General features: G+C 42.2%; 2 protein-coding genes and 1 pseudogene across 7 annotated transcripts; 1 reads left to right on the top strand and 2 right to left on the bottom strand.

Annotated features, from left to right (window-relative positions):
• Positions 1-33835: 33835 nt before the first annotated feature.
• Positions 33836-34450, bottom strand: LOC127206948 (60S ribosomal protein L15-like; annotated as a pseudogene).
• Positions 34451-57127: 22677 nt separating this feature from the next.
• Marchf7 (membrane associated ring-CH-type finger 7) lies at positions 57128-95365 on the top strand. Of its 4 annotated transcripts, XM_051166084.1 has the most exons (11): positions 57128-57303; positions 74107-74271; positions 74847-75042; positions 77896-78063; positions 79543-80641; positions 83530-83699; positions 87791-87900; positions 90758-90871; positions 92451-92499; positions 94584-94608; positions 94981-95365. In XM_051166084.1, the coding sequence occupies exons 2-11, from the start codon at positions 74119-74121 to the stop codon at positions 94991-94993; spliced, it is 2097 nt and encodes a 698-aa protein (XP_051022041.1). In that variant the 5' UTR covers positions 57128-57303; positions 74107-74118; the 3' UTR covers positions 94994-95365. The 4 variants fall into 4 exon arrangements, with proteins under 4 accessions (XP_051022041.1, XP_051022040.1, XP_051022042.1 ...); XM_051166083.1 differs by lacking the exon at positions 94584-94608; XM_051166085.1 differs by lacking the exons at positions 92451-92499; positions 94584-94608.
• A 3956-nt stretch (positions 95366-99321) lies between these two features.
• Positions 99322-228354, bottom strand: Ly75 (lymphocyte antigen 75). Of its 3 annotated transcripts, XM_051166113.1 has the most exons (39): positions 228195-228325; positions 220739-221110; positions 213617-213787; positions 210825-210989; positions 206720-206830; positions 205551-205691; positions 203684-203875; positions 202651-202808; positions 201198-201308; positions 200380-200468; positions 200085-200254; positions 195886-196085; positions 194357-194499; positions 183573-183654; positions 180627-180695; positions 176504-176622; positions 174983-175014; positions 174236-174411; positions 173007-173074; positions 172641-172720; positions 170826-170965; positions 168835-168940; positions 168212-168372; positions 165287-165416; positions 162594-162820; positions 161571-161736; positions 159577-159744; positions 157475-157591; positions 155185-155379; positions 153369-153595; positions 151371-151539; positions 147398-147547; positions 144507-144629; positions 142636-142803; positions 116017-116127; positions 105886-106002; positions 104634-104804; positions 103118-103144; positions 99322-99518 (listed from the first exon to the last, which is right to left on the bottom strand). In XM_051166113.1, exons 1-39 carry the CDS (start codon positions 228286-228288, stop codon positions 99322-99324), a joined length of 5613 nt encoding a protein of 1870 aa, XP_051022070.1. In that variant the 5' UTR covers positions 228289-228325. The 3 variants fall into 3 exon arrangements, with proteins under 3 accessions (XP_051022070.1, XP_051022069.1, XP_051022071.1); XM_051166114.1 differs by lacking the exons at positions 99322-99518; positions 103118-103144; positions 104634-104804; positions 105886-106002; positions 116017-116127 and adding an exon at positions 139937-140415 and having other exon boundaries at positions 228195-228354; XM_051166112.1 differs by lacking the exons at positions 142636-142803; positions 144507-144629; positions 147398-147547; ... (29 more) ...; positions 220739-221110; positions 228195-228325 and adding an exon at positions 128963-129206.
• Between the last annotated feature and the right edge of the window lie 35534 nt (positions 228355-263888).

Here is a 263888-nt window from a genome sequence, read left to right as displayed (position 1 = left end):
TAAGGCATAATTATTTGAAACTTGAGGTAATGACTTCAAAGTACTTCAGACCAGACCATTAGATTGATTCTTTGGTTCATATTGACTGCAGACAACTGATTTTTCCCAGATTATTTGCTAACTGAGAAAGGCAGATTATGTGCCCTTGCTTTGTGTGTCTGTTTGTTTGTTTGTTTGTTTGAGACAAGGTTTCTCTGTGTAGCCTTGGCTGTCCTGGACTCGCTTTGGGGTTTTTGTTTTTGCTTTTTAAGACAGGGTTTCTCTGTGTTATCTTGGCTGTCCTAGGCTTGATTTATAGACCAACTGGCCTTGAACTCACAGCGATCTGCCTTTGCCTCCCACCTCACACACCCCCAGTGCTGGGATTAAGGCATGAGCCACCACACCGGTTTGTCTTTGTTAATGCTTCCTGCTGTACCACATTAACATTACACCTAGAAACAGGAAGAGGTACAAAAGCTACACAGTTAACTTTAATTGCTTCATGAGATTAAAAAAATGTTGGGCCGGGTGTGGTGGCACACATCCTTAATCCCAGCAGAAGCAGGCAGATTGCTGTGAGTTTGAGGCCAGCCTGGTTTACAAAGCATGTACAGGAACGTCGAGGCTACACAGAGAAACTCTGTCTCGAAAACCCAAAACAATAAAAATAAAAATAAAATAAATAAAAAGCCAATGGACTATTCAATTTGAGCCTGGACTCTTTGTGGACCAGGCTGGCCTCAAAGTCACCTGCCTCTTGCCTCCCCAGTGTGCCACCATCGCCCAGCTAATTTGAGCAACTCTTAAACCAGCTTTCTCCTTCCTAACTAATCTACCCCAGTCCCCCTCCCCCAGAGACAGGGTTTCTCTATGTAGCCTTGGCTGGCCTGGAACTCTGCTCTGGAGAACTCATGGAGATCTCTCTGCCTCTGCCAGGGAGAAACTTCTTTTCTTCTCTGACAATAGAAAAGAATTTAAAGAATTGAATTTTAATCAGATTCTTGAAGTGACACACCCTAACTGACTCTCTTGCTCCAAGGACAAAGGAAAACAGGACAATGAGTAGGGCCCAATCTTGCAGGAAGGAAATTTTATCTCAGGTCTCATTAACACTGACCATACAGACTGCAGGCACAACGGCCACATCGACCCTCAGATTTAAAAAGAAAATTCATTTAATTGGCTACTTAGTGATCTGCCAGTGGGGATCCCAAGGCTCACCCCAGAACCCGCCCCCCCCCCCATTATCTAATAGTATAACTTGAACCAAAAAGGATAGGATAGGTTTCTGATCTACACTTGGAAGGTTTCTGTAAATGTGTTAATGGCTCTCACTGTCTCTGTCTCTGCCTCTCTCACCTGATGGTCATGTGTCCCTCAATTCTAAAGGCTGACTTACCATCTGCACACCTCTTAGGCCAAATGCCCCTCCCTGCTAGCAGCAACCCTGAAGAGCCTCCTACAGAGACACTTCTTATTGGCCCAGGAAATTTTAAAGAATAATTTTATCCTGATATAATTAGAAAATCTGAGCATAAGGCACCAGAGTTCTGATCTCAGATGGCATGCCAGTAAGACAGCAGGACAAGGCCAGAAGCGGTTCCAAGCCTGGGGCCCCCATGAGGTGTCCAAAGACAAAGGAGAAGGCCCTCTTGTGGTTAAAAATGAGGGGAGGGGAGGGGATGCAGAATGTTTTCTCTGTTGCTATTTTACAGATGAACAACCCAGATTCCTTCTTTGTAGTGTATCCTTAAGAATACTCAAGTTTGGCCCCAGGCACCCCACGCCTACCCCCTTAATGCTTTTCTGACATCAAGTTTGGCCTGCCTATCAGTTGGCAGATGGAGGAAGGGGGACCCCAGAGAGAAGCAGTAAGCATCATATTATTTTACACTGGTTTTGCTGGAAGGAAGGACCAAGGTCTGAGGGTCCTTATGTGCAAGCTTTCTCTGATTTGAGAGATAAACCTGTTTTGCAGCAAAAAAAAACGCCACATGGATTCACAAACACAAGCTATGATTACAGCTTACCTCAGAAACATTAACTACATCCACTGGGCAGGGAAATTGTCCAAAAGACAAAGAAAAGCCTCCACCTTTTTTTCCCCCTGGGACAGGGTTTCTCTGTGTAGCCTTGGCTGTCCTAGACTCATTTTGTAGATCAGGCTGGCCTCAAACTCACAGTGACCCACCTGCCTCTGCCTCCCAAGTGCTGGGATTAAAGGTGTGCGCCACCAGGCCTGGCAAGAAAATACTTTAAATGTCTCCTTGCAACTCCAGACTCCCTATCCCCAACTCTTTTATCCTAGAGATGGATACCTGGTTCCATGATCCCTTTTTCTTTTCTTTTCTTTTTTTTTTTTTTTTTTCGAGTCAGGTTTTCTCTGTGTAGCCTTGGCCATCCTGGACTCACTTTGTAGACCAGGCTGGCTTTGAACTCACAGCGATCCGCCTGCCTCTGCCTCCCGAGTGCTGGGATTAAAGGCGTGCGCCACCACACCCAGCTACCCTTTTTCTTCTAAGATTTAAGACATTAAAAACTAACCCAGCACTTGGGAGGCAGAGGCAGAAGGAGAGTTGTGAGTTCCAGGCCAGCATGATCTACAAAGCCAGTCCAGGACAGCCAGGACAACGAAAGAAATCCTTTCTTGAAAAAACACCAAAAACCGAGCCGGAGGTGGCAGCGCACACCTTTAATCCCAGCACTCAGGGCAGTGGCAGTCAGATCTCTGTGAATTTGAGGCATCAAGGACAGCCAAGGCTACACAGAAAAACACTACATCAGAAAAAAACAAAACAAACAAACAAAAAAGCCCCTGGGTACGTCCTCAGAAAACCCTAATAAGTATATAGAAGTTTTCTATGGTTTAGCCTAATCCCTTAATTTGACACAAAAAGATAACATGCTAATTCTTTTTTTTTTTTTTTAATTATACCTTAGGGCTGGAGAGATGGCTCAGAGGTAAAGAGCACAGACTGCTGTTCCAAAAGCCCAGAGTTCAATTCCCAGCAACCACATGGTGGCTTATAACCATCTATAATAAGATGTGGTGCCCTCTTCTGGCCTGCAAGTGTATGTGTACGCAGAACATTATATACATAATAAATACATTTTTTTTTCTTTTTTTGGTTTTTCGAGACAGGGTTTCTTTGTGTAGCCTTGGCCATCCTGGACTCACTTTGTAGACCAGGCTGGCCAGGAACTCACAGCAATCCACCTGCCTCTGCCTCCCGAGTGCTGTGATTATAGCCGTGTGCCACCACGCCCGCCTATAAATAAATCTTTTTTAAAAAAAAATCATACCTTCAGAGGCAGAAGGATCGCTGTGAGTTCGAGGCCAGCCTGGTCTACAAAGCGAGTCCAGGGCAGCGAAGGCTATACAGAGAAACCCTGTCTCGAAAAAAACAAAAAAACAAACAAACAAAAAAAAATCATACCTTAATGTTTTGTTGTTTGGTTTGTTTTTCTTTTTTCCTTTTGGTTTTCTGAGACAGGGTCTCTGTGTTAATCTTGCCTGTCCTGGACTTGCTTTGTAGACCAAGCTGGCCTTGAACTCACAGCAATCCACTGCCTCTGTCTCCCAAGTGCTGGGATTAAAGGCGTGCACCATCATCGCCCAGCTAAATTCTCCTTTCTTTATGGCACCACAGAGAAGATACCCAAGAAAGAACTCAGACCCTCCTCCATTGCTTGGTAATAGGAGATACAATGTATTCAAGAACATGTTAAATTGTACCAACAGTCAGTACGTAGTTTCAGTTAATTCTCTTTCCTTTAGATGTAACCAGTTCTAAATATTGACTATTGACACAATTTCACCATATCCTTGCTGCTACAGCACAGGGCTGGCCAGCAGCCTCCGCCTTAGAGTTGCACTTGCTCTGTTGATCATGGCAAACAATTTAATTGTACCACTCCCACACAACATGGTTAACTGCTTAGAGGGCTCCTAAAAAGCTTTACTCTCGGAAGGTCCAGCTCAGTTTGAACAAAACACTGCCCCTCCTTTGTCATCAGCCAGATGACAGCAAAGATGACAAGTTCTAAATGTGACAAAACAACAACTCTACAAACATATGCCCAAGAGAAGAAACTGCCCTGAAAAATCCCGACTGGGTTCTCCTGATAGACAGCAGCTCCTTTATGAGGCGTGGACTGAGTTAATACTACCATGCTGTAGTAACCCTGCCCGACAACTTAGAAAGTAAAGCTCCCCCCACCCCACAACTCCCCTTCGGAAAACAGTATGCAGTTGGCTGAAAGAACAGCCTAACCAAGTCACAACAAGACGGTCACTGTCTACACTGATTTTAAGTATGCTTCTAGTACTTCATGCCATACAGAGATGAAAGGAGAGAAACTTCCTTCCAGCTTCAGGCCCCACTATTAAATATCACCAACGAGCAGGCAGCTTTCTGCCATATTTCATCGAGGATGTCCTGCGATGACTAGGGACTTAAGTGGGCTGACAGTGCCCCAGAAGAAGACCCTATTGTTGGAGAACCCTTCTCAAGGGAGACCAATGTACTGTCCCCAGGAATTAAAGGAACACAAAGGAATGTATTAGTGAAAGTCCTCCAGGGAATGGCACTGTGCTGCTTAATAACCTCCTTCTAAAAAGCATTTGTTTCATGTATTCTTTTTCATTTCAGTTCTTTTCAGATATAAAGGTAACTCTTATTTATTGTGCCGGGCGTGGTGGCGCACGCCTTTAATCCCACCACTCGGGAGGCTGAGGCAGGCGGATCGCTGTGAGTTTGAGGCCAGCCTGGTCTACAAAGTGAGTCCAGGATGGCCAAGGCTACACAGAGAAACCCTGTCTCGAAAAACAAAAACAAAACAAAACAAAAACCACAAAACAAAACAAAAAAAACCCTTATTTATTTATTTTATATTATTATTATTTTGTTTTTGTTTGTTTGTTTGTTTTGAGATAAGGTTTCTCTGTGTTAGCCTTGGCCATCCTGGACTCCCTTTGTAGACCAGGCAGGTCTCGAACTCACATCGATCTGCCTGCCTCTGCCTCCAAAGTGCTGGGATTAAAGGCATGCGCCACCACGCCCGGCCAAGGGTAACTCTCGTCCACTCCTTTTTGTTTGTTTGTTTTGGTTTTTCGAGACAAGATTTCTCCATGTAGCCTTGGCTGTCCTGGACTCACTTTGTAGACCAGGCTGGCCTCGAACTCATAACAATCCGCCTGCCTCTGCCTCCCAAGTGCTGGGATTAAAGGCGTGCGCCACCACGCCTGGCTATTTGTGTTGTTTTCAGCTGTGTGGTCATGGGGATTGAAGCCAGACTTGAAACTTTGCATGTGCCCTACCACTGAGCTCTGTCTATAGCGCAAACTTAGTTCACCAAGTTCCTAGGAACAGAAGAAATAAGGAGTCCACAGAACACCTGGCATGGTGGCACATGCTTTTAATCCCAGCATTTGGGAGGCAGAGGTGGGTGGATCTCTGTGAGTTCAAGGCCAGCCTGGTCTACAAGAGAAACCTGTCTTGAAAAACAAGGGCTAGAGAGATGGCTCAGAGGCTAAGAGCACTGGCTGTCCTGAGTTCAATTGCCAGCAACCACAAGGTGGCTCATAACAATCTATAATGAGATTTGGTGCCCTCTTCTGGCCTGCAGGCACACATGCACGCAGAAAACTATATACACAATAAATCTTTAAAAAAAGAAACTCAAAACAACCAAACAAACGAAAACACAGTCTCCCAACATAATTGTATCAAACTATACTTGTTTTTAAGGAATAATAAGTTTCTTAGTGTTTTGCTTTGCTGTGGAGTGGAATGGCTTATGCTCCTAAGTAAGCCAATTATAATGATTTTGCGTATTATTTCTTTGGTTTTGTTTGTTTGTTTTTTGAGACAAGGTTTCTCTGTGTATCCTTGGCTGTCCTGGACTCGATTTGTAGACCAGGCTGGTATCAAACTCACAGAGATCCGCCTGCCTCTGCCTCCCAAATGTGTGCACCACCATGCTCAGCTCTGTATATTATTATTATTTCTTCTTCTTCTTCTTCTTCTTCTTCTTCTTCTTCTTCTTCTTCTTCTTCTTCTTCTTCTTCTTCTTCTTCTTCTTCTTCTTCTTCTTTTTCTTCTTCTTCTTCTTTAAAATTATTTATTTATTATATATAAACAATGTTCTGCCTGTATGTATGCCTGCAGGCCAGAAGAGGGCACCAGATCACATTATAGATGGTTGTGAGCCACCATGTGGTTGCTGGAAATTGAACTCAGGACCTTTGGAAGAGCAACCAGTGCTCTTAACCTCTGAGCCATCTCTCCAGCCCTGTATATTACTTCTTCTTTTTTTTATTTTTTATTTTTTGGTTTTTCAAGACAGGGTTTCTCTGTGTAGCCTTGACTATCCTGGACTCGCTTTGTAGTCCAGGCTGGCCTTGAACTCACAGCGATCCGCCTGCCTCTGCCTCCCAAGTGCTGGGATTAAAGGCATGCGCCACCACGCCCAGCTGTATATTACTTCTTGATAAATAAAAATACACCATTTAGGGGCTGGAGAGATGGGTCAGAGGTTAAGAGCACTGTCTGTTTTTCCAAAGGTCCTGAGTTCAATGGCTCACAGCTATTTATAATGAGATCTGGTGCCCTCTTCTGGCATTCGGACAGAATACTGTATACATAATAATAAATAATCAAATCTTTACCCCCCCCCCCAAAAAAAAATACACCACTTAACAATTTCTAACTGCACACTTCATTGGCACTAAGCACTCCTAACACTATACAATTATCACTTTTGACTTCCAAAGAGATTTCATCATCTCAAATAGAAGCTCTATACTTAGTAAGTAATAACTCCACTCTAACTATGCTCTACTCTCTGCCCGAAGAATTGATTGATACTAAGTATCCCACAGGTACAATCATGTACCATTTGTTCTTTTATGTCTGGCTTATTTCATACCAGTATTTTGTAAATCAATTTGGCCATTCCTTAAAAGGCTAGCCATAGTGTTACCATGTAACCCATCAAATTTACACTTAAATGCATAGTTTTAAAAATGGAAAATACGGGCTGGAGAAATGGCTCAGTGGTTAAGAGCACTGTCTTCTCTTTCAGAGGTCCTGAGTTCAATTCCCACCAACCACTTGGTGGCTCACAACCATCTATAGTGAGATCTAGTGCCCTCTTCTGGTGTGCAGGTGTATATGCAGATAGAGCACTCCTACACATAAAATAAATACATAAATATTTTTTAAAAATCTGGGTGGTGGTGTATGCCTTAATCATCCCAGCAATAAGGAGGCATAGACAGGTGGATCTTTGTGAGTTCAAGGCCAGCCTGGTCTACAAAGAGAACCCAGGACAGCCAAAGCTACATGGAGAAACCCTGTCTTGAAAAAACAAAAAAAAAAAGCTGGGCGTGGTGGTGCACGCCTTTAATCCCAGCACTCGGGAGGCAGAGGCAGGCGGATCACTGTGAGTTCGAGGCCAGCCTGGTCTACAAAGGGAGTCCAGGATAGCCAAGGCTACACAGAGAGACCCTGTCTCGAAAAACCAAAAAAAAAAAAAATATATGTTTTTGTTTTAAAATATGTGTACATGTGTGTGTTTGTGTGTGAGTGTGTGTTGATGCACAAATGAGTACAGTGTTCTTAGAGTCCTCTAGGGCTGGTTGTGAGCTGTTCAACATGGGTGCTCAGAACCAAACTTATATGCACTTTTATCCACAGAGACATCTCCCCAGCTATTTAAACGTTTTCTTACTTTTTTGTTGTTGTTGTTGTTGTTTTGTTGTTTTTTTCGAGACAGGGTTTCTCTGGAAATAAGGATGCAGTGTGTGTTTTTATTATTGTTAGGTTGTTGTTGTGCATGTGTGTTGTTTGTTTGTTTTTAAACATAAATCATGGTTGTGTGGCAAACACATTTCTGACTTAAACATCTCCTCAGGCCTATGTCCAATTTTTTATGTCACTGACAAGCTATTTTCCAGGGTGATTTTAGAATTTTATTTTCTCATCCACAGCAAATAAGCATTCTAGTTCCTCTACAAGGGTAACAGGATGCAATACTGAATTGGGCTTCTAAATTGTATCTAGTTCATTTGCTGGGCAAAAGCATTTTGTAATGTGCTCTCTCTGCATGTATTTTTAAGGTGGCAATTCACAAAATATAAAATTATCCATGTGAGGCGTAGGAGTACAGCTCAGTGGTAAAACACATTTCAGCATGCACAACACAAGGCTCTGTGTTTGGACATACAGAGTGACACCCAAGCACACATGTACACACACAGGTAAAAATCGAATAAAGCATTTTAAAGGGAACATGAGTGGAGTCTAGTATATTTATAATGTTATGAAACCACAATCCTAATCACAAAATATTTTAATTATGTTATACTTAAATCTCATAACTTTGAGAAAGATGTATTATTCATTCTTCTCCTAAGGACTGGAAATCACCAATCTATTTTGTACTTATTCCGTATATTTCATATAGATGGAACCAACAAATATGGCCTTTTCTGCCTGGCTTCTTTCACTTAGCACAATGTTATCAAGGTTCATCTATGTTGTAGCACTTATCAGCATCTCATCCCTTTCTGTCAGATGAATAATATTCTACCTTATGAGTACAGCGGCATTTATTTGTACACTCACTCACTGAAGGGAAAGTAGGTTATTTCTGTCTGTGGCTATTGTGTAGAGTTCAGTTATAAACATTCATGTATAAGACTTTGCATACCTGTTTTCTGTATTTGTTACATTTTGACATGAAATATCTCCCAATAGGCTTTTTTATTTCTTTTTTTTTTTTTTTTTTGGTTTTTCACGACAGGGTTTCTCTGTATCACCCTGGCTATCGTGGACTCAATTTGTAGACCAGACAGGCCTCGAACTCAGAGAGATCTCCCTACCTCTGCTTCACAGAGTGCTGGGATTACAGGCGTGTGCCAATGCACCTGACCCCTAATAGGCTTCTATGTTATAAAAAGTTGGTATTGGCTACAGACAAAAGAACAAGCAAATAACTTGTACTGCTGATCTCACTACACGGGAACAGCTCTGAGACTGGCTGAGCCATGAATTTCTATGTACAAGCCAATAAATCTTATCGACTACAGACTCCCCATGGCTTATTATTACATACCATCCTTTCATATGGCATGAATGGCGATTTACAGATGTTTTGTTTTTCTTCTGCTAAAAAAAAAAGCAGAAAACCATCCTGTAAAAGTAACTTTTAGCCAGGTGTGGTGTCACACACCTTTAACCCCAGCACTCGGGAGGCAGAAGCAGGCAGATCGCTGTGAATTCCAGGCCAGCCTGGTCTATAAAGTGAGTCCAGGAAAGCCAAGGCTACACGGAGAAACCCTGTCTCAAAAAAACAAACAAACAAAAACAAACAAACAAAAAACAACCAAATAACCAACCAAACAAACAAACAAACAACCACTTTTATTCTTCTGGCTCAGTTGCTGTCTGGGAGGCTCACTGCCTTCTTCTGCTAACCTAGGCCTAATCCTGGAAGCTTCTAGCCTCTGTACAATCTAACCTAGGCCTAGAATGTTTTCAGCCTCTAAGGTTTACCGCTTTATAAGCTCACCTTTACTTGTTCTCTATGAGCTCTGCGCTGGCTGGTTCAACTCAGCTGTTCTAGTTCAAACTCTTGGCCCAGAATTACTCTCCTTAGCCTCAAACTAACTCAGCAATCTGCTCTAATCTTCTGGCTTCTTTTCATTTTCTGGCCCATTCTGTCTTCACCTGAGTTTTCTGTCTGCAACCCATCTCTCCATTATTGTTCCAGTAAAACTGCCTCTTAGAGGTAAAATTACCTCTTAAGTAGCTTCCCTTTCCTCTCTCTTCTTGTGACAGTTGAGCATAGCCTGTTCTGTCAAATCTTCTCTGATTCATCACCTTTTCTGCCACTCAATTAGATACTACTTTATTTTTTATTTTTTGGTTTTTCAAGACAGGGTTTCTCTGTGTAACCTTGGCTGTCCTAGACTCATTTTGTAGACCAGGCTGGCCTAGAACTCACAGTGATCCGCCTGCCTCCCGAGTGCTGGGATTAAAGGCATGTGCCCAGCTAGATACCACGTTCAAACATGGGTGCTTCCTTCTACAAACTAACTTTATCTTCATTTGGATTAAAGGCATGTACCACCAGTCCTGGACCTAAGCTTTTCTTTACCTGATGATACTTGCTCTATACCAGGCTGGCCTTGAACTCAGATCTGTTTGCCTCACTCTCCTGGATTAAAGGCCTGTTTGTATTCCAGCCAGATCACACAGACCTAGATCTTTGGATGTGATCTCTTACCAGCCAGATCACACAGACCTAGAAGGTCTTTGCATGTGATCTCTTGCAAGAAGAGCCATGTTCTGAACTAACATTCCTCTATACCATCCTTAATTTATCTGTGCATACTGCGCATCTCATATATTCATAATTTTAGGACTGTATAATATATACGTATTATATGTTTTCAGAGCAAAAGAACCAGTGACAGTCGATCAGATCTGACAGGATTCATCCTAGAGGACGCTGAAACACAGATACAAGATAATCCACCCTCGGCTGCTTCAGATGCTGTTCCTCAAAGTTTGCTTCCAGGATAGCTTAAAACACAAAGCAAAAAAACAAAAAACAAAACAAAACAAAACAAAAAAAAAAAACCCTGCTGATTTCAATTGGTCCAGCCTTTTAGACTGTTCCAAATAGGACTTCAATTAAGCCTGAAAAATTTCAACATTTAGAGAGACTGGACAACAAATGGTTTGTTTTGTTTTGTTTGAGACAGGGTTTCTCTGTGTAGCCTTGGCCATCCTGGACTAACTTTGCAGACACAGCGATCCGTCTGCCTCTGACTCCCGAGTGCTGGGATTAAAGGCGTGCGACACCACGCCCGGCTGGACAACAAATGTTATTGCTAGATTACTTAACCATTTTTCTCAATTTCTTTTTGGGCCCCCAAAAAGTTATTCTACACCCCCAAACTAGCAGGAAGCAATACAAGAGAATACCATCCCATTTCATTAAGGTGGGGTGGGTAAATTTGGTTGTTCTAATGGGCTATGGATGTTTGTTGTCGTTTAGGGGAGTTAGTTACAACAAGTTATTAGTTTTCTTTTTTCTTTTTTTTTTTTTTTTTTTTTTTTTGGTTTTTCGAGACAGGGTTTCTCTGTGTAGCCTTGGCCATCCTGGACTCACTTTGTAGACCAGGCTGGCCTCGAACTCACAGCGATCCGCCTGCTTCTGCCTCCCGAGTGCTGGGATTAAAGGCGTGCGCCACCATGCCCGGCGTTATTAGTTTTCTTATCAGAAAAAAAAAACCCACCAATGTATAAAAACTTAGACTCAGAGAATTCTCTTCTTTTCTCTATCCTTCTTTTTTCCTTAGGTAAGGAGAAAGGAGTTGAAAAGAAAGGAGAAGTATAAAAATATGCTTTCTAGGTCAAACAGATCATAAATGATTAATAACAAGCCATGTTGCCTGTTGGGTGACTGTCCAGGCAGCAGACCTGGCTGGCCTCAAACACAAAGATCCGCCTGCCTCTGCCTCCTGAGTGTTGGGACTAAAGGTGAGATGGTGTTTTCTTCACGGTTGCCAAATACATGTAGATTAGACAATATGTATATAAGTCTTACCTAGTGGTTTTTGTAATTGTTTCATAAGTGTTCTTATTGCATATAGGTTTTTTTGTTTTTCTTTTCTTTTTATAATTTTTTAGAGATCTATTTATTATGTATATAGTGCTCTGCCTGCATGTATACTATACTGGCAGGCCAGAAGAGGCACCAGATCTCATTACAGATAGTTGTGAGCCACCATGTAGATGCTGGGAATTGAACTCAGGACTTTTAGAAGAGCAGGCAGAGCTCTGAGCCATCTCTCCAGCCATCCTCCGCCCCCTTTTTATTTTTATTTTTGTTTTTTTTATTTTTTGCGGGGTGGGGTTGTTTTTGTGTTTTGTTTTTCGAGACAGAGTTTCTCTATGTTGTCTTGGCTGTCCTGGAACTCACTGTGTAGACCAGGCTGTCCTGGAACTCATAGCGATCTTCCTACCTCTGCCTCCTGAGTGCTGGGATTAAAGGTGTGCACACCACGCCTGACACTAGTCTTTTGTTCTTTGTTTTGTTGGTTTTTTTTTGTTGGTGTTGTTTGTTTTTTGTTTTTTTTTTTTTTTTTGGTTGTTGGTTTTGTTTTTGTTTTAAATAGCCTTTTTAATTAGACAGAAAAGGGAAGTGTTACAGCATGGTCTGGTGCTTTGTATTTGATTGTTAATTATTTTGCTCCCGGAGGTTGGCTTGCTGTCTCTTACAAGCAGATATTTTGTATACAAAAATGATACTGTATAGCCTTGCCTCCAAATTATCTCTGATTGGCTGAATCAATGCCTTCACCTCCGCAAGGCAGAAGTGAGGTAAGTGGGCTTGGAGGACAGGAGGATCATGGGAGAGAGAAGAGACAGGTCGAGGAGAGGAGAAGAGGTGGCAGAGCCGCTATGAGTTAGAACGAACAAATAGCACATCATAGCTGGAAGGAAGCTGCTCTGAAGATCGGTGTGGAGAGAATCAGCTCAGATGAGAAACATGCACAAGTATTTATGGGCTATTGGATGAGAAATTACCTAGGTAGGAATTATTAAAACAATTGGCATGGGATGTGGAGCTGGGAGGTAAAAGATAGCTTGGGGGTGGTGGTGGTAGTGGAGGAGTGGTTTCTGCCCAGCCCCAGAGTTTAAGGCATATTAAAAACCTAACAGGGCCAGGCATGGTGGCACTCGCCTTTAATCCCGGCACTCGGGAGGCAGAGGCAGGCAGATCATTGTGAGTTCGAGGCCAGCCTGGTCTACAAAGTGAGTAGAGGACAGCCAAGGCTACACAGAGAAACCCTGTCTCAAAAAGCCAAAACAAAAACAAACAAACAATAAAAACAAAACAAAAAAACTAACAGCTAATTAAAAACAAAGTGGCGGGGGTGGGGGGGCGGCTGGAGAGTTGGCTTAGTGGTTAAGAGCACTGACTGCTCTTGCAAAGCCCTGGGGTTCAATTCCCAGTGCCCACATGGCAGCTCACAACTGCCTGTAACTCCAAGATCTGACACCTTCACACAGACATACATGCAGGCAAAACACCAATGCACACAAAATAAAATAAGTTAAAAAAGAAAAACTAACAGGTGTCTGGGTATTTTATTGCTAAAATAGCAAGTTAAATAACCTCCACAATAAAGATATCTGATTGATCATAAATATTAATAAACTATTTGTTTTGTTTTTGAGACCAGTTTTCCCTGTGTAGCCTTGGCTGTCCTGGACTCCTTCTGTAGACCAGGCTAGCCTCAAACTTACAGAGATCTGACTTTGTCCCTGAGTGATAGGATTAAAGGCGTATGCCACCATGCCCTGCTTAATAACCAATATTTTCTGAAAGCTGATGGCATTATTTTTGTAAGGTTCTGAAAATTTAGAGAGACAGGACTTAGCTGGAGGACATAGGTCACTGATGGTGTGCTCTGGGAGTGTACCTCTTTTCCTGGGCTGTTTCTTTCTGCTTTCTACCACTGGATAAAAACCTTTATCACCTATATATTCCCAAGGTTTTGGAATTCCACCCAAATCCAAGGGGCCAAGGAACCCCATATAATAAATGCTTGAAAACTGAACAAATAAACTTATCTATCCCCCCCCTTAGGCTGTTTTTGTAAGGTATTGTGATTACAGTGGTACAAATGTAACTAATAGAATTCTTTAGAGTGTATACCAGCCAGGCGGTGGTGGCGCACATCTTTAATCCCAGCACTAGGGAGGAGGCAGGCAGATTGAGGTGAGTTTGAGATCAGCCTGGTCTACAAAGTGATTCTCGGACAGCCACAGCTACACAGAGAAACCCTGTCTCGACAAACCAAAAAAAAAAAAAAAAAAAAAAAAAAAAGAGAGAGAGAGAGAAAGAAAAGAAAAAGAAAAAAAGAGTATATACCTAAGAGTGAAACTGTTGAGTTACATGGTAATATCATGTTTAACTTAGTAGGAACTGTCAAACTATTTTTCACAATAGATGACCCATTTCACATTTCCACCAACAACACAGAAAAGGTCCAGTTTCTCACACTCTCAGCAGCACTTGCTCATCTCCTTTAAAAATAGTCATTCTTCATTTAGAAACCCTGTCTCAAAAAACAAACAGAGAAAAGCAAAACAGGCATTCTGGAAGTTTGGCTTGTAGCACATTGCTTGCAGAGCATGCCTGAGGCACTGAGTTCAATTCTAGTGTCACAAATTAAATAAACAAACAAATGACTGTAGAGTGAGTGTAAAGTGGTATTTGTCACTTTGATTTGTATTCATCTGACAGGTAAGAACATTGAGCATCCTTTTGTGTGCTACCTCTGCGTCCTGAGTGCTGGGACTAAAGGCATGCACCACCACACCAAGCTTCTTCTTATTTATTTATTTATTTATTTATTTATTTATTTTTTGAGACAGGGTTTCTCTGTGTAGCCTGGGCTGTCCTGGACTTGCTTTGTAGACCAGGCTGGCTGGCCTCGAACTCACAACGATCCACCTGCCTCTGCCTCCCGAGTGCTGGGATTAAAGGCGTGCGCCACCATGCCCGGCCTTCTTCTTTTTTTAAAGATTTATTTATTTATTACATATACAGTGCTCTGCCTGCATGCATACCTACACACCAGAAGAGGGCATCAGATTTCATTATAGATGGTTGTGTGCCACCATGTGGTTGCTGGGAATTGAACTAAGGACCTCTGGAAGAGCAGGGGGCACTTTTAACAGATGAGCTACCTCTCCAGTAATACTTAAAAAAAAAAAGGATTTATTTATTTAGTAAACATATTTAACTAGGATTGATTGATTGGTTTTTCTTTCTTTCTTTCTTTTATTTATTGCATATGAGTGCTTTATCTGCAGAAGAGGGTATCAGATCACATTATAGATGGTTGTGAGCCACCATGTGGTTGCTGGGAATTGAACTCAGGACCTCTGGAAGAGCGGGTGGGGCTCTTAACCACTGAGCCATCTCTCCAGCCCAGTCTTGGGTGTCTTAGACTCACTTTGTAGACCAGGCTGGCCTCAAACTCACAGCGATCCAGCGATCCAGCGATCCGCCTGCCTCTGTCTCCTGAGCACTGGGATTAAAGGCATGCGCTACCATGCTCGGTGATTTTTTTTTTTGAGACTAGGCTTCTTCGTATAGCTCTGGCTGTCCCTAAACTTGCCCTGTAGACCAGGCTGGCCCCAAACTCATTGAGATCCATCTGCCTCTGCCTCCCAAGTGCAGGGATTGAAGGCATGTGCCACCACACCCCAGCTTTCTGCCCTTTGTTTGTTTGTTTGTTTTTTGAGACAGAGTTTCTCTGCATAGCCCTGGCTGTCCTGGACTTGCTCTAGACCAGGCCTTGAACTCACAGAGATCCACCTGTCTCTGCCTCCTAAGTGCTGGGATTATAGGCATGTGCCACCACACCCAGAAATTTCTTTGTATTATTTATTAGTTTCTCTAAGACTATAATATACAACTCAGTCTTTTTACAAAATATATTGACTTATTTATTTTGTGTGCATGATACATATATGTATAAGCACCACATGCATGACTGGTGTACATGGAAGTCAGAAGATGGTGTCGAATCCCCTGAAACGAGCGTTGCAGGTGGCTATGAGTTAGTAAGTGGGTGTTGGGAACTGAGTCCTCTGGAAGAGCAGGTGTTCTTAACCACTGAGGCATCTCTCCAGCCCCTCCAACTCAGCCTTTCAGAGTTCATTGAGAATACCGTTTTTTTCATGTAAAATATAGACAAATACTGTAAAAACATACAGACCCCTCTCCTTACTTCTTCCTATATATTTTCTTGTAGTTAAAAAAAAGATTTTATTTATTTATTTTATGTATGAGTGCTCTATCTGCATGTGCACCTGCATGCCAGATGCAGACATCAGATCCCAGTATAGATGGTTGTGAGCCATCATGTGGTTTCTGAGAATTGAACTCAGGACCTTTGGAAGAGCAGACAGTGCTCTTATCTACTAAGCCATCTCTCCAGTGCCATGATTTTTTTTTCTTGTTTGTTTGTTTTCTGTTTGACACAGGCTTTCTCTGTGTGTAGCTCTCGCCTGTCCTGGAATCACTCTGTAGACTAGGCTGGCTTTGAACTCACAGAGATCTGCCTAGATTTGGCTCCCAAGTGCTAGGATTAAAGGCATGCACACTACCACATGGCATTTTCTTGTAATTTTATGGCAGGTTGTGGTGTGTGTGTGTGTGTGTGTGTGTGTGTGTGTGTGTGTGTGTGTGTGAGATTTTTGTTTTTGGAGATTTTTGGTGGTTTTTTGTTTGTTTGTTTTTGTTTTGAGGCATTCTCTCTGTGTGTAGTTCTGGCTGTCCTGGAACTCAATATGTAGACCACAATGTCCTTGAAATCACCAAGAGCCTTCTGTTGTTGTCTCCTTAGTGCTGGCATTAGAACCATGTATTCACAATATCCTGCTTTTTCTAACAGTTTTATGTGTTAGGGGTATTTTTATACATGCAATAACTATTTTGAAAACTCTAGGAGCCTTTTTTTTTTTTTTTTCAAGACAGGGTTTCTCTGTTTTAGTCCTTTACTGTCCTGGAACTCACAGAGATCCTCCTGCTTCTGCCTCCAGAGTGCTGGGATTAAAGATGTACACCGCCGCCACCGCCACGCCCAGCTTCTAGGAGGCTATTTTACTTTAACTATGCAGACATCTTTTAAAGGAACTTAGAAAGATAAAAATGTTTTATTTTGAGCAATATTTACCATGTCTGCTGTCTTTCGTTTGCTCCTAAGGATCCAAGCCTTCTGTCAGTGTCCTTTCCTCTTCACAGGAGGAGCTTCCATTTTCATTTCTGGCAGCACAGGTCTGCTGAAGACAAATGTCTCTTAGTTTTCCATTTGTAGCGTTGTCTTAATTCTGTCATTACTTCTGAAGGACACTTTCACTAGACCTGGAATCCAAGTCTAACTTAGCTACTGTGGCAGCTTCTAAAATGATGCTCTGTTGTTTTCTGTCATCCACATTTTTCTGAGAAAAACAAATTGTTGGCATTTCAAGTATTAGTCTTTTGTATGAGAAGCACTGCCTTATCTGGTTTCCAGATTTTCTTTGTGTTAAGTTTCAGACTGTAGCTGGGCAGTGGTGGCACACGCCTTTAATCCCAACACTTGGGAGGCAGAGGCAGGTGGATCTCTGTGAGTCCAAAGCCAGCTTGGTCTGCAATGCAAGTCCAGGACAGCCAAGGCTACACAAAGAAACCTTGGCTCAGGAAAAAAAAAAAAGTTTCAGACTGTTATGTATCTAGGGTTCATTTCCCAAGAATAGCCCCCACAGTTACAATGTGTATCTCACTCACCTCATCTTTTTTGTTTGTTTTGTTTGTTTTTCAAGACAGGGTCTCTCTGTGTACTCTTAGCTGTCCTGGACTCACTTTGTAGACCAGGTTGGCCTCGAACTCACAGCGATCCACCTGCCTCTGCCTCCTGAGTGCACCTCATCTTTTTATACTGTGTTATGTCTAATAAGTAAGTCCTTTACATCTGGCCCCATTGTTATCTACTTTCTTCAGTTACAAGTTATCTGTGCTAATGGTAAGAGCTGATTGATGCTTAATTTTTTATAATTTACTTGGTCACTGAAGCTCCTTAACAATTTAACAGCACTTGACACCCTGGCCACAGGGTGCTTCCCAGGCCTGCTAGGACTCTCATCTGATGTGGGCTATAACTTTTGTTGTTAAGAGGTACATGGTATCTTGTGTGTCTGTTGGAAGCTTATATTCAACAACTGTCCTGCCATGCCCAGCTCTCAGACAGCTATTTTTATCACACCTATCTGGGACGAGGGCATGTGGAGGTCAGAGGACCTTCAGGGTTCTGGGGATTGAAGTGCCATTAGGCTTGGTGGTGAATGATCTTAACTACTGGGCATCTTTCAGGTTACCAAAGAAGTTCTTTTTTTGTTTGTTTGTTTGTTTTGTTTTTCAAGACAGATTTTTCTCTGTGTAGCCTTGGCTGTCCTAGACTCACTTTGTAGACCAGGCTGGCCTCGAACTCACAGGGATCCACCTACTTCTGCCTTCTGAGTGCTGGGATTAAAGGCGTGTGCCATCACACCTGGATTGAAGGGGTTTTTTTTCTTCAAATATTTATTTATTATTATTATTTAATTTATTTATTATTATTATTATTATTATTATTATTATTATTTTGGTTTTTCGAGATAGGGTTTCTCTGTGTTAGCCTTGGCTGTCCAGGACTCACTTTGTAGACCAGGCTGGCCTCGAACTCACAGCGATCCCTCCCGAGTGCTGGGATTAAAGGCGTGCGCCACCACACCCGGCTCAAATATTTATTTATTATGTGTACAGTAATTCTACCCATATGTGTGCCTGCGCTCCAGAAAAGGGTACCAGATCTCATTATGTATTGTTGTGAGGCATCACGTGGTTGCTGGGAATTGAACTCAGGACCTCTGGAAGAGCAGGCAGTGTTCTTAACCTCTCAGCCATCTCTCCAGCCCCTATATCTCTCTTTAAAACAGTTTCAGATACCAGGAAAGGACATGTCTTCTTGTTCTCTGTATCTATCACTAGCCTCACAGGAGTATCTGAAGTAAATCATACATACATATTATTATTTCACTTCCGGTCAGAGTGTGCTTCTGGGAATCATGCATACATGGCAAGCATTTTATGAAGTGTCCTATATCCCTAGTCGTCCCACAACACTTTTTTTTGTTCATTTGCTTTTCAGGACAGGGTTTCTTTGTGTAGCCCTTGCTGTCCTGGAACTCGTTCTGGAGACAAGGCTAGCCTGGAACTCAAGAGATCTACCTGCCTCTGTTCACCGATCATTAGGGAAACTAGGAATGTTAATTAGGCATGTGTGTCTCCTCAAAGGAGGAAATGTCTGTTTTTTCATTCAGAAGGCTGTGACTTGGAAGTGACTAAAAGCCTGGTGATCTGCTTTATCTGCTGAGTCAGGCCATATCAAGCTTCCACAAGCATGACTGAGGGTAGCTAGTATTCCAAACGACCCTTACATTATCTGAATAGCCAGTGGCATCCCCAAGTTCCTACAACCTGGAATGTAGGTGGCTAACATTGCAAATGACCTTTACACTATCTGTGTGACAGGGAGCAACCCTGCTACTTCCTTAGGCTTTTGAGCAAGTTCAGGTAGCTTATCTCCAGAACCATCTCCGATTTATCACGCCACGCCTTGGCCGGGGCTGCTTAGTCATACATACCCTTGTCCTCTTACATCTAAGCCTGAGCTGGCAAGCTGGCTCCGTGAAGCAGTGCCACCCAAGCATGAGGGCCTAAGTCCAGTCCCTCAGAACCCATGCAAAGCAAAACAAAACCTAGGTGTGTGGCATGCTCCTAGCCGCCAAGCGTCAGTGCAGACAGAAGGACTCCTGCGGCATGCTGAACAGCCTGCTCAGGCAACTCAGGAGCTCAGGCTTCAGTGAGATAGATCATCTCAAAGAATAAAGTGGAGAGCAATTGAGAAAGACACTCAACAACAAGCGTCTTCTGCACTCCAAATGCACATGGACAAGTGGACACACACACACACACACACACACACACACACACACACACGATAAACAAAAACTCAAGTTCAGGAAGCAGAAGATGGACTTGAGGGCGTGGTAGTGGGGGGGGTCATTATACCTTTGTTTCTCTTCCCATATACAGTGGCTACATAGAATAAACTTCCTCTTTCCGCTCTTCCCTATGTTGTGTATGAATGTTTTAATTGTCCTCTGGATGGCGGGTGGCTGAACTAAGGTGGGACCAGGCTGACACACTAACAACTTTGGGAAGAAGGCTCGTCAAGAATCATGTGTCTATGAGACCTCATTCACTTTAGATGCGTCCCTTCATGGCACACCAGGAGTTGATTCTGGTCACACTTAGCTTTGTGGTCCAGTAGGTTCTCACTTCCCTTAGAAACATCCCCTAGATCACATCCCCTAGAAACATTCCCCTAGAGTTTATGCAGCCTGGGTTGGCTAAGGTCCCAGACCGAAAAAAAAAAAAAAAAAAGTCTTCTGAAGGGTATCAGAAAAGCAAACAGCAGAGTCCTGCACTGAGCGGGAGAACTGGGGAACTCAGACCTCTGTCTGCCAGAGTTACAGCTTTCCAGTCCCACCCAGCAGGAAATCACTCCACGTAAGAAGGAGGCTGAGGTGAGACCAGCTAGGCAGAGAAAATTATAGAGATGTGCGAAGAAAAGAGAGAGGAGCACCTAACTCAGAAATCTCAGAGACACAAGACATTGCATCACAATTAACAACTGCTTAGAGCCTTTCTCCCTTCAGAGCTATAAACCTGCAAGTTTCTAGGACTCGCCTGAAAGCCATTTGTAGGGAAAGGATGTGTCCTAAACCCCTCATATAGCCCTCATGGCTCCAGAATTTACCTTATGAGATTGCAATTTCATCTAAGTTATCTCTGAATCACTTTATAATCTCATTTGTCTAAAGAAAGAGAGAGAGAAAAAAAAAAAAAAAAAAAAAAAAAAAGAAGAAGAAGAAGAAAGAAAAATAATAAAATAAAACAAAAGGTTTCTTTGTAACCTTTAAGAAATAATTTGAGGCCAGGTAGGGAGGCCCACGCCTGTAATCCCAGCACTTGGGGAGGCAGAGGCAGTCAGATCTCTGTGAGTTCAAAGCCAGCCTGGTCTACAAAGCAAGTCCAGGATAGCCAAGGCTACAGAGAAATCCTGTCTGGGGGGTGGAGGTGTGGGAGAATCATGAAAATGGATATACTTGACAACTGCAGCGCTCCCTTGAGCCTGCACCAGAATTTAGCACCTCACTCAAGTCCACAGCCATGCTTCCTAAGCATGCTAACTGCCATGCTTAAAGTCTGTATTTAAAAAGTCTTAATGGCCGGGTGGTGGCGCACGCCTTTAATCCCAGCACTCGGGAGGCAGAGGCAGGTGGATTGCTGTGAGTTCGAGGCTAGCCTGTCTACAAAGCGAGTCCAGGACAGCCAAGACTACACAGAGAGACCCCGTCTCGAAAAACAAAAACAAAACAAAGCCAAAACAAAAACAAAACAAACAAACAAACAAACAAACAAAAAAACAAAACCAAAACAACAACAACAAAAACGTTAATAGAAGTCTTGGCCTCATACTAGCTAGTCCTGAAATTCTTTTCTGTATCAAAACCACAAATTGCAGTTTGGCCTGAGTTGCGGTCACTAGAAGATTCTGGAACTCCTTAGGCTGTGCAGGTCGGCCCAGGAGAGCAGCCCAAGCACCCACTGCTTACACAACAACCTGGGACTCCACTTGGCATGAGTTATGCACGCCCCTCACCCCTCTTTTCTAATAGTGGTCTTGGGGACCAGCTCCTCACCCCATGTACTGTGCACATGAACCCCTCTCCAAACAATGCGGCCGGCAGCCCTGAGCCCCGACCTGCACCAGGCTGCACCTTCACCGCTCTCGGTACCATGGCGTGTTTCTCTTCCCCTAACAACAACCAAGCACAGACAGCTTCCTTTCAAATATATTCCCAGTGTAGTGTGACTGAAAAGGCCTATCCAGCCTCAACTGGTTTCAGGTGCTTGTGCATTAATGCAAAACAGTGTCCTTAAATGAACTTTTAGAGAGAAACTCTAAATACACATGATTGAGTATATTAATATTAAAACCTTCTGCATTATGGAGACTAGAAAAATAATTATATGATCCAATCTAGTAACCAAAATAGAGAACCTTCATGATCACATAAAGTCCATGAAAGGAAGTCCCAAACAGTACCCAGGCCCTCACTCCTATGACCCACTGTCACTTTGGACATGGATCCTTTTCTAATCTGTATTGCTGCTTCATCCTGAACATATCTCGTCACTTTTGGAAATCTGTGTGAGGTTTTATTTTTAATGCTTTGGATAAAAGGCCAAGAACCTAGAATCGGGTATGGCGATGCGTGCTTTAAGTCCCGGCACTTAAGAGGCAGAGGCAAAGGCCGAGAGATCAGGGAGTTCCAGGCGAGCCAGGGCTACATAAGGAAACCCCGTTTCTAGCAAGCCACAGCAGCAAGAACCTCGATGGGGCCACGCACTGTGGAACAGCTGGCCCCTCCCCCAGCGGCCTCATCTCCCACCCACTCAGTCCACAGATGCTACTGTTCCTTGTCTCCAGAAGCACGTCACTCAACAATGGACTCTTTTAACAAGGCACCTAGCTACAGCCCTTCGAGACTGGTAGAGCAACAAAATGGATTTCTTCTCTAGTGTTGGCCTGTCCTTCAGGAAGGATTCCTCAAATACCTCAAGTGGCCTTAAAGCTGTGGAAAACTGTAGTCCGCCCTGTGGGCAGGACTGCCTCATCCGTCTGTCCGATTTTCACCAGGGCTGCCTCACTTAGCCCTGGCTTCAGTTTCCTCTTCCCCTCAGGGAGTCACAGCTGGAGCCTCGCTCTGCTTTTCGCTTTTCCCGGGTTAACCTTTCTGCTTGTGCTTTTCAGTTGTTCTATGAGGGGGACGACATTAGAAAGAGGGTAGGAAACACGGCTGGCCCACCTAGTGACGTATACAAGAACCTCAAGCCGATGGCCACAGACCGCTCCACCCTGACGGAGCGGGCAGGCGCTATAAGCCCCAGCCCTGTGCCTCAAAAACTTTGCTGCTGACCACCATTTGCATGACAGAGATTGCAGAAATGGAAAGTAGGCGCGGGGAGGCTCATGCTAGCCTCTCAGGAGTGTGCACCAGCCAATCTGGATAGTCCCCAGGAAGCCACGTACAAAGAAACTCCCCATTCACTCTAACTGTAATTGTGTGTGTGTGTGTGTGTGTGTGTGTGTGTGTGTGTGTGTGTGTGTGAGTGTGAGTTTATGCATGTAAGTCCATGAAGGGCAGAAACAGGAGCAGACCCTGGAGCTGGAGTGACAGCAATCGGCTGAGAGCCATTGGCTCTGCAAGCTGGGCTTGGTGGAAACTGAGCGTTTGAGGCCTGCCTGGGCTGCATGGAGAGCTATGTAGTGGGCTACAGGCTAGGCTGTTTGTGAGACGCCATCTCAGAAAACCAAGGCCTGGGGATACAGTTAAGTTGTAGAGCACTTGTTACTGTGCATAATGCCCTGGGTTTGTGTGTGTGTGCGTGTGTGTGTGTGTGTGTGTGTGTGTGTGTGTTTCCCCGAAACAAGGTTTTTCTGTGTAACAGCTCTAGCTGTCCTGAAACTCTCTTTGTAGACCAGGCTGGCCTTGAACTCACAGAGATCTGCCTGTCTCTGCCTCCCTAGTGCTGGGATTAAAGGCATGCACCACCACCGCCCAGCACCCTGGGTTTTTGTTTGTTTTGTTTTGTTTTGTTTAGGGGTGTGTGTGTGTGTGTGTGTGTGTGTGTTGTGTTAAGATAAAAGCCAATTTAAACAGTAATAAGAAAGGTAAGGTAAGGCTAGGAATACAGGTTGGTGCTAGTGTCTGCCTAGTGTTGTGCATCTCTGGGTTCTAGCCTCAAAACAACAACAACAAGACAAATTACCTAGGTAAAACAAAGTAAAAATAAATAAAGGTGCTTTATAAGAGAAACCTGAAAACATAGCAAAATATAATTTTTGAAAGGATGTAAAAATAGACCACATTCATTAATAGAATGGTTTAACATTAGAAAAACAAATTCTAAGCCGGGTGGGATGGTGCACACCTATAATCCCAACTCTGAGCGGCAGAGGCAGGAAGATCTCCGTGAGTTTGAGGCCAGCCTGCTCTACAGAGTGAGTCCAGGACAGCCAGAGCTATTACACAGAGAAACCTTGTCTTGAAAAAACAAACAAACAAACAAACAAACAAACAAAAAAGTGTTCTATTGCTGAACCAAAACCTCAGTCTTGTCAACTTCTTTTCAATTTAGGTGAAAAGAATGTTATAAATGGACCTCAAAAATCAAATACAGTAAAATATTGATAAATACTATATATTGAAATGAAAATTTTGCACAGCATTCACACCATAAATTGGACATTGTGGCACATACCTAAAATCCCAGAGTATAATAATACTCAGAAGGTTATAAGTTTAAATGCAGCCTAGGATTATGAAAGACCCAGTCTCAAAGCAAACCACAACAAAGATTACCTTAATCCACAGGCAAATCACAGAGAAAGTAACCATAGCATGACCCACAGGTAAGAGGCTAAAGGAGAAAATATTACTATATTACTAATATATCCATCTTTTAAATCATCAAGGACTAAAATGATCTCAAAAGACATATACAGATGATTCAGAAAAATAACATAAAATGCCTCTTTGTTAAACACTTGAAGGTCTATTAAGCTTCACTGTAAATCTGGGCGTGGTGGCGCACGCCTTTAATCCCAGCACTAGGGAGGCAGAGGCAGGTGGATTGCTGTGAGTTCGAGGCCAGCCTGGTCTACAAAGCGAGTCCAGGACAGCCAAGGCTACACAGAGAAACCCTGTCTCGAAAAACAAAAACAAACAAACAAACAAAAAAAGCTTCACTGTAAAATGTAAATTAACATGATACAATTTCTTTCTTTTTCTTTTCCTTTTTTTTTTTTGTTGTTGTTTGAGGCGAGGTTTCTCTGTGTAACAAGAGCCCTGGCTGGACACAGCTGGCCTCTAATTTACAGAGATCTGCCAGCTCCTGCCTCCCTGAGTGCTAGGATTAAAGGCCCGCCCATCAGGATTTTTTTTTAAGGCATTATTTCTCATGTCATAGATCAATAAAAATTCAAAGGTTGACAATAAACTCTGTGACTTAAGGGAAAAAAATGTACTCCCTGCATCTAGGAATATAAAAATCTCATAATGTCTAAAGAGAAGAATTTAGCAATATTAAATAAAGGATCTATGTAGTTATCTCTACCTAACAATCCAATGTCTAAATACACTGTGAAGATATACTTACTTTCTTTTCTTTTCTTTTTTTTTTTTTTTTCCAAGACAGGGTCTCTCTGTGTAGCCTTGGCTGTCCTGCACTCACTTTGTAGACCAGGTTGGCCTTGAACTCACACCTATCCGCCTGCCTCTGCCTCCTGAGTGCTGGGATCAAAGGTGTGTACCACCACGCCCGGCTGAAGACATACTTTCATAAGTATAAAAATGCATAGGAGCAAAGTCATGAATTACATTACTTGTAATTCCAGAACTAGAAAAACAGAATTCCTCATATATTGGTAGGTTGAAACACAGAATAGTCACACACACTGGAGTACAATAAATTATGTAGCTATAAAACTAATGCTGAAGATTTCTTGACTTGGTGAGACATAGGTAAAATCCAAGTAGATCATAAGTATAAAAACATATGTACTCGGGGGCTAAAGAATGGCTCAGCAGTTAGGCGTGCTTTCTTGCTCTTTCAAAGGACCCGAGCTTGGTTTCCAGCACCAATATCACAAGCACCTGTAACCGCAGCACAGAGGATTCAACGCCTTCTTCTGGACTTGAAAGATACTAGCAGACAAATGACAAACATTTCCATGGACACAATCATAAATAAACATAAATCTTTTTAAAAAAGGATTCATTGGAGAAAAGATGGCGCACTTTGTAGACCAAGCAGGCCTAGAACTCACGAAGATCTGCCTGCCTCTGCCTCCCAAGTGCTGGGATTAAAGGCATGTGCCACCACGCCCAGCTCCCAGTAATACTTTTAAAAAGAGAATTTATTTATTTTAGTAAACTTACTTAAACTATGACTTATTTATTTATTTATTTGGTTTTTTGAGACAGGGTTTCTCTGTGCAGCTTTGGCTGTCCTGGACTCACTTTGTAGACCAGGCTGGCCTTGAATTTACAGCTATCTTCTTGCCTCTGCATCCCAAGTGCTGGGATTACAGGTGTACACCTGCCTCTGCATCCCAAGTGCTGGGATTACAGGTGTACACCACCATGCCCAGCTTGAATCTTCTTGTTTCATTAATTAATTTTATGTATATTGGTGCCTCCAAGTATGTCTGTATAGGAGAACAGACACATTGCATGGGACTACAGTTATAGACGATTATGAGCCACCCTGTGGGTGCTAATAACTGAACCTAGGACCTCTGGAGCAGCAGCCAGTGTTTTTAATTGCTGAGCTATCTCTCTAGTCCCTTATAATATATTTTTAAAAGGTATTTCCTTTTAGTTAGGGATCAGCGTAGATGATGCAGACCTGTAACAGCAGCATTCCAAAGGCCAAAGCAGAGGATTGCTAGTTCGAGATCAGCCTGTACTACATAGCAAGAGCCCATCTAAAAAAGAAAAACGTGCCAGGCGTGGTGGCGCACACCTTTAATCCCAGCACTCGGGAGGCAGAGACAGGCGGATCACTGTGAGTTCGAGGCCAGCCTGGTCTACAAAGTGAGTCCAGGATGGCCAAGGCTACACAGAGAAACCCTGTCTTGAAAAACCAAAAAAGAAAAAGAAAAACGTGTTAGAGATGGACCAGGCTTTTAATATTTCTGTTGTTGCTGTTCTTTAGTTGGTTTGTTTTTCTATATCTCTAGAACGAAAAGTTCTATGAAGTTACCCTCACTATTTTGTGTGGCTCTTTGTATGTTTGTTTGTAGTGCTGGCTAGCCTGAAATTTGTGTGTAGAGCAGGTTGGCCTTTTAAACTAACATATATTCTCCTGCTTGTCTCCCAAGTGCTGAGATTAAAGACATGTGCTACCATGACAGCTATGCTTTGTTTTATTTTTTCTTTTAGATTTTATTTTTTAATATATTTTACTAATTTATTCATATTACATCTCAATTGTTATCCCATTCCTTGTATCCTTCCATTCCTCCCTCCCTCCCATTTTCCCCTTTCTCCCCTCCCCTATGACTGTGACTGAGGGGGGCCTCTTCCCCCTGTATATGCTCAAAGGGTATCAAGTCTCATCTTGGTAGCCTGCTATCCTTCCTCTGAGTGTCACCAGGCCTCCCCATCCAGGGGACATGGTCAAATATGGGGCACTAGAGTTCATGTGAAAGTCAGACCCCACTCTCCACTCAACTGTGAAGAATGTCCTGTCCATTGGTTACATCAGGGTAGGGGTTCAAAGTTTACTGCACATATTGTCCTTGGCTGGTGCCATAGTTTGAACAGGACCTCTGGGCCCAGATCCACCCGTCATAATGTTCTTCTTATAGGTTTCTAGGCCCCTCTGGATCCTTCTATTTCCCCATTCTCTCATGCTTCTCTCACCTAGAGTCCCAATAGGATGTCCTCCCCTCTGTCCCACTTTCCTGATAAGTGAAGACTTTCATGGGACATGCCCTTTGGGCTAGTGTCTAGTTATAAGTGAGTATATACCATTTCACTCTTTCTGCTTCTGGGTTAACTCACTCATTATGATCATTTCTAGCTCAATCCATTTGTCCACAAATTTCAGGAATTCCTTGTTTTTAATAGCGGAGTAGTATTCCATAGTGTAAATGTACCACAGTTTCTTTATCCATTCTTCTACTGAGGGACACTTAGGCTGTTTCCATGTTCTGGCTATTATGAATAAGGCTGCTAAGAACATGGTTGAGCAAATCTTCTTGTTGTGTGCTGGAGCATCTTCTGGGTATATTCCAAGGAGTGGAATAGCTGGGTCTTGAGGAAGCCTTATTCCCAGTTTTCTGAGATAGCGCCAGATAGATTTCCAAAGTGGCTGTACTAGTTTGCATTCCCACCAGCAATGAAGGAGTATTCCTCTCTTTCCCCATCCTTGCCAGCATGTGGTGTTGCTTTAATTTTTGAACTTAGCCATTCTAATAGGTGTAAGATGGAATCTCAGAGTTGTTTTGATTTGCATTTCCTTGATGACTAAGGAGGCTGAGCATTTCTTTAAGTGTTTCTCAGCCATTCGATATTCCTCTGTTGAGAATTCTCTGTTTAGTTCTGCACCACATTTCTCTATTGGGTTATTTGGTTCGGTGGTGTTTAATTTCTTGAGTTCTTTATATATTTTGGATATTAGACCTTTGTCAGATGTAGGGTTGGTGAAGATCATTTCCCAGTCTGTCAGCTGTCGCTTTGTTCTGCTGACAGCGTCTCCTGCCTTATAGAAGCTTCTCAGCCTCATGAGGTCCCATTTACTAATTGTTGACTTTAAGGCCTGGGCTGTTGGTGTTCTGTTCAGGAAGTTGTCTCCTGTGCCAATGTGTTCCAGGCCCTTCCCCACTTTTTCTTCTGATTTAGTGTCTCTGGTCTTATGTTGAGGTCTTTGATCCACTTGGACTTGAGTTTTGTGCCTGGTGACAAATATGGGTCCAATTGCATTTTTTTTTACATGTAGGCATCCAGTTAGACCAGCACCATTTGTTGAAGATGCTGTGTTTTTTTTTGTTTTTTGTTTTTTGTTTTTGTTTTTTTTTTTTTTTTGAGACAGGGTTTCTGTGTGTAGTCTTGGCTGTCCTGGACTCTCTTTGTAGACCAGGCTGGCCTTGAACTCACAGAAATCAGCCTGCCTCTGTCTTCTGAGTGCTGGGATTACAGCTCTACACCATTGCTTTGTTTTTGTTTTATAAATCCACTTTATGTAGAAGATTAAAAAGGACTAATAAAGCCATAAAATACTTTTGTAACTATTAATTAAAATAGGTAGCTGAGTGGTGGTGGTCCATGCCTTTAATCCCAACACTAGGGAGGCAGAGGCAGGTGGATCTCTGTGAGGTCAAGACCGGTCAGGGCTACAAAGTGAGCCTAGGATAGCCAAGCTTACACTCCCAAGTGCTGGGATTAAAGGCATGCGCCACCACGTCTGGCAAAAAACAAAAAACACCAACAACAGCAAAAACCAAAAACCAAACAACTTAAACACAAACAATCAAACAAATTAAAAGAGGTGACCATTCCCATTAAGTTTTAGAGTATAACAAATGGGAAAGGGAGGCTAGCAATTAAGAACACTGGTTGCTCTTCCAAAGGACTCAATTTCCAGCACCTATGGCAGCTCCCCAAATGTTTGAAATTCTAATCTGTGAAGATGTAATGCCTTTTTCTGGTCTCTGCAGGCACCAGCACACACATGGTGCACATATATGCAGACAAAACACCCCTACACATAAAATAATTTTTAAAAAATTGTAAAATAAAAAATTTACAATGTATTTTTCTTTTAAAAATATGTATGTGTGTGTGCGCATGCGCACCACATATGTGCAGGTGCCCAAGGCATTGGATGTCTTGGAACTGGAGTTTCAGGCTGTTGTGAGCTGCCTGATATGTGTTCTGGGAAGAGAACTCAGGTCCTTGTAAAAGTAGAAAGTGCAGCAGGGCGCGGTGGAGGACGCCTGTAATCCTAGCACTTAGGGAGGCAGAGGCAGGCAACCCCGTAATTGGGTCTCTAGCACTAATATATCCTTTGAAAAGCCCCCAGAATTCCAAATGTCACTCAATCACAGAAACTATCTGCAAGTGGCAAAAATCACACCTCTGCTAGAGCATGAGACAAATCATAGTCACCTGCTGGGAAGCAGCCCTCTATACCCACACCTGGGATTAAAATGAAAATATACTCCTTATTTATTTATTTATTTTTAAATTTTATTATACAGATTACATCCCAATTGTTATTCCCTCACTTGTATCTTCCCATCCCCCTTCCCTCCCTCTTTCACCCTCTTCCCCTCCCCTAGACCTGTGACAGAAGGGGACCTCCTCCCCGACCATATGATCACAGCCTATCAGGTCTCATCTGGATAGCCTGCTTCCCCTTCCTCTGAGTGCTACCAGGCCTCCCCACCAAGGAGTACAAAAACATATTCTTAATATATTTCTGTGGGGTTTTTGCTTTTGTTTGGGACAGGGTTTCCCTGTATCGCCTCGAACTCACTGAGATCCACCTGCCTCTGCCTCCCCTAGTGCTGGGATTACAGGTGTGTGCAACTACACCTGGCTATTTCTCTGTGTGTTTTTTTAAAAAGATTTATTTATTTATTATGTATACAATGTTTCACCTTCATATGTGCCTGAACACCAGAAGAGGGCACCAGATCTCAGTATAGATGGTTGTGAGCCATCATGTGGTTGATGGGAATTGAACTCAGGACCTTTGGAAGAGCAGCCAGTGCTCTTAACCTCTGAACCATCTCTCCAGCTTTTTTTTTTGTTTGTTTGTTTTTTGAGACAAGGTTTCTCTGTGTAGCCTTGGCTGTCCTGGACTTGTTTGGCAGAGGAAGCTGGCCTTGAACTCAAAGAAATCTGCCTTCCTCTGCCTCTGCTTCCCTTAGTCCCTAGTGCTGGGATCACAGGGGTGCGCCACCACACCTGGCTATTTTTGTGGGCCTGTTTTTTGTTTTTTGACACAGGGTTTCTCTGTGTAGCCTTGGCTGTCCTGGACTCACTTTGTAGATCAGCCTGGTCTTGAATTCATAGTGATCCTCCTGCCTCTGCCTCCTGAGTGCTGGAATTAAAGGCAAGCGCCATCACAACTAGCTTATTTCTGTGTTTTTTAAAGAAATGAAAATTACAAAACTCTCATAGCAATACTGTTCATAGAATAGTCTCTGTTCCATGTGCCTGTGAAGTTCGCTCTTGCTTAATGTACCTCTAGTTCGTTCCTTTTATTGCTGTCATTATCCTATAGTACACTGTACATTACCCAACAGTTTGTAACACAGTGTGAAGTGCAAAGTCACAGTTTGCTGATACATTCAGCCACCGAAGAACATTTGGGGTGTTTAAAGTTCATGATGACTGTAATTAGAGTGGCCATAAACATTTATGCCTAGGTTCTTTTCTAATTTTTTTAATGTAGGTAGTTTACTATTATATGTATTTCCTGGTCCTGATGTTTATACAGAATGGTCATAGAAAAATAAAACTTTCATAAGAACAATGATTTAAATATAATTTTTTTTCTTGTGGTGGTACTGAGGGCTTAATTAAATGCAAGGCCTGATGCATTCTATTACTAATCTATACCTGCAGTCCTAATAAATATTTAAATGCCTAAATTACTTCATGATTGTTCAGAAATTAAGATGAAGAAGACAATTATTTCTACTTGTATGGAGAAGACCGAAATGATTGAATAATCATACTTCCTTTAAACACAGACAAATGTCCTAACTTACTTAGAAACATAAAGGGAAATGACAATGCGCCTTCATTCCCACTTCCTCTCCATACTGTACACACTCCTAACTATTTAAGGCCTCCAGTGTGGCCTAAGAATGCTCAAGGCACAAATCAACTACATAATAAGGATTGAGTCTCCTGTTTGATGAACTTTTCATCTCTGGTTTAAGAAAAAATACTTGCAACAATCATTTCAATAAAATTACTCTAGCTTTACATCAGAACACACACACACACACACACACACACACACACACACACACACAGAGAGAGAGAGAGAGAGAGAGAGAGAGAGAGAGAGAGAGAGAGAGAGAGAGAGAGAGAGAGAGAGAGAGAGAACCCAAAAAGCACAATGCTCAATGCCATTCTTAAATCTTGGGTCTATTGTTAGGTGTTTTCTCAACTGAGCGAGAAACACTGAGGGGATAGTCTGCACAGCCACTCATCCACTGTATCCAGGAGGAAAGAAGGAAAATGAGGAGAAGCTGACGTTGTGCTGAGACATTGTAAGCAAAAAAAGAAAGAAAAACAACAACAACAACAACAACAACAAAGCTGGCAGGGTGGGATGAAGGGGAAAAGCTGGAGAAGAAATCTATTATACTAAGTTATTCTTCCAGTTTATGCCCTACTCGCCATACTACCAGGATTAGAGCCTGTTCTTTAAGTGTGAACTTGAGCCGTCTTCCTTTGTAAACCGACGGATGTGGACGGTCACAGCTGTGAGCATGTGGGCAGGCATGATGACTGGCACACTAAGATATGTCCATGGTGCAACAGCGCACAGATGTTAGGGGAATAACCACTTTCTGATTGGCTTTAAGGCCTGCTCCACGAGACAGAGCTTGGGTCTGATACTGTCAACAGGCCTAAGAACCTAAGCCTGGGTAGGACATAGGCCCCCAGCCTCGAACCTCTTGAGGATCACTCTGCTAAATGGACAAAATATTAACCCAACTCCTAAAGACTCATTGTTAAGAGCCATAGAACAGCGAATCTCACAACCTTCACCACAGATACGTCTCTTCACGGTAGATGTGGATTAACACAGAGACTTTCCTTCGGTCAACAAGCAGAGAATAAGCTATTGTAGAGCACAGAGCCCTAAATGAGACATCTACACCACACCCCTTTCTTCCACGGCTTACAGGGAAGTGGAGGCAAGGCAGAAAGATGGCAAGAGCCAGAGGTAATGGATGAATACAGGAAAACAGTGTCTTCAGGACACATATGACTTCACAGTGGCTGTGATTATTTGCACAGGACCTGCACAAGATCAAGCCAGACAAAATCCCAGAATGCACGGGTGTGTTTATCAGAAATGTCCACTCTTTTCTCAGGAGCTATGGCAATTGATGCCTTCCAGAAGGAGAGTCAATTTTCTTCCTTCCTTCCTTTCTTGGTTTTTCAAGACAGGGTCTCTCTGTGTAGCTTGGCTGTCATGGACTCACTTTGTAGACCAGGCTGGCCTTGAACTCACAGTGATTCGCCTGCTTCTGCCTTCTGAGGGCTAGGATTACAGGCATGCCACATGTATTAAAAAAAAAAAAAAAAAAAAAAAAAAATATATATATATATATATATATATAGCATGCCGTAAGAAGGAAGACCTGGCCAGTTCACCTTTTGCAAGTAGAGACAGGTGCAGGGCAATTTTACGGATATACTGCCTGTTACTCCTCCTCCTCCTCCAAGAGAACAAAGTGTGTTGTCAATAGGCAGGCCCAGGCTTTAGTTCTTTAGAAAGGTGTGGCCCCAAGAACACGAAAAACAGCCTTGTGACCACATGCTGGTGTCGCGATGGGCAATGTCCTCCTGTAATGTCGCAGTAAAAAAGCCCAGAGATGACAATACAAGACCTGCTCCTAGACTGAGACAGCTTGAAAACTGCTAGGGAGAGAAGGAAGAGTGCAGAGGAAGAACAAGAGGAAGAAGAGAAAGGCAAGACCAGCATAGCATCGACTTATATTGAGCCTGCTAGGTCACCAAAGTAAGAACCTGTGAGGAACTCTTATGCTGAAAGAGTCAGCTACTGACATTGATCAGAACACTAATTTACTTTAATATTATTTTAATTATTATTATTATTTTTTGAGTCACAGTAATAATCTATGCATCCCAGGCTGGTCTTAAACTCATTATGTAGCCCAGGTTGGTGTCAAACTTGCAGCAACCCTCCTACCCAATCTCCTGCCTTATTCATGCTCGCTCCCACCCGCAGCATCCACATATGTAAGCACCTCTTTCAAGAAAGAGGCATACTAAGAGAAAAACGAGAATCAAAGTATCTGATGAGAGTGTTTTTTGTTTTTTGTTTTGTTTTGTTTTGCCTTGGCTGTCCTGGACTCACTTTGTAGACCAGGCTGGCCTCGAACTCACAGTGATCCGCCTGCCTCTGCCTCCTGAGTGCTGGGATTAAAGGCGTGACCCACCATGCCCAGCCACTGAGTTAAGTACTCACTAAAGAGCCGGGCGTGGTGGCGCATGCCTTTAATCCCAGCACTCGGGAGGCAGAGGCAGGCGGATCACTGTGAGTTTGAGGCCAGCCTGGTCTACAAAGTGAGTCCAGGATGGTCAAGGCTACACAGAGGAAACTCTGCCTCGAAAAACAAAACAAAACAAAAAAAGAACTCATTAAGACTTTGGACAGGATGCGCTGAGCCAGGAACTGGCCCATGGGTCTCTCAGATGTAATGGCAGATATCCCACTAAGCTTTTGTTGTCATCTTCTTCCTCTTCCTCTTCCTCCTCCTCTTCTTCTATTGTCCTAAATTGTTTATTGGGCATGAATTTTACAAACATTACGTGGATTAGTGGTACCCGTGGAGCTGGAGAGTATTGGGTCTTCTCCAGGTTGCAGGTGAGAGCCACCAATAGTGTGGTGGCACTTGTGGCCCTTTCCAAGGCCACGGCTCTTGTGGCCAGCAGATGTCAGGCCACGCATCTCTCTGTGTTTGTGGACTGGTTTGGTGAATCACTGGGTGTCAGGATTTCTTCTGATAGCTTTACGGAATGGATCAATGAGAATAACCTCAAACAATTTATATGTGGAATCTTCACCAACCCAGTAAGAATTCAGGACTCTCAAAGCCCCACAATGGCGTCCAGCTCTCTCCTCAGCAACAGACTGAAGGCCTCCTGCAAATTTTAGCTGGTTAACACCGTGGCGGACAGGCTTGCCATACTTGCACCCTTAAGAACTGGGCGTTTGCGGCCACCACGGCAAGACACAAATTCTGTAAATGACATAACCTTGCTTGACCTTGTATCCCCGCGTTCGGGCCTTATGAGGCGGAGTAGGGCAGGGAGCCCTGTGCTGCTTGGAGAGCTGTCTGCATTGCCAGCAGCGAACCCTCAGAAGGAAGCGCATCACGTCGGGCTGCTTCTTCCTCCAATAGCTCCTGGATGTATTTGTACGCACCCATCTTGGCTCACCAGAGGCCTGCCGTCAGAGGAAAGGAAGAAGCCTCTCTCCCACAATCCCTTTTGTTTATGTTGTCTTCTTTACTTTTACTTTTACAACACACATTTTTAAAAATCGATGAAGATTTTTGTTGTTGTTGTTGTTTTGTTTTGTTTTGTTTTGTTTTGGTTTGGTTTTTCGAGACAGGGTTTCTCTGTGCAGCCTTGGCCATCCTGGACTCACTTTGTAGACCAGGCTGTCCTCGAACTCACAGCGATCCGCCTGCCTCTGCCTCCCGAGTGCTGGGAAAAATGTGTATCCCAGGCTGGCCTCGAACTCCAGATCCTCCTGCCTCTGCCTCCAGCAAATCCTACCGGCCTGCACCACCAGAACTGGCGAAGATTTTTATTACTTAGATAAATGTTCATTTCTTCCCCCTCGACCACCATTCCCAGACAGGGTTTCTTTGTGTAGCCTTGGCTGTTCTGGACTCACTTTGTAGACTAACCTGATCTCGAACTCACAGAAATCGACATCTGGTCTGTCTCCCGAGCGCTGGGATTACAGCTTTTTTTTTTTTTTTTTTTTTTTTTTTTTTTAATTTAAATGAGACAGGGTTGTTTTTTTGTGTGTAACAGTCCTGGCTATATGGAACTCGCTTTTGCAGACCAGGCTAGCCTCAAAGATCACTGAGATCCATCTGCCTCTGCCTCCAGAGTACTGGGATTAAAGGTGTGTACCACTACCACCCAGCAAAGAGAAAGATTTTTCTTTTGTTTGTTTGTTTGTTTGTTTTTTGAGACAGGGCTTCTCTGTGTAGCACTGGCTGCTGGACGCGATTTGTAGACCAGACTGGCCTGGAACTCACAACGATCCACCAGCCTCTGCCTCCCAAGTGCTGGGATTAAAGGCGTACACTGCAATGCCCAGCTCAAAAAGAAAGATTTTAAAAGTTAGCAACAAGAACAGAGAATTAAGATTGACAGAAGAGAGCCAGGCGTGGTATCGCACGCCTTTAATCCCAGCACTTGGGAGGCAGAGGCAGGAGGATTGATGTGAGTTCAAGGCCAGCCTGGTCTACAAAGCAAGTCCAGGATAGCCAAAGCTTCACAGAGAAACCCTGTCTCGAAAAACAAAAACAAAAACAAAAAAAAACCAAAACAAAAAAAAGATTGACAGGCGATATTTCACCTGCAGCAAGAAAAGCCAGATGGTAACAATATAAAGAGCCTACAACTTTGTTAGGAACACTGAAGGCAGATGCACTCTAGATTCAGACTTTGGAGACCAGGCAGGATGGTAGAGAGTCATATACTGAGACACATCTATGCTGCTCCCGAGAGTAAAGCTAATAGAGCAAGTGGAGGGCAGGGGACGGGAGCTGAAGGCAGGCTCCAGAAGCCCCCACAGCTACTGGAACAAGCAGAAGTGTGAGCGGAAATGTGGGACAGCGCCACACTTCTGCGGTGGTAAAATGGATCCCCAGGGTTTCATAGACCCCGTCAACGACGATCTCTGGACCATTTGTTCAAAAGAACATAGAGAACTTAGTTGCTTCCTGGCCAAATCCATCTCCTTTGTCCAAAGAGCCACACTTCAATGGTCTTCCATTCCTGTACCAGAATTTTCAAATATGCTACTCTCTCTCTCCTGTTCCTTCTCCCCTGCATCCGTTCTTCTGTCTCTGTCTCTCTGTTTCTGTTGTAATTAAACCCAGGGCCTTAAACATAGTAGGCAAATACTCTACCACTGACCTATGACCTCAGTCTTCAAATATCCTTATTTTCCAACTCTGATAAATACAATAATTAACTTCTATTCCCAGTTTCTATCACAGTGCCTTCAGGATTCTTGGAACTTCCTGGACTTCTCAGAATAAAATTAAGTTAAGGGGCATTGCTTTGTTATTCATAAGTAAACTCTGATTTTATGTAATAATGTGAATAGCCTACTAATGGAAGCTGGTTAAGCATGTGATTTGATAGTAGAGACTTTTGGTCCTACCTCTAGACCTCTGAGGAGGGGAGAAGAGCAGAAGGGTGAGCCATTCACCAATGGTCAGTATTTAATTAATCATGCCTCTATACTAGATCCTTCATTAAACCCATAAGTGAAGAGGTTCAGAAAAGAACTTTAAGGTTGGGCATATGTGTATTGGAGGAGGGAAGATGTGCCTCAGATTTCGCAGAGACTCAAGTTCCTGTGCTAAGGACATAGATGGTCCTCCCTTAGTCTGTATGCTCTTTTACCAATGGTCATGGGAACCCCAAATTTGCATAGGAGGCATGGGATCTGTAATAGTGGCTGAAGGGAGGGGATCAATCTTGTGGGACCTGTGCGGTTTAGGGATAACTCTAGCTAGATACAATTAAGTTAAGCTGCCAGAAACATTAGCTGGTATCAGTATGTTAAAAGTATAGAGAGCAGCTTTTTTTTCCTAACTTGCCAAAGAGAATGCAGAGGACTCCAAGGAAAGTGTATCTTGACACAATAGGACCGATGCCCATATGAACGCACAGAGACTGTGGTGGTACCAACAGGGTCTGAACAGGGCCAAGCGAGAGGGTCCCAAAGCCGAGAAAGGGAAGTGAACACTGGCTTCCATCCCTAATCAAGAAGCCATCTGCTTGCAAAGAAAAAATTAGACTTTTCCAATTGGGCCTCATTTAATGCGATAGCCACACTTCAGAGTAGCCCTCATGCCCAGGAAATGAACTCAACAGAATTTTTGTAGACTTTATGTCTCATATAACTTTGTTTGTTTGTTTGGTCTGTTGCTTGTAAATTTTGGTTTCAGATTTTGTGTTTTTGTGGTTGTTGTTTGTGTGTGTCTGAGTTTGGGTGGGTAGAAGGGGGGCAGTATCTGGGGGTAGTTGGAAGAGGAAAATGGAAACCCTATCTGAAAAACCAAAAACCAAACCAAACCAACAAAAAACAAAAAACAAAACCCCACCCACCCCCTCAAAAAAAAAAAAAAGTGGTTTTTCCCTCTCTTTTTCTTTTTTGGGTTTTTTTGTTTGTTTGTTTTGTTTTTGTTCTTTTCTTTCTTTCGTTTCTTTTTCTTTCTTTTTTCTTAAAGATGTATTTATTAATTATACAGTGTTTTGCCTGCATGTACATCTGCCACCATGCCCAGCTAGCAGGTGATTTTTTAAATTGGTACTATGAAATATCGCTCAATTTGTGTGTGCCTAATGTTTTTTGATGTTTACCTTTATGTCATACACCCTGCAGGATTCTCTCAGGGGGAGAGCTCTTTTTAGTGATGCTAGAGGGATGCATGTCTCTTTGTTGCACTGCTGATAGCAATGACCACTTGGTAAGGTTGTGTGCACACCCTGAAGTTGCTTTTGTGTGTGTGTGATTAGTTAGTATTCTATGGGGAAAAATTCCAAGTCTGAAAATACTTTTGTCATCAACTTTTCATGCATTATTAAATGATTCATGTATGCATGAAACATTTCCTGGTATTCTTACATATTTTTAAAAATCAGAATTCTGGCCAGGCGTGTTGGCGCACGCCTTTAATCCCAGTACTCTGGAGACAGAGGCAGGTGGATCACTGTGAGTTTGAGGCCAGCCTGGTCTATAAAGTGATTCCCAGATAGTCAAGGCTACACAGAGAAACCCTGTCTCAAAAAACAAAACAAGCAAACAAACAAAATCAGAATTCTGTATCAACTTGCTTATTGCCATAAAAATGTCATGGTGGTGGTGTGGAGAGATAAGTGTCTGGTTCCAGCACACACATGGCTGTTTGCAACCACCTGTGACTCCAGTGAGCGCATCTGATAGCTATATATACATGTAGCCAAAACACTCACACATACAAATCATGGTGGTATTTTATACAGGTTAATATTACTATTATAAATTGGAACTATATTTTTATTAGTTCAAATATAATTTTATAAGTTTTAAAGTTTTCTACAATAATTCTTTTATTCCTTGATATTTTTATTCTTTAGTATTTTATTTTCCTTGTTGCTAATTGAGGTTTTCTTGATTTAGCTTGGAGATTATCTTTCGTACCTGGTCTTCATATTATCTGACAGAAGAGTTATGGTTTTTGTGTGTTTGTTTTTCAATGCTGAGTCTAACCAAGGAGTATCTGCACGCTTAGGCAAATACTGTAGCACTGTGCTATCCTCCGCCCAAGTCTCACACCTTACACCTGAGATATAATTCATATACCAGAACATTAATCTTTTAACATTATGCTTTAGAGTAGAGTGCCTAACCATGTCTCAGCTCCACACTCATGTGTGGAAATCCTAACATTCGGTACCTCAGAACATGAATGAATTGGGGAAAAGGCCTTTAAAGAAAGTGGCTAAGGGTGCTGCAGAGATGGCTCAGTGGTTAAGAGCGCTGTCTGTTCTTCCAAAGGACCAGGGTTTAATTCCCAGAACCCACATGGCAGCTCACAACTGTCTGTAATTCCAGTTCCAAGAGATGTGACACCCTCACACCAATAAAATAGAAATTAAATGTTATTTTTAAAAGGAACATTAAAAAAAAAAAAAAAAAGAAAGTGGCTGAGATAAAAGGAGTTTGTATGGGTGGTCCTTAATCTAATATGAGTGCTCTCCTTCTAAGAGTCTGTTAAGACTCAAGCAAGACACAGACTGAAGGGTACCTATACAACCACACAGCAAGATGGCCACCTACAAGGGAATTAACTCAGAATGAGATCAATTATTATTATATGCACAGTTCCTTTCTTGGCATTTTCTTTTGTTTTGATTTTTGTTTTTGGAGACAGGGTTTCTCTGTGTAGCTTTGACTATCCTGGACTCACTTTGTAGACCAGGCTGGCCTCAAACTCACAGTGAGCCACCTATCTCTGCCTCCTGAGTGCTGGGATTAAAGGTGTGCGCCACCATGCTCGGCTTTTCTTTGTTGGCATTTTTGATGAAAACAATTCAGTTAATTAAATGTTTAATACATAAAATAAATAAAAATGTTTATTTCTGTATTTTTGATTTTTTTCATTTCGAAGGTCTGTAAGTCTTTCTTCTTCTTCTCCTCCTCCTCCTCCTTTTTGGTTTTCGAGACAGATTCTCTCTGTGTTAGCCTTGGCAGCTGTCCTGGATTCACTTTGTGGATCAGGCTGGCCTGGAACTCACATCCATCTGCCAGCCTCTTCCTCCCAGTGCTGGCATGAAAGGTGTGTGATCACGGTGGGCTGTAAGTCCATCTTTATGCTTGTTTTTTGTTTTTCTTTATATCGCTGAAGATGTTGTTGGCCCTATTTTCTTTGGTCAAGACTGATTTGGTGAAGTTTACCAGTTCATCTTCGCTTCTATGTAGACTGTTCTTGCAAATACATTGAATGTTCCTAAAGCCCTCAGGGCTTTCTGAAAGGTATCACACCCAACAGCCTAACAAAGAAAGAGACCAAGAAAGGCAAGGGTTCTTTGTATACTCACAAAAGCCGTAGCAGCAGAATGGGTATCATTTTCCAACTTAGCTCATTTTCTGGGAAAAGGTTAAAACTACAAAGTTCAAGGTGTAGCCTGACTATGTTGAGCTCAGTTGCAAATCTAAGAGAATTCTGGCTATGAAGTGCAAACACTTTGAATTAGGAGCAAAACAAAGATAGGATATGTGACACAGTTCTCCCCCGTACCCCCCACCCCCAACACACACACAGGGTTTCTCTGTGTAGCCTTGGCCATCCTGGACTCACTTTGTAGACCAGGCTGGCCTTGAACTCACAGCAATTTGTCTGCCTCTGCCTCTGGAGTGCTGGGATTAAAGGCCTGTGCCACCACCTGGCTTCATCTTTTGTTTTACTTACAAAGACAAAAAAAAAAAAAAAAAAAATTGAAATTGTGTTTATTTTATCCTTTTATTTGGTCATAGCTCGTCTTGTGGAAGGGTATAAATAAAGCCATCAGTAAAACTTACCATGGGAAATTTGTGTTTGAAAACAAGTAAAACTAGAATATCTACTACTTCTATAAAACTGATTTTTTAAAAGTTGGATTAGAAGATGAGGCAGTGAGAGGGTATTTTAAAAAACATTCTTCTGTTTTGTAGGACCCTATCGCTGAGCCACACCCCCTAGGCCAATCTCTTGCCTTTTAAAGACAGGGTTTCACCAGCTCAGACTAGTCTTGAAATTCTACTGCCTCTGCCTCTAGTCACAGGCATGTGCTAAGCAGGCTTTTTTATATGGCTCTAGGGATTGAACTCAGGCATTCTGTGCTATCTCTCCAGCTCAAAATTCCTCTAATCAAAAGGGGGTACCTATTTTTGTTTAGGATTATCCATTAGGAAAATTATTTTTTTCAAAAAGACATTTATTTCATGTCTATGGGTGCTCTGTCTGTCTGTACACCTGCAGGCCAGAAGATCCCAGTGTAGATGGTTGTGAGCCACCATATGGTTGCTGGGAATTGAACTCAGGACCTCTGGAAAAACAGATAGTGCTCTTAACTGCTGAGACATCTCTCCAGCCCTAGAAAAATTATTTTTATTTAAATACTCAAGTTTGCCAGGTGTGGTAGCCTTTAATCCTAGCGGTCAGGAGGCAGAGGCAGGTGGATCTCTGTGAGTTTGAGGCCAGCCTGGTCTACAAAGTGAGTCCTGGAAAACCAAGTGGAGGGGGGGAGCAGAAAGAAGAGAGCCTAGCCTTTAATCCCAGCACTTGGGATTTCAACACTTTGAGTTCAAGGCCAGCCTGGTCTACATGGTGAGTTCCAGGACAGCCAGGGCTATGTAGAAGGACCCTATCTCAAAACAACAACAACAACAAAAAGCCCAAGTAAACAAGGCCATGCTGTTAAAAATAAAAGTGAATATGAATTTCATGTAAATATGTTTATGCTTAACAGAAATTAGAGTACTCATTTCATTAAAGATATATAATTAACTTGTTATGCTTTCGGGGCTCAGTGGTTAAGAAGCCCCACTGCTCTTCCAGTATTTGGTTCCCAGCACCTATATTGGGCGGGTCACAACCACCTGTAACTGCAGATCCAGGGGAACCAACCCAACACCTCCAGCCCCTGCAGGCACCTACACTCTATGTGCATACTGGCATACAGATGTGATGAACACAAGCACACAATTAATTAAAATTAATATTAAAAACAAATTGTGGAGCTGCAATTTAGGTGTTACTGAATTGGTTTTGTCTTATATCAGTTTTATCTAATTAACAGGAATTTGGAATTACTCAGTTTCCATCAGTTAAAAACTATGAGATCACAGGTGAATAACTTTGCCTTTATCAGCTTTTGTTTTTTTCAATGAAATATCTAATTATTTAAATTGTATGTAGCTATCATGAGAGGTTTTGAAAGGCTTAATTAGTGTTTTTAAAGTACTCTGAAATGTCAGAATGAAAAGAATCCATGAAAATTACTAGTAATTATAATTGTGCCCAATATATATTATAATGCTAACCACCAACATCAGAGCACTCACTATGTGTCTGTCTTGGCTCCTTCCCTTCCCCTCCCCTTCCCCCTACCCGCTCTTTCAGGGAGTGAACCTAGGACATTTCTTTTTTTTTTTTTTTCTTTTTGGTTTTTGGAAAAAGGGTTTCTCTGTGTAACAGCCCTGGCAGTTCTGCACTCACTTTATAGACTAGGCTGGCCTTGAACTCAGAGATCCACCTGCCTCTGCCTCCCAAGTTCTGAGATTAAAGACATGCGCCACCATGCCCGCTGACCCTAGGATTTTTCAACCAAATAGGAAAGCCCTCTGCCTCTGACCTATGGAGTCAAGCTGCCCAAGTGGGCCTTGAGCTCACTTCATAGCTCAGGTAGACTCCTGGGTAGCTGGGATTACAGGCTTACACAAACAGACCCAGCTTACATTATCACTATATTTTCCTTTGTAACAAAGTCTTGCTTTGAAGCCCATGGTGCTGAACTCATGTGCAGCATAGGTTGGACTTCAAATGATAATCCCCCTGCCTCTGACTTTATGCCTTTCTTCATTATGGTATCTTTAAAATCCCAGTTTTCAAAAATCTATTCATCTTCCTCAACATAAAAATATTTTAGCAGGGTGTGGTGGTGGCCCATGCCTTTAATCCCAGCACTTCGGAGTCAGAGGCAGGCAGATCTCTGTGAGTTCTAGCCCAGCCTGGTCTACAAAGCAAGTCCAGGACTGCTAGGCTCTGTTAAACAGAGAAATTCTATCTTGAAAAATCAAACCAAACCAAAACAACAACAACAACAACAACGGAGCAGCCAGGCATGGTGGCACACTCCTTTAATCCCAACACTCAGGAGGCAGAGGTAGGCAGATCTCTGTGAGTTTGAGGTCAGCCTGGTCTACAAAGCAAGTCCAGGACAGCCAGGACTACAAGAGAAACCCTGTCTCAAAAACCAAAAAAAAAAAAAAAAAAAAAAAAAAAAAAAAAGAAAAAGAAAGAGAGAGAGAGAGAGAGAGAAAGAAAGAAAATGGAGAGGAGGGGGCCTGGAGAGATAGCTCAGCAATTAGGAGCAACGTCTGCTCTTCCAGAGGTCCTGAGTTCAATTCCCAGCAACTACATGGTGGCTCATAACCATCTATAATGAAATCTGATGCTCTCTTCTGGCCTGCAGTCATACATGTAGGCAGAACACTGTATATGTAATAAATAAATAAATAAATCTAAAACAAAACCTACTACTACTTCAGCATACTCTAAGACTGTTTAACCCATTTTAACAAATACTATTATGTAGCACTAAAAATTAGTCCATTTATTATAAAGTATTGCTACCTCATACATCCAGAATGTTCAACTTTTCCTTTAACTTTTTATATACTATGATGTGTGATTTAATAATCCTCTGAATCGGGGCTAGAAAGATGGCTCAGAGTTTAAGAGCACTGGCTACTCTTCCAACGGTCCTGAGTTCAATTCCTAGCAACCACATGGTGGCTCACAACCATCTATAATGAGATCTGGTGCTCTCTTCTGGTGTATGTACAGGCAAAACAGTGTGTATATATGATAAATAAATAAATTTTACAAAAAGATCCTCTGAATCAATGCTTTTTAAAAATCTAATAGTTTTTAGGAATTAAAACCTCCATATTAAAAATTTTTTCCAAAACACTAATTACTTAAAATTTTCAATTGATATAAAGCTTTTAAAATGAAATAGTATCTTGAACTGAAGATATTTTAGTAATAAGTATTTCACTCCCTTATACACCTAGTACATATGCAATACTGTCAGGTAATTACTAGTTAATTTCCATACGCAACCAAAATACAAACGTCAACACAATGATGGGCTTGATGAGTCCATCAGCAAATTCTGAATGCCACAGCAGCCAGTACTAGACTTTGGTAATTCCAGACATCAGAAGCAGCATGTGATGACAGAACAAACAATATAGATGCAATCAGATATGTGCAATATTCTCCAAGAGGGTGATGACATGCACCTACAAGCTTCTCTTGTAAGACTGTCATGCCCTTTCTGGCTGATGTTTTTTGATAATACAGCAAGTCAGTATTGAAGGTGGCCTAACCACATCAAAGCTGTTATCGAAAATAGGGTTAGAAACAGATCTTGAGCCGGGCAGTGGTGGCACACGCCTTTAATCCCAGCACTCGGGAGGCAGAGGCAAGTGGATCACTGTGAGTTCGAGGCCAGCCTGGTCTACCAGGACAGCCAAGGCTACACAGAGAAATCCTGTCTTGAAAAACAAAAACAAAAACAGAAGAAGAAACAGATCTTGAGTTTCCAAATTCTATTCTTTTTGTTGTTGTTGTTTTTTGTTTTTTCCAGACAGGGTCTCTCTGTGTAGCCTTGGCTGTCTTGGACTTGCTTTGTAGAGCAGGCTGGCCTCAAACTCACAGCGATCTACCTGCCTCTGCCAAATTCTATTCTTTATAGTGCATACAATAAATTTTAGTGTATATCTGCTAAGATTTGATTCAGCGCTGTGATCAACAGTGACCCAGCATGTTTCTTTTTGCTTTCTTCTTCTCTGAGGCGTAACCTTTCTTCTTGCCTAAACTTCAATGCCATATCCACAAAACTACAATACATTTGACTCATCAAAAACTGTTCAGACTTAAACAGTCTACTACGTAGAGTGACCATGAACTAGGGTCCTCCCCCTAGCTTCCTGAGTGAGGGCATTAGACCTGTGCCATATGCTTAGTTTTATTTGGTGCTGGGGATAAAACCCACAGCTGCCTGTATACTAGACAAACACTCTGCTGCACTATATCCCAAGCCTATAATATGTTGTGTTAAAGGTTTTCTTTTTTTATTTATAGTCATGTGTTACATAATGATGTTTCCCAACAGGCTCCATATGTCACAGTGGTCTCATAAAATTACACTGCCTACAAGCACAATAAATAATGTTTGCACAACAATAAAATTGTCTAACAATGTCTTTTGCAGAAGGTACGCCTACTGTGAAAGCACATGACTGCACTGATGATAGTTCCTCACTGGAACTGTGTTTAAGTCAGTGATGCGGAGACACTGACTTATATGGCATTACAATGCAAGAAAAAAAAATCACATGTATAGAACATTAAAGTTTTCTAAAACACTGAAGACGTCAAGTAATAAAAATGTGATAGACTTCTAATTGTTTTTTGGCGTGTGAAATAGATATATCTCCCTAAGTAGAAACCACTTAAGTGATTCTAAAACATGTCCAACCTGTCAATGAAAAGCATACAGATTGTGTATGCTAGGGAGTGAAATAACATAGCAAAATTCCCTATCTTACCAACTGCACTAAAGAAATCAATTTACCACAAATTTAAAAATTATCTATAGAGGGTGGAAAGATGGCTCAGTGGTTAAGAGTACAAATTGTAGCTGGGGATGGTGGCACATGCCTTTAATCCCAGCACTTGGAAGGCAGAAGCAGAAGCAGGCAGAGCTCTGTGAGCTCGAGGCAAGTTTGGTCTACTAAGAGAGCCCAGGACAGCCAGGGGTCTGTGAAACATGGAAACCCTGTCTCTAAAACCATTCTTCTAGAGGACTGGAGATGGGGGCCCAGCACCAGCATCAGGCAGCGGTCAAGGTCTTGGGACTCCAGTTCCAGGGTATCCACCACCCTCTTCTGGACTCCACGGGCACATGCACATTGACACACATATACACAGACACACACAGACACACAGACACACACACACACACATATTAAAAATAATGAACTTAGAGCCAGCTATAACACTCAGTGTGTAAACGTGTCTGACATCAAGCCTGTCGATCTCCAGGACCCACATGGTGGAAGGAGAGAATCAACTCCTTAAAGTTGTCCTCTGACCTCCATACATGCACACACAAAATAAAAATAGTTAAGGCCAGGCATGTGGCACATGCCTTTAATCTCAGCACTCAGGAGGCAGAGGCAGGCAGATTGCTGTGAGTTCAAGGTCAGCGTGGTCTACAAAGCAAGTCCAGGACAGCCAAGGCTACACAAAGAAACCCTGTCTGAAAAAAACAAAACAAAACAAAAAAAACAAAACAAAAAAATAGTTTAACAATTATACATTTATCTTAAGTAAAGCACAAACATAATGTTGAATAACCTGCCACTGTTCTTTTGGTAAATGTGCATTTCAAAAGCTTTGTGAGAGGGCTGGAGAGATGGCTCAGAGGTCAAGTGTACTGGCTGTTCTTCCTAAAGGTCCTGAGTTCAATTCCCAGCAACCACATAGTAGCTTACAACCATCTATAATGAGATCTGGTACCTTCTTCTGGTATACAGATAAGCATGTAAGCAAAATATTGTACTCTTAATAAATAAATATCTAAAAAAAAAAAGCTTCGAGAGAGCTTGAGGGACATCTCACTATATGGTGCTTTGCCTAGTATGCACAATCTGGGCTCAAACCCTAATATCACAAAGAAATGGAATTTAAAAAGCTGGAGATTTCACATTGATACTGCATTTTAGAGCCGGGCGTGGTGGCGCACGCCTTTAATCCCAGCATTCGGGAGGTAGAGGCAGGCGATCTCTGTGAGTTTGTGGCCAGCCTGGTCTACAAAGCAAGTCCAGGACAGGCAGGGCTGTTACACAGAGAAATCCTGTCTTGAAAACCCAGAAATGAACCAACCAACCTACCAACCAAACAAACAAAACCCAAAAAGCCCAAATCAAAACAAAACCGTATTTCGGGAATATAGCCTAGATAGTTATGATAATATAAGCATTGCAGAAGATTTTACAAAAAAATTTATTTTTTTTTTTTGGTTTTTTGAAATACGGTTTCTCTGTGTAGCCTTGGCTGTCCTAGACTCGCATTGTAGACAAGGCTGGACTCAAATTCACCACTGCCTGGCAATTTTACAAATCCTATACTTAAATTCTTTTTTTTTTTTTTTTTCCGAGACAGAGTTTCTCTGTGTAGCCTTGGCCATCCTGGACTCACTTTGTAGACCAGGCTGGCCTCGAACTCACAGCGATCCGCCTGCCTCTGCCTCCCGAGTGCTGGGATTAAAGGCGTGCGCCACCACGCCCAGCTTATACTTAAATTCTTACAGAATTAAATGTAATTCTATGGGGAAAAAGGGTAGTGGCACATCTGAAAAATGAGCAATTATTAAAATATTTAGAATATAAATCTGGCCTCTATTTGCACCTGCAGTCAAATGCATAAACTCACAAACATGTACATACATAATTTTTATTTTTATTAAAGATTTATTTATTTATTAAGTATACAGTGTTTTGCCTGCATGTGCACCTGCACACCAGAAGAGGGCACCAGATCTCAGTGTAGTTGGTTGTGAGCCACCATGTGGTTGCTGGGAATTGAACTCAGAACCTCTGGAAGAACAGGCAGTCTTCTTAACCTCTGAGCCATCTCTCCAGCCCATAATTTTTATTTTTTAAGGATCTATTTGTTTATCTTACGTATATGAATGCTCTATCTGCATGTACACCTACATGCCAGAAGAGGTATCAGATCACATTATAGATGGTTTTAAGCCACCATGTGTTTGCTGGGAATTGAACTCAGGACCTCTGGAAGAGCAGTCAATGCTCTTAACTGCTGACCCATCTCTCCAGCCCCCATAATTTTTAAAAAGTCTTTTTTTTTTTTTTTTTTCTGAGACAGGGTCTTCCTGTGTTAGCCTTGGCTGTCCTGGACTCATTTTGTAGACCAGGCTGGCCTCGAACTCACAGCAATCCGCCTGCCTCTGCCTCCCAAAGTCTTTTTAAAAAGTTTTTGCAGGCTGGGTGTGGTGGCGCACGCCTTTAATCCCAGCACTCTTGAGGCAGAGGCAAGGGGATCGCTGTAAGTTCGAGGCTAGTCTCGTCTACAAAGTGAGTCTAGGACAGCCAAGGCTACACAGAGAAACTCTGTCTCAGAAAAAAAAAAAAAAAAAAAAAAAGGTTTTGCACAGCTAGGTGGTGGTGGCACATGCCTTCAATCTTAGTACTCAGGAGGCAGAGGCAGGCCCTCTAAGGTCAAGGCCTGAGCTACACAGAGAAACTAGTTTCAGAGAGAAAAAAAACCCCAAATCTTTTAAAGTGCTGTGTTCTGTCCCTCCCTCCATCTCTTTCTTTCTTTTTTCAAGGTAAGGTCCCGTATGTCCCAGGAACTCACTATAACCTAGAGCACTTGTACTTGTGATTCCTCCACCTCCAAGTCCTGGTGTAGCAGGCTAGGATTACAGGCGTGCATTACCATGGGTGCCAGTTCTACACAGTGCTGGGAAATGAACCGTGCGTGCTTCCAGCATATCAGGCATGCACTCTAACAAATGAGCTATATCCCCAACCTTTTAAGGATTATTTCCTGTATTCTTAAATTATAAAATCATAAAAATAGTAGAATCATCTATTTTTGTTATTAAACCCTAGTATTTATAGATAGTAGTAATTCATTATTTAAATAAAAGTTGGCCATTCAAATATGACCTACAACCTCTTTACTATGTTTGTGCTGCTATAACAAAATAACACAGGCTAAGAAACTTATTCATTGTAGAGATTTATTTCTCACAGTTCTGGAGGCTTGAAAGCCTAGGATCCAGATGCTGAAAGGTTTGGTATCTGGTGAGGCTACCCTGTTTCCAAGAGGCCCACTGTGTCCTCCAAAGGAAGGAATGCTATGTCCAAATCAAGCAGGCACACCTTTGATCCCAGCACTGGGAGGCAGACGCACATGCGTCTCTGTGTGTTCAAGGCCAGCCTGGCTCACAGAGCGAGTCCAGGACAGCCAAGACTGTAAGGGAAATCCTGTCTCAAAAATAAAAATAAAATAAAATAAAATAAATTCCTCCAAGACCATACTTTCTGGTTGTTTTGGGGACAGGGTCATAGTTCAGGCTGGCCTCCAACTGGAGTTGTTTGTTGTTGTGGTTGTTTTGTCTTCGTTTTGGTTTTTGCATTAGTTTCTCAGTTTGGGACTAGAGGCCTATGCTGCTTTATGTCCTGCCCACAAATGTTGTATCAAGACTTTGCCCCTATCTGTGGGAGCTTTGCTCTTACGATTTAATTACCTACCAAAGTCTCTACTTTGTTGTTGTTTGGTTGGTTGGTTTTTAGTTTTTCAAAACAGGGGTTCTCTAAATAGCCCTGGCTTTCCTGGAGCTAACTCTGTACACCAGGCTAGCCTCTGACTCAGAGAGATGCGCCTGTTTCTATCTCCCCAGTGCTGAGATTAAAGGAGTGCAGTCTCCAGTTTTTAGTGATTGTATCGGCCATTACATTTCCACATATAGGGGCTGGTAAAATAACCGGGCAGGTGAAGGGGTGTGCCACCAAGCCTGATAAAGCCCGTTTTATCCTCAGTGTCCACATGGTAGAAGAGGTCCTATTTTGCAAGTTGTCTTCTGACCTCCACATGCACACTCATAATCATACATGTTTCATACATATACACACAAAATAAACATATGTAAACAAATTTTAAAAGAGTTTTAACTGACCTATTTTTACTACAGTTAGGCTATGGTGCTTCCCTAACTGTAGATATGCAACTTATAAACAGTAATAAAAGAGGAATTCCAGGACTGGAAAGATGGCCCCACAATTAAGAGCACTGGCTGCCACATACATGGCAGCTCACAACTGTCTGTTACTCCTGTTGCAGGGGTCCAACAGCCTCACACAGACATACAAACAGGCAAAACACCAATACAAATAAAATAAAATAAAGCATATTAAATTGTTGAAGAAAAATAAGTCTGATGTGCTACTAAAGTACATAAGAAATTTTTTTTGTTGTTTTGTTTTTCGAGACAGGGTCTCTCTGTGTAGCCATGGCCATCTTGGACTCACTTTGTAGACCAGGCTGGCCTTGAACTCACAGCGATCCGCCTGCCTCTGCCTCCTGAGTGCTGGGATTAAAGGCGTGTGCCACCACGCCCGGCTCATAAGAAATTTTTAAAAGAAAAATTTCTACTAGTAGAATTTTTTTATACTAATGGACAGGATGAATGTTTTCTCATTTCACATGATAGGATAATCTAGATTCTTCTTCTTTCTTTTTTGTTTTGTTTTTGGTTTTGATTTTTGAGACAGAGTTTCTCTGTGTAGCTGTCCTGGACTTACTTTGTAGACCAGGCTGCCCTTGAGCTCACAGAGATCCACCTGCCTCTGCCTCCCCAAGTGCTGGGATTACAGGCACGCACTATGTTGCTCAGTTTAGATTATTCTTAAAGATGTCTAGGTAAATTTTATGTTAAATTTCTATACGTTGGGGCTGGAGAGATGGCTCAGAGGTTAAGAGCACTGGCTGCTCTTCCAAAGGTCCTGAATTCAATTCCTGACAACCACATGGTGGCTCACAACCATCTATGATGAGATCTGGTGCCCTCTTCTGGTGTGTAGGCATCCATGTGGGCAGAACATTGTATACAAAATAAATAAATAAATAAGTCTTTAAAAAATTTCTATACAGTATTTAGATTTAATGTATATGTATTTATTAATCTATGGTACTTTGGGCTGAGTTAGGGCCTTTCATATGCTAGGCAACATTCTCCCAGTAAACAATTCCCTCATTCCTTAAGATACATACTTAAATTTTACCCTGTTCTATACACAATGGTAAAACCCCTTTTTTTTGTTGTTGTTGTTGTAGTTTTTGGAGACAGGGTTTCTCTGTGTAGCCTTGGCTGTCCTGGACTCACTTTGTAGACCAGGCTGGCCTCGAACTCACAGCGATCTGCCTGCCTCTGCCTCCCGAATGCTGGGATTAAAGGCGTGCGCCACCACGCCTGGCTATTTGTGTTGTTTTCAGCTGTGTGGTCATAGGGATTGAAGCCAGACTTGAAACTTTGCATGTGCCCTACCACTGAGCTCTGTCTATAGCGCAAACTTAGTTCACCAAGTTCCTAGGAACAGAAGAAATAAGGAGTCCACAGAACACCTGGCATGGTGGCACATGCTTTTAATCCCAGCATTTGGGAGGCAGAGGTGGGTGGATCTCTGTGAGTTCAAGGCCAGCCTGGTCTACAAGAGAAACCTGTCTTGAAAAACAAGGGCTAGAGAGATGGCTCAGAGGCTAAGAGCACTGGCTGTCCTGAGTTCAATTGCCAGCAACCACAAGGTGGCTCATAACAATCTATAATGAGATTTGGTGCCCTCTTCTGGCCTGCAGGCACACATGCACGCAGAAAACTATATACACAATAAATCTTTTAAAAAAGAAACCATACCTGGCCTAAAAGCCTTCCCTTTATCTTTCTTTATAACTACATGGCCATGCACAGCAAATAGTGGAAGGACACACCGCAGTGTCTCAGTGTGGTTGCGAAGGATGCTCATGAAGCAGTAGAGGTTGGAGGGCCAAATTAGACAGCAGAACGTGGAGTGAGGCAGGGAAGAAAAAAACAGAACCCCCAAGAGCACTATATTAAAATAGGTAGGATATAAGATATAATTACTATATACTTTACATTTTATCTATTACAAATATGCATAAATGTCTGAGTTTATTTTCCCATTGCCATGACAAAATACTCTAACAACACAATTTTATGGAGAAAGGGCTCTTGTGGCTGAGTTACAGGCTACACTCCATCACGGCAGGGAAATCCCCGGCAGGAGCTGGAGAGAAGTGATGACATCACAGCTACAGGCAAGGGCAGACAGCACTGGGTCAATACACACATGCTACGGCTCAGTCAGCGCTTTCCATCCAACCCAGAGCTCAGCCCAAGAAATGCTGCTGCCCACACTTAGGCTGGGTTTCCCCACTCCAATTCATTCGAGAAAATTCTTCACAGGCCAACTGAATCTAGACAACCCGAGATTTTATTCCCAGGCGATTCTAGACTGTATCAAGTTGATAATTAAAGTTAATCATCATACAAACACACGTGTTTATACATATTTGTACACACGTTTATACAGTACTCAGGTAAAAGCTTAGGAAGGGGGATGCACCAAACTTGTGAGAGGGACCATCCACGCTTGTGTGTATGTGTGTATGCCTCTGTGTGTGTGTGTGCCTAGACTGTATTGTAGAAACAGTGATTAGTTTAATCTAGTTCTATGGTTCATGCCAGAAGTTTGCAAATTTTCTGTTAAAAAAAACCTGTGGTGTTTGTTACTGTTACTTGATGGCATTTTGAATTATCTGGAGGACACTCTCTGGGAATACCTGAGAAGGAATTTTCAGGTATGTTTAATTGAGTGAAGCTGAGAACCCATCCTGAATGAAGCTATCATCACTGTACTGTATGGGGATCCAGATGAAATGAAAAGGGAGAGAGAGGAAAGCACTAGCCTGTATTTCTTTCTGCATCCTGACTGCAGACACAATGTGACCAGCCACCTTACTGTCCCTGCCGTGATAGAGTCCCACCTCGAACTGTGACACAGATTATCCTCTCTAAGGCTTCTAGTGCTATGATGTGACACCATGACCAAAATAAACTTGGGAAGGCTTTCAGATTGTGGTTGCTTCCACATTACACTCCATCACTGACAAGTCACGGTCTGAGGCTGGAACTGATGCAGAGGCCATGGAGGAACACTATTTACTGGCTTGCTCCCCCTGCCTTCTTACAGTGCCCAGGACACCAGTCCAGGGGTGGTACCAACCTACACTGAGCTAGGCCTCCCTACATCATCCATCAAGAAAATGCACCACATGCTTGCCCACAGGCCAACCTGGTAGGGAGCATTTTATCAATTGAAGTTCCTCTGCCAAAATGACCCTGGCTTCTGTGAAACTCATATAAAAACTAGTCAACACAAAATCCTTCTTTTCTGAAGTTAGTTGTGTCAGATATTTTGTCATTGCCACAAGGAAGTTATGAAATAGGACTAGATAGTATTTTAATGTTTAATGCTTAATTTACTGTGCTGACTTGACAGACTTGAGTAGTTATATAGTCAATATTTATCTGGTAGGTGCTGTGGAGGGGTTTGTGGGTGTAGAACACGTTTACAAGCTGCTAACCCTAAGTGAAGGAGACTGCGCTCAACGTGTAGATTAGCTTCATCCAATCAGCCTCAAAGGAGCTGAGATTTCCTAGGAAAGAGGAAATTCTCCCTCAAGACTGTCAAAGACCCCTGACTCTATGTGCCAACCTGCCTTATAAATTTCAAACTTGTCAGCCACTACAATTATATTAGCCAACGCTTAAAGTAAATCTCTTGGTAAGTGACAGATACTGTGTGGTATACGACTGCCCATGCTTCTCTGGAGAGCCCTGACTAATCCATAGACAATACATAAGCTAATGGGCATGACTGTCCCATTAGAAGTCTTTACAGTAACAGCTGGTGGGTGAGATTTAGCTCCAGTTCTCCGAACCCTGTTGTATCATTAATAAAACATTGCTGCTTTTCAGTAAACACATTTTAATTTTTTAAAGATTTATATTTTTAATTGGGTGTGCATGTGTATATCAGTATGAGGGTTTGTGCGTGTGAGTACAGTGGCTTGAAGACCTAAGGAGTGTGTCAGGTGCCCTACAGCAGGAGCTACAGGCAGCTGTGAGATGTTGGATGTGGATGCTGGGAACTCCAAGTGCTCTTAACCACTGAGCCATTACTCCAGCCTCACATTTTAAGTTTTAGGCACAGTAACAAGTGTGTTGTACATGTAATGGAAATTGTGCCCCATGAACGGAAAATCATCCTCGCTAGGACCCACATTCTGCAACAACTATGAGTAAATATGACCTCTAAGCATGAAACCTATACTGAAGTTTAAGTGTGAGAGCACTGCAGGGTTCAGGCATTATTTTCACGGGTTCTTTTATTTTTCATTATTACCTTTGGAGATAAAATTTTTTTGCTGCCAAAATAAGCAGAAGTCAATTAAAGGAATGTTTTAGATATTCATTTATTAAATTTTGCAATTTTTCAATAAAAGTTGAGGAAAATTAAAAATGTATGAAACCATTAAATACAAGGATTACAATTTTTGGCACAAAATAATTATTTTTATCAAAGATGTACAGCACAGGACTTTCATATAACAGACTTATTACAAATAGGGATCTTTAATCTAGAAAATGGGACCTACCTATATGTTTATTTTTATTATTTTTTGTTTATTTGAGTCAGGGTCTCATAGCCCAGGCTGGCTTGGAACTCTGTAGCCCAGGCTGGCCTTGAACTTGTGATCCTCCTGCCTCCGCCTCCTGAGTTCGAGTGCTGGGATTACAGGTGTGTGCCACCATGCCAGGCGCTTCCTATAAATTTAAATAGTAGATTGTCAAGTTAGTTGATGGTCCCACATTCCCTTCCCTAGCCTAGGGACTAGCAAGATTTTCATTTGAGAAGGTATTGGTATCCCAAAAAGGTTCTGCAAATACTTGTCTCATGGCGGAGAAACCTGTTTCTCAGAAGATTAAGATAATCTGTAGTTGAAAACAATCAGTTTGCAAAAAGCTAACATCACTCCATCATCTCAACAGTAAAGGATGCGCAGAGGAGCTCCCAAGAAGCTTACATGGTATAACGATGAAAAGAGAAAACAGGTATATTGAAATGTAATATCTGAAAGAGAATTCTAAGTAATCCAGTGGATTAAACGACAACAGCAACAAGTAAGCCTAAGAATAAAGAGCTGTATGACCATGGTTGGTGACAGACAAGTTTATAAAGCAGAGAGAGGAACTGAATACAAGCCACTAAGACACTGTCTTAGAGAAGAATGGAAATTAATGAGAACAGTGTTGGCAAGAAGTCAACATATACATGGATTCAGTTGGGAACCACAGTCATAAAGGACAGATTATCAAGGGGCCACATGAGAAAACTCTAAAAAGGAAAGGGGACTGAGTCTAGTTTGTTTAGAAGAATTCTAATTTCAGTACTTGCTATCAGATCGTTTGCTCGGATTATTGTTTTGAAAAAATATAGTCACTATTGTACCTACTTATATCCATGATTCCTGGTAGAACATAAAATGTCTTCAACAGCAAAACTATAATAATTATTTGTTGACAATGATAAATTACTTAAAAATTCACAGCAGAGAGTAAATCTCTTTTTCACACACACACATACACACTAAACAAACACATAAATATAACAGTTTTTAAACAGTTAACACTGGAACTTTGTGCAATCAGTGCCTGGCACCACTCACTTCTCACAGTATTCTCAGTACTGGGAGGAGACTGTGAAACCATTATCTGCCTAGACCCTACCTGCCCTTGCCAGATTTAGGCATTCCATGGAGAACTTTCCATTACCAGGTTTGTCTACTCTAGCTCAGGAAACTGGTGCAGTCATTCCTCTTGACACAGATTAAACTCAGAAAGATGTTTAAAGGGCCTCCACAGTGTTAACTTCCAGAAAGGCCAAGTAGTGCTTTAGACCGTAATGTAACTGTTGCCTATTATAGAATGCTTGCTATGTTCTAAGAACTGACAGATCAACTCCTTCAATCCTTTCAACACCACAGGAAGAAACTGGGGTTAATGAATTCTTAGCAAGGTTAAAGAATTGCTGAAGATGGCCCAGAGGTTAAGTGCTCTGGCTGCTCTTCCGGAGGTCCTGAGTTCAATTCCCAACAACCACATGGTGGCTCACAACCATCTATAATGAGATCTGATGCCCTCTTCTGGTCTGGAGATGTGCTCCACCACCACCTGGCTAAGCAAGTAAATCTTAAAAAAAAAAAAAAAAAAAAAAAAAAAAAAAATTGCTGAAGATAAAAGTAATAAGAGGCAGGACTGTGATTTGAACCCATGAATTCTGATTCTTAAGTGTGTTTATATGGACAATCAAACAGAATGGAACTTTTTTTTTTGGTTGTGAGCCTAGCCTTTAACAGCTGAGCTATCTCTCAAGCCCAACAACAACAAATAAACAACAACAAAAACCAACTATTATTATTATTATTATTATTATTATTATTATTATTATTATTATTATTATTTTGGTTTTTCAAGACAGGGCTTCTCTGTGTTACAGCCCTGGCTGTCCTAGACTTACTTTGTAGACCAGGCTGGTCTCAAACTCACAACTTATCTGCCTGCCTCTGCCTCCCCAGTGCTGATATTGAAAGGCGTGTGCCACCGCGCCAGGCTATTATTATTTTTTAAAGTACAAGTTGAAAGTAATTTGACTTAACTTTATCCCTACCAGATACTTTGTTTCGATTTCACACCCTAAAAGGCTGGCACGTGGGTGTCAATTTGAACAAAATTAACAATAAAAACCTGAAGTCTGTACTAACTAAACTTTATTATAGTGGCAACCGTGGATCAGTGTAAACAGCAATGATTACTGAATGATACGCCACTCTGTTTCAGATGAAACGACAAATCTAAATACACATGGCATTTCACTTAGTGGAATTATTCGGATCCAAGGGCTTAAAAACAAACAAACTGTTAAACAAACAAGTCACTTCAAAACAAAAACAAAAACCCCAAGTGCCTTTACTATGCTTCCAAGTTTCAGTATAAACTCATCGTCAAATGTGTGTTTGGGACATCATTTAAGCTCCACATAATATGGGGCTTTCCCACACTCCTTTGTATTTATTAGGACTCATTGACATCGTAGGTTTACCACATTTACTGTGGCTTTGAAAGTTTCTCCTCATGGTCACCCCACTACGTCACAGATTTCCTCGCTCTTTCTAAATAAGTGAGTATCTGCTGCAAAACCTGTGGCTGCGCTCTCAAAGCTTAATAGCATAATTTTAAGCTAGACGTGACCGTAAAAAAAATACCCAATCACTAAAACTTATTTACTCCAATGAAACTACTAGAAGGGCTTACGCCATCTATCAGAGGCTGTAGGTGGAGGGAGAGCTGTCAAATCTTACAAGGTGGGCAGGGACGCGCCAGGGAGGCTGGAGAAGGAGGTGGGAGAGAAGGCAGTGTTTGAGTCGATTCAGTAAACAGTCACTGCGCCACTTGCCAAGCGCAAAACAAAAACAAAAACCAAAACAAAAAATTAAAAACAAAATCCACCCACGCAACCAGCTCGGCGGGACCCGGGGTGGCAGGCCTGCAGGGGCCCGAGCGAGGCGGGCGCGGGAGGCGGGCGGGCGCCGAGCCCCTCGCACTCCAGGCGGTGACCAGCCCCGCCGGGCCTCCCGCGCCGCTCCCGGCGCCCGCACGCCCGCACGTCGCCGACCGGCGGCGGCCGCTTACCGTGGCGCCTCGCAGCTTCCCCCGAGGCGGCCCTCAACGGCTGCCGCAGTCAGAGCACCACCCCGCGGCGGGGCACGTCTAGCCCGCCCGCAGCTCCCGGCTCCCCCGCAGCGCAGCCACTCTCGCGAGAAGCCGGCGAGAGCTCGCTGGGGCGGGGGAGGAGGAAGGGCGGGGCTGCCAACGGCGGCGGCCAGTTCTGCGCCGCATCCGGAGGGGCGGCCGCCATTGTGCTTCGTCGCCGACTTCTCTGCTGGTAGCCCCGGAGGCCGAGCGCACCGAGGAAGGAGGCGGCGGTGTGGTTGCGGCGGGCCCGACGCTCCCTGTGTGGAGTGCCAGCTGGAGGAGGGTAAAGAGCGGCGGCGACAACGGTGGCGGGGGCGGTGGTGGCGGGGGGAGGGGAGCCCTGGAGCAAGCGCCCCCGTCCCCCACTCCTGCACCCCGGGAGCGGGGAGGGAGGGCGGGCGGTACGTGGCCCCCGGGGACCAGCCGAGGCCTGTGGCACCGGGCGGTGGGGGCGGCGGGGGTGGCGGGGTCCGGTTTCACAACTCCTCCTCCTGGAGGAATGTCGGTCAGTTTCCCAGCCCCTCGGAGTCGGTGAAGGTAAGGCCTCTCCGTGGCCCCGCACTGTGAGTGGCGTGACACTGGCTTGGGTGGCCAAGGATGGGGCGGGGGGGTCTTCAGATTGAAACCGGGGCGAGAGGTGTTGAGTGAACGACTCTAGACACGCAAGGTGTGAGTAGTAAAATGCTCCCTCATCTTGAAGAAACTGCGTAGTGAAGACGAAGAGCACACACCTAATCGAAACTACTACAATGAACTCTCTTCTCCTTTCCCACAAAAGTACCTATTAGTATATTGGGGGGAGGGGGCGGAGAGGGATCCATGTGGTTAATAAAGACATTCTCTCGACCAGGGTGAAAGTAATTTAAAAGAGCCGGCCTCGGGTCACACACCATTTTGTAGTTTTCAGGTACTCTGTTGTTTTTAAATGTCCCTATTTCTTACCCACTTCTACCCCATTTTGTATCCAGACCGAAGAGGGTAAGTAAGCATCGAGATACATTTTGGATTTTGCAAATCAAACAATGGGAGTATCACTAAGAAGGCAGATCTTGGGTATTCCCACAAGACAACCGGAAATGGGGTCAGTGTTTTCTCTGCCCAGCTCCAGTGCGTGCGAAGCAGGGGGAAGGCAGCAGCGGTGGGATCAGGAACTCTGGCATCACTGTGGCTATAGTTATTTAACCTCTTGCTCCCCCACTCTCGAGATGTGTTTTGAATGAGATGAGCTAGTGTGTGAAGCAGTCGGCAGACAACTACAGGGCACATAATACCTGCAGTGTGAAATTGTAATGGCCGTAAACAGATGGGATTTACCACAAGTTTATAACAAAGCACTCTGGTCAGGGGAGAAAAAAACAAACAAACAAACAAACCACTTTGTGAGTTGTATCCCCATAGCTTCGTGTAGGTATGGTTTGTTTTGTTTGTTCAGAGGGCTCTTGTAATCATACTGACACTGGACTTGATGACGACGTTCCTCAGTGTTACTCAGACTGACCTCTAATGTAAGATCCTCTTGCCTAAGCCTTCTGAATTGTGGGGTTGCTGCAATGTGCCACCAGATCCAGCAAAACTGCACAGCTCTCGTTTTTTTGCCCTAAATGTTTGGTACACCATCCCCCTCCCCTTCCCCCTAGGCCTAGAGACTTTTTCTTCATGCCCCCCACCCCCTGCCTAGGTCAGGTGTCCTGAATAAGGATTTTTATTTATTTATTTATTTATTGCCCCTATGTAACTTCACAAATTTTCTTATGTTCTACATGAAGGTCTCATACACATCTGACATGTTATATGATTAAGAGTTGTCCACATCTTATATATTTAGGAAAGTTATCTTACAGTGGGAAACTTATCAATATATATAAAGCATTGTTTGCTTACCAGAGTAGGGCTTCCCTTTGCCAGAATGAGCTTGACCCAGTATCTTCCTTCTACAACTCACTGTTTAGTCATCAGACCAGTGTATAGACAACTGCTGTTAGTGCCTTACTGTAAATACTATACAGAAATACTGTGGGGCATAAACTAGGTTTAGGCTTGGAAAATTTGACAGGGAAAATGCTTGAGCTAGACTGAGGGTTGGCTAGGACCTGCTGTGATCATGTGGTCTGTTTTAGGAGACGACAGTTCGCCTCCCCAGGCTGAAAGGTAAAATGGAGAACAGTTAGTGCTTTGAATGGAGGACTTTCTGGATGACAGTAGGAAGTGTAGTGCTCTGTGCTGTGCAGTGGAGAGCTGTTGGCGCCAAATAAAATTATATTTAGATTTTTGTTTGGTTTGTTTTTTGAGACAGGGTTTCTCTGTGTAGCCTTAACTATCCTGGACTCGCTTTGTAGACCAGGCTATATTTAGATTCTTTGACAGATTTCTTCTGTGTGTGCCAGTAAAATCTTGGGACTAGTTAAGTAGAATGTATAAGCTTGCATCAAGCGACACTTAAGCAACAGATTAAATAATAAGTAATGAGCTATTAAACTATTCGATCAACAATAGGCTGAATTATATCACAACTTAAAAAATGAACGAGTTCCCACTAAAGTTCTTGCAGCACTAAAGGAGAATTCCATTTGAGTTAATTCATTTACATATTTTTTATTTTTGGAAAAATTGTGTCATTTGTAAAGTTTCTGGGAGTGAACCCAAAAGGACTGTGCAGAAATGATAAAATTGCTTTATAATTTGAGAGTTGACTGCGATTTATTGTCGGATTTTAATTTTTAATTTTCTACACTGACATGAACATAATGAGGTCAAAGCTGGTTTTACTTGTTCTCAAGTATATTTGACTACTGGTTAGACTAGATAAGTTTGAATGGCTGGTTTTAAAATCACCTACTGCACCCATTTTTGCCGACAGATGTGAAGCGGGTAGGCTTGTAAAAGCTAGTAGTCATGTATTTCTGACTTTGCACAAAGGCCTGAAATGGTTTGCAGTTGCTGAAGGAAGATTGAATTGTGACACCTAAACAGTAAATTCACTTCAAAGCGAACAGGTTATCTTCAGTGATGTAGAACTGATAAACAGTATCACAGTTACATTTTCTGGTGAAGATGCTAGGTTTTTGCCTTTTAAAAATAGTTAGGGGTACTTTAACAATATTAGGAACACTCTAAGTATATGTTAGCTAAGTATTAAGAGAGATTTTTCTAAAAGGCCCTAGAAGTTTTGTGTGTTAAGGCTTCGCTCACTTGGCCACATTTAGCTTCCTTGCCTCATAGTGTGTTGGTTGGTATCTGGATCTTGCTATTCCGCGTGATCATCTATGGTATGATGTTTCAGAGTAGCATCTGAGGAATGAAGATGGAAGCTACAAGACCTCTTAGGACCTTTTCAGGTCATACAGTAGCACTTGCAGTGCTCTTCTACTTTCAAGGGGTAGAAAAGTCAAAGTTGGCCATGTCCTGTCCAGACCATCCACCTGCCCTTGCGAGGATCAATTCATACTCAAGAGACATTTGGAGCTGTGTCTTATGATTTGCCTTGGATTTAGATCATTTTAAGAATACACATTCTTTAAAATGCCATCGTTGCAATTGCTTTAAAGTAATTAGTAGAGGAAATGGTAAGTGGATAAGTTTAAGTAATGATAATTTGTTTAACATTGTTGATTGTTATGTGGAAGTTAATTTTCCCTTCTTTTTTTTATGTTTAAGAATTTAATAGGAAATTTAAGTCCTACACAGCAAGTGATCTAAGCTCTGTTTTGTGACTATGACCTCATCTTAGTCTTTATAAGCACAGTACTTTTTGAGATTTACTTTGCATGTAGATGCTAAGGCTGTAGACAGCTCTCTCTGTTTTGTCTGTGTGTTGTGTATGCGTATGTTTGTGGGTTTTCAAGCCCATCTGTTTGTGTGGAAGCCAGGAGTCAGTGTCTGGTATCCTAGTGTCTTCTTCCACCTTGTGTTTGAGTTAAGGTCTTAACAGTCTAAATGAACCTGAAGTCACTGATCATAGGGTAGATTGGTTAGCCAGTGAGCCCTTGGCATTTTCTGTGCATTACTATACCTTCCTCTTTAGGTGGGTCCTATGGATCCAAACTTAGGCCTTTTTTGAGCAGAAAATAATTTACTCATTGAGCATTTAATTATGTTTTGACACAGGGACTGTAGCCCAATCTGGCCTTATTTATATGAGGATGCCCTTGACTTTCTAATACACGGGCCTCTACTAGGTGCTGAGATTATAAGCTAGGATTGCAGGAATCCTCAGCCATGCCAAATTTTATGTATTTCTGCATACTAGGAAAGGATTCTGCCAGCTAAGCTGTAGCCCTAGCCCTAACACCCCGATTCAGCAGTCTTCACGGTCAATAAGAATTGGGCTGAGATAGTCTTTTGAGATTTATTCGTTTATTTTACATGTATATGTGTATACACATACGTATATAGGAGGAGTCTAATGTAGTCAGAAGGTGCATTAGATCCCGGAACTGGATTGTGAGCTGCCATGGAGGTGCTGGGAACCAAACCCAGTTCTCTGCCAAGAAGTTTAAGACAAGGTTTCTGTGTGTACTTGTGGCTGGCCTCGAACTCAAAGTAATCCAACTGCCTCTGCCTCCCCACATGCTGGGATCACAGGTGTGCACCACCACGCCAGGCTTTAAAACCATCTTACTTTAAAACTATCTTCTTTAAAACCATCTTACTTTGTACTTTCTTGCTCCCTGTTTTCAATCTCCTGGAAGAAAAAGGAAAACTTTAAAGATTTATTAGTTCTGAGAAGTAATTACTCAAAATTACTTCCCTCTCCCTCTAAGTTATTAGGTCATTTGTGTTCTTCTTTGGAAGGATGTATCAAATCTGCCCTCTATCCATTTTATTTCTTCTCTTTGGATCTTCAAGGTTGTCTTGGAGCTAGATTCTATTACTGTATCTTCACTGGTTCTCTATCTAGCTTGGGCCTTGGGATTTTTTTTAAAAAAAATTTTATTTATTATATATACAGTGCTCTGCCTGCATGTCCATCTGCATGTCAAAAGATGGCATTAGATCATATTATAGATGGTTGTGAGCCACCATGTGGTTGCTGGGAATTGAACTCAGGACCTCTGGAAGAGCAGTCAGTGTGCTTAGCCTTTGAGCCATCTCTTCAGCCCCTGAGACTTTTGTTTTTAACTGAGCTTGTTTGAAAATCTTGAGTAGCTTATAAACTTTATAGCATTGACTTGCTATAAAGTAGGGGTTGGGTTTCCACAAGGCAGTGAAACTCACTTTTAAGTTTGTTTTAGTGTCACAAAAAGTGCAAGAGTCATGAGTGAGTCTGTTAACGCTAAACAGATGAAAGTTTTGTTGGCATACTAATGGTTTTATCTCTGAAAGCTGTAGAACAACATTTGAGGGAAAGCCCCTAAGTGCACACACCTGAGCAGAGCACATCAGTTGCTTTTACAATTTGCAGTAATCACTTTCTGCACTTAATACTTTCAGAACTCTTCCTGGCTCCTCTTCTGTGCTTTGAACCTCATCCTTCATAACATTTTCTAGCTTTTATTCTTAAATATGCTTTAATATCTTTGTGTATTTTTTTCTTTCAGTCACCAAAAAGTCATTTCAAGAACTATCTGAGAAAAAGTTGTTATCTTTTTGTTTTGTTTTGTTTTTGTTTTATTTCCAAGACAGGATTTCTCTGTGTAGCCTTGGCTATCTAGGACTCACTCTGTACACCAGGCTGGCCTCGAACTCAAAGTGATCCGCCTGCCTCTGCCTCCCAAATGCTGAGATTAAAGACTGCCCTGCCATCTTTTTTTTTTTTTAATGTCAGTGTTCCATAACATTTTGAGGATGGTTTTCTTATTTTATTTATTTACTTATTTACTTGGTTTTTTGAGAAGGGGTTTCTCTGTGTAATAGCCCTAGCTGTCCTGGAACTCCATTTGTAAACCAAGCTGGCCTCGAACTCACAGTGATCCCTCTGCCTCCGCCTCCTGAGTGCTGGGATTAAAGGTGTGCACCACCATGCCCGGCTATAGTTTTCTTTCTAAAAACAAAACAAAACAAAACTTTTCTTCTGTGTATGTGTGAGAGAGGACAACTTGTGGAAGCCAGGTCTTTCCTTCCACCATGTGGATTCTGGGGATTGAACAGTGTTCTCACTGGCCCACATTTCGAGGGTTTTATAATGATTATTTTCAGCTTTCTATGTAGGTGTGATATTAATTATCCTAGTTTGTGTTTGTGTGCTCTGTTTCTGCCATGGTGTAAGTGTAATGGATAGTGTTGGTTTAAATTGTAGTCAAGTCTAAGCTGCATTACTGCTTTGTTTACCTAGCAACTCCTCCAGTAGTGGATTGCTGCTGCTTTTGTACTTACTGTGAGGCCTAGAAGGCTGTGTGGTTTTTTCTCACTATAACTGTACTGTTTAGTTTTTTTATGTTAGGGTGTGGTTGTAGGTCTGGGTGTGGTGCAGGTGAGCCACAGAGTGCATGTGAAGGTCAGGACAGCTGTGGGAACTGGTCTCTTCCGTGGAAGTGTTTTTCATCTTACTGATGCTTCTTCCATCTTAGCAGGCTCTCTGCCAGATTCTCTTTAAAAGAGGCTTTGCCTGCATAATTAATGCTACAGAGTTAAAAATCATCTCACAAACTTCCTACTTTACAGTAGGCCTATACTGTTTCATTTACAAGACTTATATTTAACAGGCAGCTTGGTAGGTAGGCACTTAATGTCAGGTGGAGACTAATTTTCAAATATTATTTTCTGCTGATGACATAAATTTCTTTAGGCTTTTTATATGGACAAAAAGAAAACTTCTATGGAATAGAGATGAATACATTTAAGTGTGTGTGTGTGGGGAGGGGGGAGACCCTTTGGGTAGTGTGTAACAGACCATCAAAAACATGAACTAACTGTAGAGGGCTCGGAAGAGCTTCCTAGGATTCACAGATGAGTGAAAATATTTACAGCAAGAGGAAGTTAATCTTTTTTAGTAGTTAGAGTTGATAGCTACTGATTTATAAGAATATACCGAAGTGAGAGTTTGTACGTATAACTCTTGGTACATTTATCAGTCACTATTAAAATGGTTTTATACCATTTTTGAGACAGGGTCTCTATGTAGCTCTGGTTGTCTGGAAACTTACCTGTGTAGACTAGGCTGCCTCAAACTCAGAGATCCTCCTGTCTCTGCTTCCTGAGTGCTGAAATTAAAGGTGTGTACTACTACTTGTGGCCTAAAATAAATTTTTAAAAATCTGAAAAAAAAAAAAAAAAAAAGCTTTGAGGTGAGGATGCAATAAAGATACAGATGATTCCATAAATAGTAATTAAATCATAATTACAGAGAATTTTTACCCTGAGACTTCATCTTGGGAGTTGAGAGTTCAGTAAAGTGACAACTTCAGATACTTATGAAACTGTAATGGCTTTGTGACTCATGATCTTTCTGCATTGAGAACAATTTGTAGAGATCAGAAAATGTGGCCCCTTCTACCTGTCAGTGCTTGTTCTTGAGGGACCTGAGCACAGAATTCTAGTGGGTTTCTCATGACTGTGACTCCTTGCGAGTCTCTTTAAGTACCATCCAGTTCAATGGGATGAAAGTTGCATTACAGCCACAAGCATTGTGTTCTACTCTTATTCTTGCTTATGCCTGCCCTTTTTTCTTACAGAGTTTAACAGTTATTTATGTAGTTTGTGCTTTGCTGGCTACGGTTCCTTAATGTATTGTGTGTATCTGCTCAATTTACCATCCCTTGTTCAAAATTAATATGCTCAGCACATAGTAAACCTTCGATACAAAATCTATTCAACAAATGAATGGACATTTAAAAAACACCTTCTAGGGCTGGAGAGATGGCTCAGAGATAAGGGCACTGACTGTTCTCCAGAGGTCCTGAGTTCAATTCCCAGCAACCACATGGTGGCTCACAACCATCTATAATGTGATCTGATGCCCTCTTCTGGCCTGCAGGTATACATGCAGACAGAGCACTGCATACATAATAATAAATCTTAAACAACAACAACAAAAACACCTTCTATCTGGACACTGTGACATACACTTGTAATCTCAGCACTTTAGGAGACAGAAGCAGGTAAGTTGCTGTGAGTTCGAGGCCAGCCTGGTCTACAAAGCTAGTCCAGGACAGCCAAGGCTTCACAGAGAGACCCTGTCTTAAAAAAGCAAACAACAACAATAAAAAACACCTTCTAGATCCTTGGTAGACATTTTTCAAGGACTGCATCTTATTTTTTGCTATTTTTTTGTGCTTTTGACCTACAACTTACGCAACTAAATTACATAAGTTTTCATGTAACACCTACATTGTAAAAATTCAATCAGTTTATGTAGCAGCTTTGCCAAAAATAGTTACATCCAGTATCAAATTACCTCTCTCGAAGGACTCTGCCTCTCTGCCATCTCTCAAGAGTTTTCAACAGACATCCTACTAAGTTACTTTTTACAAGCAAGAACTAGGTATGAATGCAGTCAGAGTAAATTTTAAGAGGTATAATTAAGCATTGTGTTTCTAAAAATTAAATTATGTCTTTTAATGAATGTCTTCCAGTTCAAAATCCTCATCACAAATAGAGTCCTGTTTCATATTTTGATAACCACCTTGATAAAGTAACACAGCTTTTATATACTTTGGGCTTTTACTTCTTAGTGCTGAAGATCATTTATATACTTTTGAATGTCAGTGATTATGAAAACTTTTTCTCCTAATATGTCTTTAAATTTCCAATGTGCTGGGCAGTTGTAGTGCATGCCTTTAATCCCAGCACCTGGGAGGCAGAGGCAGCAGGTGAATCGCTCTGAGTTCAAGGCCAGCTTGGTCTACAAAGAGAGTCCAAGACAGTCAAGGCTGTCCTGTCTCGAAAAACCAAAAAAAGTAAAATAAATCAAGAAAAATAAATGAACATTGCAAAATTTCACTTTTTCATAATAAATGAAATTTGTATAGCCAAATATGTATAAAATGACAAAAAGCTGGCAGTAGGAAGATTTCTGAGTTAGGTCACCATATTCTTTTTTTTTTTTAAAGATTTATTTATTATTACATATACAGTGCTCTGCTTGCATGTACCCCTGCACACCAGAAGAGGTTACCAGATCTCATTATAGATGGTTGTGAGCCACCATGTGGCTGCTGGGAATTGAACTCAGGACCTTTGGAAGAGCAGCCAGTGCTCTTAACCTCTGAGCCATCTCTCCAGCCCCCAACATCTGGTTTTAAAAAACAGCATAGTCACTTAATTATCCTTGGAGCTGGGTATTGTGGCATGAGCCTTTAATCACAGCACTCATGAGGCAGAAGCAGGCAGATCTCTGTGAGTTTGAGGCCAGGCTGGTCTACAGAGTGAGTTTTAGGACAGCCAGAGGTACATAGTGTGACTCTCGTCTCCAGACAAACTTACACTGACATGGTAATTCTAGATTAGGATTTTGTAGATTAACTTTAGACTTTAAGGTAAATGATGAAGTATGTACATCTTACTTAGAAGTAAACCAGTCTTTTTTGTCCTTTTCCCTTAAACTCTTCCACTTTATAGTTTAATAAAGTTCAGTAGCCTGTTAATACTACGATGACTTAATATTAGCAGTCACTCAAATAAAAGCATACCTCTTTCCCAGATTATTACAGTTGCCTTTTTTTGTTTTTGTTTTGTTTTGAGACAGGGTTTCTCTGGGTAGCCTTGACTGGTCTGGACTCACTTTGTAGACCAGGCTGGCCTCAGACTCACAGTGATCCTCCTACCTCTGCCTCCCAGTGCTGGGATTAAAGGCGGGCGCCACCACCTCCCAGCTCCAGAATGCCCCCTTTAAAGGTTTTTGAAATTTCACATTTATTTTACTTTATTTTTGAATTTTTGAGAATAGGATCTTTCTGTGTATCTCTAGCAGTCCTGGAACTCAACAGGCTGGCCTTGAACTTACAGAGATCTGCTGGCCTCTGCCTCATATGGGTGCTGGGATTAAATGTGTGCACCACCACACCCAGTTTATTTTAGTGTGTGGGTGATGTGTGTGCTCATTGGTGTTTGTGTGGAAGTCAGAGACCAGGTGGCTGCTGTTGGTTTTCAAGCATATAGACTCCAGAGTTGTCCAGCTTGGCACCAGGTGCCTTTACCTGCTGAGCCATCTTGCTTGACCCTCCTACCTTTTTAAGGTTGGGTGATAATGAATTGTATGTATGTACACACCACATTTTGCTTATCTACTTACTACCAATATTTGGGCTTTGTTGTAATTGGGATATGCAAATATTCCAAGACCTTATTTTCAGTTAGTTAGGGTGGGGTGGGATGCTGTACCCAGAAGTGGAATTGCTGGGGTGTATGATAATTTTGCTTTTAGTTTTGAGGAATTGTCATACTGTTTCCATAGAAATGGTGTTATGTTCTGATGTCATCTTTTTGTTTTTGCTTTTGGTTTGTTGTATCTCCAGGTTTTTATTCTGTGATGGTAAAGTTAAATGCTTTGTTTCTGTCTCTAGTTCACTGTTGCGGCCCCTCTGCTGAGCTAATTGGACCTCTTCTACTCCAGATTCGCCAAACAAACCCTGACATGTCTTGCCCTTTGTGCTCCTTTGTAGTTTTGTTTTGTTTTAAGTATTTTTATTTAATTTTAATTTATGTGTGTTGGCGTCAGATCTTGGAGTTACAGACAGTTGTGAGCTGCCATGTGGGTGCTGGGAATTGAACCCGGGTTCTTCAGAAGAGCAGTCAGTGCTCTTAACCGCTGAGCCATCTCTCCAGCCCCCTGTTTGGGCTATTTGTATTTGACAGCCCTGAAGAAGACACCTTTCCTATCTTGGTGCGTCTAAATTTCTGAATGCAAATCAATCTCCATCACATATTGTCATTATCAACTTAGAACACCTATCTAGACCCCAACACATCTTAACCCCTAGACAATTAAGCTTCATGGTAAAACTAAGCTACCTGGTCTTCAACTCCCTCAGAGACTTGAGAAGGAATGAACTTGGTTACTTGAGTATGCTGGGAGTGCAAGTTAGTAGCTTTCCAAATGAGAAGATGCCAGAGACAGTTTTCTACCTGAATAGTCACCCAAAACTCTATATAAAACATTGGAGCATCATCTCCAGCCTTCTGGCCCAGTATATCTGACAGACATATTTGTGAGGCAGGAACTATTGAGGAATTGTTTAGCCTGTCTTGACAGAATTTGGCCATTGACTCTGCCTGCATCCAAGCTTGCCCCCCCCCCCCCTTTTTGGGAGGGGGCAGAATTCTGTCTGTGGTAGAAATGAGGACCTTTTGCCCAGTGGCTTGTTTGCCAGATTTGAAGCCATCTCCATAAGGAGAGGTTCTTTAATGCTCATCCTCTTTGAGGTAGGCTGGTTGTTACCAGGAGTTAACCTATCTCATTGTCAATGAATCTTTAAAATAATAAAAACATTTTAAAAAGCCATATTCTGCCTGTTTCTGGGGTTTTTGAAGACCTTGTCTTTCGATAGAGTCATATCTATCTGCTGTACCTAAGATGTATATTCTTGTGATAAAAGTAGACTAGCAATTGACAGGACAATGATTTAATCTACTAACATTTAATTTGTATAACTTATTTCTCTGTTGTCTTTTTGAGACAGGATTTCTCTTGTCCTAGCTGTCCTGGACTCACTTTGTAGGTCAGGCTGGCCTTGAACTCAGAGATCAGCCTGCCTCTTGTTTCCTGAGTGCGGGATTAAAGACGTGTTGCTACCATGGCCAGCTTGTTACAGATTTATAAGCTATCTAAGATTTGTGTCGTAGGCAGAAACAGACTGACATTTTTTTTCTTTTCTAGTGTCAATTTACTTAATAACAACTTTCCAAGCTGCTTAGGTTTTACTGGTTTTACTTTGCTGATTACCACTGATTTCACTAGTTTGTTATTACATCCTAGACTTAATTGATAATGTCAGTCACTCGGCAGATAACAGAAAAATCAAGAAAGGGTTAAAGTGGCCGGTAATGATGGTGAAGACATAGTGATACAAACGGCAGTCACTGCAAATAATTAAAATGGGTTAATATGCAGTCTAGGCAAGGATCCATGGCCAGACTTAGCTTAGCTTTGAGGTGGGCAGACAGAAGAACAGGGCATGGAAGAGTCCTGTTCATCTTTAGAATCCCAGTGATGTGTCGCACAGGTTATCGTGGTAGCAAGTTGGTGTTGCCACAATTCCATGGCCTTAGGTACCCTTCCTTTTGTATGTTTCAGGTCAGGGCTGCCTCATTTATTGAACTGATGTTTTTGATTAACTTAAATGCCTGGTGTTTCTGTGTGATTCAATATGTTCATATATTCCTGACTTAATTTGGTTAGTTCACAAATAGTAATTTTTTGTTAACGTAAGTGTTTGTGCCCTATCATTCTGCAGTGTGACTGGGGGCTATCCTTCCCATAATTCTGTGTGTCTGATATGGTCATCTACGTGCTCTGACTGGTTACCTCTTCACTTTGCCTTAGTACCCGTACTCATAGTAGACTGGCAAAGGGAAATGTAAAATGTCTGCACAGTGGAGTGACTTTTGGGCAAGGCATAGCCTGCCCTGCTTTCCCTTCATTCTCTTAATGTCACTGTTGATGTGTTTTTAAGACAAAGAATAATGCAACAAATTCTATTGTTTTTTGTTTGTTTGTTTTTTGTTTTTGTTTGTTTTTCTTCAAGACAGGGTTTTCTCTGTGTAGCCTTGGCTGTCCAGGATTCAATTTATAGACCAGCTGGCCTCAAACTCCCAGTGATCCACCTGCCTCTGCCTCCTGAGTGCTGGGGTTATAGGTGTGCTTCACCATCACCCGGCGTCTTGTTGCAGTTTTAAATAATAAGAAAATAAAACTAGTTGTCAAGACTATGCTGAAAGTGAATTTGACATTTTGTCTTAAATTTGAATGTTTTGTAAAGCAGTCTTATACTTAATCTAACCTGCACATCAGACTTGTAATGAAGTGACTGTATATTTGCCTGAATTCTGATTTATGGGATGGGAAAAACAGGTTTTGTTCTTTTAAAATAGTTGTTAATGCAAAGTTTGAGAAACTATTTTGATACCTCTTGATTCCCTTTGTAGTCTTATAATTGTGGCTGTATCAATAAGACTTGTAGATTCCCTACTCCAGAGGGAAAAAGGTTTTTTTTTTGGTTTGGTTTTGATTTTTTGAGACAGGGTTTCTCTTCGTAGCTGTGGCTGACTAGGCTGGATTCAGACCCACAGAGATCTGGCTGCCAGTGCTGGGATTACAGGTGTGCGCCACTGTGCCCAGCTTCTTAAGTTTTTAAACTCTCTTATTTTTTAAAAATTATTTTTAGGAATTTTTAATATTTTTAATTGTTGGGGTAGGGAATGGTGTGTGTAGGTATCTGGGAGGGCCATAGGCATAGCCCTGGAGCTGGAGTTGAAGTAGTTCTGAACTGTCTGATGTGGGCCCGAGGAGCTGAGTCCATAGCCTCCATTCATGCTCTTTACCATTGAGCTCTGTCTCCAGCCCATTTGTGTGTGTGTGCATGCCAAGGTGCACATGTGGAGACCAGAGGACAACTTGTGTGAGACAGTTCCAGCTTTTCATTGGGGGGCCTGAACTTGGTCCTCAGACTTGGTAGCAGATGCTTGATGCTCTCAACTATTTTGCCAGCTCCCAAGGTTTTTCGATTTAAAAAGGCAATATGCTGTATAAATGGTGTTGGTAGTAAGAGACAATCTAATTTCCATTGACAGAATGGGAAAATTAATATGTACACCTATACAGTGACGACTATATGAGAAATTAGCACAAGAGAATCTCACAAATGTTAAGCAAATGAAACTGGAATAACACAAGAATCTATTCTGTTACCTTCTGATGGAGACAGTGACTCAAGAGGCAGAGTGACTTGAGAAAGAAAATGTTATTAGCAACAAATAAGCATTATTAGAAGATAGCTGGCACCTGTCTTCAGGGACCGTCCCACCCTTTGTTCTAAAGGAGTCTTTTACATGATTTTTAAAAAAAGAGGTCATCTCTTACTATCAAACAGGAGGGGTTCTCAGTTGAGCATTGGTTTGAAAAATGGGTGCTTGTAGAATGTACCTATGTACTTCTAATCTTCACATAGATGAGTAGAAATTGCAGGCCAATAAAAATAAAAATGTTCCAGGTGGTGGCGCACGCCTTTAATCCCAGCACTTGGGAGGCAGAGGCCGGCTTGGTCTACAAAGTAAGTCCATGACAGCCTAGCCTACACAGAGAAACCCTGTCTTGAAAAACCAAAAAAGGGGGAAAAAAAAAAGATGTAACTGATCAAGGTTTCTATGCTGACCAAAGTAACTTACATTTAGTATGTGTTTTTTTCAGTGTCTGTGGAAAATGAGCTTTCAAGTATGGCCTCCCATGGTTTGGAATGGGAAGTTTTTGGAGGGGTTTTGATGTACAGTTATGGCTAATCTAACAGGGGCAAAGGAAACATTTGAAAATTTTTGTCTTAGTGGGATTGTTCTCTTGTGTTCCCTTAGAGTCAGAATTAATTTGTGTTATGTGTTATATTTATAGGTAAAGGTTTGCTAGAGCTAATGATAGCAGTGTGTGTTAAAAATTCTGAAGACATTTTAGAAATTGAATTGTAAATTCATAGAAGTGGAAAGCACTCAGTTTCACATTTTACATGAACTAAACTTAATGTTTTAATTCCTCAGGATTCTGTGCGTGTGTAGAGGTTTTGTATGTGTTTGTGTAGGGGCCAGAGGGCAATATCAAGAGTCTAACTAAATTGCACTCCACCTTATTTTTTGAGTCTCTTATTGAACCTGGAACTTGCAGATTTCTACCAGCAGATTCTAGGGCCTTTATGTCTGCCTTCCCAAGGCTGGGATTACAGCTGTGTCTCCCAAAGCCTTGCTTTTATGTGAGTGCTGGAGATTGAATTTGGGTTTTCGTGTGCTTGCACAGCAAGTACCTTAGCAACTGAGACACCTTCTTAAGTCACCATGTAACCAGTGCCATCTCTGGCTTGTATATCTTACAGATTTTTCCACTTAAAATATTACTCTTTCCAATAATTACAAGCAATTTTTCTTATAAAGTGGAGCTAATAGAGTACCTATGTCACAGGGTTAATTTGGAGATTATTGAATAATTAGTAGTCCCTCACCCGCATATGATATTTGGTAAATATCAGCTGTGCTGTAATTGAGACCATGTCAGTGGTAAATAAGAGGAAGACACTTGCTGTTTCAGTGATGTTTTTCCTGTGTAGTTCAGGTTGGCTTCTCTTCTCCTGCTAGGATACAGGCATAGGCATGTGTCATGCTCAGTTTTACAGTTACTCTTTTGTTAAGATTTTCAACTTGTAGCTGGTTGTGGTGGAACATGCCTTTAATCTCAGCACTCGGGAAGTAAAGGCAGGCGGATCTCTGAGTTTGAGGCCAGCCTGGTCTACAAAGCCAGTTCAGGACAGCCAGAGCTAATACTGCAGAGAAACCCTGTCTTGGGGAAAAAAAAGGGGGGGGGATGGTTTTCAGCTTGTATGTTTTGAGTGCCTGTTTCCCACATTGTTAGGGTCAAAGTCTGGGCAGCCCTAACAAACTAGGCTCAGCCACCTGTCTACACAGAGTAGCAGTAATAGAAACAAAGAAAGGACACACACACACACACACACACACACACACACACACACAGAGTCAGTTCTCATCATTCCTTATTTTACATGTGTTTGGGCACACCTGCACTGCATGCAAGTGTGCAGTTGCCCTTGGAGGCCAGAAGACTGTGTGTGTGGATATCCGGGAGCTGGAGTTAAAGGTGGTTATGAGGCATCTGGTGTGGGTGCTAGGATCTTCTGCAAGAGCAGTCAGTAAGCAATCTTTCCCTTCATGTGAAACTCCTGGAGACATTCCAGTTTTTTAGGTCTGTTGTCTCAATGGTCTGAGAGCCAAAAGGAGGGTCACAAGCTTTTACATATTCTAGGCAGTGGTTTAGAAGTACTTAAGTGGGGCTGGAGAGATGGCTTAGTGGTTAAGAGCACCGCCTGCTCTTCCAAAGGTCCTCAGTTCAATTCCCAGCATCCACACAGTGGCTCACAACCATTTATAATGTGATCTGATGCCCTCTTCTGGCCTGCAGGTGAACATGCAGGCATAACACTATATAAATAATAATAATAAATAAATCTTTAAAAAGTACTTAAGCGATCCTGACCTAAAGAAATGATTGTTGAGAAACAGAAATAAACTGGTAAACAAATAAGTCTAAAGTAGTGTGATATCTAAATAAAATTTTTGAGAAAAGAAGAATTACACAGAATAAGGATGATTTAATCTGACGGGCAGAAATTAGAGAAGAACTGTGTAGGAGTCCCAGATGTATATAAAGGTTGTGGGAGTATATTTGTTATTGTAGAAGTGTGTATATTAAGAATGGCATCAGAGTAAAGGACAAATGAATGTGAGGGAAAAGTTCAAGCTTTGGAAGACAGATCTGTGTATTTTGTTGCATGGGCAGTAGGAAACCTTGTTTGGATGTTACTAAATCCAGTTGACTATTTGATCCTTTCTAATTTTCAAAACTTACTTGGTCCATGCATGAACAGAGGGCAGGGGCTAGTTTTGTTGAGGCAAGTATTCATCTTGTTTCCTAGAATGAATTGTTTGTTCCTGGCTGGCTGATGTGAGAACTTCGTGTTGAATTGGTGATCCCCCCGCCCAGCTTTGTAGCCTGTGTAGCCTTGGCTGGCTTGGAACTCACTCTGTAGACCAGGCTGGCCTTGAACTCTAGAACTCCTTCTGCCTCCTGAGTGCTGGGATTAAAGGCGTGTATACACCCCCCCCCCCCCCCCCAGCCTCTGTGAGTTGGTGATTCTTGTCTCTGTCTCCTATCTCTGCCTCTCCTCTCCACCATAGGACTTCTGAGAGTACAATATTTTGCAGATATGTATGTGTTCTGGAGATTGTTCACAGACTTGCAAGGCTAGCTAACATCTTTACTTGTGAAGCTGGGCTGTGGGCCAGATCTTGAATGGCTACTTTTTCATTAATAAGACCTAAATTGTCCCTGAAACTAACTGAACATTTTAGAATAAATTGTTGCTTTATGTAGGGGGGAAAGAAGGGAGAATGAGCTTGCATGTCTTCACAAATACAATTAATATAAATTTATATTTCACAGGAAACCTTAAGGATGGAGTCTAAACCTTCCAGGATTCCAAGAAGAATTTCTGTTCAGCCCTCTGGCTCTTTAAGTGCTAGGATGGTGTCTGGAAGCAGAGGAGCCGGGTTAAATGATTCCTATCATCCTAGAGACTCTTCCTTTAGACTGGATTCTGAATATCAGGTAGTATTCTAACCTGTCAAGTTCAAAAAGGTGTGGGTATATTTGTTAGATTTTTTTTTTTTTTAATAAAAATAGGTACACCTGAGACATCTTACAATCTTAAATTGTTAAAATAAAAACAATAAATAACTAATGATTTTCAAAATTTGGGGATTTCAGAATTGTGGATGAGAGATATATACTCTTATATAAAATATTTTCTAAAATTAGTTGAAAACAAATGTTAATTAAAATTTTAGCCGAATTGGTAGGTATGGGTGGATAGCGTCATCTGCACTAAAAACTTAATTCTCTCCTTCTAATCAGAATATTTATTAATCTGACTTTGTATGCACAAAGTGGTGGGTGAAATAAAAATACAGTTGGTAAATATTCTGCTTTTAGTGTTGGGTGATTAATCAGTCTGTCTCAAGGGTTCTTTCAGTGGTAATGTATACTTAGCACCAAAAGACGGTGGACTAATCCCAGCACAACCAACATCGCCAACAGCCTTTAACTTGATTATTTGAATATTATTATTATTTTCTGTGAAACTGAGTAACTTAAACAGCAGTCATTCCTCAATTGTTTTGTAGTCTACATCAGCATCAGCATCTGCATCACCATTTCAGTCTACATGGTATAGTGAATCTGAGATAACTCAGGGAGCACGGTCAAGATCACAAAACCAGCAACGGGATCATGATTCAAAAAGACCTAAACTTTCTTGTACAAATTGTACATCTACCTCAGCTGGGAGAAATATTGGAAGTGGTTTAAATACAGTATCAGGTAAGAATTTACTCTGTTAAAGTCGCTGTATAAATGTTTTGAACCAAAGCCTTTCCCCCTCAGGGATTCTTGGTATATTGGCTTTTTTTTATTTGATTTTGCTTTTCAAAACAGGGTTTCATTGCCTTGGCTGTTCTGGACTCAATTTGTAGATCAGGTTGGCCTCATAGGAGCTGAACTCCCAGAGATCCACCTGCCTCTACCTCCCTGAGTGCTAGGATGACAGGCATGCACCACTGTGCCCAGCTCCCTCTTAGATTTCTTTTTTGTTTGTTTTGTTTTGTTTTCCTGTTTGCTTGTTTTGTTTTTGTTTTTCAAGACAGAGTTTCTTTGTGTAGCCTTGGCTGTCCTAAATTCACTTTGTAGACCAGCTGGCCTCGAACTCACAGCAATCTGCCTGCCTCTGCCTCCCAAGTGCTGGGATTAAAGGTGTGCACCACCACACCTAGCCCCTCTGAGGTTCTTAAATTTTTTTGAATTAAATAGTTTGTATGATAGTGGATTTGGAAATGCAATAGTGTCCAAATTTTTATCTTAAGTTGGTGGTAAAAATGAAATCAGCTCTTTAGTTTGCCATTTTGATTTACAACACAGAGAATGTTAATAGATTTTTAATGTTTGGGATTTGGTTTTTCTTGGAATCAGGATCTCACTATGTAACCCTGCCTGGTCCAGAACTTCAAGAGTATGTGGATCAAAGGCATGCATCCCTATTCTCGACTCTAACATTAGTATATAGTAATCAAATTGGTGAAAGCCATGAGTATTCTGTTGGTTATTTTGAGAGTGTTCTACGAAAGCCACATCTGATAAACATTAAGCATTTCCTCATCATGTATTTTTGAACTGATAAACATAGTATATAATACTTCTTTTCATAAAATGTGAAAATTCAACTAACAAGAAGTTGGAAGCTAAGGGTTCTACACAAGGAATGAGAAAGTCATGACTCACAGTTGATGAGTATACAAGAATTGGTATAAAGCTCTGTGCTTATTTGTGTTGTTAAAAAAAAAAAATCTTTTGTTAGGAAAGCGGATTTACTTCTTACTGAAACTCCCCCAGTAAAATGTTAGATAATTCCTGAAGTTGTAAAAGAAGACAAGATAATAGAGAAAAATACTTTTCCTTTCTCTTTTTTTCTTTTCTGTTTTTATTTGTTGTTTTGTTTCTTGAGACAGGGTTTCTCTGTATAGTCCTGGCTGTCCTGGAACTCACTCTGTAGACCAGGTTACAATACTTGTGCACTACCAACTGAATAATATAAGCGATTCCTTTCCATTTCGATAGCTAGGGGAAGACATTGCCCCTCTGAAGGTTGCTAAAAGTGGTGAGGTCAGTAGGAGCAGGCTGACCTGTTTTGTAGATAAATATTGCTTTGTAGAAACAGTTTTGTTTTCTTATGCTATGTGAAGATGTAACATAAAACTCACTGGGTGACGTCCCTCAATGTAGAAGAATTTTTTTGTTTGTTTTTGTTTTTTTCTTTTAGGTTTGTGGAGATAAGAGTTTCTCTGTGTAACAATCCTGGCTGTCCTGGACATGCCTTTGTAGGCCAGGCTGCCTGTCTCTGCCTCCTGAGTGCTGGGATTAAAGGGATGTGCCACCATGCCTGGCTTTTTTGTTTTGTTTCTTTATTTTTAGAAGAGTTGTTAAATCTAGGAAAGGAAGAAAGCTAGGCATGGTGGAGCCTTTAATACCAGCTCTCAGGAGGCAGCACTCAGGTGGATTTTTGAGTTTGGTCTACAATGCAAGTTCCAGGACAACCAGGACTGTGATAGACAGAGAAACCCTGTCTTGAAAACCAGGGGAAAGCTTTCCTAAAGCTAGGGAAGGGAGAAACAAAATCCCAAGGTAAATAGTGACGAGACAATAGGTTTGAGAATTCCTTTCAGTTTACTTTTCAGTGAAATACCTAATAAAAATTTGACTATCATTGCAGAAATGCATCCATTCTTAGAATAAAGAATGAGCAAAATGTGACAGAGTATTTCTGAGGCTGATAGAATATATGCTTAGAATATGCAAGTACTTAAGTCTAGTTCCCAGTAGAAGGGGAAAACCTTTCTGATAAAATTTTACTTGTCCTGTAATCTAATTACTATATCAAAATAGCTTTGGTTTTTATTTTAATTTCTTTATTTTGAGACAGGGTCTTATTATGTATCCCTGGCTGGCCTAGGGTTCACTGTGTATACCAAGCTGGACTTGGACTCACAGAAGTCTTCTGCTTGGTTCTGCCTCTGCCTCTGCCTCCTAGTGCTAGGATTAAAGCCATTATGTCTGGCTTGGGTGGTTTCTGACATCATGTGGACTTTTTTAATGAAGTGTTCTGTGACTTTGGCAACTTTGCATTTTTGATCTATAATTATTTTAACATAGTTAGCATTGTACCTGGGCAGGTGTAATAGGGAGTGACTGAGATACTTAGTTTATGTATGAGAATAGGTTTTCAGGGTTATGGATTTAATGTTTTTGTTGCTGTTTTTTGGGTTTTTTTGTTTTGTTTTTTGTTTTTTTGAGACAGAGTTTCTCTGTGTAGCCTTGGCTATCCTAGACTTGCTTTGTAGACCAGGCTGACCTTGAACTCACAGTGATCCGCCTGCCTCTGCCTCCCAAGTGCTGGGATTAAAGGCGTGCGCAACCATGAAAAAGAATGTTTGAGCAGGAAGATAACGGAGGTGATTAATTCATTAGTAGGTGATTTTTGTTTTGCTAAATTTGGCTTATGGTTGTAACTATACAGCTGGGGATAGCTGTAATGGTAATAAGTACCTTCACTGTATTACTAAAGATGAGCCTCATAAACCTCAAAAATCCTTCTCTAAAATAAAACTTTTTCCATTGCTTAAGATTCTTCTTGGAGGCACAGTCAAGTTCCCAGATCTTCATCAATGGTACTTGGTTCATTCGGAACAGACTTGATGAGAGAAAGGAGAGATTTAGAGAGGAGAACAGATGGCTCCATTGGCAATCTTATGGATTATAATCACCGAAGTGGTGATTTCACAACTCCATCATGTATGTATAAACTATATTGTTAAATATAGCTTATGCGTTAATGCAGATGTTCTCAGTCATCAATAAAAATACAGTGGAGGAAATGGAGTTTTTTAGTATCTTATTGTTTTATTTTTAAAAATATAAACAATTTAAAACATGTTCTTGCATTCAGATTCTATATACTTTAAAAATTCTTGTACATGTTAATAAAGTATTACTAGATAATTCTTCCATACTACAGTGTGACTTGTCTGTACGTTTAAATGTGCACTTCTAATTGAATTATGAAATAGCTATATGTTGGTCACACTATTTTGTAGATATTTTATGTGTATGAATGTATTTGTCTACGTGCATGTCTATGTACCACTTGTGTGCCTGGTGCCCAGGGAGACCAAAAGAGGGTGAGAGGTTTTCTAGATTTGAGTTATAGATGGCTGTGAGCCATCATGTAAGTGTGGGGAATGGAACCCAGATCCTCTGAAAACCTGGTGCTTTTAGCTGCTGAGCCATCTTTCAGGCCCCGAATTCGTCATTTTAAGGATTATGTGGCACTGTATGACTGTCTTGATTTTAATTAAATATTTAAACGTGATTTTTTTTTTTCCCTATGTAGGCTTTCAGAAACAGACAGAAAAGCGTGCTGATAAAAGTTAGCAAAAATGGGTTTGTGCTTAGTTTAATCAAAGTCTGGGACAGGAATAGGTTCGAACAGTTTGTCCTACTGGTCTGCGCATGTTAGTATGGTAACAGAAGTACCTCTTACGTAGGGTTATATAGGAAGTGTTTTCCACAAGAGTAGTAGTGTTTACCTCCACTCAGATTGAAACAGTCAGTTAAACAGGTCTGTTTTTATTTTGCTGTTGACCTTGAGGCAGCACAGACCAGCCTATAACTCTGATGCCCTTCATGCCACCCAAGTGCCGGCCGTGCCTCTCCTCCCTGCCCTAGTTTTGAAAATGCAGATAGCAGAGAGGCCTATATTGACTTAGAGTTCCAAGCCAATATTAAAAGGCTAAAGTGTGTCTGATGAGTAACCACCATTGTTAATTTTAAAAATTAAAAAAATTCTTACCTATTAGCAAGGTATATTATAAAATTATATAAGCAATAACACATAAAATAATCTTTGTATTTATTGCATAGAACAAGAAGGATATCCAAAACCATTTCCCTGAAATGGGAAATGGTTTTGCTTTTTTATCATTGCACTTTATTACTTGGCCTAAAGTTCTGTATCAGTTTAGAGAGTCTTCTGCTGTATCAGTTTCCCAGTAATGCATCCAACTTGCCTTGTCAACTTTTTTGAATTTGTAGTGTTCGCTTGGAAGTATTCCAGAAATAATTTTTTTTTTCTATAATAGTTAAGCTGTTAGTAATAAGGTAGCAGATTTATTTCGAGCCCTAGTCTTTCAGTTTGGCAGTAGTCAATAAATGTTCATTCAGTAATGGTTAAATTATTTCATAATTGGTTACCTTCCCTTCTTTCAAAAATAGATGTTCAAGAGAGAGTTCCTTCTTCATATTCACAGGGAGCAAGACCAAAAGAGAACTCAGTGAGCACTTCACAGCCGAATTCATCAGCCACCAGCCACCAGCTGCCTTCTGAGCATCAGACAGTGCCAGGTTCTAGGGACTCGAGCAGAAGCTCTTTCAGGGCACATTTTTCTTCAAGACAATCGGAATCTTTTCGCAGCAGTTCACACCCTGCATTTTCATATCTTTCAAATAGAGATGAAACTCCAACTATAAGCAATTCAGAAAGGGTTGGTTCATCTCAGAGACCATTTCAGGGATCTCCTGACAGTGAAGGCCGGCGTACAACTAGGAGACTGCTATCACGGATAGCTTCCAGCATGTCATCTACTTTTTTTTCACGAAGATCTAGTCAGGATTCCTTGCATACAAGATCATTGAGTTCTGAAAATTATATTTCTCCAAGAACCTTGAATTCACAGCCTCGGAGTAATGGAGCATCATCTTCTGAAGTCAGTGATGGCCGGGCATCTGAAGCTTCTCAGGGATTTAGATTTCTTAGGCGAAGATGGGGTTTGTCGTCTCTTAGCCAAAATCACAGCTCTGAACCAGATGCAGAAAATTATAACCATGAATCAGAAGGCAGAAATACAGGACCGTGGCTGGCTTCCTCACTTAGGAACAGATGCACGCCTTTGTTCTCTAGAAGGAGGCGAGAGGGAAGAGATGAGTCTTCAAGAATGTCTCCGTCAGATGCACCACCTAGACCTCACATTTTCAGACGAGAATCAGATGAAGTAGTTCACCTTGAAGCTCAGAGGGACCCCCTGGGGGCTGCCGCCAATAGACCACAAGCACCCGGAGCAGCCCGCAGTGCTTCCGCAGGTGGCTCCGCACCAGATTTGCCTCAGGGTGGAAGAAATACAGGAATCACAGGGATTCTTCCTGGTTCCTTATTCCGGTTTGCAGTCCCACCAGCACTTGGAAGTAATTTGACCGACAATGTCATGATTACTGTAGATATTATTCCTTCAGGCTGGAATTCAGCTGATGGGAAAAGTGATAAATCCAAAAATGCACCTTCAAGAGACCCAGAAAAACTGCAGAAAATCAAAGAAAGGTAAATTTAAATATTTGGCGTGTATTGTAAAGCTAGATCAGATTAAAGATTTAAAATAGCTCTCATTATCTGAAGTTTCTTCCTTAAACTTATACAATGTTACTGTGTCTTAACAGACAAATGGTGATAATAAACAGAGTAGTTCCTGGGGTATGAATTTTTATCAAGAAATGACCTAACATTACTTATCTCGACACACACAAGCACAAATAATTCTTTTTTAACTTTTAAAAATTTATTTATTTTTATTTTATTAATTTATTCATATTACATCTCAATTGTTATCTCATCCCTTGTATCCTCCCATTCCTCCCTCCCTCCCATTTTCCCTTTACTCCCCTCCCCTATAACTGTGACTGAGGGGGACCTCTTCCCCCTGTATATGCTCATAGGGTATCAAGTCTCTTCTTGGTAGCCTGCTAATCTTCCTCTGAGTGCTACCAGGCCTCCCCATCTAGGGGACAGGGTCAAATATGAGGCACCAGAGTTCGTGTGAAAGTCAGACCCCACACTCCACTCAACTATGAAGAACATCCTGTCCATTGGCTAGATCTGGGTAGGGGTTCGAAGTTTACTGCACGTATTGTCCTTGGCTGCTGCCATAGTTTGAGCAGGACCCCTGGGTCCAGATCCGCCCATCATAATGTTCTTTTTATAGGTTTCTAGGACCCTCTGTATGCTTCTGTTTCCCCATTCTCCCATGCTTCTCTCACCTGGAGTTCCAATAGGATGTCCTCCCCTCTGACCCACTTTCCTAGTGAGTGAAGACTTTCATGGGACATGCCCCTTGGGCTAGTATCCACAAGTAATTCTTTTTCCTGTGGTTAGACTATTGCTAAATGGAATTTTTTCTCTCTTGGTTTTTAGAGACAGATTTTCTCTGTTTATCCTTGGCTGTCCTACACTCACTTTGTAGACCGGGTTGGCCTCAAACTCACAGAGGTCCTCCTGCTTCTGCCTCCTGAGTGTGGGGATTATAGGTATGTGCCACGGTGCCCAGCTCACTAACTAGAATGTAATTGGGAAGAGGAACCAAATGATGCCAGTCTGCATTAGCCTTTAATAAGTTAATTGGTTTACCTCTTATTTTTGTATTTCTCAATTTTTCTTTTAAAGAGACATTTTACTATGGCTATTATTCTGACTTTAAACTTTCTACATTTTTATTTTAAACAAATATTTACTCCTAGTAATATTAGCTTTAATTCCTATTCATTATAGCAATTTCCTCTGACTGTAAGCTATCTGAAGACTGTAGCTTGGATTTCTTACCTTCAAAGATAGCTTTATTGATCTTGGCTGGCCTACAATTCTGTACCACTCTGTCTAGTTAAGTAGGCTTTTGTTATTATTGTTGTTGTTGGTTTTTTTTGTTTTCCTTCCTCTTATTTTTTGAGACAGGTTCTTACTATGTAGCCCTGGTTCACCTTTAACCAGTATAGATCCGCTTGTTTCTGTCTCTCATGTACTTGTATTAAAAACATATACTACCATACCAGGTTCTAGTTATGTAGTTTTAAAAGAGTATTTATTTTGACAGTTTATAGTATGTGCTTTTGTATGTTTACTATATTTTGTCTCATATATGAGGATTTTAACATTTGACTGATTAATAAGCAGATAGTAAAATTGTATTTATTTAGTAAGAATTATTAAAACGTGAAAGGAAGAGTGTTGAATACAAAACAAAATATCAGCTTTTCACGCCAGACATGGAGGAGGCATAGCAGGAGTATCTCTGAGTTTGAATTCAGCCTGGTCTATAAAGAGAGTTTCAGGAAAGCCAGGCCTATTACACAGAGAAGCCCTGTCTAGAAAAACAAACAAACAACAAAAAAACACCACCAAAAAACCAAAAATAGCTTTTCAGAGTAGTTTGTGCTTGATGCCATGTTTCTGATTAAGTTAGGGCAGAAAGTCAACTGTCTGTCTCTTTCTATAAATTTTTTGCTAAATTCACTCATGCTGTCTAGACTTTTTTTCGGTAGCAGTTCGTCAGTCAGTGCTGTCGGTTTACTGAGTGCCTCTTTCATGTGCCACCAGTGAACTAACAAAATGTGAATTTAAAAAGAAAACTTTGCTTGTTCCAAAGTGAATTCACATATAAACAATACATGTTAGCCTTTTACATGGAGGGCAGAGAGTAATAGAAAATATTGTTTTTTGTTTGTTTGTTTTGAAATAGGGTTTCTTTGTGTAGGCTTGGCTGTCCCGGACTCACTTTGTAGACCAGGCTGGCCTCGAACTCACAGCGATCCGCCTGCCTCTACCCCCCAAGGGCTGGGATTAAAGGTGTGCGCCACCACGCCCGGCCAATATTGTTTATTTTTAAAGCCTTCCTTTGAAGATAACCAGAATAATTTAGTAAGATTGTTGAGAGTAGAGCAGTGGAGAATTTTTAAGTCTCCTGTTTTTAAAAATCTTGATTTAACAAATAACAAAGCATTTGTCAGTTTTGATAATATATAAACAGGAAACAAATCAATAAGTGCTTAATTTAATTCATCGAAGTAGCATTAAAATTCTTTCCAAGTTGGCAAAATGGACAAAATGATAGGTATGTTACCCTTATACTATTGGATTTCTGGTAACCTAGAATACTTCGATAATTAAAATCTTAGTGATTGTAGAAAAGGTGAACTTAAGATGTGTTCCCAAAGACAGAAAGGTAAGCCTTTTGAAGACGAGTGGCTGGGTTCATTTACTTGAACATCTTATTCACAATAACATGAACTCTGAGAAGGCTTGCTATTTATTGTTGTTTCTTGCTAATCATTTGCTTCTTTGCAGTCAATATGAGTAGAAATGAAAGATTGAAATTCTGTGTGATGAAAATGGCCATCTAGGAGGAAGTAAGATAGCTCTGAAATATATGCCTTCTTTTTCAGCCTCCTTTTAGAGGACTCTGAGGAAGAAGAAGGGGACTTATGTAGAATTTGTCAGATGGCAGCTGCATCATCATCTAATTTACTAATAGAGCCATGCAAATGCACAGGGAGTCTGCAGTATGTCCATCAAGAGTGTATGAAAAAGTGGTTACAGGCCAAAATTAATTCTGGTAAGATTCATCCTTTTAGATACTTGTTTTCAAATGTTTTTCCAAGAGATACACACTGTAGGCATTTCGGCTAACAAATTGTTCATAATTTGTTACTACGTTTATTCATCCTTGTTTGCTATATATAATTATAATTTAACCAGTGATTGTGGCATATACTATCATTTGAGTCAAGCACACTCACCATTTAGCAGCTGTGTATTTTGAAAAATACTTATGGCCTGTGTCATTTAGTGGGCTATCAGGGAATTCGTTTGGTGTTTACTGTGTGGTGTTTGGAGAATCATGTACAATTCCAGAAGTAGAGTTTATAGTACAGAAAACAAGGAATACAAGATACCTGCTCTCATGGTATTGGTTGTTAAGGGAGCACCTTTCTTAGGGCGCTTAAATGCTTTAATTTTAGACCTTGATGGTAAGGAAGTGATTTCCAGAATGAAAAGAACATTTTAGCAGAAAGAGTAGTTAGTAAGAAACACTTAGGTATATTTGAGGAACTGAGTGGTAAGAGAGCATGTCAGAGGCTAGCTCATGCAAGACTTTTAAAAATTGAGACTAGAGCTTTAGTTTTTTATCAAAATATGATGAGAAGCCACTGAAGGGGGCAAAATTGATTTGGTTTTTTTGAGACAGTGTTTCTCTGTGTAACAGCTCTAGCTGTCCTAGAACTCTCTCTTTGTAGACCAGGCTGCCCTCGAATTCACAGAGATCCTCCTGCCTCTGCCTCCCAAGTGCTGGGATAAAAGGCGTCTGCCACCACAGGCTGCCTGAAATGATCTTAATTTTATTGGCTGATCTGGAGAACAGATTTCAGGGTTAGACCAGACCTGTAGGGAACCAACCCTGATTTATTCTCAGAACACTTACTGGAGTTGCTAATGGTTAGTTAGCATACGGCATTGTTGATAATGATCATAGAACTGGGCTGGTGTAGGTTCATTGAAATTTGCTAGGAAATTAAATGTGGTAGGATGAAGGAGAAAGACTAGGGGACATCTTTAACTATTTTACCCAAATAGACTGACTCTTACTGAAATAAGAAACCTGGAAATGGAATTGGATTGAGATAGGTAACTCAGTTATGTTTTGGATGTGTACTGTATTTGAACCTCATCTTAGGTAACTACAAAAAACATGAGATAGGTTGTTAGCTAGACAAGCCTTGGCATTTCAGAAGGAACATTCAAAGTTCGTTTCCCGTAGCATACCATTGTCTTAAAGAGTGCTGGAAGCTTTAGGGTTAAGTAAAGATCACGTAGAGAAACACCAGGTATCAAAGAAGTGGACTAGGACAGATCCCTCAGCCACCCAAGATTTAAGGAGCATCCTCCAGTCAGACGGGTGGTAAGAAAGTGAGAAAATGTTACTTTGTGTAAGCCAAAATAATATGTGTAAAAGGTGGGTATGATTAACTCAGCATTGTTAAGGATTGAAGAATCTTAAGCTGGTAACCTGTGAAATGGGCTGGGAGTGTGGTTTAGCAGGATAGAGTGCTTACTGTGCAAACTTGAAGACCTGAGTTCAGATCCCCAGCACCCAGGTGGAAGCCTAGCATCGCACCACTGGAGTTAGTTAGGAAGCTCTAGAAGCAGCTTTCTGGCTAGCTTCTAGCTAAATTAGAGAGGTTCAAGTTCATTGATAGATATAATCTCAAAAATTAAGGTAGAGAATGATAGAGGAAAACACTCAGTGTGAACATGTACACGTACACGTGTCACATACACAAATTTTAAAAACCATGAAATGACAGGATGGATAGTTTGTATGTTAAGAGATATGCTACCTCATAGGCTCTTTTTCCAACAAACTGAGATAATAAGGTAGTAAATGAGAATATTATATGGTGTGGGGAAAACATCTTTATTTTGAGGTATAAACCAGAGTGGGGGAGTCCATGAAGAGGAGCAGAAGATGAGACCTAGAGCACACGGTGGGTAAGAGAAGAGCGTTCTCATTACAGAGCTGGCGTACACAGGGGAGTTGTGCTGATCCTTCTGTTGCTCTGGTAAGAAGTGCATGACCTGCTGTAGAAATGCTGCCGGTTTGATTTTTTTGTTTTCCAGACAAGAGTTTCTCTGTCCTGGACTCACTTTGTAGACCAGGCTGGCCTTGAACTCACAGAGATCTACGTGCCTCTGCTTCCCCGAGTGCTGGGATTACAGGTGTGCCCCATAGCACCTGACTGTTTCCATTTTCTTAGAGAAAGATGTTTAATTGAGGGACATGTTAGCAGGTCTTTAGATATCAGGAAAATAACATTTTGAGATAGATAGTAAGATTTTAGGCAGTATTAGTGTCCATAAAATAATTTTAGAGCTGAAGGAAATGGCTTAGTGGCATTGCCTCTCCTCTTTGAGGTCTGGATTTAATACTCAGCACTGCTGAAAGTATAGAAACAGATGCTTTTTAAATTTTTTTTTTGTTGTTGTTGTTTTTTGTTTTTTGAGACAGGGTGTCTCTGTGTAGCCTTGGCTGTCCTGGACTCACTTTGTAGACCAGGCTAGCCTGGAACTCAGAGCCATCTGCCTGCCTTTGCCTCCCGAGTGCTGGGATAAAAGGTGTGTGCCACCACCAACCAGCAACAGATGGCATTTTTAAGAAAGTGGTTTACTGATTCTTTGACATAGTAAGGGTTATTGAGCTTGGCTCCTTTGCTAGGTAAATAATAAGTAGAGTTAAAGACAATTTTGATTGTGGGAGTTAATCAGGAGAGGAATAAAGATATCAATGTGTAGTGTCTTGATATGGTATACCGTACTATACTGGAGAAGCTGGGCAGGTGGCGCACAACTTTAAGCTCAGCACTCATGAGGCAGAGGCAGGTGGATCACTGCAAGTTCGAGGCCAGTCTGGTCTACAAAGCAAGTCCAGGATAGCTAAGGCTACATAGAGAAACCCTGTCTAGACAAACCAAAACACACAAAGAAAGAAAAAGAAAGGGGGAAAAACACTTCCCTGCTATAATGGAGTGGTCACGTTGGCAGTTTCTTTACTGTGCCCCTTGGCATATACTTTTCTTTAGGATGCTTTTTTTTAGAAGATAGTTATGATGTTCGTATTCTTTCCTCAGTCTCCAGTTGTAGGTTGGTGCAGGTTCACTCAAGGAATATGAGTGAAGTTGGATTTAAACCTTCTCACTGCTACACATAAAACTTGTTTTAGGACAGTATCCAATTGGTAGCCATATCCAGTAATCCCCAAATAGTGGGGAAATCTACATATGTAATTAGACATAGCCACCTGGTAAAGTGGAGCTACTGGCCTTCTAGATAAGTAGATAGAGCAGAAGGGTTTTTGTTTTTGTTTTTTAATTGTGGCAAAAATACTATGTATGTGACAAAATTAAGTACTTTGACCATTCTGCAGTGTGTAATTTTCAGTAGTTACTTTAAAACCTTTTTCATAACCCAGCACAGAAAGTTTGTTGCTGTAACTCTGCTCGTCACCCTCTTCTCAATCCCTGATAACCCTTGTCCTTGGCCTCTTTACATTTGCATACCCTGCTGTACTATATAAATGAGAGAGTAAAATACTTGTCGAATATCTTCTTTATTGGTATCCTTGGGTTGAGCCATGTTTTAAAATGTATGAGGACTTAATTCTACTAATTGCTGAAATGAGCTGCTTTTATCTTGAAAAAGGTGGGCCCCTCCCTTTTTTCCTCTTTCAGTCATCAGGGCAGGCACATTGCTTAGACCACATTCAAGGTCTACATATATATGCTATGATACCAAAAATACTGGCTTGAGTATGTAATAGTGTTTGGGATGCTGGGCCATTAAACATTGTTTCATAGCATGTCAGTGTCCTTGAGGAAGCATGAAGTACAAATGACATTCCTTTGCCTCCTTGTCAGCTTCCCGTAATTACAGGGTTTATGAATATATAGGATTAAAAAAGGTATCTAAATGATGGGTGGAGGCATGAATGTCACGATATAGAATATGACTTGCCTGTTTGTCATTGATTTTTGCATACATTATTTATTCATTGCAATATTGTGATCTCATCTTCCATGTTTTTCTACCCCCAGTATTGAACCTTGAGCTTAAGACAGAAAAGCTTTATTATTTGTTTTTTTGTCTTGTCAGGTTCTTCATTAGAGGCTGTAACTACGTGTGAACTCTGTAAAGAGAAGTTGCAACTTAACCTGGAGGATTTTGATATTCATGAACTACATAGAGCTCATGCAAATGAACAAGTTAGTATATTTTGCCTAATTTGGTAAGTGTCTGTTGTGCGCTTAAAGGACAGCTCTTGAAGAAAAGATTAAGTCATGGTCAGAAAACCTGCATTAATAATATTTTTATCACAATTCATAGGATAAAAGAAGTTTGTAATTTCATTTAAAAATTCCCTTTAAATAAAAGACTAAAAATAAAACTGTCAGGCTTTATAAGTAAACCAGAAAATTAATAAAAGTTTAGGAAATTGAGCCCAAAGTAGGCATGCAAACTTTATTTCTCCAGTATTGTTAAATGTTCTAGTCGGAAGAAACAGCCTATTTTTTTCCTTGTTGAAAGAAAATTCTGGGAGACGCCTACCTGTTCAAGGGAAGTGTGAGGGCAACTCCATCACCACAGAACACACCCATACTCAGTGGTTCCTTGTTTCCTTCTCCTACACCCTGGCTGCTACCAATCTTGGTTGGTTGATGGATTGTTAGGTGTTTGCCTTTGTGTGCTGCCACCCCCAACCCCAAGGGCTGCAATAAAAGGAAAGTGCCACTACTGCCTGGCAGTCTGTTGTATATTATAGACTTATCAGCTTGGGGTAATTCATGTTGATGAACTCATAGAATATAAGGTATTTTTGTGAACAACTTTTTGAAGACCTAGTTGTATTCCCAGCATCCATGTTGGATGGCTCACAACTCTGTCATCTAAGGACACTTAACATTCAGGAGTGTATATCCACATACAATTTTACATACATACATATAAAATAAAATGTAAAAACATACTATGAGATAAACAGACAACTCTTTGAAAGTCTGATAAAAATCCTTGGACGTACAGCATATTTATATTTATAAATTTATATTTATAAATTCTATGTATATAATTTGGAATACTCTCAAATATCTGAAAGTAATTGCTTAGGTCCAAGCTCAAGAATCCTGTTCAGAAGAATGAAACATAAGTTGCTACAGTATAAGTGTTACTTAACAAATTGTAGTGTTTCATCCTCTAATGAGCTGGTTGTAGAAAAAGAAACTTACTCAGTATAGTGATGTCTTAAATTCTTCAAGCATCTCTGTAGGCAGCTGAACATTGGTATCTTTTTTCCAAGACAAGATTTCTCTTGGCTGTCCAGGACTCACTTTGTAGACCAAGCTGGCCTCGAACTCAAAGAGATCCACCTGCCTTTACCTCCCAAGTGCTGGGATTAAAGGCGTGCACCGATATCTTAAAGAATAGGGAAAGTAAGAAAGGTGGTATGATGCAGCGAAATGTATTGTCTCAGACTGAGAGAAGTCAGAAAGTTATTTTCTCTTGCCACCTTTAGATGCTTGCCTCTCTTAAAACTAAGTTACATGATTTTCATGTGAAAGTTTTTTGTTGTTTTTTTTAAATCATTTTAATGACCTGCAGTCTTACACAGTGGGGGAGTGTTAGGAGGTTTAGTCATTGTAAAATAATGATAGTCTCAGATTTGCCTTACTTTCTATGAATCATGGATTCTAGTGGCTAGAGTTATCTTAATTTTAGGTGATTAGTTTAATATAATTTTATAACTTTTGAAATTTTATCTTTTGCAGGGTGATAAGCTCATAAAATTTTGTTGTTGGGTTGTTTTGTTTTGAAACAGGATCTCATAGCATAACTCTAGATGACTTGGAATTTGCTATATAAACCATGCTAGCCTTAACTAAGATCTGTATGTCTCTCCGCAGCCCATACTCCCTCCCTGAGTGCTGAGATTACAGGTGTGTGCCACCATGCCTATTATAACCATGTAAAATTTAAAAAACCAAAAAAATGCCGGGCATGGTAGCACACATATGTAATACCAGCACTTGAGAGGCAGAGGTAGGTGGAACAAGGCTATCCTGGTCTACAAAGAGGCCAGGACTACAAGAGAAACCCAGTCTCAAAAAAAAAAAAAAAGCAACCCTCCCCCCCAGAAATATGATCTATTTTTCAGTAAAAAAAATTTTTTTAAAAAATGATTACACATATTAATATGTAATTTCAAATTCTTAATGATAGGCAGAATTTTATAAAGTTTTAAAAATTAATATTAGGGGCATGGTGGTACACAGGTTTAATCCCAGCACTCCAGAGGCAGAGGCAGGCGGATCAATGTGAGTTTTAGGCCAGCCTACTGTACAAAGCGAGTCCAGGACAGCCCAGATAACATAGAGAAACCCTATCTCAAAAAACCAAAACAAATAAGAATGATAATAATAATAGCATATATTTCTTAATTTTAGATGAGTTTATTATCCAAAGCAGGTACAATTGACCTCCTCACTGTAAAAATTAAAGGGAGAGATTGAATTGTGTTTATATTGGTACAGTGCTAGGATTCCTAGGATCCTAAATTTATTCCCCAGGACCACCAAAAGAGGCATGAAGTTAAAAGATAAAGGAAGAGGAGGATACTCATAACAGCCTTGACACTGTTTAGAGTCTCTGAGTCTTCTATTCCCAACATGACCAAGGAACGGGCACTAGGATAGATCTGTGTGTGTTTCCATGTGCTGTTTGTTATTTTTAAACTAAAACAAAACCAAAACCACTAGGTTTAGGTTAAATGAAACAGGTTTTTTAACTAAACTAAAACAATCATCAGTCATTTATAAAAGGAAATCTATTAGAAGCTTCATAGGAAGCTAATGTGTTATCTCACCAAATGATTTAAAAGGTAAACTTATATAAATGACTAAAGGGAGATAAGATAAAACTGTAGCACAGCCTTATATTTTAGTAGATGACTATACCTTTCTAGGAGCTGTGTCTGAATACATTTCCTTTAGTTTACAGTAAACAATGACTATCAGCCACAATCATAATTTTCATTCTCTGTTTCTTCTCTTTGCTTCTCCATTTAAGGCTGAGTATGAGTTTATCAGCTCTGGTCTCTACCTAGTTGTCTTACTGCATTTGTGTGAGCAAAGCTTTTCTGATATGATGGGAAATACAATTGAACCAAGCACCCGCGTCCGAGTAAGTAACATTTGCCTTGGGGAAAAGGGAGGGTCTGATAGGACAAGAATTTGTCTTCGAAAACCAATTGTTTTCATGTGTTCATATCCTAATTCCTTGGTGGTCTTTGGGGGCGGGGGGCTTACTTTCAAATTTTTCTTTTCTATTTCAAATGTTTCTTAACAATGTAAATAGTCTGGCTGGGTGTGCTAGTGCACGCCCTTAATCCTAGCACTTGGGAGGCAGAGGCAGGTGGATCTCTTGAGTTCGAGACCAAGCCTGGTCTACAAAGCAAGTCCAGGACAGCCAAGGCTGCTATGCGGAGAAACTCTGTCTCAAAAAACCAAAACAGTGTAAATAGTCGGTATTTAATAGAAAGTGCTGTCTTCTACAACAAATACCCTAATTTTGTCATAGGCTACTTAGAGAAGTGATTTTTCAGCTCTTGCAAGTGAAACTTGAAATTGAGTTCCAGAGGCCAAAAGAATATGGAAGAATAACTGCTGTCGTTCTGTAAATGGTTACCCTTAAACTAATACTACCAACTAAGAAAGGAACTAGTTGCTGTAAATAATGTTTACTATTAACTATACCTTTAAGCTAGCTTTTTGTTAGATACTTATATTCAATCAGCGAACACTCTTTGCCTCAATGAGTCAAAAGAAACCTAGGCTCTGTCACTTTGAACACTTGGTGCATCTCTGCAGCCTTCTAAACACTTCTTATATCTTGAAATGTGTTCATAATACGGCGAAACTTATGTGAAATTGCCCATTTTTATAGCTCTTAAGTATATAAAACTTAGAGTTCATGTCAATATAAAATGTTTCATCTTAAAATGAAAAAAGTATCATTCAAAATACATGTTGCTATTTTAAGTTACTACTTTCATGTGCTTCATCATTATATGGACACTTAAGTGACCCAACTGATAGTTACTTTCATTAGGAATAAAGAAAACTTAGGTGCTGTGATTATGAGTGCGTTTAAGTTTTCTGTTAATTTTTAAGTACTTCAGAAGTTATATGCCCCTATCTGGAGTTAATACCTTCAAATGATTTGTAAAATGGTCCGATAACTCTTGAATGAATGAAGAAATCATACAAAGCATATTAAGAAAGGTCTGTTGAATTCAGAGTTTCTTTAAAAAAAAAAAAAAAAAAAGTTAACCTTAAGAGTACAGTAGAAGTCATTCTTAGTGTTTTATTTTACAAGCATTGAGTTATATACAGCTTTACAGCTGTCATATATAGGTACGCAAACATCAGTTCATTTGGACTCAGAAACAAACTTTGTTTCCCTCCTTGATTTTATAACTTTTTTTGACAGTGTTAGGAAGTCAGCATTATTAGATAAAATTATTTGATTATATTGGCTCCCAATTTCATGGTACTGGTTTCCCCATGATTTACAATGATTATATAAAACATAACATAATATCCTTAATGCTATATTTTTTTGTTGTTGGGGAAAGAAAGACCCTTGTTTAAAATAATAAAATGATGTTTGACTTTTAAGTAGAATAAATCTCCTATACTGATTATCTTTAGATCCATTTGCAACATTTAAACTACTGTATTTCTTTCTGCATTGTTTCTAGTTTATTAACCTTGCAAGAACTCTTCAGGCACATATGGAAGATCTCGAAAGTAGGTGGAATTTCCCCTCCCCAGACTTGTTGAATTTACTTTTGCAAATTTAACCCACAGAACAAAACCTAAGTGTACTCTTTTCTACCAAATTGTGATTTGGTTTTAGGTTTAATACTATTACAATTATTGATTTGGATAATATGGGTTGGACAATAGACCTAATTAAAAAAAATTTTTTTTAAAGTTATGTTTAAGGTGTGGAAGGAGATAATTTTAACTAGTGATATTTTCAACAAACCACTGTGATTTTACTATTTGTGATTAAAAGGGAAACAAACTTAACTACTAAATCATTCCTGTAAAGGCTTTTTAATTTTTACTATATGAAGAAATTTTTACTTTTTAATCAGTTTCAGGTTGTGAAAGGCTTTTTTTAAGGCTTGTGTTTGGTTCCAGGAGAATAAGGAAGAGTCCAGACCACACAAAAGGGTGTTGTTTATTCTTGACTTGTAGCTAGTTCTGGTGAGCCTTTAGTACATAGGCAGCTCCTCGGATTTCCTAGGGTCACATGGTCAGGCTCTTTCAGTGAAGACACACAATCCCAAGTCCTACGGGTCTTCCCAGAACCTGCTGGCTTTTGATGTATTACACACAGCACATCTGTGCTGCTCCATACACACCGGGCAGGGAGGGAGTGTCTTAATTGTGTGTTTTCATGTTGGTTATGCACTTACCATCTTAAGAATACCTGTTCTCCAAAAGATGTGTAAGATTATTACCTTTAGAGGAAGTCTAGCATCCTTTGAAGATAGTATAGGAAGAATCTAGTCCTCATAGAAACTTTACTTCATAAATATTTTAAGACATGGCCTTTTAGAAATATTGTTACACCTATAATTTTTAACAGAATTTGAGATAAAGTCAGACAGCACATTTATAGTTTTTTAAAAAAAATCAATGTAAGTGAAAGTAAAGAAGCCAGTTAGAATTATTATTCACTGTGATTTCTTTTTTCCTTTTTTAATTCTGTAACAATCATAAAAATACTTCATTGGCTAATACAAAAGTTTAGCTTTTGTTTCTGAAATTTATAATTTATGTTTGATAGAAGATATGGTCATTTGTTTATTTTCCCCAAGATTTTTACTTAAAAAACTTCTTATTTAAAATAGAATTTTCTAGCCAGGCGGTGGTGGCGCACGCCTTTAATCCCAGCACTTGGGAGGCAGAAGCAGGCGGATCTCTGTGAGTTCGAGACCAGCCTGGTCTACAAAGTGAGTCCAAGATAGTCAAGGCTACACAGAGAAACCCTCTCTTGAAAAATAAAAACAAAACTATATATATAATTTTCTAAACGTAGCATGGTCTTTAACCTGTATGCAAGAGAAGAAAAAGATGGAGGTAAAATACATACAGTGGAAGACAGAGCTGACAGTGGAAAGTGATGCCTCAAGTGGATCTCAGACTACTGGAGCATTGCTGTACTCCTAAAAACTAGCTGACTTGTTCTTCTGTGGGGTCACCTAGAAACTGTGACATTGCCTAAAACATTGTTCAGTGTGATGTCCTGTCATACAGAACTTCACAAGAGGGCTTATGTTAGTCATGAGCTATATACGACTATTTCAAGTGATTTTATCAGTAAATGTTAACATTTTTCCTGCTCTTTCTCTGGTTTGATCCAGTATCCTAGAGTACATTCAGTAAGCTTTTCTGCCCTTGATATAGCAAAGAAGTTAGTTAGATGTTTATTCTAAAGAACTTAGATTTCCTCTAACATATAAAGCAGATTATATAATACATAGCTTCTTGCCACCTTGGCTATTCCAAAGACATTCCAGGATGTGTTATAATAAATCTGTGTCACTAACAGCCATTGAGTAAATTGAGGTCAAGAATACTATAAAAATGATGTTTCTGAGAGTTTGGACACATGGGGATGGTCTCAACAGCGGGTTTTTTGTTGTGCTTTTTGTTTTTGTTTTTTTCTGAATCCAATTATTTTAAGTTAGGCTGTGTCTATATAGACCTTTTCCTTGGCATTGTATAGACATAGCTTTGATGTAAATTGCAAGAACATCCATAACCTATTATTCTATGTACATTTTTTTTCATTCTCATCGGATGCACCAAACATGCAGCGGTAATAAGCCAGATTCTACTCAGGTGTGTGAGAGCACTTGCCTTAAATTCACTTTTCCTCTGGTGTATGTTTATATACATATCATTAGCTACTATGAACACAAACTGGTCTCAGAAACATTTTTTTAAAGATGCTCTTAAACCACATTTTTAAGCATTTTCATTATGGAAACTATATAACATCACAAAAAGATGTGGGGGTGGGGGACATTGTGAACGGGTATCACCGACAGTCAAACCACCCTAACACTATCATGATATCCTACCATTTTGACCAAACAGTATACTAAATTGGGATTTTTATTTTACAAGTCATTGCTGTTCTGGCTTCATGTTTACAAGTCATTATTGTCCCCCTTAAAAATCACTCTTGATCATCCTGTTTTCTCTCAACAGCTTCAGAGGATGATTCTGAAGAAGATGGAGAGCATAACAGAACATTTGATATTGCCTAACTTCCCTTAAGACAAGTGGATGATCTGTGAACATGGTTATTGAAACTGGCAATTACGTATGAGTAACTTTGTGAGGGAATGCCTATTAGATAAATTGACTATATATAAAATGAATATATATACATACATGTATAAATGTAAATATATATTCATTCTCAAGTGTTGCTGAATTGAAATTCTTCAGCTGGACCTTTTAACCCTGGCCAGCAAATCTCATGTTTATAATATGTAATCAAAAGCAGTCTTTTGTTTTAGGTGAGTGGGAAAGCATTACCCTTGTTTTAAATATCTAAGCAATGCTCATCAACCTTTTTCTGTGTTATTTATGGGAAAAAAATGTTTGTGTATTAGTCTCTTGCTAGTGAAAAAAGTCAGATAAAATGTACTTTTGAAATAAAATGCCAGTGGCACCTAATTAGTTTCCCTTCTTAAATGCCTTAAGTTACAGCCACATTTTGATAATCATTTACTTCCATGTTTAAAATTTTTTTTTTAAAGAATGGGAAGTTTGAAGAGCATTATTACATTAGGTTTCCAAATTTAATTAGAGTTCTAAATTCACTTAGCAATAAAACCTAATTTTTAAGAAAAAAAGTATGTAAAAGACGTAGAAATGATGGATAACTTTTATATTGATTTGCAAAAATGCACATTATATTTGATAGGCCCTGGTATGTAGGTACTCCTTTCAGGAGTATTACAGCTGTAAATTGTATCAGAATTGCCGTCAAATGGTATTTGGTTATAAATTATTGAAAATCTCAAGTTAACAGAATATTTTTTTAAAAGCCCACATTCAAAGTTTAAAACACTGGTTTTCAATGTGTTTTTTAGTGTTGTCACTTCTTTATAGAGAAATATAAATAACCTATTTGGATCCTGGTCATTTTTAGCTGTTCCTTGGTAATTCTGAGCATTTATTTGATGATTGTTAGTATTTTTTCACTACCTTTGCAAAACAGATGACTTATTCAACATGAATGAGTTTGCACTATGCTCATGAGTTGTGTAAACTTCCATAACGTTCTCCACTGTCAACACCCTTAGGACATACATTTACACTTTCAGGTGGTTTCAGATGAGTCCAATGTTGTGGCAACAAACAACTTTTGCAAAACCTAAATAGAAACCATGTAATTTCTCAAATGTAAATGAACAGTTTGCCTATACTTAGTTTGTTGGTCTTAATGTAAAATCTTGGCTTGAAATAAAGTGATATTGATTGATTTATTTTTTAGTTTGAACTTTTTCCTTTTACTCTGGTCCTCAACAAGAAATTCTAAACCCCTTAGAAAAGAATTACAATTTCAAATTTGAGCCGGGCACGGTGGCGCATGCCTTTAATCCCAGCACTTGGGAGGCAGAGGCAGGTGGATCTCTGTGAGTTCAAAGCCAGCCTGGTCTACAAAGTGAGTCTAGGACAGCAAGGCTACTCAGACCCTGTCTCGAAAACCCCTCCAAAAAAAAAAAAAAAAAAATTAAAAAAATTTTTTTTTATTTAATAGAATGATTTTAAAGGATTTCTTGAACCTTTTTATTTTATGTGTATGAGTGTTTTGCCTGCATATATGGCTTTGCACCATGTCCATGCACTGTCTTCGGAGGCCAGAGAAGGCTTTGCATCTCCTGGTTCCAAAATAGTTAGAGATAGTTGTGAGTTGCCGTGTAAGTACTGATAATGGAACCCAGGTCTTCTGCAAGTGCAGCAAATACTATTAACCTTGAGCCATCTCTTCAGCCTCTGAATATGTCCTTAACTTTTCTTATCTGTGCATTGTCTTAAGCAAAGGCACAAAATTTAAGAATGCTAATTTAAATGTTTTCTGTCCTAGAAACTGAGTTTGAAATATTAGATATTTTATGTAATTCATTGTGAAAATTGCCTTCTCAATCCACAAAATATTGACATGATAAAAATGCTCTGTCATTAGTTCATACATAATTTGTTATTAACTAGTGATTGATAAGTGCTAAAATGTTGTCATTTAAGGATAAGTGGTGGGGCCTGGAGGCAGTGGCTTAATAGATAGTAAGTGCTTGCTGTGAAAGCATTGGGGCCTGAGTTAAGTCTGACAACTATATGTTGGCCCCATGTGCCTATAATACACACACACACACACCTCAATCTCATTGCCGTTGGGTGTAAGGAACATGGTGAAGAACACAGTAGGTTGTTCATTCCGAATGCACTGAACAAGCCTGTCTTTCTACTGTTAATGTGGTGGTTCTTCTTTTACCAATGATTAGAGAATGACCTATGGTAAGTGGTTTGATGTCTAAAGAAAATGAAGGGCCAGGGAGACACTCAGATCCCATTTGCTGTGTATGTGTGTGTGTGTGTGTGTGTGTGCGTGCGTGCGTGCGTGCGTGCGTGTTTAAATTAGCCTCTGTAGTACATGGTATGTATTTTTAATTTCTATGCTGTGGGGTTAGGGGTCTGCAGATCTCTAGATTTAACTTGCCAACCAGACCCACCTAGCTCAAATATAGCCAGCCTGAGGAACAACACCCAAGATTGTCCCCTTGCCCTGCACATGTGTGCTACATCAGCATATATGAACATAGGCATATAAAATTATGATTTAGTGTTTACTACCAGGTGCCTCCATCAGTTGAAAATGAAATCACACCCTGATTAAATAGGTGTAAGCTGACTTTTTAGAACACCATTAAGTAGCAGCTGTCTAAATTAGTTGAAAGGTAGATTCTTTAGGCGCGTTGTTTGGTGATACTTTATGATGAAATATTCTGCAGTATATGCTGCTTGGTATGGTAATAACAAACTGTGAGCACTTAAAGTGCAGCTTATACAATTGAGTGGGTGAATTTTGAAATGCATTTAATTGTATTTTAAATAGCCACATGAATCAGTTTTCAGGACATAATACGATTGATACCAGTTATTAAAATAATGGTAAGTAGGGGGAGCAACCAGCTAGTATTCCCTGCTAGCACTGAATAGTAATTTAGACATCTTACAGAATGTTTACAGCTTGTGTAAACTAGTGTCAGCTCTTGGTAAGTTATCACCAGTTTGTGGCAAGAGTGTTAACAGATGCCATAACCCATCTTACCTACACTCTCAACAGGTGGGGTGCAAGTTTGAAGCTACCCTGTGCTACATAGACTGTCTCAAACACAGTTTTATTGGAATTAGTGTCACTTACTATGATGAGGGTATTTCTAATTCCTAGTGGACAGTGAAAGCATGTAGCATAAGATGAAGTATTTTCCAGTACCATTTCTGAGATTTAAAACTTATAAAGGAAATGAAATTACTTGAGTTTACTTCCATTATTATATTTTTGTTTTGTTTTGTTTTTGAGACAAGGTTTCTTTGTGTAGCCGTGGCTGGCGTGGGCTCGTATGTAGACCAGGATGGCTTCCCCAAGTGCTGGGATTATAGGTGTGTGTAACTGTGCCCAGCTTGTTAATGAATTTTAAAAACTCTTGTTTTTAAAAGTATGGTAAGAGTACCAAAAACTGGACATTATCTCTAGAGTTGCACCTGATTTCTTCAGTTTGGCATGCACAGTTTTCATGCCATCAAAAGATCTAATTTTCTCATAGTGTGGGAGAAAGATCCACCTTGTGTAGGTAAAGGTACAAGGATGGGCTAGGAAACCTTTGCTCAAGGGACACACAGGTTAACCTGGCTGGCCACCATCTCTATGACTTTTTAGCTAGAGCTGTAGTCTTTGTCTTTGAAAGAACCTGTAACATGATTACTTGATTAGAACTGAACACTACTTGTCCCATATGGTCTCTACAATGAATGGAACTATGGACGAGTGTGGAGTTTGGAGTATTACAATGGAGTATTACAATCTGTAAAATGTCTTTCTCTTAAAGGGAAACAACAAAGGAATTGATTTTCACCATAGCCAGGAAGACACTGTTTAAATGTACAGGCTCTGTCCAGCTTGATCCTGGCACTGTCAGTAAAAGTAGGGTAAAATTTAACTAAATGGAAGGAGCAATAAAGAAGATAAGGCGGTAAGCTGGGTTTTATCAGCTTTATTGTACTTGGATCTTTCATTTACTCAAACAAAAATTACTTAAGAAAACTAAGTGAGATCTGTGGTTGCTCTTTTCTAAACCCTTTTTTTAAAAAATAAACCAAAATGTTAATGTTTTGTCACAGTGAGTACATGAAAATACTGTTTTAAGAATAAGGAATACCATAAAAGCTTTGGTTTTCTGTGGTAACTTTTATATGAAAATCTTGCACAGGAAATCACTGTCAAGGAATTTGATATCCTGTTCTGATAGTGCCAAGATCTTAGTCCATCTGAACAGCATCTTCCTCATCATCTGCAACTACCAAAGCACAGCCATCATTGTAAGGTGGTTGCAGCGCAGTTGAAAAAGTGAGGCCATAGCAAACATTTCTTTTATAGAGGAACCAAATGATTGCTCCCAGAACTGTCAGAGTTACTGTGCTAGCAATCACCAGAGTTGATATTAAAATGTGGTTATCTGCAAAAAAAGACAATACAGGCAGTCAGTATGCAGGGTGGAAGGTACTGCATTAGGACATCGTCATTTTCATCATGTACTTGTTTATATGTAGAATTTCTCAACTGATGAGAAAAAAATTACATATTCTTTACTTGTGCGAATGACCCAGGTAGGAAGCATGGTTCAGTGGGTAAAGGTTCTTACCAAGACTGAAAACTGAGGCCCACATGGTGAGGAGGAGAGAACTGACCCCTGCAAGCTGTTCCCTGACTTCCATGTGCATGCCATGGGGTACACTTGCATGTATATACCATAAAAAGTAATGAAACAATTTTTAAAAGTCACATTTGTGGGAAAAATAGTCATACCTGAAATTTTCAGTTAGACATTTTTGCTCTGTGCTCTGCTGAGTATTGTTTTCTGTGGTCTTACGTTTTTTTCCCCCTTTCTGAACCAAGATTTTAGATTTACATCTATTCTCTTGAGGACCAAGTGGAGTCTGATGGTCTATGTGACTTTTTGATTTGCTTCACAGGAATAGCATTACCTTGCATTTTTTTTGCTTCTCTTAAAGCAGCACCGTTTTAGTTGATTTCTGGAATTCACAAATGTGTGCAACCTTTCAGTTTTTGCCTACTCAAAACTCTTTCTATAAAAATGCAGTTTTGACAAATTATTCACAGTTTCATTGCAGATACAATTTTATTTACATGTACACACTAAATGTTCCAGCTGGTGCTTCTTAAAGTGAGACCTAAAATGGTTAGAGATGAATGGGGTAAATCTGGCCAAATGTCTTGTTTAGGTGGTAAAAACTAGTATATAAAAACATAAAGGACATCCCTGGTTAGAGAGTTTGAGATTAACTTGTGTCTCACAAAGCCAAGACTTCTGAAATGTTCAACTAGTAGTTTTTATGGTTACTTTAATTTGCACACTGTCCCTTCAAGGCCAGCCTGTTCTACAAAGTGAGTCCAGGACAGCCAAAGCTACACAGAGAAACCCTGTCTCGGGGGGGGGGGGGGGGGGGGAAGATTTACACTGTTTTAAACTGTTGACTTTATCCATGTGGACACATTGATCTGTTGATGCTGGGCAGTAACATAATCAGGATACTGTCTAGTTATTACATGGTCACAGAAATTTAGAGAAATAATAAGTTTTAGGCTGAAAAAGCATGATAATTTAGGATTGTTTACAGATATATAACCACATATTTAACCAAAATTAAAAGACCTTAAGTGTAAGATAGTACTCAAGATTGATGGGACACAGTATGTTTGTATCTTAACGTTTTGCAATGCTCTTTGTTGATTAGCTGGTACTTAAAAAAAATGTGTCATCTTCATACCAAAGTTGTAACATGTCATGGAGGCTAAAACTACAATCTGTTATTTAAAACTGTTCAATTTAACGTTATTGTCTACCGTGCACAGTTCATTCTACACATGATTTAGGCAGGTTTCCCAAATCCATTTAATGAGCAATAGCAGAATCTCCAAACCTTTGTTTGCTGCTGTATCCACTAGAATAGCCTTTCTCTCTTGTGTACAATACTCAAGTCATTCTAATCTAACTGTCCTGGTTCATCTACTGTAACCTTTTACGCATTTCCAGGATGCCTAACTTTCATGAGCTTACCACAACAAGTGGCGCTCCCCCCTCCCCCCCATAGCCCTCACTCTCTTCACAGCATGCTGAAGGCCTCCTGTCTGTCTATTGTTTACACAGTGAACTCCCTGTTTACTGAAACTGGTGCTACAACTGTTTTCTCACTTCAAGTCGGTATTCTTGTTATTCATTAAATCCTAACAAAGCCTATCAGTGCAGTAGGTATTTTTGTCTTTAAATCTTCCTGCTTTGCTACAGGTTTATGATTGAAGCCTAACCTTGCTACCTACGTACAGTTTACCTGGAATCTAAAAACTAAATGTGCACACTATCCCACTGTTCTTTTGTTTTGTTTTTGCCATGGTCTCAAGATCTGTGATAGACCTGTCTGCTCTTTTTCTCCACAAGTTTCAATAACAATCCTTTTATTTATTTTTTGAAACTGTATGGCAGCTGGGCAGTGGTGACATACACATTTAGTCCCAGCGTTCGGGACGCGGAGGCAGGCAGATCTCTTAAATTTGAGGCCAGCCTGGTCTACAGAGTGAGTTCCATGACAGCCAAGGGTACATGAGAAACCCTGTTTCAGAAAACATAAGGAAATAAAATGTTATATATGTCTACACAGCTAAAACATCTTAGCTGTAAGAAATCTGTGGGTGCAAAGGGACTTTTTCTTTAACTCATTTGAAGTGGGAAGAACCACCTTTCCCCTGCCCCCCAGACAGGGTTTCTCTGTGTAGCCTTGGCTGTCCTGGCCTCACTTTGTAGACCAGGCTGGCCTCGAACTCACAGCAATCCGCCTGCCTTTGCCTCCCAAGTGCTGGGATGAAAGGCGTGCACCACCGTGCTCGGTTCGAAGGGAAGAACCACCTTTAATCTTGATCTTTTGCGGTAGGAAGTGCTAGCTACCTTTAATCTGGGCAATGCTTTCTGGTGGCAGCCAGTATTCAAGGGCATGGACAAAAAGCTTTTACTCTTTGCTGTTTTGCTGCCATGTTTGTTCCCTTCAGTGAAAATAGAGCCTATTTCTTTGGGATTCCAGCGTATACTATGAAGTAGCTGAGACATCAGCTTTGTGTCCTGACATACTGCGGGTTTCTAGACTTTGAAGAAGGGGTTGAGTAGTGGAATAGAAGCACTATATCTGGTCTTCAAAGCTAGCTGCTAGTTGTCTTCATGTTTACAAATAACATGCTTAAACTACTTCTCTTTTCTAAGTTAAGTTGGTTGTCCCCACTGACCATCTACATATAGCCACGTTCTGAGGCTGAAACTAAGTAACTCACTCCTCTCCCTGGCTCTTACATCATAAAAATGCATATATAGTGATTCCAGATGTGTCTGTGAAGTTAACTGTTCTCTTGCAAGTGAGATCACTAAGAACACATTGCCTTTTGTGACCAATTTGTATCACTTCTTGTGTTCTCTAGACGTGTGTTTTCTAGCATGTGTCAGAATGTATTTCCCTTTGGGGTTGAATAACAGTTGGTATTACATTTTACTCATCCATCTGTTAATGCACACTTGAGTTACTGCCATTCTTTGGCATTTACAAGTATGATCTTGTGCATGGCATCTTAGCTTTTTTTGGGGGGGGAGTATATGTTCAAAAGTAGAGCTGCCTGCTTTTACTATGGCTGCTTCTTGATATTCCATGTTTTTTATTTTATGTGTGTGGGTGTTCTGATTACATGCATGTCTGTGTACTATGCACATGCCTGCTGTCCTTGGAGGCCAGAAGCCAGGATAAATCCCCTGGAACTGGAGTTCTCATGTGATGCTGGATAACTGAGCTGAACCTGGGTCCTCTGGAGGAGCAGCCAGTGCCCTTAGCCTCCGAACCACTTCTCTCCCCTAATGGCTTATTTTAAGAGGCATTTCTATCTTCTGATAAAAGTTCTTTATGTTACATAATATTTTTGAATAGGTCTATAATAGTATCTTAACATGGCAGAATTTAAAAATATACTTTATGTAAATTTTAAGATCAGAATGTTACTTACCTGGTAAATATTTCTTGTCATATGGGACTAAAATGCAAAAGAAAGTTAATTTTAAGATGGCTTATATGATTACTTTATATACATTATTTAAATAGGCACTTTGATGTTAATATCCCCATCTTTACTGCTTCATCAAATCTGTCTTACCTGTTTTGAATTTAGTTTTTAAAAATCAAGATATCTAGGCCTGACAAAACACACTGGCTTAGTTGCTGGAAAAAATAAAGGAGTTTTACAAAAAATTATAATACACTGGAGAAATGAAATTCTGGTTGTAGAGTCTGTAGAAAACATGTAAAATTAAACACCTGTGGATTTGCTCAGTGGCTTTTGCTTTTGTTTTTTTAGTTAATAGTTTGAGAACTCGTGTTTTTGAGTGGTTTGCATCCCATGTCTAGTGCCCGTGGAGGTTAGAAAAGGCACCCAGAACCCCAGGAACTGCCTGGGAGTCAAGTCCACATCCTATGCAAGAGCAGCAAGTGTTCTCAGCCTGGCTGTTTCTGGTATATAATGGTGCCCTCAAATACAGTAAAGGAGACGATTTGCATGCATGTGAATGGGGGTGGTTGTGGGAATGGGTGTTTTCCTACTACAGTGTAGAGGCCAGAAGACAATGGTTTTTTAATTTTTTATTTCTATGTATATTGGGCGTTTTGCCTATATGCATGTCTGCACCATATGTGTCGTTGGAGAGCAGAAGAGAGCATTGGATTCCCTAGGATTGGAATTACAGACAGTTGTGATCTGCTGTGTGGGTACTTGAATTAAAACAGGGTACTCTGGAAGAGCAGTCAGTTATCTTAACCGCTGAGCCATCTCCAACTCCAGCTCACAACACCCATACACATAATTAGAATACAATGAAATGAAAACGTTAAAAGTTGGTGCTACTCGTATAAAACTACTTTGACTTGGGAACTAGTTGAGTCATGCTTTAAGTAACTAACATTTGTAGTTTGTATTTTACATGTAGTTTGTATTTTACTGAGAAAATAGAAACTCAGAATTTTAGAGCAAATTATATTTACTGTTTAACAAATAACATGAAAATGTCATAGAACCTGTTAATTTTGTTAAAATAAACTTTAATAAATCAGAAAATGTATTTTAATACAAAATAAATCATGAATTATGGTACAATTTTAATGTCTGTTTACCTAAACAGACTAGTTTTATAGAGAATCTAATTCCTTAAAGTAATATTAGTATTTTAAATGCCCTATTATTCTTTACCACTTCTCAGATCATAGGCAAACAGGATATGGAAATTCTTTGAAAAAACAGAAGAAACGTATGGACTTGAAGGAACTCCTAAGAGTAGGCATATAGAATTAAGTTATGCTGGCTCACATGATCTGGCTTCATTTATGGAATGTCAAGAGTCTTAGCACAATTATCATGCTTTCTTCTAAAGTCTCAGTCCTCTATCTGTGAGACGTATGCCTAAGAAAAGTCTTCAAACACTACCCCTCTGTTCCCCACTCCTCCTAGACCGGAAGAAGCCAGTCATACTTACTGGATGCTTTGCAAAGTGTTCCTGCCACTGAAGAAATTTCACAATCTCCTTTTCTCCATTCACCTGTCTTGGTGTATAGAAAACCACATGTGTCAACTAGGTCCTCACCATCTTGATCTGCCCACTTGTCAAATGTCATATTTGAATTGTCAAACCACTTGAAACTTGCATCTGTCAATTAAAGAACATGATGACAGTTTTCAAAGATGTTAAGACCCAAAGGAAAAGATTTTGGTTAAAGGTAGGAACTTACTAACTTGTAGTGATCTAACTTTTGATTACAGGACTAAAAGTTGTAGAAACAACACTATATAATTTATATATAATCTAAAGGTGTTTTAAGAGTATTCTGGGGAGGTTTCCATTTTTGCAAAACACTTCAGTAAAATAAAAATAATTAAACACTAATAACCTTAGTCATACGACATTTAAAAATGTGGTTAATATTTAGGTCTTTGTGTATATACACCATTTTCATGTAGTATATAAAAATTATATATATATATACCATAAAAAGATATGTTTTATAGTTTTGTATAGTAATAAAACCAGGTGGTAGTGGCACCGCCTTCAATCCCAACACTTGGGAGGCAGAGGTAGATCAATGTCTGAGTTGAGGCCAGCCTGGTCTACGGAGTGAGTTCCAGGACAGAGAAACCCTGTCTCAAAAAACCAAAATAAGTAAAAACCATTAGTATTCTGTAACATGGAAAAGATAATTTAGTTTTACCCTGTTAACATCAAACACTAATACTTATAATCCATGACATTTTATGAAAATATCCTATAACCACATTTTAATTCAAGTAAGAGGGTCAGCTGTTTCCCACTTGTGAAACACTTGGGACCTGGAGAAACAACATAGATGTTAGTCATAGGTGCACACTGAAAAAAAAAAAAATACCTGGAGACATTTCATTTTATCCAGAGCAGTGGGTCTCCCCCTTTGGGGGATGTTCAACCCATCCAGGGAATAAACAACCTTTTCACAGGTGTTGCCTAAGACCATTGGAAAATAGAGATTGATAACTAGCAAAATTACGGTTATAAATGAAATGCAAATAAAACAATGAAAATAATTTTATGGCAAGGGTTCACCATGACGTGAGGAACTGTTTGCAAGGGTTGCATCATTAGAACGGTAGAGAAACTCTGATGTACAGAATTAAAGAACCAAATATCTTAAGTCTTACTAACATTAAAAAAAAAAAAAAAAAAAAAAAAAAAGCCTCACAGGGAAAATACCACTTACCATCAGTGTCATAAAACATGCCTAGCAGGAGATCATCTGGGCCTTTCCATTGCTTTTGTAAAGTGTCCAAAATAAAAGCATTTTCTTCTTCATTATGTATACTTATCATGTCTGCTCCTGAAATAATTTTAAAAGAAAAGCAACTTTAAGAATCAGTTAAAATTGCCAGGCGTGGTAGTGCGCACCTTTAATCCCAGCACTTGAGAGGCAGAGACAGGTGGATCGTTGAGAGTTCGAGGCCAGTCTGGTCTATAAAGTGAGTTTAGGACAGCCAGGACTATTACACAGAGAAACCCTGTCTCGGAAAAAAAAAAAATCAGTTAAAATCATGAAGAATACAAAAATTGTGAATTGTTTTTTACCTTTACATATTTTTAAAAAATATTTATTTTAAAGATTTATTCATTATGTATACAGTGTGCCTGCCTGCCAGCACTGGGCACTAGATCTCATTATAGATGGTTGTGAGCCACTATGTGGTTGCTGGGAATTGAACTCAGGACCTTTTAGAAGAATAGCCAATGCTATTAACCTCTGAGCCATCTCTCCAGCTCCTAAAAAATACTATTTATACAGTATTCATTCTGCCTTCATGTGTGCCTGCATGCTGGAAGAGGGTAGATCTCATTATTTTTACCCTGTTAACATCAAACTATAATACTTATAGTCCATGACATATTATGAAAATACCATATAAACCACATTTTAATTCAAGTAAGAGGGTCAACTGTTTCCCACTTGGAACCTTGGGAAACACCATAGATGCTAGTCATAGGTGCACACTGGGGAAAAAAAAAATACCTGGAGACATTCATTTTATCCAGAGCAGTGGTTGGTAGGAATTGAGCCACCATGTGGCTGCTAGGAATTGAACTCATGACCTTTTGATGAACAGCCAATGCTCTTAATCTCTGAGTCATCTTTCGAGCCCAACCTTTACAATTTTTGGCATGAGTAGGGGTGGTTAACTACAGAAGAAAGGTCTGTGCTCCAAAAGTCAAAGCATCCTATGGACCAGCTTAGATGGTTCATCAGGTTGAAGGTTCATCAGCCACGCCTGCCTGAATCCAGTCCCCAGGACCCCACATGATGGAAAGTGAGAACTGATTCCTACAAGATGTCCTCTGACCTATGTACATGTGGCTCATGCACTCACACATTATACATATACAGAAATAATTTCTTAAAACATTTGTGGTAGCCAGGTGTGGTGGTGCCTTTAATTCCAGCACTTGAGAGGCAGAGGCAGGTGGGTCGCTGTGAGTTCAAGGCCAGCCTGATTTACAGAGAGAGACAGAGACAGAGAGAGGGAGAGGAGAGAGAGAGAGATCCTGGAAAGAAGGAGGAAGAAGAAAGACCCGAGGAGGAGAGGAAGGCCGCTATGGGTTAGATGGAAGAGAAGCACATGACCGGTGTGGATGGAGAATCTGGCCCAGATGAAGAACATTAGCAAGTATTTGGGATTATGGATGGGAGGTAGCGTAATAGAAGTTATTAGAAGCAGATGGCATGGGATTGGGAGGTATGAGATACTCGCCCCACTATGGGAAGTACCTTAGAGGATTAATGTCTGCTCTGCCCCAGGTTAACTAAGGCTATTTTAAAATATAACAAGTGTCAGTGTCTTGATTGATTGCTAGCCAGGCCTACTGATAATATGAATAATTTTGAAACAACATCAGAGCAAGTTCTAGGACAGCCAGTGCTACAGAGAGAAATTCTGTCTTGAAAAACAACAGGAAAAAAAGAGAATAGTGTTAAAAAGTCAATTAACACCCCCCAAATCCCCAAAACAAGAAATATGTGAAATAGTTTTTACTGGTAAAAGATGATGAAGATTTGGGACCTGGGAGGTAGCCCAGCAGACTAGCCCTGCAAGCCTGACAACCTGAGTTTAATCCTTGTTATTAAGCCACATAAAAAGTCAGATGTGGCAAGACATGTCTCTGATCCTTACATGCCTACATAGAACTGGGAGGTGCACACGGGAGAACGGGATGGCACTTGATGGACCTGCTAGTCTGTAGTATAAAGTATAGCAGAGACCCTGACTTAATAAGATGGAAGCCAAGAACTGACTCCCAAAAGCTGTCCTCTGAACCCAGGGGTTCACATGGTACATGTGCTCCCACAAACACACATCCACAGAAAAGTAACACTTTTTTTAAAAAAAAAGTTAAACTTTGAGATTTACTCAAAGCCAGCTTAGCTTTTGTTATAGAAAACTAGGAACTGATACATGGACAATCAGTAAAAACTCTAACAATGTTTTCCGGAAAATTTGGTGAGACATATCAGAAGACCTAAAGCACATATTCTCTGAGCAATCCTTAATAGCATATTCTGTGTTAATCACTGGCTGTCCCCCTCAAATAGGCACAGTGAGGCTTTTACAGCTCAGGGGCAGGGGGTTCCAAGTGGGGGGGGGGGTTGGTGGGCGAAATAGGTTACAAGAGCAAAATATAAGCATAACAAGTTAGTTCCTCCTGAAACAAAGACGTGGTTGCAAGGTGCTCAAAACAAAGTAGTCATAGCAGCAGGCGGCCATATAACCTTTTGAAACACAGGTAGAGTTGCAGGGTGGTTATAACAACTTTCTGAAACAAAGACATGATTACCATTTCTGGAACAGGCCTTACAGAACCATTTGTAGTTGAGGTTACAGGTGGGGCATAGCCCAATCCTTGGGAAACAGAGGTTTAACCATAAATGGGATTGAACCTAGTTTGTCTTTACGATAAAATGGCATTTAAGCCTAAGATAAAGGCAGGCTGGTTCTTCAGTATCTAGAAATGAGTTTTTCCTTTTCTTTGATCTTTCTGCAGCCAGTGGAACTTGAATACTTTAAGCACTGTAATTTAAGTTACCATATAAGACCCACTTATCTTAAATGACAGCTTGAATCCCCGAGGCATATATGTGCTCCGGCAAAATAATTTTTTTAAACAACACATTATTAGTAATACCACCTAATGAGATATAATCGGATAGTTTGGTTCTCGTTATGACACAGCTCCTTTCTCACACACACACGAAGAAAATCAGAAGTGTTGGAGTAGCTAGTGTGTGTAACAGACCGGCTTAGCTTGAACTGTTATTTTTTATTTAATTTAATTTAGTGAGAGAGAGAGAAAGGGAGAGACAGAGACAGAGAGAGACAGAGACAAAGACAGAGAATCCGTGTGCGAGTGTGTGTACGTGTGCCACAGCACACATGTGGAGGTAGGGAACAACTCAGGGATTGGTTCTCTCCTTCTGGCATGCATGCCATGAATTCTGGGGATGGACCTTGGGTTGTCAGGTCTGTGTGTTGAGCAAGTACTTTTATTTTTTTGTTGACCTATCTCACCAGCCTTTACTATTATCATTCAATTATTTTACTAAGGGAATAATACTAGCAAAAAAATAGAGTAAATTAGCACAAAGGCCTGGAAATACTGTAAATATAGCTCTCTACACCCCCCCCCACTAGAGTAAATGTTAATTCCTTTCTATAAACTCCAATGACAGGTTTAAGATATGACTTTTGTGTGATTGTATTTTTTCCAAATTAAATATTCTCATATTCCTTATGCCTTCTATTCATAAACAGCAGAGAAAGCCAGAAATGATGGCACATACCTGTAACCTCAGCACTCAAAAGATGAAGGCAGGCAGATGTCTGTGAGTTTGAGACCAGCCTAGACTACAGAGTGACTTCCAGGACAGCCAAAGCTGCACAGGAAAACACTGTCTCAAAAAAACAAACAAAACACAAAAAACCCAACCAAAAATAAAAAACAAAAAAAAAATAAAATAAAACAGAAAGCATAATGAGCCATGATTCCAAATAAAACACTATGTGGTCCAAAGCAAAAATACTAATATTTCCAAGTATGGTGGTGAACACTTACAATCCCAGGACTTTGGAAGGCAGAGGCAGGCAGATCTCTGTGAATTCAAGGCCAGCTTGGCCTACAAAGTGAGTCTAAGACAGCCAAAGCTACACAGAGAAACCTAGTTGGGGGGCAGAATACAAATATTGCTAGCCTTGTAATTCACTTATTAAATGGGAATTTGTAGGATGAAAGTCTGTGAGTTAAGATTATTAAAAATGTATGAGGAGCTTTTAAAAAATCAAACCAGTAAGACTATGTTTTAGGATAGGACGGGTGCTGCTGAGTCAACCTAAGGCCTTGCTCATAGGAAGCTGGCTCTCTACCACTGAGCCAACATCCCTGGCCCTGAAGTGAATACACTTTTAATTCAGAAAAAGACATCATTTAAACACAAGGCCAATTAAAAAATTCCCAAATAGGGTCCTTGCTTCAACAAGAGGCCCAACAAGAGTTCACAGACTTCGAAAAGAGTAATAAGAGTTAGGCTACATACTGCTCAGCGTTTTAAAGTTGATTGTACCTCATTTGTTCAAGAAAACAACATTTGAGTCATAGATGAAGCCACTCAGGTGCCATTCTTTTTTGGCTTGTGTACAATAAACAATTGTTTATCTGATAAATATAAAGGTTGCATTTTCTTTTTTTCCCTGAGACAGAGTTTCTCTATGATAGTCTTGGCTATCTTAGCCTCTTTGTAGACCAGGCTGGCCTCAAACTCACAACGATCCGCCTGCCTCTGGCTTCTGAGTGCTGGGATTAAAGGTCTGTGCCACCACTGCCCTGATTAAAGGTTGTATTTCAATAAAAAAGTTTGACAATGAGCTAATATAAGATCGTGTCTTTTGTGGCTCACAGCCTCTAATATAGTTTGTCATTGAAATCTATGTTAATGTATTAAAATAACTACTATAAATTGGTGAGAAGAATAACTATCTAGGATAGTTGTGCACACCTGTTATCCCAGCCCTTGGGAGGCACAGGTGAGAGGTGCTTGAGTTAGAGGGGAACTGGGGGCCAGCCACACCTTTCCAGACAGACTAGAGGTAGCAACTGAAAACGTTTTTTGAGGGAACCCTGTTTCAAAAATCTCTTCAGACTCACAAAATTGCTATTCTGCTCAGTTGCCTTGAAATAAACCCATATTGGCATACTGGAAATTTTGTCAGTTCCCCCATCCCCCATTCCCAATAAAAGCCAACATGTCACCACCATTTAACAGCTATGGACTTTTCTAGGGGGGCATGCGTTTATGTTCATGTGGGCAGGCAGCCTTTGCACACATGCTCTTGTAATCCCAGGCCTCTAGAGGCTGAGGCAGGAGGATCAGGTACTCCAGGCCAGCCTATGTGTACAATGAGATCCTGTCAGTCACACACAGAACTGTGTGGTACTTCAACAGAATCAGCAAGACTGTATTTTCATTTACTCTTTCTACCATGAATATAATTTCAATTAAATATACTTAGAAAATTGTATAGTCTTCCAAAATGCTTTACCAGTGGGTTTTCAGAAATTGCACTTCATATATATATATATATATTGAGAGGGCTTACTATATTGGCTTACATGATCAAAGAGGTTGAACTTCTAATGGCCATTTGCAACCTGGAGAGCCAAGGGAAGCCACGAGTGGCTAAGAAAAGCTGCCTTAGAACAGGAGATGCCTTAGCACAGGTCCAGCATCCGGGGCCGCAGGCCCAGTACCCTCCGGAGCATTAGTGTGAGATCCAGAGTCAAAGGCTGAAGAAGCTGGAATCTGGACCAAGGGATGCAGCAGGGAAGGAGGAGAGGGAGAGGGTCTTTGTCCCTCTGTCCTTTCAGCTACGTTCATCCAGCTGACTAGTCAGCAGCTACTCACTCCCAGGGCGGGCTCTTCTGTACCATGTTTGTGGATCTATAGGTCTTCCTCCTGGCAAACACTCTGAACACCCCCAGAAGCCATTTATCAGCCATCTTAGGCATCCCTCAATCCAGGCAAGTGGACAGGCAAACCCAGCCATCGGAGTGTGCTTCTGCTTCTGAGTTTTCACTTTTCTCCCCAGTGCCACGGGGCGGCGGGGGGTGGGGGGTGGGTTGAGCTCACAGTTTCCCACATGCTTGGCAGGTGCTTCACTACTGAAGTGAGTCCACTTTTTCTTGTTTTTGTTTTTTTGTTTGTTTTGTTTTTCAAGACAGGATTTTTCAGCCGGGCGTGGTGGTGCACGCCTTTAATCCCAGCACTCGGGAGGCTGAGGCAGGCGGATTGCTGTGAGTTTGAGGCCAGCCTGGTCTACAAAGTGAGTCCAGGAAGGCCAAGGCTACACAGAGAAACCCTGTCTCGAAAAACAAAAAAAAAAAAAAAAAAGACAGGATTTTTCCGTGTATCCTTGGCTGTCTTGGACTCACTTTTGTAGACCAGGCTGGCTTCCAACTCACAGTGCTCTGTCTGCCTCTGCCTCCCTGAGTGCTGGGATTAAAGACGTGCTCCACAGCTCCCGGCTCTCAAACCCTTATTTTTTTGAGACAGCCTTTCACTATGTAGGCCAAGGTAGCTTGAACTTGATCATCTTGCTTCTTCTGCCTCCTAGGTGCTGGGATTACAGGTAGGCAGCACCACACCCAGAGACTTACTTGTACTTATCTCCCCTCCCCCATTCATTGTGGAGCCTGGAATTCACAGAGCTGTACCTGCCTCAACCTCCTAAGTGCAGGAATTACAGGCAGGGAGGGCCATTTCTCAGTCACAGAGTTGGGAGTTTGACCAAGAAAAAAGTGTGATGAGATGATCAAGGGCATCATCTTTAAGCACCTTTAAGGAAGCAAAGGCCAATGTCCTCCCACCCCAGCCCCATATTTTACTTTAAAGGCCACGTGGTTTTTAGCTTTCACTAAGGAATGTGAAAACAAAATAAAAGCTTGTCTTTTTGGACAAAAAATGAAATATATAAGCTCTCCTTACTCCAAGCACATCTTTTTTTTAAAAAAAGGATTTATTTATTTATTTTATGTATATGAGTACATTGTCTTCTTGCACACCAGAAGAGGACATCAGATCACATTATAGATGGCTGTGAGCCACCATGTGGTTGCTGGGAGTTGAATTCAGGACCTCTGGAAGAGCACCCAGTGCTCTTAACCTCTGAGCCATCTTTCTAGCCCTCCAAGCACACCTTTAACAAAAGCCAAGCACACCTTTAACAAAAGAAGACTGGTGAAATAGTTCACTGGTGGAGCACAAGGACTATGCATGTGTGAGGACTTGGGTTCAATACCGACACCTGGGGCAGCAGGGTGGGGCAAAGGGCACACTCAACAGAAATTTTGTTGGGGTCCAATGTCAAATGCATGTAATCCTATCTACTCAGGAGACTGAGACAGGAGTTTAAGGCCAGCCTGGAGAGTGTGCATAATAAAAATCAGTCTGGAAAAAAAAAAGGTATCTTGCTGAGCGTGGGAGTCTTATCTATAGTCCCAGCTTCTAGAAAGATGATACCAACCTGCCCATGTAAATAGTAAGAGCCTGTCTCAAATATTACTTGTTAAATGTGAACTATAGAGCTGAGGAGATGGTCCAGTGGGCAAAATGCACACCCCACAAATATCAGGGCATCTGTTGAACAAGATGAAAAGCAGGGACCCACTGTCTTCTGCCTTCACCCACACTCATCCATGCAACTTTTTGTTTGTTATTCTATAAAATCATTTTAACTCATTACACATTATGAAATTGGGATACAAAAAAAAAAAAAAAAAAAAAAGAAGAAGAAGAAGAAGAAGATAATTTGCCAAGCTATGTAACAAGCATTGGCTTTGTCTTTAGGAATCCTGTGGGATTTTCTGTTTGTTTGTTTGTTTTTCAGTAAGCTGATTTTGTCAGTAAGTCATAGGTGAGCATTAAGAACCGAGCTATAGGTTTCAGACAAGCTGGTGCTACTCTGCCACCTTAAACTTATTCTTGTTACACATCAGCGCTCCTCTGCAGTTTCTGCCCTGGTGCCTGTGGATTTTTCAGCAAGAGAGGAGTCTTCCCAACCTTTCTCCCTGCCTTTTTTTTTTTTTTTTTTTTTTTTTTCTTGAATCTATTTCAGCTAGGAATTTGCTGTGAGGTGCCTGAGACTTCTGTGTAAATCACGAATTGTACCCACATTAGTAAATCCAAAAATGAGTTCCTGGCCCCCGCCCTCCTGAACAGCATTTGACACTGCTAATTACTTCCTCTTTCCTGAATCAATCACTTCTCTTGGCTTCCAGAAACTTTACTAGTCTTAAGGTCCAGACGTCAGATGTCCCCTGAATGTCACATGAGTTGCATTGAAATGAGCAAGCAATTCACAAAGGCCAGCCTAGAGTCATGAGGAGGGCAAATAGATTGTAAGGTGTGAGTGAGTGCTCAGGATGGAAGGTGGCATCTTTGAAGACTGATACAATCAGAGGCCAGTCCTGAGAGAGAGAGAGAGAGAGAGAGACAGAGACAGACAGACAGAGACAGACAGACAGACAGACAGACAGAGACAGAGAGAGACAGAAACAGAGACAGACAGAAACAGAGAGACAGAGAGACAGAGAGAGACAGACAGACAGGCAGAGAAACAGACAGAGACAGACAGACAGACAGACAGACAGACAGAGATGGAGCAAGAGGAAGCGAGCACTCACAAGTACAAGCACCAGACCTAGGTTCCAATCTTGGCTTCTGTTGTTATCAATCTGCATTATATTCAACAGAGAACTGAATTTAATTTTGATAAAGGAGACTAAACAAACAGCTCAAAAGGTTTGCTGTGGTAGGTAAAGCCATGCAAACTATCATGTGCTTAGGCACAATGGCAGGCTTGGTACACAGGGAATGAATTTTGCTGAAAATGCTTGTACTCCACTTTCACTAACTGACCTTTGACCCAGTAGCCAAATAAATTCTATGCTCTGCTCTGAGGTCATTTAAATTCATGTACTCAGACCGTTTATGTTCTGAGTAGTCAGCTTGTTTAAACTCAACTTTCACTTAAGAACAGCGTGCAAGAGCAGGAGAGAAGGCTCAAGGGTTGTTGGTGGCTCTTGCAGAGTTCTGGGGTTCGAGTCCTAGAATCTATATGGTATCTCACAACCATATCTCCAATATCTGGGGATCCAACACTTGCATCTGACCTCATACATCAGGTGCACATGTGGCGGCCATGCATACACGCAGGCAAAACATTAGCACATAGAACAAGTGACTCTCCATGTCATCAGCATTTACAAGCTAAGTTGAATGGATAGCTCTGTTTTTAAACAGTTTTTTCCCCTGTGTCTTCCTTCCATGTCCCTGATCAGAAAAGTGTGTGTGTAGGAGAGAGAAAGAGAGAGAGAGGGAGGGAGTGAAAGGGAGGAGGGGAGGGAGAGGGAGAGCAAGAGCCAGAGAGGGAGGAAGGGAGGGGGGAGAGGGAGAGAGAAAGAGGGAGGGAGGGAGGGAGAGAGAGAAGGAAGGAAGGGAAGAGGGAGGCAGTGCACGCATAATTAGCTCTAATATCATTGTTGAAAAGCTACAGTTGAAAGCAATGCATCACCCACAGTAAATGTTGCAAAAGGCATGTGGGTTAGTTGGTGACATCTGTTTTAGGTTGTATATGCTACACTGGGTCAGTAGAATCACGCACACACACACACCTCGTAAAACTTGGGTAATAATCTTTAAGAAAAAAGTTTCTTAAGCGCTGGCACACGGCTGTAATCCCAGCTTTCTGGGAGGCAGAGGCAGGCAGATCTCTGTGAGTTCAAGGTCAGCCTGGTCTACAAAGTAAGTCCAGGACAGCCAAGGCTACACAGAGAAACTCTGTCTCGAAAACCCAAAACCAGAACCAAACCAAAACAAAAAATGTTCCTTATTCCTTCCCTTTCCACACTTGACGTTCTGTGCAACAAACACTGAGAGCTGTCCTCTGTTGGAGGGAAGTGAGCAGGTCAGCTGTTCTCGGTCTGTGGGTCATGACCCTTTTTGGGGTCACCACAATGTGAGGCCCTGTATTAAAGGGTCACCACGTTAGGAAGGTTGAGAACCACTGCTCTAGCTTATCGGCCTCTTACAGTCAGGGTCTCTCATGTGACACTGTCACAGCACACACAGTGACTAGATAATGACGTGGCTATGGCTCTGTCATTCCAGTTTGGGCAGTGCTGTCCAACAACTATTTTCCAACCAAGAAGGAAGTATATGTTCGATTCCACTGTCTGCACATCAACCCTTGGGACACAGGTAAACAAAATTAGGAACACTATTACTCTTAAAGCTCCTTACCATGGCCAATACACTGGTTCCTGATGTCCTCTATGGTCTCCACATTGATGGTGACTTCAAGAAAAGTGTAACAGCTGCCTTGGAACTGAACCCAGGTGGATGAAGGACAGTCTATTTGGAGAAGAAAAAAAAATACTATTAAAATGGGTTCCTGGTGCTAAGGATATTGAGTATTAAAAGTCCACACATACATGTCATTTCCCTTGTTAAAACAAGAAATCAACCAGTGTTAAGAGGAATTTACTCTTCTTTATTTTACAGGTAGGGAAAACGCACCAATGATTCACTTCTTACTTCATAGTGTGATTACAAATCTCTTGGTTGTTCAGCAACTCAGACATTCAAATTAAGCATCGCCACCACGCCAACCACCCACCAAGGAACCCAACTTGTCAGAATGAAAAGCTCCTCTCTGAAGGCTATCTTTTGTAGTATATAATAATTTTTAAAGTCTTAAGAATTCTGGCCGGGTGTGGTGGCACACGCCTTTAATCCCAGCACTTGGGAGGCAGAGGCAGCTGGATCCCTGTGAGTTCGAGGCCAGCCTGGTCTACAAAGGGAGTCTATGACAGCCAAGGCTACATAGAGAGACCCTGTCTTGAAAAACCAAAAACCAAAAACCAAAAAAAGAAAAAAAAAAAAAAAAGTTCTGAAAAATCTTTTTGTTCAAATTCTACTTGCAAGAACAGAAGACAGTATCTAGATTGTGAATATTAAGACAAATTTTAGTATTGCACAAGCAAGACTGATGTTCATATCTTCTTTCTTTTGGTGTGTGTGTGTGTGTGTGTGTGTTTGGGGGTGGTTAGGATTTGAACTTAGGGCTTCAAGTATACTTGGCCACCTGCTCTCCCACTATGCTACATTTTTCAAGCCTTAAATGTCCTTTGTTTGTTTGTTTGTTTTTGGCTTTTGTTTTTTCCGAGACAGGGTTTCTCTGTGTGATAGATCTGGCTGTCCTAGACTCACTGTGTAGACCATGCTGGCCTCAAACTCACAAAGACCCGCCTGCCTCTGCCTCCTGGGTACTGGAATTAAAGGTGTGCGCCACAGTGCCAGTGCCCTATACCTTTTTAATTTAACAACTTACTAATAGAAATTCTCTAGCTCTATGAAGTTGAGCCATCCCTTTTCTGCTCCTGCTATTTAGGAGGGAATATCTCTGTCTCTACCTTGGTTTCTTTTGTTCATTATGAAGATACAAAACTTTTAAGCCTAGGACCCAAAATATCATCACTCAATTTTACTGAAACAAGTTGGAGGAATAGAAAGGGACTTATTAATCTCAGTGGACAAAAGAATACTAAGTATCAACTTTACACATTCCTGTAAGTTTACATAAAATCAGCAAGATCTTACCTATAAATGCTTTACTTTTAAGTTCTGTATGTATTGTCATTTTAATATAGGAACAGAAGTAAGCACTCCTATAAAGATCAGAGCCGAGTAACCAGCCACACTAATGTCAATTCAACATTTTCAGTTTTACTGAGGTCAGACTATGGCATAAATTACCCCTAGTACTTAGCCATGGCCTCTGATAGCACAGAGCATATTGCCACCGATAGATTATTTCCCAGTTTTCTTGAAGATGAGGGGTGAACAGAAGTCAGTCAAGAAAGGAAAGTGTTCCTCATACCTTATTTTCCCTTTCCTGTTGGCTAGACGACATTAGCTACCATGTGGTCAAAGGAAGTACCATACAAAGCCAGAACAACAAGATGGATGGATCATAAGAGGAACTATCATATCATAGTCACATTGGATTAAAAGTCTCATTAGCCTATATGTCAACTAGGATAAACTAATGACTATTTCACTTCAAAACATTCCAAATGTGAGTTGCGTGTGGCCAAGTTTAATAGTGAAATCCTTCAAAATATACTAGGATAAGGAAGTATCTTAAGATACAATTCATTTTATATTCAGGTAGTTTTCTTTCCTGTTGTCCTTTTTCTTTGTTTGTTTTGAGACAGGGTTTCACTAGGTAGCCCTGGCTAGCCTGGAACTGGCTATGTAAACCAGGCTGGCCTCAAATTCACAGAGATCCACTTGCCTCCGGCTCCCCAGTTTTGGGATTAAAGGCATGTGCTACCATGCCTGGATATCTTTAAAAAACAAAAACAAAAACTATATTTTTGTCAGTGTGTGTTGGGGGCAGGGAGCACATGTGCACCACGTATAAGCGACGATCACAGAACAACTTATGGGAACCAGTTTTCTCTTTCCATCATGTGGGTTCATGGTATCAAACGTGGGTATTCAGGCTCAGTGGCAGGCGCTTTTACCCTTTGAGCCATCTTGCCAGGCCCCTTTTTTTCTACTGTTTTATAAACACTTGCATTACGCATTGTGACAACCTGGTGGCATAATCCTAATATTTACAAAGCAATAACATCCATAAAGACTGAGGGGCTAGAGATGGCAGATGTGTGCAGGGTGAAAGTTGAGAAGGCCTGGAAACAAGGCACTTAGTGGAAGCTTTGTACCAGAGTAGCCAGGAGCCTTCTCTTCTGGAGAAGCAGCACCCTGTCATCTCCCCTTCATACTCTGCCTCTGCTCCTTATACGAATACCAGGCCTTTTGTTTGTTTGTTTTCTCTGTGTAGCCTTGGCTGTCCTAGACTCACTGTGTAGACCAGGCTGGTCTCACAGTGATCGCCTGCCTCTGCCTCCATGCCCAGCCATAAAATTCTTTTTTTTTTTTTTTTTTTTTTTTTTTTTTAAAGCCAGGTGTGCTGTGGTGGTGCACGCCTTTAATCCCAGCACTAGGGAGACAGAGGCAGGCAGATCATTGTGAATTCGAGGCCAGCCTGGTCTACAAAAGCGAGTCCAGAACAGCCAGGATTATTATACAGAGAAACCTTAAAAAAAAAAAAAAAAAAGACATTTTATATCTTTAAATCTACTTCCAGGCCATGAACCATTTTCTTTTCATCCTGGAAGGAACAGCCTAGACTCTTTTTCCCTATTGTCTTCTTTGACAGATCAGCCCTGGAGTTTATTCCAGCTTTCCCTTGCACAGATGTTTCTCGTGTAAACCATGCATTGACAATGTAAACAAGCAGGAAGAGCAAGCATTAGACATCAGAACAGAAAGGATTTCATCTTGGACAGCTTATCTTGTTTCCTGTGTTCTCTGGGGGAGAAAGGGATGAATGTCTATTTGGTTGGTGTGGTTGTTTGAATGACAATGGCCCCCATAGGCTCATCGGGAGTGGCGTCATTAGGAGGTGTGGTCTTGTTGGAAGAAGTGTGTCATTGGGGGCGGGCTTTGAGGGTTATGATGCTCAGGCCAGGCGCTCTCTCTCGCTGATATGGGTAGAGATTTCTCAGCTCCAGCTCCAGCAACACGTCTCCCTGCATCTCCACATGCTTCCTGCCATGAAGACAATGGACTAAATCCTTGAATGGGAGGCCAGTTCCAATTAAATGGTAATCTTTATAAGACGTGGCATGGTCATGGTGTCTCATCACAGCAGAAACCCTATTAGATTATTGCTGTTAACATAGATAAGGCATGCAAAACACACATTACATTGCCTAATATGAAGCAAGATTCCCAGAATATGAGGTTTTGTCAACCATGATTACTCTTGATGCCTTCCTCCCCTGGATAGAGATCTACAGTAAGGATAAAAACTACTTGGCTGAGTGAATAAATCCTCTTCTTCATCTTTATATACTAATTTCTTTCAGTCATCTCCAAATGCCTTGCCTTGAGTTCATCTGTTCTTTTTGAAACTCAATAGTTTCTTATGCCTCCAAACTTAACTAAATTGACCTTACTGCCATTCCTGACACTGGGCTAGTTCACTGTTTAAAAAGTAAGCTTGTTGGGGCTGGAGAGATGGCTCAGAGGTTAAGAGCCCTGACTGCTCCTCCAGAGGTCCTGAGTTCAAGTCTCAGCAACCACATGGTGGCTTCACAGCCATCTGTAGTAAGATCTGCTGTCCTCTTCTGGAGTATAAGCACACATGCAGGCAAAACACTGTATACATAATGAATAAACAAATTAAAAAAAAAAAAAAAGAATTAAGACCATACAAGATATAAGAGGTCAGATGAAGTCCCAGGCCTGCAAGGGCTATTTAAAAAAGCAAAGCAAACCAAACAAACAAATAAAACAAAAAAACACACAAAAAAGCCCCCAGCCTCAAACAGCAAAGACCCATAGCTAGCCACTGTCATTCAGAAGAGGCTATGTTACCACGTGAAGTCTTGGACACATTCAGTATTGTTTTATATTGTAATTAACCATTTCCTCAGTTTGATTATTAACTGCAAGTCAGTAGAGATTGGGTCTTAAATCTGATTACATCGTCAGTAACAATCACTCTGCTGTCTGGGACACAACCCAGAAAATCATGTGAGTGAGGAGTGAGGCAGTGAATGGCTCTGGGCAAGCAAATTAGGTTGTGGAAAAGTCTATTGCCAACAGGATCTCGGGTCCCTTACTTAAGCATTCCTCTGATGTGCTTTAGTTTATTTGTAAAACAAGGATGAAAACAGTACCGATCTAGGTACTTGGGAATTCTATGGTGAACAAATGGGTAGGGAGAACCCTGTCTTCTTACACAGTATAATTTATTGGGTACAGATACACAAAAGCAACAGAAGTAAAATACCGGGTTAGATGGTGCTGTAGTTTCCTTTCCTGGGGCTGTGATAGAACACTTTGACAAAATCGACTAAAGGCAGAAGCGTTTATTCGCAGATCCTAAGGTCTAGTTCATCATGCTGGGTAAATCAAGGTAGCAAGAGCTTGAAGCAGCTAGTCGCATTGCATCCCCCGCCAGAAAGCAGAGAGCCATGCATGCATGCTCAGCCCTTCCTCTATTTATACAGCCCGGGATCCCAGGAAGGGAACCAACAGGACCACCCACAATAGGCGTAAGTCTTCAACGAATATAATCACGAGAATCCCCAAAGGCCCGTGTCCCAGGTAACTCTAGATTCTGTCAAATCGAGGCTACCCTTCTAAGATCTACTTCTGTGTAACAAGTGAGCAGCTTAAAGCAAGAAACAGCATCTCAGCTAGTGTTTGTGGTTAAGAACTGATGCAGCAGCCTCCTTGGGTTGTTTGGCGTGGGTTTTTCCCAAGTGGATGGAGTCAATGTGTTGCCTAGGGCAGCAGTCGCTTGACCGCTCAACTACAGCTGGATGATTAGAAGGCGCAGTCCTATGAACGGTGCCTCAGTTTCTCACAACGTTAGTATTGAGGAGTCCATATGTATTTTGATTTGAGTGTGAAACGTCCCCTATGGAGTCATGTGTTTGATCCGTTTATTTCTCAAGCAAGTGGCCTTGTTTTGTGTGGATCCTTTCCTGGCCTCCCTATGTTTTCTGGCCCACAGAGATGAGCAAGCAAGCATCCACACACTCCTGCTACCTGGGTATGAGCCATCCTTCCCATCATGCCTTTCCTTCTGCACTGGACTCATAAACTGTGAACCAAAACAAGCTCTCCCCTAGGCTGCTCTGCTCAGTTGTTTGGTCACAGGCGTGAGACAAGAGGCTAACTCACAAAGTTAATCACGAGAGTTGGGGTCATTGTTGCTGCCGGGAGAAACCTGACCACATTTCTTAGGTTTTTAGGGGAGGGGGGAGTTGAACTTGGAGCTAGACGCTAGAGAAGTCCTGGAAGGCTTTAAGAGGAGCTTAAGGGGGTGATCCCGGTGGGAGGAAGGATGGATGACGGGAGGGCTGTGATCATGAAGGCTCCGAGACTAATCGTGTTACAGTCTGGCAAACAAACTGGCTCCATTTTGTCTCTGTCCTGAAAACTTTGAATTAAGGGGAATTAAAGCATGACGGATGGTTTTGTTTGATAAGGGAAAATTTCAAAACTGCATGGCCTTCAGGCTCGTGTCATGGCCATACTGCTAATTGCTCTTGGCTGGATTTATGAGGAGAGTGAACAGGAAGTGAAGCCCAAAAGTTATGGAAAACATGCCGTTTGGTATTGAAGAGAGGGAGGGACGTTAGAAGTTGGGTAAAGTAGGTGTGGATGTAGTGTCGGTAATTGCTAAGGATCAAAGAGCCCTCCTTCCATAGCAGGAAAGGTGCTGTGAAAACAAGGCTCCAACCCTTAAGAGCACCAGGGAAGAGTGATGCAAACCCGCTCCTGAACAGAAAACCACCCTGGGCATCCCAGCTGCCTAGAGAAGCGTTTTGTTATGTTCGGCCTTAGAGATATAGAAAGGTTATTGTAGATTGCGGTACAAGGGGGCCAGGTTACCATCTGGCAGTACAACTCGCCACTGTCTAGAGAGTGCTGTTTTTGTAGACTCACAAGATGCACACATGAGGGCAAGCAGTGTGGAGGATTGTGCCAAGGTTCTAGGAAGCTGTCAGAGCTAGGCAGTGGGTGACAGGGTCAGAGTCTTTGCCTGGAGCTTAGAGTTTGTGTATATAGCTACGAAGGTGAGACCTTAGGATGCACTAGAGATCTTAGCATACAGGAGATGGCCAGAAACACAGGACACCTACCAACCCAAGATGCAGACCTTGAGAGCAGCTGGTCTAAGCCAATGGCATCTGTGCTGTGGGCTGGAGGGATGGAGCTACCCAACACTGGTGGAGTCCAGATGATGCCATAATGCTGGAGACCCAGCTGCCACAATTGGTATTCCTTTTGGGTTCCAGTTATGCTGTGGTCCAGTATTTCCTTACAACTTTCCATTTAACAATGAGAGACTTATTCTGTGCCACTGTATGCTGAAAACATAAAATTCTGGTTTATCTATATTACAGGGACTCACAGCTGAGAGTTGATCTCTATAACGGCATTGGGAACGTTAGTTCTATGAAGATTGCTAGAAGCTGGGCTGAGTGCACTTGGTATTATGAGATGGCTGAACCTATGGAAACCAAGCATGAACATCCTGGTTTGAGCATGTGCGTTTCAAGACTTAGTCCCCAGCTCTCTGGTTTGGAGAGCTGTGAAACTTTTGGAAAGTGGTATCTAGCTGGAAGATGTGGGCTTGGGGGTTACAACCAGGTCCCCTTTTCTTCCTTTTCTCTGTTTCCTGGTATGGTGAGATATGAGAGGCAGCAACTTTATACCCCCGTCATTCCAGCCACATGATGGATTATTTTACTCTCAAACTATGAGCCAAAATTCACCCTCCACTGAGATGCTCTTCTTAGGTATTGGGTCCCAGAAAGGAGAAAAGTAACTAGTAAAGCAGATGGCTTCCCAATAGTTAGAGACTCATGGTGCAAGGCAGAAGTGAAAAACCATAGGGAGTCCAGTCTTGGTTGTCAATCATTTCTGAACTATCCTATTGACTACTGTATTAGAATTTTCCAGGGAAATAGTACCAATATAAGAAAGATTGGCCAGCTATCTCCCTATCCTTCTATCTATCTACCTATCTATCTATCTATTATCTATTTATCCATTGCCCTACCTGCCTATCTATCTGCCTTACTCAGTTATTGAAGCAAAAACCAACCAACCAAAACCAAAACCAACTCCTCATGTCCTATCATTGGCAGTCTGGAGAACTTGTGATGGTTTTATATTCAACCCTAGTCTGAAAGTCTGAGGATGGGGTCAGGGAGTTGGGGACAATGGCAAAAATCCTTACCTGAGTCCAAAAGCCTGAGGACCAGGTGTGACTATTGCAAGTTCAAGGCCGTGACTTGCTATAATGGTGCCTCAGCTCAGGCCAGACAAGAATTTGACCTTCCTCTGCCTTCCTGTCCTATCTCAAGGGAGTAGATGATGCCAGGCCAGGCTGATGAGGGGAGATGTCCTTCACTAAGCCTTACGGACACAAATGCTAACCTCAGCATTTGGTGGTTCAGCAGCAAAATTCTCAAAGGCTAATCTAATCCAGAAATAGTGTTTTATCGGCTGTTTAGGCATCTATTTGTAATGCACACAATTTGACACATAAATCTAACAACCATAATTAAGTGGGCCAGGTCTTTTTTAGTGCGGGTGGGGGATGAGGGGGCGGGGGGGTGGAGTGGGGTGGGGTACCAGGGGTGAGGTACAAGTAAGTAAACACCAAATGATAAGAAACTTCAGGAACATCTTTGAGGCTGCCAATCACAGATACTTCTAAGTACCAAAGACCTGACATTGAGGTCAGATAGAGCAAATAGGAAACCCAAGGCTCCTGAGATGCAAGCGAGCATAGCGAGGAGGAGGAGGGCAACTTGTTTCTCAACACTATTATTGAATAATTATGATAAGATCAAAAGAAAAGAAAAGGCTACAAGTGATAAAAGCAGAAGATACACTGTTGACTCACCTGGAACTTTCAGGTACCTTCCACTCAGGCTCATTTTAGCGTTCTCTGTACCTCTAGTTGAAAAAGGAAACCTCTCCTTGAAGGCTACAGGTCAGTGTGCAGCCCAGATAGACACACTCAGGGCCTCTGGCTTAGGGACAGTCTTCCAAAGAGGCTGCCTCTCCCGTGAGGACAGCTGAAGACCTCATGAGTGGAAAGCTGCCCTGTGTCACCTTTCATGCTTGCACTGTGGCTAGAAGTTCTGCTATAATTAGAAACTGCCTCCAAAGCTCTATGCACACTTTACCTCTATAATTCCTACTTCTTCATGACATCCTGAAAGACAGGCTGCTATTCTTAGCAACTTATCTGATGCTCTTAGAGACGGTTTTATAATTCTGTTAGTTTAATATGTATAGAAACTTAGTAGTAGTCTCATGAAAAAGTTAAAAGCCGCACTTAGCGCCAACAGTTTTCATATAGACTATGTACCTAAATGTATCATATGCTACAGCGAATGGAACATTATCCCCACGGTGCATTTTGTATTGCCAAGCCAAGTTCAGTAACGTTCTGCTCTCTTATTAGCACTCATTCCCCTTCCATAGGCTAACTTCAGCAAGACAAGAGGATGATGGAAGCTGTTTATTACATGTGTTATGTGTCCAGAGAGCAGGGGGTCCAAATGTTTAACTAACCATAGGTTCTGTGGCTGTGGGTGGGCTTCAAGATCTGCCAAATCCCAAAGAACCTAAGCTGGTCCTTCCTCAGCATCATTCTTCCTCTTCACCCTCCCAGGATGTCCACTTCCAGTGCTTGCCCTCAGACCCATCCTCAAAGGACTGTTATGATAGCTGTGCATGGAAGAGGTCTGTCATCTGTGCCTTTCTCATTGGACATCATTTATTTTATTTTATTTTTTTATGGCTTAAGTCTCCTGTTTCTCCTCAAAATCTAAAATAACCTTTGAAAGCAATCATGTATCTGACATGGATGATGCAAAAATTGTTTTTCTTGACCTTGTCTTAAGCCAAATATGGCTGGGCAGTGGTGGCCCATGCCTTTATTCCCAGCACTCAGGAGGCTGAGGCAGGTGGATCACTGTGAGCTCAAGCCTAGCCTGGTCTATAAAGTGAGTCCAGGATAGCCAAGGCTACACAGAAAAACCCTGTCTCGAAAAAACAAAAGCAAAGCAAAGCAAAACAAAACAAACAAACAAATGGAAAAAAAAAAGCAAATATGACTCCTACTTTCCAGATGGGTTTGTGAGGAACCATGGCAAAACTATCCATAGGAGTTCTGAACCTTGTAATAACTATATCAGGTTTGTGGCTTTGGCCTGTGACCTTGCACAGCCATGCAGATGGGACACAGGCTTTTTAGTGGTAGCATTGATTTTCAACATAGCAGCAAAGTCTTCACAGCTTCTCAACAATGAAAGAAATCCTAAAGCAATAACTATTTGTGAATTCACTTGTTTGTTTGAAAATTAAAATTAAAATTTATAAAAGCATTCTTACATCTAATCTGAGATCATTTCCCTTGGGATAGAACTGCTCCATCTACGATGGTAATAAAAAGTGACCCTGATGCATTTAGAGGTTGTAAATGTTTTAAATGCAGTTATAAGGTCAGGGAGAAGTGATACAATTCGAAAGAAAACAACAATGCAACTGACCCCTGTACTTTTTAAATGATCCATTTTTAAAAATCATTTTATCATAAAATAAAGTTTAAAGACACATCAAAATAAAACAAAGCCTTTCAAGACAGCGAGCTTCCTGCTGTTAAAGAGCGTCTTCCCGGGAAGATGTGTGATGGACAAGAATATGAACTAGAGCCTGAATATAAAACACTGAGCTGTAACAGAGAGTGTAGGCGTTTGGAGAAGAACTTAGGACATCCCATAATAATAAAGATCTAAACGGGTAGGGGAAGGAGTCAGCAATGAGGGGAAAGCAGCCTGTGTAGAAGGAACAGAAGGTTGGAGATCCCAGAAGGTCAGGGTGAAGAAACTTTTAGTGAAGAGCAGGGAGGGTAGTGAGCTAACAAGAGAGAGAAGCCGGGGGCCCCCGAGTCACCGCTTGCAGGTAACAGCCCCTCAAAGTTAGAGGCCTAGATTCTGACCCACATGAGGGGCACAGAACGAGGACTTACATTCACTCCTCCCGTACCACTCATGGGAAATCAGTGCCCCAGTAGTCCCAGGCACATTCCTGTGAGCACAAGTCCTGTGACAGAGAGCCTCTGCATCTGAGGAGGTGGCCCAGTGGGGGAAAGAACTTGCTGTGCCTGTGTGAGGACCCGTGCTTAGATCCCCAGCAGCATCCATAACAAACAAACAAAAAGCCAAATCACAGAAGCTCTATATAGGTCTGCTCTGGAACCTTCAAAAGTTAAAGGATGTGAATTTTGAGCCTAATAACTAAACCAACAAGCCCACTTTCACTATCATACTCCGAAGCAATAGAAAAAAAAGAGTGCTTTCCACATCAGCATTACATCTGTACTTGACATCGTTGAGGTTCTTTGTGTGTGGCGATCTTGCCACTCAGCTAATACTAATTCTTGATGAGCTCTCTCTGTCTTGCATGAAGATGTGCCCAGGAAGTATAAACAGCAAGCAGAGTGGTACTCTTAGGGTATTCGCCCTTGATGCAATTGCACTTCCTGTTCTACAGTAAGAGCAAAGGGAAGGAGACCAGGGTTTTCCAGGCCTGTAGGAGAGATGGAGTTCTCACCTGATGCTCACTCACAACATCCCTGAAGAGTAGAGAAGCTGGTCAGCTCGGCTTAGAAGTGAGCATACTCATTCTTTTTCTTTTCTTTTTGTTGTTGTTTGTTTGTTTTGTTTGTTTTTTGTTTTTTTTTTTCACAATAGGGTTTCTCTGTGTAGCCTTGGCTGTCCTGGACTCACTTTGTAGACCAGGCTGGCCTCGAATTCACAGCGATCCACCAGCCTCTGGCTCCCTTGTGCTGGGATTAAAGGCGTGCGCCACCATGCCCTGGCTTGTTTTTGTTTTTATGAAACACGGTTTCTCACGTAGCTTTGGCTTCTCTGGACTCCCTTTGTAAACCAGGCTGGCCTCAAACTCACAGTGATCCGCCTGCCTCTGCCTCTCTGAGTGCTGGCTGGGATTACCCAGTTTCCTGTACCTTCTTACATTAAAGTCTCCTGACTAAAGAAGCTGATTAGCAGAGAGAATCCAGACCAGAGTGATCTTAGGAAGCTTGCCCTCTGCAGCTGGTTAAAACAGCTCCACAGGTGATACCAAAATCCACAAACCACTCTCTTTCCAAATTGCCTCCGACGGTCTTTTTCTTCCTTTTTAACTTGCTATCACTGTGTTTGTGAGGGTGGGGGTAGGGGGTGGGAGGTGGGGAGGGAAGAGGGAGTGGTGTGGCTGCAACACACCTGTGGAGGTCAGAGTATAACTTTATGGAGTCTTTTCTCCTCTTCTAGATTGAATGAACTCAGGTCACTAGCCTTGCAAAACAGGCATATTTACCCACTGTACCATCTCACCCGGTGCAACAGTAATAACAACAAAAATATTGTTTTGTTTTGTTTTTAAATACTCTGGAACTTAAGAGGAAGTTCAGGTGTCTTGGATAACACGGGGATGGCCTAAGGAGGACCCAGAGTCAGCCCTGACTTCACAGAAGCTCGAGTCCAGCCATAGACAAAATCAATGTATGCAATGTGAACGGCACATCTTGCTTCTGTTCCTCAGATAGGCAGGAGACAGTGTAACTGGCCACAAGCGCTGCTCTGCAGGGGCCCAGGAAAACAGCTTCGCAAGCTCTGGCTGCTCACTGTTCTAGCTCTCCAATACCCAAGGCCTTTAAAACATTCCCTGCTGCCAGCAGGCTTCATATAGAAATTTATTTTAATAAAAAATTAAAAAAAAAAAAAAGAAAAAAGAAATGTATTTTAAAATAAAGTGCAATCCAGGAGGCAAAAATTTCTTGCATAATCCTGTTACTGAAGGAGACACAAACATTCACTTAATTCTTGTTTATTTTGTTCTTTCATGCTTGGAAACGTTCGATTGATAGTGGTTTGGTTTTTTTTTTTTGGAAGGAAATCACCCCCAGAGTTTCCCCATTAACATTTTTGACATGCCTCCACGGAAAGCTTGTTTAAAGAAAAACACATGCTTGGTGGAATTGTCTGTCTTCCTCGGCAGTCATTTTGCAAGTGACTAATTATGTCTAATTTTTCAGATGTCACTTGTGTACCAGCCCACCAAAGGTTTCTCAAAAGCACAGTTTTTGTAGTAAGGATCCCAGCCTGGCCTTTTCTCCTTCCTCTTAAAACAGAAGTTATTTGGCTGAACTCTTTTCCTCTTTTAACAACTTGCCCACCAGCCAAAGGACGGGCCTGCTTCCTCCCACCACCCCCAGGCCTCACCCCTTTCTTGCTGCCACCCTTCGAGGGGCTCTAAGTGCCTTTGCCCTCCAGCTAGCCAACCGTCTGTCTTGGGGGTCTGAGCTGAGGATGCAGACGCGGTGGAAGAGGGTGGCAGGTCCTCGGATTTGGCCTTTGCCCCGGGTCTGGCTCTCCGAAGCCACCCAGCACCCAGAGAGATGGGTGGGTGCGGGATGGTCAGGCCACAGGGCAAGCAGGCTGGGGTGGGAGCGGGGAGTCTGCGTCCTCAGGGCGGGGTGGTGGTGGGAGCGGCGGCAGGGGCGGCTTACCCGCGACTGTGGCAGTGGCGAGACTCAGCAGCAGGAGCGTGGACAATGCTGCGTGGGGCATGACTGCGCGGCTTCGGCTTCGAGAGCGGGTTGGGGGCGGTGCTTTGTCGGGTGCGCAGAGCCGCGAGCCACAGCCCCGACGCCTCCTACCCGAGGCGGGGGAGTGGAGGAGGCCAGGGTCACACAGATGGGACGCCCAGATCCCCAAGCGACTGGCCGGGCTGCAAGCTCCAACTTCTTTCTGTTAAAGCCAAACTTTCCTTTTGAACTGGAATAATCTCAGACTTTTTAAAATGTTGCAAAATAGAATTCCCGTAACCTTTCAGTCAGCTTCCCTAAATGTTAGCATCTTACGTAACATCGGTGCAAGAATCAGAACTAGGAAACGACCATTGGTGGAACACTGTTGACTAAACCACAGCGCTCGTGGCATTTGACAATTATCTCTAGTCTAGGACCCAATTCAGGAACCAAGTGTTCCGTCTCCGTTTGCCAGATGTTTCTTCTCCGTAGAATTCTGTTTGTGCCCTTTTTGGCAAGAGTTGTACGGAAGGGACAAGGTGGGATGGACTTTGCTCATTGGGTGAAGGTGGTGTCAGCAACCTTAACCTCCTTTTTCACAAGCCCCTCCCAGCGGACTATGCCTCTTAGGAAACATTTCTCCGTCACTAGTTACTGTATCAAGAGTAAAACAGAACAATCGAACAGGAACGATTTGATTGGGGTGGGAAATTTAGCACAAGTCAAAAGAAAGCCTATGATGGGGTGGGATAACTAACACTGTCTTTTGAAAAGAGGGAGGTGAGGCAGGGAGGGAGGGAGGGCAGGGAGAGAGGGAAGAGACAGAGACTCACAGAGAGAGACACAGAGACAGAGACAGAGACAGATTTTAATGAAGTTACCTTACAGGAGGGGAAGAGGACAGATACTTCAACCTAGCAAATAACCCCAGGACCAGGAATGGGCTAGTTCCTGAGTTGTTGCCAGTGGGGTCTCCTAGAGCCCCAAGAATTACAGATTATTGCCAACAGTCTTGGCTATCATCAGAGCTTGTTGGTAGGCTCCTGTTGCTGTAGATGCCACGCACCTGAGTCACATAAGTTGGAGAAATCCAGGTTGTACTAACTCCAAAGCTTCACCTCGACCAGTTAGCTTTCACAGTGTTGGGAGGTCCTTGCTACACGCACGTATGGAGGAGAAAACTCCTTTTTCCCCCTCTACAGCAGTGTGTATAGCAAACACCTCTAACTCATTGAGATATGAACCCTACAAACTACAACAATAACAAGCCTAACAGGATGTGCCTGCTCCTGCAATAGTGGCACACGAATGTTAGCAAAGTAATGAACCACTTTATGATCGGATTGAAGGCTTGCTCCATGAGATGGAACCCATACCTGACACTATGCCAAGAACGTGTAGCTAAATAGGTCATAGGTCCCGACGGAGAACACAGTGCAATTATTCTGCTAAATGAACATAGTATTAAAGTAACTTCTTTGCCGATAGATGAGTGTATCTCTCAAGCCTCATCAGAGAAGCGTCTCCCTACAGTCGATGGCAATTAATAGCCTCCATTAGTGCAGAAAGTAAGAAACTGCAGAGTACTCAGCCCTCAGTGAGACTTGCATATTACACTCTTCCCCCACAAGGCTCAAGTATGTTTGAAGAAGACGGTTCAGAAAGATCTTAAGAGCCAGAGTTGGTGGACAACATCGCTAGAACAGTGTTTTCTAGACACAACTGAGCAGATGCACATAAAAACTCAAAGAGATTATGACAGCACGCATAAGTCCTATGAATATCCAAGCCAGGCAAAACTCCAACATAGAGGGCCTGCATAGGCACAGAATCCTACCATTATATGGAGAGCTATTGGCATTTGATAGTACTGGGAAAGGCAAAGTCAGGTTTTTTGTTTGTTTGTTTGTTTGTTTTGTTTTTTAAAGATGTATTTATTTATTATGTATACAGTGCTCCACCTGCATGTACACCTGCAGGCCAGAAGAGGCCATCATATCACATTGTAGATGGTTGTGAGCCACCATGTGGTTGCTGGGAATTGAACTCAGGACCTCTGGGAGAACAGTCAGTGCTCTAATCCTCTGAGCCATCTCTCTCCAGCCTGTTTGTTTTTTAAAAGACGTGTCCCCTTAGTTGGTTGACCACAATCTAGTACAGGCCTCATTCCCAAGAGTAGTGGGGCAACACCAAGTAGACTTGATGGGGTAGGGTGAGATAAAGAAAACAAGTTGGGTGGGAAGGGAGGGGAGGTTGGAATGGGTGGGTATGAGAGGAATTGGGAGACAAGAGTGAATATAATCGAAACACATTGTGTGAAATTCTCAAAGAACTCATAAAAGATTTCCTAAAGCAGATTCGTTTGTCTGAGATAAGGGCTCGTTATGTACCCAATTCTGGGCTCAAACTCATGACTCTTCCCTGGTTCTGGGGCTACAAGCAGGTTCTTTTGTTGTTGTTGTTGTTATTGTAGCCCCCTTCCTCATCACCTCCTGGTCCCCTTTTCTCTTTCCCTCATACCCCCTCCCTCCCCTCAAAAGGGTGGAGCCCTCCTCCTCTACCATCTGACCTCAGCCTCATCTGAGATCATCAAGCCTCATCTGGACTGCCTGTATCCTCTTCCTCTGTGGCCTGGCAAGGCCCTCCTCTCTCCCCCACCTCCCGCCGGGTAGGGCCGGGAGAGGGGAGGCGATCAATGTGTAAGGGCCAGAGTCCATGTCAGAGGTAGTCCCTACTCCCCATATTATGGGACCCAAAAGGAGACTGTGCTGCCTGAGCAGAAGGTCTAGGTCCTCACCATGCATGGTCCTTGGTTGGTGTTTCAGACTCTGCGGCATCTCCTTCCTCCAGCAGGATTTGTTGGCTCTATTGGTCTCCTTGTGGAGCTCCTGTCCCCTCCAAGTTCTTTTGTGCCCCAACTCTTCCATAAGACACCCTGTGCTCCACCCCAGAGTTTGGCTGTGTGTCTCGGCATCTGCTTAGCTCCCCTGCTGGGTGGAGTCTTTCAGAGGACTTCTCTGGTAGGTTCCCTTCCTGTTCCTTCTTTTCAGCTGCTTCCAGTGTCTATTCTATTTGTCCTTCTGCATGACAATTAAGCATTTTCCCTAGGGTCCTCCTTGTTAATAGTTTCTTTAGGTCTGTGTATTATAGTATGGTTATCCTGTATTATTTGGCTAATATCTGCTTATACGTGGGTATATACCATGCTTATCTTTCTGGGTCTGGGTTACCTCACTTAGGATGATCTTTTCTTTTCTTTTCTTTCTTTCTTTTTTTTTTTTTTTTTAAAGGTTTTTTGAGACAGGGTTTCTCTGTGTAACAGTCCTTGCTATCCTGGACTTTCTTTTGTAGACCAGGCTGGCCTCAAACTCAGAGAAATCCACCTACCTCTGTGTCCTAGTGCTGGGATTAAAGGCATACATTACCATTCCCAGCAGGATGATCTTTTCTAGTTCCATCTATTTGCCTGCAAATTTTAAGATTTCCTTGTTTTTAATAGGGTAGTAGTATTCCATAATGTAAATGTACTACAGTTTTCTTTATCCATTCTTTGGTTGAGGGACATCTAGGTTGTTTACGGATTCTGGATATTACAATTAAAACTGCTATGAACATAGCTGAGCAAATGTCCTTGTATGGTGGAACATCTTTCAGGTGTCTGCCCAGGAGTGCTATAGCTGGGTCTTGAGGTAGAACTATTCTCAATTTTCTGAGAAGTGCCAGATTGATTTCAAAGTGGTTGTACAAATTTGCACTCCCACCAGCAATGAAGGAGTGTTCCCCTTTCTCTTTGCCAGCATGTGCTGTCACTTGAGTTTTTGATCTTAGCTATTCTGATAGGTATAAGACGGAATCTCAGAGTCGTTTAGATGTGCATTTCCCTGATGACTAGGGGGGTTGAGCATTTCTTTAAATGTTTCTCAGCCATTGGTAATCCTCTGCTGAGAATTCTCTGTTTAGTTCTGTACCCCATTTTTAATAGGATTATTTGGTTTAGTGGTGTTTAATTTCTTGAGTTCTTTATATATTTTGGATATTAGCCCTTTGTAGGACGTAGGATTGGTGAAGATCTTTTCCCAGTCTGTAGGCTTTCACTTTGTTCTGTTGACAGTGTCCTTTGCCTTAAAGAAGCTTCTCAGTTTCATGAAGTTCTATTTATTAATTGTTGACCTTAGAGCCTGAGCTATTGGTATTCTGTTCAGGAAGTTGTCTTCTGTATAAGCAGGTTCTTTAAACAATGCATTTATAAATGATGCAACTATAACTTAGTCCAAAAGGCTTCTGGACCCAGAAATAGGAAGTAGAAGCAAGCAAGGGACTTTGGGTAAGCCTCATGTCATTGGTGTATAAAATAAAGACAAACTTAATACAAAGAAAACAAAACAACCCACTGAAAAATAGACAAAGTTGGGAGAGTCTTCTCACTCAAGAAGATAAGAAGACTGCAAATGAGCCTATGAAAGGCTACTCTGTGTCACTTCATTAGACGATTGCCAATTAAAGTAAGAATCAAGCACTACCAGATACCTATAGAATGACTCATATCTCAAAGAACAATGACACATGCTTGGGAGGGTGTGCGGGAAGGCATATATAATGCATATGACCAAAAACACCTACCAGGGGATCATGAAGTACTCTCAAGGCTCAGCCTCTTTGTCCAAGTATCGAGACTTTGTTCATTGCTTATTTTCTGTCTTCATAAGTTGTCAATAATGTGTTCACACAGTAAGCTCAAACTGAAAGCAAATCCTTCCAAAAATAGTCTATGTTTAAATACGGACACATCTTAATTCTGAGTTCTTTTGCCTACTAACTACACAGCAGTTCTGTGGAATCAGGCAATTGTCAAAATTCTCTAAAGGAGAGATAAACCTGTTTTTTATGATCCCAGGTGTGGGATCAGAACGTTCTTGTGAGAACAGGTGATGTTAATCCATTAGAAGACCAACCACCTCGTGCGGGACCTTGATTGTTGTCAGCTGAAAAGATCCCATGAACAGACTCTGGGAGGAGATATATAAATGAGACCAGAACTGGAGGCGGGGTTTTTTGGAGATGTGGGGATAGTTTTGGCTGTTCATTGCTCCACTTTGAGGATGCTCCTAGAGAGCACCACTCAAGGGAAGGCTTCGGTCCTCTGGGCTCCTGCTGAGGTTCCGGGTTCTGGTTACTCCAGGTTCCAGCAGAAGAAATCCTGCTGGCAATGCCAGGAGAATCGTTCCTCGGAACTAATATCCTTACGGTTTTGCTATTGTGTTCCTTAATCCTTCTGTTCATATTGTTTTGGTTAGTCGGGTTATAAGTGGCATATGCTCAGTTATTTAGTTTGTAATAAAATATATCGCTTAAGAAAGTTGAACACTACAGTTCTCTCCACCACCACCTTGAATATTTATGAATGTGGATTACATTATGTCCAACTAATTTAAAAAGACATCTTAAGATATAGAATAGAAGTGATGATCTAATTTAAGCTGTGACCTACTTCAGTTGGGCTTTTGTTTTTATCATTTGAACTCAAGAAAGGCGTGTTCTCCCCTTAGCAACTCTGGTGCACACTGCCTCCTTTTTCATGCTAAGCCACAAAACTGATTACTTATTGCCTCTTTTGGGGGAGAGCATGGCATCCACCGAAAGCCATCAGTCTGCATCTGCATCTCTGATCATACCTCGGCTTCATTTTCCTCAGCCTTTTGTTCCTGTCAGCCTCCCTCCTGTTCCTCTGCTCCAATGCTCAGCCAGCTCTTAGCCTGGAGTCTCTTTTGTCTTCAGTCTCTTCCCCTCCAGCCACATTGCAATAACAAAGGACTACAAGGGAAAGTCAGTCCATTCTGTGCATCCGGGGCCTGGGTGCCTCTTCTGCAATCTCCTTCTTTTTACCTTAGTCATTATCCTCTCCCAGGCCTCTCACTGTAAATGCCACACTTTTATTACTGTCGTCAAGTTAAGGCTTCTTCTGGTTTCTCATAAGAACATCTTACATGCTGCTGAACAAGAGAACGGAGGCCACCAACTATCAGCTCGAGACAAGCATCTTCAAATCCACATCAGCAGCTCTTCTCCTGTTAGCATCCAGGAGGAAGACATGCCTCCTCATCCCAGGCAAGCTGAGTTCCTATTTTGGTAAATTGAGAATCACCCCTCACGTCTCATCTTCTCCAAAATTGTCTTCAATCCTTTTGCATCATCAACTGTTCTATGAAACTCGTGGTGTCGTTCCCTGACCCACTTTTCAACTGAGACAGGGTTTCTTTGTGCAGCCCTGGCTATGCTGGAACTTTTTCAGACCAGACTGGCTTTAAACTCAGAGATCCACCTGCCTCTGCCACCAGAGTTGCTAGGATTAAAGGCTTGCGCCACCACTGCCAGCCTTCTCCTGTCTTCTAAACCTGTGGACCTGGTGTGGTGATGCATGTTTGTAATTTGAGCACTCAGGAAACAGGAAAATAAGGAGTTTGAGGCCAGCATTGGCTACACAGTGATATCCTGTCCAAGCAAACCAAGGGCTGGGGGTTGTAGTTCAGTGGTAACTCACCTGTGTAGCATGCTCAAGGAGTCCCTGGATTCTGTCTGTCCTCATCACCACAGAAACAAACCTTTATTTTTCATCTCTTTTGGAAGGAAAAAAGGAAGGGAGGACATCTCAAACCTACCATGGGCTAGCCTTTTCCCTCCATGGCCTGTCTCCATTAGACTTCCCAAAAACCTTCTCAGAATACACATCTCACAATACTTCCATACTTCCGCTGTTTTTCTCAAAATCTCGCATTTCCCATCTCTCAAGTCTTTATTTTCAGCGCACTCCCTCTGAACCCTGGCTCCACTCCCTCTGGACCCTGGCTCCACTCCCTCTGGACCCTGGCTCCACTCCCTCTGGACCCTGGCTCCACTCTCATATTGGATTTCCACTGACCAGGATCATTTCCCAGTCACGACCCTCTCCTATCCAAGTTCTGTGTTGTTTTGTAAATACTGGCTTGATGCTATGTTCTATGACAAGGTTTCTTGGCCAGGGAATCAAGCTTGACCCAGGACTGATTATCACTCTATATTAGGTCCAGGGTGGGTGGTGGGGTGGGTGGGGGATGACAATGACCTGAAATAAGATGGTTGGTGACTGGCAGTAGCCTTTCTTCTTCAGCTGACAAAACTGTTAGACTGAGAAGATGATGATGAAGATCTGAGGGTGACTTCTGGGCGTCTAGCTCGGAGGCAGAAACTGCCTTCTCTATATCAAGTAATATAAATAATAGTAACTGGTTGGGGAAGTGGGATCATTTCTCAACTCCTACTTGTGACTGATTAGCTTAGTTCAGGGCTGTTTGAGCAGTTTGTGGAGGTGAGATATAGCGGAGATTTCCCACCGAGCACTCAGGGAATGCGTGTCAAGTGTACAGATCATCAGTTTCATGTTGAGATCAGGCTGTTGAGATCTTCCCCCCCACTTTAAGTCACTCCCTGGTGTGTAAAACAGTGTTTCTCAGATGTGTGTTGCCCACAAACAGCTAGGGACTCCATTTTGAGGATGGAGGATGAGTGTGCACTGGGTGGGCACGTGAACAGCAGCGTCTGTCTGGCTTCCCAGTTTCAGCTTCTTAGGCCCTTTTGAAACTTCATGCCTCTTGAGTCCTTTGTAGTCATTCTGTAACTTAATGCATGCCTGCATACATACATACATACATACAGTACATACATACATACATACATACAGTACATACATACATACATACAGTACATACATACATACATACAGTACATACATACATACATACAGTACATAGTCTGTGTAATGAGTAATAGATGATCTAAGAGTTAGCGTTAATAACTGAGCTTAAGTGCTGGAGAGATGGCTCACAGGCTATGGGCTGCTCTTCTAGAAGACCCAAGGCCGTCCCCTGTTGGGAAGCTCACAGTGCCTGCAATGCCCAAATTAGAGAATCCAAGACCCTGTTCTAGCCCCGCCCCCCCCTGCAGCCACCTGCCTTCACGGGCACATTCCAACACACACACACACACATAATGAAAATGAGTCTTAAAAAATTGACATTGCAATTCATGAACACCTCTTCGCTTCAACCAGAATTATGAAGGAAGAAGAAATAACTGGCAAGTTGTTGCCGTTGAAATGGCTGTGTCTTGTGATTTAATATTCAATACAGTTGGACATTGTGCATTGACATAAACATGTCTATATTTATGATGTAGTGCTTTCATGAAGACTTGGGTTATAAAGCCTTTCATTTGAGAGCACATTCAAGTTTCTCTTCCTAAGCAGGATACAGTTACTGAATTCACTAATTGCAATGAGGTCTCTGCTTCTGCCAGAGGGTTTGGTCTTAAAAAGGAGCCTAAGATGAAGGAATAGGGGCCTCCGACACTCCCTAGGAGAATCTCAGCAAGAGTCAGGCATGCAGTTTACAAAGAATACAACAGCCAAAGTTTGCTTTTGTTTTCTTTAGCTGTGCATGGTGGTGTGTGCCTTAAATCCTAGGACTCAGGAGGCAGAGGCAGGCGGATCTCTGAGTTCTAGGCCAGCGTGGTCTACAGAGTTCTGGGGACAGAGAAACCCTGTTAAACATCAGCAGCAGCACCACCACCACCACTACCACCATCACCAGAACAACCCGGAACAAAACAAAAAATCCACAACCCAGCAGCCATTTAGTAGGGAGAGCTTCCAGCTAATGTCTGAGGGGCAAGGAGGGAATTGCTGGGGCAAGGGAGGAAGAAGGGAGTGGATGCTGGTATCACTTCAGGATCGTTTCCTAGAGAAGTTCCCTTCTCTATTGGTGTCTGGCTTGAAGAGACAGTTTATTTTGTTTTTTGTTTTTGTTGTTTTTTTCAGACTTTATGTAGTAACTGAGTTAGTCGGTCAGGGAAGGCTGGAATGGGCTGTCTTATGCTTTTGAGACACCTGGGAAATGGGGAAAGGAGCTGCTAGGGGACAGTTCTGGACATGTTGAGGAGGGCTTTCAAGTATATCACCTAAGGGATCACTGGGACTATGCATTTGAACTCGGGGAGCAAGTGCACAGCATCCTCTAAGAGAAGCACAAAGAATGTAAAGACTAATATAATACAGATGGGATTCCTGCTGAGAGATGCTAAGAGACACACTGAGGGGCTGAGGGATGGGTGGCTCTGCTCTGTAAGAGTGCTTGGTGTGAGCTGGAGAGATGGCTCAGCTGTTAAAGGCTAGGCTCACAACCATAAATGTAAGAGTGCTCGGTGTGCAAGCATAAGGATCAGAGTTCGAATTCCAGGCAGTCACAGAAAGAGATGTACGTGGCTTTACATGTCTGAGATCCCCACATGGCTTTACATGTCTGAGACCACAACATTTCTGGGCAGAGGCAAGTGTATACTTGGAGCTGGTGGCTAACTCACCTAGACGAAATGGCAAGCTTCCAGCTTGCAAGATAAACAGACATACAGCAATAGAGGAAAACACTTTCTGTCCTCCTCTGGCCTCTGTACAAGTGCACGTGGCACATGCACCTGTATACTCATATGCATGTGCTACACACACACACACACACACACACACACACACACACACACACACACTGCATAGATGTCACACACAAAAGAGAAACACTGAGCCAAGGAGACTAAAATAATTTAGAGATACGATTTATTCTTTTAAAAGTGCTCACAAAGCCTTTAAATAATACCTCAATTTCCAGTAGCTGGACACTTTCTCATCATACTGGATTTGGAATACAACCAAATCTAATTTAGAGATGCTTCTGTATACAAAGCCCAGTCCGAACACTTTTAAAAGGGAAGCCAACCTTACAGTGGCATCATCTGTACACACAACTGTAGTCATTTAGTTCTTTGAAGAAACTCCTAATAATTATCTAAAAGATGCCTCAATAAGAACAGTTTAGGACAGCTGTAGGCTACATTAAAACAGTCTCAGAAAATTATTTACAACTTTAAGATAATATAAACACCTCAAAGAAAATAAATCTGGATCTTGTACAAAAATATCCTAAAGTATAAATATGAAACACTGAATAAAACAGTCACTATATTTAGTGGGCACTACCAGTAAGAATATATTCCAGGTGTTAAAATGGAAATTACATGTACAAAATAATGCTTCCCTAATCATTAAGTTTTAAATGTCCCCACACAAGTCACGAGGCTTTGAGTCTCACTGTCTCAAAAGCTGTTGTTTTTGCAAAGACAAAGTTAGCAAACATCATAATTCAAAAGACTACTTTTCTGTTTTGCTGCGGTAAGAAGGCAACAAAATAATATATCCATCAAAAGTTGATGTGTTATGTGAAATATATACACTGTAAAGGTTTAAGTCTCACCGGTAATTGGGTCCTTGTAAAAAAGAAAATCCTCGAACACAAGACATGCTGATACAGCATGCTTGGTCAAGTTAACAGCAACAATTTCAACTTTAGAAGACATTAACTCCGAGTTTTCAAAAAGAGAAGAAAAAACCCAAACCACTGACTATAAGTAATTATAAACAAAAAACATTACAATTAATTAATATTGGTATAAATATATTTGAAATGATATAAGAAACATCTTCCAAGAGGCTCCATTGTCTGTGTAAAAATATACTTTATTTAGTATTTTTCTCCATAGCATAAAAGGCTATTTTGAAGCATCATTGCTCTTATTTATAGTTGAGTTTTTACCTGAGGTACTAACTTTGCATTTGGTCAGATGCTCATAAAAGGTGGAGCCTAGTCGTACTGATCGTTTTAATTTTCTTTGAAGCTGTTAAAATGCCATTATAATATGTGCATATCTACTGAGCAACTGCATTCTTCTTCTTTTTTTTTTTTTTTTCCGAGAGAGGGTTTCTCTGCATAGCCTTGGCTGTCCTGAACTCACTTTGTAGACCAGGCTGCCCTCGAACCCACAGTGATCCACCTGCCTCTGTCTCCCAAGTGGTGGGATTAAAGGCGTGCACCACCAATGCTCGGCTGAGCAACCGCGTTCTTATAGAGAAAAATTCACATTAGTTAAATTTATCCCCCTGTAAACAATTTGAACGTCCATTTTGGCTTTAAGTCCTCTCTGCTCTGGCAATGGCAGTAATTAGCATGGCCACTAGCTGGTTAACTGATCCTGTGCAGCAGCTGAGCAACTCAGCAACTGAAAACTGTCCCTAAGACTTCTACTTTGAAACGGAGTCAACACTGATTGTGGGACAACGTTAAGCGGCTTGCCTTGCTTCTGGGACGTTGGTGCCAGTGAACAAACTCGTAGAAGAAGTTAGTCATGGAAAGAAGGTAGCATCACCTCATCTTCATTGGCTCCATGCTCATACCGGACTGAGGAGAAGCCTGTCCAGCGGAAATGAGCTCTTTGCAAGAAGAACCAAATCAGTCCGCTGATGAGCGCTAAGACACCGAGCACCGCGAAAAAAACAGCTATGCCTCTGTAATCCGGGCCTGGAATGTAGACAGCGAGGCATTGTGAGAGAAATACAACAGTCACTCTTGTTTCTGATTGTTTTCAGTAAACTGTGTGTAAGACACAAAGCCCTGCAAAAATTAAAGACTGTTTCGTAGTCTTGACAGGTTCTCAAACCCACCATTAAACACTCAACCGCTTTCTTTCTCTTAAATATACGTGGTTTTCTTTATATCAAAATTCTTTTCATTCCTGATTTTTCTTCCAAAGAAATCAAAGCATTTGCCATTATTTCTTTCTTACTCACAACCTTTCTTAGGCGAGCAGCTAACATATATTGCTGTACTTTCCACCCATTCCCTTAATGGGCTTGGACATGCTAGGCAAGCACCCACCAAACTACATCCTTACCACTCACTCAGGATTTCAAATGGCGTCCCTCATGTATTCGCCTGCAGACTGGACATTCCCAAAAAGATTTCCATACTCCCAACTCAAAATGGCCAAGACCAGAATAATTTTTCTGTAAGTTTTATCATGCCAGTGCTGTCTTTTCTCCCCGACATGCACCAGTTGGTTTCCACTCCACTAGAAAAACAGCCAGGACTTCTTGACAGCTGTCTGCAGCCCTACTGTAGGCCTCTCTGCCTGCCTCCAACCCAGCTCTTCTTTGAGTTTCTTTGAGTTTCAGCTGCTCAGTCGGCCACTGGCTCCTCTCTGCTATGCCTGGCTCCCAGCCTGCTCAGTTCTGAGTTTAGCCGCAGCACCTCCACTAGCAGACACCCTCCTCCTAGGGAGTATATATAATAACCACCCACCTGGTTTTCACTGCGTGGGGTTTCTAACTTCTTGCCACTTCCTTCTCTTAAAACCAAAACCCAAGCAAACCCGAAACCAAACCAAACTGAAACAAAAACTTGGCCTGCTGGTCACTGATGCTTCTTCCTCACTAGAAACTCTGTGGTAACATGCCCAGGACCTGCCTTGTTCAGGCGCACGTCAGGACGCAGAACGTGCACCATAGGGGGTTTTCCCAACACACATACACGTGCTTACCATCACCGCAATCGGAGTTTTATCTTTAATATTTATATACCCAAAATGGAAGCTAATGCTAGTTGTTTTAAAATGTTACTGTAAAAGGTTTAGAGTTTTTCTCCATAAATGAAGCTTGATAACACTTTTATGGTTTTTTAAAACTAATATATTCAATTCATGACAAAGTTAAAGTTCAAATTGTAGTTTCATACAGATGGCATGAGCATTTTAAGGAGTTACATCTAGTTTTAGATTATCTTAAACTTCTTTCTGGCCAGCTGTACTGGCATATGCCTTTAATCCCGGCCCTTGGGAGGCAGAGGCAGGCAAATCTCTGAGTTCAAGGACAGCCTGGTCTATAGAGGGAAATTTCATGACAGTCAGGGCTACATAGTGAGACCCTGCCTCAAAACAAACAAACAAACAAACAAAAAACCAAACACAAACACAAAAGTAAAATTCATTATGAAAGTTTTATGGGACCCAAAAGAACATAGCAAATGAGCTGTGGTGGTTTGAATGAGGAATCTGCCCCAAAGGCTCATGTGTTTGGACACGTGGTCTCAGTTTGTGCCTGTTTGGGAAAGTTATGTAGGTGGCGCCTTGCTGGAGGAAGTATTCCACAGGGGGAAGGCTTTGAGGAGTTATAGTCTTTCCCCACTTCCATCCTCTCCTTGCTTCCTGGGTGTGACCAGAAATGTGACAGCCAACTTCCTGCTCCTGCTGCCCTGCCTGCCCTGTGAAGGAGAGCCTTGCTTCCATAAGTGGCTTCCACAAGCAACAAGAGGAAACTAGCCGTAACCAATGTGCTGGCCACAAAAGTAGACCTTTAAGCTTTCACACAGGGAAACGGTAAAATAAAATGCATCGTAAGGGCATTCTCAAAGAAATTTCCTCCCCAATTCTCTGGCTACATCCATTTTTAGTTAGGACAGACTTACATAGAATTTGGCTGCTTCACAGTTTCATTTGGGAATTCTGAATGTATTATAGAGAATTGCTGACTTAATGAGGGTTTGAGATTTGCTTTATAAATACTTGAGATTACGTGGGAAAAAAAACCAAGTACACAGACACACTATTTATTTATTGGCAGTTTTGACTGAACCTAGGGTCTCATGCTCACTAAGTAAGGGCTACTAGAGCCACAAGAACATCCCCACATTTATGTCTCGCCCTGTTTAGTTCAGTATTCCCTTAAGGACAGGTTGCATACTTACTCAGAGGGACTTTGCAGACGACTCTTGCATAGCCACGTGAGCATTCAACTTTTTCCCAGGTTTCATTTGAAGCTACTAAAATGCTACATTTTCCACCACCGTTCTTACTTTTATTTTCCCATTTGACAAATGTCACATCTAATCCGTCTAACCAACTCCAAGACTGATCTGAAAACAAACAATAAATGCAGTTATATTCATTGTGACTAATTACAAAGCTAGAAAAAACATGAGGTCCAAATAACTAATTTTCTTAGGATGGTGTCATTTTATAGCAGTGATTCTCAACCTGTGGGTTGAGGGGGAGGAAGTCACATATCAGATATCCTGCATATCAGATATTTACATTATGACTCATAACAGTAGTAAGATTACAGTTATAAAATAGCCACGAAATAATTTTATGGTTGGGAGGGGTCACCACAACATGAGGAACTGTGTTAAAGGGTCTCAGCATTAGAAAGGTTAAGAACCACTGTTTTATACGATGCTATTATTCTAAAATAAAACCCATGTCTCATTTAGTAAAATGTCTCATTTAGTAAAATGCGTGCCACAAAGATTTGAGCCTGATCCCTTAGAGCCATGTAAAGAAACTGGGTGCCGTGGCCCAACGCCCATAAAGCCAGCACTGGTAAGAGACAGAGAGGCGGATCCTTGGACTTCATTTACCAGCCTTTCTAGCTGACCCAGTGAGCGCTCGGTTCAGTGAAAAATTCTATCTCAAAGAACGTGGAGAGCAACCGAGAAAGATACCTGATGTTGACCCCTGCCCTACACCCCTGCCTACACATCATGCATACACGTGTGCATGCACACTCACATGTGCACTCATAAATAAAGTGGAGAGAAATCCAAGAAACTCCCCAGCATTGACCTCTAGCCTTTACAATACGAGGACACACATGCACGCACACATGAATATGTACACATACAATGACATTTATTAAAAATAAGCAAAAGCCTTTAAGCCTTTAGCCACAGTCGCCACAGGTGAGATGACCTATGTGGCTAGTAACTGCTGTTCTAGGCAATGAGAAATAGAATATTTTCAGTTTTATAAAGATATATTTTTATTATTTTAAATTATGTGTAGGTGTGTGTTTCTGTGTAAGTGAGAGCAAGTGTCTATGGATACAGATCCTTGGGAACTGGAGTTTCAGACAGTTGTGAGCCACCTGATATGGGTGTTTGGAAAAAAAACCTGGGGTCCTCTGGAAGAGCAGCAAGTGCTCTTAGCCACAAAGCCATTTCTCTAGCCCCCATTTTTATTGTTATAGAGTGTTTTATTAGACAGTGATAGATGTGTTTTGATAAAGGTACAGAATGCTTGATTGTACATTTATTGTGCAATAAATACATTTGCAGAGATCAGCATCCTCCATTCTTTAAGAAAAACTATCATAAAACTATGCTGATAGGAGAGGAAAGAACTAAGGGGGTGCAGGGTTCCCCCACCCCATTTTTGTTTTTCAGCAGTGTGATAAATGTATAAACACCATTTACAATTCATTAGGACAGCCTGTATTGAAACCATTCATTTTTTGAAAATTACTTGATATTTTAGAGTTGACATTTACTTTAATTATTTAATATTCAATTTTTACCTAAAGCGTGAAACAAATTATCAAATTTATCTACTTAATTCATTATTAATTCTAGACTCATCTTTCAAACCCTGTATCTGTTCTTTACTGAGATTTAACTAATCTTGTTTGAGAAAATCAATCAAACAAACAAAAACCAAACCATCACTGGTAAGACTTAATTTTGAACTATGGTAAAACTGTCCAGAGTGTCAGAATACAGGTGTGGGCCGCCATGGGCTACTTTAGAACTGTGCACACTGTCCACACAAATGTGCCACTTACCGAGTGAAAGTTGAGATAATCCAAGCCAAACTCTCATAGTGATGTTATAATTCTCCCTTATCAACCTGCTCACAAATTTATTCTCATTTTCATTTGCTATGGTGACAACAGTTGCAGAATGATCTGTTGAAAGAAAACGAATTGTACTTAACTAACTCCGTGTAAAGCAAGTGATTTATTCTGAACTAACCCATTTGGAGAAAAGCAAACAAATAAACAAACAAACGTATATTGTGAACAAGACCATTGAGAAATTCAAGCTTCATTCAGAGACTATCTTTAAACTTTAAATCAAAAATTAAAGGTGCTTCCACAAATAATAGTTCCAAAGAAGTTAGAAATATTTTAAATTTTTAACATTTACATTTAAAAAAATTCCATACTTAAAATAAACATGTATCTGGCAAAACTTTTTGGTTCTGGAAGTACCAAATCGGTGAGGCCTTTGCGTTTGGTCAGCTGATGTAATAACTGGGGATCATGACCACACAAATATAACACCACCAGCTGGGCATGGTTTTGATCCCAGCACTCACAGAGAGGGAGAGCTAGGAGGATCCTGTGAGTTCAAGGCCAGCCTGGTCTACAAAGTGAGCCCAGGACAGTCAAGGCTACACAGAGAAACCCTCTCTCTAGAAAAAGTATATGCCATCTACATATTTTTAGGACTTGCCTCAATTTTTTTTTTTTTTTTTTTTTTTTTTTGTGGAACTTAGATTTAAACTTGCTTCTGCTCTAAATATGCCTGGCTTGGGATCTGAGGGAGCACTTGCCCTCCTCCTACAGGATCTCACACAGTAGTGTGGTTGGTCATAACCATCATACGTTCCTCAAAATGATATGCCAGTGACGGAGTGAATATTATTTAAGCGTGATGTATCCTAAACACATACAGAAAACGGAGTTGTATGCGATGTCAGATGGAATAAAGATAAATAACCAGTGGGCTCATAAATCCATCCTAAAGGGAAAGAAAGTGTTTAATGTAACACAGCCTAGGGGATAACGGCAAAGCTATTATCACTTTTTGCAGAGAAGGAAACTGTCAGGGCTATGAAATCAATTTCTTTGGAAATCTTTGAAAGAAGAACGAGGGGCTGAAGAGATGGCTCAGTGGTTAAGAGCACTGTCTGCTCTTCCAGAGGTCCTGAGTTCAATTCCCAGCAACCACATGGTGGCTCACAACCAGCTATAATGTGATCTGACGCCCTCTTCTGGCCTGCAGGTGTACATGCAGATAGACTGTTGTATACACAATACATAAATAAATCTTTAAAAAAAAAAAAAAAAAAAAGAAAGAAAGAAGAACGAGTCTGAGGTCCCCATGTTCAGGGCACCGGGCTGCAGGTGCCTACTTTATGCCACCTCATTCCTTCCCGGAATGCCCCAAATGTCCCAGACTCCCAAATACTGTCTCCACTGTCACTGCTCTCTGAGGAGGAGAATTCTGTGCCCTCTGTGGCATCACTTAGGTAGTGCATGTGCAAGTTGGGACGTGGACCTGGCTGTCAGCCTCAAAGCTTAGATGCTTTACCTGTCCTGTCCACACGCCACAGTTACAATGGTTCCGATGCTCTCCCTCAGGAGGGAGCAGCGCACCACATATGCAAACGCCTAGATATACCTTATAAAAGTTTCCATTGTGTACGAACATGTACAACACACCAAGGTTCCCACACCAAGGTTCCCGTGACGCAGTTAAGCAGTAACTAAAAATGCTCTCTAATCAGCCACCACCTCCACGACGCCTAGCAAAATAAACGAGCTAAATGCCATCTGCCTGGCTGCATAGCTACTCAAGGAAGAAATGAAATAGTTTCGATTTTTGAAATAACTACAGGTGGCTTTCTTAGCAGTCATTTCATGTTTTGAGTGAAGGCCGTGATTGGGTGCCTTGTCGGAGGCACTCAATTACTGCTGCTTTTTTTTTTTTTCCAGAAATGGCTAAATCTGGACACTAAAATCCTGACCCTTATTTGGGTTCTTAGGGTGTTGGGCAGTCTTATTCGGAGTGGATGGGGATCTCACACTCAGCTGAGTTTATTACCCTCTTCAGCCTCAGGCTAACATTAAAAACTCAGTAATAGACTATGGAGTAGATTATATTTTGTCTAACTCTCTTTTCTAAGCCTCTCAAAGTATATTTAAAGTTGTTTTATTTGTTATCACTTCTACTTAATATGAATAGATCACATCATTTTTACTTCTTTCTATTTTTACTTTCAATATGTTTACTCTCACTTTGATATTTATTTGTTTTTAAGCTTTTACCCATGTGTATGTAAACCTGGTCTCATGTAGTCCCACCAGGCTAGAACTATGTTGCTGAGATGACCTTTAATTTTTGATTCTCCTGCCTCCAAGACCTCCTAAGTGTTGGGATTATAGGCATGTGCCACCAGCTCGTATATGTGGCCCTGGGTGTTAGTGGGTATATGCAAGACAAGCATAGCTCTGGCAATTGAGCTTCCTCAGTCAACACCAATAATTTTTAATGACTATTGCAATATTCCATTGGGATCTTATGCACAAAACACTTAGCTATTTCCCTACTACCGGACAATAAGGTAATAATGGTACTATAAAATAAAAATGCTTTTAAAACACTTTCTAGGGCTGGAGAGATGGCTCAGTGGTTAAGAGCATTGTCTTCTCTTCCAGAGGTCCTGAGTTCAATTCCCAGCAACTACATTGTGGCTCATAGCCATCTATAATGAGGTCTGGTGCCCTCTTCTGGTATGCAGGCATATATATATAAAATAAATACATAAATCTTAAAAAATATACTTTCCAAGATATGGTAATCCCCCCATTATTTTCTTAAGGGAAAAACAAAGGCTTTGATGAATTAGATTATTTAGTCAAAAGAAAACAAGTGAAGTTTAACTCACCGAGCTCTTGACACAATTGCCTGGCCTCCGAGAAGCTGTGCAATGCCTGGTCAGCTGAGTAACAGTGATCCCCATACTGGATCCATTGGGAACCATTCCTTTTTGCCATTGGACATTTTGATGAGTGTATATGAGAGGACAGCTCTTTGGCTATGAAAAATGTTAGACACAGCTGTGATAATGCGTAGAGAAAAGTAAATACTTCCGTCAAATCTCATTCAGTGTTCCCATATGAAACCCGTGCTTGCGCATAAGCAGTCTGCAGCCCTATACACACCCCATTGAAAGCCGCATTCTGGACCCTGCAGACACATGGTCCAGTTAGCTGTTTAGGATGCCACTTCAAAACCTTGATGGTAGATGAGGTAGGTGTTTCCCCTCGGGGATGGAGTTCACCCATTAGAACAAATAGACAGACAGACTGGGGAAGGAAGCAAATCCAGGCTTTGGGAGGTGTGTAAGTATTCTGAACAAAGAATTAAAATTCATTCCCTTGGCTACCCTTTTGTTGTGAAAACATGAACAAACATTTGTCTAGATACATAAAGATTACCCACAAGAAAAAAAGAGCAATTTGTAACCTTCTCTCAACCCAAAAGAGGTTATCTTTTCCAGCTATTAAACAGTCCTCTGGTCTGGACTTCACCTGCTTTGTGGTTTTAGCTGTGCTAAGCAGTGCCTATGAAGTGGAGGTTGGGTCCCGCAGGGCTCACAATTAGTTCCTTCTTAAGAGCACAGAACTAGAAAGGTGTTAAGTACAGATCATCTGATCAGATTTCCAGCCTTGTCCCAGGCGGTGATCTCAGCTTCTGTGCCATCTTAAAACTCTCTGTGATTTCTGCACAGCACTGGTGCGTGGGAGTTTTCATAGAAATTTCAGAAAAAAGAAAAAAAAAAAAAAAGAAAAGAAAAGGGCGCCGACATTGCCTCTGTCAAGAACCTTGGGTTGACTAGTTCCTTCTACTTCCGTCTTCTGTTAGAAGTCAGGATCAATCCTTTCAAATGTCAGTTGTTTGGCTCAGCCTCCTTAATGCTACCTATTTAAGCCCCCTTCACTCCCCAACATCCCCCACACCCATCAGTGTAACAGCTTGGGGTAGTGGGTGAGTTTCCCAACCCCTGTAACATTAAATTCCTTACTGGTGATGCTGGTTACCAGCAAGTTCTTGCCTTTACTATTTTGTGAATCTAAGCCCTATGATTCTAGGCTTAGCTGTGTGTTCCTTCAGTAGATGTGAAAGCGAGTTCAACCCCCAAGCCACCACACCACAGCACTACATCCAGTCTCTCTCTTTCTCTCTCTGTTAAAGATTTATTCATTTGTGTATTTGTCTATATAAGCACTCTATTTGCATGTATGACCACATGACAGAAGAAGGTATCAGCTTTCATTATAGGTGCTTGTGAGCCACCATGTGGTTGCTGGGAATTGAACTCAGGACCTCTGGACCAGCAACTAGTGCTCTATTCAGCCTCTTAGCATCTCACACTGGGAACCTTGTTGCTTTCTAGAACTGTCTGCAGCTAGGCTGCCTTGAGCTGCAGACATTCCTCTCCTCTCTGATCTATATGACGTTGTGTTTCCAATTCTTGCACTGTGTAAGTTTCTTATAGTCTTTTGGTCATTGTTTGGTGCTGGGAATCCAATACAGAGCCTCCCAAGAGTAAGATGAGCACTTTAACACCGAGCTACACTTCAGCCCCGTTGGATTCCTGCTCAGAGGAAAATATATTTTGAAACATTATCTCATGTAGCTCAGGCTGGTTCAAGATGACCTTGAACTTCTCATCCTCCTGAGTCCAGCATCCAAGTGCTAGGATTATAGGCATGTACCACCACATACAGACTGTGCTGGGACAGGACCTAGGCTTTTTATATGCTAGTTGAACAACCTGTGAACTTAGCAACAGTGCTACAGCCATAGTTTTTCCTACCAGAAAAAATATACAACATTCACTTTATCACCTTAACCTTTTTTTTTTTTTTTTTTTTTTTTGTCTTCTGGTTTATCTGGAAACGGGGCTTTGTTTCTGTAGATTAAGGCAGCCCCGGAACACACTGTGTAGCCCTGGCTGGCTCTGAACTCACTTTTGTTTACCTCCTGAGTACTGGGATTACAAGTGTGCACACACGAGCCTCATCTAGATCATGTTATAGTGTGCACCTGAGTGGCATTAAGCACATGCGTACTACAGCCAATGCTGCCACCAATCCACAGAATTTGTTTCGTATTGTAAAACTGAAACTCTCTACCCAAACTTCACCTTCTGTAGATTTTGACAGGCCAGCACTAGACATCCTGTTTCTGTGGACGTGAGAATTCTAGGTGCCATATCAAAGGAGAATTATGCAGCTTTTTCCTTTGATCGCCAGCTTCTTTTTTTTTTTAAATTTAAATTTAATTTTATTAATTTATTCAGATTACAACTCAATTGTTATCCCATCACTTGTATCCTCCCGTTCCTCCCTCCCTCATGCTTTCACCCTATTCCCCTCCCCTAGGTCTAAGACCGAGGGGGACCTCCTCCCCCACTATATGGTCATAGGCTATCAAGTCTCATCTTGGTAGCCTGCTTGTTCTTTCTCTGAGTGCCACCAGGCCTCCCCACCAAGGGGAGGTGGTCAAACATGGGGGACCAGGGTTCCTGTCAGAGTCAGTCCCTGCTCTCCACATAACTGTGGAGGATGTCCTGACCATTGGGTAGATCAGAGTAGGGGCTCGATGTTTACTATTGTATTGTCCTCGGTTAGTGCAGTAGTTTGAGCAGACCCCCCATCACCAGCTTCTTTTGTCAGTGTGTTGTCTTCAAGATTGAGCCACAGTGTGGCCTTTGTTAGGGTTTCCTCTCCTTTTAAGGTTGAGTAGCACTTTTGCCTGTACACAGGTACCAAATCCTACTTAGCCACTCATTTTTGGGGGGAAGATAGCTGGGTTCTCTCTGCCTTTGGCAGTTCTGAATGACGCTGCTACGAATGTGATTGTACAAATAGCCATTTGAGTGTCTGCTTTTAATTCTTCTCAGCCTAAAGCCAAAAGTGGGCCTGGGTCATATGGTAATATTATATTTGCATTGTGAACTACCATCCCCTTTTTCTGTAAAGCCTGTTTTCTTGGAGGCAGATACTTTTCTGTTTCTGTGTACTTTACTGTATGTCACATGTTCCAACAGTCTTTCTTAACGTTTCCTTTCCCTCTGTGCCTAAAAACTGAGAAGCTAGTTCTTGATGATGTCATTAAGGGCACACCATGGCCTTCGAGATCCATTTCTATGTAAAGCAAAAACCTTCAGATTTGCCAGGTGGTAGTGGCACATGCTTTTAATCCCAGCCCTTGGGAGGCAGAAGCAGGCAGTTCTCTGTGAGTTTGAGGCCACACTGGTCTACAGAGAGTTCCAGGACAGCCAAGGCTACATAAAGAAACCCTGTCTTGAAAAAAACAAAACAAGGCTCTAGATTATCTGGAACATTCCATAGAGATGGGAATGGTTTAAAGTAAGTAAGTACTTCTCAGAAACTTAGGTCAACAGAAGAACAGGTGTGTTCAGAGACTGAGAGGCCTAAGAGAACAGCAAGGGATCTAGACATGCAAGTACCCTTGGGTATTGTCCATTTTTATCATTTGGGCAACTGTTTGTTTGGACCATTGGTTTAATGACTTTGTGACAGCAATGAATGTGGGAACATGAAAAAAAAAAAAAAAAAAAAAAAAAAAAAAAAAAGAAAGAAAGAAAGAAAAACAAAAATCTTCAGATTCTAAGGTAAAATGTAACTGGCGAGAGAATGATGAATGTCCCTGAGAACAAGGACATATTCCCTGATGGGATATACCCCATTCACAAAATATCAGAAAGTGTTTTTATAGAATTTGTGGGCAAGCCTTATTTAAATCTATACAACTGTCCACTAAATAATGCTGTGCGTACACTATATCAAAATTTAGTAAATACGCAGTTATTCAAAACCAAGTCTTACGTTTTGTAGGCTTGTAACAAATTGCACCATCCTTAGCAGACTGGCATTTTTCATGTTTCCAAATTCCTTTCGGATATAAGACGACACAGTCTCCAGAGGACTCTGGGCTTTTCCATGGGATGTAGTTGAACGCACTGCCATCGGACCACTCGAAACTTGATTCACTTCCCTGTTGGAGAACAGTGTGGATACCCTGAGCTCAGATGTGACTTCAGAGAGAGCGTAGGAGGAATGCACACACTGTAGAAAGTGGAGGCTGACATCTGCTCACGAGTGTGGTAAGCTTAGACTTATCTATGACGTCAGAGATTTGCTTCTGATGCAGTAACTTGGAGCGTTTGCTGTCGCAGAACTTAAGCAAGACTTTACATTTAGAGACAGGGCCACTGTATTCTGTCTCTGGATTTATTAACTCAAAGACCAGATTTATGAAATACATGCAAATGGCTTCCAGTTACCCCTTCACTATAATTAAAGATTTAGAACTCCAACTATCATGCTGTTCTGAAAATTTTCGTATTGTTCTTAAAGATCATTGTATCCTCTTAAACACTGTTCTTTTCATTACTTGTGGTGCTGGGAATTGAACTCAGGGCTCACACATGCCAGGCAAGCACACTACCACTGAGCTGTGTCCTGTTTTCTGAGCTTCAGAGTTTTGTGGTTTGTGTTTGGCTGCATTACAGAGGCCATCACACAGCAGGGGCTACGAAAGGCAACTCTTCCCACAGAGACAGGTGTGAGGAGACTACTTTCAGTATTTGCTTGAATCTATAATCTTACTGCAACCATCTTTCTTTCCCTCCCTTTCTCCCTCTCACCTTCCCTCCATCCTTCCTTTCTTCTTTTTATTTTTACCATTTTTTTCTTTTGGTTTTTTGACACAGGGGTTCTCTGTGTAGCCTTGACTGTCCTGGACTTGCTTTTGTAGACCAGGCTGGCCTTGAACTCATGGAGATCCACCTGCCTCTGCCTCCCAAGTGCTGGATTAAAGGTGTGCACCATCACTCCCGGCCTTCACTATTCTTTTCTAAAGACTACTTAAAGAGGTCCACAACTCTCAATGGATGGCTATTTTTTTAAAAATGCCAGACATTATTAAAAGTACATATATATAGATATAGGATTCAAATGATGGAATCAAAGATCTGTTATCAACGCATTTATCTTTTTCAGCTAAATTTTTAAAAAAGAATTTCAAAAATTGAGTGCTGTATTTATGCCATTTCCAGCCCTGCCTATCCTCTCTCAAATCCAAGACCTTTTCATCCTAAAGGTCCTGACCAAAGTAAGAATTTTGGTTGCCTGTTATATGAATTTTTGTGTTAAAATATGAAAGAAATTATCAGCTGATTTTACCAACGAGGAAGTGGGACTGCAAAGTTTAAATAACTCATTAACTATCAGCTGTCGCAGAAATGACAGACATGCCATTGATACTGAAATTTAGGCTTTTCTAATTCTATGCTATTTACTTCATATGAGCTTTCCAAATGGTCCTTCCCAAACAAGCTACGGGGACTAAGGATGAAGCTCAGAGGTGGAGTGCAGAAGCTTCATCACTAGATCCATAACAAAAATAACTCCCCAATCAAAAAGACCAGCCAGGTCCGGCGGCTCACGGCTGTAATCCCAGCTCTCAGGGAGGCAGAGGCAGGCGGATCGTTGTGAATTCGATGCCAGCCTGGTCTACAAAGTGCGTCCAAGAGATCCAAGGCTACACTGAGAAACCCTGCCTCAAAAATTCAGAAGAAAGAAAGAGAGAGGGGAAGAAAGAAAGAGAGAAAGAAAGAAAAAGACTACAGGAGACGCAATTGTGTTCTTAACCCCCTGAACTCTTGGGATGGGCTGGCCATTTGCATTCTATAATTTTATTAAGTCAAGAAACCACTGGAAATGAACTCCCTGTTACATTTTGAGTTAGTATCTTATGCTAAAAACTCTCCAATTTTCAAAGCTACAGCCTTGGGAAATTTCTGGAAACAAGGTGAGACTTACATCATGACTCGAGAGCCCAACCCAGAGAGGGAATCCATCACGGTTCGCAACATCTTCCAGAAAGAGCTTCCCTTGTGGGTTGTGAACACTTGCCAAATGGCCCCCACTTTGAGAGCACGCGTTCAACGCTTCATACCACGTCACCTTCTTCTGAACAACAGTGTAGATGCCATCCTCATAGGGAATGAACTGTGGCAGTGTGCTGTTGTGTTCTTCCTTGTAGTCAACTGTAACAGCGAAAATAAAAGGGCTGGTAAGTTTAAATAGTTTCAAATAGATATTTTAGACAAAATGGCACAAGAAGTCAAATGCAAACTTTGTTTTTCCTATTTCCACAACACACTTAAAAAGGATCTTAACTTTTTCCCAGACAGGGTTTCTCTGTGTAGCTTTAGTTGTCCTGGACTCACTTTGTAGACCAAACAAACAAGAAGAAAACAAACAAAGCTGCTAATATAAGCCAGGCGTGGTAGTACACGCCTTTAATCCCAGGACTCGGGCGGCAGAGGCAGGTGGATCAGTGTGAGGTCGAGGCCAGCCTGGTCTACAGAGCGAGTCCAGGACAGCCAAGGCTACACAGAAAAACCCTGTTTTGAAAACAAAAACAAAAACAAAACAAAACAAAACAAGCTACTAATGTATGGCTGTACATGGAGAGAACAGTGAAGTTACTGGCTGAGAAAAAGATGTCCAATGAGAAAGAAAGGGGAAAGGTGAATGCTGGGAGAAGCTTAGACATTAGGAAGACAGGCTGGTGTAGACCATCTTAAATGCTTACAGGAACCCACAGTGACTGACAATTGGGGAACACTGGGGTGACAGGTCTCTAGCACAGTATTCTGCAGCACCTGGAGCAAAGATGGTCCACAAAGGTGTCACTACCATTGGACCTACATCGGCAGAGGGCTCAGGGCAGGCAGCTAGTAATAAAGTTTTTAGGCTGATAATAGTTTATACATAATTTACATCTCAAAATAGGTTTATTTAAGGATTAGACAAGATTATAAGATGCATTTTGCCTGGAATGTCAAAATTCTATTCATATTATATATATACATATATATATAATTTCTGTCTTTCAATCAAGAGCCACCTCCTAATTCTCAGAGCTCTTTGTTTACCAAATAACCTAAGACTTGCTTACAAAGGATAAAAAAGTTAATGCTGTCTCACCAGCAATGGTTCCCTGCTGGAGTTTGAGACCAGGACTGCAAGGACCAGGGCTTCTTTCTCTTTTGTAGCCTCTGGGGTTCCATGTGTGAGACTAAATGTGAAGGAAGCTCTCCAGACATACACGGTGTTACATGTATGCCACTAGTGGAACTGGTGGTCTTCCGATTCCCTGAGTGTGACTACATCTGCTCATACTTACTGCTGCAGTTTTGAATATGAAATGTCCCCGGCTGATGACACTGGGGAAGTTGTGGGACCTTCAGGAGGCAGAATCTCACTGGAAGACTGGGTCACTGGGGAGGCCTTATATTCCTGCTCTACTTCCTCCTTACTCTCCGTTTCATTGAGAGACTGAGTGACTGACACCCCAGGCCCCGCCCACACGGTGACTGACTGACACCCCAGGCCCCGCCCACACGGTGACTGACTGAGTGTGAGTGTGGCAGCGCAAGCGGCCAGCCTTCTGCTCCCGCCATCAGGCCCCGCCTCCGCGCCCGTGCTATGTCTTTCTCACCGTGATGGACCACATCCCCCTAGAACTGTAAATTCTGCCTCACAGTGTTGGGATTACAGAAGTGTGCCAGCGCACTCGGCTCTGTCAGGGATTTAATCGCAGCAACAGCAAAGCGACTAAGACTCTTACCCATCTCAATTTTACAAGCAAAAATGCTGTGCTGGTAAAAACGGAGTGTTTCTTCGACCACATTGAAGGGTTGAATATCCCAGAAGCCATCAGTACTGAGACCAGCCAGAAATTTGTGATTTTTCACAGCTGGTCTTCCCGTTCTCCAGTGCATGTAGGACAATGCCGTCTTATCGAGCCACGTCAAAGAATTGTCTAGGAGAGAAGCATTTTCCTATACTTAGAGATTACATCAAAACTTCACTTTCAATGTCAGTATTTCAAATCACTGATTCACTTGGAGTAAAGAGATTACGTGTCAACAGCTGGCTGCACCAAGGTCGCAGGAGCAATCCATGCGTATCTTGTTCTTGCTTGCTGTATGTGGCTTTCTTGAGGTCACTGTGTTTCCTAGACACCTTTTCCTTCCCCCACACTTATCAACATAACACACAGTGCTGTCTGTATTCCTTTAGTACCTGGAAAAGAGGCTCATTTCTCTCTAGGCTTGAAGTATCTGTTATTTATTGTTTCAGTTACTTCTAGTCATGGCCTCCATATTGAAATGTCAAATTTGGCTTTAAGACCTCAAACACTTTGAATATCCTATACATGTATATATATATATACATATTAAAGATTTATTTGTTATTTATACAGTATTTTGCCCGCCACAGGAAGGCACTGGATCTCATTACAGATGGTCGTTGGCCATTATGTGGTTGCTGGGAATTGAACTTGGGACCTTTGGAAGAGCCGATGGTGCTCTTAACCTCTGCGCCATCTCTCAGGCTCCTTCTATACATATTCTAAAGTAACTCAAAAAAGTAATTTCTAGGTATAAATTAAGTCAGTAAGAATTAGACTTAAGGGCTGGAGAGATGGCTCAGCGGTTAAGAGCATTGGCTGCTCTTCTAGAGGTCATGAGTTCAATTCCCAGCAACCACATGGTGGCTCACAACTATCTATAATGTGATCTGGTGCCCTCTTCTGGTCTGCAGATGTACATGCAGGCAGAGCACTGTATACATAATACATAAATAAATAAAAAAGAATTAGACTTAAACTCCACTTGCCATTTATTTGAAAGACCTTTATACTGTACATTCTTCAGATGACCATACATTTTAATAAAAGAAACTTGTTAGCTATACATTTGATAAAAGAAGTTAGGGCAACTTAATACAACTCTTCGGATCTGAAAATGTTTTCATAGAACTAAGTTAGCATATAAGACAATGGCTTCATTAGGTCGTCTTCATGCACTCTGTCCCCCTGGTCCACTCTTTGTTGCCCTCCCTCCCTCCCCCATACAACAGTCTCTTTCTGTTTTCATGTCATATGTATTCCATTCCCAGAGGGTACAATTCAAGTGTTTACGCCCGAGTTTGATCTCTTCTGCTCTGTCCGACCCTTTCCAGGAGAACACACACCCTCTCATCTTACATGTCTACTTATCCAGGCTGACCTCTGGGTAAAACAGCCTTTGCCTGGGAGTGCCCAGCCTGGGGTAAGCCCAAGAGAGGGCAAGGAGAGACAGAAGTGCATGGCCTGCTGGGACCAGGCCCGGAGCTGCTCTTTTTTAGCAGGTGTATTGCTTCTTTGTTTGCTCTACTGCAACTAGGCTGCTTGGTCTACCAACGTGTCCCATCTGGATTCTTCTCTTTTGGGAGCTCAAGAGCCATGACTACTGCTAGAGCAGAGAAGAGAAGAAACGCCAGAGCCCTGCACAACGTGCCTCCAGGCTGACTTCCCTCCCTAACTTCAAGACCCCCAGAACTTCAGGACACCTCTGATTTCCCTCCTATACTGTTCTCGCGTACACTGTATTAGACACGGGGTCCTAAGGTTTGCCCGTATCAGTGATATTTTGGAGACATGGTATTTGATCCAAACTTCAAACATCCTACCCCACTGTTAGACTAAGAGGCTCATTGTTCTGTTGTGTGCCATGCACATACTCTAAGATAATGCTATAAACCCAAAGGGGCAGCATCAGTAGACATGGGACCCTGGGTTTGCGCTTCCTACACAGTAACAGTGGGAACCCAGGTGGAAGTGTGGTCATCTCTAACTAGTCTTGAGCTGCCAGAAGGAAGAGTGGAGATGGGACGTTACTCTCCACCGTATAAGTCTAAGGCACGGGGTAGCTAAGCAGAGCCACAACAACCTCCCTGGTGTTATTACACACTGTGTCACGTCTCCAGCACATGTTGGTGCATCAACAAACACGTTCTTTAGAGCACCGCACTTTGCAGTTTGACGCACAGGTTATAGGGAAGTGCTAAGAGCAGCCCGAGGTCCCACTTACTTTCGTAGGTTATTCCTAACATGACCCATGAGGCGATATAGTTGAAGTACAGAAGCTGCTCCACAACGAAATCATTCTCTTCTTCATTTCGAATACTTAGTATATGCGCTTTTGGATCTGTCAAGGTAAAGACGCCAACTTTAATAACCATTTTATACAGAAGACTCTCTTTTGCCTGAAAGTACCAGGAAGTTCTACTTCCCAGTTTTATGTCTTTAAAACTTGGATAGTATTGAAATACTAGAAAGACACGCGCGCGCACACACACACACACACACACACACACACACACACACACACACACACACACACAATCGGCTTACTGAGATGACAGATTGTGCAGTGTTCAAACACTCTAATGTACATCTGGACCCACAGGATGTGATGAGCTTGGTAGCTGAGCAGAAAACTTCAGGCATCCACTTCACATTTCCTTCATTTAACACTCACTTTCCGATGGCACAAATCTACATGCTATTAATGGAATCTGCTAAAGACTACCCCGAAATAAACAAAACCTTTGTATGATTTTTAAATTAAAATATGGTTACGTCATTTCCCCCTAAGCCTCTTCGTGAGCTATAACAAGACAGGCCTGATTGTTCCTTAGACACTATTGCTCCGTTAGAGTTTAAGGTCATTTGTTGTAAAATGAGTTGCTCAGAAAAAAACCAAGGGGGGGGGGTCTCCCAGAAAAAGTGCACACAGATAAGAAAACATCTGGAAACACCAATACAAACTAAGTTAAGCTAGCTCATTTATGTCAATATTTCCTTTTCAAATTGTTGTTTTTATTTTATATTTTATTATTGAAAATAGATTTTTTTTTCTTCATGCAATACATCCTGATCATGGTTTCTCTTTCCTCTACTCTCTCCCTCCCAGATCCTCCACACCTCCCCTCCCATTTGGATACAACTCTATTCTGTCTCTCATTAGAAAACAAGAAGGAATTATTTATCTAAGGGATAATAATAAAATGAAACATAATAAGATAAAACAAAAACAGACAGAAGGAACCCCCCCCCCAAAAAAAAAGGCACAAGAAAGAGACCCATGCATTTGAATGCTCAGAGATCCCATAAAACCAGGAGCCATAATATATACACAAAAGACCTACAGGGTAAAAATAAAAAATATAAAATAACCATAATTTTAAAAAAAGAATAAAAAGGGCCGGGTGGTGGTGGCGCATGCCTTTAGTCCCAGTGCTTGGGAGGCAAAGGCAGGCAGATTGCTGTGAGTTCAAGGCCAGCCTAGTCTACAAAGTGAGTCCAGGACAGCCAAGGCTACACAGAGAAACCCTGTCTCAAAAAACCAAACCAAACCAAACTAAAACCAAAAAACCCACCCCCAAAAAAGAATGAAAAGAAAAAGCCCTGGAGCCTCCAAAGATGCAGTGGAGTTGGTTTTCTGTTGGTCGTCTATTTAGGGCATATACCCTGCCTTTAAGAGCAGTTTGCTTTCCCGGTGAGACTCCATTGGAGAAAACTAAATTCTCTCAGCAAGTGGTTATCAATTGGAGATAGCTTCTGGGTGAGGGATGGGGGGATGTGTCACTTCTCCTTTCAGCTCTAGGATCCCGTCAGGCCCTGTGCATGCTGCCTCAGTCTCTCTGAGTTCATATGTTGTGCCAGGTACTTGGATACAAGAGAGTAGTGTTTCTCAAGCCTTATTCTACCTTTAAAAAAAAATAAAAATCCCTATTAAAACAAATGCTCTTCAGACACAACACACTTTGGAGGATAACACCAAGATCCTTTCTATAGGAACTTCGCACAAAGATTATAGTTCCTTCTGTTCCTCATTCAAAAGAGTCACAGACCCTCTGGGTTTTACTGAAAAGTGCTCCAGGTCTGAGAGCTCGAAGTGCACAAAGTCAATACCCTTTGACCTTGGATCTGATTGGTGGTGTAAGCTCCTTGCCAATCAGGGTGGCCTGTTTCACGTCAGTCCATCTACTCTGCCTCACAACCAGCTCTCCACTCTCTAGTGAGAGAATGAGGAGAGGCGTTGCCAACGCTACTTGGGAATCGTTATTACAGGGGACGGAAAAGGCGAGCATGTCACAACACACGGCGGTGACAGGAGGATATACTCACGCAGTTTCTGGCACATAGACTGCACTTCCTTCTGTGTGACTGTCTTATGTCTGTTCTTTGTTATCATGAAATTGTAGCAAGAGTTCTGAAACGGTACCCATGGGGTGCTCTGCACCGGAGACGGACATTTAGTCCCGTCAGATGGTTTGACCTCCTTAGCAGTCTCATCTAGGAAGAGAGATAATGGTGAGAATTCTAATTTCAGATGTAAATGTTAAATCCTGTTCGCAGTCATTAGACTTGATTTGTGGGAACCATGCAGGAAGAGAGGAAGTAACAGCCTGGTGATGCCTGTCCTGTTTACACGCGAATATCGAGTCAAGTATGCTGGCTTTCCGTGGTGAGGAAATTATCGGACATAATTTTCTTACTCCTGCTGTGGAGTGGAGGAGTGTAAAAAATGAGGTGTTTTTAGGTGACATGAGTTTCTGCCTTCCTGCATAATATTAAATGTCAAGAGCCAGGAGCCTCCCCAGAGGAATGTTATAAACATACTAATTAACAATAGGCCTCTGGCCATAACGATGAGATCCACTCTCGCCTTTCCACTTACTGATATCTCTAACTTTAATGAAGTCACTTTAGCGAAATGGTTATTCCATTAACAAAGTTAAACAGATATCATTAAAAACATGGCCTCCAAATATAGGTATGCTGAAATCAAAATAAATCAGACAGATTTCCCATGGCGCCGAGGCATTTTCCTCCCACTTTGCAACAAACCTCTTTGTCTTGGGAATAGCGCTCTTGCTACCACAAACACACAACTGTGGGTCCCTGATCGGGCTGAAGATTGCATACCTGACTCAGGCTGAGCTTGAAAGTGGGGTTTGGAAACCATTAACTTACCTCCAGATACAGGCAGAAGTGAAAGGTGCAGAGCAGCCACGGGTTCACTATATTGCACAGAGGGTAGCATGTTCACAAGGGGTGGAACGCAGACACAGAGAGATAGAACGGACAGGAACAGAGCGCATCTCTGGGTTTCTGTTTTCTTGTTAGTGTTGAGGGGTTTTGATTGTTTTATTTTTGTGTTTTGAGACTGGGTCTTGCTATGTAGCCTTGGCCGGCCTGAAGTTTGCTATGTAGACCAGGCTGGCCTCACACTCACGGAGGCTTGAGCCTTGCGAGGTCTGAGTTTCTGAAGCTCGCGTTGGGTGGTTCAGTTCTCTGCCCTTGTTTGCGGGGCAGATTCTAAACTCCCTCTTAACACAAGCTGCCTCAAGTGTGTTGCTGCTCTTTATTTCAACTGAGTCTTTGTTTGGTTTTGAGACAGGGGCTTGCCTGGTAGCTCAGGCTTGGCTAGGCTTTGCTGATCATCTGCTCTACCTCTGAATGCTGGGATTAAAGGTCTGTGCCACTGTGCCTGGGACTTTGAACAGTGGCTTACGATGTTAGTTGGCAGTGTGAAGAATTAATTAAGAAAGAGTTCCCATAAGTTAGTTTTGTGAGTATATATAAATAAAAATATATGTAAAACGAGGCTGAGTGGCAATGGGGCTGTATATGTGAATCAACATTTCTAGCAGATATAAAAATGCAAAAAAAAGATAAGACAATTTATAATCAATAATTCCAATGAGTACAAATGTTTGCACCAAAAGTCTTATTTAAAAAAAAAAAAAAATGACATGATGGAAGTTGGAGATGGCTCTCTGGCTAAGAGATGTCTGCTCTCCTAGAGGGCCTGGCATGATTCCCAGCACCTACATGGTGGCTCACAACATCTGTGACTCTAGTTCCAGGGATCTGACGCCCTCTTCTGACTTCCATGGATACCAGGCATGCACTGGGTGCACAGATACACATGCTGCCAAAACACCCATACACATAATAAAATAATAAAAACAATTCTTTTAAAAAGGAAAAAAAAAAAAGGGCATGATAATGATTTCCTTATACTCCGCAAATAAGATTTGCAAAACCAAATGGACAGAATTCCACTACTCGTGGGATGAATACTTTAAGAACGGAAACACGTGGAATTCACATACTTCCTGGATAGTAGCAAATGGCACCCGGTTGGTTATCATCACAGTCAGCTGTTTTCCAGAATCCATCTGTGTCTAATATCACACAGTCATCAAGTTGCTCGTTGCTTCCAGCCCAGTTACTAAAATGAAGATGTTTCCCATCTGACCAACCAAAGTTGAGTTCATCCTATGAGGTGTAGAAATTCATTTCAGAGACAATGTTCACATTACCTTCTTTATATTATTTTAACCCACAAGATTAAATGATTGTTAGTTGCACTTTATACCTTGTTAAGCATGGTCTTAAGTGTTCGAATCCTTGTGACAACCCTCTGAGAGGGGCATGGGTCCCACCATCACCCTTTCACAGGTCAGGAGATAATGAGTGCAGTGCTGGGACCCTGATTCAAGCTCTCAGACCCTAGACACTATAGATGTAAATATGGCGCTGTGCTGTCCACAGATATTAGAACTCTTTGTTGGAAACCAGAAAGCTAAGATGGACTGAGGACCACAATCTGCATTGGAGTTCTCTGGAGACAACATGGCGTACTGTAGAGAACAGAATGGAAGGTACCCATCTGGTTGCGAACCACGGTTCAATCACTTATGAGCTTTTGACTTATGGGCCTGACCCTCCAACTTTCTAGTTGCCCCACCTGTGAATTGGCTGTGACACAAGACGAGGCAAGTGTAAAATGCGTAACCAGCAGCAAGCTGGCACACGGAGCTTTCTTCCTGCTAACTTTCAACGCGTTACCACAGACAACCCTACTGGAGTCCTCTTCTCATTTTTGGTTGAGGACACCTGACAACTTCTGATTCTAGCTCGGATGACAAAGATTAACAAAAAAAGAGAAGTGCTCAATGAGTCATACCCACTAGAGTATTTTTTAAAGATCCAAATCCGTATGCCATTGTGTGTCAAAAGGAAACTGACATAAAAATAGACATAGGTGGAACTAACTGCATACGGCTTTAAGATGCCGCTGTGCTCTTTCTCTTGGTCTACACGAGGAGCCACTGTGGGAGCGGGAGACTCACATCTTGGCTGGAGAGTCCGATCCAGAAGGAGGTGTTGCTCAGGGTGGCCTGCACGGCAAGGAAGGCCTGCTGGTACGGGTCTGTGATGCTCACGAGCCGCATGCTCTCCTTCAGACACTCCTTCAGAGCACCATGCCAAGTCAGAGGCTTCGAGATGAATTTGTACAGGTTATTGAGATATCTCACAGTTTCTGAGGTGTTCTTCTGACGCTGGCTGTCTTCAGTTTCTATTTGTAAAAGAAAATAGTAACAGTTCCTCCCATACATACGCCAAGTCACGGAGGGATGTCGGGTTTTCAGAGTTCATCTCTTACTAGTTTAGGTCAGGCATTACTTGCCTATTTATTTTAGGCTTTTTTGTTGTTGTTGTTGTTGTTGAGAGATTTAGCTATATCTTGCTGAATGGCTTGGGTGAAATGACTTGTAACTTCTCATTCTGAAACCAGGACACTTTTGTTTAGTTGTTCTCTCTCTCTCTCTCTCTCTCTCTCTCTCTCTCTCTCTCTCTCTCTCTCTCTCTCTCTCTCTCTGTCTCTCTCTCTTAGCTTTTCAAGACAGGATTTTTCTGTCATGGACTCTGCCTCCCGAGTGCTGGGATTACAGGTGTGCACCACCACTGCCCGGCTAGTTGCTCTCATTTGGGGGGAGAAAACATAAAAGTCTCCAGCAGTAAGATCATCATTTCATGTTGGTGCCAAGCACCTCTTCTGTGTGAACTATTTTGCCAGGAAAAGTATTTAAGAGTGTCCCTTAATGATATCTATATTACCCTCACCACCTGAAAGGTCAGGGACTCAAAGACTGTAAAAGCATGGGGCTGGGGAGGACAGCAACGAAGCAGTGTCTTTGGGACATGGCGGGACTGCTGAGCTTACGGACTCCCAGCAGCTGGGGTGCCTGTAGGAGACCTGCACAAGACATTTTAAGTACAGCTTGGGAAGGGGTTCACAAGTCCCAGCCCCCAAATCAGGACCTATGAGCAACTGAAGATTCCTGTGGAGGTCAGTTAGGTTTTTTTTTTAGAGAGGGTGGCTTCTGGTAGGGTCTCCAGGCTCCAGTGATGCTCCACAGCCAGGACTTTACAGCAGCACAAATTGGGCTCAATAGGCAATTAAAAAAACAAAAAAGGACTCGAAATTTTGAGAGAGGGTAGGGCGGTAAGGATGGATGAGGAAGGAGTTAGGAGAGAAATGGAGAGGGGCGTGAATAGAATCAAAATGCATTGTATAGAATTTTCAAAGAATCAATAAAACTAATTTTTAAAAGTGTCTCCTTCCAGAATTTTAAACTGGCAGAGCTACCGTGAAAAAAATTTGCAAAGCCACTTACAAGAGGGTATATTTGGCATACACACACACACACACACACACGCACACACACACACACACACGGTATATACTGTCTTAGGGTTCTTATCTGAATAAGAAAGTGTAGGATAAAGGGCAAAGATTAATTTTGCAAGAAAAGCTTTGCTAAGGTACATGAAATATGTGCTTACGGTTCTCATTATGTAGCAAAGACTTTTATTTAAACACTTGTTAAAAACTTAGTAAGGTCAATTAAAAATAATGCAATGTATTTTTTAAAAACTGCGTGGTTTCTATTTAAATGTTTTCTCCCTCACCATGTAGCTCTGGATGTCCTGAAACTCACTATGTAGACCAAGCTGGCCTTGAATTTACAGAGATTCACCTTTCTCTGGCTCCCAAGTACTGAGATTAAAAGAATGTGCCACGACACCCCGTGTGGGTGGTTTCTACCTTTGAAGTGCATATTTTATCATATTTTGACTACGGAAAGACACAGACTGCTTGTTGTACGTACTGCTTCCTACCATTTCTGTCAGCTAAATTTAACAGCTTGTGCACAGTCCTGAACTCTTCCTCACATAAAAACTAAAGCCTGCAAAGTGTCTGAGTAGGAAGAACATTCAACCATAGCTCACTAGAGTATTGAACTATGACTTTCATTAGACAACTATTAACATGGCCCACCATAGTCCTAATTTTTATATTTAACCGTGTGTTTAAATTTTAAATATAAAAATATTGAATTTTATATTAGCTACGATGATACGTGAAAAAAAATCACAGTCCTCATGTGATGATCTACTTTACTGTGTCGATGTGAGCTTGTCTATGCTAAAAATGTACACTACATAATTATAAAATTATATGAATTCATCTGTAAGACTTTTGGCAAAAGGAACCGTATGTGTCTAACAACAAAAAGTACAGTAGCTATCTAGGTGACAGTTGATACTGTGAGGGCTCAAGTTACATTTCAAGTTTTAATTACTGTGCTTAAGAGATCTATAAAATCAAATGCCCCTAAACTGTAAGCACCGCGTGTCCAAGGACAGACAGCTTCCTGGAATGCTGAGGCCTGTTCATGTAGGACACTGCATGCTTTCACTTCCATAGACAATGTAGGTTGCCCCAACTACAAGGATGTCATTGATCACATGCTGGTGGGAGGTACACAGGGAGGAAGCACACCTGGACTTATGCTTGCTCCTCTTGGACAAAGGTAGGACACCGATAGTTCATGTTTTGGGGGCTATTCTTTGGGGATCCCGGGTGTGGACCCGGCCAGTGTCCATCTTCCTGATCACTATTTAAATAAGCTCGCTTCAAAATTGGCTCATAAACTGTGGTGGGGATCTTATTTTTGCCTCATGGAATTAGCAATACCTGAGTACTTCTGACAGAGAGACAGAGAGTGGCGTTCGGAGCAGGAGGTAAAGTTCCAGGTCCCAGTCAGCGGTGACTGTCTGAGATTGAGAATCAAGGCACAGTGGTAGTGAGACTCTTCATCAAAAAACTAAAGAGAAAAGCAAACGTTAGTGCAGTTGTGGAATGCTTGCAAGAACATTTTGGATTTTAAAATGGTATTTATTTTTCCTCCATACAAACCAACCAACGAACAAAACAAACCCACCAACCAAACAAAATACAAAACAAGAAACAAAAAACAAACCAAAACAAAACAAAAACCCTAGAGACAAAACAACAACAACAACAACAACAACAACAACAACAACAACACCCAAAACAACTCAGGAAAGTAACTTACCATGGAATTTCTAAAGACCAACAACAAAACCGTGACAAGCATTCAGGCATAGAAAAAGGCAATTAACTTTAGAAAATAAAAGAATGTTAACATAGATAGACACACATACTTTTAAACAGACAAAGAAAACCTCTTAGAAGTAAGACAAAAACAACTGCAGGAATTCTAGACTCTCTGAGGTCAGTCTTGATAACCCAAGTAAGCAAACTATGATTAATTAATTCAATTACTGATGAGGATACTTTTCTGGGTGTACCTGTTCAGGTGGATGCTCATGGGCGTGTGTGGGGATGCATACGCCTGGTGTTGGGGGGTTGAGGTTGGGTTTTTTTTCCTCAGCTGCTTCCACTCAGCTGGACTAGCTGGAGGGCAAGACGCAGGACTTTCCCCTCTGTCTGCCTCCCCAGTGCTGGGATATGGCCTTGTGCTACGACACTTGTCATTTATGTGGGTTTGGGCATCAATTTATGTCCTCCAGTTTGTGTGGTAAGAGCCTTACCCTCTGAGACATCTTTGCAGTTCCTTTATAAACATTTTAGGATGATAAACTGTACTACATACTAGAAAATTCACCTTGAAAATTTTCTCCTACATTATTTGTTATAGAACCTTTGTATTAAGCTAAAATCACTGAGATGCAGTTCTATCACTAACATTATTCAGCACGGTTTGTTGTTGTTGTTTTTCCCCCCAAGACAGGGTTTCTCTGTGTAGTCTTGGCTGTCCTGGACTCATTTTGTAGACCAGGCTAGCCTTGAACTCAAGAGATCTGCCAGACTGCCTCCCTAATGCTGGGATTAAAGGTGTGCACCATGGTGGGAGGCCAGGCTTTAAAAATCTAATGCTTCTTCCTGATTGAATAATGAAACAGAACTATCTTGTAATCTCAGCACTCAAGAGGCAGAGGCAGGCAGATCTCTGTGAGTTTGAGGTGAGCCTGTTCTACAAAGAAAGTCCAGGAAACCCTGTCTTGGAAAACCAAAAAAATAAAAAATAAAAAAAATGAATAAAAAAAAAAAAGAAAGAAAAGAAAATATGAAACACACCCATAACAGAATGCTACACCTCAGAGTCATCAGAATGTTACAACAAAATCTTGCAGAGAAGTCTGCTAACCCCCAGATGAAGTTGCCCATTTTTGGGAGTCCTAGCAGGTGTAGTAAGTATGACATGAAGGTGAGAGCAGTGGCTACAGTGACTACAGGGCCACAGTTTCCTGCAGATTATAAACGACCTAATTAGGAATCCCCAGAGGAGCCACTGACAAAATCTTGAATCGTGGTGAGAGATGTAGTGAGACGGATGCTGTGCAGGTTACAAGGCTCACTGTGAAGTAGTGGATTTAGATTCACCTGCAAATCTGCCGAAGCCTCTATGAAGCAGTGGCCGTTAGTCCCAGCACTCGGAGGCAGAGGCTGGCGGGTCGGTGAATTTGATGCCAACCCTGTTCCAGGACAGCCAGGGTTGGTTACACAGAGAAACTCTGTGTTGAAAAAAACAAAAACAAAAGACTGCAGAGGAGTGTCTCTCTATCTAAAGGAGAAAGACTCACCCTGAATGCTGTACTATGTCACACACTGATGGCCTATACCTTATGAAAGGTATAATTACTATATTTTTATAAAATTGCTGTCAACATCGTACCTTCTTCCCCTGAATAGTGCCTTATTCCCACTAATGAGAACATAGACTAGAAATTAAATCTCTGCCATCTTCACATGTTTTGCTTTTTGAGATAGGTGTGTGTGTGTGTGTGTGTGTGTGTGTGTGTATGTGTGTGTGTGTGTAGTCCTGGCACTCACTCTGTGGACTAGGCCAGCCTCAGAGCTCTGCGTCACTACGCCCAGCTTCTCACATGTGGCTCTTCAAGAGAGATGAGCACGGATCATGGTTCTGGCTTTTCATCTTGAGACAGTGAGGATGAGCATCACATCTGGCTACTCACAAACACCATGAAGTAAGTGACAGGGAACCCGGGCTACTATGTAGATGGGGCCGCCCCCACCCGAAGGCTGTGGTTCTCACAGCTCTACTGAGCTGCACTTCACCTACTTGGCACATGCAGTCAGGAGCTTAGAGTGTGTGTGCAGCATCCTACAACCATCACATGGATGTTGGATGATTTTCACGTATCTAAAAAGAAGCCCCGCACCCCACAGCATCGCCCTTCCTTCCAGCATCCTTAGCCTTTGGAAACCATGCTTTAGCTTTCTTAATCTGCCCATTTGGAGCATTTCATATAAAGGGAACTGCGCTATTCCTTAATTTTTGGGACAGAATGGTCTGGTCTCAAATTTACTATGTAGATGAGAGTGACTGACCTGCCGGCCCTCCTGCCCTTATCTCCCAAGAGCTAGGATAACAGGCATGCGCCATGTTGCTTGGTTCCCATAGTGCTGGAGACCAAACCCCAAGATCTGGGCATCCTTGGCAAGCACTCCATTGAGCTATATCCCCAGTTCTGGGGCTACTGTTCCATATCTAGTCATTTATGGCGCTCAAGGCTTTCCCAGCGCTAAACAGGTGACTGAAGTGGAACTCACGTTTGTTGGTATACTCAGCCTCCGACCAGCCAGCAGTGGGTGGAAGTTGCTATATGTCAGCTCTCTGCCATCTGTCCACTTGTTTATCCTTTCGTAGGCGGTCCATTGCAGACCAATCCATAAACTGGCTTCCATTTCCGGAAGCAAAGATATAATAAAATCTGTTAGAAAGAACATTTTAAAGCAGCAGTTAGGGCAAGAGAGATGCATGGCCCTGACCCCCTGAGTTAGAGTTTCAGAGCCTACACAGAGGTGAGGAAGGATGGATTCCTTCTTGCATATTCTCTGATCTTCACATGTGTGCATGTGAGCGCACACACACACACACACCCAAATAAATAAATAAATAAATAAATAAATAAATAAACAAACAATGCAAAAAAGGTAGAAAAGCATTTGGACTATCTATAGCCTTTTGCTTTCTCTATGGAAGAGTAGTTTAATTACATTTTTAAAATTTTAATTCCCCACAGCCTTCCAAAGTCAGACTAAAACAAGGCTCCAAGCAGTGAGCCCTCACCACACCATGCTGTGCTGAGGCTCTGAGTTTGATTCTCGGCATTACAACAAACAAACAAGCAAACGAACGGGCACCGCGCTCGCTCTCCCAGAAGTCCTGGTACCTTGTTCACTCCGGCTCAGCACGGAAGGCAGGGTGCCACCATAGGAATGGCAAGTGCTACTTGCTTGAGAAAACGTAACTGGCTCAGACTTGACCTTTAAAAAGCACTGTAAACAGAGACACATATGAAGCATTAGGTGCAGACACCATAAAGCCACACAAGCAGAACCTGCCTTATCTTTTGGGGTGCCGCTGTCAGTCTGTGAGATAGAAATGCACAAAAGCACTACCATACGATTTTAAATTTATAATTTGGGGGTGGGGTGGGGGTTTTGAGACAGGATTTCCTCTGTGCTCTGTAGACCAGGTTGGCCTTAAACTCACAGAGACCCACCTGCCTCTGCCTCCCCGAGTGCTGGGATAAAGATGTGCACTACCAAACCTGGCTCATATTTATGTTTTTTGTTTGCTTGTTTGTTTTTGGCTCTGGACTCACTTTGTAGACCAGGCTGGCCTCAAATTCATGCACTACCATGACCATCAAATGTATACCTTTAATGTAAATGTATGATGAACAATCTTCAAGTAATTACTTGGTTTTGTTTGTTTGTTTGTTTTTGTTTTTTTGAGACAGGATTTCTCTGTGTAGCCTTGGCTATCCTGGACTTGCTTTGCAGACCAGGCTGGCCTTGAGCTCACAGCGATCCACCTGCCTCTGCCTCCCGGGTGCTGGGATTAAAGGCGTGCGCCACCACCGTGCGCTATTACTTGTATTTTAAAAATGTCTCAGTTATTGTGTTTCTTACTCGTTATGCAGTTTCTGTACTCAGTTAACCATCTCTTTATTTCATGTAATTCTCAAAACAAATGAGAAAATTAGGCACAGGGAAGGAAAGCAACTTGCCCCGTAAGCAAAGCAACTACAAAGCAGTGGAGTGGGCATTCTGATTGTGTTCTATCTGATAGCAAACCTGGCTCTTAGTCACTACTTCCTGTCATTGAATATATATCTTTTCTTCTGGCTAGCACATTTTAATTCAAGTTTACATCACTATGCAAATTAGCTCAGTTCCAGCACCTTGGAAGAATTAAACATTTTACCCTGTTTCTTTTTCAAGTCAAAATGCGGCTGGAAGCTGCCCCTACCCTCAAACCCAGAAGTCAAAATGGCCCCAGCTTCATGACAGATGCTTCCACTGTCAAATACGTCTCCTCCTTTCCCTGTGATGACCGACAATTTCCAGTGGAATAGTATGTCTCAGGTAGTGTTCCCTGAACCATTCTATAATGATCAGCCATCTTACAGACTGCATGGTTCAATGAAGTTGGGCCACAAGCAAAGTCACTGGGTGATTTCCAGAAGCAGCCCCCCGAAGGACTTCCTTGAGCCCCAACATATAAGCACAGTGTTGAGGATGCAGGGCAGAATTAAGGAGCTTGCTGCTGCTGAAGACTTTGTGAGATCTTCACACGGGCCTGGCCCATACCCCTTTACACTTCTAAGTGAGAGAATAAGTGTGCTAACATTTGGTGGCAGTTTCTTCCCAGAAGCCCCACGAAGCTGTAATACATGCACACAGCAACGTGGTCCACGTATCCCAAAGGGGCAGGCACAGAACTTGCAAGTCCCCAGACCTATTGCATCCCGTGTAGGCAAAATCATGGATAAGTATTTTGTAGCACATCTGTGGTCCCTGACCTAAGCTGACTGATAGAGGCTACTTGGATTTTGTCCTTTAGGGGGAAAAAGAAAGCAGCAGCCTTCAGTGGTGTCAGTTTCCTCAGGCTGTGAGGTTAGCTGCGACTGTTCAGCGCATTGCAAGGCACTGGCAGATCAACGTCAGCAGCTTTGGTGTTGGGAATAGAACACAAAGACCTGTAGGCATCACTACTCTTTGAGAAGAATTTGTCACTGCGTGTGTCTCTGGTAGAAGAGGACATGTGGGAGGCCCTCTCAGAGAAGTGTCTGAATGGGCTGCCCTTCTACCACAGGCCATACAAGCAGGATGCAAGCAACCGTGGTTTGCACAGTGCAGTAATCCTCTTTTTTACCTTATTCCGAAAAGGAATCCAATTCCCAGTGCACTGTACTTTAGCTGCGGCATCTGGACTGTATTTCTCTAGTGAAGACACATTATACTTTTCACAGATGAAGGGCAACTTGGCATTACAGTCTGCTCGTTTGCTTAAGTCTGAAAAAGGAGAGCCAGAAGTGGGATGGTGAGAATTTTTTTACCTATTGCATTTAAAAATATTTTTAATTTATTAATGATATTTTAAATACTGATTACATATCAGAATGATAGGAATTCATACATTTCAAGTCACATAGGACATTTAAAAATTAATTTTGCCACAGTTTCTTTACACCTCTTTTCAGTGTGACACGAAGAAAATCCCTTCAAGGTGTGTGGGATGGCCCTAGTTTGGATAGCTTTGGACTGACAGGAGGGCAGTGTCAGCGCAAACATGGAGTTACCATTCACCATGACAAGTTGAACAGCCCTGTCATGTTTCTCAGATATGAGTCTGAATGAAGATCTTCTGCCTTAATTTTAAAAATGATTTTATTGGACTATTTGGTTGAAAAAAAGTCAATTTCTTTTTAAAGATGTAATTGAAAGGTAATGTACAGAGAAAGGAACTTGGCAGATTTGGAGATCAAGCTATAGGTTTGATAGGCCATGAAAAAGACCATGAAGGGAGGTGTTCGGTGAAGACTCATTCTTATCAGTTAGGGTAAGGGACCATCCCCAAGGCCACACAGGGTTCTGCGAGTCCAGACCCTATATTCCCTACACCATCCTAGTGCTAAACAAACAGGACAGGGCCTGTCTAAAGGCTCTTGTTGAAAGGAATGAGAAGGTGTTCTATGGGCAGCAGGAAAGAGTTCTTCGATCGACTAGTCACGTCTGCAGTGGAAAAGTATTGGAAGCATACTGTGCTGTACTTGTCAGCCTGTTAGGCAGGACCTGCTTTGCTCTTTTTTTAAAATTAATTTTTATATATACATTATCACACCTATATAAAATAACTACATATAGGAAAAAGAACCACAGAACATTAAGGAATTACATTCATAGTGGTTTGGCTGTTTGTGCATTTTTATTTTTTATTATTATTATTATCATCATCAACATCATCATTATTGGTTTTTTTCCCCGAGACAGGGTTTCTCTGTGTAGCCTTGGCTGTTCTGGACTCACTTTGTAGACCAGGCTGGCCTCGAGCTCACAGCGATCCACCTGCCTCTGCCTCCCGAGTGCTGGGATTAAAGGCGGGTGCGCCACTATGCCCGGCTGTCTGTGCATTTTTAAAACAACTTCCAATAAAGATGGGCTCCTTCTTTATCATAGAGTTTTGGTGCTAGGGATGGTCTGAAGTCCACCCTCAGCCACAAGAAAGGCTTGTTAAAGCAGTCATTCCTGACAGTTAGAATATATTCCCGATCTTTATGAGTCATTTCTACCTCTCCTGTTATTCATACCAAAAGGTTATAGGACAGTGATACTGCCTGAAAATATTACGCATTTGGTAAAATGACCTAAGAATGACGGCATAAAACAGGAGAAGCATCGGCAGGGATTTCTTAGAAGCAGGCACGGAGCTACTGCCTGTTCACCATTGCAAATTTACCTACCTGCTTATCGATCATGAAAGGGCTTAAAGGTTAAAAAAATAAACAAAACCCTAAAATATCCACATTGGAAAGGGTTTTGATTTGGGATTTGAGCTACTGTCATCAGTGGGTATAGTCAGAAGAAAGCACTGCACATTCACTCACAAGGAAGACAGGTTAAGGCAGTGGCTAAATCTGAAGCCCACACACTACATGATCAACACTGAAGAGTCATAATAAAAGTTTACCAAGAAGCCACGTCTTGGCTGACATGTGCACGCACTCATCTCCAAACGTCATGGGAAAATGGTGCCACAGGGGTCGTGAGCTGAAAGGAAGTAAGCGATGTGAGAACGAGCAACGGAACTGCATGGCCTATGGATTTTCCTTACTCTAAACTATTGTAGTTATCATTTTAATGTTAACATTATTGCTTTCATACCACTTTTTCGATACCAACTCATAAAGAAGCTTGGTTTCTCACATGAATGTTACACTGTTTAGTAGTAGTAATCTCCCACCCCCCACGCCCCGCCCCCACCCCCACACAACGGGACCAGGACTACTTCCTCCGTGGGAAATTGATGGAGTTTGGCATCCAAGGTGTTACATACTGCAGGAAGTACTGGTCGATTGGGTTCTCACTCGTTTTGACCCACCACTTCTGCTCATCGCCCGATATCTGGAGAGAAAGCACACAGCCGTCCTTACACGTGCGGGGTCTTCCAGGAGACCTTCCCTTTACATAGTCTGTTCTACTGTAACCACAGATGATGAGACTCTCTAAACACTCCATCACTTGGACTCAAAGATATATATACCCCAGGACCTTTCATTACAAAAAAGAATTGGACATATCTTTTTTTTTTGTACTTGTAGGTCCTATTTTGGATACAGAAAAAGACTGCTGTAATCATATCCATATATATTTGGATCAATGTCTTAATTGGGCATATAGTATAGTTAATTACAATTTTAAAAACAATACTAGCTTTCTTCCTAAAAGCTTTTTTTGTTTTTGTTTTTGTTTTTGTTTTTGTTTTTTTTCAATACAGGGTTTCTCTGTGTAGGCTTGGCTGTCCTGGACTCCTTTTGTAGACCAGGCTGGCCTCGAGCTCACAGTGATCTGCTTGCCTCTGTCTCCCGAGTGGCTGGGATTAAAGGCGGGTGCCACCACACCTGGCTCTAAAAGCTATTTTGAAACTTAATTTTATTTTTAAATTTAATTTTCTACTAGTAGAAACAGAAAGTTAACTATTGAGTTAAAGAGAACATGATAAAGAATAAGGGTTTTTTATTCTCTCTATGGATACATAGCTACCTAGTTGTGAAGCAAATTGTATTTTATGTGAGTATTTAGTCTCCCCCCCCTCTCTCCCTGTATCCTTCCCTTCTCCCTTGTCCTCTCTCCCTCTACTCCTTCTCTGTCTGTCTGTCTTACTATATAGTTCAGGCTGCTCTGGCCTCAAATTCACAATTTTCCTGTCCCAGTCTCCCAAGTGCTGAGATTATAGACATATACTGCCATGCATGGCTAAGATTTGGGTTTTATAGACGTTAGAAATGTTTTAGTGAAATAAATGTAAATATAAGGAATGAAAATGCATTTGTTGGGTTGGAGTGATGGCTCAGCAGTTAAGAGCACTGGCTGCTCTTCCAAAAGACCTAGGTTCGATTCCCAGCACCCACACCGGAGCTCACCACCTGCTGTTCTAGGGGACAGCGCCCTCTTCTGACCACTGTACATACTGCATAAACATACAACAGACATACTTAGGCAAATACCCATATACATAAAATAAAAGTAAACAAAATCTCAAAAAACTGCATTTGCTTAAATTACATTTGCTAGTTTGTTTCTGATAGCTTTTAGTCCTGTAAAAGATGTTATCGTGGCAAGAAAGCTGTGGTTGCTTGCACAGTGGAGGACAGCCTCTTCGTAGTTTAAGTGGGGATCGGCAACAAACCAGTATTCACTTCCTTCGATTATAACTGGGGGCCCATGAATCCCAGGGCGATCTAAAGAAGGAAAGAGTTACAACTGTGACATCAGACAATACGACTGAACACTCAAAATGAGTCATGTGTCATAATCACTGCCTTACAGATAAGTGGCCCCTGAAAGGCCTGCTGGCTCCCAGCCCAGGATTTTACTGGTGGATGGAAGACCTATTAAGAGGTAGGACCCAATCAGAAGTCTGAATATGCTGAACTGTGTCTTTGAAGGTGCACTGTGACCCGGTACCTTCTTTTTCTCTTTCACTGTCCAGCCACCACAAGGCGAGCAATTTATTACCTCCCATCTCCCGGACACAGGACCTCTTGTATTACTACAGACCAAAATGCCCTTTTTTTTAGAAATGTTAATTTAACACGGTAACTCACTAAATTCCTGGCTCTCCAGTGGCTGGCATCCCTGTCCTCAGAGAAGGAAAGCCTATCTCTGTTACCTCAGCCCACCCACATACCTCTGCTGCTGGCAGGCATCTCACTTGAGGATGTGAGAAAAAGCCAGCAATTGATAACAAACTACATGCATTCTTCAAAAAAGATGCAAGTCACTTGGGCTAAATTTTGGTGCTCAACTTACCTGGGTTATACCAGTCTGGAATTTGGGGAGTGCTACCTGTATAAGGAAGAGAGCAATGGCTTATGGTTAGGACTGGATTACAAAGCGTGCGTCCTATAAAAGGAGCCACGGAGTTACTGTGAGGCATTGTCGAGGTTGGGGGGTTGGGGGTGTGCGGGGCGGGGAGGGGACTGGGAGGGTTGTTCGTTTTGGATCAAACATTTTCATGCTGAGTTTGGTACATTTGAGTGGAGTTTTCCAGGGTTTACGCCAATGCTTGCTTTAGTGCTTATCCTTTAAAAGGCAGGCCAATTAAACTTTAAGTATTTCTAGTAGTTTAGCACTGGAAACATAGTTCAGTGGTAAGGCACTTGCCTTGCATCTTCAAGGTCATGGGTCCAATCCTCATTATGAGAACAGAAAGACTTCCTAGCTGTCTTTTACTTTGTATTAAGGAAGTCACAAAGAACATACGGCCATCAATTAGAAAGCGAAAGTAGGAAAGGATGATTCTGTAGCCATTACACACATGCACCAGAGGATGTATGGCACGGACCACACTGCGTCTAATGGCATCTGAGTATCTAGTCTGTAAACGTGGGGTGGATTTCTACCAGTTCCCAAGATGGTAGTGGAATTGGCTCTTTTGAGAAGATTAAAACAAAGCTGAGAGGAAAATAAAAATGTCGTTCAGGATTTCTGAACAGAAATGAGAACTATGCTATGCCCCATAGCATTCTGGGCTTTGGGACTGGGTGGGCCAGTATCCAGATGTCTGAACACACCTTGCTTTTGCCACACTGTGCATCAGATGCTTGATTCCATGAGCCTCCAGTTCCTGCTCTGTAAGAGAGTGTCTGGACTCACAAAGGCTGTGACGATCACACGATTGTCCCTAAGGGGCACCCGGACAATGGTCCCCACAGAACTCCAGTGGTTCCCACCCCATTTTCATATCAGCTGCAGGTACACTGATTTCAAATAAATGTGTAATTTGGTTCATTTTAGAAATTATAGGGTAAATGTGTTGATCCTAATTTCATGTGGTCTTGGTACCTAAGTCATCAGCAATCCTTCCTCAGAGCATTGCCTACACATCAAGTGTGTTTGGTTTTCTCTTTGAGACAGCTCTCTTCATTTTTGGATAATTTTCACCAATAGTGCAGTTAAATAGACACCAACAGACAGTTAAAACTGTACGTGGTTTCTTGTTTTTAATCTTGTCAATAACTGGGTGTCTCTATGTAGCCCAGGCTGACATCTGAGTCTGACAATCTTGTCTGAGCTCCTGAGTGCTGGGGTGTACAGGTGTGAACCTCCATGCTCCCTCCACTTTCTCATCATTGCAGGCTTTGCTGCCATTTTAACTGGCTTCTTGAATTTGGATTTATATAAAGTATTAGCATCTTGGAGTTCACTGAAAATTGCTTCTAAGTTTTACAAGAACCCGAGAGAATTTGATTTCTTCATTATTGCGTCATTCTTCCCAGCATACCTTCCAGCCCAGCATTTGCAGTGTTAAAGGTTGAGAAAAGCAGTAACTTGCCTTTTGGAATCTGACACACCCATTCAAGTTTTGCATCACAGGCAAAAGGCTTCAAATAAGCAAATCTTTTCTCATCGTAGAGAAACCGGCTTCTTTGCCAATGCCTTTCAGGTACCTAAAGGATGAAGAAGATGGCAGAATATGCTAAAACAGCTGCATTTCTTTCCAAACACTGTAAGCCATGGCCTCCATCTCTACTTTAGTTCCAGCACTTACCATACAAAATGAACAGATGAAGGAATGGAATGTTTTATTATTATTATTATTATTATTATTATTATTATTATTATTATTATTATTATTATTATTATTATTATTATTATTATTTTGGTTTTTCGAGACAGGGTTTCTCTGTGTAGCTTAGGCTATCCTGAACTCACAGCGATCCACCTGCCTCTGCCTCTCGAGTGCTGGGATTAAAGGCATGCACCACCACACCCAGCAAGAATGGAATGTTTAAATAGTGACAGCGTGGGCTGGAGTTTTCCAAGAGACAAAGGAAACATAAGTTTACACTTATGTCCAAAATGCTAATTGTTATTTTTTGTTGGCATGAAACCTTAGACTTAATAATTTTTCTTTTTAAAACTACAATAAGGACTTTTTCCTTGTGAGTATTCATTGTACTGTGTTGCAGAAGGCCATTTTTAAAAATGCTGGTATATATTATATGCTGAGCATCTTGCACTTTTCAAGTTTAGGAGAGACTAAAGTGGAAACAGGCATTTAGTTGCATCATCTCCAAGCCAGACCATCACAGAGAAGATCAGAAAGTGACAGAGACTCCTGGGCCCAACAGCCCAGGCTCCGGCTTTGGTGTTGCTGTCCCACTTCTAGGATGTGTAATTATGACCCATCTAAGCACATGTTCAGGATGGGAAAGGAGCATTGAAGGCACGAGCTCAGAGGAACCTCCATTGCTTTCACAATTCCTTATCTCTTAAGGTCAGATTTATGGGTATTGTGCACCAGGCTGGGTTCCCCCCTGATGCTGGTTGTATCAGCGTCCCTTTTATCCACTGATTTTATTTTATTTTTATTTTTTAAAGATTTTACTTATTTATTATTAAGTATCCAGTGCTCTGTCTGAATGTACACCTGCACACCAGAAGAGGCCATCAGATCACATTATAGCTAACTGTGAGCCACCATGTAGTTGCTGGGAATTGAACTCATGACCTATGGAAGAGCAGTCAGTGCTCTTAACCACTGAGCCGTCTCTCCAGCCCTTAAAACTTATGTTGAGGTGTATGTACCTTTCAAATACAGTTTCTTGTATCCATGTACTAAACAATTCTGAAAGCTACATCAGCTTCTCTGAGACTTTTGCCTGCTCTGAGTTGTAAATCCTTTGAGATGAACCAATGATGGAACAGGTGACTACAAGAAGAGTTACCCTGAATACAGTCTTCTTTCCATTTTACTTTGCATCCGTCTTACATTTCTAGCCTTTCTTGGGTCATGGAGCGAAGGTGCCACACACATCTCCTCATCCCCTGTTTTCTTTTACTTTTTGTGGTTTCCTCAAAACTACTTCTTGGCCTTTTGATTTTTAAAAACATTCAGTTTCCCTCTTTCAAAATTCACTCTCTAGACTTCAACTTACTGTAGGGTATGCCTTATATCTATGCTGGTTGGATTTGAACTATTTAACCATAATATTGCATATCCTTTGAAGGACATTGCTTCTTCTGCCCTTTTCATTTCTTTTCCTTTCTTTCTTCCTTCTTTCCTCTCCCTCCCCTTCCCCTTCCTCCTCTTTCTCCTCTTCATCTTTGTCTTCCTCCTTCTTTCAATACAGAGTGTCCTCGGCTGTCCTGAACTCACTTTGTAGACCAGGCTGGCCTCGAACTCACAGAGGTCTGCCTACCTTTGCCTCCAGAGTGCTGGGATTAAAGGCACACCTGGCATTCTGCCTGTTTCTAGAAATGACTTGTCACAAAGTGTAGGAAGCAGAGGAAGGCCTGAGTGAGCCAAGTCCTGAGGGAATGTGTGCTGTTGACATGGGCAGTTATGTCAAGGACTCCAAAGCCTTCCCAGGGGATATGAATGTAGGGATTGTTTTGTGCAGAAAATGTCCACTATAGCTTTCTCCCCTGGAAATTTACAGCCTGAGGATTACTGACTACAGAGACAGCTCCTACTGAGATTAGCTGAGCCTGTCTCCTTGATCACCTGTAGGTAACAGCTACACCTCTCAGGTCAACTCTATATAATAAACATGGTGAACTTCTAGGGAGCTGTGGTTCCTCCAGCAGAGACCCCAGCCTTCTTCATCCTAGCTTTTTTTTTACGATTTTATTTATTGTATATGAGTGCTTTATCTGCAGAAGAGGGCATCAGATCACACTCTAGATGATTGTGAGCCACCATGTGGTTGCTGGGAATTGAACTCAGGACCTCTGAAAAAGTAGATGATGTTCTTAACCACTGAGCCATCTCTCCAGCTCCCCTGACCCTAGCTTTTCTGTATATCTGTCTTTTCTTCATTCCTTCACCACCTTGGCCAGGTCCAGCCCTGGAGATGTGCTAGCATGTGGCAAAAGAGCACAGTGGTGAAATATTCTGGACCCGGACATGGGTGGGTTTAGGACTTACTTCTGACACCTTTAAGTTGAAATTTCTTTCCCAACTTCATGACTATGGTAACAGTGCCTACTTCACAAGGCTGTGCGCCTATGAAGTAAAATAGTGTGTACATCAGTGCCTGGTTCATAAAGGATCCATAACTAACTATTGATGTCACCATCATGACACCACTGTCATTTTCATTCTGACAAAACCCACTTCGTTGCATCTATCTTCTCATATGCCTATTGTAGCCTTTACCTTGTGGCACCAGAGCATATTTAATTGTCTATCTCTTGCTATGCTGGAATCTTTTTGTTTGTTTGTTTGTTTGTTTTGTTTTGTTTTCCGAGACCGGGTTTCTCTGTGTAGCCTTGGCTCTCCTGGACTCACTTTGTAGACCAGGCTGGCTTCGAATTCACAGCGATCCACCTGCCTCTGCCTCCTGAGTGCTGGAATTACAGGTGCGCTCCACTGCGCCGGGCTATGCTGGAGTCTTTGATACCTTCTAGTGCCTTGATGAACCTCCCAGATACATCACTTATAAAATGGATAGACAAATGGATTCTGTAAAAGAAGCCTAATGTGTTTGTGATATTTTCCTATCCTAACTTCTGTATCTCAAGTATGTGTGCATATATATACATATATATGTGTATACATACACACAAACACATACATACATACATACAAATATATATAAATTTTCTTCACACTCTTGGCTCACATTCACAATCTTGGCTTGCATTGCACTTTCCCAGTTTTGAAAACATCTTGTTGCTATCAAAACCAAACCAAACCAAACCAACCAACCAAAACCCCCCACAAAAGCACAAGCACCTTAACTTGACAGCAATCTAATTCCCCAACATCGTTTTTTCAAAATTAACTTAATTATATGCATATGGGTGCTCTGCCTACATGTATGTTTGTGTACCACCTGAGTGGCCCTCCTGGAACTAGAGCTAGGATGGCTGTGAGGTGTCATGTGGAAACCCAGGTCCCCTGGAAGAGCAGTCAGCATGCTAAATCATGGTGCCATCTCCCATCCCCCAAGTATTGTTTGTAATGTAGTACCACTGTCAATCATCATGCCGTCCCTCGTATTCTTGCACTATTGTCCATTAGAAAGCCTATCCTCTTGCCCCTGCACAAACTATCCATCCTTGGAAACCAAGGTCGAATCCCCACTCCTTCTGCACAGATCTTAGCGATAACTTCCTCTTTCAACCTCTCCTTGGCTTTCAGCCCACTCTTGAAGCGTCTTACCCCATGAAGATAAAGCTATGTATTTTGAATGAGTTTTAATTTTTCAAATTAAGTGAAAGTCAGATTGCTTTAGCATGTTTCTCATGGCACCTGGCATCACACTCCATGAACAAAAGATATTCCAAGGATATTTTCCTGCCCATACATGGTGCCAGGTTTGTGTGTGGTGCTGAGGGTCGAGCCCAAGGGCCTCACACAGGTTTAGCATACACTCTGCCACTGAGCTCTGACCTCAGTCCTTGGATTTTATTTTTAATGTTGATTTTCCAGTATGGTACTGACCTTGACAGCAGCACAGTCTCTGATGTCATAATCCTGTTGAAACTCCAGCTCCATGATGACAGTAGACACCTGCAAAGAGATGTCAGCTTTGAGAACGTAAGGCTGATATGACACTTGCGAATTCCATGTAACTTAGGCAGCTTTAATAATTCAAGCATGCTCATTCGCCACAGAGATAATGCATTTTCATACTTCACGTTCTGAAAGATCTGGATGCCAAGCCACAGAAGGACTTAGGAGCTGCTGGGATGGCTTTAGTTTCCCACCAGGTAAGTCACAGTCTTGGAAGTGGGGTATTACTGCGGTGTTACGTCACCTCGGGAGCCAGAATCAACAGCTCGAAAGGGACTTTTTAGTCTTTTGAGATGCTGGGGATTTGATCGATTAATTCCTGCCTGGACTCTGACATTTAGCTAGGACACAGAATGAACTAACACGAGCAACACAGGGCAAATGATGACTCTCTGGGAAATGGACACTTAGAAATGTCACATAGAACCTCTTTAGAAACGGTGAACATGGGCAGTATTATTTGAGGATTTAAAAAAAAAAACTTTGTCTATTTTGCTTAATACAGATGCTTTCTTCCTTATATAACTAATGCTTTTAGATGATAAAAGTAAATATTTTTACATTATTAATTGATAATAGAAATAAACACAAAGTAAGCCAAAATAAAATCTTTGGAAAAATAGTTTGTACTCTCTAAAGATTACCAGGATATCTGTAAATCTTCAATTTTTTTTGAACTCTATATAGAGAAACTAAACATACAAGCCTTTAAAAAGTAAGAATAAATGGAGTGAGTGAGACGGCTCAGTAGGTGATGGTGCCTGCTGCCAAGACTGATGGCCTGAGTTCCATTTCCAGAATGCACTTGGTGGAAAGAAAGAACTTACTCCTGAAAGTTGTCTGCAGGCCTCCACTGCCCACCCTGCCCCCGCAACACACTAAATAAATAAAGTAAAAATAAATAAATAAAAATAAGATGAATATTTTGTTTCTTTTCACATCATGTAAGTAAATCTGTTTCTATTTCAAAACATGTGCATGTAAATAGTTCTAATGATGTTATGGTGTGTAAGTGGATTTTCTGTCTTTTTAATTGAGGTAAAATTGCTTATGTGTTGGAGGTTGGTCTGATGTATTTTGATGCTAACTACTGCTTGCTATCTCTGTGACCCACTTTGCCTAAGAGCCTAACCTGTTTGACCAATAAAAGGCCATCACACCTGGGCAGAGCAAATGGGATAGGCATGGCTAAGGTTCCTGGGCTTGGGGGAGGGGGGAGGGAGAGAGACTCTTGGGAGGAAGGGAGACTGGGAGGAGAGGATAGGAGAAAAGGTTGCACCATCACGGGTTAGGTGCAGGAGAAGCACATGGCTGGCATGGATGGAGGATTTCGCCCAGATGAAGAACATTAGCAAGTACATGGGATTATGGATGGGAGGTAGCTTGATAGAAATTATTAGAAGCAGAAGGCATGGGATTGGGGCAGGTAGAGGATACCTGCCCCACTATGGGAAGCAGGTTAGGGGATTAATACCTGCCCTGCCCCAGGTTAACTAAGGCTATTTTAAAATATAACCGGTATTTGTGTCTTGATTGATTGCTAGCAGGTTAGAAAATACTGCCATAATAATAATTATAGGCCTGATAATAAACATTACTAGGCCATACTGGTAAAATAACTGCAACTCTTACGTCCTTATGATGTTTTACAGTGTACATACTTAGAACATACACATGCATTTCCTTTGACAGCCAGCCATTGACGTGGTGAGAACAAAGTCATTGTTAACTGTGGTCTCATATTGCACAGCAGTAGATCTCTTGAACTTACTGATTATCCAGCTAAAATTTTTTATCTTTTGACAAATATCTCCCTTACCTCAATCTGCCCCAGTCCCAGGTAACTGTCATTCTATTTCCCCTCTCCTTTTCCCCTCTGGTTTAAAGGTTTTCATTGTGTGTATTCATGTTCCTAGGCACTGTGTTATGCGAGGGCATTTTCACACAGTGTATAAGGTCCATGGGGCATATTTCACCTGACAGCTCCTCCCCTCCCCTCCTCATCCTTCTTGCTGGCATCCTTTGCTTTTCCACATAGTTCTAAGCCATATCACATGCTTTTATATATCTATATAAACATCCAAGAACCATACAAAGATTTTTGTTGTTGTTGTTTTAAGACAGGGTTTCTTTCTGTAGTCCTGGCTGTCCCATAACTCTATCTGTAGACCAGGCAGGCCTTGAACTCACATAGATCCACCTGCCTCTACCTTCCAAATGCTGGGATTAAAGGCATGTGTCACCACCTCTGGGTGAAAACCAGAGGTTTTTTTTTTGTTTTTTTTTGTTTTTTTTCTCTCTCTCTGAGTCAGGTCTTAGGTACCCTGTGCTGTGTAGTAACTTCTAGCTGAGATCCCATCCATCTGTTTTTGCGTATCTAGACTATGTCATGGAGTGTTCCTGCTACCCTTTTCCCGCTACCTATATAGTTTGGGAGATCTTACATTTAAGGCTTCAATGTATTTTGAGTTCATTTTTACATACAAAGTGCATATTGGGTCTGCATGTGGGTAGACAGCTTTCTTGGTACCACTCATCCAAAGGACTATTCTTTCCTTGTTGTGTGTTCCTAGCACTTTTGTCAGTAATCAGTTGGCTCTCAATTCCTGAATTCATTTCTGTGTGTTTTCTTCTTTTCTGCTGACACAAGCCTGCTACTTTGGTTGTTCAGCTTCCTTAGATAGAATGCTATAGTTTGGTGGGATTCCATCCCCCGAGGTGTCCTTGTGCTGATGGCTGCTTTGGCCTGTCAAGGTCTTCTCTAGCCCCGCCCTCATTTCAGATGTGGGTGGTGTCCTATTGAACAACTGACTTACTTGCTTTTGAAACAAACATTCCTCCCGTGCTTTTCCCAACACGGAAGTTTTAACTTACTGGTGTACGATCGCTCCATTGCCAGGACCCTTGTAAATCAGGGCTTCTTTTATTCAGACCGATCCACAGCCAATGCTGCCCACTACGTTAGGAAAAAAAAAAGAAAAGAAAAGAAACAAAACAACAAAAAGGAAGTATTAGAAGTTTAGGACAATACTTGCTAAAAATATTTAGCATTCACATGTTTAAAGTGATGGAGACACACATGCGTATTCAGGAGACTTGGCACCAAACAGAAAAGAAAACTTTAAGCCATACAAAGAAAGAAATGAAATCAAGCTCTCAGCCCAGAGTAGCCATAGAAAAGGTACCGCGTGCTTAAAACAAAACTTTTAAAGTTGTTTTCTGTGTATAAAAGGCAAAAGGCAAAACCAATTTTGCTTTGGACTTTTAAACAGAAAACATGACTATTAAAGTTTTTCACTGTAATATTTCATTGTAATAGGCATTAGCAGATAGAGTCAATGAAGCAAGGGCAGCTTGTCTTTGTCTCCTTTTTCTAGACTTACTTATTTCATGGCCATGAATGCTTTGCCTGCAGTGTATGCACTGCACCATGTATGTACCTGGTTGGAAGAAAGCACTGGATGCCCTGGAACTGGAGTTATGGATGTTGTGAGCAAAGATGTGGGTGCTAGAAATCGAAGCTGGGTCCTCTGTGGGGACAATAAGTGTTCTAAACCATGAGCCACCGCTCCAGCCCCTTGTCTTGCTTTTGAGATGGGGTGTGTATGTGTCACGTGGCCCAGGAAGGCCCTGAATTCCTTACATGCAGTCAAGAGTGACTCTGAATCTCTCCTCCTCTTGACTCCACCTCCTGAGTGTTGGGATTAGAGGCAGGAGACACCATGTTTTAAGTGGTGCTGGCACTCGAACTCAGGGTTTTGTGTAGGTTCATTAGAAGGCAACCCACATTTCCAGCCTCAACTGTAGCATCTTGAAAAACAGTGTCTAGACGTTAAGGATGCAGCTCAAAGTTAGAACAGTTGCTTAACATGTACAAGGCTGTAGATTCCAACACACACACACACACACACACACAACACACACACACACACACACACACACACACACACGAGTCTTTATAGCACTATCAAATTCCTGTTCTTTATAATGTAAAATAAAGTATTTGGTTAAGTTTTATTAAAGAAAAATTTTAAATACTTTAGCTGCTACTGTCTTTTACTTTTAAAGTCAGCAAAATTTTATCTATCTATCTATCTATCTATCTATCTATCTACCTACCTACCTATCTATCTAATCTAGGCAGCAAAGAAAATGCCAGAAAAAGTTAATTGGCTAATCACTTCCATGATTATATTTATCACCATAAGCTCTGTATTTCTATGTAAAAGCACTGAGCAGGGTATAGCGATACCACAGAGAAGCGTGAGACTCAGTGTTTCCCATCAAACAGAGTGTAGCACAGCTAAGGAAGCATAATACACGTGAGCCTATGAGGGTTGTCAGATGAGGTGTACAAAGTTTAAACACTATAAAACCACAGCACACGGTACAAAGTTTAAACATCATAAAACCGCAGCACATGGAGTGGTCATGGTGGACTGCAGTGTGGACAAATGTTTTCTGAAGTTGGAGGAAAAACACAGTCTCCAAAAGATGGCTAATATTTCCTTGGAGCCCAGAATCCAAGCACTTACCATGTTCAGTGGAGTGCAGCTGGGTGCCTCATGGATAGACAAGAACACACATGCAAGGGTTATCTTTCCCTCAAACAGCTGTCCACATTAGCAGGGCTACATATATGACAAGCGATCCGATTGCAAAACCTTCCTCTGTCTCCAATTCCAACTGAGAACATTCCTTACAATTTACTAGAGTTTTCAGGCTTTAATAGATAGCCAAACTATATTCCTTTATTTTAACTTTATGTTGGGACATAGTGTCAGCAGTATGAGAACAGTATACATGTGTATGAATACATAATAAATACATAAATATAATATAAATACATATTTCAGAAGAGGTAGGACCCAAGTGCAAAAATAATGTGTACTGCTTAGCTTTGTAGAATATACAGAATATATAGAGTGCACAGCTATAATAAAGTTGCTGAGAAACATAAGCCTGTACATCTTTATACAATTTTTTTTTTAATGACCTGAAGTACAAACCTAGCTTTATAACACCTTCTTAGTTTTTAATAAGATAGTTGCAGCTGGCCTTGGCAACACATGCCTACAACCCGAGCACTTAGAGACAGAGGCAGAATGGCGGCAGATTGAAGGCAGCTTGGGTTATTTAGCCTGTTTCAGTTCAGCCTGACCTACACGAGACCCCGCCACAAAACAAAACAGCAAAACCCAAACACGCTTTCCTTTTCTCAACATTCTCCAATAGTTTAATATCCGCCAGTGTTTTCTCATCTTTTCAGCTTCAACTTGCTTAACTCAGGAGAATGTGAGAATTATATAACAACATTGTTCTATTCCTGGAGTCTAACCGCCAGTTCACAGACCAGATATATCCAGTGGACACGGTTAGGTCCAGCTTCAACCCAGCCACTATAAGGAATTTGCCATTCTCACTGTCTGTTCAGCTGACAGCTCTCTCACAGGCTTCCTGCTGTATCACCCTCCCCTAAACCACACACAGGTCATCCTTCAGCGAGGTGGTTAAGACACGAGGATTATATTTCCTTTCGCAGACTCATGTAATGATATAACCATTTCTTCCAAGGCTTTGCTTATTATATACTTCAGCCTGGGAAATTCCCTAACACAAGCTTTAGAATGTCTATCGTATTGCGTAACAGTTTGTTAGTCATTTGGGAAGAAAGACCAGAGATCACCTATTGCCTAGATTCAGACAGCTCCCCAATACCCCCAGCCTTTGCAGCAGTCTACCCGATCCATTCTAGGCTCCTGGAGGGGCTCTCACCAGTGTCCTCCTAGCCAGCGGCCAGACAAACGTCTCTACTTCAAATTTGGTTTCTGGGTCCTTTGCTGAAGATCAGAGGGCAGTTTCTTATGAAAAGAATTTGCTCAGATCTCCACAATATTTCTAATCATCACTACTTTCAGAAACTGAACTCTATTTCAGCCCTGAACTTAGTGTTCAGCTTCATTCGAAAGGGTTCCTTGGACTGCCATAAATAGAGGACAGTAGATATCATGGTGTGTGTGTGGGTGGGGTGGGGGTGGGGTGGGGTGCGGGATTAGGGGAGGGAATAATTTCTGAATTACAGCTTGTGCTGAGTTTGACCTTCCTCGACTGTTGCCCGGATAATGGAAAGAATAAGCTGGAAACTACATTATTCGCTGCACACCTCTGATGCAGATTTCAAGAAAGCTGGAGAAAACAAAACAAAACAAAACAAAACAAAACAAAACAAAACAAAACAGAGCTTCTGATTCCAACTGGGGAATCAGATGGAGGCGAAACAGTCCCATTTCCTTTCCAAACTGTTTCCACGCCACACACTAAGCACATAGTTTTAAGGCTATTTGGAGGTGCTGCATAAAAGGTTAGGAAGTTTAAGTGTGTCAAAATTCTGACTCGCAAATCCAATTTCCTGCTGCATTTGGTTGCTAAGGAAAACAGTATCTCAGCCACAATTCCCCCCACTACCCTCCTCCCCCCAATAAACACTATTGGATGAGGGCTCTTAGTCTGCAAAGCTTAGATTTATATCTAAAGCCATTTATGCCTCTTCACAGGGGGGAGTGTACACAGCAGCGGTGCCTGCTAACAAGGCTTTCTTCTCTAATCCCAGGACTATTTTTGCTCCACAATGGTTTCCCATTGGGATGCCATTAAGAGTTACAATGATCTAAGAGCCTTAACGAGTTGGTGTATCACAAATCTCTTTTTACTGAAATACAAACAGAGACACAGGAACCTAGACCGAGTGAGATCCGGCAGTCCTAAGTGATACAGATTTGGGGTGGGCAGAAGGCTTCTTGCTGAGAAACTCAAGTCCAGTAATAAAAGTTAACGCATTCAAGGAGCAGACTTCATAATCATTTTCTGGTACAAACAACCCAGCTTCCTTCCTTTCCTTTAAACTATTGTGGCCATCTTGGTTTTAAAGCATGTCCAAGCAAACACTTGCTTTATAATGGAACACTTATTAAGCAGATAACAGTCTGCTTAATATGGCCTTTTTCTGGCTTGCTGGCATGAATGTATGAATAAAATATGGTTCCTACAGGTGAAGGTATTTCCGAGTCTTTTTTATACTTTCAACTTTAATATATTTAATACATGGCTTTTATTTAATATGTCACATTAATTTTCTCTTTTTTTATTATTAATTTATTCTTGTTACATCTCAATGTTTATCCCATCCCTTGTATCCTCCCATTCCTCCCCCCCCCATTTTCCCCTTATTCCCCTTCCCTATGACTGTTCCTGAGGGGGATTACCTCCCCTGATATTCTCATAGGGTATCAAGTCTCTTCTTGGCTACCAGCTGTCCTTCCTCTGAGTGCCACCAGGTCTCCCCCTCCAGGGGACATGGTCAAATGTGAGGCACCAGAGTACGTGAGAAAGTCGTATCACACTCTCCACTCAACTGTGGAGAATATTCTGACCATCAGCTAGATCTGGGAAGGGGTTTAAAGTTTACCTCCTGTATTGTCCTTGGCTGGTGCCTTAGTTTGACCGGGACCCCTGGGCCCAAATCTGCCTATCATATTGTTCTACTTGTAGATTTCTAGGACCCTCTGTATCCTTTTATTTTTCTATTCTCCCATGTGTCTCTCATTTAGAGTCCCAATAGGATGCCCTCCCCTCTGTCCCAGTTTCCTGGTAAGTGAAGGCTTTCGTGGGACATGCCCCTTGGGCTAGTATGCAGATATAAGTGAGTATATACCATTTGATTCTTTCTGCTTCTGGGTTAACTCACTCATTATGATCATTTCTAGCTCAATCCATTTATCCACAAATTTCGGGAATTCCTTGTTTTTAATAGCTGAGTAGTATTCCATAGTGTATATGTACCACAGTTTCTTTATCCACTCTTCTACTGAGGGACACTTAGGCTGTTTCCATGTTCTGGCTATTATGAATAAGGCTGCTATGAACATGGTTGAGCAAATTTTCTTGTTGTGTGCTGGAGCATCTTCTGGGTATATTCCAAGGAGTGGAATAGCTGGGTCTTGAGGAAGCCCTATTCCCATTTTTCTGAGATAGCACCAGATAGATTTCCAAAGTGTCACATTAATTTTAAATAGTGTATTTTTCAGACAATTTTATAAAAATGTGTAGGGGAATGAAAGAAAGTGGAAAGAATTTCCACAAAAATGTTGCCTATAAGTAATATATGGGATGGTTTTCGTTTTCTTGGTTACTTTTTTTTATATATTTTCCAAGTTTTACATATGAACTCATTTCAGTTTTTAAGGAGGGTGTTCAATGGTGCTAGAAGGGAACAAATCAATAATAGTAGACCCCTTTCACACAGCTTTGTCTCCCCATATGAGCCACTCTGCCTACAAAATGTTCTGAGTGGCTACTGCTACCATATAGGGCTATGACATATTTCTATTAATTGTTCCCCTCAAATATCTGCAGATATATCATTCAGCACATATCCATGGCTTCCAATTGGAGATAGTAGCTCCTTGCATAGAATTGAGAGCTTGTTCTGTAAATATTTTCTAAGAATGCTTTACCTAGATTGTGTGTATGTGTGTGTGTGTGTGTGTGTTTGAAGCTTGTGATCTTATTAGGTTGCCTTGTTCAAAACCCAAACTTCAGGCAAGACTGGCAGAGTATTTCAAGGGCCATGCCCCAGAGGCAGCGACCACAAGAGACTCTTTGATCCTATGGGTTACCAAAGGCTTTGGTCTCTGCTCAATGTCACAAGCAGGTTCATCAGTAAGATTTGGAAGTTTGTTAGTCAGCATGATCTCAGAAAAATGGGCTTTTGTTGTTGAAACTTAAATTATTTAAGATACAAGGATTAGCTAAAATACTCAGGAACCTTACCTTTCATTAAGAAGGTGTTAGCCTGTAGTGAGACCAGCAGCCTGTAACTTTAGAAATGGCATCTATGGTCCCTACACGGCCTCGAGTCCTGGTGCTAGGTCAGGTGATTGTGACAGCCTGCTTCGGACTTTGATGGGAACAAAACCCTGCCCTTGCCACACCTGCCTGGAGTGAGCCTGACCACAGTTCAAAACGCTCAAAAGCAGGTGGCTGGGTGTGCGTTGCAGGCTTACGAAATAGATTGTGTGGAATGCACTGTGGTTCCTTCAACATAGGCCTGTGTGGCAAGTGATGGCAAGCACAGAGAGATTTGGGCTGAATTTTGTAGTCACTATAATCTCCTCTCAAGTCGGTAAGGAAACAACCAACACTCCCTTCAAAAAGAGCCTAAGAACCAACATATCCCAATTGGCTTAGGCCTACTACAAGATGACGTCGAGAACACCTGAAATCCTAAAATAGATGTCCAACACATGGATACTTGTAAAACAGGTATTTTATTTTATGTCAGTACCCAAGTCCAGTTTTAGTGAGGCCACCCTGAGCTACATGTGACTCTTGTCTCAAAAGAAAAACGAGGTGGGCTAGGACAGAGCTCCATGGTAGAATGCTAGCCTAACATCCATGAAAACCAGGGTTCTGTCCTCAAACTCCCTATGTAGCCAAGGGTGACCTTGAATTCCTGATCCTTCTGCCTCCACATCCCTAGTTCTAGGATCAATTGCAGGAATGTATCATCATGCCCATTTTAATAAGAAAAAATATAGAAAAGATAAAGCAAACCTGTAAAACATGGTAATAAAAATCCCTTCTAATGGAATATTTTAAAAATCACTCAAAATCTAGCTTGCTAGATGTGATACCCATTGATTATGTCTATGTAGTTTGCAGTCTTATTTTCAATGTGAATAACACATTTTTACATTAAAAAATTTATGTATTTCCTTATTATGAATACAGTAGTGTTCTGCCTACACATGCACCTATACACCAGAAGAGGGCACCAGATATCACTGTAGATGGTTGTGAGCCATCATGTGGTTGCTGGGAATTGAACTCAGGACCTTTGGAAGAGCAGCCAGTGCTCTTAACCTCTGAGCTATCTCTCCTGGCCCCATTTTTATATTTTTTATAATCTTCCTTCTTCTCCATTTAAGACAATATGTTTACACATAATAACATTTTATATCTTAATGTATACTAAATTACATATAGCTCAACAACAGTGATAGTAGTGGACATCTGTTCCTGTCTCTGCCTCTTATGAGAATGCATTTTAAGATGCTCTATCATTAATTATGACAGATATTTGACTTGAGCATTATATTTCTAATGTGATAAATATTTGCGTATTAATTAAACACAATATCTATATCTATATCTATATCTATATCTATATCTATATCTATATCTATATCTATATCTATATCCCGAAATGGATGAGAGTTTTTCTAGATGCAGTTTCAGTGCCTATTATAATCTGATCCTACAATCTCTAGCTTGTGGTTGTTAATTCTTTTGCTATTTGAGTTAATGTGGGACAGCCACACAGACAGCACAGACAAGCAAGACGGGTCAAACTGTGCTAAGCCAGGGACACAGCAACTGGGAGACTCCTGTGTTGGTGAGTCACTATTCAGTCCATATACTCTGTAGACAAAATATTACCACTTCTTTTAACATTTAAAGAGAAGGGCTCTGCAGAAATGTACTGTTCAAAAACATCTTGTGGCCACAGGCATGGTGGTGCATGCCATTAATCCCAGAAGTTGGAGACAAAGGCAGTTCGAGGCCAGCCTGGTCTACACAGCAAGTCCAGGACAGCCAAGGCTATGCAGAGAAACCCATCTCAAAAGAAAAGAAAGAAAAGAAAACAAAAGAAAACAAAAAAAACCAAACCAAATCAAACAAAAAAAACATCTTGTGTTTCCTTCCACCCAGGATGGTAACATTATCATTTGGGGGCTGGCCAAGCACTAATGCCCAGATCTGTGTTATGTGTCCCCTGCCCCTCCCCCAGCAAAACAGAATTGAATTTCATTATTGAATAAATTTGTAGCCTTGGACTTAATCAAAGCTGATACTGTACAAACTGGGCCTTTGCCAACTTATTTTATGCTAGATTAACCTTCTGTTATTTCATTTCTTTATATTCTCTTTGTGGACACTGCATAGCTTCCCTCCCCTCATGGTCTGATTTATGGACATGTACTTTTAAACTCTACTGCATGGTAAATTTTTAATATTTATATGATCGGTGTTCCTGAAATACAACTTCCAGATAAAATGAACAATATTTTTTTACAATTATTTTGTGTCTCTGCAATCCAGTTTTTATTTAGAAAGAGTATTTAAGACCTGCTATTTATTAAAGTATTTCTTTTAAAATGGAAAAAAACCAATTGTGTGCAGGGCATATCTGTGCCATGGTGTGTGTGGATGTCAGAGGGAAACCTTTCAAGACTTAGGTCTTTGCTTTGCCCCGTGAGGAGGCAGGGTCTCTCTTGTTTCTGGCACCCTGCATATTCTGGACTAGGTGGTCCACAAGCTCCCAGCCACTTACTCTGTTTCCACCTCCCACCTCACCACAGGAGAGCCATGGATGTGTGCCATGGCATCTGGCTTTTAAATGGCTTCTGAGGTTGAAGTCAATTTATTGGCCACGCGTGGCAGCTGCTTTCATCTGCTGAGCCACGCCCACAGCCCCTAAAACTTCTTCTTTATTATGTTTCTCTCTCTTTTTTCTTTTATTAATTCATTCATATTACACCTCGATAGTTATCCCATCCCTTGTATCCTCCCATTCCTCCCTCTCGCCCATTTTTCCATTACTCCCCTCCCTATAACTGTGGCTGAGGGGGACCTCCTCCCCCTGTATGTGCTCATAGTGTATCAAGTCTCTTCTTGGTAGCCTGTTATCCTTACTCTGAGTGCCACCAGGCCTCCCCATCCAGGGGACATGGTCAAATATGGGGCACCAGAGTTCGTGTGAAAGTCAGACCCCACTCTCCACTCAACTGTGGAGAATGTCCTGTCCATTGGCTAGATCTGGGTAGGGGTTCAAAGTTTACTGCATGAATTGTCCTTGGCTGGTGCCATAGTTTGAGCAGAACCCCTGGGCCCAAATCTGCCCATCATAATGTTTTTCTTGTATGTTTCTAGGACCCTCTGGATCCTTCTATTTCCCCATTCTCCCATGCTTCTCTCACCTCAAGTCCAATAGGATGTCCTCCCCTCTGTCCCACTTTCCTGGTAAATGAAGACTTTCATGGGACATGCCCCTTGGGCTAGTGTCCAGATATAAGTGAGTATATACCATTTGAGCCTTTCTGCTTCTGGGTTAACTCACTCATTATGATCATTTCTAGTTCAAATGCTTCTCTCTTTTAAGATTTAGAATAGTCTTGTTCTGTTCTTAGAATGACATACATTAACTATCAAGACTTGGGGTTATACTATATTCTTGCTTCTAAATCTTTTATAATGAGTTACTTATTTTCTGTGCTCTTGATTTTTTAAAATGCACATCTAAGCTAGAGTATGTCTTTGACACATTTTTCCAAATAATGCAGTGTACATTGTTTAGATCAATCTCTTAAAGAATGTAGGTACCTGGCAACTATATACATTGCTAGCATCTCCTGTCTTAATATGCGTTAGACGCCAGGCTTTATACATCCTTTATAGTGAACAACGTCCGGAAGAACAAGGCTAGTTAGATTCTTCTCACTTTTACTTTTTGGGGAAAAGGTTTGGCTGTTTTTTGTTTTGTTTTGTTTTTTTGTGGGGTTCAGAACCGCAGAGAAAATGTTATAGGTTCTCACTTTCCTTTCTTACTGCCCACACTCCGTGTGCCTTTCCCCAGGTGCAATTGTAGTAGCTTTCCTACCTAGCTGTCCTGAGAGTACCCACAGACCCCCTCTGGGTATTCATTCTTATTAATTTGTTTTTGTGTTCCAGGGTATGCCAAGCCTCACGGATGCTAGGCGAGCATGGACCGCTGAGCCACACCCTGGCTTTGTCTGTGCAGCTGTGTGTGTTTATAGGAACATAGGTAGTCTAGGCTCTTCACAATAGAAATGATTGGGAGACTAACTTTGTTTGATTTCTTTTTCTTTCTTTCTTTCTTTCTTTCTTTCTTTCTTTCTTTCTTTCTTTCTTTCTTTCTTTTCTTTCTTTCTGTTTTTCAAGACAGGGTTTCTGTATAACAGCCTTGGCTGTCCGAGACTCAAGGTGTAGACCAGGCTGACCTTGAACTCACAGAGATCCACCTACCTCTGCCTCCCGAGTGCTGGGATTAAAGGTGTACAACCACCACGCCCAGAGATTGTTTTTCCTTAAGATTCAACTTTTTCCCGGATTAGCCAGATATTCCACTTTCATACCTAGTACCACTTTCTGCTGTGTGGTTCTTTGCTCCTCAGCTATCCTTCCCGTTCTTATAACTCTCTTCAGATTTTGTGTTCTCTGGCTGCTTTTCCTATCTCACCTTGCAAAACACTGTTGCCTTCTGTGAACCAGCCTCCTGCGTGACATTTGCCCTGGTTGCACCAGAAACACTCCCGCCAGCCTCTGGCTGCCTCCCAAGGCTCTCCTTATCTCTGTCCTATACTTTTGCTGCACGCTCCTTAACCCGGCTGTTGGTGTGTACTGTGCCAATGGTGAGGACTATGCCTCGGTCAGCTATAAATCTCTGTGGTACTCTGCACTACGCACTTGATGCTGCTTGAGTGTGAAGCATGGAATGCCTTTTTTAGATGCTAAATCACAACTCAAATACCCAGAAGACATCAGACTTAGGCAGAGAACACTTATTCTAGAAATATTACCTGAATTGGTCCTTTAACAAGTGAACAAAGTCCTTTACTTCGTTCCTGTGACTGAAGCTGGGTAGGTGTGCCCCAAGGGCTTCGCAGAATCTTTCAGCTTCTTCCCAGTTCCTCTTCCTCACAATTCTTTGTATGTGGAATACCTTTTAAAAATAGAATATTGTCCTTTTGAAATAATCATAAGATATTCATAGCTGTTATCAATTACAGTCAAATGTGAGGGTCTCTGATGTGACTTCCTTCAGGTATGACGAGAGCATACATAACTGCACACACAGCAGCCAGGCAAGTCTTGCCCAGAGTAAACTAAAGGCCCACACAGTGATGGCCACTGTTATCAGGTGTGCAGCCTTCCTAGCCAGGCTGGAGAAATGCTCCAATAAGTACCCCGAGCTGGTGCATTCCTAGGACCTTGGAGAGAAAGTGCACCAAGGGTCAAGGCTGAGAGAGTACATAGGAACACTCTGGAAGTAGCCTTCTGTAAAGAACTGTGCCAACAGTGTAACTCTGAGTGCCAGAACCTGCATAAGAGTAGGGTTCTTTTTCTGAATTAGAACAACCGAAGAGCTATCTACAAGGGGTGAGGACATTGACAGACGGCGTCGAATAAAAACCTGGCACTTTGGACTGTTTCTTTCATTCGTGATGATTAACTCTACAGAAAGAGAAAGAAGTGGGGGAGCAGGTAAAGAAGATGAAACTGCTATTGTCTGATTACTGGCCCTGACTCTTTAGCTCCCTGTAATGTATTCACACACACTCTAGCCATGACTCCTGGTGGGAAGAACACATTCTCTCTACCTTTACATGAGGCTTGGCATGTAGTATTCTTGACCATGCAATATGCTGAGGTTAGTGGCAGGCAGTGAAGTGAGCAGAGGCCCGCCTGCAATGCACTGGTTTGGTTAGGCTTGCCTTCTGGGGCTCCAGTAATTTACTATGAGAAAACAATCTGATACATGCCACCCCTTAGCCCAAGCCCTAGAGTGAAGGGTAAAGGACACCAGGTCACAGCCTACAGCCCAGCACAGCTGACCAACAGCTGGAGGAACTCACAGCCCATCAGTCAAACTTGAACTGAACCAGAGGTCTATGAATGTGAAACCAAATGGAATCACCGTGGGGTTTGGGAGTGGTATTGAATGGCTTGTTTATGATACAGGCCCCCAAATTGTTATTTTTTTTTTAACACAACAAGAACTGGCTGCCATTGTAAAAGAAGGAATTTTAATCCAATGAAAAAAATTAGGGACTTAGGAGAATCCTAAACATGATGTCAGCATACTGCAGGTCACCCGGCTTCTCAGAAGGAAAGAACCACAGGAGAGAAAGGTCGCTCTGGCTTGGCAGGGTATGGGTAGGGTTGGCAGTCTGATGCCAGAGACCCTTGACACTTTCTCTGCTAAGGACCCGGTGCTCCCACACAGTTGGGTTAGGCTCTGGGTGCTCACAGGGAGGGCAAAATTTGTACAATGACACGAATCAGGATAATAGACCCCACTGAAGGACAAATGAGAATATTAGTTTACCTTATAACAAGAAAGACTGGAGGGGAAAGTGTGCCAGCCTTCAGGACAGGGGTCATCGGGCTTCGGGGCTGCTTCCTCGGGCTCCGGGGGTCCACTCATTTTCTTGCATATTGAAAGTGCTCTGAAGCTTCTGCAGTTCTTCACTTCCCATTTGCCGAGGGTCTTTCCCATAGACATAGCCACGCACCCGCCTGGAGACGCTGGGGTTGAATTGGAAAGGTTAATTAAAAATGAAAACTTTCGAAGCTTAAACATCTAGTCTATTTGAGCCAAGATGGGGGGAGAGAGAGAATAGGAAAAACAGTGGAGGAGATAGAGGAAGAAATGGGGGGTTGAGAATAACAAGGAAGATGGTGAGCAGCATACACAAATATTTACTGCGTGTGAGCATTCTACCGTGTGTGATAGCATTCTACTGTGTGTTAGCATTCTACCGTGTCTGTTAGCATTCTACCATGTATGTGAGCATTCTACTGTGTGTGTTAGCATTCTACCATGTATGTGAGCATTCTACTGTGTGTGTTAGCATTCTACTGTGTGTGTTAGCATTCTACTGTGTGTTAGCATTCTACCGTGTGTGATAGCATTCTACTGTGTGTTAGCATTCTACCGTGTGTGATAGCATTCTACTGTGTGTTAGCATTCTATTGTGTGTGTTAGCATTCCACTGTGTGTGTTAACATTCTATCTTCTAAGTAACACTTATGGTAAGTCTATCAGATTGATTCTATTGTCAGAACTGAAGTATAGGGAGGACTAAGTGATTTGTTTAAGGTCACACTTAACAAGAAGTTAATCCCGGATTTGAATTCAAGCAGTCTGTTTCCAGGGCAGTGTCCAAAACCATAGTGCTTGACGATAGTGACTCAATGAGGCTTAACAGCTTTGAGAAATTTAAAGCTATTTAGAAAACATCAAAATTAAACCTTCCCAGATTCAGATCTAAGGGAAGGGCCGGGGCAGTGAAAGCAGAAGGAGGAAAAATATATACTTATTTCTTATGGCAATCTTAATTGTACTTGCTCATAATTCATGGGTAGTTTGTGTGATCAGGTCTTTTCAAACAAAGACTGAATGATGTGTCCATGCACACAGTTAGTGAGAGGTGCAGCTGGGCTTTAACCCTGGGGAGTCACCTGGCAGAAGGCCATGCAAAGTGCCCTTCAGCATCATTATCACAGTGTCTGAGGGGGACAGAAGGGAAAGAGCGAGGTCCATTGCAAAGTAATGAGAGCAACTCCTCTCCCACCAGATGAAGAGGCTGCATGCATGGCTTGCAGCAGGAAGGAAAAGGAACGGAGAACATGGTGCCCTGCCACCCTGGATATGTGTGCTGCTTATTCTCTGCTGTGGTTGCCTAGTCACAGCTTGCTCACAGTTGAGCTGGCTGCCGGAAGCTGGGAGCAAAAAGATCATAACAGCATTTGTTCTGACTACAAATCCCAGGGCACCACCATGGGCAATGGTTCATAATAAGCTCTTCAACTTGCCCACAGAGAATGAGATGTTTAATGTACATGTCCGTTAAATGTTTTTTGGGAGTTATTGGAGACTAAACCCACGGCCTCATGCATACTAGCTAAGTTCTTCTCACTGCACTATATACCCAATTCTACTTTTTATTTTTCAGACAGAGTCTCACTATGTAGCCCTGGCTAGTTTAAAACTTGCTATCTAGACTAGTTTGCCCTAGGGTTCAGAGATCCACCTGCTTCTGCATCCCAAGTGTTGGGAATAAAAGGTGAGTAGCACCATGATTGGCCAGCTTTTATGTTGTTTTGTGTTTTGAGACAAAGTTTCTTTGTGTAGCCTTGGCTGTCCTGGAACTAGCTCTGTAGGTTAGCCTCAAACTCACAGAGATCCACCTTTCTCTGCTTCCTGAGTGCTGGGATTAAAGGCATGTGTCACCACTACACAGAGAAGAGGAGGAGGAAGAAGAGGAAGAGGAAGAAGAGGAGGTGGAGGAGGAGGAGGAGGAGGAAGGGGCTGGAGAGATGGCTCAGAGGTTAAGAGCACTATCTGCTCTTCCATAGGTCCTAGAGTTCAAATCCCAGCAACCACATGGTGGCTCATAGCCATTTATAATGAGATCTGGTGTCCTCTTCTGGCAGGCAGGCACACAAGCAGACAGAATATTGTATACATTAATGATGATGATGATGATAAAGAGGAGACACGTTCTTGCTATATAGCCCAGGCTGGCCTCAAACTTGAGATCCTCCTGCCTCAGCCCCAAGTGCTTGGATTATAGGCATTTGCCACCAAGAAACCTATGTCTTACCTATTGGAGTATTTCTAACGTAAGTGACATATAACCAGGGTTAGCACCTATAGCCTGCCTTCTCCAAGTAAAAGGATGATTCTGTTATGATTTGTGCTACCCACACCGAATCACAAATCTTGTGGAAATTCTCTATTTCAAATACTGTGTCCTCCTGTCAGACCCACAGCTCAGTTTCCATGCTATAGGAAAATATCTGCATGGTCACATTATACCAACACACGACAGTGTCAAACATGCGAAGAGAGGAAAACAGGATGACTTACGACTCCTATCTTATTTGAATAAGTCAATTGAAACATCACTGGCTTGGAAGTCAGAAGATATGGATTTTACTGATTCAATAACAAGGGATATTGTGTTAAATGAGTCACTGAAGCCTCTAATTTCTCTAAAGTCAGAGGGGAGTTCTACATTAAATCATCTGGTTTCCATGGCAAATTATGATCAATGCTTGAAGCTGTTTGGAGAAAGATGAAACTAACTTTTGGAATAAATGCTGTCTCACACTACCTTCCTAATTTCTTCTTACAGAGACCAGTACAAAATAAACGTCTAATTCTGCAGGATGAAGTTAAGACAGAAATAAAAATGTAAAATACTTCATAGGAAATACTTAGATTTTAAGACTTACATTTAGAAAGGTGGAAAAACAACCCCTCCCCCAAAACAACGATGACAATAACAGCCATAACGCAAACCCAAGCCTCACACCCATGGCGCGGGCTCTGGGTAGTCAGAAATCAGCTTGGGAAGCACCGGACAACCCCCAGGGACTCAATGGAGAGGACAGAAGCATTGTTTCTGCATCACATCTGCTTCTGTTTTCACAGATTCCAGCCCTGAGCATCACCAACTCCCTAAATACTCAGGACCAGGTGAAGGGGGTGCTGGGGAGGGATGTTTCGCCACCTCCTGGCCTACCACTTTGTTTCTCAAAATTTAAGCAGTGTCTTTATAACACAAAACCAGAGTTTTCCCATAATACAGTTAGTGTTCCTCTGTTGGCATCTCCCATACCATCCCCTTTAAATCTCGTAATGCTAAAATATCAAGGGATATTCTCTCAGAGCTTGTCACGGGGTGACTATCGACAGGGGTTCACGCCGAACTCACTCGGGTCGTCACTTTTGTTTTAACCATGGATTTCACTTTGCTGTGGTGGTGGGTGGTTGTTTATTTGTTTTTCATTTTTGTTTTGTTCTTTATTGGTGTAAACATTCTGCCTACAAGGACTTCTGTGCTTACTGATGCTGTGGCCCTTTGTTGTTGGTGTTGTTGTTTTTTCTTTCTATCAGCTATGTAGCTCTTGCTATCTGGAACTCACTATGTAGATCAGGTTGGTCTCAAACTCACAGTAATCTACCTGCCTCTTCCTTCTGGGTGCTGGGATTAAAGGTGCATGTCACCATGATGAGCTAAGCCTGCGCCTTCTTATCCTTCTCTCTCTTTTACCCGTCTCTACACACATGTTCTGCCCCGACTTCATCACAACAACCAGCTGGCATGAGCACACTGACCTTTAATGAGCTAGCATTTAGGATAGTTAATAAACACCAAGGATGATCACAGCTTCTGTTTCCCAAGCTCCCCATTCTGCCTTTCACCTCAGAACAAACCAGCTTTTGGAAAAATCATAAAATCAGACGTGGCACAGTGCTAAGTCATGGCCTCCTGTGAACTGCTCTTTCTGAGGCTGCTTGTCTCTGTCCCCAGTGCCACACAGAACCTTTTAGCTGCCTGTGTCTCCCGGCAGCTAGAATACCACGGAACAGACAGACACACGCAAGCTTTGTAGACTAGGCTAAGACCATCTGCAAATCTGGTGCTACATGAAAACTCTGGGCCCCATGTGACACTGACTCCCTCCTCGTCAGCTCTGCCCCGAGGCCTTGTCAACCTTTAACAAAACCCTTACCTGGCTCAAGAAAATTCCAGTTGGAAAAGGTCACGGCCTGCTTCACTCCCCCAGCAGTGGCCCACCTGTACTCGCCACGGGACTCGGCATCCTGCAGGCCAGTCCAGAAGTACTTCTGAAGGGACTTGTCATATTTCTTCATCATGTCATTCAAGAACTCCTGCTCAAACCTACAGGAGATGAATGCGCGCGGTTTCTGAAATAAAAAGCCTCCCCCACTTCCCACCACCCTGCCATCAAAGTTTTCAGGCAGAGATGTTAAAAGTTCTCCAGTGCATCGCACTGATGGTCACACCTGCTAGCGATGGTCAGGTTGCAGTGTGTTCCAAAAGGGCCCTCATTCGCGTAGATCTTGTAACAGGCCTCTCCATGTCTCTTCCAGCCCTAAATATGAAGAGGAAGGAACCTAGCACGGTGTTTGAGACTTTAATGGTGTCCCCTCCCCTCAGACAAGCGAGACTTTGTGACTCTGACAAAAATCATACAACTTGAGGAAGCACAGAACATGATTATCCTCACCTGGTAAGAATGAAACTTAAAGCCAGGGGCAGTGGCGCACACCTGTAATCCCAGCACTCGGCGAGGCAGAGGCAGGTGGATCACTGTGAGTTCGAGGCCAGCCTGGTCTACAAAGTGAGTCCAGGACATCCAGGACTACACAGAGAAACCCTGTCTCAAAAAACCAAAAATCAAACAAACAAACAAACAACAACAACAAACAAAAAAGAATGAAACTTTATTTCATCGACCACCTCTGCACGACTGAGATGTGGCATAGTTTTCTTTATCCTTTGTCCCTGACTCACCCTATAGTAGCTGGTAGTTGAATTATTTTTCAATAAGAGTTCTGCCATGGGAGGAAATCAAACTATCAACATTGAGGACAGTAGTCATATTTTCATATTTATAGAAATTCATGATTAGGTAAATGCTTTCTTTCTACAAGAACACCAATGTATTACGACTCTCTTCCTTTTTTGCTTTTTCTCAAATAAACAAACAGAAACAAGTACTTTTACTTTCCAAGTCTGAATTGTTTAAACTTCGAATATCATCTTTAACCAAGGAGGGGATAATTCTGCTTAGGGAAACTCACAAAGGGCTTTTACTTACGTCGGCTGGCGGGCACAGCTTATCAGATAGTGTATCATTAGTAACTTCTCCCCTTTTCTTGCATACATATCTGAGTTTCTTTTCACAGGACTGGACTTTCCACTGACCTAACTTTTAAAGAGGAAAACAAAACAAAACAAAACATTCCTTACCAAAGAAACTATTTGTCAGGTAGTTAGGACTAAGTGACAATAACTATAGGAGGCAGAGAAAAGGTAGTGACTGAGCCTGTCATCTCCAGTGGGCACAAACTTCCTTTTCTTATAAGCTTAACAATAAGACCACCAAAGGACATTTAGTCAAGAAGCTGCAGAGAGAAGAGAGCCTCCCACAGCCACCAGGATTCTAGACTAAAGTTTGCTCACAGATGAAAATCTTTGGGACACATCAAATAATGTCTACTTACATTTCCTTGTGTGCATAAAGGGTCACTGTGGTTACAAGAACTATAACTCAAGAAGCCCAGAGTCAAAGCTTCTTTTAATCCTGCCCCAGCCTAGACATCACAACGGTCTCTTCCACACATGCTACCTAAAACCTAGTTTGCTCAGTTGACTTAAGTTGCTTTGCTTCTTGAAACTCAGTGTCAGTGTCGCATGGCTGTGAGGAGGGTCAGTTTTGAACTCAGGCAGGTTGTGTAGCTACGCCTTCTGTTCGTTCTTCGCTTCTATTTTGACGATGTTCCAAGACATCTTGGCTTTTAAAAGTAGGCCGCCGAGTGCGGCGCCTTCTAAAACACGTCTTCACTATTGAAACACTTCTAAATATGTATACGGCTTGATGCTTCCATTTAAAGACTCTCTAGATGTCTGAGTGGCAGTCACTCTGATTACCAGGAGAGACAGCTCCCTAGAGGAAAGCGATCCAAACAAAAATAAAAGAAGTGCCTAGGTCCTTCTGTGAAAGTCCTAACCAGAGTATGTTCAGTGAATCCTTAGCGAGCTACGTCTCAGGGAAAGATAATTTTCTTAATAAATCTAACACCAATTGTTAAGATAAATAAAAAAATAAATATTGAAAACCATTTAAATGGTTTTTTTATTTAAAGTTTAAATATTGAAAAACATTTTCCAATTAGCCTCAAATTACGACTTATTCAAAATTTAATCACAAAAAGAGAGAATCTTTCAGGCTAAAACTGTGGTTACCTGCTAAACGTCAATCTTAATGAGCAGAAAGTCTTTTGCTGACTCGGACCCTTGAAGAAAGCAGGTTATTTGACATGAGAGTTGTAAGGAGCCTGCTTATCTTTTCCAGCCCACAGTGGTGCTTAGACACAAGGCAGACTGTGTACTCAGCGGGCGCCTTTAAGTACCTTCCTCTCGGGGTGACAGTCTACAGGACTTTACCTTTTCCTTCTCAGCTTGCACACAAAACCCATTCCGAGCACAACGTGAATATTATTATTAGCTCTAACAAAAAGACTATAAATAAACTACAGGAGGCATCCTACCTTCCCTAAATAGGAAACACAGTTGGGAGTCTTATTGTAGGGAACACTCGGTTCATTCTCACTCCAGTATGTCAGGGTAACTTCCGTTCCGTCTGACCACTGGAACAAAGCGGGGCTGTTTGTGTTCTTAAGGCCTGTCCATATTTCTTCTTTGACATCTAAAAGAAAGATGTTTTATTTGTTTGGTCTGCTCCATTGTATGTTATAATATGTAGGTTATATGTAGTATGTATAATATGTATGACTTTGCCGTGCTGGTAAGCGGTTCAAAGAGCTCTGTGCTGTTCTGTAGTCGCCTGCTAAGAACGCTGATGAGAGGGCAGGGTGGGTCTGGAAGGCTTGTCATGTCACCCATGGAGGGATACACGTAAGGAGAAGAGCTGTCTGGGCTCTGCCAGTGGAGTGGTCCTCTCAGATCTGCTGCACACGAACTCTGCTTTATGGGTATTACTTTATAAACTTGTGGGTGACACTCTATACACACAACCATAGAGATTCTAATTAGAAATATTTATTGTCCACTGTTGCGTTCAAATGATGACTGTCTGCACATGGAAACCAATGAACAGGTACCTCTACAGCCTGAGACTAGGGAGAGGGCAGAATACACGCAGCCTGGGATGTCTCTGTTTATCAGTCTAGTTCCAGAGAACAGGAAAGGTGAAATGGTCATTGAGTTAGTTTTTGGAAGGACCGAAATATGGCTCAGCATATTTATGGGCAAAGGGAGACTTTCTGATTAAACAGTGGCCACTAGGCATAAGGAGCTATTTAAACTGTATTGCAAAGAAATGAAAATTTAAAAAAAGTAATACTTCAGTTCCTCATTTTTCCTAACTGCCGCTCAGGAGCTCAAAAACCATGTGGTAGCTACAGCACTGGACAATGTAGGCCCAGGACAAGTCCACATCCACTGAAACGGCTCCCGGGGCAGGCTGAAAGCCTCTCACTCCCACCAAGAGTCTAAGAATAGGGAGACTTGAAATGTTTTAAATACCTAAAACAAGATGCTTAAAACAGAGCTGAAACTCACCCCCACTATGGAGTTTGGTGACAACCAGCTCCACATCTGCTAAAGAATGGATGCTGATGAGGTCGCCTCCGAAGGCTTTGCATTTCAAGTGTGCTGCATCCCAGGAGCTGCTTTCATTTGCCAGAAGATAGCAAAATCCGTTATTTGGCAGCCAGCCCACATCACAGTGGGTATCTATGTACGTCCAAACATCTGGGGGTGGGGGAAAGCAGAGATGCGCATTCCAGTAAGGACAGATCTATTTTGTATCAACAACACTGCAAACTTTTCTCTCTTGAATCATGGGGCTTCTAGAAAACTGGGAGACATGATGTCAACTAACAGAATGACATGAATTTTATGCTGTGCTTAATAGAGATCTAATGTTATAAGAATTCCCGAAGAGATAGAGGCGTGGCTGGGCAAGACTATTTGAGGGGCATTGGCATGGTTAGGGAAGGGAATGACTCGAGTCCTAATAGGTGGAAGACAGGTGTGGAGTCAGCCAGATGCTGACCACTTTCTCCACAGGTCTGAGACTTGGAAGGTCACCCCCACCCAAATCTCTGAGATTAAAAAGTCAAGAGACTTCTTTTCTTCTGTGATCAGCTTAGTAAGTAGATGCATATTAGCACTTACTGTTGAGTCAAGGGCAGACAGAGACCCAAGGAGCAGGATATTGTATTGGTTTAGTACACAAGGCATGGCAGCAAAGGGGAACAGCAAAATGGCTTCTCTAGACATCTTCATCCACTCTAAAAGACCAGCCAGTCTCAATTTGACCATAATGAAATCCATAAGGGACATCTACTCTTTGAGAGGTAACGCTCGTTGGCAAAACTAGAAAGTGATTTTGTTATTCAACTTATCTAGATCCTCTTGGGTCACTTATTTATTTATTTATTTTTAACCTAACTGATAAAATCACATTAAGTTCAATCAGTTTCTTGTATGTGCGAGATGATAACCCAGTTGACTTAGGCTCTAAATGACAGTCATTATTACTATGAGATATTTCAGTTATGGAAAGGAGCAGAAAGAAAAATCACATGTAAATGAGCTCGAATACTCGTTCACATATTCCCTTCTTTGTCTCCATGAACATGCAATTTCACAACGTTAAAATGATAGGTAGACATATCATTTTCTTCTGCTCTTTGTATTTTCCTGCTCTCATAGTTATAACATAGACATATATTATTCAATCTTATGGAAATATCACAATTTGTTTAATAATGGTGACTTCTGGGTATTTACTTGTTCCATCATCAGCTCTTGTATGTTCTCTCTTGTGCCAGCATCTCTATTGTGCTTTCTGTTGTATGGCCTGTGTTTGGTAACTTGGAAGATATGTGTTTATTTCTCCCTATTATCCTAAGACATTTCCCTACATTCTTTCTTCTATTTAACTATTTTTAAAATTGTCTTATGCCCCTTTTGGATAAGAATTGAGTGCTGGTGAGATGGCTCAGTGGGTAAGAGCACTTGCTCTGCAAGTACAGGGACCTGATGATCTGAGTTCTAATCCCCAGCATCTTTGTAAAGCTCTGGCCATGGCTGTTTGGACTATATGTATCCTAGCACTGGAGGCTGAGAAAGGTGGATCCTGAAAGCGGGCTCCCTTGAGAAAGTGAGCTAGAGTCCTTAGCAACCCAAAGCTTATCAATTAAACTAGACTATCTGGATGCTCAAGGCCAGGGTTCCTCCTGCTCTGCCCGCCCCAGCACTGGGATCACAAACATGGACATCCATGGCATTTTAGCCTGGGTTCTGGGCATTGAAAAAAAACATTGGTAGCATCAAGTGAAGGAAAGGGGGAGATAGGATCGGGTGTGCATTTACTTGCGCCTTGGGACTTATTTGTACACATGAGGAAGAAGGGAGACACCTGTGAGCTCCGCTGTGCTATTCAGAGGCTTCTTGCAGACGTAGGGCTGCTGAGATTCGCAGGAAACACTTCGCCACAGCCCTGTCTCTGTGTCCATTTTCGCACAGCTCGATCCTCCTATCAGAGGTGCACTGGGCGCACCTTGGAAAGAAAGATTTTTTTTCAAGGAGATTGAAGGAGGGTAGGGTTAGGGTGGTGCTTAAAATTACTCAAATTCATAATTTTCCGTCTTTGTGGATACTCACAGTATGGTTAAAACTTTAAACTAAACTGAAAAGCTAAAAGCCACAATGAGCAAGAACGTGCACATTGTGCCTCTTCTAGAACACGAGGTGGAGGGGAAACATTCCAGTCCGCGAGAGCAGAAGAGAAAGCAGCCTTTGCTCAAGAGCTACTTGCGCGACACAAACCTGCAGCCAGAGCTGTAGCGTATGTTCCATGTACTCAACGGTAAATATTTACAACCAGACAGAAATATTAATGTGTGGTTCTGCCTTCAAGACCTTGAATATTAAGCTAAAGACTGGGGCTGTAGCTCAGTTGTACAGCGCATCCTTGAGGTATTTATTTGTGTAAAAACACACAGCTGCTCTGTTCTTAGTGTCTGGGTGCTGTAGTGTGGGAGCGAGGCACTTTCCTGCCTTAAAGCCAAGCTGCACACTAAGGACAGCATTGGTAGTCAGGACCCTATGGGACGTAGACTGATTACTGGCCATGTTGTGAGGTTCATTCTGTTCTTACTTGAAAGATGCAGGGGTGCTCTAAAGCCCAGGAGTGAATGCTCCACTGCCCATGATGTGGCTCTTCTTGGCTAAAGTAACACTGCAGTTAAGAATGTCACACAACAGGCAGATCACTGTGAGTTCGAGGCCAGCCTGGTCTACAAAGCGAGTTCAGGACAGAAAAAAAAAAAAAAAAAAAAAAAAAAAAGAAAAGAAAGAAAACAAAAAAAAAAAAAAAAAAAAAAAAAAAAAAGAAAGAAAAAAAGAAAAAAAAAAAAGAAGAAAAAAGAAAAAAAAAAAAAAAAAAAGAATGTCACACACAAAAAAATCTGAGAAGCAACCATGAGGGCTGACAGTCCATGAGACTTTTCCAAGGTCTGGAAGAGTGAAGAGTTCCGAGTGTTTGGAGCTGGGCCTCTGTAGACACTGCTGGGGAAGAGCATTTACCTGGATCCCAGTTAAGAAACCTCAGTGGCTGGAAGTCTGACCACTCCCAGCCTCTAGCAGAGTAGAGCTGATTCAGTCCAGTCCAAACAATCCTAGCAATGTCTTCTTTTCCTGTAGGAATTATGTAATGTTAAATTGAAAGGACATCTTTTGTACAAATGTATTCTGCTGGTGGGTCCCCTCCCCTAGCTCCTCCCCCTAGCTCCTCCCCCTAGTTCCTTCCAGGTCCTCCCCACTTCTCCACCTACCTAAATTCATGTAATCAGGCATATAAAATAATAATGATGATGATAATGATAAAATTAAAACAAAGAAACCAGAATAAAACAAAACATACAGAAGAACAAGCACAAGAAACACATACAGATGTAGAGACACATGGAATTATGTAATTTTTAATCGTGACAAAATCATATAAATCAAACTAGGTTTCTATTGGTAGTCAAAAAACAGAAGGTCTTGACTGAAGCAGGCACCTCACTATGGGGCAGGCATAGAGGCAGGCCACGTTAACAGACCACAAAACGTCATTCCTTTGAAAAGTCCAAAGTCTAATACATTTGTTCAATTCTGCTTTCCAAATAGCTTGTCCGGGTCTCCCTCCTCTGAGATAGAAGACTTTTCTCAGAGTGGCAGTTAGTTACGCTATGTATTTTCAATCCTTATTTAGAAGGCTTGCTCAAAAGCACTTTCCATCCTGTGCCTAGATTTTGAAGACCTGACTGTATTCCAGACCGACAGGCCAAAGTCATAAAGCTTATATTATTTGCTAGGCCTATGAACATGAAAACCAAAACCACAAAGTATGCCTCGTAAAAAGTTCAGTCTAGTGGAAGGGAACAGCTGCTACCACGAAGATGAACAGTGGCGGCAAGCCTCAGAATAAAGGCCCAGGCAAGCCCACGTTGGCAGGGATTTTTCCTTCTTATGTCCTCTTTTAACTGGCACATAGCCATTGTATGTATTTGTGAGTCACAGCGTGATACTTTGATGCACTGTATAATGAATGACCAAATCAGGGAAATGGGCACATTTTTTTAATTTTATCACTTTAAAGATTTATCTTTTCTTTGTGATAAGAAGAAAATCCCCTCCAGTTAGTTTGAACTATATGGTGCATGACTGTCAACTTACATCCCGCCATTGTGCAACACAACACTACCATTCAGCTGTAACTGGTACTTTGTATCTACTGACCAACCTCTCCCCCATCCTCCTAGCTTCCCTTCCCGCTGCTCCCCTCAACCTTCCTTTGCCCCTCCTCTCCTCTCGGTTCCTATGGGATGAAGATTTTTATATTCCACATATGACTGACAGCTTGTGGTGCTCATCTTTCCGTGCCTTGCTTATTTTACTTAACGTAATGTCTGTATTGTCACAGAGGCCAAGATTACTCTTCTTTATGGCTTAATAGACTTTCATAGTGTATATATGACATTTAAAATTTTTCCGTTGGTTGGTAGAACTCCACATTGATTGCTGTTGATTATGTATGTTGGTCATGAATAGAGCTGCAATCAACGCGGAAGACAGGTATCCCCTGGGCATGCTCTTTTTACTTCCTTTTGGCTGTACACGTAGTACAACAGCTGCTGGTTTTAATATTTGGAGGAACTATATACTGTTTCTCACAATATTTGTACTACTTTACCCTTCTCCTAACACTATGTAAGCGTCCTTTCTCTGTCTTCATTTGCATTTGTCATCACTATTATTTTTTGGAATGGCCATTATAATAGCGAAGAAAAGATGTCTTACCGTGGCATTGGTTTGCATTTGTCTTTTGGATAGTTATTTTGAGTAGGAATGCCCCCACCCATAGACTCCTGTGTTTGAGTGCTTGGCTCACAGGGAGTGGCACTATTAGTAGGTGTGGCTTTTTTGAAGTAGGTGTGGCCTTGTTGGAGGAAGTGTGTCACTGTGGGGATGGGCTTTGATGTCTCCTATGCCAGTGTGACACACAGCCCTTTTCTGCTGCCTGCAGATCAAGATGTAGAACTCTCATCTCCTTCTCCAGCACGATGTCTGTCTGCCTGCCGCCATGCTTCCCACCATGACAATAGTGGACTAAGTCCCTGAACTGTAAGCCAGCCCCATTAAATGTTTTCCTTTATAAGTTGCTGTGGTCATGGTGTCTCTTTATAGAGATAGAACACGAAGGCACTAGTATTGTGGGTTTTAAAAACTGTCTATTTAGATCTATAGCTTATTGGTCACATTTTGCTATTGAGTTATTTGAGTTCTTTACAAATTCTGAATATTAACTTCATGCCAGATACATAATTTACAAATTTTCCTTGAGATTATAAGCGTCTGTCTCTGAGACCTCTGTTCAGGTCTGACTTCTGTTCCTGCTACAGTGAGTGGTGACAAACCTGAGAACTTATACCTAGAGTGATCTGGAGAAAACCTCTTCAGCTGCATCAGAAGGGCTATGACGTCCTAACCTGAAAATGTCCTAGCCTTGCGGCATCTCATGGTGAATAAACTCTCAGGGTGAAGGCAAATTAGGAGCTATTCTTGCCCTGAGGTTAGTGGTGCCCTCTTCTGGAGGCTTAGGGAAAACTGTTGGCTGTAGGTCCTGAGAAGGCCAGCTACATGGGAAATACGATGAATCCAAACAGTTGAAATTATCACCCCCTCTATGTATTAACAACAACAATAGAAGTCAAAAGAAAAAACTAAGTAGATGCAAGACGGGCAGAAAGAAAAAAGAAAACCCTTTAGACTACACGGGACTCACCTAAAGGGTCACCTCTACATTTATTTCTGAAAATATATTCCCAATGTCAATCAACCACTGACTGTCAAACTCAAAGTCTGTTTGGGAATAATATTTTCATTATATGCACAGTATACATTATGTATAAATAACTACATAATATATCATATAGTATACACACGCACACACAATCACACACACACACACACACACACACAATCACAAAATGTTTTACATTTCTACTACCCTGAAGACAAAACAAGACCAAACAAAATCCACTCTGTATATCCATGTTATTCATTCACCTTAGGACTTCCTTTTAAAAGATGACCTCTTTCATTTTTTGAGATTATAATATAATTAAATCATTTCCTCCTTCCTTTTCCTCCTCCCTCCAAACTGCCCCATATACTTCTCCCTGCTCTCTTTCAAATTCACAGCCTCTCTTTTTCATTCATTATTATTTCATGCATATATGTATATACGTATACACCTAAATACAAAAATACACCATACGCAGTCTATATAATGTCACTTGCATGTGTGTTTTCCAGGGTGACCATTTAGTGTGCTCTTCTTTGGGGAGGACTATTTCTTCTAGTCTCAAGGCTCATTTGTTGCTTATCATTCTTTGTGTACGGTCGAGGCCACGCGTGTTTTCCCCTGTCCATCTTAGCATGACTGTACGACCTCTTGCATGGCTGGAGGCTTGACACAGAGGTTAAGGGTGCACACTGCTCTTGCAGATGACCTGCATTCAGTTCCCAGCACTCACCCACACCCAGCAGCTCACAACAGTCTGTAGCTAGCTCCAGGGGATTTGAAGCCTTTTATGACTGCCCTTTAATATACTGTCACTCACACGTGTAAACACACATACATATGCATGAATGCACTCACACATGCACACACACAATTAAAAAGAAAACATTAAGAGGGGGAAAAAAAGATTTCTTAAAACTCTCCCTGCCCCTGGGCCTTCCACTCCCATGTAAAGACTTTTCACTGAGGGCATCTAGCATGATTCACTATCTGATCTGTTGTCCTTGAATTCTCTATTTTGTGATGCCTGGGGGTTTAGCGTTCACCCCTCCTCTCCATTCTTTCCATTTAGGATTAGGGTACTAATTTCATCCTGTACTCTAACTTGCTTTCTAAATGTCACTTTCCCTCTAGTTTCTATCACAAGATGCATTTCAACACATGGGATCGCTTATATTCAATCCCCCCTTTTTTCTTCTTGCTGGATTCAATACTAAGGTGTAACTTTTAAGAGGCCAGGAAATATATCATCAGAAGAGCATGCCTGGATAGGAAAGGTGGAGGGAGAAAGCGTCTTTACAATTCCAGCTATCTGCTCCACCACCTGCAAGTTCAACCTACCCGTAATATACGCTAATTCAGCAGCACTGTGGATGCTCAGCAAGTCAGCCCCTTGGTTCCGACAGGAAACATAAGCTTCTTTCCAAGAAAGAACTTCCCGATTGTTAAACTGATAGCAACTTCCAGTCTGCTCATTCTTTTCCCAGTTACCTTCACAGCCATTTTCTGTTGACAAAAAGATAAATTAGCGACCAGAGAGTAAGGACATAACGTTTTCTGTTGCTTGGAGTGCTTGCAAGAATCCAATTCAATTTATGTTCTCCTGGGATGTGCCAAAATGGAGGCAGGTCATTGCACAATTGTATTTTGGTCCTTTCATTACTCACTGAAATGGAAGTTAAGAGCTTACCAAATGAGTGAAGCAGGCTCAGCCTTTCACTTTTCCTCTATCCCCTGTCAACTACAATGCCACGTTTTCACTGATGTTCCTGCCCTTTGCCTGAAGATTGGGGTATCAATATATACAGGTGTGGGGCACTGAGCCAATGGAAAACATTGAACCTGGCAAAGATGGTTTGTCTCCAGCCTGCCGAGAGAGCACTGTATACATGCGTATGCACAGTTATGCTGCTTAAATGGCTAAGATGCAGAGCACAGTGGCTCCTTTCTTTAGGAAAGTCAGCCCAAATGTCTCCTTAATACTTAGTAGATTATTGAATACATGAATAAAATTAACAATATAGAACTCACATTACCTATAGGCATATAAAGATGAGTGTACAATATAGACTGTATGTGGTATATTTTCTGTGTGTTTGTGGTGCATATGCACGTTTGTACCTGCAGCTGCCTGTGCTGTGTGTACAAGCAGAGACAGGAGGGAAACATCTGATGTATTGCTCTACCACTTTCCACCTTCCCCCTGAGATAGCATCTATGGCTTGAAGCTAGGCTGGCAGCCAGCAAGCCCTAGCAATCCTCTTGTCTTTGCTCTCCATACCACTGGGGTTACTGTCAGGTATCTTTCTCTGTCTTTAAACTTGGGTGCCATGGATTTGAACTCAAGTTCCCATGTTTGCATCGCCAGCATTCTTATCCATTTACCTATCTCCCCTCCCCCAACCTCCATAGTATATTCTTTACAGATACAGAAATGTGTGTTTCAAATAAAGAACCTTCAAGCTGTACTATGACTGAGTTATATAGATCTTGAGATAACTGGTTCAAAACATACTCAGTTTCCTATGTGATGGATGTGGTGAGAGAGAGAGAGAGAGAGAGAGAGAGAGAGAGAGAGAGAGAGAGAGAGAGAGAGAGGAGAGAGAGAGAGAGAGAGGAGAGAGAGAGAGGAGAGAGAGAGAGAGAGAGAGAGAGAGAGAGAGAGAGAGAGAGAGAGAGAGAGAGAGAGAGAGGGCAATTCAGGCCAGATCATATGCCATAAGCTCCACCCACAGGCCAGGTGTTTCCCACTACCAGTTACACATCAGAGAGTTGACTCCTGGTTCTATACACTGAAGAGGGCCTCAGAGATCCCCTGCTGAATGCATAGAGGCAAGCAAAAACCTACAGGCATTCAGACTACCTGTGTCTTCTGAATGGCACATTCGCATCTTACCCAGCCTTCTGTAGCATATACAGCAAGAGAGCTCACGGCCACTTGGTGCAGCGAGTAGAGTGAGCTGCAAGCACATTCATGTTACCAACCAAAGCCTCTTCCGGTGAAGCCAGAAGCTTCCAGTGGGGTGACAGTGGGCTTGCTATTCCACACTACCTCCCTGGCTTAGCAGGCCTCAGGTTGGAGAATTCAACGTTTTTTTCATAAAAAGTAACTCTGGTGGGTACATGCATGCATTAGCGCCTCCCCCCCTCCCCCGACCTCCACCCCCGCCAGAAGGCACCTGGGTACATGGACATATTTCAGTCAAGGCAGCAAGGCAGAGTAGGGAAGTATGCTGGAGAATGAGGCATTGGGAATACCGGCCTCTCCACCAGGACTCACTACCCTCACAGGTCCTTCCATCAACCTGGGCCTGAAACTTCTGACCCCAAACTAAAGTGAGAGTTTAAATGAAACAGTTCCACGCTTAGCCGCCATCTGCTTGTTATAAATTACAAGAAGAAACAAGCGCTGTGTGTTAAAAAACAACAACAACAAAAACCCCCAAAACTCCAATTAGATTTCAGGTGTCGAAAAAGCCTGAAGCTTAGTCTAGAAAGGCAATTCTTATAGAGAGGTCCTCAGACCAGCATCGTCAGAATGACCTGGGAACTTGTGAAACTGCGGACTCTCAGGCTGCACCGCAAATCTGCTGAAGTGGGCTTCTGTTCTAACAAACCCTCCAGCCTGCCCTGGTGCTCCCCGAGGCATTGAATCCCCGGTCCTGTCTAAGGTCTTCATGCTGGCCAGAAGCTTAAAGTCTCTTAAGGAGAGAGGCCACCAGCCTGCCTTTTCCATGGGCAGGACAGTAAAGCTATGTGGGGCAAAGGTTTCAGAGGCAGGTTTCTCGCTTGCTTCATGAAATGGACAAAGGTGATTTGCTTCTGTTCAAGCTACGGTCTCCTATAGCCCACTTTCTCCTGAAGCTGCCGTCTCCCATCCCCTCATGCCCTTTCCACTTTTCCCGCCCTTGTCTTCCATGACACAAACTGTCCTGCTTTTCTTCTTGCCTGACTTCTGAAGGCAAAATCAAAGCAAATTCAAAGCTGCAAATGCACACTCCTCCTCTAGGATAGCATCTGCTGCAGACACTTTCAAGTCATCTTAAATCTCCGCTCCCCCACCCCCACCCCCTTTGCCACATACAAAAGGCGTCCTCTTGTACCTACTAAAGAGTTCACCAGCCCATACATACCTGGCTTTAGGCAGATGCCCCACTTTTGATCATATTCATAATTTAGGGTAGTGGCACACCATGGCCCACTATGATCTTCATCATGAACACAGTCATGGTGCCATGTCCCACCAATTAAGAAGGGGAATTCACAAGGCCTCCCATAAGAGTTGCCATCTCTGGTGTATATCTCTGTGGGGTGGGGAGGAAGAAAAGAAGAGTTAAAAGCTGAACAACCATCTTAGACCAGCTCATTTCTAAAACCTTTAAAGAAAGAGTGTTGGCTCCACTTAGGAGCCTACAATATCTGAGCAGGCTACATGCTGTGGAAAGAGCATAGATGCTCGGGTCTCTCTGCTTGGAAGGCTGAGGTCTCCTGCATGCCTAGAGACAAGCTTAGCTTCTGCATTTCAAACTGAGAACACCGGCTGTTGATTACTACAAGGGTTGTCCACTGTGGATTTGGTGAGAGAGTCAGATCTCTTTTCTGTGAGGTAAGGAAGTAATAAAAGACCCTGGCTTGATCAAGTAAGAAGAGTCTAGACTCCAGCATGGGTAGCAGAGACAGGTGCTTCCTCAAAACGGGCATCCTGACAGAGATTCAACTCACCTCTACTTCCTCGGTGAGTGTGAGGCTGACGTGGTGGAAGTACGTGTCAGCTTTGGAATCATATATGCAGTTAGAAAGATGGACAAGGGACACCGTTGCCCAACAGAACTGAGCCTATGGCTTTTAAGGAAGTGACGAAGGAGAGCTGCTAGATTCCTGAGAGAGTCAGGACGTGGGAATTCAGGTTACGGGGAAAAAAAAAAAAAAAAAAAAAAAAAAAAAAAAAAAGAAAAGAAAAGAAAAAAGAACTGACCTTAACAGGGCAGTCATGGGAGAAGCTAAGGAACAGTGAGGCAGGTACAGCTCTAGCTTTCATTTTAATTATTGTCTCTGGTCCCCAGAGAGGCATTGGAAAACATCACACTACAGATTTATGCCTGGGAACCCCAGAGGAAGCGCTCAATACTATGCCAATAACAGTCTTCTCGAAAGCATGTTTTATAGAGCACCTAACCGTGTAGCTATTTCTGTAACCTTTTTCTTTAGCTTCAGTTTCTTTAAAACTCTGGTTATTAGCTCATGAAAATATGGCCATTAGGGGGAGCATAGTCATCAGATCTCATTAACCTTCTTCAGGCGTCTGAGTCCCTCAGAAAGTCTCAAGGACATGCTCTAAAGTATGCTGGAGATAGCATTGGATTCTACCTGTCTTTGATCATTCTCCAGTGTTCAGAAGCCTGAAGTGAGACTTAAGTTTGGAAGGTAGGATGTACACAGCAGCACAAAACAAGTAAGAACCATCTGGATGCTTTTCTGTGGGGGAAAAAAAATCTTTTGTGGGTGATTGATTTCTTTTTCCTGTGCCACACAAATGGCTTTCAAAAGAATCCTTCTGCTAAAGAGTGTGGTGACCTTTTGTTTTATAAGGAGCCTGCTCATCACATATGTTTCAAATCTGGCCACATCAAAAATTTCCCCAAGGCACATGACCAATTTCCCTTCCCTGATTACAAGACTGAGGGGAGACTCCGGAGCATGGTGCAATGCCGCTGCTGCTGGGACTACCAGGTTTTTTCCAAAAACTTTTTATCCCTATATGCAAAGTGCTTTCAGACAGATTTCTGCACTCGTTCCTCACCACAAACCTGTGAGATCAGAGTTATTTGTGAAATTCCCCCCTTTGGAGGAGTGTTGAAGGATGTATCTGGTGGCTTGTTGTGACACCTCTTTGGGCAGTCACTGACACACACCAAAAACTTCCCACCCTTAACTGCTTTTGCTGGCTTCAAGTTACACCCAGCTCAAAGATGACTGTCCCCATACAGCTCTCTGTGTCACACAGTGCTTTGTAAACCAATAAGCAGACAACAGCCATGATGGATGATGCAGGCACCTAGCTGATACTCTCACCTGTCCTCTGCTGTTGTCAGGCCACCTGGATCTCATGGGTTTCCCTAGTATGACAGGTTCTCCTGATGTGTGTGGATTCAGGGTGACAACATCTTCAAATCAACAACTGAATGTGTCATCGACACACATTTGTGAGATCAGGTACTTACCTGAAAAGTGAACTGCTTTAGTGATTAGAAAGACAGAGTTTGGTAGGTTTTTAAAGAGCCACCAAGAGCACAGAGTTCAGAGTTCAGTTCATCCTCTATGTGAGTCAACAGACATGATGTGAAGATGCCAGGTGGGTCAAGGTGTCTTATGATATAATTGTTTATACAGGAGCTAGTTAAAAGCAATTCACTCATATCTTTTTGATATAACTAAAGCATTTTAGTATAAAGGTGATTCCTATGAAATTTGAGGAAACTCAAAACATAATGGTAAATAAGTGTTAAGATAGTCAAAGTTAAAAAAAAAAAAAAAGGCTACAAAACTAAGCGAGAAATAGGATACTGTTATTTGAGGAAATGAATCCTAAATTTGATCCCCAGCTTTGCTACAACAAGCTGGGTAACCCTTGACTTTACTTGGTGGGACCTGAGTACCCTATTTTCCTTCTCCTTATAAAGATAGACAACTGACTTGAGCATGGTCCAGTATAGAGAGTTCGAGTGAGCAGGCCTGGAAAAGGTCCCTTACTTTAGACTAGGAAGGGGCACGTGTAAGTTTAAAGTTGAAATTGGCAGGGTTAAATTGGTTAAAGCTGAATAGTGGGAGAAGAAAGCAGGACAGTTCCAGAGGGGCTTGTACAATTCTGACTCGTGGGACCCAGAGAGGTCCAGAGAAGGCAGCGGCTTTGGCCTTGGTCTCTGTGCAAAATAGAATCAGAGGCATATTTTAATTAGGCAGAACTCTGTGTGTCTAAAAAGTTTTTAGCATTTCAAGTATTAAGTTTGGAAAGATAAGGAAACAAATTCAGCCTGCTGGCCATGCTGCTGGCTCTGTCGCTCTCCTGGGCGCTGTGGAGTGTTCCTAGTGCCCCTCCCATTTTTTGTGCTGCTGATCACTTTAGCAGTTGAGTGAATATTACCAATGTATAAATAGAACACGCCAAATGAAAGAGAAAACAAGATTTAGTGAAACGAAGGCACTTTAGGGACCGAGGGAGTTAATGATTACATGCATTCTCTCAAAAGAACCAAGGAGGGCCCGGAGAACAATAAAGCTCTTCTGAGGAAGCCAGCCTTCCTGATCCCTGAACAAACACAAATAAGGCGCAAGCTGAAGCCATTCTTTCGGGTTTGATGTTTTCTTTTAGTCACCAAGTTAGAGACTCTTGTTGCACAACATTTAAGCTTGTCTTTAAGGAGTCCTGAAAGCAATTGCTTTAACTCCAAGCAAGAACTCTGTTTTCCTCTGTGCTCTCTGTCTCTGTCTGTCTGTCGGTCTCTCTGTTTTTCAAGACAGGGTTTCTCTGTGTAGCATTGGCTGCCCTAGACTCACTTTGTAGACCAGGCTGGCCTTGAACGCACAGAGATGCGCTTGCCTCTGCCTCTCAAGTGCTAGTCACTAGGCCTGTCTTAGCCAGGGATCTCTTGTCTCTACCTCCAGGTCAGTGATATTATAAACAGCCTGCCACGGCCACTCAGGATTTCTGTGGATGCTAAGGATTCAAACTGGGGTTCTCACACGTGCACAGCAAGCATTCCCCCCCTCCCCCACTGAGCCATCTGACCCTCGGGTAACAACTCTGAAGTTCCAAAGGAAGCTGGCCAATAGAAACAACTTAGTGATTCAGCGATCGTGGCCTGTAGGAAAGGAAAAGCCCGTCTCCAAGTTTCTAATATTTCTTCATTAAGGGCAGAGCTAGACACTCTTGGAATTTTTTCCCCTGATCTTCAAGAGAAATAGAAAGAGATTCTCCAAGCAGAAAACCTGAGCAGATATAATGGTTAGGCTGGGACTTAAGCTGACTTCCTGAATTCGTGGCTAGATGTAGGAGGACGTCCTTAATCTTCCCTTCAAACACCTTTAAGTTGACTATGGCCATAGACTCGGGAAGAGGGAAGGACAATCTTAATGGAGGGAGGAGGACAGTAGAACACAGGTGATGTGGAGGGTTAAGTAGGGAGAGGAGCGGGAGGGTAGGGGGAGGAGGGAGTTCGGAGAAGAATAACACTTAGGAAGTTTAAAGAATATATGAAAACCTGAGTTTTAAATGCTTCATATAAATGAATAGCTACATATTTTCCTATGCAAGAATTTACCTGGAGTTACCCTACACACGGGTATTGCTTCTCCCAGAAGCCATAGGTTGCTAAATAAAAGGACCAGTGCCGAGTGTAGGATACTTCCCCTCAAGTTGTTGGTCAGAGGTGTTCCAAAGATCTCCCAAACAATCAAGCTGTTGACACTGCTCTTGGTTGCCCATCAGAACTTGAAGGTGAGACCCTGTTACTGAAGGTACTAGAAATATTGGTCAAAGGACATGGAGAAATCAAGCTGCTTCTGACCAGAAGGTTTTCTTCTTGCTGGGTAGCTTCCATAGTGCTGGAAGATGCTGTCCAGTCTGCTGGGAGTGGTGGTGGTAGTAGGGGAGTCATCAACAGTATTACCCAGCTATGAATGCCGTAAACTGCAATGGTGACCAATGTGGCAAGAAATGCCCACGGCTGGGACAGTGGCACCAACATAGTGGGGGTGACCAATCAAGTCTTGATTAGATTTAAGGCCCACTCCACAGGAGGAAACACATGCCTGGCATGTAGATATGGTCAAGACTTATGATTGGAGAGCTCACAGGCCCTAGTAGTGAACAAACTACTTTTGTTCTGAAAAATAGACATGATAGAAAACCACCAGATAAATTTATATCTCTTTACCTGTTGATTAGTGCAGCTCTCAGACTTCATCAGAGAAGTCTTTTTCTGTGGTGATGGTGGTGGTGGTGGTGGTGGTGGTGGTGGTGATGGTGGTGATGGTAGTGGTGGTAGTAGTGGTGGTGACAGTGGTGGTTGTGGTGACAGTGGCGGTGATGGTGGCAGCGGTGGTGGTGGTGGAGGAGGAGGAGGTGGCGGAGGACACAAAAACTCACAACTGGCCAGAAAGAGGACATTCATGCACACCCTCTTCCCAAGGCCCAGGAATCATCTCAAGAGGGAATTGAAACATTGTAAAAGGGGTTCGAAATTTACTGCATGTATTGTCCTTGGCTGGTGCCATAGTTTGAGCAGGACCCCTGGGGCCCAGATCTGCTCATCATGTTCTTCTTGTAGGTTTCTAGGACCCTCTGGATCCTTCCATTTCCCCATTCTCCCATGCTTCTCTCACCTAGAGTCCCAATAGGATGTTCTCCCCTCTGTCCCACTTTCCTGGTAAGTGAAGACTTTCATGGGACATGCCCCTTAGGCTAGTGTCCAGATATAAGTGAGTATATACTATTTGAGTCTTTCTGCTTCTGGGTTAACTCACTCATTGATAGGACATTCTCCACAACTGAGTGGAAAGTGGGGTCTGACTTTCACACATACTCTGGTGCCCCATATTTGACCACGTCTCCTGGATGGGGAGGCCTGGTGGCACTCAGAGGAAGGATAGAAGACTACCAAGAAGAGACTTGATACCCTATGAGCATATACAGGGGGAGGAGGTCCCCCTCAGTCACACTCATAGGGGAGGGGAGTAAGGGGAAAATGGGAGGGAGGGAGGAATGGGAGGATACAAGGGATGGGATAACAATTTAGATGTAATATGAATAAATTAATAAAATATATTTAAAAAAAAGAAAAATTGTAAAAGAGCCAGAGGTCAGGGAGGATGGCTGTGAACAGTGTCTTTTGGACAGGACAGGACTGCCGCACTCATGTGCTCACAGCAGGTGTGGTTGCCTGCATAAGATGTGCTTAAGGTCAAGCCAGCCAATGCCTAGCATGGGCTGGGAAGTGTTCCTGAGACCCCATCCCTAGCTGAGCAATATGCACAGTTGATGGTTCAGTGGGAAGGAGAGTCAGTTTTCTTTAAGGATGTGTTGACCATGGTCCAGAAGAAGGCCCCACAGCCAGGACTACATGAGCAGCACACACTAGAGTCAGTGAGTTACTAAAAATAAAAGAGAGGACATAAAACTGGAAGCTAAGAAGGTAGGGGTGGGCCTGACAGGAATTAGGACAAAGAGTTGGGAGTAAAAACAATCAAAATATACTGCAGTAAATCCTCAAAGAGGAAATACTTTAAAAAAAAATTCAAGACTCATTGCAATCTAGAGCAAAGATCATGACAATATTTATATACTTGCTTTTGGCAATGATCAAAGAAAAGTTGACACGTAAAATGTCAAATCATAACTACAAAGAGCAACAAGTGATACCTATGCCAAAGAGACTTTCAAAATATCTCCATTATATGAAAATTCCTAAGCATAGAAAATAAACCACTTCTTCTTTATTATTGGTTTTTAATTTAGAGTTAGATCAATTAGATTATGTGTCTTTAGCCTATATGAAATATTTCCTATCAGTATAACATTTCCTTTTCCCTAGCATTCAGAATAGCATCATGGGAGGTAAATAAACAAGGCATAGGAATTCAAGTCCTAGGTTTACCACACCAAAAGGTTGTATGACCTCAGATAACACACCTAAGCTTTCCTAACCCTATCTACAGAGGGGCAGGGTGGGGGCACCCATCAACTTCACAGGCGTGCGGTAAGATTGGAGCGCACAGTGACCACTCTCGTGACTTTATTTAAACTCAGTTGTGCATATTCACTTGTGGGGAGCTGAGAGAAGAGCAGATGAAGTCCTGAATGGATGTATACCGTTGACATGGGCACAGCTGTGTAAAGGACCAATGCCTCAGAACCATGGGAAGTTGGCAAAGCGCTCTCCATATGATCAGAAAGATATGGTCCAAGTACATGTGATTACCAACCATTGACCAGTGTGTGCACAAACTAGCAACTGCAGCTTCCTTCTCCTGGATGTGTGCAGAGTGAGACCGCTAGCCCACAGAGACCTCTTTCCAGGCCTAGCCAAACAGTCCCCCTGTGCTGTAGCTAATAAATGCTCTGAGGTTCTGGGTTGCTTCAGCAGTTCGTGCCACTCCACCCCAGTCAGGTTTTCCAGGACCAAGCTATGCTGAGTATGACATTTGATGCCAAGTAAAATATTACAGCAAGCGGGTCAAAGTCCCTCTTGGGTACTCACCATGGTAAGGCTGGTCACAGAGGTTCTCCTGGGAGCCTCCCTTCTTCCAGACATCAGATGAATTTGTTTTGGCTATGGCATATCCATCTTTCAGAGCCAGCCTGTACTGGGCAGCAGTGTATAGAGAATTGTGCTCACATTTCCACCACAGCATGACATTGGAGTCACAGCTGAACATCCGCAGGTTATCTGTGGCTTTGGCAATATCTAGGCCAAGGCACTTTTGGGATTCCAGGTGAAAGAGCCGGTGCTGGGACACCCACTTCCACAACATGTTCTTAGTTCTGCTACAGTCCTGTGCCACTATCCAGTCAGACAGTGGCTGGATGCACTTGCCAGTGTTTTCGTTGACGATGGTGAATGGATCGTTACCTGGGCCAAGACGTGAAGGAAGACGTGTCAGGATTCCGAGTCACGTGACAGATGCACCTTGCTACTGCTTTGTTTGCTGAGGAGAGTCAGATTAGCGGTGATTGCTCTCACCTTTGGAATTGGTAAACTCCTGTGTTCTACAAGGAGTGAGGGCCAGAGTGTAGGGTGAGAGCAAGGGCTCTAAAGCCAGTCCACCTGTGCTCGTACTTTGCCTCTACTGTGCTACCTACGAGATCTGAGCAAATGATTTAACTTTTTGGCTTCTCACTTGTAAGGCTGTACCTGTGCATGCAAGGATGCGGGCACAAGCTGACCCATGCCAGTAGACAGTAGGGTGTGTACTGGAGTGTGCTAGTCCATGGAAGGTTCCCTGCCTTGCTTATAAGGCAACCACTTCAATTTCCCTTTTCTTCCACAAGTGGTCTGTGGCTAATGAAAAAGTTTCTGAGTCTACTGGGACCGCATCTCTGTCTTGCAGCTTTCGGTTCCACAGCCTATAGGTCACACCATCAGACTCTGCTCCTTGTCCCTACCCATTGTGAAGACAGGGCGCCATGTTCCTCTGGCTTAGGGAAACTCACCGTGGCTATGCAAAGAGGAATCTACTTAAAAACCACTTCTCCGGAACCTTCCGAGGAAGCCTGTCTCATTGAGGTACAGTGGTGGAGAGGGGAGAACTTCCGAGAAGGCAGGGGGTAGGGAAACTTGGGTAAAGTAATGGGAGAAAATAGCAGATCTGGTTTCTGAGGACGGGGAACCTGTGGCCACCCCCACTGCAGCACCTCCAGGAGAGCCAGAGGCTGGGGATTCACCGTGTAAATCACCTGAAGGGGACCAGACAGTGGATTCCAGGAATAAAACCTAAGCCACCAGGTCCAATGTATGGTATGGCACGTGTGAACCAGAGTCAATGAGAATTAACCAGTGGAAACTAAAGACCAAGGGATGAGGCCTGGACAGAGGTGGAGATAAAGGTGCTGTCACCTTACTGGGATGGGAACACAGAATCAAGTTTAATTTTTTTTTTTTTTTTAAACAAATTAGTTCGGTGTTTCTCATACACCTGAGTTTGAGGACCAGGATTTATATATATTACAAGAAACCACAATGAACCACTTTCGTCAGCTCTTTTACAAAGAAAAACAAATTGGCATAAATGGTCATGCTGTCATGCTGATGAGCGTAAAGCTGGACTATTTTAGACAAGCTGAAACAGTCACTGTTAAGGAGCCAGAGTTCACCTGAACAGCATGAAAGATTTTGGTTCCCAAAAATGTTTTCATTTTGAGTTCAGCTTCACAGTCATTGGTTTTTTTTTTTTTTTTTTTTTTTTTTTTTTTACAAACACAGGAAATGCTCTCAAGTCAAGAGTTAAAGAGTTAAAAATTATCATGCAGGGGGGGGGTGGACACTGTTGGCTAGAGGGGAAATTTCACCATGTAAGTCAGAGCTACAGAATCCTATCTGATTATGTGAACTTTGGGTGGTATTTTGTTGTTTTAATTAACAGCAGCAGCATGACCAACAACGGGAAGCAACAACAAAGAAAACCTTAAAGCCCTAGTTATTTCTGCTTCCAAATTTGAATGTAAAGGGATTACAGACTGAGGTGTTGGCTCACTGGTTAGAAGCACTTACCACACTAGCATGAGCACCTTGTTTTGAATCTCCAGGACCCACTTCCAAGAGGGGCACGTAGCCTGAGTGTTTATAATGCTAATGTTCCCACAGCAAATGAAGGCAGAGACAGGAGGCCCCAGAAGCTCTTGGGTCAGCTAGTCTGGTGTAAATGATAAAAACAAACAAACAACCCCCCCCCAACAAAACAACAAAGAAACCCTATCTCAAATAAGGTGTAAAGTCGGGACCAACACCCAGAGCGATAGTGCGTGTTGTGTGTGCAGTGTGCGTGTGTGTACACACACACACGAATCAAAACACTGCATGGGACAGCTGTGAGGTGGGTTTGTACAGCAGCAGCAGGTGTCCCTCCCTCTTTCTTCTTTGACACCCCTCTGTCATTCTTTCTCTGATGGTCACAGGTTGGGAGGATAGTGAGCCAAAAGGAACATTTCTCTAATGGGCTTTCCCAACACTGTCAATCTCTTCTCACCTATCTATTTTTACTCTTTCCCCACATCTCTCTCCCACATCTCCAAAGGAACCCATGTGTTCCAAAGTATCACAAAGTAGAGCAGATGAGAAGTCTGCTGATGTGGCCCTCTCCCCTGTGAAAAGATTCCTTGCCTTGACCGTGTCTGAGTCTCAGTGCTCTTTCTGAACACTCCGCTCCATGACCCTTGACCCTGAACAGGTTACCTGGGCAAACAGAAGCTTTGCTTTCTTTTGAAGGTTTCTCTTTCTTTCTTTCTTTCTTTTCTTTTCTTTCTTTCTTTTTTTTTTTTTTTTTTTTCCGAGACATGGTTTCTGTCTGTAGCCTTGGCTGTCCTGGACTCACTTTGTAGACCAGACTGGCCTCAAACTCACAGAGATACACCTGCCTCTGCCTCCCAAGTGCTAGGATCCCCTCCCCTCCCCCAATCGCTGGCTTCTTTTGCAGGTTTCTTAATAAAATTTGGTAGGTTAGGTCCAAGTCCTAGTGTGGTGGGAGAGCAGTATTGGAATTCCTAGATTGAAGACCTACATGTATCACCAGTTTGCCGAAAGCCTCCGGGCAGCCATTTCCTCCCCCATGGTCCTCGGATCCCTAAACACCAGACGGAAGCTGTGGAGCGGAAGCTGTGGAGCATAGGCCAGCAATGCCAGAGCTAACACCCCACGCTTTCGCCAGGCATCAGTGCCCTAGCTCCCCAGGTCTTACTAACCTTTGCTAAAGTCGTCGAGGCTCATACTACGGTACTGCCAGCAGCATATGAAGTCATTCTAATTTCATTTATACTGAACATGTGGAATTAGTCAACAAATCCTGCTTTATCAACCCTCATGGGGAGAGAGGAAGTTTTACATTTTTCATTTTCTACATTTGGTTACTTCCAGGACACTTGTGGACTTACCAACTTTATAGGAGCCAGACTACAGCTGAGGGTGGAGTAGCAGGGAGTAGCAAAAAAGGGGTTGCTGATGTCTTAAATTGTACTTTTGAATGTAGGTATGTGTGTCAGACTAAGCCTGGACTTGACCTGAGCATATAATCAATAGCAATGTTTGACACTTACAGCAATGAGATTGCTTAGGAAAATTATTCCTTATTCATGATTTGAGAAACTTGTCATTAGCCTTCATATATAATATATGTGTAAGCATTAATAAAGAATCTACTTGCTGGAGGGAATTTTATTCTCTCATAATAGTTTCCTATGCCATTCTTAGCTCTAAGCAATAGCTGTTCAGTCTGCCTCAGTTTTGTGGCATTATGGGATTGTAGACTGAAGAGTGGAAAGGATAAGCTAAAAATAATTTCTTATACATAGTATTTTATAAACTCCTATAAACTATTTAAGAAATGCATTGTACTTTTAGTGAATAGTCTATGGTGCTCTGCATCACATGGAGCGCTTTGAGCATGCCAGGCAAATGTTCTTGCGCTGAGTTCCTTCCAAGCCCCAAACTGGATTCTGTCCATAGCTTTATATTACATCTTGTCCACTTTCCATCTCTGCACTAATCCTCAACGGAGTTTTCACATTCATCTCCAGATATGTGTTTGGGACACATCTGAAGGGCAGTGGTTGATGACAAGTCTAACTACATCTTAGAGTCCTTTTGATATGCTTTATTTTATATAAAGACTTCGGTGAATTTAAGGGAATAGCTAAGGGGCACTGTCATAATTGAAAATGGCTTTTAATTTTATTATTATTATTATTATTATTATTATTATTATTATTATTATTATCATTATTACTTGGTTTTTCAAGATAGGGTTTCTTTGTGTAGCCTTGGCTGTCCTGGACTCACTTTGTAGACCAGCCTTGAACTCACAGAGATCAGCCTGCCTCTGGCTCCTGGAGTGCTGAGATTAAAGGTGTGTGACACCATGCTCGGTTTATTTTTATTTTTATTTTTACTTTTGGCTTTCAAGACAGAGTCTCACTAGTAGCCTTGGCTATCCTGAAACATACTCTTTAGACCAGGCTGGCTTCAAACTCAGAGATCCTTCTGCTTAAAAATGATTTTTTTTTTTTTTTTTAGCACTTATTTCTATCAAAGAAAAGCGTCTCTTTTTAACATTTTCTTGGTTGTTCAATTGCTTAGCCACCCCCCCCCCCCACGCAAGAACTCTGCACATCCTGGGAGAGAAGCTGTATGTGAGCGTATATGCTCTATAACCATAGACCCACAGGAAGCGGAAAGGCGTGGGGAGGTGGAGAGGACAAAGATGGCGGGCCTTATCATTCCCAGGGACTTTCCACAGATTACTTTGTTAAGTGTTTTGTGGTTCCTGTCAAGTGGAAAGAAGTACAGATGGAGAGGGGGGAAAAAAAAAACCCCAGAAGTGTGGGCTCGCTTTTCAAAACAAGTCCCGAAGAGACAATTGGGTTCATGGTCATATACCAGGTATCAGAAAGCAAATAATTCTAGATTGGATGGTGTGGGTGGTGAGATGCTCAGAGGTACCCAAAGCAGTGGTTCTCAACCTTCCCAATGCTGCGACCCTTCAATACAGTTCCTCATGCTGTGGTGAACCCCAGCCACAAAGCTGTTTTCATTGCTGCTTCATAACTGTCATTTTGCTACTGTTAGGAATTATAATATAAATACCGGTGTTTTCCCGTGGTCTTAGGTGACTCCTGTGATGAGGGTCGTTCAACTCCCAAGCCCACAGGTTGAAAAAAAAATCCTGCTGTAGAGGATCACATTACTTCACGCTGTTAGCTCTCCAAGGAAGCAAAAAAAAGTAAACTTGGAATCTCCCCAAGAACAGAGAGATACATTTTCAGCGTTTGGGTGGCCAGGACCAGCTGCCCAAGCTCCTTGCATACATGTGACACAGTACATGCCATTGCTAGCACCCTGAATCTGACCGACTGCCACACAAGCTAACAAAACAGATGGAAGCTCAAACTCCATTTCTGTGCTGGATGACTTGGTGGCTAAGAGTGCTTGTCAGTCAAGCATAAGGACTTGAGTTTGAAACCTCAACGCCCACATTAAATTAAGAGAGAGAGAGAGAGAGAGAGAGAGAGAGAGAGAGAGAGAGAGAGAGAGAGAGAGGAGGCAGAACCCTGAATTCCTGCGACCCCACAGTTGTGGGGCAGATGGATCCCACGAGCTCGACAGCAGCCAGCCTAGACAAAATAGCGAACTTCCTGTTCAGTGAAGCGACCCTGCCTCAAGAGTGTAAGGTGGAGAGTGATAGAGGAGATGAGACAATGTTCTCTGGTTTTTACACACACACACACACACACACACACCAAAACAAACAAGCAAAACCCACCAAATCTCTCCATGTGTTCACCCCAAAATGAGGCTAAAGGCTAAGGGAAGGAGAAGGAATGCCACGGGGGGGGGGGGGCAGGAGACTTGGGCTTTGCCTCCTTTGCTTTGGGTCATGAGACGGGCATGCGGATCGTAGAGACTGCCTTGTTCTCCTCAGAGTTCCCATTGTCCCTGCTGAACACCACCACCAAAAGCAACTTGGGGAGGAGAGGGTTTCCGTTCGGTTTCTGCTTCCATAGACGCCAGGGCAGGAACTCACGGCAGGAACCACAGAGGCCACAGAGGAGTGCTGCTTACTGGCTTGCTCCTCAGGGGTTGCTCAGGCATGCTTTCTTATATCACTCAGGATCACCTGTCCTGGGGAGGCCCCACTCACAGTAGGCTGGGCTCTCCCCTATTAATCACCAATGGGGAAGATGTTCTTTAGATTCGACTGTAGAGCAACCTGATGGAAGAATTTTCTCAATCAAGGTTCCTCTTCCCAGATAACAGTAGCTTCTGCCAAGCTGACTACAAACAAACAAACAAACAAACAAACACAAAAATCCCAACCGGGACATTTGGAAATTAAGGAAATCTGAAAATTTGCGAAGGAGTTGAAACAGGGCTCGCAGATGTAGACGGAAGCCGAGAGGTAAGTAATTGGAAGTTGGCATGCTTTCGCTGTAAATTGCTGCAGGCAGATTGACAGAATTGAATTCTCTTATCAATAAAAGATTTTCCTATTAATATCTCCTTTGGGGGTTCCCAGTGCAGAGGGTCAAGGGAAACTTGTGAAGACTGAGTCAATCAAGATAGGATTCATTCCAGCTAGGTTGAAGACACCCACTCTTTCAGGAAACTTCCTGTAACTCTGGACAAAGTCTACATCAGAGTTAACTAAGCATTATCTCCAAAGAAAGCAAGAGCCACACTCAGCTTCCTGAAATCCATCTTGACCACCTTTTTTTTCTCTGCACCGGAGTGGGCAAGTGTTCATGCCCTACAGGCTGCCAATTACATAGTCCCACCAAGTGAAAAAGGTCCTTGGCACACCTTTCGCTGAGGCAAAAAGAGAAAGTAAAAGCAAAAAATCTAGCTGCTAAGTGGGATGGTGGTGCTGGCCCTACCTTGAGCTTTACCAAAGGCTCCTTTCCCCACTGACAGGAAGTGGCCTGCACTTCTGCTTGGGGCCAGCTGCCTGAGTAGGGAGCATTTGGACATAATAACCAAATTAGAGGCGCTTCTGCTTTAGGTGACAGGGAAGGACATCCTAAGATTCCTTCCTGGCTGACTTCTGGAGACAACGTTTGACCCTGATTTCCTTTTCACTGCCTTCAGTGGCCACAGTGATGAAATCGTGATCACTGTGAATGCTTGAGGAGTCAGTGAAGAAGGCTCATCCTTGTCCAGGAGAGGCCAAGATGTCCAAGGGGGTGACAGGGATGCACGGGAGTGGGGTGGGGGAACCACAGGTGACAGCTGCGGGGACAGCTGAGGAAACAAGGGACAGAGAAGCCTCTGGGGTAGGACTGCGGACCTCCTCTAGGCAGAGGGTCCCTTCACACCACACGACCCTGCCCCCTGCCCTCCTATGACAGACCTCCCGGCTTGTTCGCTCCAGAGACACCAGAGCAAGGCGAACGCAACCTGGCCCCGGAGGAGACAAATGCTCAGAGCAGCAGCGTCGAGGCCACCCGGTTACCTGAGAGCTCAGAAGGCTCCACAAGCCTGAAGCACCGCAGCAACAGCACGAGCAGCCCCGCCGCCCGGCCTGGGGTGGCCCAGCGCGTCCCCATCTCCGGTCCCAGGACTCTCAGCTGCTCACACCGGCTCTAAGGGTGAGCCCTGCCGGCCGCACCGTGCCTCTGGGGCAACCTCTGGGGTGCTTAAGCCCCGCCCTCGACGCTCTCGGCCAATCAGAGCTGTGCCTCGGGTCCTGGGCCGAGCCGGGCCGCGCAGGATTCCGCCCACCTACAGACGTCGGTGAAGGTTTGGAACCTCCAGAAGGCGGGAACTGTGTGCAGGAAAACCGCAGGGTATGGAGGTCCCGCTCCCCCCACCACCTTCTTAAGCAAACGTAGGAAAGTGCGGCTCCGTCAGTTTAGGACTTGCCCTTCGGTTGTAGACAGGCAAGGCAGTGAGCGAAGGCTTCATACTGTGGGTGGCTGGATATGTGTTCACTACTCCCTACCCCCGATTGGGGAAGTGAACACTTGGACCTTTGGCTCCTGTGGCCAAGCCAAAGACCTCACTTATACTTAGCAACACCTTAGTCATTTTGGTAACATGACAAAGGTGGAATAAAGGCACATTGGAGGTTGACCAGAAGTTATTAAAAGTAACCTTATTCCTGCGATAGTACTACTTTTAAGGAGTTTTAACTATTTGACCTATGCAAGTTTTTTTCTTTAATATTCTAATAGTACTTATAATTTATTTGAAACGTGGAAGTCTGCACCCAGAATCTGAAATTCAAGCCCACTTATTCTGTCCCTTGGACAATACTACCACAAATAGGACAAGTTCCAAATGAACCAACTTGCCAAGAGGGGCATGCCTTATATTTTTAACTCATATTTATTGAGTATAGGATGCATACTTGAGGTAGTCCCCATCCTTGTTCCCCAAAGGTGCCTGTTACCATCAGGATGTGTCTAGGTTCACTTTCCAAATTCCAACTGCCCAGGTGGCTCCAAAGCCATCCTGGTTTCATCCTTCCGTGCTCTGGCCTTTGCATTTAGTGGCTACAGAGAGCAGAGAGCGCTTATCACAGTAATGGGGCACGTCATGAGCTAGGATGCTAGAAACAGCATCTCTTCTGCCTTCTGGTGTTTACGTAAGAAATGAAACTTAGTTAGTAACTCAGGGCAAAGCACACGGGAAGAGCAGACCTTGGTCTGAGCATCAAGAAAGGCGACTGGTCAGCTGTGACTTGAATGACGGGTGGGAATCTGTCCTAGGGAGGAGAGTATGACAGAACAGAGGTAAAGAGTGGGCTTACAAGTCCAATGTAATAGGGAGAAGGAGAGAGGGAGGGGGAGGGAGAGAAGAGGAGAGTGGGGGAGAGAGGGAGGGAAAGAGAGAGAGAGACAGACAGAGACAGAGACAAAGAGAGAGAGAGAGAGACAGACAGACAGACAGACAGAGACACAGGGAGAGAAACAGAGAAGAGAGACAATCAGGAAGGACAGCAGAAGATGGTGTTCTGTGAAAGGCACTTTCTCCTGTGAGGATCAGGCAGTGGAAAGCAGTGGTACCAGCACTGGCTACTGCTGCAGTTGCATGCCCTTCCTTTTCAACCCCCCTGACCAGAAGCTCCTTGAAGGCCATGGCTGTCTATACAAAGGCATTTTCACTCTAGGAGAGGGGTCCGAGGCGTTCAGGAGTTTGTTTCAAAGAAGGCAACTGACCTTTAAAGAAAACCTCATCCAAGTTAAAGCAAGTTCCTTTGTGACCTACCTGACCCTTGCTCTAACTCCCCGTTCCTACCTTATTCCTGTCTGAACTGGTCTTATCTTCTCCAGTCTCTGTCTAATCTCATATTCAAAAGCGCTGCTTGTTGTGTTTGACATTTGCTGGCAAAGGGGAAACCAGGTTTTCTTCAGTGGAGTGTTAGTGGGTTTATCAGTCACCCTCCAGGGTAGGCTCCGTGACCAATGGGCCAACACCAAACAAACTCAATGGCATTTCTGTGGACTTTTTGCTTCAGTGTGGTTTGTTTTGGCGTGTGTGTGTGTGTGTGTGTGTGTGTGTGTGTGTGTGTGTGTGTGTGTGTGTATCATTGGACTTTGGCTGATTTTGGTCTTTGTTTTGTTTTGTTGTTGTTGCTTCTTGCTTTTTGTCTTAGTTTGTTTGAAAGTGGGAGTGAGAGAAAGAAAGAACATAAAGGCGGGAGAGTAGGGAGGTGAGGAGGAACTGAGAGGAAGCGAGCAAAGGGAAATATCAAAATAAATTGTACAAAAAAACTTTTCAGTAAAAGAAAAAGCAAGTGTTTCTTTTTTCTTTTTAAAAGTAGAAAACCTTGGGGCTGGAGAGATGGCTCAGCGGTTAAGAGCACTGACTGATCTTCCAGAGGTCCTGAGTTCAATTCCCAGCAACCACATGATGGCTCACAACCATCTATAATGTGATCTAATGACTCTTCTGGCATAAAGGTGTACATACAAATAGAGCACTAATATAAAATTTTTAAAAAATATTAAAAAAGTGAAAGTAGAAAACCTTGCTATGTAGCTCAGCCTGGCCTTGAACTTCCAAACCTCCTACCTTAGTCTCCCAAGTGCTAGAATTATGGGTGTGCAGGCCCACAACAGGCCTAGGATACCCCCACACTCCCTGACTTATCTTCTGTCCTTTCCTTAACTCTCCGATCAGAATTCACATCTTATTCAGACCTATCTATTAAAGGCCCTCAGGTTATCCCCTCCAAATATCTGCATAATATCGTAATTCAGTTCACTCAGCATTTGACATTCGTTGCTCCCTGATGCTATTTATTCCTTTAGGCGTATGTGCACTGATGACCTACTGAGGTTACAGAGCTTCAATGAACATTGCTAGTGGTGACAATAAAGCACGGTGCATCTCTCAGGCCTCTCCTTTGCTGTCAACTCCTTTAAGAAATCTATCTCTCTGGGCTGTAGGGCTAGATGACCTCCATTGCTGCAGTTGCAGATTTCCTTGACATCCCACACCTTTTCCTAACAGAACTCAGCACATCTGGATTAGGTAATTATTGTCTGTCTCCCCACTTCCTTCCCTCCTTCTCTTCCTCCTTTCCTTCCTCCCTTCCTTCTCTTCTTCCTTCCCTTCTTCCTTTCTCACTTCTTTTTTCTCCATCCCACGCCTCTCTCCTCCTCCTTTCTCCTCCTCCTCCTCCTCCTCCACTCTCCAGAATTCAAGCTTTGTGGGGGAAGTGAGTGTGACTGTTAATTTCTATGTTTGGAGTACCTGGCATGGTTTCCTGGATGGATGAATGGTACAGGCCACAGGAGCTATGTATTTAGAAGATGGAGAAATGAGTTTGGGCCAGAGGAAGGCTCTTCCAACACTGGACTGGTTGGTCCTTAGGTGGCTGTGTTAAGTAGGTAAAAACAGTGGGGGGTGGGGGTAGGGAAAGACACTTGAAGCTCAGGCAATGGGGGAAAGGCGTGGCATCTGCAGATCCCGGGTATCTGGCCCATTGGGCTAAGCATTTGTCCTATGCAGTCTGATTTGGTAATCACCCTGTGGAGTAAGCATTTCCATTACTCTCATTCTGTAGATATGGAGACTAAGACAACATATGGAGGATCGATAACTGGGCCAAGGTTAATAACCACAAAAGCAGGTATCAGTGGCAGTCTCAGCAAAGAACTTGGGTGAGTGTGCCAGATAACATTTAATTAAGTACAATAAAGTAAGTTCCCAGTAACAGTTAGGGGAAGGAGAAACGAACCCTTGATGCCTCTAAAGTCTTGCTTTTAATGATAAAATATTCTATACATAAAGATTTCTTCTGATCATGTCTGCCTTTTTTCCTGAACCGAGGCAGCCACTCTTCTGGATTTTTTATCTATCCTCTGTCCTCTCTTTTCAGTGTTGGGAATTGAACTCAAGGCCTTATATATGCTCGCCATGTGCTGAGCCACTGAACTTAGACCCCAGATGATTATTCCTTTCCTGGTACTTGCTTTTTTTTTCTTTCCCAACTTTTATTTAAATGTCTGTCTATGTGTGCATGTTGTGTATGCGTGCTTAAGCACATGTGCATGTGTGGCAGCAGTCACGAGAGCCTGTTCTCTCCTTCCACCCTGTGAGGTTCAGGAATTAAATTCGGATCATCAGGCTTGATAGCAAGTGCCTTTATTCCCTGAGCCATCTCACCTACTCCAGTGATTTTTTCCCCCTTCTTTATAGTCTTGCCATGTATGTATGATTCAGCCTGTAAACAATACATATAGTTTTGCAAATTTAAAAATATCTGTAAATGTCGTCATTTTGAGGCAGTTTCTTTGGATGCTTTTGTTTGGAATTATGCCCATGACATTTATGGTGTATCTCTGTAGTTCATTCATTTTAGTGTTCGATTATAAGAATAAAATACATAATACCCACTGTCTTGTTGGTGGACACTGTGTAGTCCACAGCTGGTTTTTCTGTCTACAACACTAAAGTAGCTGCAGTTTCCCGAGGGTATATTGCTAGACTCAGAGTCCCCAGAGCCCAGGGTGTGCTCAGCATTAGCACCATCAGACCCAGCCAATGTATTCTACTTGCTCTCTCACTACTGTGGATAAGTATTTCCATTCCTAAGCACAGTCACCACCATTCAAACTTTTCTATGTTACAATTATGTTTCCTTAATTCCTAATGAGATTGTATATAATTTCCAATGCTTAAAAGACTACGTGGATTTGGTGGGTCGCCCCCCCCCCATTCTTATGCAGCTTGTTTGTCTGTTTTTTTTTTTTTTTCCCTAAACCATTCCCCGCCCTCTGTGTTCGAATCCCAAGGGGTTGCCCTGAATGTCTCAGTCTCCCTTGCCCATTGCCTACTGGTTACCTTCAGCCAGTGGGAGTTCCTCAGAAGAGGTGGGAGCTGAGCAGAAAAGGCAAGGGTAGGTTTCTTTTCCTTTCTTCGTCGGGATGACATTATCTAACAGGAGCTGTGATTCCTTTGTGGCTTCAGCTCCCGTCTAGGATCTGCACTCTGGGATCCAGTTCCCATCAGGCCTTTATTTCCTATCTCCAAGATCCTAGCTCCCACAGGGTAGCCATGGGCCCTGGTCCCTCTTCTCTCATAGGTAGCCATGGCGTTTTCTAATGGATGCTTTTTAGGGAGCCTCCTTAACACATATTCCGAAGACAGCTATAACGAGTTCCTTATGTTTATATGTCTTCTGTTGAAGCACTTAGTATGGATTTTTAAAAGCTTTACTAGACCTACATAATACGGATCCAACGTAGGAAACGTTAGTTCTTTGAGACAGCATCCGAAATTGAGATGTGAGGAAAACAAAACAAAACTATACCTGAAGGCGACCCAACTGCACGGTAGTTGCGTTACAAAAGGAGCCCAGTATGGGATGCATCTGAAATACAGCCACAGTGATGCCCACAGAGGGTCTCAGGTGTGGTTAAGCAGGCCCCAGGGCATTCAGATAAGGACTTGGTTTAAAAATACAATTTAAACAAGTCCCACGGCGCCATGGTAATGACGATCTGCCTTTATTACTGGTCATAACAAAACTCTTGAGGATTATAATCAAGATATAGGTAGACCTCAAAAGTCCAGTATAAACGCATCATTCAAACGCACACATACAAAAATAATAAATAAATCAAACTTCCTTCAATAGTCCTTAAAGTGTAGCATTCTCCAATGAGGAATCACTCTGCTAAGAACACAGATCCAAGAGGCTGAACAAGGAGTGTCAACCCACGCCCTCGTTAGCGTCATCTCACAGAGACACCAAATACTGTAGAATTACAGAGACCAACAGATCTTGGGGGCTGTTGCCCTTTTGGCTTTCGACACAAAGAAACAGAAGCCTAGAGAATTCAGTAACCCAGGTGAATACAAGAAGCGTCAGAGGTTGGATATGTACGCCTGGTATTAGGGAGAGCCCCCAAAATGCCGATGAGAGCACCTTCAAGCCAACTGTCTAACAGAACAAAAGAGAAATCTGGGCCTAGAGGGATGGGTCACAGATCAAGAGAAAGCTGCCGTTTGTGGGAGTGAGTTATAAGCATCAGTGTAAGTATTTGAGTAGAACGATATCTCACAAGTTGTGAGAATTCTCTAAGAAGTGTTTTTTGTCTGTTTTGTTTTTCACATATGCAAGCCATGGATGATAATAATGAAAACAATTTTAGAGGTACAGATCATTTCTTGATTAGGAGGAAAGTGACGAAGCGATACCGTTTGATTTTGACAGACGCGTGTTCTCTGTTTTGGCAGGGAGCTGGGAGGCACGGTGATGCATTTTGATATTTACGTAAGGAATTGGAAGCGCTCTCCTTCTGACTAAAGGCATCGTGAGAATCTGCCCCAGGAAAACAACAGCTAAGAGGAAAAAGCATCAAATCCCAGGGGTCTTGGCTCTTTAGGGAAAATGATATTTTTCCAACTTTATCACAAGGGAGAGGCAGTTAGATTATTTATTTATTTATTTAAGTTTTGGAAGTCAAAGCTTGATTCAAGCCTCTATCAATAGAGGCTCATAACCCAGAGACAAGGCTAGCACTACCTTACCACTTAGGTCAGAAGAAGTTCAGTAATGCTGATTTCTTTTTATCTTTTTTTCTTTTCTTTTCTCCCGCTTCCTGCCCCCCACCTCATTGAGACAGGGTTTCTCTATGTAAGACCTCTGGCTGTCGTGGAACTCGATGTATAGACCAGGCTGGCCTCGAACTCACAAAGATCCAGCTGCCTCTGCCTCCTAGAGTGCTGGGATTAAAGGCATGTGCCACCACTGTCCAGCTAGATTTTTTTTTTTTTTTTTTAGTTTTAGTGGACATCTTTATTGTTTAATAGATCATCAACTTCTCCAAACCTACAGCTGGAATTTCATCATATTTCCACGCCGAGTCATGAACAGTGAGTGACAAAGCTAACCAGAGGCTAATCCAAGAGAGCTAAGCTTTTACAGCTCATTTCCTTTTACCAGCTGAACATAAAGAGATGCACTCTAGAATGCACAATGGTCTTAGTCACTAAGGAATTTAAATGGGATCTTGAAGGATGTAGACAAATCCCGATGTAGCTAGATTTTTTGATTTTTGTTTTTGAGACATTTTGATGTAAGGGTCCTACTAAGAAATTTTAGCACCAAGAAATATGTTACAGCATCACTGCACTTCATTGGGTTTTGTCCACTTGTTACTACCCTCTTAAGTACACCACATGCACACACACACACACACACACACACACACACCTTGGCTCCTACCTCAGCAACAGTTAACTGCCTTTAGCTTCTCAGTTAGGGATGGGTCTCATGACCCACTATATCTGTGATAGGTTGTTGACAAGCACAGTTCTGTGCAGGTGGCCGCTGCTGTGAGTTCCCACGTCTATGTGATTTCCAGAGACAGCGTTTTACTGCACTCTTCAGTGTCCCCGGCCCCTATGTTCTGCTCACCCCTCCTTCTGAAATATTCACTAAGCCTTGGGGTGGGATGTCATATAGATGTCCCATTTAGGGCCAAGCATTCAACAGTCACTCATTCTCAGCAGTTTACCGTCACCCACTGCAAAAAGCTTTTCTAAGTAGGGCTAAGAGCAGCCCAGACCTATGAGCATAAACACATATCTAGCAGACAATTTGACAGCATGTCACTTAACAAGAACATCAGCACTGGATTTTCCTTTACGGCCTGTGACCTCTTTAGCCACAGGTCGAGCATGTTTTAAGATTCTTTTCATTTTTAGCTTTTTACTGAATAATTTTAGAACTAGGAGAAAGCTAGAGAAAATAGTGTTATGAATTCGGTGTTCCCCGAACCCTCCTTCAACAGTTTCATCTCTGCTTCTATCCATGCTCTGCTCCTGATAGATTAGTTTAAAGCCAATCTCAGAGGCAAAGTGTTTCATTTGTAAATATGTCAGAATGCATTGACAATATGTGAAGTCCTGGGCCCGAGTGAAGTTCAGTGTTAGAGTACTTACATATAGAGCAAGAGCTCAGCCTCCAGGACAACACGCACACACATGCACACGCGCACACACACATGCACACGCACATGCACACACACATACATACTCACACATATACACACACTGACACACATACACATACTCACAATCACACGCATACACACACTCAATACACATACATACATACACATATACACACTCACACAACTCAAATACGCACATACACATTCACACAACTCAAATATACACGTACACACTCAAATACACATGTACGCATTCACACACATACATACACACATACACTCAAATACATACATTTATACTCATACACACCCACACCACACACATACACACATACCACACACCCATGCACACATACACACTCACACATACACACACACTCACACCACACACATACATACATACACATATACCACACACACAGACATACACACAGTCACACACATACAGACATGCACACTTATACACATTTACATACACACTGATACATACTCATGCCCATTCATACACACATATATACACACACACACTTACTTAGACAGACAGACAGACAGACAGACACATATACTCTCACACACACATGCACTCACACTCTCTCTCACATACTCTAACACACACTCTCACACACACACTCTAATACACATTCACACATGCACATATATACATTAAAGACTTCTAAAAATAGAACCTCAATACGTAATTCACCTAAAAAGCATTAGCAGTAATTCATCAATAAAACATTAGTTCTGTTAAATATCTATCCAGTGTTTGCATGTCTACGGTTATCGTAGAAGGGACTTACTTAGTTTCCACAGTTTGTTTGAATCAGAATTCAAGTAAAGTTTCTACAAATTAAGACTAGTTGCTATAGCGCCTAAGTATGTTTTAGTCTCTAGGGACCTTGTTTTTTTTTTTTTTTTAATGTTTTAAATTTTATTGCCCCTCCTTACCACTGTGTGAAAAAAAAAAAAAAGCCAGCTCTTGAAGGGTTTTGCAGTTTGGATCTTGGTCACCTGCTGTAGCAGTGTTTAGCATGTTCCATTAACCTTCATATTTCTTATAAATTAGTATTGGGCATATGAGGTTTAAATTCAATTTATTTTTGGCAATACTATTTCATATGTTTGGTGCTATCCTATCAGGATGGACATATCATTCCCTTATTTGATAATATTATCAGCCCTGATAAGTGACCTGAATCTGTTCATCTGCTCAAAGTGGGAAAGTATAGATGTTCCATTACTTTTCACTTATTAGCTGGATGCTTCTTTAAGATGAAGCTTTCTCTCTATGGGTAACTTTTATCTCTGAAGTTATAGATCAAATTACTTAGTTTTTTCCCCTTTATATATTTTGAAAATAAGGAGGTGGTCCCTCAGCATCCGTGAAAGATGAACAATGGGATTTTATTACTTTATTTTTTACTTAAACACACTTGTGTGTTTTAGATTCCTTGCTTTGGCTGGTCTGGTTGATGCTGCCCCTGTCCCATGATTACTCAGGGGAGACACGGCCATAGAGTTTCTCATGGCTTCTTTGTGACTTAGATGACAATGTTTTAGCCACCATTTGTCCATTTCCTGTGCCAGACTTGAGATCAGCCATTTCTCTATTTAGCAGAAAATGTTATTTAGAGACCACAAGTAGGCATTGGGAGTATTCATCCTTGCTGACTTGGATCTTATTTCCATTGTAGGTTTTGAAGTTAGGTAAATGTGGATTTGAGTCCACTCTACAACTTGCTAGATACATTGGTAGGCAAGTTGCTTAATTCAAGTCATTTTTCATTTGTGAAAGAATAGATAATAACATTTAGCTCATAAAATTATTGCAAACTACAAATTGCCTACCATAAAGTAAGCAATCTAAAGTGATGGCTGTGGATATATCATGTCTTAATTACCACAGACGCTCTCGTTATCAGCTAGAGAGGCCTCAGTAATTACGACTCGGGAAGGAGACTGAGATTTAGGGAGATCAAGTTGCCTAAGGCTAGAAGATTGGCAGGAGACAGAGAGTGATCATTCAAAGTCAGGCAAACGCCTCCGGAAAGCTTCTTTCTTAGTTGAAATGCTTGCATACAAGGACAAATTCAAGGGCTCAAAACCCCTTCACTCCCTCTGGCACACCTCACTGCCTCCGCTCCCACCAAGGGATGAGGAGTAGAGGAATCTCGTGTCATTTGAAACAGTGGAGGGAAGTTATTATTTGATGAACCTGTGAGGAAACTGCTGACCATATGACTACTTGGGGCCATATATAAAAGTTTTGTTTTTGTTTTTTGTTTTTTTCTGGAATATACAAGCAGGTCAGAAATAACTAGATACGTTGATATTTTCATGACACACACACTAAGGAGGGAGCTGCCAATCATTCCCAGCATCCTACTAATTACAGTTCCCGGTTCTCATCATCCTACAGTGATGCCAACAATTGGTTGACTATCCCACTCTTACTGTCTATGTTTCCACCTTTGTGAGCTGATACTTATTATTTTGCCCACCCCTTTACACATTTCGGTTTTCATTTCTCTAGACTCTAGGGCCTACGGTATATTTAACTCGGTGATGAGAAATCAAAAAATAATATTTATTTTAGCTAAATATACCAAACTGGTTCTTTCCATATTGTCTAGTAGTAGCACCTGTGTTGTGTGAACTTGCCCACAAATTTATGGAACACTATATGGACTCTTTAAAAATTCCCTGTCAGGCTGGAGAGATGGAGAGACTGCTCTTCCAGAGGTCCTAAGTTCAATTCCCAGCAACCACATGGTGGCTCACAACCATCTAGAATGTGATCTGATGCCCTCTTCTGGCCTGCAGGTGTACATGCAGGCAGAGCACTGTATATATAATAAATAAATCTTAAAAAAAAAAAAAAAAATTCCCAGTCTTCCCACCAATAGTAACAAAACATTTATATATATTATATCTTTATTTTTAAATTGATTTCCTTTTTGAGAAAGAGTTTCCTGGGGGCTCAGGATGCCTTTGAGCCCACTGTATAAGCATGGCCTTCAGCTTCTTGTAAGTGCAGTCATGTACACTCCTTCACATTCATGTACACACAGAGGCCAGAGGAGGATGTTTGGTGTCTTGCTTTATCATTGTCTTATACTTTGAGACAGGCTCTTTCACTGAACTAGTGTGGCGGCCGGCAAAAGCCAGAGATCTTCCTGTCTCTGCCCCTCCTTAGGGCTGGAGTTAACAGTGTAGGGAGCCATGCCTGCCTGTATTTTGTGGGAGCTATGGATTCAAACAAACACCCTTATGCTTACAGAGTCACCTCCCCAGGCCCACATTATATCTGTAGAACAAGTCATCTCAGTTTCTGGTAAGATAAGCTATTATACCTGATTTATTTCCCCCTTCCATGATTATCTTCAATATTCTTGTCCTCCTGTTCCTGTTTATGAACTTTGAATTTGTGTGTCAAGTTTAATGAAAAAAACAAAATCAAAACACAACAGTTTGCCTCCATTGAAACTGTGTTTAATTCAAGGACTAATTTGGAGGGAAATTGCATTTGGAGCACACTGATCTTCCCTTCATGAATTTGTGAGCACAGTATCACTTTTTTTTTTTTTTTTTAAACTCTGGCCATCTTTTTCATCTGTCTGAATGCTTCGCTGGGGGATATGTGCCTGATTTGGTAATTGTTTGAGTCTCATTAGAGATTTTTGAGTGGAAAGAGTAGCTTAATGAGAGCCTTATAGGGATAATATTAGTTTGAGCGTGGTAGCAATTTGGTCGGAGATTGATGGAGAGATCAATCAGGAATCTTTTCAAGGTCTGGGGAAATGTTAGTGATGGCAGTGGTAATGAAGGTAAGTTAGCTTGGAGAAACTTTGCAGAAACTAATTACTCTCCTTTGGAAGAAAAGGATGCCACCAGGGCTTTCTGCTTCATCCATCAGACAGTTGGATGAGAGAGGAAGATGCTAAGGTTAGGAGGGTTTGCCTTTACCCATGCTGAGAACAAGGGATAAGAACATCTTGTTCCTGGCCTTGTTTGGGGGGTGGGTGGGAACCTGACTTTACCTTCAAGTGCAAATGAAGCCAACCTTCTTTCCACCAGCTAGAATGAGGATGTCTTACAGGGTTTCTTTTGTACATAAATTCCTGTGGTGGCTGTCACAAAGACTGACATTTTTACTCTCTGACATCTGGCACAATACCTAAGTTTTAAACTGCACATACTTATTTAGTGCATGGTAGGAGGGTATGTGGAGGGCAGGTGTGTGGAAGGCAGAGGACATCCTGAGGGAGTCATTTTTCGCCTGCCACCACATGGGACCCAGGGATCAAACTTGGGTCCTCAGTCTTGGCTCAAGGACCTTTACCAGCTGACCCACCGTATCAGCTCACAATTGCTTTTCATGCAGGGAGAGAGTACTGTCAGTCAATGATGGATAATAATCTAAGAGTGAAAACAAACACCTTCACCTGTTTTTCCATTGATAGATATGGAGTTTGCCTTACCTTGGACCGCTGTTCTATATGACATCACCACAGTGAACTCAGGCAGGATCATGTTGGGTATCTGCCCTTGGGAGGTTTGTTGTTGACATACCCCAGCAGATAGATCCTCCATTGAAGAATTGTCTTGATCAGCCTTTGGGTATGCCTGTGGAGGATTGTCTTGATTGATGATGGATACACAAAAGGCCAGCCCACTGTGAGTGGTGCCATTCATGGGCAGGTGGGTCTGGGCTATATGAGAAGGGTAGCTAAACATAGTCTGGGAGTAAGCCAGTCAGTAAGCAGAATTCTTCCATGGTTTCTCCCCCAGTTCCTGCCTCCAGGTTCCGGCCCTGACTTCCCAGGGTTAAGTCTATGTCCTGTAAGATGAAATAAACCCTTTCCTCCCCAAGTTGCTTTTGGTCATGGTATTTATCACAGGAACAGAAAGAAAACCAGGACAGCATTTATGACCTCAATCCCTTCTAAGATACCTGTAGGTTCTGCGATTTTATTTATTGTTTGGATGTTTTATAGTGCCGATGGTGTATTAAGATATCTCTCTGTGAGTTATATAGCTATTTAAATTTGAAGTGTTTTGTTATTCTTATGGAAAAAGTAATTTAATCTATAAATCGCTTTTTGCAGGTTCCTTTATGCAGGTTGCAGAATGAAAGGTATGTACTGAACAATCCAAAATTTAAAACAGAACACAGCGATAAATAAAGCTGTATCTTTGCCACCTTGTAAACAGCTGTAGTAGGTTTCTGCCCTATATGTGGTCAGACCTCTCCTGTGAGTCAATGGAAACTACGGAGGAATTGTTAAAGCTATTAACTGTGGTTCAGTTTCCCATTGGAGCTTTTATATACTTGAGGGTGGGGTATACATGCACACATGCATATTGGCATGCACGTTTGTGTTTTGTCTATTGAAGCTATGCTCAGGGGTTTGTTTCCAATGTGTGTATCTTTCATATTCAAAAATCCTGCTGCCTGATTGCAAATGACACATTAATGCAGAGTAGGGACAACACTTTTAGCTCTTCAATGTGTCCTGACGGTTGCTCCAAATTTGCAATCATGTCCACCCAAAGCAATTGTCTCCATTCAAATGGCAAGCTTTGGAAGAAGAGAATAGTTGGTGATCTGTTGATGGCTACTGTAGTTTAACTGGTGCTTATGATAGTCTATTGTCCCCAGGAAGTAGCGCGATGAAGAATGAGAAATATAGTCAAGATACAAAAGGAAAGGGAAGGAATGGCTGTGAAACGTTAGCACGTAAGGATTGCACTGGTAGATGCTGGTGAATTGCTCATTAGAATTCCAGCACTATTTGGAAAGCTGTCAATGTCATCTCATATTTAAACTATTAAGTGCATATTTAAACTGCACAGAGTGCTTGCATTCATTTCATGGCTAATCAATCCAGTCTGGAAACGTTTGCCAAATAGTAATGGGATTTTCTCTAACAGTCAGATACTTAAGTCACTAGACACCAAATTATAAAATAAAAAAAAAAAATCAATTCAGCATCCCAGGTAATTATAGGCTTAAAACAATATTGTGTTGAGTTCTGGCACACACTTCCTAACAGCAGATGTCTTTGTTTGGGGCCATTTTGATTATCTTGGTAACTCTAGCATGATAAGCTAATGATGCAAATTATTTTTTCATTTAGATTTTACATTGTAGATTCAGCCATTGGCTTTTAACATTACATACTATGTGTTTCAGCTGGTGCCTAAGTTAGAATGGTAACTGTGCAAAGAAGAGTAGGTGACATTCTACAGCTGTTGGACAAGTATCATGACACATGGAATTTATCAGGCTTCTAAATGAGCAACTGTCAAATGCTCCATTTGCTGTGACAAAAGATTCAGGAGGAGGGGAGGATGTAAAGACAGATCAGTTCTTCTTCAGAATGGATGAATACAAGATACCCATTGTATAGATGAATTTTTAAAAAAGCATCACTTGGTTGCCCCCTGGAAGTTGCCCATATGGCTGAAGACACCGTGTCTTTCAACCCAGAGGCCCCTGAGCTGAATTCTTTCTCCCCAAGGATTAGCTTTCATGGTACCAGAAAACACCATCAAGCAAGCTTCCAAAGGAGGGAAGCAATAAAAAATCCTACCCAGGCATGATGCCTATGAGCCCTAACAACAGCCAGAAAGGCACCATAACTCTAAGGGTGCAACAGCAGCACACATACTGTGGTGGTAACCAACAGTGACCATATGATTGGACTTAACACCTGCTCAACAAGAGGGAAAGCATACTTGGCATTGGAAACCTAGGCAACCACCCAGGGCTAGTGAAGCTATAGACCTCGAAGGAGAATCTACAACCACCACTCTGCTAAGCGAGCACACTCCCTAACTACAGTCTAAATAGACAGATAAGTGCAATCCTCACCCTTCACTACTTCCCTTTTCTGTAGACAGAGACCACGACAGCAAACCACAACCAGTCAATATACAGAAGGTGTAGAAGCCAGTCTCAGTGGATACAGCCACAAACAACTCCTTTGCCTATGGCTAAGAAAACATTGTGGAAGAGGCGGAGCAAAGGTTGTAAGGGCCAGAGGATCAGGAAGTTTGCTGTTAGCTATGTCTCCTAGTGATGTTAGAAGCTACACCCACAAAGTCTCACCGACCTGACTACCTAAAGAGGAGCTGAGCAAACACAACCATAGACATGCTAAAGTGGACTGGGAGACAACAATAGTCATGTGGGTTGGGAAAAGTCAAGGAGAGGCATGTAACAACAATTAATGAGAAAAGAGGCCGTGCAGTGGGAAGACTAAGGAGGGGTATATGGGTTTGCAGGGACGACAAGGAAAAGAGGGAATGATGTAAATATATTATGAAAAGAAAAACCCCACTAATCCTTTCAGAACTAAGAGGAGGTCTATCTTGAAGACAGAGACTGAAGCACTTTTCCTGCAGAGGAAGTAAAATTACAGGAGTGTCCAAGCAATGAAGAAGTTGGGGGAAAGCTAACATGTTAGAGAAAGAGGAAATAGAGAGAAGGTATGAAGGGAGCCCCAAAGAAAAAGCCAGCATTGTGGGAGGGAAGCCATGGGAGACCGTCACTTGCAGGGATGTGGTTTAAATCAGTCATCTCCACAGCTGCTCAACTTTGTGCCCAATCAATATGTGTATATTATATTATGGATAATATGCATATATTTTCAATCCATATGGTAATTACTAACAACACAGCTTATTAAAAATTTAGACATAGACAAAATGCATTTCTCTCCCCAAGGGCCTTATTTTCCCATTTTGTTAAAAATAAAAACAATGCCAGGCAGGTGGCACACGCCTTTAATCCCAGCACTTGGGAGGCAGAGGCAGGCAGATCGCTGTGAGTTCGAGGCCAGCCTGGTTTATAAAGTAAGCCCAGGACAGCCAAGGCTACACAGAGAAAGCCTGTCTCAAAAAACCAAAACAAACAAAAACCAAAAACCAAAAAAACCAAAAACCAAAAACCAAAAATAAAAACAAATATTCACCAGCTTTATCAACTTGGAAATCAGCAGCAGCCTTGGAGGGGCGGGCTCAGCAGTAGAGGGAAGACAGCAGACTTTATAGGTTTGGGCCTACATGATAACAGGTAGCACTAATTCTCACCTGCCGCCTGCAAACGCTGTGCTGAGCACTTCTCATAGAACCCTTGGGTGTTATGACTGTTCCCAAACTAGAGACAGAGGGTAAGTGTTCTAGGTCACGCTGCTAAGGGAGCCGTTCTAGCAGAGCTTGAGCTCAGGCTGGTCATCTCAAAGGTTGAGCAGTATGCACTGTCTGCCAGTGGGAAATTGGTGGAGATATGGAATGAGTGTAGATGCAAAATGAGCAGAGACGAGTCTCCTAGATATTAAGGAAGCTGTTAAAATGAGAGCAGAGGAAAGGAGAAGTGGGGGTGTAGAGGGCTTAAGAAGAACCTCCTTCCTAGCCTTATCACCACTTAAAAAATATGTTCATATTTTGGAGAGTGGAGTGGGCAGAGAGGGGAAGTACTTTAAAGTAATTAGGCAAGAGAGCTGATAAACTATAAGAAAATTACCCAGGATTAGGAACATGCATGGATGTTAAGCCATAAGCAAGAAGAAATTGCTTCCTATAGAGAGAAAGTGCTAAGACTAAGGCCCCAACGGAGGCCTATGTAGATCTGACTTGGAGAGGAGGGAAGACATGAAAACTCCACACTTCTGTTAGATATTTTCTCAATGGAGTAGGAGTCAGGCCATTGCCTAGAAAGTGTGAGAGGAGGGGGAGTTGGAGCACAAGTCGTAGGCGTCTAGTGAAGTTCTAAGTAGTTTTAAGTTGTGGGGAAATGTGAGCTGTCGTTCCCTTGGGACTCATAGCAGGCTCTAAAAGTACTAAAGATAGCACAGTGAATAGTGCTGGAGGCCTCACCACCCCGTAATGAAGCCGGCCAGCCTGGATTGAAGAATCAGATTGGGGGGTTGACATAATGTTGGGCTTTTATACAGTTTTGGGAGGAGCTAGCTCAAGGCCGGGAGTTGAAGATTGAGGAAAGATGCAGGGAAGTGATAAGACAGACTAGAGAAAATTGACGGCTCAAAATGCTGGGCATCTCAAGGAGGTGCTTGATCCAGCACACAGAAGGGAGGAGGCGAGAGGGGAGGTTGCCGGAGAGGAGGGAGATGAATCCAGACATGTTAACCTCCAGTGACCCCACACTCCAAGTACCGAGCTGCCGGTCACTCCCTTTCTTGCAAGACTGGAAAATTTCAAATTACGTATTTCTCCGATTCTCTTGCCAGTGGCGTTTCAGTTTGGGATTCCCCAGTGAGGGTCACTGTCCAGGTGTTGCTATGGCCAAACACATGAGCACTGGCTGCAGGCATGTGGGGAGGCATGGCTCAGATATTTTGACCCTACCAAGAGTTGACATCAATAGTGGTTGTGTGGCAGATTAGAGGGACTTAGCTCTCCCTGGGACATGGGGTAGGAGTTAAGCACCGCTAACTTCTCAAATATTAGTAGTAGGGTCACATATTATTCGAATTATTGACTGTGTGTTTTTGTTGTAAACACCCCTTTGACGTTTCCATAAATGATTAAAACTGTCAAGAGTGGACTTTTTATCAGGATTGTGCCCTGTGTAGGACCACCACCCAAGTAGCTCCCTTTCACCAGCTGCGTGGACTATCCTCCTAGCAGCCTGGTTGGTTTCGACACTTTACAATCACTCTGACAACTCGTCAGCAGCTGCAGAGGGCCGTGAAACGCGTGGCTAAAGACGTGCTTGTCATGGCCACTTGTGACAGCCCCCATCAGTCTTGGAAAGCAACAATTTAAGCAGAACAGGTCACTGGAGCCATCGTCTTTGATGTCTTAATTTTGAAAGAGGAGACCCAGCTCTTGAAGGCTGCGCCATGAGTCCCTGGCCTGTCAGACATCCTTAGGCCTCCAGCACTCAATGGCGGGGATGCCAACACTAGAAGGAGCTTGGCCCAGCCCACTTAGGATTTCCAGCCAGTAGCACAGGCCCCAAATAACAAGTTTTTAACAGTGTTTTCTGAAGCCCACACATCTTTACTTTCTTAAATTCCAGCAGAGGCTCCCCTGACCTTTGTTCCTCTGTACTTTCCAGAAATGGTTCAATCCTCTCACCTCTTATATACAAATCTCTGTTTACTTGGCATGTTTAGAGGGGTTTCTGTTTCACCTAGCCCTTCCTCGAAGCTGGAATCCAGGCTTCCTGTGGCCACACTGGTATGGATCAGGATGTTCGTGTGCGAACATCAGAAAATCTAGCTAAATTAAAATGCCAAGACATTTACTGAAAGGCTTTCAGAGGGTTTGTAGAATTGCTGGAAGGGTAGACAACCAGGCTCTGAGGACAAACCTTGGCAGTTAGTAGAGATGACACAGGCAAAATCACATCACAGACCTAGGGTAGTGACAGCTACTGTTGAGCCCGGAAAAGAGTGCTTAGCTGACAAACTGAACTTGTGACTTGGAGTGGCAGGGGAATTGACCATTGAACTCAGCTCTTAGAGTGATAGTTATGTCTTAAAGATGGAGGAGACTCAAAGAAAGGAGATGAATAAACATCCATTTTATTTCCTTTTTGATACCAAGGATTAAACTCAGGTTCTTGTGCATGCTACACAAGGTGTCTACCGTTGAGTTTGCATCCCCAAGCCATATAAATGTTTTTTAATACCGTGTGTGTGTGTGTGTGTGTGTGTGTGTGTGTGTGTGTGTGTGTCTGAGTGTGTGTGCGGTGGTGGTGATGGGGGCTTCTTGTTTCCTTGTCCTTCAGGACTCAACCCTGTCCTTGAAGCCCTGAAGCTAGAAGCATTTGTTTTCCTGCCCCCAAATTCCCATAACAATGTGCACCTTGTTTGGTCTTATTAAATTCTCGCTTGTTTGTATTGATATTTTCAGTTTAAAATATTAAAATGCTAACCCATTTATGGCTGGATGAACACTGGCAGTTGTTTACTCTAGTGGGCCCTGGCTCATGAGCTCACAGACACCATGAGGGCTCCCCGGCTGGTGTTTGTGCACACCAGAGCTTCCAGCGTAACGCCTGCCCTGCCCGTGAGGTTATCTCACAGCAGTTAAGCTACATCAAGGGACCCCTCTAGGATTTGCTTGTCCCCATGCCCTTCTCCCTTACAGCCACCCCTCTCCACCTACCTCTTTTTAAATTAGCTACCCCTCCTGCGTTGGTCAGGATCAGATTTTACTCTTCCACTTGGACCTTTCAGTTGCCTTTACTCCTGCACATTGGTCTGAAACACAACCAAATGCCCAGTTGTCATAAGCAATCTTTTCTCGTGGATCTTTATTTGTCTTTACCTCCACACTCAAAGGCAATGCATACTTCATATCAACTAAACATGATGGCTCTCAACATGACATTTCATGTAGATAGTGTGTTTTCATCACATTTGGCCCCCATAACCATTTCTTGTCTCTTTCCCGCTCCCACTCTCCTTTCCAATCACTTCCTCTTTGTGATGGTGGCATTGTTCACGTGTTATCTAGGTGGCAGGCCTCTGAGGGATCCCTGGGTTTGTAGAATGGCTGGAAGGCCAGAGAAATTGGGTTCTAAGAATGAACCCCAACAGGCAAAATGGGTGGCTACACTGCCACTGAAGCAAATGTCTTTTCCTGCCAGGAATATTAACTGCGTTTTTATCTTCAGGGAAGAGTAGCCTCATGACCTGCCTTCCTTCCCTGACAGAAGGACCACAGGCTCATTCTCATGTGTGTCTTGGGTACTCACAGATGCTGAGAGTTCAAGCGCACACACACACACACCGTGTCATGCCTGAGGATGTCACTCTAAAATGCTCCATTGCTTCCTCCAGCTCTTCTGTCCGCCCCCCCCCCCCACAGTGTTCCCTGAGCCTTTCAAGGGTCGCTATAGATATCTCACTTAGGGTTCAGCATTTAATAGTCATCTTAATTCTTAGCAGTTGACCAGCTAGTAGGAGTCTCCCAATAACTGCTGGCCACTTAGAAAACAAGCCTCTCTTACCACATAAGACAGCAGCACTAACCCACACGGGCACAGAACAATATTTAAAAGGCGAAGTTGGGACGCACATCATTCCCAGTTAGTAAAACAGCAGCAGTGGAGACCATACGAGGCCATATGACTTCCCCAGCCACAGGCTGTTGGCCAGGTTTTTGGTAGCAGATATGAATTCCCTTCTGTGCAGTGGGTCTCAACTCCAATCAGAAAGTGGTTGTATGCCTAGCAGGCATGCCACTATTGCACCAGCGTGCCCATGTTGCTTGGATAGTCAATAGCATAGGGCACAGAGTCCACGGCTGAGGATGGTTGTTAATGAAAGCCTCTCTGCTGGTGCCATAGTTTGAGCAGGACCCCAGGACCCAGATTCACCCGTCATAATGTTCTTCTTGTAGGTTTCCAGGACCCTCTAGATCCTTCTATTTCCCCATTCTCCCATGCTTCTCTCGCCTAAAGTCTCAATAGGATGTCTTCCCCTCTGACCCACTTTCCTGGTAAATAAAGTCTTTCATGGGACATACCCCTTGGGCTAGTGTCTCGATATAAGTGAGTATATACCATTTGTCTCTTTTTGATTCTGGGTGAACTCACTCATGATGATAATTTCTAGTTCAATCCATTTGTCAACAATTTTTGGGAATTCCTTGTTTTTAATAGCTGAATAGTATTCCATAGTGTAAATGCACCACAGTTTCTTTATCCATTCTTCTACTGAGGGACACTTAGGCTGTTTCCATGTTCTGGCTATTATGAATAAGGCAGCTATGAACATATAGGCAGTAAATTTCAAACCCCTACCCAGACCTAGCCGATGGACAGGACATTCTCCACCGTTGAGTGGAGAGTGCGGTCTGACTTTCATACAAACTCTGGTGCCCCATTTCTGACCATGTCCCCTTGATGGGGAGGCCTGGTGGCACTTAGAGGAAGGATAGCAGGCTACCAAGAAGAGACTCAATACCCTATGAGCATATACAGGGTGAGGAAGTCCCCTTTAGTCACAGACATAAGGGAGGGGAGTAGGGGGGAAGTGGGAAGGAGGGAGGAATGGGAGGATACAAGGGATGGGCTAACAATTGAGATGTAATATGAATAAATTAATAAAAAAATAAGTAAAAAAAAAAAATGAAAGCCTCTCCAGCAGCCTGTATGGCAGCTTCCAACAGTAGGAGGGCTATCCAGCAGGGAGGAAGCTCCGGCTCCATTACAGCTTGATGCAGTGACCAAAATGTGAGGTGTCTTCAGCAGTGAAGACTTACCATCCACTGCTAGTAGGCAAGCAACAGCACTTGCAATAGCTTGCATTATTTGGGGGCCTTCGGGGACTTTCCTGACCGACAACTCTTTTTTTTTTTTTTTTTTTTTTTGAGGCAGGATCTCTTTGGGTTAGCTTTGGATGTCCTGGACTCACTTTGTAGACCACGCTGGGCTCAAACTCACAGGGCTCCTCCTGCTTCTGCCACCCAACTGCTGAGATTAAAGGCATGCACCACCATGCCCAGCCTTGGCCGACAACACTTAGCAAGATGGCTCACCTCTAGCACTTTCCTCTACACTTAAAAAACAAAAACAGAAACAAACAAACAAAAAAACCCACAGGAGTTTAAGTACAGATGGTGTTGTCACTCACTCTGCCTCTCTACTATTTTCTTAAAGTCTGGCTTTTACAGTCTCACCTGTGGACTGCCTGGTGACCATGACTTCAACTGCTAATAATGAACCACCCTTTGCTACATCCTCCTTGGCATCCAAATTTGTGTTTGACATTATGATCATGTGACCGTTCCTCTCTCCTTTCCTACGAGGCTGCAGTACCGGTTTCTTTGTGGCCTTTCTTCCTGTCCTTGCCTTAGTGAACATTTGTCAACTTCCGGACCTATGTCTGTTTGAGGAAGTAGTTGGTGCGTGGGTGGGAAGCTAGGCAGAATCTGTGGGGTATGGATGGAGGCTGTAACTTCCCTCTTCTTCTCTTCTCTTCTCTTCTCTTCTCTTCTCTTCTCTTCTCTTCTCTTCTCTCCTCTCCTCTCCCCTCCTCTCCCCTCCAGTCCTCTCCCCTCCTCACTTCTTTCTTCTACTTCCCTCTTCTTCCTGTTAAAGTACTGGACCCCAACTGGTGCCCCTTCCACCAGAGACTCTTGCATGGAACAACCAGAAATGATTTCTAGAGGAAAATGAAGCAAGAACTCAGGCAGGCAGTTAATGCCTGATGCACACCCCCTGCAGGCAACACCGACATGTTGGTCTCAGCAAACTATCCCCCCACCACCCCCTGGTGGCCTCCTTGGGCTTGCCCTAGCTCACAGCTGCCTTTCTCGTTTCTCTTCCTCTTGTTTTCTGAAGGTATTCTGCCCATTCCCCACCTACATTCTCACCTTTGAAAAACTCAAATATTTCTCAGGTATCATTCATACATTTGTGACCATTTCTCCTGGTCTATTTTTTTTCCCCCTAAGTTCTCCCTTCTCTCCTGAGGACTGATTTAATCTCCCATTATCAAGTGCACATCATGCCCTAGATGACATTGTGACATCAAAATTAGCAAGACTAACCCAGGCTCATTAGCTTTCATCCTGATAACCATTCTCTCTCTTCCTGCCAGGACGCTCTTAATACACATCTTCAGTCTCTTCCATCCTTTACATCCTTGGCCAAGTGAATGGTCCCATGTTCTGTTTGTTTTCTTCTGCCCTGTAACTCATATACTTCCGTTTCCTCCTACTGTTACTTTGTTCTTGTCTGAACAACTGCCATATGTCTCCTATCTCTAGCTATTTCCTGGATCAACTTGACATGCTTGATTAGAGTACATACCATCTCTCGGACCCTTTCCTGTAGCTCCGGTGCCTCTGGGTTGACGTGGACATGCTCCAGGCTGAGCATTCACAGTCTACTCCTAGCCTACCTCCTATTCACTTATCCCATGGGTAGGGCTAAAAGTTACTGCCCCATCCCCTGTGGTGGCCTGTGCTCCTACCTTCAGACCTCTGCTCTAGACATTTTCTTTATCTGGGGTGTCTTTCTCTCTAGTCAAATCCAAGTAACTACTTTGATGCCATTTCCTCTGTAAGGTCCACCATGTCCTCTTGGAAAGGGCTGCTCAATCTTCAGTATGCACAAGGATTACCCGGGGCACCCTGTTGAAATGCAGATTCTGGCCCAGTCATTCTCAGTGATGGTCTGAGAGTCTTCCTCACGAGTTTTCCAGTGTCAATGCAGGTTCCCTAAGCCACACTTGAAGTAGCAAAGCCCTAAAGCAGGGGTTCTCAACCTGTGGGTTGTGACCTCTCCTGTGGTTGGATGACTTTTTCACAGGGGTCTGCATATCACATACTTACATTATGATTCATAACCATAGCAAAATTATAGTTATGAAGTAACAACAAAAATAATTTTATGGTTGAGGGTCACCACAGCATAGGGATCTGTATTAAAGGGTCACAGCATTAGCTTGGTACTCACTGCCCTAGAGAGAAACATAATCTTATTCTAATGCACAGAGCAAGAGCGCTCTCTCTCTCTCTCTCTCTCTCTCTCTCTCTCTCTCTCTCTCTCTCTCTCTCTCTCTCTCTCCCTCCAGTTTTTATCTGCAACATCATCTCCCATGTAGCTCCAGCTGGCCTAGAACTTGCTATGTGGACAATATCTGTTTCCTGAGTGCCGTTAGCGTAGGTGTGCACCACCACCATTGCCGGCCACCAGGCAGAATCTTTATGTTACTCAAATACAACGTACCCAGTTTTTAAAGTGCTCATTTTGTTTTTTCGCCAACGGGGCTTGCTTTTGATGGTTAAATATGGTGATGAAGAATGCATTTTAATTAAATTGGATGTGCTTCCAATATCACCTTTTTTAAAGCTCTGCTCCATGCCTCCCCATACATCTTTGTTCCACCACATTTCCCACGGATGAACTTACACGAGAAAGAATTCTGCGCCTGGGATCCGCTGCATGCGAGGATGCCCCAACATGTCTGAGATCACGCTAACAGAACTGTATGACCAGGGCTCTGAGTTGCACAAAAAAGATCCCACTCTAGTTCCAGCAGAAAAGGAATTCATAAAGGTATATTAGCTGGTTCACAGGGTTCTTGAGAGGCTCAGCACAGCAAGGCAGAAATTACCCAGCATGCTCCACAGTCTCACACCCTCTGGGCAGACGCTCCAACGCACCATGACTAGAAGGCAGCAGTCCTACAGTCCCAACCCTGGTGAACGCCTGGTGCCCTCCCCTGTCCTTAGAGGCTGCAGTCTGTGCACAGCCGACTCTTCCGAGTTAGTGTTAGTTATCAGTGTGTACCATGTGGCCGCAAACACCAACAATGCATTCTTGCTCAGTGCTGGAGACCATAGTTTCTAGGTCAGAGTTTACTGGGCTGAAATCAAGGCTTTGGCAGGACACTAGGAGAGAATTCAACCTTTCTGGTCTAGCTTTGGGTGGCCACTGATTTCCTTTGCCATCAGGCCATATTTCCAGAACCTTCAAATACCATTATTTTCAAACCCTCTTTACTCTGTCTTTATGTTGATTTGTCCTGTGTATGGCTTCTCTCCTCAGATATCCTTCTGCCCCCTGCCTAGACCCCAACAGGATAATGTCCCCATTTTAACATGTTTATCACATTTGGTCAAAATGTCATCCTATAAAGTGACCTTGTCTATCTCTGGAGATGATTGTTCAGCCTGCCACAGTGTTGTTCACTTATGAATTGAGGTTTCAAGTGTGGACATCTCAATTGGTGGGTCCTAGGTGGTGTGTACTCCTGAGCCACAGGGCAGTTTGGGAAGTGAAAAGTGCTTGAAGATGGTAGGTTCATTCCCCTATGCCCCCATCATGTGAAATAGCAACTACAACTGGCTTCAAAGCTTCATTAAAACAAACTTCTACGTCTACGTCATGACTACCTAGACTCCTTAAAATGGGAAAGATATTTATTGCCGAGTGTTTCGTACTCAGATTTTAAGCCATGCCGGCTACTGACAAGGAGAATCATCAGGCTGAAAAGACAGCTTTCTTTGACTTTTGATTAATGGGAAAACAAAGCAAAACACAAAGTATGAGGTACGAACATGAAGTGTTCTTTGATTGACAGGAAAGTCTGTTCCCGGATCCTAAGAGAGGTTCTTAATTCAGTAAGTAACTTTTGGCTATAACGTCATTTCCTCTCATGACACTCTGATGCACACATTGCCCAGAAGATTTATGATGGTCAGAACTTGGACAGTTAGGAGAAAACAACCCTGTTTCTTCAATTCCCTGATGTGTGATTTTTCAAACAAACTGAAGCAGCCCCTTTTCCAATTACCGTGTGCTTCTTTATGTTGGTGATGATTTTTTTCCCCCAGCTGCTCTCACCTTGAAGTAGCAGGTGATATTTATTTTCCTGATCATTTTGCTAGAAAAAGACCTGCCAGATAATCTTTAGGGGCTGACAGGTCTCATTGGTGACATAGTGGTGGCAGCGGTGGTATTTCCTAGGCCGAGAAGTGTTTTTATTGTGGGGGGAAGTAATGCTACATTTGGGTGTTCTTGTGTGTACTTAAGGATGAAGGAGAACCACATAAAAAAGATTATCGAGGTCAGCATTTGTACCAACTGCGTAGATAGCAGTGTAAGTGGTTTGGGTTCTTGTGTGTAAATATCCTCCCAAGAGCATTGTTTTTATTGTTGACATTTTCCTGTTGGTTTCTGAGACACTGAAAAGTCAGTTTGCTCCTTTGAGTGTTTTTGTGATTCTGGCAGGAAAAAAACAAAAACAAAAACAAAAAACCAAACAAACAAAAAAACCCAAACAAACCAAAAAACAAAAACAAAAATAAAAACCAAAACCAAAACCAAAACCAAACCAAACAAACAAAAAAAACCCCTTTCTTTTAAAGGGCTCAGAAAGCTTTGGAATGCAGTGGGAGAAAAAATTAAAATTTAAATGAAAAAAAAAAAAAAAGACAAAAAAAAAGATTTTTTTTCTCTCTAAAATTGTATGCTTTTTTTGTTGTTGTTGAGGGATTCCCTTCAGGACAGGCCTACGGTGTGTGATGTGGTTGATAGTCAGTCCAGTGGCCCCAAGAACTAGCTGAGAGCTTGGGGCAAACTCTTGGGCCTTCTGGTTCTCCCCTTGGCTGCCTTCTTAGTCCCCTGCCCTGGTTCCATCACACCATCTTAGACACGACTGACGTTTTTAGATTAGTCCAGTTCAGTGCCCTCTTCTTTGGCTCTCCAGCCATTCTGTTTCTATCCGACACTCACAGAATCTTTTGTCACCAAAGGCTGATTGAAGTGACCTTTTGGGGGGGGGTGCGGGGGAGGGAGGAAGGAAGAGGGAGGCCTATAGAGGTTTCTGGAAGCCTCGCTCTGAATTAGGTGTTTTGCTTCAATGTAATGTTGGTATTTGATCAAACATAAAAAGCTGAAGCTTTAATGTCCTGCTGACCAGTATCAACAAAGCACCGAAGCGGAAGGCTTCTGGCAGCTGATTAGAGGGAGATTTTATGTCACTAGGTTTAAGACTAAGGGTACTTTTCAGTGGCTTTTTTCTCAAGGATAAGCTACATCGTGCAGTATAAATCAAATGCAAGAGCTTTATTAAAGGACCCTTGGTAATTTGGTAATATATTATCACTCAGTTTTGGAAAGGCGATAAATGACTGCGTTTTATAGTGTAATTTAAAATAATAATATGGATTACAGTTGTGTTCAGTCATGAAAGTATAATTTAACAGTCTGAGTTGATAATAACCTTTTCCTCCCTCGACAGTGTCCACTCTTATTTCAGTTCAAAAATGGTTTACTGGGACATGATTTGCCTGCCATGCTTGCATTTAGCATCCAGTAGGGCTGAACCTGTGCTTAATTGGAATTTTATGTTGTGTTTGGAAAGCTTCACACAAGAAATAAAACACCCTCCCAGAGAATCCAGACTCCTAAACGGTAACCATTCCAAACATCCGAAGTTGGGGGTCCATGTCTGTCCTCAGGGCTCCCCGGAGCTTGCTTTCTGGGAGTAGTCATTGAAAACAGTTTAATAAAGGTGTGAGGTTAAACTTCAGCTCCATCTCCAGGCAGTGGGGAAAGCCCAAAGAAGCACATAGAATTGGGGGGGGGGTGGTCTTGGGACTGGAGAGCCTGTAGCTTTGTAGCTGTGAAACAGACAAGTGACAGGCAGATGGCATACTAGTAGCGTAAGACGGTGGCCTCCACAGGGCTGCAGAAGGTGAGGGGGGAGTTAGGAACTCCACAGCCCTAACTTTGCTTCCCTGGATCACTGTTAATTCTTCTTTCTAGGCTCCATTGGGTTGGACCTAACGGAAATTACAGGACAAGGACATGTAACGGATACTGGCTGTAGCTCATAGTATAGTAGGTTACTGGACATGGCTATGCTAGGTCATGAAAGTATTCCTAAGAATACTTTAAGTGCTAAAACTTTGTTGCGTAAAACTGGTCTCGGGTCACTTAGACCAGCCACAAATTCCTAAGGTAAGCTGGTCTCTGGGCCTGCCCTATGTTCCTATACAATGCGACCCTGTGCTAAAGGTTAACTGCCTAACCGTTTAACTTTTATCTTTCCACTTCTCTAGATGTCCAGAACCGCCATGCTGTATATGGCACAATTGTGTTCTGACCTTAAAAACTCAAACCAGCTGGAGGTCAAGGTTGCTTGCTGCTAATCTGCTTGGCACAGTCCCACTGGCCATTAATAAAGATTCTATTGACTTATTTGGGTAGGATGGAGTCTGTCTTTCTATTCAGGTTCCCCATAACAATAGTAGGGTGTGAAAGGGTGGTGTGGAGATTGGGAGGAAAAAAAAAATCTAGCTCACCCAAGGCTAGGAAAGACAAATGAAAAAATCTGGCTGCTAAAAAAATAAAAATAAAAATAAAAATAAAAATCCTCATTCATATTCGTTATAAATGTGGCCAATTAGGATGAAACCCGATTTCGAGTTGCTATTTTCCACCTTCTACTCTCTACTGGGAAGAAGGTTTCCTCTGAAGGGCTCTGTTTCCTGGGGTTGCATAACTTTTACCACCTGGTTGTCTTGCCTCTGTAGTGAGGATGGAACGCAGCTCACCTGCCCTTGTTGGACCAGAGCAGTTTCTAGGAGCGCAGACCAAAACCAGAAGCAGCCGTGTCTCCCTCCAGGGCCAGCCAAACTCGGCAAAGTCTTATCATGTGCAAGAGTCACTGGGAGAAAAATAACTGGGTAACTTTGACTCTAGTTGCTTGTGTGGCTCCTCTGGGTTCCTGCTCAGGCCTCCCTGGGCCTGCTTGTTTAGCTCCCTGATTTCAGAGCTTTCCTGGGCTCCCCTTCCCTGTTCCAAAGGCCAACTGGGGTTCCAAAGTGAAATTGCAACTGTCTTATGTCCCTGGGTGTTTGAGTTAAGTAAGGAGACTGTTTGCCCTTTTCTGATTTCCTGGCCAAATAACCAGGTCTCTTTGACTGTCTCGGGTCTCCCATGATTCCCTCTAACCTCGCCCTTTGCCCTGTGCTCTGGATGTCATGACCTGCAGGCAACTTGTGCTACCTATGAGAGCTCAGGACTGTGGACCACCAATTGTTCTCGGATCCCAACCTTGCTACATGCCATCTGTGTATCACCTACAAAACAGATGGTTTCAGTGTTACCTTTGTCATCTATTGTTACTTACTTTTGTCATGTTTGCTAGAGGCTTGTGATCTTTTCAATACTGTCGTGAAATAGTTACAATGAGAACTGGTGTTCCATCCAGGAAGCCTCTCAGCTTTTCCAGGGAAGAGTGATAGGGTGGAGAAGGGCTGGACCCTGAAGGCAAACATGAGAGAAAAAAAGGTGGAGGCCAGCGACAAGTGTCAGTGAGTCAAGGCATTCGCAGCTTAGCCTGATGACCCGAGAGTTCAGTGCCCAGGCCCGCCATGGTGGAAGGATCCAACTGACTCCCAAAAGTTGTCCTCTGACCTCTATGTGCACACCATGGCACATGCAAGCTCACTGCACCACACACAGAAAATATATAATATTAAAAAGAAAAAAGAAGGCCAGGCGGTGGTGGCTCACACCTTTAATCCCAGCACTCGTGGTAGAAAAGGACTGTTTTCTGGGACAAGGGAGTACGACACCTTGGCTGACTCTAGTTAAGCAGCCCCAGCCTGCTAGGTAGATATGCTAAAACCAAGCTGTGGCTGTTAAGCCAGCATGCTTGCTCTGGAGTCCCAGCAGTGGCACGGGTTCCCCACTCCAATGAGGCCAGAATGCCTATACGAATCTTCTTCTATAGCGACGGGCCAGAGCTACCATGGCCCCAACAAAGCCATCCACCAGACTGAGGAAGACATCATGATGACCTGTGCTGACTTGATAGTTAGAAATCTAAGGAAAGGGCTGGGGCGATAGCTCAGTTGGTGAAGTGTTTGTCTTGCAAGCATGAAGACCTGAGTTTGATCCTCTGAACCTGTGCAAAAATAAAAATAAATAAGGAGGAAGGTGTGGTGGTATACTCCTGTGATCCTGGAGTGTGGGAGTCAGAGACAGATGGGTCTCTGGTTCGCTCTGGCCTGGTAGCCTAGACCACATGGCAAGTTCCAGGCTAGTGAAAGACCCTGTCAGAAGAGAAAAGAAAAGAAAAAAAGAAAAGAACAACAACAACAAAAACAACAAAGACAATGAAAGCCTGGCCTCTGAAAGCACATACGCACATATATACATACACACAGGTGAGACATTTAAAACTAGAATATTTACATAACCAATACCTTTGTTTAAGCTGCATGGGAAATTTAACCCCAACCATAAGCCCTTGTGAGTTTTTGTTGCTGTTGTTGATGGTTTACCATTTTAGTAAAGATAATCACTTTTCTAGGATGCTAAGAATCAAAGTCTGGGAGTTTTCGGAGTATTACGCAAACCCATCCTGTGGATGGGATTCTAACTAGTGACTCTAGTCACAATAAATGAACAAATGAAGTCATTACGCCCATGGCAGAAGGAAAGATAGCCTGATAAGTCATCCTTTCACCAGAAATTGTCCTTATACAACTGAAATCTGAAATGCCACAAGAAGCCTTGCTTCAGAAGCCCTGGTCCCACGCCTTATGCCTTGAGCTGCTTAGGAGGCCCTGTCTGGGCTTGCCTCCTCTGAGCTCGCGTCTGCTTCCTCAGCATTTTCTCGCTTCCTTCTTCAGGCATGTTTCATCAAGTTACCACCTGGACAGGTAGCTCGGCGCTGTCTCTGTCTTCTGACTTGTTTATGTATGTTCAGAACTGGGCAACAAAGATTTCAGAGTGAAGTCCTGTGGCCAAGTTGACTCCTTGCGTCTAGAGTAAAGCCTCAAATCCTAAGAGTCCCAGAAGCGGATGACTTAACTGTCCTGTTCAGTCAGCCAAAGCTTCCGTGCAACAAGGTGTGGCCCAACTTCCGCCCTCATGGCTTCTGTCCCGAGTTTAACACCAGCTGGCTGTGTTAACCAACCCCTTACGCCAGATCTACTAGGTACTTCAAATTACATGTGATTTATTCCACAACGCAAAACAGGGCCATGAGAGTTCTTTTAGAAAAACTAAACTAATAGCTGTGTGAAGATTTAAAAATGTGGATATCTAACCATTCTGCTATTGAGGAAGAGAACCTCCGAGATGGGAGAAAATTGCAAACATTTAATGTGTGGACTCAAACTGGTCCATGGGCATGAGCAACATTTTCGCCTGCTAGGGACAATAAAGCAGGTGATTGTAGAAAAACCTGATTGGACCAACTACAAAGAATGGCGCTATCTTTACATCAAAAGATGAGTGAATACATCTGGGTGTGTTCTAGTAGAAAAATACATGTATCAGCTAAAAGTGTATCTATCAATTGTCACGACCCCTTCTTATAACTGATTTAGAAGAAAGTTCTTCGACGTTCCAACTGAGTCAGATTCAACTGTATCATTGCAACACGAGCAATATCAACGTGATAAGTTCAGTGGCTGCCATCCATAAAACTCCATTTGGTGACAGACACAGTTATAAGTAGACTGTAATATTAATTTACCACTAATATGCCATTAGGGGCCTCTTCTTTCTCCGTATGTCTCTTATTCCAGCTCTTCTCTAGGGAAGTTTGGTAGGAGAGCCATTATCAGTTTCTGCTGTGGGCCTCAGATCCCTTCCTGTGGTTGGAGGCATAGCCTCATAAACTCTTGGTCAATGTGCTGGGACTAGGAGTTTTGATGTTTCCTTGGAGGTGCCACCCAGAACGGATCAAGAGCAGGATCGGAGGCATCTTGCTTAAGCACTCCCAATGGGCGTGGCTTGAGTAAAAACCACCTGTATCGAGGCTTTCTCGGCTGCCAATCATTTCTCCCCAGCCTCCACAGAAGCACCTCTTGTAACCAGAGCTCACTTCCTGTTGACTCCACCCTCCTGTCTATGAGACCACGGTTTTTCCTCCGATTCCACATCTCCCCTGGCAGGTTCCAGGGTCTCCCAGGAAAGGGGCCTAATCATTAACTAATGGGTTAATTAATTGAGGGTGCTAATTCATGTCCACGATCTAGGTTTTCAGCTCCCATGAAGCCCTACCCTGCTAAGAAGTTAAAGTTCACACAGCCACGGCAGACATAACCTCACAGGTATGAGTCAAACACAGGAGCTCCGATGAAGGCACAAGCCACTACATGGGACCAGGAATAGTGTGCTGACTTCAGGAGTGGGGAAGAGGCAAGAGAAAATAAAAACAACTCTTTAACTGTTTGTCATATTACATTTAAGATATACCTATTTAAAAAATATCCAGGAACACATACAATTAATCAAATGCAAAATAAGAGAGTTAATGGAAACAGTGGAAAAGACACATTAATTTTGAAACTCAGTGTTCATTAATAGGAAACATTAAAAATAACACAGATTGGGATCATTTTTTAAAAGGGATATTGGTAATTATTGCTGTTCACCATTACAAGAACTGGACGATAATATTTTAAATGCATTAAATTTGGTCCATCACACACACTTCATGGTGGGAAGAAAAACCAGCACTTGAGTGATTTTTTCCCCCTTAATTTGTTCTAAATTACAGCAAAGTGCTCTGCAAGAAGCAAGTGCCTGTGTTAATTAACTGAGCAGAGAAGGTCACTGGCATACATGGGGCTCAATTTGTGGCGTTGCTGACATATTCTTCTCTGCAATTAGGATTCATCGTCAGGAATTAGAGGCATGTGCAGAATTTCACTTCTTTACCCACCACTTCATGTTTGGGCACTTTTGTTGACTCTTCTTTAAAAATATCGAAAATGTGTTAACAATAATGAGATGGCCTTAGGAACGAAACACATGGATTACTTATTTACAAGTGTGCCTATAGTATTTTTTTGAGCCTGAAATTTTTTTTAACCTGAATCTGTAAAACAACACCCAAATGGCTTGACAGTGCCTCACAACATAAAGAATGAATAAATCTGAATTTTTAGTTATTTTATGTTGAATGGTAAGACTAGACATAAAATCATAAATGCTATATAGTCTTGTAAGTCACCTCTGGGATCCTCAGAATTCCATTTTGTGGTTAAGAGAGCCAACAGTGGCAAGTCCACAGTTCTAAAATATTCTTTCGTTCACTTCCCTTTAGTTTCTTAGAATGTGTGCTGTTATTTCTATGCCTATAGTTATGGACAGTATAGGGCATGTTAATTATGTTGGTCATGTAACCAATGCAGAAGATAAACTGAAATGTTTTTGTGAGTTAATACTGGCACTTGCCTCTTCAGATCCACTCCAGTCTCAGTTAGTTGTGAACCACTATTTAAAAGGTGACTTTAAATGGATCTAGCCACAAGGTAGAGGTGATTATAGATGTCATTCCTGTCACTGCTGTTTGTCCTGGATATTCAGAAGGTCCTCATTTCAAAGGGATAAAGAAACCTTAAGAGTAAGCCTTCTTCTAAAGAGATCATGTGTGGAGCTTCCAATGAAAGGACTCACATTTTAACCTGAAGGAAAGCTGTTAGTTCTTCTTGCTGTAGGTAGTTTATTGTGTATTGTGGGGAGCCAAGACCATAGCTGGCAAGCATCTCGGACCTTGGCATAATACATCGAGTGGACCTGGGGCAGGCTGCCTTGTGACCTCTTTCCCTCCTTGCCTCAGGGTACATTCCAGAAGGCTGCCTTGCGACCTCTTCCCCTCCCTCAAGGTACTCTCCAGCTGTTCTCAGTATTCCGGGAATTACAGAGGCCTTCAGAAGACCGACTGAAACAAAGTCAATAGATAACACCTTGTGGTTCCAGATGCCTAACAATTCCACCCAGCCCCAGAACCACAGGGACCCTCGCCCTGCCAAACTTCCTGACTTCCTGATATCTTGCGAAAACCACCCACCTGGATCACCCCACTCAGCCTCCTGCTTCAATGGTGCATAATTGCCTGTGAGAAAATAAAATTTGGTCAGCTTGATCAGACTCCTTGACTTGCTGTCCGTTCTTCGCATCTCTTGTCCCCCATTCTCTCCCTAGGAATCCGAGGGTCCTAGTTGATTGTCCGGCGGGTCCGGACAGTATATATGTGTAATAATATAAAGGTATACATAAAAAGGAAAAATAATAAATGAAAGTTTAAAAAATAAGATAAAATAAAATAAAATAAAACAAATGAAAAGAATGGGAATGACTCAAATATTTGTTTGTTTTTCAAGACAGGGCTTCTCTGTGTAGCCTTGGCTGTCCTGGATTTGCTTTGTAGACCAGGCTGGCCTCGAACTGACAGCGATCTGCCTGCCTCTGCCTCCCAAATAGTGGGATTAAAGGCATGCGCCAAATTGTTATGTGGGACTATGTGCTTTTACTGGGAGATTAATTGATTACGGCTTCATCAAATCCTCTGAAATGAAAGTAATTTTAATTTCACTTGATAGATTTTTAAATTGAGTTTTTACACCATCTGGTTAGTTCAAACCAATTATTCTTTTGAGTCATAAATATGTAACTGCCACAGAACATTATGTTTTTTTTTTTAAAGTGAAGTCTTAAGACTTAGAAAAAAAAGTAAAATTAGAGTGTCCCAGCGTGTCAGCTATAAAACAGTAGTAGCAAAGAGCTGCAACTGGAAGCTATAGTCACTGTAATCTTCCAAGAGGACTCCAGTCTTCAGGTTGTTTTGTCAGTGATGCCAGGTTGCTGTGCAGACACAATCATAGTTTTTCTCAGAGCTCCCCCTTGTGACTCACGGCCACTGGCACTGAGGTGGCTGGCTGCAATACGCCCGGATGCAAGCCTGGGGAGTCCCCATGTTTCTCACAGGGCTACACTTCATTTCCATAGCCAACTGCTGTCTTCTCTGTATAGAATGCTTTCCTGGGATAATGTGTCCTGAGCATAGAGACCCCCCCTGGCTTGCTACCTCTCGGGGGGGGGGGGGCTGACTCTTAACTGAGCATCTGTTTTAATCGGACACTCAGTAAACACTTATATGATGAGTAACTTTTCAATATTGGTTATGGAACCTCTTTTATTTATCAGAGATTAATGAAGCAATATCAAATCTGTGACTTTTTAACATACGAGAAAGTACACTTTAAACTTGTAATTTGTGTGTGTGAGGATGCACGCACATGTATGTGTGCCTGTGTGAGCACGTCGAAGCCAGAGGTTGACAGTAGGTATCGTTCTCCACATCGGTTTTTGAGACAAGGCCTGTCCTGAGCCTGAACCAGCTAGGCTGGCTGCTGAATGCTCATTCACCTGGCTTTGTCCCACCCCTGGCCCAGAGCTGGGTTACAGGTGTGTGCCCCTGTCCTGTATGTGGTGGGGGGGGAGCAGGGGTGGTGGTGGGGGGCTCGGGATCTGAACTCAGGTCCTCATGATGGCACAGCAGGCACATGATGGATCAACTGTGCTACTTCCCAGCCCCAAGTACCATACTTTCAACCCTTGTTAACCAACCAATGGCATCCACTAGTCCAAAACAAAAAAGAGATGGCCCGAACTGAACCGGTGGCTTAGTTACAAACAGCTAAATGAACCCATGACAATAGCCAATAGCGGGATTAGGACTGCAGAGTCACTCTACTTAGTATTTTTCAACATCCCCTCCAGTGGCTGTAATGGGAGGAGAAATCAGATCTTCAACTGCTTTCTTTTTAAGTTTGAACTACATATATTCTGTAAGTGCTGGTTAAGACTATTATATATTACCTGGTGGTGTTGGCACACGCCCTTAACCCCAGTACTCGGGAGGCCGAAGCAGGTGGATCTTTGTGAGTTTGAGGCCAACCTGGTCTACAAAGCAAGTTTTAGGACAGCCAGGACTGTTACATAAAGAAATCTTGTCTCAAAAAACAAAAACAAAAACGAAAACAACAACAAAAAACCCCCCAAAACCCCAAACAAACAAAACCAAAACCCAAACCAAAAAGATCATTATACAGTATTTTATTACTTTAGTTTTTAATAAGGTCCATGAACCTTAACAATATTGAACTCTCAATGTGTTCCTTTGAGCTCACCTAAAAGATACTTTTCAATCACTCAGCAAGTGAGGGTGCACATCACACTTTCTAAGTGCCGGCTGTTCCTGGGAGTGCCTGCCTACCAAGATCTTCACATTTACGAGATGGTGACGTTTCTCCCATTGAACTTGGGAATCAGACCTAATAACAATTAACGTCATCCAAAGTATTAGTTGAGAGCCCAGAACCTGTAGTTTAAAATTTAGGACTTTCTCAAACCAGGCTCTTAAAAAAGAACAGAATTAGAATCAAACAAGACACTGACTTACAGAAGCACCTTCCTCTCATAT

This window comes from Acomys russatus, chromosome 24, assembly GCF_903995435.1.
Source record: "Acomys russatus chromosome 24, mAcoRus1.1, whole genome shotgun sequence".
NCBI classification, from domain to species: Eukaryota; Metazoa; Chordata; class Mammalia; order Rodentia; family Muridae; genus Acomys; species Acomys russatus.
This window is presented reverse-complemented; position numbering and strand designations above follow the sequence as displayed.

Bases quoted from the DNA above. Each gene is read 5' to 3' on its own strand.
- Marchf7 (XM_051166083.1), top strand. From the start codon at position 74,119: ATGGAGTCTAAACCTTCCAGGATTCCAAGAAGAATTTCTGTTCAGCCC. The intron at 75,043-77,895 runs GTAAGAATTTAC...CCATTGCTTAAG, and splicing joins TGGTTTAAATACAGTATCAG to ATTCTTCTTGGAGGCACAGT. The intron at 90,872-92,450 runs GTAAGTAACATT...CATTGTTTCTAG, and splicing joins AACCAAGCACCCGCGTCCGA to TTTATTAACCTTGCAAGAAC.
- Ly75 (XM_051166113.1), bottom strand. From the start codon at position 228,288: ATGGGGACGCGCTGGGCCACCCCAGGCCGGGCGGCGGGGCTGCTCGTG. The intron at 144,630-147,397 runs GTGAGTTAAACT...TTCTTTCAACAG, and splicing joins GCAATTGTGTCAAGAGCTCG to ATCATTCTGCAACTGTTGTC. The intron at 99,519-103,117 runs GTAAGTAACATT...CTTTTTTTGCAG, and splicing joins TGACAAGAAATATTTACCAG to ATAACCACATTTTAATATCA.